Source organism: Balearica regulorum, chromosome Z, assembly GCF_011004875.1.
Source record: "Balearica regulorum gibbericeps isolate bBalReg1 chromosome Z, bBalReg1.pri, whole genome shotgun sequence".
Classification (NCBI taxonomy): domain Eukaryota; kingdom Metazoa; phylum Chordata; class Aves; order Gruiformes; family Gruidae; genus Balearica; species Balearica regulorum.
In genome coordinates, this window is record NC_046220.1 from 68,380,704 (window position 1) to 68,669,061 (window position 288,358).

The following is a 288,358-nucleotide window of genomic DNA, read 5'->3' on the forward strand; positions in this document are numbered from 1 at the left end:
CTGGTGCCAAAATCATACCCCAAAATACAGGTCCCTATACATAAATGCCTTAACATTTCCTGGTATGCATTTATATTTAGTGGACATGAAACACTTGCATGGCGAAGTTTTCTTTTTCATTGCATAGGTGATGCAGGGAGGGATCTTACAGATATTAACGTCTTCCTCTTTCCCAAAAATAAGTCACTTGAGGATTTTGGACCTAGAGTACTTCTGTAAATTTTGCAAGACTAAATTACTGTGCTAAAGAGAGGATATTGTCCTTCCAAATTACCATTTTTTCTTAGAAAATATAACCTAACGATTCTTTAAAGTCACTATTTTCCATCAGAATTTCCAGTAGATTCACATCTTCACAACTTTTAGTATCTGCTCCAATGTTCAAGTTTGATCTCATGCAATGAAACACGCTTCTGACTATGTATCTGTCCTGCAATAAGGACTGAGGATAGTCCTCAGCTCAACACCTTTTCTGACTTTTCCAACTCTGCGGCTTTCTGCTGAGAAAAAGTTTTCCTAGGCTTTCCACACACCAGAGGGCTATACTATACCACAGTATCTCTAGTCTTTAAATAACGGTATTTTGTTTCTCTGTCACCAGGACAGAGATGAGGCCCAAGAGGCCAATTTCTCCAGACCACCCCAACAGTCAATGGAGAAACTGGCTTTGGCCAGGGGCAAGCAAAAGTTAATTTGGTTCTTCTGAATCACTCTTTAGAAAAGCCTATGGGTTTCCACTGCTTAGGAGTCTAGGGAGATTAGCCTCACTAAGCTAAAACAGCTTTGGTGAATACCCTCCAAAGCATTTTGGAAGTTCCTGACAAGTTTCTCTTTCCTTCAAAATGCTGTCCAGTTGATTCAAAGAAAAATATCCTTTTACATCAATTCATGTTGTGTGCAGTCACCTTTGTCAAATAACCCTACAGTCTGCTTGGGTAACTTTCTCTATTGAGCTAACACATCCTCCTTACAGCATGCAGTCTGCCAGCCCTTGAAGAAAGCATCGAACCTTTGCACGTTTGATTGCCTGACGCTTTGGGAGCTGGGAGAGGAAATGTGATCGTTTCTGTACTGTATTTATGTTGGTCAACATTCTTGGAGTTCACCGGTGAAAGGAAGTGGACAATCTTGGTCCTGAATCCTCAGCCTAACCCAGAGATGAGCACCAATTATTCTTTGATTTTTTTAAAACGATTGTATAATGGAATGGGTGTTGACTGCATATTTTTGCGGATTTAACAAAAATGAGACTAAAACCTTGGGATTTTTGTTCTCCTATCAAAGCTAAGAAAGAATAAATGTTACTAATTTTAATGAGAGTTCACTTACATTCCATTATCCAGCCAGGTTAAAAGAGAAATTTTATTTTCTTTCTTTCAAAAACTTAACATCCCTGCATCTCTATGTGATTAAAGTTTATTTCAAGACTTCTGCTGAATGTAGAGTTTAGGGAAAGTAAAAATATTGCTGCCCTAAGAATTGAAAAAGAATAAAATGAAATTTGGGAACTGTAACATTTAACAGTTCAATCTTCACTCTAGCTTTGCAAGTAGAAGGATGGAGTGACCATTGATTGACTTGTTCATTTCAGAAACAGATTACACATTGAGAATCTGAGAATAAGATGTCAGCTGGTGCCCTCATGTGGATATGTGTGCCCTTATATTTAATAGAAAATGAAACTTTTAGTCAAGACGAAGCCATAGAAACTCCAGCATCTCAGTTTTGCACACATATTTTGAACAGTTTAAGACAGGCTTTCATTGTTCACTTGCAGTGCAGGCAATCCCATATTACTTGGTTGTAAGCAGAATTTCCAGAGTTGGATGCCAGGATATAGCATGGCTCTTAATGTAAATTTGAAGTACAAACCTGAACTCATTCTTAACTGCACAGCCACTATCTATCTCCCTCACAAAAAATATTGATTCATGTTGAAAAGTAAAAGTTATCAAGTGACTGGCTTTCACAACTAATCACACAACTTTTTTCCAGGGTTTGGAAAAATTTCAACAGAATATAGCCTTTCTTGAAAAAATATCGGTCTTATTTACAGAGAAAGCATTCCAGTTGTCAGCCAACACAGAGAAGAATTGAATTATTACAGGGCATATAGGGTGGCAGAAATAATTCCAGTTTGACCAACCTCAGTGGAAGACATTATCACTCAAGATCTACCATGTTTTGTCTGGAAATGTGCGAAACAGGTGAGTGAAAAGCATGTAACACTTCCAATAAGAATACTGATTCACTTTTAATATATTGACTGTACAATGATTAACATCTGCAGACTGTCAGCAAGGGTCCTACATAGATTACAAGAAGGTAGGTATGGGAACACGGCACGTTGCAAGCTGCAGCCAACCCCCCGGAGAGGGTCAGTGCAGATCTACTCCTAGTGTCTCTTTGTGCCACTGTCCCACTGGAGCGCTTGTAAAAGTGTATGCATTTTTTACTCTATTACTCAAAAATGCTAAACTCTAAGTGTAGAATTATCATGTACGTTTAAATACAAACCCAGCAATCTACAGAATCAGCTATATAATCTTTACATCTTAAGTGTAAGGAAAGGATTGAAGGCAAACCAGCTAGAATATTTTAACAGATATCGAAAGGATTAACCATGTCATATAACCAGAATCCAAACCTAAACTACACTGCCAATTGCAGAATATCCTATCCACAATTGTGCTGTGTGTGCCCCCAGAGGTAGGTAAAGATACTGATCTGAAAAACTAAAAGCTTAGGCAAAACTTCCATTTTCAAGCTAAGCAAAACAGCTACAATGATTATGAAGAATTGATAGGTAGGGTAGCCACAATCTATAATCTGATACAAGTGTCTACCTCAAAACTCAAATTCTGAACTGTTGGGTAAAGAGGTTGGTTTTATTTTCATCAGTCACCCACAGATCAGAGTAACTCCTGTGGAATTGCATTGGCTTCAGCAAATCCATATCATGAAATGTTTCCTACCTTGTGTAATGTTTCAAATTCTTACACATTATGACAATTAGAGGGCCAACAATTTAATTTGGGAATATAAACTAACACTCTATCTGCAGGTGTTTCATGTCTCCCTGTGCTAGGTGCTTTACAAAAGGACAGAAAAGCATACAAGCCAAGCAAAATACTACAAACAAGAGAGAAATTTTATTTTTTTAAACATAACATCAGAGACATGACTTGTGGATTTGACAGCATTCAAAATTCTTTGCCCTTATAACTACTTTGTTACATGAATTTGGAGCCTTTGCAGAAAGTAATGCATTTTTGACATTAGAATTTTTTTTCCATAATAACAGAGAACACCTTTGATATTTTAAATATTTAGATTATCCAGATCAAATAATAGCCAGGTAGTTCAGTACCAGGCACTTTAAAACATGAGTTTCTATGGGTTAAAACTTCTGCTCTCCCTTGGCATCAAAGATTGCAGAAACAGTTTTTAACTTATCATCATCACTGAATGCTCCAATGCCCTTTCCCATCTTCAGAGCATGCGTTATGCTGCTTAATGATCATCCAAAACTCCATACCTAGCTTTATTTGAATGCTGCTGGTATGCGCGCTAGTTTAATACAACATTTAGCTATCCTTTGGGGCAAAGGACAGTATGAAAATGAAAGAGGTCATCTCTTCAGGATTACTGTAGCGATCAACAGAAAAGGAAAATACTTTGTATAAAACCTGAAAATTTATGGATTTCTTTAAAGTCTCATTTAAGAAGTTACATATTTCACTTACTGCTGTTGCTCAATGAAAATAAATTCTTGTAGAAAAGACTTGCTCATAAATGAGACAGTTAAACAGAAAGACTTGTGAGCCTATGAATTATAGTTCCAGACTGCTTATACTCTGCCTTAAAGCTGTGTATTCTTTCTCTGTACTTGTGCAATGCATTTATATTGGCAGGCCCTCTTAAAACTGGGTGATCTATTGGTTTAGGGAGCTAAGGATTAATTCCAGATGTGGTCATGCTCTTCTAGCCCTTCAAAAAGTAACTACTGCACCATCTGTTTTGTAATAGACAATTTCAAAGAGTGCCAAGGGGAATGTTAAAGACATTGGTCAAACGGCCACATATACCTCACACACAGGAATCCTAGAGGTCATAGTGCCTCAGACAGATTCATATTTTTTACTTTTTTCTCTCCATTGTTCCACCATGGAAACTCAAGGAACAGCTCTCCTTCCTCTCAAAATAGGAAGGAGATGTTTTCCAGATTATTACCAGCGTTGACATGTACGAGGCCAAATTCATACCTGAATTCAGTAGAATGACTGGAATTCATTGTGACATATCTCTTACACCTGCCCTGCTTTTGGATCATTGTAGATTATTCCAAACAGTATTGGTTTTGTTCATTTTTTTTTTTAAATGAACTCAGTAGCAGGAGGTTAATGACTTCAGATCTGGCTGGTTGCTCAAGACAAATGAAGGGTGCAACAGGTAATGAAGGGTTATTTCAGATCATGATCATTTTTATTTTTCCTGGTTATTTCAGGAAGCTTGAAGTAAAGGAATTGTATCTGTTCTTCTAAGTACAGTGTTATGGAACAGTATCTACATCTCAAGTGTATAACAAAGACGCACTCAGGTCTAGCACCAACATAAGTTAAATTCTTCACAACAGTAAAACCAGAGTCCTCTGAAGACTTCCTAAGTATGAATCTAAACTTTAGAGCAGTAACTCATGATTTATACCAAACAGTCCTGAGAAAATGTCTAAAATGAAAACAAAAGGAAACAGAGAATCTACTAGGGTTAAACAATCACAATCTTGTACAGTCCCAGAGAGTCATTTTTGCTGCAGTGCCATTAAGTAAATCATTGGTAAAAAGAAATAAAGATTAACTATATGTCTCCAGTTCATTCCTCTCTGTTTTTTTTCCCAGTGCATCCAGTCATGTTTTATACCAATTCTTGTAACAAGTTATTACAAAAATAACTTAGGACTAGCAGGCTAGTGTCCCTACTTAAGTTTCTTTGACTTTGCTGTGCTTCTCTCCATGTAACAGCACACTGCAGAATCAGTGCCTTAGATTGTAAGCTTAGTGCCTGGATATACTCTGGCTGGATCTTCAAGTTCAAAGTTTGCTGTCAGTAAGACATAAATTAATAGGAATAACGGCTCGTCACCGTTTGCCTCTCCTTAGTATTATTAGAACTGAATTTCTCCTAAGCCATGGTCTATTTGGGTGGTGTAAGGGATTTTGATAGAGTAAGACTTGCACTTTTTTCAGTATTAAACATTACTAATACAAAGAAAGGTTGGAAAGTAGAATAGGAAACATCTGCTTTGGAGGGCTTCATCACAATTTTTAAAATCAAACACATCCAAAAGAAATAGACTCTGAAACACTAATATACATATTGTTGTGGGAAGATGCATACACACCTGTTAGCTAAAGCAAAGGCCCCACAGTTAAGGACAAGATTTAATTCAAAATGTTAGAGTCAATAAATAACAATTAGAACTAGGCATTACATGTTGTAGCAATCACAATTACAGTCCAAACCAAAAGCTGCAAGAAGAAAACCAAAAGCCTGAAAGAAGGATCCAAAACAGAAACTGTTTTAAGGGAAAATCACGTGGAACTAGCCCACAGAAATCGTAGAGAAGAGATGGCTTTGAAATCCCGCACTCTACAGAGCTAACATATCTGCTGTATAGCTATAAAAACATATCTTATTTCACCTTATGTAGGTATCTGTACTCCCCGAAACTCCCACAAAACAAGCCAACAAACAAGTAAAACCCCCTAATCTGAATAAAACTCACTCTTGCAAACCAAGCAGTGTAGTATTCACCGTCTTGCTGAGTCTGGTATTCCTGGAAGAAAAGACCTCTGGAATGAAGAGGTATTTAAGGAGAATTTTGTTTTAGACATTCAGCTTAATTCCTACTTTTGTGTAAGATCTTTTAACCTTTTTTTATCAGTTCTAGAACATAGCCAATAGATTATCCGACTGACAAATCCTACTCTATTCCTATGCTTTTTAGGCACAAACTCTGCCTTTAAGTCATGTAACACAGGGCTGAAGACTGACTCATCTTTTTAAAAATAAGAATTGGTTTAGGTGAGTCATTAGTTGGAGCTCAAATAAAGAAAATCCACAAATTCACTACCAGTAACTCCTGTCTCCTTATTCCATAGGGAACATAAGTCTAAATTCAACTTTAAGTGCATGGATAAATCTTTCAAGCTCATTGTTTTCTGTGCGGAGAGGCTAATTTGCTCCAGCTGAGCCCAGTGCTCACACACTTCACTCTAAGGACAGACACCTGTGGCACATCTTTTGCATGGAAAAACGTGCCAGCCACTTGCTAGCTACTGGCTGGGTTATATACACCTTGTCAAAGTGATGTATTTCATTTAAGATGTATAGACCCAAAATTACACAGCCCAGAGGAAAAAAGAAAGCAGTCATTTTATTCATTTGACACATGCTGTCTTGAGGAGAGTTCAATTTGTGACAGTAGTTAATCATCCACAAACAAAAATACAGTTTTAAAAAGTAACTCGTTTGTTCCTTGCAGCAGAGGATTAACACATGGTGAACTGGATCACTGGTACAAAATGCATGCTCTACGGAAGCAATCACATTTCTATTGCATATTTTTCAGAAAACTTTATCACTTTAACTTTCATTGTCTTTGTACCTCGGAGACAACTATTACATAGAAAGGTCTGTCTCCTTTCTCAGCCATCTTTTGAAATGACTGGATAGCAGTTCTTTATTTGAGGGCACCCTGTTTTTCCTGACAGTGTTGCATCCAGCTAGGACGGATGAATTCCACCTGGCCACGGGCCTGAACCACAATTGCCGAACGCAAACTCCGTGTCGCTGATACCACGTAACTGCAGAGATCCCCTCGGTTCGCCTGAGAGGAGGGGCTCCTCCTTTTCTATTTGGAGGTTACGATTGTTGCCTGGCGAACGGCACTGAAATAACCCGCTGCGCCCACGGGGACGCAGCGTCGGGGCACAGTTGTGCCCTGCAGCACGCTTGCCCTGGGTCTTTGCGCAGCACCTGCCACGTACCCTGCGACACCTTTCCCTTCTCCCCAGCTGCAGGAGGTTCGCCAGCCTTCTTCCACCCTGCTCCTTCCACGCAGGCCATGGCTGAAGGCGTACAGTTGCCCACGCGGAGGCAGATACCACAGCAATCTCCACAATGAAACAGGGCCTACCCAAAAATCCTGTGTCAGCATGTTGGATAGATCCCTGGCTTTTACATGCTGTGTATACCTACTATGTGTATGTGCTGTGGACGTATAATGTGTGCTGGACAGCGTGCGTGTAATGTTTGCAATCGTTTGCAATGCCCTTGCACTCTGGGGAGCCATATGAAAATCCGGCTTTTAAGGCGCTGTCCCCAAAATTGCAGGCTGCGTTTCGAGGGCAAAGCTACGGCCTCTCATCTCCTGCCCCAACCACCCCCCGAGGTCCCCCTCCTCCCCCCCCCCGCCGTCTCCCACCTCTGTGCGGCGGAAGGGGCCCGGCACACAGCTGGGCCACACCGCGACGCTCGGCCCGGCCCAGCCAGGCCTCACAGAGCCGGAGCGGGGCCGCGCCGCGCTCTTGGCCCAGGCCGCAAGGGGCGGTCCGGGGCCGGCGCCTCTCGTTCAGGCGCAGGCGCCACCGTGAGCCCGCGGCGGAGCGCTGCCTGCGCGGGAACAGCGGCTCCATGCGCTGCCAGGTAGGTGTAAACCTGCCCGCGCCCCTGAGTGAGCGGGCCCCGGCTAGAAGCGTAGGCGGGTGCCGAGGAGGGCGGCGGGGCTCCCTTAGCCACTCTCCCCGGCAGGCAGAGGCGCCGGGCGGGCGAGGCCTGGACGGCGGGAGCGGGACTCGGATCCGCGCTGATTTACCTTCCCTGCCCCCCCCCCCTTCCCTGCTCTCCTGGCAGCCGCGATAGGGCTTATCGGCATTAAACCAAACCCAAACAAAAACCAAAAAACAAACCCCAACAAAACAGAGAAAGCTTTTCCTCACGCTGTTTTGGTTTCGGTTGGTTGTTTTGGTATTTTCGCAGAAGTTAATGTGCAGTAGCCGTTGGGGTTTTTTTTCAGTAGGCCCAGCTCCCCTGACCGGCGTTTGTTCCCCGAGCAGGTCTCGGTGCTGTATTTCGCCAGGAGCGCGGAGCTGGTGGGGCTGCGCAGCGAGACCCTCTCGGTGCCACGGCGGATCACCTCGCTGCAGCTCTGGGAGGAGATCGTCAAGGTTCACCCAAGGTATTCGGGAAAGTTACTGCTGAGGTGCACAAAGTTTAACGTGCTTGGGGTTTTTTGGTGAAGACAGATTCAGCATTTAGAGTTGAGCTGGATCATGTATCGGTACTTTGGTACCATAAAACCACTGGCATTACGTTGTTCTTGTAACCTGCAACAAGTGTTTTGTGTTTTTGCCACTTGGAAATGCTGTAGTTTTATGTAGACACAAGGAAAGACTGAGTCCAATAAGCGCACCCAAAAGTTTAGCCTGAGGGGGTACTTTAAGGCATGCAGCCCATTGTCCAGGAGGGCAGTGGTGCTGTAACTCTACTTGCTGCACATGAAAACTGAGCTGTGTTACTCACCTGTGGAGAAGGTGAGATGACTCAAGGAGGGACCAAGCACAGCCAGGGCAATAAATAAATTCATGATAAGGTGCAGGTGTACTGTTAACCGTTGGTCTGAGCTAACAGCACACTCTGGAAGGAAGGTCAGGAAGAGAACTGAAGCCCTGTCACAGGTGTCCAGCCACTCAACCCTTGCATAGGAAATAGGCTTAGCCACTTTCAACCTCCTCTGCTTGGAAAAAAAACAACCCTGTTGGTTGCATTTCACAGGGAGTCTGGTCCTGAGCGAGTGCTAGCTGTGTGCTGTAAGGACAGCGCTGGTGCTCTTTGGAGGTGTCAGCAGAAGTGCCCCCTCAGGTTAAGGCTGAGGGAATGTGCTCAGTCCTGTCAGGAATGAGCCTCATAGACACCACCACCACCGTTTTCAAGGGGGGAGTAAAAAAAAAAAAAAAGTAAGGTATAACAGAGGTTGAGGTCCTCAGGATTTACTGTTGAATGCACTGGAATTTCCATAACTTTAGACTTAGGTGCCGAAGTCTTCCTTTAGGTACCACCCTTTTTTATTACATCTACTGTCAAAGGCCATGAAAAAAACTCTAACTACTTAGTAATGGCATCTGTTTCCAAATGAGAAGCTCTAACCAAATGTTAGGCCTTTTCCTAACAGAGAATTGAGACCAAGTGTGTTTTGGGGAGGAGGCAGTAGGAAAGTAGTGTGTTTTACTTTGCAGCCTATTACTCCTGTCAGAAGCGGCAGCATCACCTTTGGTTGGTTTGCCATAGTTTGTCAACTTTGTCCTTTTATGAATGATGACTTCGGGCAGTACTTCTTGCATGTGCAGTTACTTCACAGTGACCTTGGAAAATGCTTCTGCTCCTAGCTTTTCTGGAAAAAATCAGCTTAATTGCAGGGCATTGACCACAGACTTCTATTCACATTGCAAATGGATATTCAGACTGCAGTTTGAGCATACTTGAGAGTGCTCTTCTGTTCCACCCATTTTCCCCAATGAATTAACTTGCAAGTGACATTAATTAGAGCCCATCCTTCTAATGGGCACTTCACTTCCATAGTTGCACTCAGTTCCTCACTGGCTTGCTTTACTTTCATGCAGTTCCTCCCTTCAGTGTGCCCTCTGAGTCATTGCTACTGTGTTCTGCTCACTCTGTGACTTGCCTACTTTTGTGTATCTGGCTGGGAGGAAATGAGATGATTTTTACTTGCACCCTTTTGGGGTGCCTACTTGCTTCTAGACAATACAGCTGTCCGCTGTCTGTGCCACATTTTGTAGTCTCAAACAATAACAGTTACCACACCTGCACCTTCTAAAGTAAAATATTGGCATGCCTTTTCTGGTGTCTTACTAGCATCGCCCTCGTAAGCACTGTGTGATTGCACTTAGTCATGAAAGCAACTCCCTGCCTCATGGTATCGAGAGCTGTGGACTCTCACAGCAACATCTCATAGATGTGAAATCAAAAAAATATATAGATGATCTGCCAGAAAACGCACCATATCTACCTTAGTTCTGTTACCCCTCATTACCAGTAGCAAATTTCAGACCTGTAAGTATAAAAGACCCAAAGCCTCATAAACCGTGAGGTTACACAAGAGCAGCTCTTTGACCAGTAAATCATCATGAGATCTCAGACAGCGTCCCACAATGCTTCTGGCCATGTAAGAAAATTGATCCTGTCCAGCCAGACTGAATCAGGGGAACATTTCCTTCTAATCCCAAATTGTATGGGTGCTACCTCTTGAGTTACCTACTTTGTCAGAAGCTGCTGAAGTGGGTCTGGTATACATTGATTTGCACGATGACAAATCCAGATCCCAACTTCTGAAAACTAGATACTGAGTTGGTGTCTCCTTAGCCACCACAAGAAAATCCAAGAGTAGGAGGAGGGCATTTGTTGTAATTTTCAAAGTGTACGTGAAGCTAAGTTGCATAAGTCTCAGTGGTATTTACCTCAGCTCCCCTAGACAGTTTGTTGTCTAATGAAATCTCGTAGTTAAATGCAAACACTCTATGTAGAAACCTATCTGTGCTCCTGCCAATCCCCCTCAGGCTTGCTGTCATCCGGGATCAAGTGGTTTTTGCTGTTCGGCAGGAGTACGTGCTTCTTGGAGATCAGCTCCTGGTCCTGCAGCCCGGAGACGAGGTTGCTGTCATCCCACCAATTAGTGGAGGCTGAACCCACCCAGGTTCTGTTAGGTAGGTATCATTTCATGCTTAGTTTCCTGTGGACTGTCATCCCATGCTAAAATACCTCATGGAATCTGTATAATGTTCCAATAATTAAGGGGGTTTTTTGTTTAGATCCAGAGATGTGATTGCAGTTTTCTCCTTCCACCCCAGTGCTGTTTTGAGAGAGCATAACTTGTGTTTCCTGTTGGAGAGAACCATTGCGTTGTCCAGAAACTATAAGCTGGTGCACGAATAAATGATTAACACGTATGCAGTAAATGCCAGAGAGGTCAGGCATTGTTTTGAATTTGGGTTTTAGGTCTTGTTATTCTTTCATAGTTGTTTCTGGCTGCCAGTATGTACCCAGCTTGCCTAAATAAGGTAATAATGAAAAAGCTTCTGCCACTTTTTAACAGAAAAGATGATACAGAAAAAGAATTGACTACTGCTTAAAAAAAACCCTTTTTTTTTGTTTTGTTTTCCGCTGTCAAAGGAACAGGTGTCCTTAGCGTAGCTTCATTTCTTTGCATGCTCTCAAGTGCCAGTGCATATATTTGCTGCAGCTTGTTCCATTGCTACTGCTCAAAATAATTCTTTTCCTACTTATTCTTAGATGAACTGGTGAGTGGTTTCTACTCAGAGAAATTAGAAGTGTCTCCTGTGTCACCATAACAGACCGATAGTATGAGGTCCTGAATGTCCTGAGGAGCATATTAAACTTAAAGATTAGAACTCTAATCCATGTTTATCAGAAATACCTGGTTTAAACTGTGTTTGATTTCAGGATAAAATAGGGAGGAGGAGCTGACAATCTTCACACAGATTTACTAGCACAGTGGTCCATGCTGGTTGATTGTACTGTTACACTGGTGCCTCAGACTAGTTCTGGTTTCATCCTACTGGACCAGACTTTCCTACCAGGAAGGAACCAGTGTGCATTAAAAAACTGGTTGTTGCTTGATATAAGCAGTTAATACTCTCTCAGCAAGTCTGCTGAGAAGTGAATTTGCCATGAAGACTGGTCCCTTGGTGTGAGGAAGTAGATGGTTCATGTTTTCTGCATGAATTGGGGTATCAGCACTGGATAAAGCGCAGTTGGCCAGCACTGGTATCGCCAAAATCAACAACAGAGTCTGGTTTGGTTTCAGCTTTTCTAGTGAGCTATGGATGAATGTGAAGATGTGCCAAAAGATTTTATCAAGCTCAAGTCTGAAAAGCTCTCTGTAGATGAAGTGTCAGAGCTGGTCATTTCACCATACTGTGGGGCAGTGTCCGTGTTCATTGGTGAGTTTAATATTTCTGAGCTGGATCTCTGGACGTGTTAGTAGTCTAATAAATGAAACCTAGGTTGTCAACACCCCAAACTTGTGCTTCTCAAATAATAAGTTCCTGGACAGAACCTAGGATATTTAGAAAATATGTTCTAAATTATTTAGAACAAGACCATGGCAGTTTTTAAACAGTTGCACTGGGACAAAGTGGTGAGAACGTTCCCTGCTGGTGTGGCTATCCTAGGGCTGAACGAACAGCAGCTCTAGAGTACGGGATGGCTTGGCAGCTATTCCCCTATCCCCTTGGCCCCAGCTTGTTCAAGGTGGGAAGTGGGTTGTTGTGGTTATGCAAACCATAGGTCCACATCTGTATGAAAGCTCCTGCAACTCAGATCTTGGTTGAAAATAAAGCAGTTTTACCCATGGGCTGGTGGAGGTCAAGGCTGATACGCTGTCCCATTGTTTAATGAATATGGTGACCTTGAAACTCCTTTGTGCTTAAACCTTAGTGCTATTGGGTTTCTAAATACTGAGCATTGAAACATTGCATGGGCAGACCAATAATTAGCACCTTAGCAGTTACTACAGAAGATATCCCAGCCTTGGGCATTACAGACTGCAGGCTTGTATAATGTGTAAACTAAATTCCTGTATCTTAAAAGATTTGTCTTGTTCAAAGAATCTCTTTACACAGCCATGATTAGGGAAGGTTGTTTATATTTGCACAGTACTGACCTTGACCGTAAGAGGAGATCCTGTTTTTTTCTCAGTATTTATATATAATTTATTATTACATATATTTACTCAGTGCTTTTGGTTGATAAATCATTTGTGTTTAGGTACTACCAGAAATAATTTTGAAGGAAAAAAAGTGATTCACTTAGAATATGAAGCATATACTTCAATGGCAGAAACTGAAATAAAGAAAATCTGCAGAGATGTTAGACAGAAGTGGCCATCAGTCAAACATATTGCAGTGCACCATAGACTTGGGTATGTATGGCCAGACCCCGTCCTTCTGCAAGTGGAGTATTAATCCTTGTCTGGTGCACGGCTGTGCTTACATAGTTGCAGGATGTGCAGGAGTCTTTATAAACTGTAACGCAGCAAAGCTGGCTGCAGGATTGAGCTCTTGCCGCGGAGCTAACTTTCGGAAATTGTCTTTTCAAAAGTGTATGTACTGGTAGTGTTTGCTGGAGTCCACGTTTAGCTTGCAGGATCCTTGATGCTGGTGTGATGGTTTGAAAGTGGAGAGAAGGGATTGAGATTTCATTCCAGGGAAGGGGAAGCTGATGGTTTGTCTTTTTTTAATGATGTGAAGTTGGCAGCATTTTCTTTTTTTCTTCTCTCTTCCATTGAGGTGCTACAGAATGTTCTTATTGTCAGATTTAAGTCAAATTATGCCATAGGGAACCTGAAAGCTTAGATTATAGAGAGGGGAGAGGCATTGTAATTGCCAGCCATGCTTGCCAGACAGCCTCCTGTTGTGCCTTGAGTCTTCGATAAGCGTTTTCTGTTGGGTTCAAAACATGGAATACTAGTGTCTGACATACTCCTGAGTCTTCACTGTTCATCAGGTTTCTCACTGAAACTAGCAGGAGTTGCAGAGTCTTGTTTCCTTTTCTCTCAGCAGAAGGAACTTGGGAGATGATTGCAAAGGGTAGTACTAGCTCTGAGGGGTATTTTCCTTACATTTCCTCAGTAGTCAACAGAGAGAGTGATTCTCTTGAGGGCAGCTCAAAGCATTTAAGCTTAGATATTTTCCTATGAGCTATTTGCCAGAGGAGTCTTACTATAGAGGGAGGGCTGGGAGACGGCTTTTGACAATACTACCTTTGTGAGGAGCAGAACAAAACCTTGTGCTATATCTGTTAAGTTTGGAAAACAACACACCAAGCAGGAAAAATTCCATAATTTGAAATCAGAATTTGTCAAAAATTAAGTTTCATTGCAAATCTGCATAGTTTGAGGCCCTCAATTTCTTCTTTCACAAATTCTTATGCAAACTGAGATGATTTCTTAGGTTTTCAGATAAGAACTGGCTGCTCCTAGTTTGTTACTGTTCATTATTAAGCCAACTTCCAGTGAGTTTCCTATGCATTGTTGCAAGTTAGCAATTTTCCCCACTTAATTCCATAGACTTTATTTTTAAAAAAGAAAGAATGGAAGAAAAAAGCCTATGTCTGGTGGCTTTATTCTGAAGTGTGGAATTCTCACATCTGGTACTGATTTCGATTGTGGCTTGCTTTCTTTTAAAAAGTGTATAATCTTTTGGACATGGCTTGACACTTGCTCAGTATGAATGAGTCAGGAGAGCGTGTGGCCAGAATACTGATGTGACATGGTCACAACTTTTGGGTGCTCTTGATGTTAAGCATTAGCTAAAGCTGCTGTTGTTCCTCTTCTCTCCCTAGTGTGGTTCCAATAACTGAAGCAAGTGTAATTATCGCAGTTTCCTCTCCACACAGAGCAGAATCCCTTGAGGCTGTAACATACTGCATCAATACCTTAAAAGCATCTGTCCCAATATGGAAAAAGGTACGTTTGGGGAGACATTTGATTTTAGGCCTGTGCTAGAGTCTTAGAGCTGGGCTAAAGGCTGCTGCTGCTCTTAAGGGAAGGAGCTGAAGCATTATGGGCAGCACTTGCCCCTGTTGGGATGGCAGTGTCTAGTACCAGTGAGTTTCTTGAGCCAGGCTCATCTGTGGCAGATGGGGCACCTGGAAGGCCCTTCCTTGCCTGTACCATCCAGCTCCTCTTCCTTTTAACGCCATCCTGGTGTCAAAGCAAAGGAGCCCTGAGCTCTCCGCTTTTGAGTGGCAAAACTCAGTTCTGCACAGACTTGTGGAAGAACTTTGAGTCAGCTTTGCTTTGGACAGCACTGCAGTTTGTAAGTAAAAGTGGCATTTCGTGTCTTTCTGTTTTCCCCTCATCCCTGTGGCCTTGAGAAAGCACAAAGCATTAAGCAACAGCGCACAATGAAGGGATGAGCAGAGGTCCCAAAGCTAGTATAGGCACACAACAATGTGCGGAGAAACCAGCTCAGGTCTAGAAAGAGCCTCATTGCATAACCACAGTGTTGCATGCAAGTAATGAGCATTACCTCTGCCTTCTCTCCCAGGCAGAACGTGGCATGTGGTAACAGTGATGTTCTCTGCATTGCTCCGCTTTTCTGACACCTCTTTCAGGAGACTGGAGTTCTGTGGTCTCAGAGAGAGTAACTGAGCTCAGAGCCCTGCTGAATTTGCTGCTTGGGACTGGACTGCTGCTGGGTAGTCCAGTCTGTTCTGAAGATCTAACACTGTATTTTGAGTATTGTTGTCAATTTTATGTTTTTAAAACTGACACTTTGTATGCACTTAAATACTCTCCTAAAAATGATGGTACAGTAGTTAACGTGGCAACATGTAAAAAGGGCAGTTTCAGACATGAGGACTGTGTACTCTACAGCTTTTACATAATTTGTTCTAGATCTCTTTCTTGAATTGGGCTCATCTAAATTTAATGAGGCTCAGCCTGAGGTTCAGCATCTGCCCACATGTAAGTCAGTATGTTCTAAGAGTGCTGCCCTCTTTTGTGTTTGCCAGCCAAGTGCTGTGTAGTCCTGTTGTGATCAGTAAATAATAGCAGGATGGCTGTTGAGTTGTTTGGCTTGGCTTGTGGCTGTATGTAGCAGACTTCTACAATATTTCCCATTCTTTGTTTATATTTGCAGGAGATTTATGAGAATGAATATTCTTGGAAAGAAAACAAGGAATGCTTTTGGGCAAATTCGGAAAAATAACTGTACTCTTTTAAAAATAAAGTGTTACTGTTCCTAATGAGCATACTGGTTTAGCTTTGAGTTGTTTTTACAGAGAATCTATATGTTTTTAAGCAGTTGTAACAGACCTTTCAATCTGTGTAATTTAATTAGGACTGAATGAAATGAATGAGTAATAATTACGGTTTTTAAGTGTTCTTGACTCTCCTTTGAAATAATCTCTTTGTGAATTTAATACGGAGTCAGTTTTTAAAACAATCTTCCCTAAAATTCTTGGTTGCAAGGTGTTTAGTCCTCTGTGATATATACTGCTTTAATGCCTTTACACTGGTAGTCTCTGTTCACTGTCTGCATGGGAGGTCACAACAGGACAATTGGATTTTTTTTTAATCTTAAAGAAAAGTCCTGAGTAGTTTAATTTTATATGACTGTAGAATCAGTTTGCAAGCCCTATGCTATTTTGACATTCTTGTAACATGAAAGCTACTTGAAGTAGATTAAACATTTTGGTACAGACAGAGAAGGAAATATAAACTATACCCCAGAGTTATTAACTTTTCAGTAGTGGTTACATTCCAGTAGCTGTGTCTCAGAGAAACATTTTACTGTGCAGCTGATATTACAAGTCCATTGCATTAAAAAAAAATGGACAGACTTTGATTCAAAGTTAGATCTAATACTCAGCAGCAATAAACTTGCATTAGCGATAACACGCAAACCTTAACTACTTAATGATGTCTCGACATGATTAATTTTGAAGGAACTTTTTTGGCTATGTAATTCTATGGTGCTGCAGAAAAAAAAAGCCAGCTATTATTACAAATAGACAACTCTAGTGTTAGTAGTTTGACTTTAGACATGTTAGGATTCAGAGTCATTAAAATGGATTATTTCTTCAAAGGAAAGTGAGTCTGTTGAACTTTTTACAGTTTATATATTCATTTATATTCACATTTATGAATTTAATACAGTTTTTCTCTTGTTACTGTTTTGAAACCTAGTTAAACGAGAAAAAGACTGACATAGTATGCCTGTGCTTCCACTGGAAACAATAGGCTGCCCATCTGAGTAGATAATTTTATTTATATTATTGTACTGTGCCATGATAGTGTCATGTTCCATGATGGATGCTAAGTGTTCAAAATCCCATTGTGTATGGCATTTTTACTCATGCTGAGAGGCCATTTTATCTTGTCATCATTATCAAAATAGACGAGACACATATAACGGAAGGGAAATGAGGTAAAGAATAGTAAAATGATTTGCTCAAGTTTATTAAATCACACAATACTTAAGTCGCAGCTGTGTAATCCATTTCATTGTGTCTGCAATAAAAATCTACAAACAGGTGCTAGCTGCACAAAATGAAATGAGAAAATAGGTGATGATCTTTTTTTTCCCCCCAGTAATCGCAACTAGTTTTAATACTTAGTGATGGTTACTGTGTCTGGGTTAAGTAAACCACAATGAAACACACAACTTTGGGCAGAAACATGGTTAGACTGTGCTTGTTAACTTACTGATGGACCTTCCTCAATGGAAGTGAGGGAGTTCTTCCTCTGCAGGACAGCAGCTGCTCTTTGTGTGCTTAGACATACACAAACCGTGTGGGCCCTATTATCCAGGCAGAACTGCGCAAATTCGAGGTTGATTTTTCCTTTGCTTTGGAGATTGGAGAGAAGCCCTCTGCTATTTGAATGTCATTTTTACCAGAAATTGTACAGAATCCTGAGTACAGACCACTTCCTCTGTCAAATAATTCTTTTCGTTTTTAGAAAAGAAAGAAATACACAAACTTTCTCATTTCTGGTGTTCATTTTTCCATGTTCATGTTTGCTGTTACCATGCAACTCATTAGTGTATTTCACAAAAATAAATGGCAAGCTTGCCTTGTAGTGGGTGGTTTATGAATGAAGTAAAACCTATGCAGTGCTTGCATACTGGTGCTGATACAGAAAAATAGTGGTATTTGGAACAGTTAAATTGCCCCTATGATCAGGGGCAATTCCTGTGTTGCACTGGTGTCTCTTTAATGGGGCAATCTCCTGGAAGATTTCTCCAGGGTGACCTTAAATGCACCTTCCCCATCAGCAATGCAGCTGGGAAGGAGGGTGCAGAAAAGAAGAGAAAGAATAATTGTGTACTTCCCCACAGTGACCAGGAACAATGAATGGAAGAGATGTTGTACTGAGTCACAGCTGAGTATTACAATGTGTGTACGCTGCCATGGTCAAAACAATTAAATGTCATTTTGTGTCCCTAGCTGTGCATGAGGCAAGTACTGCTTTGTTCTGGAACAATGATGTATCAGTCTTGTGTAACTTTGGGTTCTTCAGCTGGCATCTAAAAGCAAAATGGAAATGCCCCTAGGAGGGATGATGTGCATAATAGAGGTAAAATGTATCTCACTGAAATTTTAAGTCCATACTCTGAGCTGCATGTTCTGGCTCCCCCTGTAGGGCTACCCTCCCTGCTAGGCAGGTTTTATCCTAAGAGGGCAAATTACTCTGTTCTAAGATAGCTGCCTAAGTGCTTCCAAATTTCCAGGCCGGGGGATGAATCCCAGCTGCGTCTGACTGCGTGTAAGGAAAGGATGTGGCTGCACATGTCCTGGTTTCCACACATGCAGGACTAGGCTGCTGGGAGAGGGCTACCTTGTGTTCTGGTGAGGTCCGTGAGTGGGATGGCAGGCAGCTGCAGATCAATACACAATGCAGCCCTAGCTTCTGGGGTGAGTCCAGCTGTTTTTCTGCCTTGGCTACAGGGGAGGGTAATCCCACCCCTCCATGGCTCTTCCAGCAGTGTCACGGTGTGCTGCAGAGGTGGTGGCTCCAGGTGCAGTCAGATGTTCCTGGCAACAGCTGTTGTAAACCAAAGGGGTCATCGTGTGATTCCCGTGAAGATATGCCAGATGGGAGGTGTTTGTGGAAGGGCAAGAATCTGTCCTGAAAAATGTCTTGGTCTTGGCTGGCAACATTTGAATGCACTGATCCCTTTGTCTGGCAGAACGTAGATGTACCAGCACTGCTTAATTTAAAGAGTTTCCATGCCTGGTTCAGCTGTGTTCTCAAGAGAAGCTGAGCCCGATGCATACTATGAAAACGGTACTTGATTGTCGTGAAGTTACCGGGAGCGGGGGGTCTGTGTTATGAGGAGCCTCCCCAGGAGATGGCAGCCGAGAGACGGCTGTGCGGGAGGAGCGGCTCCCAGCCTGCCCAGGTGCTGCCTGGGCTGCCGAGTACAGGGCTCGCTTCCGCTGTCGCGGTCGGGAACCAAGCCTTTAGCTTGATAAACTTTAAACTGCGTTTTTTGGCTTTTCTCTCAGCTCACTTTCCCCATAGCTGTTAAAGGAATTTGTAGTTTTATTGACTAATGCACTCATTTGTTCCATCAGAAACATTAAAAACATGTTAAAATAGTTATTAACAAAGTTAAATTATCTGTGAAAGCAGACAATGCTACCCTCTGCCACCCCCAAAAAAGCTCTGAAAACTCAGTCTTGAGCTCTTCCATTAAGTGTCTTGTGAAGGTACTTGAAGAGAGAGCTAGAAAAGATGTTTCTCAGCAGTTTCTCTGCATACCTTAGCCCTATTTTTTACAAACAAACCAACCATATAATTTGATCTTATAAAGTGTTAAAAAAATTAGTATCCTGATGTACCTTTATAGCAGTTCTGTTTTAAAAGTTCCATTTCAACTATTTTAAGAGAAAGAGGCAAATATATTTTAAAAACTGCTAAGCACACCAAAGCCTGTGATTGCCTATGAATAATTGCTCATAAATGAGGACAGAAAGGTTGACTAAAGACATAGCATTCAGCTTTTCTGAGGCTGTGAAAATTATGTACATTTTATTACCTTTAAAGGCAATGAACAGTTGAGGCAATTAGCTATGGATTTTGAGATGCATTTTAATACTCTAATTTGCTTTAGTCTTTAAAGTTTTTGTTGTGCCTCACTTTTGGGTATAAAGGGTGATAGATGCACAAGTCTGTATATAAGGAATATGGCTTTCAATTCTGCAGAACACTGCAACTTGGTGAGGATGGAGTTTTGTGCCTTAAGATGAGGGTCATCCAGTTCTGTATTATGGAAGTGTTAAATGTTGATAGCCTGAATGTTTATATACCACTGTTAAAAGCATGGAGGAGCTGAAAGTGGAAGAGGGAAAAAAAAAAAAGCAAGCTAGGTTTGAGGTGGTTACTGCCATGACTGTCTTCCTAATGTCTTCCTATTTGCAGCGAAGTTCTTCCCTCTTTTCCCATCCCACCGTATTCCTGCTGAAATGTTGCCTTTGGCTTTTCCAGTGTATGGTGGGGAGTAGCCAGAGCAGGTGTCAGGAGATGCTACCACTGACCAATTCTGTATGTCTGACTGCAGGACATGAGACTGGCAGAATACAGCATAATTTTAGATGCCAGTGATAAGCCCATGTTTATAGGAAGGCCTGACCATGGTCAGGTTTTAACACCAACTGTTCAACCACAGCTATTCAAATATAGATATTACGCGCTAATGAGAACTGACTTACCGGTAGTGTTACACATGTGACTATAACCTACAAGGCTTCTTTGTATACCTAGCAGTCATCTCCTCAGGGTTTTCACTGTGTGCTACTGGAACAAAGATATTTTTGGCCCCCTTTTATGTAGTCCTTTTTCAGTAGTGTTTCTTTGGTTTAGGGTGCTGTTTAAAAAAATAAATGAGTCTGTGTTCAGCAGTATTCTTGTTTTTATTGTAGTAACGCTGCTGGCCCTCAGGTAGGCACCACAGTGATACAGTCCCTGCTCCCACAGAGCTTACATGCTAGCTTTCAGAAGTCAATTTGATTATAAACTCTCTTGTACATCCCAAATCTATGCACAGGCTCATATGGAACTAACTCTGACTTTGGACTTAATTCTAGTACTTCATGAAGTTAGCAGCTAGATTTCAAGACCAGAATCAGATGTAACGTGAGTTTGCTGAAGGTAGTCCTGACTTCTCTTGCTGCAAGCACAAACAGAAGCACATGCTGAAGCTCAATATTTCAGAATATTATTTCACCTGTAACGTGCTGTTTTAAAAAACTAAAACTAAAACAAAATCCAGAACACAGCTCCTTGCACATAATACAAAATATACATAATATTTCCAGCATTATTTGCAGCTGTGCCAACTTAAAAGTGCAATAAACTCACTCATTATAAAAACTTAATTAGCCATTAAAGTATTAATTATAAAAGAAAAATAAACTAGCAACTTTAAGTGGTTAGGATACAAAAACCTTCCCCATTGTTATGCCTTCCCTTTATTTTGGGAAAAAGTTATGTCCAGGCCAGGGGGGGAAATCCTGTTGTCTGGGACAAAATAAAACCCAGTGAAGACTAGTGAATTGAATCATTGCTACCTCATCAATAAACTGTTAAATCCCCAAAGAAGTTGCATGTTAGATACTGACCTGTACCTCCCACCGAAGGTGAAAGAAGGAAATCTGGCTGAATGCCTAAATTTCCCTTGCAAGCAGCACCAAAAATGAAAGATGTTGCCGTCTACTGCATTGTGAAATTCCCCGTCTGGCCTGGAGTGCATGACCCTGGTTATGCAGGAGCTTCCCACACATATGGGTGTAGGGTTTTGTTTTCTTCCTCACAAGTTTATACAAGAATTGAGGCAGACAAATTTATATACTTACTTTCAGAGCATTTGCCCTCAGGGTTTATAATTACAAGTCAGGAGCTTATTCTTTAGCTTTATGCAATTACTACTTTTTTTTCTTTCACTTTTTAAATAATTGTTTTGGTCACAAACTCAGCTGATGGCAACAATTTTGTCTGACAATTGAGATCAGAATCTGGATTGTTTTTCAGAATGTTAAAAAAACCCACCCCAAAACAGAACATTTCATAGATACAAAATAAATCTAACACATAAAACTACACTGAGCACAATCCAGCTGTCACTGCAAATGAAGCTATTATTTGCCAAAGAGATGGTTGGCTCCTGACTGATTACTGATTAAAAAAGACTGAGTAAAACTTTCAAATGTGCTCAAGTCTAGTTTTTGAAGAGTCCCTCAGAAAATAATCTGAAAGGTGCTTAAGCATAATTACAATCTAGTTTTGGGGGAAAGAAAACATGACTTTGGGTTCTCAGTCAGGCACATTTAAATATTTCACTCTCCAAGTAAATCACCTCGAGTTGAAAACAATCTATCTCACTTGCATGGCAGTGTACATGAGGACAACACACACATCTTCTCTCACAACTGATTATAAGCATAACTCCCAGCCATGAGAGAGAAAGGCAGCCAAAAGGCCAGTTCCCCTGACTGTTACCAGTCTTACAGCATGGGCCTTTTTAAGACTGAGCTTTCGTTAAAACCAGGCAGCGTAACGGCATGTGATAAACTTGAGGTGTGTAACCAACACAAAGTCAACCCAAGTGTTGTTCTCAGAGCTCCTTCCAGAGCACTACAGTACTTTTCTGTATAAAATATAAGTTAACTTCATCAAGGCATGAACATGTGGGACAAAATAAAATGTGACAGGTAAGGAGGTCATACTGAACTTTGGTCTCCTGGAAGGCACTGAGATGCTAAAGAAACAAGTGTAGTAAACAACTTACAGAGCTTAGATCTTCACTATCCTCTGTCCTAACGTGCATACTTCTCAGTCATCATCCCCTTTAGTTCACTTCATGCTCTTTGTCAGGCAAAATGTTTCAATACTGAATTAAAGGCAAGATCTTGACTGTCTTCCCTATTGATGTGAAAAGCCAAACTGGTGTCAGAGGGACTGCGAGCATAAAGCACAGTGTAACAGTAGTGGTAGTGCTTCTCGAGACGAAATATGAAAACCAATCACAACATTGCAGAGAACATGTTGTAAGTGATTATGAAATTCATATTTTCTTCTCAGAGAGAAAGTATGCAGAAGGCAGTTATACATACTATTTGGCAATATTTCCCCAAAACAATGTACTTCAGTAATTTAGTTGTGACCTTAGTGCAAGGAATATGGTGAACTTTCAGACCAGTTTGTTCATCCAGTTGTCCTGTAGCACCCAGACAGACATCCTGATATACAGTTCCCACTTTATAGATTAGTTAAGACAAAGGTTTACTGGTGCAAATTATTTCTCTAAAACAATAAGGATGGAGCTTAGTCAATGAAAAAATTAGTTTCCTTCTCCCAGTCTGGAAGCAGTATTCACCACACATTCATCATCAACTTAATAGAAAATGTCCTTTACACATATGGTACTTGTCAACTGAATTACGGACTGATGCTGTTCCGCAATAATCTGAAATAAATTGCTCTGTTTCACTCTGCAGCGGATCAGGAGAAGGGTTGCTGGCACAATATGTTACTGTAAACTCCGGACCTGCCAGTTCTAAGGGCTAAGTTTGTTTGAAAGGCAAAAATTTACAAGAAAAGGCACTATTAATAATTTTTGAAGAAAACAAACTGTCCTGCAGTTACTCTTACAATAGAGTAGAATCTGTAAAATATTTTCATCTACACAAAGACACTTTCATTAAAAATGTTTAAATGTTACTAATCATTAAGGCACTCCAGCTGAAGAACCGACTGGATCACTACTGTTGGTGGCTCAGATCTCCTCTCTTCATCCGTGCAACTCATCTTCTTCAGTCTTTGTCCTTTGTGAGTTCTGTAATTTCATCGACATCTTCCATATCCTGTCTCATTTTCTCATACTGTCTCTTGAAGAAGCCAAGCTGAGACAAGTATTAAAATAACACCACATCGCAGTCAGTCATCAACAGTTAAATTTCTCAGATAAGCTAAATAGTGTGATGGTAGGAATGCACATGTGTGCGTGTACACACATACAGTGTTTGATTTGCAGACAATTTCTAATGCTAAAATGAAAGGATATGGGCCTTAAACTCCTGCCTGGTGCAACTAAATGTCAAAACAGCAGTGCTGACTAGCCACTTGTGTCCCTGCTGAGATACAAGCATCCCTGTGCTGCCGTAGTGTGCCAAGGAGCCCTTCAAGCACCTGGTAAGCAGAAAAATTTTTCTCTCCCCTTAATCTAGGTATCCTTTGTAAATGGCTTTTTGCCCTCACCCTTCTCTGTTCTCTTTTTGTCTGTTCAGTGTATATCCTCTCCCTCCTTGCTTTAATCCCCAGCCTTGCCCACTTGAATATCATGGGAGTTCAGAGCCCAGCTGCAGAGTTAGGGAAGGAGGCAGGCAGTGTCAAAGGAAAAATGTAAATGCCACAGCCCCTGTTTTGAACCACTGGAAACTCATTTATCATCTTCACGTAGCCAATATCTATGGGGACCCATTTTAGAATTTTGATGTTTAAAGCCCTTCTAAACACTCCCATCAAGGGCGCAATGCCAATGCGGTAGTACTCATATCACGAAACAGCACGTGCAAGAGAGATTCCAAAGAAAATAGCCCAAATGTATTTATCTCTTTATACTTTTCTTTCTAAGAATATAAACGCCTACTTACTTTCCACAAAACGGCAACCAATACTAACAGCAAGATGAGTCCAGCCAATACACTGCCAATCACAACACCAACTGGTATCTCACCTTTCTCATCCGGCTTTATTATTGTAACTGGGATCTGAAAGCAGAGAGGTTGTGAGTTAGGGGTTAATGTTAACTGCATATAAAGTAGGATTTGTAAACCAAATACTTCACTAATCAAGAATAGCTGGACTGCACACATTCCAGGATCAATGACTGGAACACAGCAGGCAATTACAGCCCTTTCACTGCTGTCCACAGGTACCTGGTTGCACCACCATGGCACATGGCAGCGCCAGTTAAGGATTAGGGGCCCTCGCCACTCTTGGCCATACACAACAGGCAGAGAAGCAATCTTTTCTGCCTCTCCAGTAACAGGAGGTCTTTCAGAGCTGTTCCCATAGTGCATAGACACACCATCACAAGGTAACCAGATAGGCTTACATGCAGGCAGGGAATAGCCTTGTGCAGAGCCCCGTCTGCTCAAAACAGACTTCTGCTGCATCAGCTGGAGAATAACTTCTTTCAACAGAGCATTGTCAGAGCCTGTTATCTGTGGTGGGCAGCTGTAGGAGGCAATACTAATCATGGAGGCCAGAAAACATCATACACATTGTGTGCTGAAATTCCTCCCCTCCTGCTGGGCAGGTACCTCTGTCTCCTTTTTCTGCTGTTCCTACCTTCTGGGAAACCACTAGCAACTTCTTAGATCTTCTCATGTTAATCTGTGTTCTCCTGAGTCAACTGCATGAATTTGCTGTAAGATGGATGGGTCAAACAGGAGTGTTTCTAGCACACTTAGGCATCCTGAACTACAAGCAATAACAGAGAGCTCCCAGAACAGCATACTGTGTCTGGAAGTTAGTTTTCAGGTGATACCCTATCTAGTTGGATTTGGTATGACCAAATATATAGTTACGTATAACATAGTTACGCAGGGAGACGTTGCTGTTATATTTATGAACTGTCAAATCTTTGGATTTAATCGTGGAACAACATGCATTTAGCATGAAGGTTTTTTCCTTCCTGAAACATGATAAAAGAAGTCAACGTTGGTTTACCTTCTTAGTGCATTTGTCTGGTGTAATTTAATCTTAAGCTTTCTGGGAAACTTGCATTGGACTGACATCTCAGTGATTTAAGTAATTTCTGCTGGAAGGCTCCAGTGTTGTCCTAGGTGTGGCTATGTGTATTCATTTCACTGAGGCAGGCTGGTTTTGTGTATTTTCTAACCAAATGGTCATAATGATGATTATAGCAGGTTAACTTTCTGTCCTCCAGCTGGCAGTCCTTTCCAACTTGGAAAAAATCTGAAAGCTTTTACGCAAAGATACCTAAGCAGCTTCCCCACATAGCATCACAAGGCAATATTAATTCATTTGGCTACACAGCAACCCAGCTCATCCAAACTAAAGAGCCAATCTGATATATGCGTGCAGTTTGCCTAGTAATGCTTTCTCCATTAGACTAACAACAATGTGCCACTGTTGGAGAGGTAAATCAATGCCTAAGAACAAGTATCTCCCCTGAAGTCAAACAGTGCTCAGTAAGACAACACGCCTGGGATTCACCTCATCTAGTGTTGTATCTACAATATAGTTCCTTGGCTTCCCATGGAGAAGGATAGGCTCTTTTAGGACCTAAATCACCCTACTTATTTTCAGGATTATCTTTAAGATGAGATTAATTGCATTTCAGAAATACCTATTCTTTCTACTGATGAGGGTTTATAGAAGGGCTACCTCTGATGTGGATGACTAATGTAGATATTAAGTTGGATGAATCCTACCACCCTCATCTAAAATAACAGAATAAGTAGGGAAATAAACTCAGATTGCTTCTGCACTGTCCTGTTCCCAAGGAAGTGAAAGGCAGACTGGGTATCTCTGCTGGCCTGCCAAGAAGTATATGCATGGCTGGGTACTAAGTCCATCACTGAAGTGTCAAAGGAAACTCTGCCCTAGGGACAGTATACCTCCACCAGCTGACACATTTTCCAAGACTTCTCACAGGGCAAGGGGCTATCAAGTAAGGATCAGGCTGTAAGCCTCACCAAAACCCACTGTGTTTCTTAAGAGCCCTGTGGTCTTCAGGTCTGTTCAGCCACTGCCTCCAAGCTGTAGAAGTCCCAGCTGCAGAGGTTTCAATGGCTGGCTGAGGAACTACCTTTTATTTGTCAACTGACTTAATCAACAGTCTTTTGAATAATTAAATTCTGGTTCTCCTGAAACCACCAGAGAACTGCTGGTACTGTAAATTTGGAAATAATCATGCTCCAACTGTAGAAAAATACCTAGTAATACAGGTGCCTGTGCAGTTAATTGGAATATTTGCATTGTGTATTAATGAGTTTTGTCTCCTAGCAGAAATAATACTGTGCCACACAGCTGAGGCATTCAGCACACTTCAAATACAGGCATATAATCTTTCTGCAAAAATTTGGCATTATTTCCAGAACTGTTTCTGCTTCTTCAGGCACTGGGGTTTCCCTGAATACAAATGGATCTGTTTAGAGGTTCTTCACCAGAAATGGAGTGATCCATGAGACAACAATAACAAAAAATAGTACTGAATTATGGTCTTATTTCCACATTGAGATAGATAATGAATAACTGCCTTCATACATATTTAACTGAATTTTCCATTGCCTGTGAATGAGCTATGCTACTCATTCTCACAGATACTTGACTCCCTTTCTAACTTGCATTTTGGTCTTCAGTGGCCTTGGTTATTTTTATGGATAAAACAGGCTGGTAAATCTTGTAGAAATAAATCTGAACTTAGTACTGCAAATGGAAGAGTATTCCTCCCTCGACAGGCCAAGAGGACAAGGTATCTTTTTATTAAAACAGCACCACAGTGCTAATGTATTCTTCAAGTCTTGTTTATGTTTGTATATAGCAGATGTAAACCTTGGGAGAAGGACTCTACATTAATAAAGCAGTGGTTTGGAGACTTTTTTGAGATTAGCTGTGTCCATATTGTCCATATGACAGCCATTCCAAATGGAAAAAAATACTTCATAAATGAGATTAAGTATACTTTCTAGAGACCTGTGTCAAACATCTGTCTACAAAGATAAGTCAAAATATAAAAGATAAAACAAAGATAAAACAAAACACTTATAGAAGACTAAAAGTCAGATTTGCAAAAATGTTTCCCAGAGCTCACTTATCTACAACAATTAATTCTGTTGCAGAAAGAAGTCCCAATTTTGATCTTTTCATGAACAGGAAGCTAAATGAATTTCAGAAGTTTGTAACTGAGTTTTGCTGATAGTTCTACAATCTATTTGCGATCTACAGGTTTTAACTAAGTCTGGTTTATATAGCAGTTGGCTGAAATGAAAACATTTTAGTAACTTCAGGGAGGTTGCATATAGCCAAAAGGACACATTAGTTCACCATGACCAAGTGTCATCAGAGTTTTTAATTTGCTATACTCCTACAGACACTGAAAATTAAATATTATCACTTTAATACAGTAAAAAATAGAGAAGTAGAAAAAATATACTTCTTTATCACTTACAGTTAGGGTATTCTCTCCAATTATAAATAACTCAGGGTTATGTGTATCAATTTTTGCCTCTGCAGAGAGCTGTAACGTCTGGAAAGTTAACTGAAACAGAAGATTAAAAAAACTGTGAAACTGTATTTCATGACAGATTGATTAGAATTTAGACATCCTAAAATAATTCTCTTGCTTTGAAATCAAGATTTCAGAAGCAGAAATAAATCACAGTATTAAGAAAATAAAAATTATCTTTTTATTAGACCCAAGCTAAAATGTCTATGAAAGTAATAATGTATCAGTAATCCAGATTTAACTTTGCTGTTCTTACTTATTAGTAATGAAACTGGAGAACTGGCTTTTTTTCTTGAGCATAGAGTTCAAGCAAAACAGAAGAATTTGATTATGTACCCATTTTTATAGTTGTTTCAAAGCTGTCACTGCTGCTAGCAGGGGAGAGATGGGGAAAAATAACAGTGAGAAAGGGAGAAATAGCTCAGCAACAAATGACAGATGGGGATACATCTCTGGCCTTTGAAAGAAATGGAAACTCAATGTTCTTTCCCTTTTCCCCCCCCCTCACCTCTATCCAATGCTTCTGGTTTTCCCCATTTATTTTTTCCTATCACTCTCTGTTCCTCTCCGCTGCTCAAATTCCGACATCACTCCCCCAGCTTAAAGAAAGACGACGACACAAATCTTAAGTCAATTCCTATTTGAAAAGGGACCTTGTGCCAGATCCCACTTTCCTCTGCGCATGTGTTGAGAGGCAGAGGAGCATGTCTGGGCAGACACTGCCAGCTCACCTCTGCTCTTCTCCCCACCTGGCGGGCATAGAGACCCTCATTTCCTACAGCACCTCTGGGACAGAAAATACCAAAATGGGAGATGAGAGGAAAACTGTGACATGCAAGCTTTCCTTCCTATCTCCCAGTGGTAGACAAATTATTTCCACTCACTTTCTTGTGAAGGTAGCAATGTTTTGTTCAGGTCTCCACCTTGTGCGTACCTGACAGCACTAACAAGTGGTCTTGACTCAGCTGATTTGAAAAATACAAACTTTTAAGGCAGACAGATGCTTTCGTTCGCACACTTGCATAAGTATATTACATTATCAACCTGACCTTTTCCTTTTTAGCTGAATGCTAAACCTGACAAGAGCCTTGCTGTTAAATGTCAATACCTGCCATAAGACTTGCCAGACAGACTAAGGAGACTGCGTCATGTTCCTGACACCCTAGGCAAACCCAGGACTCCAAGACAGTTTGGCTGGTTGCCTAGCTAAGCAGCAAACATGGTCTCATTTCAAAAGTCTGGTAACTCATGATGAGTTATATCCTGGAGGACACATGGTGATTTAAGTCAAGATATTATTGATGAATATTTTTAAGTATCCTGTAGGTCTTTAAGCAAGAACTGTTTCCTTGACACCAACTCTAATAAAAACAAAAAAAATCAATTAAAAAAAAATCCACACCTCTTCTAACAAATGTAACTGGCAGCACTAACAGGCTTTTGATATTTTGATGTGACTTTAAATGATCACTATGTAGCCTGTAATGTTCAAAAGCTAAAAGCAACATTATTTTCCAGGCTATGATGATACTATACTCTACTGTCCTATGTTGAGTTTTGTGGAATCTGTAGTTCCCCTTGAATGAATTTAACAGATGCAGAAAATGTTTTTTTCAGCTGTGAAGATTGCATTATCACAGCATTTTCTTAGGTTTTGTGCTGGACTGAAGGTTATCAACTCCATTATGCAGCCTCACTACCTTTATATTCAAGTTTTCAATCTTGAAAAACAGACACAAAAACATAAAGGAAGCTCGCTCTAGATTGGAAGACTTCTTTACTGAACTTTGAAAAATATCAGGAGTTAGGAAATATCTGAGTATTGGATCCTTCATGAAGATGAAGCTGATACTCACGGCAGCAAAGGTTCCATTCCAGATTCGGGTGGACACATTCACAAAGTACTCTCCCTTCAGCATAATGTCTTCCAGTTTGCATGCGATGGTGCTGCACTTCACATTCTTACAGTTCTTCCAGGGGAAACAGCAAGAACCAACGGTGTACATTAAAGATACACTTTAAAAAATGCTCTTTTTAACATCCAGATTTTTTGCCCTTGCCTTTGCCATTTTGTGCATACAAATTAAGTGCTTGCAGGCTATGAAGAACATGCACCTTTTCTTCTATCTAAGGCAGCATGTGTGACAACATCCATAGGCTGCACTCCTGCAATGAGAATGAAGAATGCCACCCCCACCACAGCTGTCCTTATAGGTACAGCAGTAGACTTGTAAGGGTCAGTTCTGCACCCCTGTCCTGCAGTACTGCAGCCCTGAGTCTTACTCACCAGTTCTTTGGAAGCTCTGACGTTCTCTTTTGTGAAAGATGCAGAGTAAGGTCTTTTCCCTATTTGCAGTGGATTTATCTGAGCTTGACAAGTAACACCTCTGGCCTGGGAAAGATGGCAGGAATGAAATTGGATGACATCATACTCCGGAGTTTATAGTCAACATAATAATATATATTTCTGGGATGAGATAGTGGCTGTGAAAGGCTAGATTGTGAATTATATAACACTGGATACTTTAGGAAACTAAAAGAACTGTATCTGGGTTTGGTCAGAACTAAACAGCTCTTACAGTAAATTTTTTTCCCCCTAGATTGACCTGAAGGGTTTGTCCCCATCTAAAAATTCCATTTTCACTATAACCTTCCCAGGAACTCGGACTAGAGTTCCAGAGTCATATGAAAACTCAGCCATGGACTGTAGAGATAATCCACATCTGCCAAATAATAGACTAGTGTACTGCTGATATCATGGTCCTCCCCCTTCCCTTTATGAGGAAGGGACAAGGAGAAATGGCATAGATTCTCCAAATCTCAGCCATACTGTGAGGGAAAAAACATGTTTATGATACTGATTAAAGCCCAAAACACAGCATGTTCATGTAATTCAGTTATTCACCTGATCTGTGGTGACTGCAGTTATGTACATCAGTGGGTTTTCTTTGCTGGTCAATTCTGGAAGATAGATTTTTACAGATACCATCTTTACTGGAATACTTCCTGTTGTTACCTGCAAAACAAGTAACTTGCAATTAATTCAGGTAGCTATACTTACATATACATAAATTACTTGATATAGCAAGAAAATCAGAAACTGTGGATAAGTATGGAAGGACTGGACTCCTTTTGTATCAATTTTTTTTTGTACTAACACACTTACTAGGGTAGTAATTACATTATACCAATAGTAAAGCAGGAAGTGTACTGTATAGCTTCAGGTCTCTGTCTGTTTCCTTAGCAAAGCTCTTATTAACTGCATGAAATACATTTTGAAAAGCAAATATTCTGCCACAGCCAATAGGCCTGTTATTTGGTCCTTTAGAGTAGCAGTTACAGGAATGTAAATGGGACATAATTTAAGTTTCTTCCACATTGCATATTTGGATCTAAGTTTTTCTCAGTTATATAATAAATGTTGTGATCTGGCTAGTTCTTGCATCTGGTTTGAGCACTTAACCCTTGCCAAACTTCGTTTCAAAGTCCAAGTATGCAAAGACTTGTTTTCCTTTATCAAGTCAGCAGAAGACAAATATGCTCTGTGAAAAAAAGTCTAAATTGGCCTAAAGTTAAGCATTAACCATCTTCTAAATATGTAAACAGTGCAGGGCCAATCCCTCCCCCACTCTACTTGTGCAGTAAGTGCAAATTTCATCCTTAACCTCATAAAGACTGTAAGTATTTATGCCCCAGTTATTTGTAATTTTTTTCTTACTTGACTGATTGAAAAGCATCAAAATCAGACAGTGAAATCAGGAATATTTTTTCAACTACACTTTGGGACCAGGCTACAGGAGGCAGCTTCTCGAACCAGAACCAGAACCATTTACTAACCTTAACTGAGAAGTTGAACGTGGGGCCAATATCTTCAAAATTATTCACAGTGGAAGGAATGTTACGACCAGAGTATACTTCATAGAAGTTGATGTTGGCAAGCCTAGTTAACAACCATAAAACAATACATTTCAATTTGGCAGCTGCTTTGAAAACATATGTTACTGGATGTGCCTTCGTGAAACAGGTCAGAAGTACAGTCAGAGGAAAAACCATTCACTTGTACTGCTGTTTGTTTGAATTTTACAAAGTTGGTTAAGAAAACACACGGTGTATTGAAGCCTGGAGCAGAAGTGAGCATGTGAAGGTGAGACAGGAGGGTTGCATGTGATGGAGGCTCCACTCAGTCTCCTGCACCCCATGGTGTTTCAGTGCCATACTGCGAGCTCTCTCCCAGGCAGAAACTGTGACTTTCAGCCTTGCAGTTGTGCCCCTCCTCAGAAAGGACCCCCCTAATGGTCCCCCTTGGTACATCTATAACAGCAAATACCAACAGTCTGAGGGAGATCCTGGGCCCTAATGCGATAGACCACAGGCAGACCTATTTCCACGTGGCCTGGGTGTGGAAACACACAGCACCCTGCTTATTTGCATGGTACATATCGCGTAGACCTCAGTCTCCTCTGGGCCACTTTCTTTAGTATTTATGGGTTTCAAAATTCAAAATTTCCAAAGTAATATGAGGGTGGTTGCAGCCCACCACAGCAGGAAATTACAGGTATGTGATGGAAGGACGTTGCGTGAGGGCCCATGGATGCTAGAGGGGCTCAGCCAGCTGGAAACATGCTCAAAGACGATGAAAGCATCCCTGTGTAGTGCATCGCATCCATGTGCTACCTGCAAGCAGCTCCTGTGCTGAACCATCCCAGAACAGTTTCTGCTTTTCATCATTAGCTTTCATTAGGAGGCTAATTTAAGCAATCAAAAAGCAAGCTGGGGATTGAGTTAACAAGATGCAGGGGCTATCATGATCAGTTGTTCTTGTAGCACAAGGTGAAAATCCATCCTCTTTACCAGTGCCACTCTCCCTGTTTAATCTGGATAACATCTGCACGTACAATGCCAAATTAACATGTATGCAGTCTCACAGAGGTACTTCCTCATCAGTTGTGCTCCTCCATACTGCATCATGGATCCTTTTCAATCCTCCACACTTCCTCCCATGGGCCCTTTTCTTGAAGGACCTCCTCACAAGAACTCCTAGGAAAACCCGTGTGATGCATTTTCTGCTTCCTTATTGCTCAAATCTCCAGTCCTTCCAGGATGCGCAGTATCAGCTCCCTCGTCCTTGCGGGAGTCACTGAAAGACTGATTCTCACCTCTTCTCCTGGAAACTCATATTAGGAGATTTGCCCTAGAAAGGCTTCATTTCAGCAAGACAATACACTTTTCTCAACACTTTTTAAGAGGTTGCTCCTCGGCTATATTACCTGCCTCAAGAAGGAACTATCTCCAGATAGATATTTCCTAAGTGGAAGAAATTAACAATCAGCTAACTCTATGGGAAGCATTTAAAATTGCACCTTGGCGTAATGTGTTCTTCCTTTAGTCCTTTTAAGTTGATTCATCTCCAAGAATAACTAACCCTTTTCTGGCAGTAGGAATTCCTTCATGCCTTGACTTGCATATGAAATCGCATTTTCTCATACTCAGGAGAAGCACCTGAATTCAAACCCCTGTTTTTCCTTGATTAACTCTTCTATAGAATCCATGCTTTCTGAAGCATGGAGTTTCTGTTCATATTTCTCAGCTAATTAAATTTGCTGATTCAAGTTTGCACCATCTGAATTTCCTAGGAGGCTGCTGAAGTTGCTGTGCTAGTCACCTAGTCAGATGCCTCTGTAGCCTCTGTGCTGCTGCTAACTTTAGTAACAGTCTGCTTCTGCTGAAGTCTTACGTGACTTTCTCAGGGAGCTGAAAGAACTTGCATCGCTGACTCAAATGCTTCTCTGCAATTAAAATAATCTGAGAAATTCTGCATGACTCCAGAATTAGTGCACTTAGCTGTGTGAATGCAGGGCCTCTGAATATTCTGAAGCTGCTGCTGCAAAGCAGGTTATTAAACTCGGCTTCTGTACTGCAGTCCCTAACTCCAGCTCAGGTCATCCTACGCAGCCAACAGTTCCTGTAGTTATGGCGGTCTTTGAGTATTCATTTCCTGAATTCATTCTTGCTGTGCATTTTTAAGCAGTTCCTCTTTTTCAAATTTCTGTCATTCTTTGAATAATTACTATTTATTTTCTATCAGTTTATGTTTACAAATTTTTCAATGTCTTGGGATGCAAAAGCATTTTTTCACCAAGAATTGGTGACCAAGGACATCAAATATAACTACATGTAGTTTATGCTAGAAACTCAGTAATTGGGAAAGATGAAAAAAAATAAATCTTTTCTTTGATGAAAAGTAAAATATCCTATCTTGATCCACTTTTTTAATGGTTGGACTTGATGATTTAAAGGTCTTTTCCAACCAAAACGATTCTATGATTCAAGAGTCAAACTAGTGCATTTTTGTTTCAGTTCTAATTTAAGTTAAACTATAACTGAAATTATCCTCGTCTGGAACAGTGACAAACTAATTACTGTTTCAGTGCATCCCAAATCACCAGGGGTTTCCAGGGCTGAAGATAAGAGGTTTCAAGGGCATGATATGAACATCAGTCTTAAAGGTATTTTTGTCTGTCTCTCCTTACAAACTGCCCTTCCCAGGGTAAAGGATCCCTCCTGCAACAGCCCCAAGCTGCCTTCTGTGGGGAGGGGAAAGGGCTGACACCAGGAGGGAAGGAAGGGGTAGGTGTGAGCCAGAGGGCAGGCATGTGGGAAAGCAGAGTGTGCTGCTTCGATGCCAGCGCAGCTGCAGCAAGGGGGAATCTGCCACGTGCCACCTCAGGTTTTAGTTCAAATTATTATCTCAAACTGCTAACAAGTGTTTTTATTTTTGGTCCAGGTTCAGCTGATATGTCCATAATTATTTTTTTCTTTTTTCCCCCCTACCCTTTGCTTAGAGTTTGAGCTGGGACATTTTTTTCTTTTGTTGTTGCTGTTTTGTTTAGTTTTGATCACTTTAGCTTCAAATGCCACTACATTTGAGCCCAGAGGCCCAACTTCATTATATAGTGTATACTAATTATATTATCAAAACCACCATTTGGTTTTTATACCACTGCTATTCATGGGAGCATCTGTAACAATTGTGCAGAGGTAAACATGGATCCACGATTTCTTACTACACATTCCATATTTTTTGAAATGTAAGATTATTGGAAGAACATAAAATTCTGCTACTGTTGATGAAGTGGGAATTTCTTATGACTTCCAAAATTAAAACAAAGTTTCAGTATCTTTTTCAGTGACCTTTCAGGACTGTTACTATATTCCAAAGCCTTGGCAAACTGACAGTGACTCTTACATTATTCAGCATACCTTGTGAAGTGAATTTCTGCATCATATCGCAAAGGAATTGATAAGCTGACCTGGTTGTCCAACTCTTGCTCTTCCTTACTTTCACTGTTCATCAAAACAGATTTAAGTCAGGTGTTAGAATACTATTTTATACAAATAAGGTATTAGTACCTAACTTGCTTTCATGTGATCACATACTTTACCTCAATGCCTGAAAACTTAGAACTGCCACATTCTGAAGATTTTTCAGGTTAAAATCAAAACTAATATCAAAGGATACCTATGGAAGAGACAAGGAACACACAATAGATGAGTTGATGGTACAACATCCAAAGGACTTTCCAATAGAAACACAATTACTCATATGTGCAACAGCCTAGAATTGCCCTCTGTATCTGAATTCTCCACCAATTTCTGCATAATATTTCAGTAATTTCTAATACTCCAGAATTGCTTTGTTCCCACTTTCCCCAACAAATGGGCAATGTGACATAAACATGAGCTATCTGCATTTTATACTGCATATAACTAGCTACAAGCTGCAATAAAAGGTGTTCAGGATTACTTAAATGACATGCTTTTAAACAGTAGCACTAACACAAGCTTTGTATTCACTCTTTTCTTCCATTTGTTCCAACAGGTCTGCTTTGACCAATATCATTAAAAATTCAGAACAAACTTAACTTTTTATATGTAAATAGTTCTTTTGATTTTGCTCCCCCTGCTGCAGAATGTCATGTTTCTATTCTTTCTAGCAAGTTTCTTATTGCTCCAGTTGATTGTGTTAGAGGCTGGAAGCCTATTTCTGTTCTGCCGTAGAGGAATAAGAGATTAAGTTCCATAAAACCATGGGTATTCTGAGATTTATCGTATATATGAGAACAAGGATATATGATCTATCCGAGGGCTGCGTGGGCCACCTCTCTCCTCCGAAAGCAATGCTGGTTTTGTGGAGATTCACAGAGCAGGAGAGGGAGCTACCCCAGGTTCATACATTAGGAGGGGTTTTATGGAATGGTGCTCAGTTCCCAGGATGCTATGCACGATGCTCTCAGCTTCTGCCCCCAGCCCTCATCGTCCAAGAGTTACAAAGCTACAATAGCATTTGAAAGTCGTGGGTAGGGATAAATGTGCTTCAATAGCCTTTTTTCCTTTAATGTGGCAGGGTTCACAAGATTTTACCCCTTAGTTTGCTTCCTTTAATGCCTCTGAAACCCAAAGGGAAGTTAACTTTTGCCAAATCGAAGAAATGCTCACCAGCAGTAAATGCAGATATAGGAAAAAACAACAACAAAAAAGCTTTTGGGTGTCATTCAAGGTTTTTTAAACATGCTAGCTGTACCTGTTGTCCTGTTCTGAAAACAGGATAGCTTATTTGGCAAATGACTGTACTTTGTGCCGTTCCCGTCTGACACGAGACTTCAGTCCCATCACTCTGCAGAGGAAACAGACAGAAAAGTCAAGTTTTGATAAAGCAGAGAGCAAGTTCCCAGTCTGTATCTTCAATAGGACACATACCACACTAAGGAGTAGTACAGAGAGGTGTTATGGCAGTAATTCCTAGAGATGCAACAGATGGGTGGGGCATAGGCAGGGCTAGGAGAGAGGCAGGAGAAAGGTGGGACAAAGACCAGTCCCATATGATTTCTTGTGAGCTGTAATGACCTTCTTAGAATTTTGTGCAGGGCTTTGAAGAAGGAATACAGGCTAAAGAGTACAGGTCACTCACAGCATTAACTCCTACAGTGCTTTTTACAGCATTTTTCCAGAACTTTTGCAGCCATGTTTACAGGACCTGAGAATTAGTTAAGTACTCCTACTGTAGGGGTTAGTGTGCAGAGGGGAACTCTATCATACTTTTTGTAGAAAAATCTACAGTATGTAAGAGTTTAGGTACTACTTTGCAGAATATTTACCATGCCATCATCCTACATCAAAAGATAAACTTGTAGATCATAGCCAGTCAGCATCACTTTGAAAAGAATTCGTTAAAATGTACTGTCTTTTGTTAAAAGCATCCCTACAGACATTTACCATTCATGAATTATGCTACCAAAAAAAACCCCCAAAAAACAACTAACACCAATACATTCTCAGCTTAAGCTTTTCTTCCTGCTCTGAAGCAGGCACATTTTTGGTCAAAAGCTTCACTTGCAGGTGGAAATACTTCTAAGCAAATGGGCTTTTAAAGGAAAAGAAAATCCTATCTCCAGTGTGATCTTTTGGCATGAGTGGAATGAGCAATTTTACTGCAGACCAGGATGGGGAAGTAGAGGGGCACCCTCAGCTCTGTGTGGAGTACTTCTGCCAGTTCATCGTTCAGGAAAATGCTGCTCTTGGGCAGTGATGAATGCTCCTATCCCTGCTCTCCCTTCAGTATAAGGATTGCTCTGGATTCCACCCCTAGGATTATCATGCACCTCTCCAGTAGCACTCTGACCATATAAATCAAGCACTGCAGTCCGGATTTCATCCTTTATGAATTGTTTGGGAGCAACAGTTGAGATTACAGATTTACTGCGTTCCCCAAAATAGTATATATAATTCCTTTCTTTTCCCTTTTCTAAGCCAAAATTCATTAGAAGTAGAGCTTCTGGTATAGCAATCATTTCAATCTGATTAGCTGTCTAGCTGGAACACATGGTCTTGGCAATAACACTATTTCTAAATCCAAAGTCTGTGCTTTAAGGCTGCATCATTGATGCTGCATGCTTGATTTATCAAATTCAAATTCCCTGTGGCACAGCAACTGCATTCAGGCATGCTGTTGGGAGTCAAGTAGAAGATGTGGGTGCCAAGGCCTAAAGAAAGGAAAAGATGACTGAAATACTGAGGTGAGGTCAAACTCAGCAGGTTCCCAACTTTTATGCTGAGTTGGCAGTGTCTCTCCTTGACCTAAATAAACTGATATGCCGAAGGGAATAATTCTGGTATGCAAGAAAATAAATTGGGAGAGAGGTTTGCACACACATTCTTTCCTGGGATAGGCACTACTAGAAAGAAAAAGAAAATAATTTATCTGAGAGGCTCAAAAATCAGTGGCAATAACAGCAACAGCGAGGTTGCGTATCACGTACCGGTAAAGATGACGAAGCAAAAAACAAGTTGTCTGAAAATGTAGCTTGGATTCTGGTGTTATATGCATTTTCCTTTTTATTTCTCAATTTCACATTGAATGTTAGTCTTCTGGTTTTGCTGCTGACAACAAACTGCTGTTTGCTGTTGGAAAATAAAGTCCGTTGTTGTAAACAGAGGTATTAGAACAGCTGTGGATCATGAAAAATGTGTTGCCTGTAGTCAACAACAAATAACAAGCACAACAAGACATTTCCTACATTCTACGCACTTAAACACTCTACTTTTAAACCCCGTGATATAAGAAACTCTGTGAATGGAATTAGTGTCATCTTAAAAGTGTACAACCTTGATTATGTATGGCCAAAGTCACTTTGCTGTATTTTCAAGGGCTCTATCCTGGGAAGATTGGTAGAGAGTGGGCAGTGGACTTGGATGGCAGTGCCAGGAAGAGGCAGCCATGATCCTCTGCATGTATATCTGCATATGGACTTGGAATTTGTGCTGCCCGAATGACTGACCTCAGCTCCCCAGTGGCACAGCCTGCTGCAGGATCCTCACTGCTCCCTGCGGGAGGGGTGGAAACAGCTGCTGCAGCCGCTGCTGCTCTCCCAGCATGCTACCTTTCCTGCCAGCAGCCAGCCAGCCACAATTCTTCTGAATGCTCAGTGTCCTCAATCTCTAAGGTACCAAAACTTGGGTTTGTCTAAGCTGACAAGAGTCCGACTTCTGTATCTGTGTTCCTATCATACCTCTTTTTCCTTGATGAATTATTTAGACAGAAATGCTATTGCTTTTTTTTATCCCTACTGTTTCTAAGTAGATGTTGAACTAGAAAGGCATTCTCATCTAGAAATTCATCCAAAGCCTACAGACAAACCAACTGGTGAAAACTTAACACTTGACCCCAACAATTCCACTTATTCAGCTCTTACCCATCATCTGCCTTCTGCTGAACGTTCAGAACAAGATCACAGACACAAAGTTCATCTTCACCACAGTCTTTAATAAAAGGAATCTACAAAAACCAAAAACATTTCCTGAATGACAGTGCTCAACTTTAAAATTATCTATAGATAACAGAGTGCAAACCTTTGAGTTCGCACATTCTTGGTTTGCAGGTAAGAAAATCCCTCTGAAGGGCATTAAAAACTCTGACACATGAAAAGTTACCACTGAGTAACATGTTACTACATGTCAGCTGATCCGTTAAGAACAGTGCAGGCCGATTATCATTAACCCCCAACAAATGTGATGTAATCGAAGGGGTTCCATCTCTCTTATGTACTCTTTTATAGAGGGCCAAACTAATCTAAAATAGTTCATCTTTGCCATCAACTAGAAGTTCACATCAACGGTGGCACGGCTGAACCAACAAGCTTGTTATGCCATAGAGGCTGATACATGTGTGTGTGAGCAAGCCCACGCAATACAGGCAAAGACATATGAGGAACCAAGGGACACCCTCACCCCCCCTGGGTGCCTGCTTTCAGCCCAGTTCTAGAAAACTAGAACACCAGTTTTCACTTGCATGTATGTCTTTGGTGTTTGCGTGGGACACACATTATGAACATGTATATAGCCATGCATTTTTCGATCATAAATCTGCATACTTACACTATAAGCAACAGATGCAGGAGAATATATATCAAGGACAGGGCCAGAGCCAGGATTTGCAAGGCCAATGTCAATGCGCAGACTAAGGGAATTCACTGCATCGGAAGGTTCCTGTAAAACACATGGTTCAGATGATAGCTGTCAGCACAGCAAACAGGGTAAAATTGGTAATTCTATTGTAAATTGAGTATGCCTAGTAAAATCATACTTGCTCTAAACAAGAAGTAACAGTGCAAAGCTTTGTTTCTTGACTGAAATAATTTTGTGAGATTGCCTAGTGTGGGCTCCTCTTGCTAAACAGCTTTTAGTGCCATTTCCATGACAAAACTAATTTTCCTAGAATCATAGAACGGTTTGGGTTGGAAGGGACCTCAAAGATCCCCTAGTTCCAACCCCCCTGCTGTGGGCAGGGACACCCTCCACTAGACCACATTCCCCAAAGCCTCATCCAGCCTGGTCTTAAACACTTCCAGGGAAGGGACATCCACAGCTTCTCTGGGCAACCTGTGCCAGTGCCTCACCACCCTCACAGTAAAGAATTTCTTTCTAACATCTAATCTAAATCGACCCTCCTTCAGCTTAAACTCATTACCCCTTGTCCTGTCACTACACTCCCTGATAAACAGTCCCTCACCAGCTTTCCTGTAGGCTCCCTTCAGAAACTAGTAAGCCGCAGTTAGATCTCCCCAGAGCCTTCTCTTCTCCAGGCTGAACAATCCCAACTCTCTCAGCCTGGCCTCAAAGGAGAGGTGCTCCAGCCCTCTGATCAGCTTCGTGGCCCTCCTCTGGACTCACTCCAACAGCTCAATGTCTCTCCTGTACTGGGGCCCCCAGAGCTGGACGCAGTACTCCAGGTGGGGTCTCACAAGAGCAGAGTAGAGGGGCAGGATCACCTCCCTCGACCTGCTGGTCACGCCTCTCTTGATGCAGCCCAGGACACGGTTGGCTTTCTAGGCTGCAAGCGCACACTGCTGGCTCATGTCGAGCTTCTCATCAACCAATATCCCCAAGTCCTTCTCCTCAGGGCTGCTTTCAATCCATTCCTAGTTGTGCTTGGGATTGCCCTGACCCACATGCAGGACCTTGCACTTGGCCTTGTTGAACTTCATGCGGTTTGCATGGGCCCACCTCTCCAGCCTGTCAGGGTCCCTCTGGATGGCATCCCTTCCCTCCAGCATGTCGACCTCACCACACAGCTTGGTGTCGTTGGCAAACTTGCTGAAGGTGCACTCGATCCCACTGTCCATGTCACCGACAGAGATGTTGAACAGTGCCGGTCCCAGTACCAACCCCTGAGGAACACTACTCATCACCGTTCTCCACTTGGACATTGAGTCGTTGACAACTCTTTGAGTGCAACCATCCAGCCAATTCCTTATCCACTGAATGGTCCATCCATCGAATCCATGTCTCTCCAATTTAGAGACAAGGATGTCATGTGGGACAGTGTCAAATGCTTTGCACAAGTCCAGGTAGATGACGTCAGTTGCCCTTCCCTTATCCACCAACACTGTAAACCCATCATAGAAGGCCACCAAGTTTGTCAGGCACGATTTGCCCCTAGTGAAGCCGTGTTGTAGGTCACCAATCACCTCCTTATTTTCCATGTGTCTGAGCATGGTCTCCAGGAGGGTCTGCTCCATGATCTTGCCAGGCATGGAGGTGAGACTGACCAGCCTGTAGTTCCCTGGGTCTTCCTTTTTACCCTTCTTAAAAATGGGGGTTATGTTTCCCCTCTTCCAGTCGGCAGGAACTTCACTGGATTGCCAGGACTTCTCAAATATGATGGAGTTTGGCCACTTCATCACAGTCACTGTGATTTTAGGGCTAAGGAACATGCAGATTCTCTGCAGCTGCAGAAGCCGGTCCTCAAAAGCCAGCAGCAGGTGACCTTCATTGTCACCTGGCTGCAGAAGTCAAATTCCTATTCCACTCCGCCTTACCATCACAGAGAGCAGCTGGGCCTGAACAACACTAAAATGCAATATATATACCTCGCGTTTCCTCTGTTTCTTAGTACTGGATGAATGCTCTGTGAATGAATGCCCTGTGGCTCCTGGCTCCACAATGTCACTAAATGTGATCAAGTCAAAGATACTTGCATTGCAAAGCAAAGCAAGAATCAAAGTCCTCTACCTAGCATCATGCAGGGGGCTTAAGGCAACTCTCAGGGCTGTGTTTGGTCTTTGGTTCTAGGGGAAGATGGAGACATTCTTAATTTTATTTTTCCTAGGTATATTACCTAGGGCTAGCAGGCATCAGAAGTCTGCCTGAAATGTTATTAGTTTGAGAGAAAACATTTGCATGTATGTCTCAGTTCTTACAGAAGAATCTGCTCAGAAGGAAATTAAAATCTATTGAAACTATGGACTACGGACTTGGTGTTATGTCAGACCTGAAGTACCTAATTAAAAACTGCCTCTAAAACGCTGTGCTGAATTTGACAGTTTTTAGGGTTTTTTGAAATCAGAATCGTACTAAGTATTTTTCAGTTGTTGGGGAATCTGACAAACATAAATCATGGAGTAAACCATGCATAAAATTCATCAACATCTTCATCTGATCATTTTTGTCACATAAGACTGCTTGCAATTGCACTTACCTGTACACTGAAGATGTCATGAACACAATTCGCCTCATGACGTACCTCAAGATCCCTCTGCATGTACCTTTCATTATTTTCTTTGAATAATCCTCTAGAAGTCACTCTTGAGGACTGGAGATCTGCATCCAATGTTGCATTGTACTTTATAGCTATAAGAAGAGTAACAGTACATTTTTTGCTGAGTATGACTGCCCATGATCTCATTATTATGCTCAACATTACAGCGTGACTGGGCTTTCCAAACCACACTAAATATTTTTTTTTTTTTTGTATCTTGCTAAACACAGAGCAGTCTCAAAACGATAAAATTTTCTTTCGTGTTTTCCAAAGCAGTCAAACAGGTTTCAATACTGACGTAAGTTCTCATCCACAGAGAGCACATTAAATGACAATCAATCCAATCTCCACTGCAGATGTCTGAGCCTGCAGCTCAGGCAAGAAGCCAGTCAGCAGGCCCAGGATTACACTAGATAAAGGGGCCTTGCAACCATATTCTGGAGCTCTGAGGAGACTATAAAGAATCTGCATCTTCTCTTCAATCACATAATAATTTGTGTCTTCTTCTCTTCATATTATGACTAATACTCTGTGGAAGTTCAACATTATTTTATAGCTCACAATCATGAGTTCCTAAAGGCACTATACCTAGTGCTGAAGCAGTCCAACTGGTGTTATCCATGATGTGTACATTTAACCAATAGGCCAGTGCTGGTCTCAGAAATATTTGGTGCTCTCCTGTCCTCTGAAAAGAGGAGCATCTCCCCACTGAAATCTGCACTGAGCCTATGGAAATTTTTATTTATTTTTTTTGCTGAAGAGAGAAGAACAGTCTGCAGTTTGCTGTTGAAACCAGTAGGTTGAAAAAAACCATCTTCTCACGAATGACATTTTCTGGGGTTTGTTGAATAAAGATACAGCTCTCCTTTATACTGTTAATTCCTCACTTTTCAAAGATTATGGAGCCAGTAATGAAAGTAGGTCTTAAAAACACTTTCTCAAGCACTTCAGTTTTCTACTGATTTTGCCTTTCTTGACATTCAATCTAATATATCTTTAGAATTTCCACTACTCATTTGAATAATGGACTTTTGAAAAAAATTAGTGTAAGACAAGTCATTGAAATACTCTTACCCACTTGATTATTTCTCTTAGCAGGTCTAAATGTAGCCTGAAAACATATTTTGACAGTTATTTCTGTGTTCTTGTTCAGCAGACTGATTTTCTCAGGTTTAAATGAGGCAATTATGGACACATTTGCAATGCTTTGTGACCTGAAAAATATTTTTAAAAGGTTTAAAAGATGATTTTCAAGAGCACTGGGTAACATAAAAGCTGTTGTGTATTACTGTCTGTAAATGTAACATTGATTTTCTTGGTTCCCAACATAAACATTTTTAATGACACTGGTAAAATTATTTTTCTTTGCATATAAGTGAATTTGTTGATACAGTAGCTTTCAGTAATGACAATAAATAATTTATTGTGTCAAATTACTGGATAATCAATGTCTTTATCCTAACGTTCTAATCCTTTCCTTAAGATAACAGAGAACAAAGCCCTTGTCCTGTTTTCCCAATAAGTAATCTTCTTCTGCTCCTTTATGGAGCAGTTAGTTACTCAGCTCCGCTTAGAAGGCCAAAAAGGGTAATTCTTCATTTTAATTAATACTCCTATTTTTCAGAAAAACAACTTAAATGTAATTAATCAAGATTTTGAAGAACAATTGCAGAGGAACCCTGCATGTAAAACCAAACACTTTAATCAAAAGTAAAACTCATTAATCAGACCAAATGCTAGAGTGAAAGAAAAATTAGCATCTTCATTAATCAAATCTAAATAAATGCTGGTACTCCAAGAAGCACAATTTTCTTTAATGCAATTCCCACCAGCATCAGCAGCAGTTCTATTGTGGGTCAAAGGTCCAAACTGACCACTTGTTTTTAATAATCTTGTTTCATTATGAAATAAGTAGCAATTCAGTGATGTTTTCCTTCTTACAATGGAGAGCCTCAGGCAAGAAGACAGGCGATAGAGGAAAGTAAGCTGCATTTTGATTTAGCTCCTCAAGGAAGTAGTGGAAAATACACAGTACTTAGGGAGGCAGAGGATTCGGGTTCTGTGAAGACTTTATTTTGTGGAAGTACTCAGGTTGCTCTGGCAAAGGCCACATGCCAGAAGAAAATTAGTTTCTTTCCAGAAATAGATGCCAACTCTCTTTCATTGCTCTCTGTCCTTACCCTACAGAACAACCCTCTCCCCTAGATCAGCCCCCCAGCCAGTAAAGGTCACGTAGGTCGTGTGGGAAGTGGTTTCATCTGTCTCAGGCTCAGCTAACAGAATTATAATGTGGCTACTGAAGTACAACCTGCTGTTACAAATACTCTCAAGCAAGCCCTACTCCCTGCTGCTGCCCCTTCCCTCTGGACAGCACCAGCGGGCAGGGGTGTCTCCTGGCCTTCTCCATCCCTGCCCAGGTCCCGCCCAGCAGCCTCCGCCACCTGGCTTCACCCCATGTGCCCTGGCTCTGGCCCCCACACTGCCTTGGCTTTTGATGGTTTGATGATACATGCTTAAAAGAGGTTTAGTCTAAAGCGGTTTTCCAGCTAGCTACGATAGCAGCGATGAGGCAATAATTGTGTTAGCTCTGAACACAGGGAATGAAAGAGCTTTTTGGTTTGTTTGTTTTGCTGTTTAATTAACTAAATGCTCCACTTGCATCTGAATCATTAAGTGCTTCCTTTCTAAAAGCGTTTACCAACCATAGCAGAACGACATTTCCATCAGCACCAATTGATACATCAGTAATGTCATCGTCATCTAAGTCTCTATGGCCATCTACTGATCTTCCAAAGAATTGGAGCCGTTGTCCAAAAGCAGAATCCGATCCTAAAATTTTCTGGGAAAGAGAGTTTGGTTACTGAGCTTGCTACAAGTGTGCTTAAGTCTGTAGATAGCAGCCTAAGCAACAGATTTTCACTGATATTCCCTGTATATAAAATGTATTGTTTAAACAAAATGCTTTTGTGTATGTTTTCTCAGATGCTTTTAAGCACTTTTTCCTCCCCTGTTGGAGCAGACAATGGACTAGATTTTTCTGTCTTGGGAGCAGATCAACTAACTGACTGCTGTATGCCAGCTAGTACTTACTGGAAACTTTTTCCATCTCACATTGAGCAACTCAAAGAATAGGAAGCTTAACAAGACTTCTAACAAATACTTTCTGCAACCAGAAAGACTGCATGGAAAATGTCACTAAAATTAGCATTACATTAGCATGTAAGATATGGAAAGACCCTTGAAGGTCTTTTCCTTAAAAACTATGTATTTATAATTTACACAGCTGGGATTTATCTAATCTGATCTTTACAGCAACCCTAAACCCCTGAATAATTAGGTTCAAAAAATGTATAGGGAATTAGCTGATTTCATATGCAGGAACCAAAAATTATAAGAGGCTCAGATAGAGCATCTTGCAAGTTGTTTTCCTCTATATCCTTCAGTTATAAGCACCACCACATCAACCAGGGCATGCTGACAGCTGAAGTAAGGAGAGGCACAAAACTTGAAATAAGCCATGAGAATAACAGTACTCCTTTAAGAGGATCAAACAGTAGCCAATTAAAAGATAGAAATTCCTTCTGTTTTCCTCTACCAGATCTAAAGGCACCAAGTACAGCATTATGCAACAAAGTTATGTACCTGAGAATATTTGGTACGTATAGTCTTTTGAAAGCCATTGTAAATATAAATTGCTCCAGAGTTTTGGTTTTCCAGTGGTGCACCTACTATAACATCATTAAAGCCATCCAAATCAATGTCTGCAAGTGCTGCAATTGCTGATCCAAAGCGAGCATTTTCTGACCCCTGTGGACCTTCCAAGAGTTCTTGCTGATCCAAAATTCCCTTCAAAAAACAAAAAAGAAGAAAAAGCAAAAACACAGCTATCATTGCACCAGATTAGACATCGGAGCAGTATCTATGTGCATTGTTTTTTGTTTCTGTTTTCCAGTACATTCCTCTTGGACTGCTCAACCCTGAATTCCTTCCCCATTGTATTGCCCATTCAGTTTGCATTATGTCTCAGAGTCTTGGCAAGCATTACACAGCAAAATCAAAGCATGCTATGCAAAGCACTAACATCAAATATAACCATATGTATGAAGCTTAAATGCTCTCACTGTCCTCATCTGACTGTTCTGAAAGTTTCACAATACATTGAAAAATACAGTTTCCAGTTTTGGATTACCAGTTTTTATGCAAAGGGAATGGAAATTATGTAACTGGACATAATTCTTTGAAACAGAAATGGAATTTCCTAACTAAACTAATGCAAAAAACATGTGTCCAAATGCTAAACTCCTGACCTCTCCACTGCCAATGAAGAAAGAAAGATTGGAGATTTTTACAGTTAAATAATCACATTTACACTAGCTTAAATTCACCTCTCTGGCAAATACTGGTCTCATCTTTTAAGCACAGTGTGATAACTGAGGTTAAATTTTAGAAATATCAGCCAAGTTATTTATTAGAAACTACTAGAAAAATATTATTTGTATAACATGGACAAGTTGCACAAATCCAGGTTCCTTAAAAAAGAATAATGAAAGAATGATATATTTTAACTTTTAAATAATTATAAACCTAACATTTGACAAAGACTAAAAGTTTTAAGGATAGTCTTCCAATTTATTCAGTTTTCAAAACATGAAAAAAACATATCCTTTCATTTTTCTTTTTTTCTGTATTTCATGCCTAAATTCACAGTCACGAAGACCAATGTCAGCTGCCAGCACCTTCATCTACCTTGAAATTGCCTCACGGTACTGTTTCCTGTTGCTCCAGAATGATCTGACTATGAGCTGCTTCTGAAGGGGGTGGTACTTCCTCTCTATTTATTTGATTGCAATTTACCTGGTAAAAATGCCATGTTCAATTTTCGCTGATGGATGGCAGGTATTAATTTATTATATGTATTCAGACATCCAATGACTGACTGAGAGACTGTTCAAAAGTGCCAGAGATTTCAGGACTCTGAATACAGATATTCTGAAAGCACCTACTACAGGTCTGAATAAAATCCACAGTCAGTCAAGCATAAGAAAAATAACATAGCTTCTCTGAACACAGGAAACATGAGTAGTAACAACCATCCAGTGTGAAAGTCCACGAAACAATGCAGAAAACTGTCAGAAGACCATATATTAGAACTGTTTGGGGAATACTGTTAGGTGTTGAATAGATTTGCCAAAATCAAATTGTCAACTTTGTGTTATATTTGTGTTCAGTGCCTAATACCAGGACCAGGGAGCCACCTGGTCACTAGTAGTGCTTAGCTTAGCTACCAACTTGCTTATTGACTCCATTTTGGTCTGTTCCAGCTGGCTTATTACAAGATTACATGCACAAGTAGTTCTGTGGAAAGTTTGCAGCTGCTCCTGAAAAGCAGAATGGGCAAGATTGCACTGGGAAGGACTCCATTCACAGTCCTCTAAGCAGGCAGGCTTGGCACCATTTACCCCTTGCCCTTATGCCACACCCCAGGAAAAGCACATGCTCTGTTTCTGCTTACAAAAACACCACTCGCAATATTTCAAACACTTTGAAAAAGATCACTAAATAGTGACTAAGAGGCCCTGAAGAGATCCAGGGCCAAAGGCTTTTTGGCACGCATGTGGCCAGCTGGCTTTGAAATAAGCTAGCCCTAAGCAATGCCGGCTTGAGTGAGTCTGCTACACCAGTTGGCTGTGGGGCAAGGGATTGCTCTTCTGATCACTCTGATTTAACAAAACAGATACTGCTACTAAGCAGTATTGCAGTTTGGACTGTTTTTTCCTTGGTAAAACTGTAGTCCAGGGAACAAGAGTAAATCCCTCCAGCTGCAAATGAAAATATCAGCACCTATCATGGATGGAGAGGCAGGAAGACGATTCCAGCTTTGCTACAGTACCCTTCTTACCTTGGTGATGGAAAACATGTATACTCTCCCTTCCTCTTTCTTCAAGTCATTCATAAACATTGGTGCACCCACAAGCAGCACATCTGTCACAGAATCCCTGTTAACGTCCACTGAACACACCACACTGCCAAAGTAGGAGCCAAACTGAAATCAGTAGTAAGAGAATCATGTTTGTATGTGGGTTTTGTAAACCATAATGTTTTAGCATCTGACTCAGAAAACTTACACCAAGAAATACTAATGAATGAAACTGCCCGTTGGAATGAAATTACTATATAACATACTCCAGTGTTTGAAGAATCATGTCCTTATCATGTGTGCACTGTTTATGCCCAGTAGCTGCTGCTATGGCTTTACCACTCAGCCATAAGAATGTAAACAGAGAGTAAGTTATGGGAGGTGTATTTTTTATATTAAACTGTGCACATGAAACTACTTAATCTCTGATTTGTCTCACAAACAAACAAAACCAAAACCATCTAAACTCTCTGCTCTTTTCCAAATGAAGAAAAGGAGAATGAGTGTACAAATCTCTCTTTTGACATAATCTACTTCACAACTTCTCAGGCAGAGTGGAGCTCACTGAGTCCATTAGAAGTGCTGACAGAATAATACATTAAGTACCTTTGTATATTATCTTTTACCACTAATTGGATGACCTCCTAAAATACTGTTTAAGAGTTACAGTTAACCTTATTGAAACAGTCCAGTGGCAGAGAAAAGTTCAAGTGGATTCTAAATGCATTGCAAAAAAAGAGGAATTTTCAGAACAAATGCGTTGCAATTTACTGCTGTGTCAATAAAAACAGATGCCTTCAAAATCTGCATTCATGACCAGAAATATACGTGCCTGCTCGCCTCTCTGGGACTGCACAATTGTGATATTGCCATCACTGTCAACATCATAAACTACTACTCTGCCAGTGTAGTTGGATCTTGGTGCACCAGCAACAAAATAGACGGAACTCTGAGTTGACAGAACAGCAACAGAATAACCTGGGGAGAGAAGCCAACATTTAACATGTGTGAGAGACCATTAACTACATGTCGTCAGTTGGTTATCCGTAAAGGCACAGAGAATGAGTCAATCTGGTATGTTAATCACAGAGAATGATGCTTCCAGACGGGAAGTTAAGCTGTCACATATGCATAAATCTGCAATAGTCTTCTGGAGAGAACAATGACACACAGATCAAGTTGAAGCAGGTTTGCAGGATAGCATGGGCAAAAGTTTAGCCTATTCAGTAAAACATATACCACAAAAATGTCATGCTTGTGAAGAAGATAGGAAAAAGAGCACAAAGAGTATCCTTGGAATGAAGAAATAAAGATAAATATGAGATTAACATTTGAACCAGCCTTCCAAGTGAGAAGGAACACCTAGCTTCTGCAAAGCTTGCAGTGCATTTTCCCACAGTTCACCAAACCACAGCCCAGTGTATTGGCTGAATACAAGAGGCTATATTAATAGCTTGTCAGCTGATGGGCTTAGGTTGATTGAACTTCTTTGAACATTTTAATCCTCATTCCCATTATTCTAACTTTATTTGCTTTCAGGAAACATCTTTTAATACCTGCGACTACTTTAAACATGTGTTAGCACTATAAAGCTAGCATTATTACATATTTTACATTTCTGTGGTTTAATTACAGCAAATTTATTTTAACAACAACAACAAAAAATCATCCTTTACAAAGACTACAGTTTAAACTGAATAACAAAATCCCAGTGATTGGGCAGAATACGCAGGTTTTTAGCAAGCCGCAGGACAATGTGAGGAGCACAGTGTAAATGAATTATGCCTTGGTCATTACATGCACCAGTCTAATTCAGATTTGTGTTCAGTCACTGTTTTTCTAGGGAGAGAACATCATCCGAAACTAGAAGTTCAACAAGCAGCAACAAGATTTTATTCTGCCAGTTAAGGCCGCATATTTCTAGTTAATACACCATACAGCCATTTGAAGTGAGAGGGTGCAGTGAACAACAGGGGCCAATCTAGCAAGGTGTGATGCGCTAGCAGCCCTTTAGCTTTGGCTTCCCCAAGCTGCTGAGAGAGACCTGGTATGGACACCTCTTAGTGAGGGACAGGAGTTGGAAAGGAAATGACGGGACAGAAAAGGCAACAACATTGTTTGCTCCAAAAAGATTAAGGCCAAAACTCTAGAAAGTGCCTTGCGGAGCAGTGCTGAAAGGAAATTACCTGACCTCTTAAGAATTATTCTAGATGAGCAAGTCAATCAATTTCTCATCCACATGTAATTGGGGAAGTACATATAAATATTAAACCAGAAGGTATTCATAAGGATCCGTATGATACACTAAACAGCCTTTTCAAATCCCATGACTTCTTATGTCTTTGTGACAAAGCCTGATTTATTTTTTTTCAGTTTGCACATTGATATGAGTAGAATTTTAAAAACATAATAAAGATTTCACTCAATGAACTGTTGACCAGTAAATAAAATCTTTTTGGATGCAAAATTCTTCTCATATTCTCAAATCAATTCTTAACTGGAGTCTGGCTAGAGCAGAATTCCCCAAGTTCTTTAATATCTTACTAAAGGTTTGATACATTTCCAGATTTGTATTTCAGCCCCTTACCTAGATAAGAGCTATGATTTCTGTCCTGTAGAATTTTCTCAAACACGTGGCTTGGAAAGGTGGTGACTCTGCCTGAAGACTCCTGAACTACTGTTCCGCTCCAGTCATAGGCCCCAACAGCACCCAGCAGCAGAACATCCTTTAAAAAATAAAAATCAACATTTTAGAACTACCTATTTCAGGGAAAGTGTGAGCAAAGCTGAAGTTACCATATGTAATGTCCTACATCACTGTGTTTAAGGCAGTGATGTACAGTCAAATGACTGCAAGCAGTTGACCAGAGCTGCTTATAATTACCACTTACGTGCAGGACTTTACTGCCCCATTAAAAGGGATTATCACCCCTCTACTGCAAGAGGATAAATGACTGCTTTAGCTTCCAGGGCACTGCAACTCAAGATCAGATAGGTTTATTTAAACACTGTGATAATTTCTTAAGCCTGTCCACCCTGGGGTTGGGCTTGCCAAGTCTATGCGATAATGCATTCATGATCCTTGGAAGAATAAGGATCAGACAAACTAAAGCCCCCTTTTTGCCAACAAAAGTGCCAATGACATCACACAAGAGCTGACAGAAAAAGATACAAAATTTCATTCTTTAAGTGTATTGGAAGGAGATGTCCTTGTGACAACAGTTAAATCTAAAATCCAATTAATATGGTTTATTACACAGAATACTTAATATAGAAATACTTAATCTTAAGACTTGCACACATCAAAAAACCCATAGTTTAGAATATTCACAATTAAAATTCTTTATTGAACTGAGATACTGTTATAGAAAACTGCAGTAAAAATCGTATGTGTAACTTCCCTGAAGAAAACTTAAAATCTTTCTTAATTTTTGCCATTTCCTAGCATTATGTGCTAAATAAAGTAAAACTTCAATTTGTGCAAACATAGAGGACTTTTTAAAAATTATTTCACTCATCTTTAAGGGCTATGAGAAATGAACAATCTGTGTTTTTCACTTGAAAGCTACTTGAATCACACTGGAATTTTACAAAGAGAACCTATTTTGTCAAGATAATCTTAAAATTGATTATAAAAAAAAATATATCTGATTTATTATTCTTTCTAATTTTTAAGTGTTAATATACTTTAAACAAATATTATTAACTTTATAAATATTAGACAAATTCTATTCAGACTTTATTTACATCTTGGTTACTGCTTAGAAATACAACAGATTTACAATAAGTTTAAAATCTTCTGAGTTATTCAACTACAAAATATTAACTTGGAGCAATTGAATTTTTAATGCTATGTGAACTCAGAAATCACTGAAATAATTGGATTAACACATCTCAAAATCATTACATGAAAGAAACTATTACTCAACTTCACATATTAATGTATTTTTTCATTTTAGGGATATACAGTATCTATTAGAAGTAATTTTTTGGTATTCAAAAAAGAAAAGATTATTATTTTACATTCTGCTTTTTAAAAAAATCTTAAAATTGGTCATTGTGTTTTATTAGTCTAATTTTGTTGCACTTCTAAGCATTTGTGTCTGTGTAATTACATCTATTTGTATCATTAAATAATTAAATTCACATACCTTTTTTTGTGAGTAATACGCACTGAAGCCCACCTGTGACATTTCCATTTGGAATGTATCACCTTGATCTGTACCTGGCAAAACAAATATTCACATAAGGTTAACCCTACAGAAACATACAAAAGATCCAATATTGCTGCCTCTGAGCATAGCTATATAGGGACTGTATGTTATTTTTTTCCAAATCTACCAATTCTTCTAAAACATTTCCAACATTTCCAAACAACAGAAAACTGAGAGCTAATAAACTGCAGAATATTTGGATGATTTAATGCAAAATTGGTAAGATGGAGCCATGATGCTATAAATCTCTTCCAAAAAAACGCAGGTGGTGATAAAGATGGCTTCAGTCAGTCTGCACAGTGTTGTCACTGTGGCTAATCTCTTTTTATGTTTTCTAGGAAGCAGTAACAATACACTGAAATGGGCAACTTTAATAACTGTATATTCATGACTTTCAAATAATTTTTTATTATTATAGAGGACTTATTCAACTGTTGTAATCGTCCTGAAAAGTGCTGTGATGTGCAGGAATATTTCCTGAGATGGATGGGACTCGGGTAATAGGAATTCAACAGGAGTACAAAAAACTGGAGAGGGGGAGCTCATCTAATCCCCTTGACTTGATTAGCAGTACAGGCCTGGTAAAGAATAGACGGAGGTGAAAGAAGAGTTCACACTGAGCACAGGAAGGCTGCAGCCACAAAAAGGTCCCTGGGCAGGGCTGAGGGCAGGTCACAAATGTCCCAAGCATGGTCTAAATTTAATTGTAAGAAGCTCGCTTTTGCGGGGGAACAAAGTGCCTCTACAACACCCTCCTCCAAACAGCACACAGAGGACTGTGGGTGATGCTAGGGAGAGAGCCTGCCAGACACCACACAGATTGCATAACTGTAGATTTTCAGTTCTGTAATCAGTAACTGAGGCTTCTGATTTGCTTTTTAAATTCACAGTTGCTTCGCATTAACAGAAAAACACAGGTGAATCTGACAAGCATAAAGGCACCTTTACTGCTCTGGTGGTAACAGCTCTGAATACATTTGGACACATACAGAGAAGCCTGCATTTGATGCCTGAAGCCCAGGACTTGACTGGAATTTTCAGCAACTGGGGAATATTTCCCACAAACTGCAGAAACTAACTTCAAGCTCAGGCTTATTAGGGGTGGGGTAGCTGGAGAAACACCTATGCAAACCAGAGCTCTCCAGGGGAGAAGGGAGCAGCCCTCAGCTCCAGCTGCCCCTCATTTTCACTGCACTACACTATAGTGAAGCTAAATAAAATCCTTAGCTCATCAGCTCGGAGAATCTGATCTAATTTTCCAGAGACATCGAGTATTTTACCTTCTATGCTAAAAATGCGCTCTCCAAGTGTTCCTGCTTCTTCCAGTAGTGCAGCCTCAGATGACACATTAAAGAAATACTTGTCTGTTGGATGACTAGCAATTCCTTTGATTTCTTTAATTAAGTTTTTAGTATCGAGTTCTTGCCTGATTAAGTATCCCAAAACCTTGGGCAAAAAAGAACAAAATAAGAAGAGTAAAGGAAATCATGGTGTTACTCCATTTCCTTCTGTATTATTTAAGTAAATATTCTACATATTAAAGAAAATTAAAATTACCTGCATTCATATAATTGAATTGCTTATCAGACTGTATTCCTATACAAGGGACCACTCATATTGAAAAAATACATAAAGCAAGGCAAAGGAAAAAAACACTGAAGTTGCTCAGGTAACATTGTTTTTACTTTTTCAGCCAAATAAAGACAACCAATATTTCACTAGTTCATAAAGATTAATTTCACCAAGTTTCAGTCTCACCAATGTAACAAGGCACATATTACATACAGCTTATATATAGCACATGCACTTTCATACATACACAACAAAATGATCTTTCAAAAATTGCAATAATGTATAAAATCATAGTACTACTTACAGCAATGCCAAATCTGGTTATATTGTCTTCATTGCATTTGCCTATCACTGTTTTCAAGTTGGAGCCATCATGAGATTCACCATCCGTCACAACAACCATTACTTTTGTGGCTGTCGGACGTCCTCCCGACTCAGGTGAGAAGGCAAACTGTCTGTTATAAAATATTGGATTTATCATGTCAATTTATAATGGATGGAATTCAGTAATACTGTAATGAATCTGTCCATCACTGACTTAGAACAAGATGCATCTGTAGTGTTTTTTATTTAAAATTAACAACCTGCAATAAGAAGTTTCAATTATGCTCTTGACAGCTTCTTCTCAAAGTACTGCTCAAAGAGGCATCAGAAATGTAATCAAAGTAGTAAGAAAAAAACCCAATTAGGACTGGATGGTATTTCCATAGATAGAAATATACATTCCAGGGAAAACAGTATTTTTTGTACAAATGCTTCTAAATAAAAAAGGGGTTTTTTGTCAGAACTGTTAATGTTTTGTAACAGCGGAATAGCCAGGAATTGGCTCCACCAAGCTCAAACAATAGGGGAAGAGTATTAATAATAGGTTCCACAATATTACTGCAGATATCACCTCCATTGAAGGCTGAGTCTGTCCCTAAACAAGATTTTCAAGGCCATTTGATTCAGCATGTATTTTGGCCTAGAGTCCTGTCCCTAGTTCAACTGTAAAATACCATCTTCCTATTGAAAAACTGACCTGGTTTGTACATGTATTCATAGTCACAGTAGACTGTTTTAAGTTTTTCCTACTTTTCATGCTGCTGGTGCTGCAATGAAAAACTGACAACAAACAGGAGATTTGTCTGCAATCAACCAAAGCCTGACCTGCAAACGTGAATGTTACCAGTTTCACTGAATCCCTGGATAAACTTTACTTCTTTCAATGGTTTTGTATCTTTCATAAAAGCTTGTCCATGTTGCTCAATGCACTGTCATGTTTAGACATCTGTGACAGCCTAAACAATTCTGTTGGGTACCAGAACTATTTTAGTGTAGAGTATAACCAACGGTTAAAGACATGCTTTTCAGCAAATCTAATTTACATATTCCTGTACTGTTCTGCATGGGGCACAGTAAATGTATCTGAAGGATTCTGCCTGGCGCTGGGAACCTCCTCAGAGGCTCCAAGCACGTGTACTCCCAGCAGAAAATTCAAGATGTGCCCATTGCCTTGTAAGGTAAGTTACAATAGTTGCACAGTAATCATCAATGTGTTTTACCTTGCATTGTCAATGGCTTTGAAAGTATTAGTTAGATCTCCTCCCTTCTGGGATGTTCCCTCCATTGCTTTAACAACCTCATCCTTTGTTCGATATGTATTCAAGTTGAACACTACACGGGGATTGTTAGCATACTGAATTAAACCCACCTATGCAATAAAGAAATTATGTTAGATTATCACACATTACAATCAGTTATGTAGAATCATGACACTTAAGTTGGAGTAAAAGATCTGCAGATGGACATGGTTTTACAATTTTCTTTCAACGTATACAAAACCAATTAATATTAACATGCTTGGAAAGCAAAGAAAGCTAAGATGCTCTTGCACATTATGTTATTTATTATGGACTACAATATGTTAATGCAAACAGTCCGAAATAGTAGGCATTAAATGTTTGCTTGGTTACTTCTGGAAGAGCTGATGGATAGCAATAATTCAGGGAGCTCTGGGCAAAATGAGAAAATGGCAAAAATTCTACAAGCTGACAGCACCTCAATCTGATCTTTTCTACGGAAATCCTAAAGTTACTTGACAACACTGCAAACCCTATTTATTTATTTTATTAGGTGAAGATAAAGACATATGTCAAGATGTACATTTAGTATTAAAAAAAAAAAAAAGAGAAGATGCTAAAGGTGATGTTCAGAAAGGACTGAGCAGGAAGCCTAGTTTTCAAGCACCTCACTTCCAAAGTTGCCCCAGGAAGAAGGCAGCCTTTGGGAGAAAGATTTCCAGTGCCCCAGTCTTTGTTCTCAGAACTGTTTATGGAAAATGGACAACTGTAAAGACAGAAAATGTTTTAAAAAAAGGTATAAAATTTTCCTTACCATCACCAAATTAAAAGGAAGAAAAGAATTCAGACAGTAACCAAGCAGGAAAAACCCCTATTTTAAAGATGCAGCAGCTGGAAAGTAAGAGCCATATGAAAAGCCCATAAAAAAAATCTGGTTTACTTTTACCACATCCCCACAGACTACATTTTAATTACTTTTATATCTTATGCAGGAAAGAGATCTGACTCCACTAGATATAATCTAGACTTCTATTTCAATTGTCTTATGTTTTGAATCAAATTACTAATCCCTTTTGAAATAGGTTAGCTGTGAGATAAAAAACTCAATTCTGAAAGATACAAGACAACTGCTTGTGGCTTTGGGGGAGGTACTGTAGTTATGCTAAAGCACATTTGGTTTCCTTTAAAATTACTCTTAAAACCAATTAACCCATTGTCTTTTTTTTTTTTTTTTTGGTCTTTCTCAAAGATGTCTTTGACTTACCTGGGTTTTGTTAGGGCCTATGTCTAAGCCTTGTACAAATTTTTTCAAAAATGCCCGCACTGCATCCCAGGGATAAATGCTATTTGACTCATCACAAACCACCACAACATCTATTACAGAGGAACACTCTAAAACAAAAATAAAAAGTGGAGATTACATGCACTTTCAGCCTCAATATACTTACAACTCTTGGCTAAATCCAGGGGTGTATATTTAGGTCTCACACAGGCAATGCTTCAGATAGGAAGGTTTTGCCAGAAGGAGGACTCAATAGAAGCATATGCAGATTTTGAGTCTGGACTGGTGCAATGCCTCTGAATTCAGAGGAGTGAGTCCATATTCATATCAGCATTGGATCATGATTTGTCAGTCCTTACATGTGAAATCACGGGACTTTGCTTTTTGCTCATACATTTTTTTAAAAATCCCAAATTAAAAGTCCCCGACACAACATATCTTGATTTCATTTTATTTTATTTTTTCTTAATTGAATCTGTTTTGCACATGTTGCCTTACTTTGAACAGCAGGAGAAAAACTTCTTAGGATCTGGAAACTTGGACTGACTTCAGAACAGACTCCTGTAGCATAGTATTGGCTTCCACACTGCTGTGCCCACAAAGGACCACAAGTCTTTAAAAATAACAACAAAAAAGAAACTATAAAAATAACAAATACTTGTCTCACTGTATCCATATACAAAAGCACAATAAGCAGGACTACAGGCATATAGGATCAGAGATACCCTCTTGGGTTATCAGGCCAAATCCCTTGCAATCACAGTGACAGTGTAACCCCTTTCATAGACTTTCTCATTAAAAGGATTTTCTATTGATGATCATCCTAATGGCTCTTTCTGCAAGCTGACCCCTCCAGAGTATGCGTAGCTGTAACATGTAGAGAGTGTGACTTGGTCTACAAAGAATCTGTGCTGCCTTAAGCCATCTGCTCTACAAACTATCAGTTTAAAACTAGGGTTGGTACTTGCACATCGCTTATAAGCATGCAGAGAAATACTTCCACTAACCAGGAGGTGGCATCAGAGCCATGAGCATGCACGTCGCTGCAAACACGCAGAAAGGAGCTTTTCTTGCCGTATGTCCAATTACCACCGATAGTGTGACCAGACTGAAGACTTTTGTGATAGGTGCGCACACACATTTATTAATTTGAGAAGTCTTGTTCCCAAGGGAAATCCACTGTACCGAAATATTTACAAGTTAAACTTCACCATCTCCAGTGAGGCTGCAGCCTCACAGTATGCGCTGTCCTATTTAGCTGCCGCTAAAAGTTTGGCCCTGGTCTCACCTATACCTCCGCTACGTGTTTCATTGCCTTCCAGGGATAATAATCTTGCTTCTCTACTGAAAATGATCTCTGTAAAAAGAAACGTTTTCAGCTGGATCAATGAACTGGTTGCATGACAGCCACACCTGTGATATTAGAAGGATAGGTACAAAAGTACCCAGGTAAGAGAGACAGATACGTGAGATGGCATTTTGTCATGAGGATATTGGTGGGGGGGTGGGGAGGGGAAAAGGATTTTCTTTTCAAAAGAAAATCAAGTTAGGAATTCAAGGAAAAAACATAACCTCTACATAACCTTCACCCAACAGTTGTGAAAGAAATTATATCTTCATTACATGTACTATCTGATTGCCTTATCCAGTTGGGACAGCCTGGAAAACCTAACATGTACCATCTCTATTTAGGAAGAGAAGAGAAAGTGAACAGCACTATTACCCTTTTCTCAAGAACACTGAAAAAAGGTAATTAAAGGCAGAAGTAAATGGAAAATGAGCTAAATCACACACTGGTTGACCAGCAGTAGACCACATCACACTAACATCTTCGACAAGATGGCAGATTTTCTAGACACAAGAAAGGAAGTGTATCTACATTATCAGATCTTAAGTAAGTGCTCTTTTTAGCTGCTACATGGGGCATGATTAGTTTTACTGGAAAAGATGGATATTCACAGAGGTGAGAGGTACAAAAGAAGTAATCTATATCAGTACTATAGGAGAATTACTAGTCTTTGAAGTTATTTTTAATTTAAAGTTCTTCTTAGATCAATCTCATTTGTGCATTTGCTAGTTTTCTTCTGTATTAGTGGTAACTCAAAATTGTGATGTTAATCCTGGAGCAAAAAATAAATGTTCTAATGAACTTTGTTGATATCCACTTTTTTTTAAAAAAGGGCAAAGCTCTAATGTTCTAGCAGAAATTTCAGATGCATTATTAATGCAGGGTAAAACTGGGGAGATCACATATCAAGACTGATGAATTTGAAAAGTGGAACGTTAGAATGGGGCATAGACTTGCCCCTCAGGACTAATGTTAAGAAATGTGGATGTAAACTGGGACCTCATTGTTTGAAAGACATGAGCAGACAGATCGGGCACTGGCTGACTGCAGGGCGACCGTAAGCATGCAGCCAGCATGCAAAGCAAATACGGCCTAAAGATATGTGACAAAAAGCACTTGCAGTTGAGACAGGGAAATACCAAATACACTATACAGTGCCCTGAAGAGACTTGTGTGGAATACAGCATAGATCTGCTCATTCATATTTGAGAGAGGTGTATTTTTAAAAGTGCATTTCAGTGAAAACACTGTGTTTGTTTAGCAAAGCAAAGGACAAAGGAGAACAATTGTGGGGTGTTAAATACTGAAGGGAGATTTTACATGAAGGTAGATGGGAGCTGGAATCAAAAGTTGGAACAAAGTTGTTAACCATCAGTGAAATTCTTAAGCACCTTTCCAACAGGACTGAGCATGCCTCAGAAAAATGTAACAAGCATATGGAAATGACTGCCCTGTATTTAGGATACCTGTGGGAAGCAATCACATGGCATCAAACAGCTGAACCAGCAGGACTCACGAGCACAGACACCGATGCAGCACAAACTGGTGCAAGTGGATGGAGGCTGAGAGACAAGCAGCCGCAAAAGGAAGAAGCACAGTGAGCTGGGAGGAGGAAGCCCTGAGCATAACGTGAAGAGCACACCACACAGGCTAGCTGCCAGAGACAGTATCTCAGAGCGAAGTCCTTGTTGGCAGCAGCTTGCAATTACGAGCAGGCAGTTTCCACTTGTCCAGTTCTTGCCACCACTGGTTCATGCGGCTTTTGACATTTGTTGAGGCCGAGTACCCTGTTGTCTTTATGTCAAAAAGAACTCCTGTTACCAAAGACATGGCTAACTGCTCATGTCTTAACATTCAACTTTTTTTTTTTTTTTTTTTTTTTACTTCATGTAGTTTAGGGAGAGTCAGTCAATAACATATGGATCAGGACATTCTTTTGAACTGAGACAGGTTCAAGTATTATTAGGAAATACACGTTTTTCTGCATGAGATGTTTTAAATCACTGCAATTATGGTACTGATTAAAAGTGGGTATGCATAGAACAGTATTAACAGTAATTAAAGGTATTATCCAAGAGACAGAATAAGATTTTTTTTTTTAATCACTATCTTCTCAAACCAACAATCAAGAAGAGCTGCACTCTCGCTGTTTTCTGAAGTTATGATTAACTTTACTAACTCTAAGAGAGCTGCTGGAAAGGTTGGAATTAGACCTACTTTTAAGTACTTCAGTGAACTGGGCTATGTGGAAATGAAGGTAATAAACATTTTTAAACTTTTGTGATTATTAGGAAGATGCAACAGAAAAATACAAAGCTTAAAGTGAACCTCAGAGCTATTTTGTAGTTTATTGTCTCAATTACTGCATATGCCTACAATGTATGCATCAAACTGGAATACACCTACACTGCAAGTTTTCATACTTATGGTTAAGATTGTAAAAAAGCATATTAAACAGGTGTTAGCTTCCTTTCGATTATGAAATCTGTTACACAGACTCCAAGGAGAGTGGTTTGCAGAATATACACATACAAAATGCATCCTCCTCCAGCTCACTAACCAAATAAAAAGTGTCGCCACTCCACAGGACTAGAAATCCTAACATCTCAGGAGAACAGTCACTGTGCAAGTGCATATGGTGGAGGAGAGATCCCATACTGTCTTTTGAAGCATAATCAGAACTATACAAGACTACCTTAAAGATGTACATGGTGGAAAGATTCTAGCTTATGTTGTCTGACTTAAATCACATAATCTTTAATTATGTGCCCTTCCATAGGATATTTAAATAAATGATGAAGGAGAGAATTCATAATTTTCCTGATTTTGAACCCTAGGTAATGACAGTGGGATTGAAAATTTTAAAATATGCAAAATGTGTATTAATCTATGCTGCATAATAAAATACATTCAGCTTGGACTTATCAAACAACATGGAAAATTCTAGTTTCTTCATTCTCCTCTGGAATTTCTGTGTGTACCGAATACATCCTTGATACGTACCAAAAACCCTCCTGTTTTTGAGTTCTGTATCAGAGTCAAGCCAAGGTTCATGTTTTCCTTTACCTCAGTCACATTTGGAATATTTATTAAAGCTGAAATAAAAAGAGATAAAGTAATGACAGAATAGTAAATAAGAAGTAGAAGGAATTTCCTTTTCAAAAGCGTGATCTCTCAGAATCTAAGACACCTTTTCCAAATGGCTGCATACAATTCTGAGACGAAATGAAAGCTAAACTTTGTCAAAAATTTGCTAACCATTAACTATAGGTATGAATTGAGTATGGCCATTTAGAGTACCTGCCCTCAAGAGAGATGAAGGCAAAAGAGGAAGAAAAGGTATAGCTAATTGAGTATTTTTGGTTGGCTGAGTAGCTGCAGTAGTAACTGTTACATTCCTCAGGACACCAGACTCCTCTGATCCAGTATCAAGCTTTAGACAAAAACCTGGAGGGAGCAGTGGAGGACAGAAACGCTCCACACCACAAATAAACATAAAGTAGGCATCTCAGCATACTGCTGCCCTGTATTTTCACTATATCCAAAAGTGAATCCCATTTTATACTCAGTTTGCAAACACACAGAGGCACAAAAGGCTTCAGATAATACATATTCACTAAGTGCTATTCAAAAGGAGACTGTAACAAGTGTTAAGTTATGTTAAGAGTGTGGCGGCCTCCTCCAGCCGCTCTGGCCCAGGTCCCTCCTTGCCAGCCATGGGAGCCCAGCCTAGCGCCCAGGGAGCCGGGGCCGCTGCCCAGGCCGAGCGATAAGGCACCAGTAGTGAAGCTGACTAGGTACTCAAGACACACATGCACAAACACGCAACGAGGGCCCTGAGGGGCTGGTCACACAGACCACCACAGGTAGCACCTGCATACAGAGTGTGCTCCTCCTGGCCTGGCAGTGTGTGCACACAGATACACAGACAGACACAGACACTCTGGGTTCACAAGCACATGCACATTTGTGGATCCCCCGAGCACCAGCATGGCCACTCTGTCTGCTCCACAGTTCCCCTACTTCCCAGCTGGTCGAGCTCCATGCTTGTGCAAACACGCGCACACTTACCTCTCATGCACTCCACATTCACAGCTCCTCCTGGGCACGCCTGCATGGACTCTCCCACCCACCTGATACCTGGGACCTGAGGCCCCCCTAAGGTGGCTGGTCCAGCTGAAAGTTTGCTAGTGAACACACACGCATGCATGCGTGCACCTGCTTTGGGGAAGACACAGACACACTCATCCTCCCCCAGCAGCCGGCACCAGACCCCCGGGCTGTGACTTGTGGTCCCGCTCCAGCTGCTAGGGCAGAGACCCTCACCAGTGTGGAGCCCCGGTCCCCGCAGCAGCTGGTTTTGGGGCACACACTGTTCCCGCCCCATGGCTGGAGGTTACAGGCCCCAGCAGCTCCAGCAGCTGATGCTGAGACCCCCGTGGCTCCAGCAGCTACACCACAGGCCAGGGCACCCACACCTCGGCCCCACTCCAGGGGCAGGCACCAATTTTCACTCACACGGGTCTCACCAGTAGCTGGCATCGAGTCCTTGCATGGACACACACACACAGACACAGACACGCTCTTTCTCTCTCTCACACACTTTCTCATACAGACACACTCTCTCACACGCATCCATACTCACACTCTCTCTCTCACACACACACGCGCACACTCACAATCTCTCTCTCAGACACACACACACGAGACTGAGATGATGCTGAAGGCTAAGAAAGTATTTAGTAAAATAGATTGGCCTGGTACAAAAACAAGGAAGAACTGAACAATTGTAGTGAGACATTATTCATGACAACTTACCTTCTAAATTCAGTTTTTTACATGCGGTTTTGATCGTACCAACAGGACATGCATAGATATCTCCAGTTCTGTTAGACAGATAGCCACTCCAGGGTGAGCCAACCAACAACCTAAAGTAACAGGAAATTCATTAGGTCTTTAATGATACTGGAAAAGCCCAGCAGCATTATTGGCTGGCACACAGTAGGGAACAGGTAAAGAGGCTGTTAGCAGATACAGCACCTAAGGCACCCAGGAGTTTTCTCCAGAGCTGTTCAACAGCTCTACTTGCACGTTCATACACTGGATTCACCAGGGGCTACTTTGGTGGAGAAGCCTCCGGGGATTAGGCTGTATACACCTGAATATGTGTACTGCTGTTTCTGTGACGTTACATCGTTGTGTCAGAAGAAATGCAGCAAAGATATTAATATATACAGATGCATATGAATTTAGAAATATATACATTGGCAATTGAGAGACAAAAAAATTATTGTCCTGTCAGGTAACAGTTAACTGATTCCTTTTAAGTTATTCTTTTAACCGAGAAAAAACATTTCCTACAGGATCTGCTCAGCAACAGAGCTCATGTCTGAGCTTGAACACTACCACACCTTGACGACACTGAGTCAGAAAGAAAATACTGCAGGTGAATACAGTCTGCTGCGTGAAGTATTTAATCCGGAACAAGAAAGTTAAGACTTAAGATAATTTGTGCCTGCGATACAAAGTGATTCACTTTCTCTGACTCATTCCTTCATCTGCCATGAGTTTTCCCTCCAATATATGCTCAAGACCCCTTTAATTTTTATCTATCTGAAAGCCTTCACAAATCCGCTTAATTCACCTCCTGGGAATACTGTTTAAGAATATCTATTTTTCAGAACAACTCTCTGCAAGAGTGAAGCCACCAGACAGTACAGGGCCATGTAGTGCTGGAAGACGGCAATTCTTTATACAGTTTAACACGCAGCAAAGTAAGGGCAAGGCAAAACAGGACTATAGGAAGATGATCACCAGGGATATGAAAAAATGAAACTGATTATTAGAAAGCAGGGATTGTGGGTATTCGCTCCAGCAGTAATACGACTTTCCTTTCATACAGAACAGTCTGTGGTAGTAATTAATGAAATTATGGGATGGTAAAATGACAAGCAATGGGACCCAAGACAGAATATGGAGTTTCATAAGAAACCATCTTTTTTAGTTGGTCAGTAGGTTGCTAAAAGCAAAATTGTCATCCTCTAAAATTTTATAGGTAGCTAATGCAAATATCTTGCACTATAAAAAGAATTCATTTTGTAAAATTACTGTGTTTCAAAGCAATTGCTATATATCATACTAACTTTAAAGGGATCATCTGATTTTACTGCTGCAATGTTACAACTAGTTTGAATAAAATGGCTTTGATGATAAAAAAATACATAGTTTTAGATGCATAAGCAAGAGTTTGAGTCCTTTTCAGCTTTCTCAAAGAAAATTATGCCAATTGCTTTTTTTTTTTAGTTTATTTCATCTCAATTAAACAAAAATTTAAAAGCACACATAATGTTATTCTATTTTGCCTGTTCAGTTGGGGGTAATTTCAGATTCTATTTTCTGTGTATAGGAATATTTTAAAAATACCTACCTCCTTCTCAATTACCTTGTTGAAAAACAATGATTACACAGGCAGCAGGAACAGGATTTTGTGTACATTTAGCATCTCTAAACCCACAATCCAGGTTCATATAAATACCTCTCTCTCTAAAAACAGTGTATGTTACGGCTGCTGTGAGGAGGCCTCTGATCTTTTTGGTATTTCCTGAGGAATACAGCCTTTTCTGCACAGTGGAAACCAGAACCACCATAGCTCAGGACCAAATAACCAGAGCTCATCAGAAACTACTCCATTGGTCATGCGCCAATAGATAATATAACCTGCCAACACTTGCAGTGATGCAAGGGGCTAAAGCCAGTCAACAGTGACTGACAGGAGGAAGACATGGTATTACAGTCTCCTCTTATTTACAGTTATAAAATGCTGACTGGGCTGATGGGAGAAAGAAAGGGCTAACAGTTTTCATGAAAACAGAAAACAATTTTAAAAAGGATGGCAGCACTGCATGTGTAATATCTGAAACTGGAACAGCTTTTCAGTATTAACTGTCAAGCTGAACATTGCACTGTGTACATTTATAAATATTTGCAAGTTTTTTCTAAGTTTCCCAGAAGGCAAATGTATTTCAGAGTCCCTGCAGGAGGATGGCTGCTGTTCAAAGAATGACCCTAACTGATCTTGGAAATACCCCCCGCACTACTCTGGTCGCAAAACTTGCTGTGAATCTCTGTATCGCACTGGCATTGCTCTGCAGCCATTGGTTATCCTGAAGGCCAAAGCACATAGTTTCACTCACAGAGTAAGGATGAGAGGAGGGAAGAGGAGGAGATGTGTGCTTGAGCACTAGCTGTCCCCAAATCCAAGCCTAATTCCAGCCATCAGCCTTGCTATGGCATAAACTAGAGACAAACACCATCCAGAGTCTAGAAACAGCAGTTCTCTCCTCTTTCAGCATGCGTATTTGTACTCACTCCATGGGCTTCATGCTGCTCAGCAGTAATGTGGGCTCTGAAACTCCTGTTTTCCCCAACCTCAACATTAATTCCAACCCCGGCATGTATTTATACCAAGCAACCATCACTGTACCCATCCACTTCTAGAACTTAATATTCACAACTGTATTTTACTTTTTCTAGCCCTAAAACTAACCTTGTAGCTGTTGTGTGGTACAAACAGAAAAACGTAAGTCAAACAAGACAAACTCTTCTAATTTTAAACCCAAATCTAAATCTATGCCAGCTGTGCCCAAAGCAAACTTAATTTTGTCTTTCATTCAGCTTGCACGTCTCATATTTTACTGGAAGTTATTATACTAACTTCCCCTTTGTTGTAGATTTATAGGGTCCATGAATCTCAATGCCATAACTATGTTGTAGGCCAAAAAATGCCACTCTGTACACAGAATTTAACACTTAGAACTATTACAGTGATTTTCAGAAATGAACACAGCTATTAAACCCCTTCCCTTAATTGACTTAACTAATCTGTCATCAATACTCTCCTGCGAAAAAAGTTATTAACCAACTTCTGCCAAGCCTAGGCCTCTACTTTTAATTTCCAACCTTAAAGGTCCTAGGAAATAACTCATTATTTCTCTTGTATCTTGAGTCTTACTTAAGCTTAATATGAGCCTTAATCTATATTAAAAATCAGCAAGTCCTACTTGCCTTTGAAAATTAATATAAACCATTACAGTACAGAGTTACACAACATTGCTCTGGGAAAATGCATGTGTATCTTTCTGAAACATAAGAAGTGAAGAAAGCAAGAGAGTATCTGGCTAGCATCCTGCTAACTACAAAAATATTTTTTTACTGTGATTAAACAGGATGCACATGAAGCAGAGTGAAACATAATGTATCAGGAAAGAATGCAAGAAATGAGTACTAAAATACTTGAAGATGCTTGTTTCCAAATAAACTGTATCATGTATAGGGTCTTTTCCAGCCATGAGTTAAATATTTATTTTTACCAAACTTCCTTATGTGTCTTTGTAGACTGTCTTTACACAACACTATAGTGATTAGCATGTAATATGGCCACTGATTTTATTCTTCAGCTCCTTAATCAGTCTCCATCACTGTATACAAAGCAATGGAACTACATGAAGTCAAATAAAGTTCAGTGGCAATGCCGTACCACACAGGCTGCAGGAGTGGCAGATCAAAGTGCAACAGGAATTATTTCTGGGAAATTACACCATGACAAAGCTAGTAACTGGCAAAGTGTGATGTAGCAGAAAACAAAATCAGGATTCATGGCAAAGGGCTGAATTCCCAGCTGTTGTCAGAGCACGTTTTAGATTTTCTGGTTTCTTCTTTTTTTCTTTTCATGCATTTGCTCTTCAGTGTGTTTTTTTAAACACAAAGATGGCTAATAGGAAATAGGAAAATAAAAGTAGAAAGGACCTCTTAAATCATCTGGCCCTTTCCCCTACAATTACAGGAAGCAATGAATAAGACATGAAGACCAGAAAACTTCACTCTCAGAGATGCTTTTCTGCACAGCCTAAAACACTTATCGCCATCTAAAACTTTTGATCCTTTGAACAAAAGACTCAAAACTTCAAAAACTACAGTGAGCTATAGCAAGAAACTTTGACAAACTTAATAGGCCTAGGAGACAGAAGCCAGAACTGCTTCTCCAAGCAGGAAAAAGGGAAACTGTAGGGCATGCAGTCGAGGGAAGCAGAAGCTGGGCACAGAACTCAACATTAGCAGTGGTGTTGGCACCCTAACCATAACAGTATTTTATTAAAAAAGAAAAAAAAAAAAGTTGGCAGAAATTACCCTACTCATTAAAATCAGACAATTTCACAAATGTATTGATTTCAACAAAAGTTGCTGCAGAAATGTGTCTTTTCAGCAAAACATCTTATTAGTCTGAAGCAGCAACACACAACCTCAGGAGAAAGGCTGCAGAGCCTTGATGACTAGTGAGCAGTATGCAATGATTTTTAAAACTAGTAGGGCAATGATTATGTGATATATCAGTAAGGATAGTGTCATTAAGGTGTCATTAATGACATGATACAGAATGAAACAAAATATTTTAAAAAAGAAAAATGCCATAACAAATTCCAAAACAAAATTCAAAAATTCCAAATCCTATGCATGAGACACAACTGAGCAGGGTGGCTGCAACTTGATACCAAGCAGTACCTCAACAGCACACTCAGATTTTAGCTTTGTTGTGGGATGCATCCACAAACTGAAGACACATATGGGTAGGAAAAAACACTTGAACAGCTATATACAGCTATTCAATATTCCTTACCCAAGACAGATATAAAAACAAATATCAGTATGGAGTAGGTACTATTATCTTTGCTGAATATACTATCAGCTGCTGTTCAGGGCATGCACTTTGGAGACAAACTTGAAAGGGGACAGTCTGCCTTTCTAAAAGATTACGTTTACAAAATAGCAGAGAATTTGATCTCAATTTAAGGTTCAAATACAGATGATCTCACAACAGGGAGAACCAGACCATAAACTGAATTATGTTTCTGTTGTGACTAATTACTTGTGTGATGGACTGCTTAAACTTTTCTAATTGCTGAGTTTCTTTGGTGTTCACAACTTTCCTCGATATCATTGAAGAGCTCCTGTTTTGAAATTCCCACCAGACACCATGAAAAGCTTCAGCTGTGCTTAACTTGCAAGTTTGTCCTTATTTATGAGCATCACATGCCATCAATGCACAGCAGACCAGTGTCCAATTATCCTGGATCATCTGACTCTACATAGAAAAAGGCTCCATTGCAGGTTTGTGTCACAGCTTCCCAGCATCTACCAGCCCCCTCTATAGCTCTACATGCCTGGTTGGACTGTCTTCCTTCTTCTCTCTGAACTCATTTCAAAGGAAAAGTGATAACATACTGCTGCATGCAGTCACAATTCTGCAAAAACTCTCTTTATCATTTTCTATAGCCCTTACCACCTCAGGAGATGTACCTCCCAGAAATACAGCTGAATAATATAACCAGCATCTGTTGTTTTTTCTGTATCTCTTCTTTCTGCTCTTTGAGAAAGTACAAGAGGATTTTTAAAGCTGTATTAACTATAGCATCATGTGGTTTTATTAACGGAAGCAAGCTCTAGGAAGTAATAAAATTACTGGTGGATCTCAGATCCTGGATAACCACTCCCTCGGAGAGAGGTGCCACCCCAGAAGCTTTTGATGTGGTGGGCAGCCCTACTGTGCCTGAACTGAGTTTTTGAGTGCATCACAGTCTTGCTGCACAGAGATGTCCTATGCATATAGCGATGAATGCTCCCCTCTACAGAAAGCAGCATCCTGATCTCACTCCTAGTTCAGCCATATCAACAAGCGCCCTGCAAAAGGACTGCAGCCTCTGCCAGGCTTACAGGAGAAACCAAGTCTACTGAACAGCTTGAGTGTTTTGCGGTTTGGTTTTTTGGGGTGTTTTTTTTTTATAATGCACACAAGAGAAAGCTCTATTATCCCATGACAAAGAAAATAGCCTAGAAATGAAGAAAACGAGAATAAATTATGACTGGCTTTTTTCTTTTTTTTTAAGCTTGTCTAATGATTTCTTGAGAGGAAGGCTGAAAAGAGCTTTTCTTCACTGATGAGTCTCTAACAAGTCATGGTTACTTGAACAAGAGCTGATGAAATTCCTAACTTTTGGAGATACGGTTGGACACCATGCAGTGAACAAACAAATGATGAAGTACCTATTTACAGATAATACTCCCAGATTCATAACATTCATATGCTTGGGAGAAGAACGCTCTTTATGAAGTACTGGCATGGGAGATGAGGAGGGGGTGTCGCCCTCTATGTCAATGACCAGCTGGAGTGGATGGAGCTCTGCCTGGAGATGGATGAGGAGCCAGCTGAGAGCTTATGGGTCAGGATTAAAGGGAGGGCAGGGACAGGGGACACTACACTGGTGGTCTGCTACAGGCCACCCAACCAGGAAGACCAAGTGGATGAGGCCCTTTATAGACAGACAGGAGCAGTCTCACATTCACAAGGCCTGGTCCTCATGGGGGACTTCAATCACCCCGATATCTGTTGGAGGGACAAAACAGCAGGGCATAAGCAATCCAGGAGATTCCTGGAATGTGTCACTGATAAACTCCTTCTCCAATGAGGAGAGGTGCCATGCTGGACCTTGTTTTCGTCAAGGAGGAGGGGCTGGAGGGGAAGGTGAAGCTCAAGGGCAGCCTTGGCTGCAGTGACCATGAAATGGTGGAGTTCAAGATCCTCAGGGCAGCGAGGAGGGCGCACAGCAAGCTCACTACCCTGGACTTCAGGAGAGCAGACTTTGGCCTCTTCAGGGATCTGCATGGGACAAAGCTTTGGACGGAAGAGGGGCCCAAGAAAGCTGGTTAGTAGTCAATGATCACTTCCTCCAAGCTCAGGAATGATGCATCCCAACAAAGAGGATGCCAGGAGGCCTGTATGGATGACCAAGGAGGTCCTGGACAAACTCAAACACAAAAAAAAAACCTTACAGAGGGTGGAAGCAAGGGCAGGTAGCCTGCGGGGGAAATACGGAGAAACTGTCCGAGCAGCCACGGATCAGGTTAGGAAACCTAAAGTGCTGATAGAACTAAATCTGGCCAGGGATGTCAAGGGCAACTAGAAGAGCTTCTCTAGGTATGTCAGTGATAAAAGGAAGACAAGGGGAAAATGTGGGCCCCCACCAGAATGAAATGGGTGACCTGGTTACCCAGGATATGGAGAAGGCTAAGGTACTCAATGACTTCTTTCCCTCAGTCTTCACTGGCAAGTGCTCGAGCCACAACACCCAAGTGGCAGAAGGCAAAGGCAGGGACTGGGAGAATGAAGAACCACCCACTGTAGAAGATCAGGTTTGAGACCATCTGAGGAACCTGAAGGTGCACAAGTCCATGGGACCTGATGAGATGCATCTGCATGTCCTGAGGGAACTGGCAGATGAAGTGGCTCAGCCACTCTCCATCATATTTGAGAAGTCCTGGCAGTCCAGTGTTCTCACTGACTGGAAAAGGGGAAACATAACCCCCATTTTTAAAAAGTGAAAAAAAGGAAGACATGGGGAAATATAGGCTGTGCAGTCTCACCTCTGTACCTGGCAAGATTATGGAGCAGACCCTCCTGGAAACTATGCTCAGGCACATGGAAAATAAGGAGGTGATTGGTGACAGCCAACATGCCTTCACTAAGGGCAAACTGTGCCTATTAAATTTGATGGCCTTCTATGATGGCACTACAGCATTGGTGGATTAGGAAAGAGCAACTGACATCATCTACCTGGATTTGTGCAAAGCATTTGACACTGTCCCACATGGCATCCTTGTCTCTAAATTGGAGAGACATGGATTTGATGGATGGACCACTCAGTGGATAAGGAATTGGCTGGATGGTCACACTCAAAGAGTTGTGGTCAACAGCTCGATGTCCAGGTGGAGATCAGTGACAGAGGTGTTCCTTGGGTCAGTATTGGGACTGGTGCTATTTAACATCTTTGTCAGAGATGCACATTGAGTGCACCCTCAGCAAATCTGCTGACAACACCAGGCTGTGTGATGCGGTCGACACGCTGGAGGGAAGGGATGCCATCCAGAGGAACCTTGACAGGCTGGAGAGATGGGCCTATGCGAACCTCATGAAGTTCAACAAGGCCAAGTGCAAGGTCCTGCATGTGGGCCAGGGCAATCCCAAGCACAACTACAGGCTGGGTGGAGAATGGGTTGAGAGCAGCCCTGAGGAGAAGGACTTGGGGGTGTTGCTTGATGAGAAGCTCAACATTACTGAGCAGTGTGCGCTTGCAGCCCAGAAAGCCAACCGTCTCCTGGGCTGCATCAAAAGAAGCGTGACCAGCAGGTCGAGGGAGGTGATTCTGCCCCTCTACTCCACTTTCATGAGACACCACCCGGAGTACTGCATAGAGCTTTGGGTGCCCCAGAGGAAGAAAGACATGGAGCTGTTGGAGCGAGTCCAGAGGAGGGCCACAAAGATGATGAGAGGGCTGGAGCACCTCTCCTGTGAGGACAGGCTGAGAGAATTGGGGCTGTTCAGCCTGCACAAGAGAAGGCTCCAGGGAGACCTGTGGATGCCCCATCCCTGGAAGTGTTCAAGGTCAGGTTGGATGAGGCTTTGGGCAACCTGGTCTAGTGGAGGGTGTCCCTGCCCATGGCAGGGGATTTGGAACTAGGTGATCTTTAAGGTCCCCTCCAACCCAAACCACTTTATGATTCTATGATAAAATAGGAAAAGTTAATCCAAATTTACTCACTTTCCCAAAATCCACCACACATTATTCAAGGAAATGGTTCTGGAGGAGATTTTATATCAGAAGTAATAATAAAACAGGGATATATAAAACTTAAATAGCTTGGGTGAGTCTGGAACCTAGTGCTCCTGTTGCAAGCTTATATAAAAACTTACAGGAAGCACAAAACACAAGACATAATTTATCCGTGTATCAGCCAAAGCATTCAATTCACTTCAGATGGACATTCTTGTTTGCCTTCAATGGCTTTACACAGAATTTTTTTTTAAAAAAAAGCTCTGATCTATGGCTGACTAAACACATAATTAAAGTAGGCAGAAATGCAGTGAGAAGCCACCACAACATCAGGTGAGGAGTGGGGGTAGGTTGGGAGCCTACCCAAGGGAGGGAGAGGAAATGCCAAGCTCCTAGTCTGGAGGGTACAGCTCTGCTTTCCACTTATTTTGCCTCCTGGTCACTGGTGGTAAACAGTAATGTCATAGATGCAGTGGGATATCGGTAGTCTTACATCTTTGCATACGCAACCGGTTGCAACTGCACAGTATCTCTGTACAGGGCTATGCATAAAAGTCTCAGCTAGCTCAATATTTTCATATGGGCTTTTCTAAACTTTAACTGTAGAATACATTTTCATACGCATTTCCATGGATTTCAGATTTTGACATCCTTCTTTCTTTTTACTGAAAAAATTTCTGTTACTAACTATCCATCAGTCATCACTGTATTGGGTTTGCGTGGCAAGGTTCTGGTAGCAGGCGGGCTACAGGGGTGGCTTCTGTGAGAAGCTTCCCCCATGTCCAACCAAGCCAATGCCAGCCGGCTCCAAAACAGACCAACTGCTGGCCAAGGCACAGCCCATCAGTGATGGTGCTAGCGCCTCTGGGATAACATATTTAAGAAGGGGGAAAACAAACCCCAAACAAAAATCCACCAGGAGCAATTGCAACTGGAGAGAGGAGTGATAATATGCACTGACCTTGGTGTCTGCAGGGTTGTTTAAGGAGGGGGAGGAGGTTCTCCAGGCACCAGAGCAGAGTTTTCCCTGCAGCCCATGGAGAAGACCACGGTGAGGCCGGCTGTCCCCCTGCAGCCCATGGACATCCATGGTGGGGCAGATATCCACCTGCAGCCCATGGAGGACTCCGTGCTGGAGCAGACATGTGCCCGCAGGAGGCTGTGACCCAGTGGGAAGTCCACACTGGAGCAAGCTCCTGGCAGGACCTGTGGCCCCATGGAGAGAGGAACCCACACCAGAGCAGGTTTGCTGGCAGGACTTGTGACCCCATGGGGGGACCCACACTGGAGCAGTCTGCTCCTGAAGGTCTGCACCCCGTGGCAGGGACCCATGCTGGAGCAGTTGGTGAAGGACTGCAGCTGGTGGGAAGGACTCATGATGGAGAAGTTCATAGAGGACTGTCTCCTGTGGGAGGGACCCCATGCTGGAGCAGGGGCAGAGTGTGAGGAGTCCTCCCCCTGAGGAGGAAGGAGCAGCGGAGACAACGTGTGATGAACTGACCACAACCGCCATTCCCCATCCCCCTGTGCCGCTGGTTAGAGAAAACTGGGAGTGAAGTTAAGCCTGGGAAGAAGGGAGGGGTGGAGGGGGGGAAATGTTTTAAGATTTAGGGTTTTTTTTTTCCTCATTATCCTACTCTGATTTGATTTGTAATTGGTAATTTGATTGGTAATAAATTAAAATCAGTTTTCCTGAGTTGAGTCTGTTTTGCCCATGACAGTAACTGCTGAGTGATCTCTTCCTGCCCTTACCTCGACCCACAAGCCTTTTGCTATACCTTCTCTCACCTGTCTGCTGAGGAGGGCAGTGACAGCAGCTTTGTGGGGTACCTGGCCTCCAGCCTGGGTCAGCCCACCAAAAACACTTAAGCAAACATGTCAGTTTGTGGCTATTTTGGTTCTGATATTGTTTCAATCTATGGAGAATGAGACATCTAAAATATTGTCTCGGCTTATGATAATATATGTAACTTGTGTGACTTTCCACTATAGACTTAAAACCACATATACACAAATAGCAATTTAAAGTAGTTGAGTACCACTGACTATTTATAGACATGTAGTCCTTGCCATGAAAGACACCTTAAGCTTTGAGGTTGCTGAGGCTGCAGAGGCAACTGTGTTTTCCACTAAATGGGCTTACTCTGGGTTAATATTTTAAAGTTCTTTTTGAAACCAACGTTACTAGAAAAAATATTTTACTAATTACTCATCAAGCTCAATGTTGCAGCAACAGTGGATTTAACATCAAATTTTATGGCTGAAGAGATGCAGCAGACACAAGGCATTTGCTAGGATTGTGTTATGATATACATCTGAATATGCCATCCCTTGAGAAGTGAACACAATACTATATCAGAGACAAAATTATATAAATTTAAGTTCACTTAATTTTAATATTCATAATTAGAACTTCCCAGCCCTAATCATTTGTTTTAACCTCAACAATGTTAAAATGGAAAAATATCCCACATTTATGTAATGTGTAATAGAGATGCTATTGGTAAAGGAATGAATTAAATGAGAGTTAAAATTTTACAGAAATTGTAAATCTGAAGAAACTGGTGTATTGGACATGAAAGCAAAAGATTAACAGAAAGAAAGACTTCAGACTGCATCGTGTAAAGGAAAAAAGCCTGAACCTTGACATGCATACATCTTTAGAATATTTTCACTTTCATTTTAATAATGTAAGTATTTACTAGTAAAAAGATGACTGTAATATAAAAAGGAATTAATTGGAATGCATTGAAATGAAATTTGGAATTAGAAAAATTAGTTGTAATATTTTTTCCTTAACTTTTTAACTGGACATTTAACAAGGTGTTCAAACTGCTTACCATTTGCCTTGTTCATTTATAAACTGTTGAACGGCATATCCAAACTGCTCAGTTGATGGACCGGAAAATATTTTTGCTTCTAGGAGTCCAACATTGTAGGCTTCACAGCAGTTGTGAAGAAAGCCTGTTAACAGAAAGATTATGATTATCACAGAAGCAATTAGAGAAGAATTTTGATCCCAGTGAAAAAGGCTCTTCATCTGTGCCAGCTCCCCCAATAGAAGAAAATTTAGCCTTTGACATGTGCAAGAAAAACCCCAGCCTTTTCCCTACAGTACTCATCTGCCAATGTGTAATGCCTGTCTAACACAATCTTTACAGGTGTTATAATATTGTGGGCAGAGATTAAAGACTCATTCACTGTTTGCCTTAACAAAAGTTGCAGCATTACTAATGGGAATGTTTTTAGCTTACAGGAGGGAAGAAATATGACTCAGAGGTCTGTTATCCTTTACCTGAAGGCATAAGTTATGCTTATGGCACAGCAAACGCATCAACACCCTGCTGAGATACATCAAAATGAAAGTGCACTGACTGTAACTGCTAATATTGTTTATATTCTAGTGTCTATCTTAATGTTTGAAGCACTGGAACAAAAAACAGATTATCTACTGCATCAGAAAATCTACGTTTTTGAGTCATTGCATTATCACACCAGAAGCCTTTGTTTTCAGTCCAAACAGTCTGAACAGTTGTCCAAACAGGAAAGCTTAGAAATACAAACATGCAAAGTAGAACTGCGTTAAGAAATCACGACAATTAACACTGAAACTCCACTTTGCTGTGGTTATGGTATTAATTGCTTTTCCTTGGGCACTTGCGTGCCTAGGAATAAGGGTATGCCTCTCTATGCCATTTTTGGGGGGGAACTGGCACTGTGGGCTGGGGACAAGGTCCTAAGTGTTTGCAAGGCGTGGGGGCCCACCCCTCATTCAATAAGGACCTGCTTGCTTTCTGATCAAGAGCTGTAAGTGGACATCTAGGAGAATGTCCACTACAAGAGCTGCAGGAAAAGGGACAGAGTCCCCTAATAACCAGGAGTAGATAACTCCTCCTGCAGCTTGGAGGTCGTAGGACTGAGACAATGGTGAGATCCCAGGAACAAGCTACAGCCTGGCTGAGGAACACCACAGGGCTCCTGACAACCCCCCAAAAATGGCAGTGGCAGAAGAAACCGTGACCTGTGGTTGCATGATGCAGCTACTGCCCAAGGTTCCCAGGTGAGGCAGGTTCATGGAGTTGCTCACGGGTTAAACAACATCTTTCACGTTTCCCCTCCCTTCCTGTGTGCCCAGAGTGAGTTTTACCTGCTCTACACACAAAATACGCCTCACCGTAATTATTTGGTATGAGTCATTGTGTAGTAAAGTGGCAGCCAGTATGATAATACCTTATAACAGGGTACCTTTAAGGAGATATATGCTGGCATCTCAAAAATAGAAGCTTAAATTCTAAGCGTTTCTCTAGTTTTGATGGGCAGAGCACTTGATGGTGTCACTCTTTTCCAGGTCCCAAAATCAGCTTTGGAAGAGAGGTTAACAGGGATTATATCAGCATAAAACAGCCATCACAGTAGCTTAGCTGTAATAATAATAACATCATAGTGAAAATACTAGAATCATAACCACAGGTTTGCAGGCAAAGTTCATGACACATAACAAATTTAAATTAATTTTGTACCTTTGCCCATAGAATAGAAAACACAAATGATACTAGCAGAAGACTAAATACAACTCACACAGTTACTACTTTTTTTACCGTGAACTCAAAACAGGAAATCATATATTACTTATTTCAAACAACCACTATCTACAGCTGTTCTCTGTAAAGCAAGCAATTACCCTTTGCTAAAAGTATAGTTCCTTGAGAAACATCCTTAGAGATAAATATATTTCCTGAGTCATGTTTTTTAAGATTGGAAAAAAAGAATGTGTACAGACATATCACTCTGTGTTTTGCAGTACTTTTGACACGAAACACAACCACATATATTCATAGTTCAAGTCTGGGTTTTGGGGAAGGTGAAAACCCCATCTCTGAAGACACGCTGTCATTGGCAATATTCTTATGGATTAGCTTGCCTCTCACTCATGACTGCTTCACAAAATTGAAGCAGAAAAGCTAGCAAATGCACTCTTGACTCACCATGAACATTATCAAGTGAACCATAGTTTCAGCATATTTCAATCACAGACATTTTAAATTCCACATTTTTCTAATCATCAGAAGGTTTTTTGATTTTTAGATCTACTCCACGCAAATCTTACTTGGTTTGGGCCTAGCAAGTATATACTTGCAATAATATACTAAGGCATTTTCCTGCCATTTTTCACCATCTTATATATAGTGCTTACACTATAAGGACATCTTTTATCCATTTTGTACATCTATCTAAATGGAGTGTTCAGAACAAGAAATTCAAACATTTGTAGCCAAAAAAGAGAAAATGCTAAGTTTGCTTCAAACCTATTTTAAGCCTGTGCCAGAATAAGAGGGTCTCTTATGCATTAAAAGGGTGCCAATCATTGAAGCATCTAGGTTCAGAGTACTGTATATTCTAGGCTGGAAAGATTCAGTATCTGTTGCTGCCTTCAGGCACTGAACTTTGATAATTTAAGAATCTTGAAATAAAGAAAACTAATTCACTATCTGGATTTTAATAGCTTTTGGTGACAGACTTCTACTTTGTGACCTAACGATCACTAGGAGAGATTAGTCGGGCGAGTAATCACTTCCTAATTTCTTTCTGTAAATGGCACTTTATTTACAGTCAAATAAACAGACTGTATGAAACAAAGGAAGCCAGATACAAGCCTAAAGCTTCTGAAGGCCCCTCTGAAGACTTCAAAAGCAACAGTTTCTCTCTGCTGACAGGGTAGGGGGTTTGGGCACTTTGGTTTAAAGTGGACAGCTTCATCAAGCAAAGCAGCTCCCAACATAAAGCTTCAGACAAGAAAAGTTAGAAAAAAGTGCTTAATGGGATAAAAGGAACTGTAAGCTTTCCAATATACGCCACTTATCTCTTTGCATGTTTGTTTTTTTTTTTTTTTTTTCCCCTGGGAATTCCCGTATTTCAGCAACTGCACTATTGCAGCATATACCACAGCAGCTGCAGCGTAGGAGTATACCAGCAGCTGCTGGTATACTTCTGCACCACCATTTTCTTGCTTCTAGTAGGATGAAAAATAATACATGTTCTGACTGTGCACCTTTAAGCCTGAACGTGTGGGAATTCTTCTGCAACTATAAATGACATGTCTAAAGATGACTATAATGCCTTCAGTTTGCTGCTGTTGAAGTGCAAGCTGAAGCAAGTTTACTGAAGTAATAGCTCATGTTAGGTACACCCAGTTCATAATTGTTTTGATTTTGTAAGCAAAGCTCACAGCTTAAAGCAAGCATGCAGAAAATATCTGTTGGATAATCGATCATTTGATGTCATGATTATAATAGTTGTCTGATTATAGGCTCTTATTCAGATTAATCAGTATTAAAAAATTGTTCAATTGGATGAGAAAAAAAGAAATCAGATTTTGTGTGTTTGATTACTTGGTTTGTGGCATAAGTTTATAAAAGTTTAATAAAATATACTAAAAATATTATTAGCCTGCATTTTGTGTCATAAGTGTCAATAAATGTGTCATTTTGTTTTCAGTCTATGAGTAAAATTGAATTTCTAATCACTTTATACTACATTGTAAAGATGACGCTCCAATTTAAGAAGGCAATATAAGACAGAATTCCATAATTATACAGACTCAGTTATAACAAGTCTCATGTCATTAAAACATCCATTCAAACAGAGGCATTCACTGCTGCCATTATTTATAGCTTGCATCAAACAGGTCTAGCAATCATGGTACAAAGAGAAAAGATGACACAATGGTGTTTGACCACTGAGTCTATAAGGATCCACCCCATGCTAAGCATTAGTTTTAAATTTATCTAGTATTAACCTTGCCAGTAGGAAACTTTACAATGAAGGAAACCTCATCACCTTTTTTTCCTTAATGGCACAGTGTTTGCTTCTTTAAGCAACTACAGGCTATAAAACAGAAGAAGTTTCTTATATATTCCAGCTAAGCAACCATTTGTCTTTGTGAGCAAGCATTCGTGCCAGTAACGATGCCAGGAGAGGGAACAGAGGGAGCCCCTGCGGCAGCTCCCCTCTGCTCCGCAGCCATACCCGCTGCCCCTGTGCCGCCTCCAGCAGGGCAGCAGACCCTGACAAACCCAAACCCATCAGCACGCTGTGGGATTTGGGGTGGAAGGGGTAAGTGTGTAGTCACTAAAGAAGAACAAAGCCGTGACCTGGCATTATGGTAAAACCAAGACTGTATTACATGCATTCTTGCATGGGTTTTTTAGTCCACAAATTGTTTTGGAAAAAAACATCAAGAAAATCCTACTGGATTATTGTCTGCTTCCTGAAGCAGTTTCATAGATTGGCAGCCAGTAAAATGTGTACAGCCTACAGTGCCTAAAGTACTCAGTGTAGCATTTTTTCAAGTATCTATTCTTTCCAGAAGAGGGCTTTTCTTTGCCCTTTGTTAATCTGCTCTAAGACAGTCACTACAAATTCCACTAAGAAAATTTTCCCCTTGGTCTCAAAGATTTCCTTCTCCAAAGAACGCACATTGGTAGGGCTCTGAAGCCTGTCAGACTGCTGGGGCAGAGAAAAGAAAAGGGTGGGAGGGATGAGAGAACTCGTAACTCTTCTTTTCCACTGGCTTTATCTCACAGTGGATTGACAACTCTGGTTCAAGCTTTCTCCATGACTGAAGGGCTCTCTTTGGGGTGGATTTTCTGGTGGTTTGTACTGTGCAAGGTCACACTGATTGCCTTAGATGTCAGGGAACTTGTAAAAGCACTTTCGTCTCACTCCAATATCCAATTGGTTGGTTTTTTTCATCCCTCAGCAAAAATTTTCTGAAATTGACTCACAGTTTCCAAAGTTAGTAAGGGAGTACAGGCACCTACAGATACTGCTCACACTATAGTCACCTACTGTCCTTGAAATATTAGGAAAAAGGTAGAATGAAGGCAGAAAGAGAAAGTAATGAAGTTAGGAAAGAGGGCAGTCAAGTAGTATTTGCTTCATAATGGATATATTTACTGTTACTTTACTGCTTTTTAATAAAAGGCAACAACATTTTGGTGTAAGAGTAAAATGACTCCCTTATTATTCAGAACCTATGTTATCAGAGCAATAATCCAACTGGAATTAGTCAACTATTTTTACAGAAAGAGCAACCCATAATTTGAACAGCTTTCCTAATAAGTTGTGTTTTGAAGGTTTTATTGACAAGACTCTGAATACATAAAGAAAAAAACAAGCAGCATGCAGTTACTTCATTCTATTGAACTGCAGCACAGATATTTTTCATTGTGGCTTCATTCTCATGGCAATGAGCTTGTTCAGGGAGCAAACCTGCCCAAAAAAGAAACCACTTTTTTTTTTTGCTAATGTATTAGTCTTCAGCCAGATCTGCTTTACTGTATTGGTACATGTGTTGTGTGCATGCACAGGTAATGACATCAAATCAAGTTCTTTTCCATGTAAAACAAATAATTCTATATTGGTTGCACTGTTTGGGGCTTTTCTGTAAATTAACATAAATATGAAACCCACCTTTTTGATATATCTTTAGTATACTCAGTCAGGGCTGTGTGGAATCCAATTCACTTAATGCAGGGAAAACAGAGGACTACTTATAATTCAATCTGGAAAGGTATATGAACCTTTAGCCAATAAGTCAATATAAATCAAAAGTGTTTTCTCCTGCATATTTACTTCTCTATTTTTTGTAACTTTTTCTTCAATATGCACAACATAATCAGTATATACTCACAATTGCAAGCAGATATCTGCAGCTTATGTACTGAAACAGCAGTTTTATAATCACAGTTAATCTATTCTCATTTTAAATCTAACATTTCTTATTGAGAACAACCTTCTAAATAAAACCAACATGAACCGTTGACAAGAATCAAAAGAAGCAAAGAATGCTATTGGCAAGACACTGGCTTTTTTTAGTAAAAGTTGTAGTATTTTATAATCCTCACTTCAATTACTTTGTTGATACTTCATTATGTTTACAGAAGCCTTAAAAGGCAAGTCTTCATCTTACTGCTTCATCTGTTTGTTTTATTTTTGTCTTGAGACCAACATTTTCATCACATCAGCTATAATATCTCAAGCTATTTAATAATTAACAGTGATTATAATGTTTAGTGTAGAAAAAAAATCATAGGCCACAAAACCCCCCCCCAACAAATCCAAAACAAACAAAAAAAAAAAAAATCCCAAAAAACACCCAGAAGAAAGGAAAAACAATACCTCATTTAGTAACAAATCCTCCCTCCCTCCCGCCCCTCTTCCTCCCCTCCTCTCCCTCCCTCCAACAAGTTTTCTTGGCTTAGTTGGCCGACCGCTTCTTCCTGGAAGTAGGTCAGCTTCCAGCCTGAAAGCCTCAGAGTGTGTGAAAGCCTGAGTCACTGCCTTTCAGTTACAACTGTTTATGATCCAAGGAGCTGCACTGAAGAGTTACCAATAACCTGCTAAAAAGCAACCTAGACATGATACAACACACAAACTGTGAACAAAAAGTTGGAGAGACTGGGATAACATGACTAGGTGCTCTCTATTTTACTGTTCTGGCACTGCTGCAGAGTAAGAGATCTAATTAAATTTACTCACGACTGCATTAGTTACTCCAAAACACTTGTCTTTCTAAGTCTCTATTTGTGGCCCACACATTGCCCTCCTTGGCTCCCAGAGCAGACTAATAAGCTGCTCTTTATCTGGAGCTAATAAATCTCAACAACCTACTGTATACACACAAGGACTGATTCCAAAGTAATGCTTAAGAGCAGTTCCTGCAGGACTGACAACTTCCTATCTGTTTTTAATAAAGACAGCAAGTATTCAAGCCCACTCAAATTTATTATCCTGGCATGTTTCCATCACTAAGTTCAGTGGGAAAAAAACTTTCTTTTACAGAAAATTCACATAAATTGCATCTTTTTAATATATCCTGGAGGTTTTCATTTTATCTTGGTACAACAAACAGGATTGTTTCAACTGTGTCCTTAGCTAACCACAATTTGTTCTCAACAATACAAAAAAAGAGATTAAAAAGTACATGTTATATATGCAGTTAGGTCACTGGCTTTACAAGTGACGATGATAAAAAAAACTTCATGTGCTTCCCTATGATAACTGACTTTTCAAGCAGCACTTCACTCCAGCAAATTCTCTTCCCTTTTGTCAACCTTATCAGTTGTTGACCCTTTTTTTTAAACCAACAATATTTCCAAATATAGTCAGAGAAGCATGAGCCACATTACAACTGTAATAGAGGAAATGCATGTCACCACACAGAAACTGATGCAACTGCGATCTCTATACCCTATTTGCTGCTTTTGCTTTTTTCAGCTGCTATGAAAACGTGTTTGTACACAAATGAAAAGGCATGTTTGCACACAGGTATCAAGAAGATGGGAAAGCAACCAAAGGCATCTGTATTTCCTTATCCATATCACACTCTAGGCTATATGAAAATTCCAGTGTACTATAATGCATTAGTGTGTTATATCATATTTATCATTGTTAAATGTGACCTGAAACGGCTAAATTAGAAAAAGGCCGAGGGACACACCAGCTTCATCAGTCCCTCTGCTGCTCCAGTGCCACAGCCTGCAGTGGCTCGAGAGCAACCCTGCCATCACGCTGTCTAGGACACCGCATTTAGGACCCTGTTCCTCCCTCACAGTTTGTCAAAGCGTAGCTGGGAGCTCAGCTTTCTGCACTGTACGCAGACAGCCCCAGAAACAAGAACAGTGTCAGCTGTAAAAAGTTTGCTACATCAGCTTCCTGCAACAAGAAAACCTCTAAAGCACCACAGGATATATAATACAATAGTTGGAAGAGCTATAATTATCAGAACTTTTGTTTTCCTATAGCAGACTTAATGTCTGTTTCTCTCCCCTGATTGTAATGGGAGCTTGTAGCTTGGCAGCCTGAATGGTAGGTAGGTAGTCCCAATCACTCACCTGAAATTCCTCCTTAATGCATATTGAAGTGATCAATTCTGGCATCAGATATGTCTTAGGCAGAATTTGGGCTCATTAAAATTAGGAAAATGGTCCAGGAACCCCAGACTTCGGTAGCTGCCTAACCCAGAATGCTGTCACCTACGTTTCATAGCACAAAGTTGCATAAAAATTTAGAATGTGATACAGGTGTAGAAGCACCCCTAAGAACAAGGTATCCTACCCGACTGTAGGCCCACTCTGATATCATGGCCAGAGGCAATGAATGCTTACTGATTAAATAATTTCTGCTCTAAATAGTTAAATGATTTAACTAAATAGCTAAATATTTTTTTTTTAAATGCACTGCCTGTTTACCAAATGTGAATTGCTTAAGCAGTCCAAAAGGGCCAAGTCAGAACTCCTCCTCCCAGCTAAATCCCCAGACGTTGTTAGGCCACAGGCAAGATGTGTCTTTGCTTGTCTGCCTGGAAACACGAACATGCATCTGGGGATGAGCTGAGACCTGGTTTCGGTAACAGAGGTAGAGAGTGCTCCCCTACTTTATTGCCTGGTACCAAAGATGCTTCTGGAAAAGTCTGAGAGGCAAGTCTACATCGCAGTGAGCCTCAAGGGAGAACTAAGCCCACGTTTCCCAGGTGACTATTGCCATCACTTCTCAGGCAGCTACTTGATAGAAAGCTGAACTGGACACCTACCTCCCAAAATTCTTCCCCCCACCCTTGACCTCAGGGAAGGAGGCACTTTCATGCAGGTGCCTGAGAAGAACAGAGTTCAAACACTCCCCTCGACTCCCTCCTTAACTGCAGGAGCCTTCCCGCTTTGCAAGCAAGTATTTTTCATGCACTTTAAAAGCACCTAAATGACTTTGCTGAGTCCAAGGTACCTAAACTTGCACTCTGGGGCAGGGGGACCAGGTTTCTGGTGAAGTGGGGCTGCAGGGTGCGCTCTCCCAGCCCTCAGCCTGACTCTGGCATATCCAGATGCCTGTGGTCAGGTGGGTAACAAGCTATCTCCAGTCAAAAGTTCAAAAAGAAGTTATCTTTTTTGTAAAATGCAGGCATTGTACATTTTGGGGTCAGAGAGAAGGGCCCATGTACATTTAAGAAGAGTTTTCTGCAGATAATACTTGCTTCCACAGAATCAGAACAGTTGCTTTTTGTCTTCAGAGAAGTGAAGTCTATTGTAGCTGTCAACGTCTCAGAAAGACAAATCCAGAGACTCTTACAGTATTCTTTTTTTTTTACTGTTCAATATGATGAACTAGGTTTGGGCAGTTTGGAAAAGAAAAAAAAAGAGAGTTAGAGACAGTGAAATGAACGGATATTTGGCTACAGTCAAACAGATAACTATTATTAGCAGAGCTACAAAAAAACTACTATCCAAGAAGTGCTGCTGGATTTTTTTTTTCTCTGTTTATTGTTTTGTCCATCTTAATAAGATATTTACTTCATTTAGAATAGCAGAAATGACTGAAAATTAATTTCAGGCATATTTAAATGGGAACTCTATTTGGTGGGCATAGTTAGATGAAGTATCAGGCCACTTACATTTTTTTTTAAGGAAAGGTTACCTAAATTCTCATTTGAGAAATTTCAGCTAAATCTGAATTTATTATCTATAAATCAAAACAGTTCTATGTGCCTCCGAAGTATTGCACCTAAATATAACTGAGTTTTATTCTACACAGTAGGAATATTTGATTAAATTGCTCTCATGTACACTATTAGACCACTGCTCTTAGGGTCTTATTAGAATTTACAATTAAGAAGGTAGAATGGGTGAAAAACTATTTAATAAAATGTTGTGCCTTTCTTCAGTTAGCAATTACCATTGTCCTCAAATAGAAAATGCAAATAAGGATTCAGGCACAGGAACATCTGAGTCACGCACCCTCCGCTGCAATGATATTTGGTAACCATCTAGGACACACTATTTGCCCAGGGACAAGATACCCACTTGCTTCTGCTTCAGACAGGTGTCTATCAAAGGGGTTATTCTGTGTTTTACTTTCCTTACTGTAGCATTGCTACAGTTGCTATTATGAAACCAGGCCACTGACTCTTGACACAGGTTGCCCTGATTTGGACACCTACTTAGACATTTACCTAACTAAGAGACTGGGACCAGCCAAAAGTAAATTTAAGCTTAAAGTCCAGTAATTTACTGATTTGTTGTTTTAGCAGATTATATAATCAAGTAGAATTTCTTACTGGGTGTGCTTTTGCAGTTGAAGGGAGACATGGACACAACAGTCACAAGGACTGAGAAGTTATGAGAAGTGACTGCTGCGTATGTCGAAGAGGTAGACACCTGGTTAGCTAATCCAGCTGGTTACCTGCGGGCAGCTGCCTTATTCCAGGCAGCATAGAGCATGACACAAACACATCCCAAAAAACGTGCTGGGCTCACAGCTTTTCGTAAGGGCATCCATTGCTCAACTAAGCTCATGTGAGCCAAGCACAGGTCGACTATTCCTCATTCGGGCAAGCTCGCGAGGTAGTTATTTACTGGGTAATGCAGTGGGTCAGGCCGCCTGGGCATCCGCAGTCTTACCACTACATACAGCTTTGTGTTGCAGCCTGAACACAGCATCAGCTGCCGCCAGCTTTCTTGCTTAAGGGTCACGTGTATTTGAGATAGCTAGCTAGACAGGCCGACAGATAAAAGGTAAAAACCTAATTCAATCTTTCCCCATCACCACCACCCTCAAACTCTGTTATTTTCTCAGGTACTTCCACTGTGTGATACTCTCCCCTCCAGAAGTGTGTTGTTAAGAGTAATTTTCCTCAAGATTTCTTTATTGTCTGTTCTTTAGAAATATCCAACCATATTAGCCAAGGAGATTTCTGTGGTTAAAAAAATATTGTGTATGTAGTAAAGGAAGAATGATGAACTTGGAAGCAGGATTCAAAGAGCAAAACAAATCGGTAATAAAGCAAGAGAGTTCCACTAGGTCTGTGCATAGCTTCCAAGCCCTTCACCCCGTCTACCAGTAATTTGAAAGGGACAAAAGAATCCGTGACATTCATCATGTGTGACATTCAACCATGCAGAAGCCATTCAGTTATACACAAAATGTCTTTGCTTGTCCTGCATTCAAAGAGTCTGTGTTGATCTCACTTCTTTGCCTATATAATTCCTCTTGTAAATTCTGAATAATATGCAAGTCTCACTAGATTTTTTAAAGAATATGCATCTCCAGGACAAAATAAAAGTTAGTCCTCCGAAGATCCTGAAATGCTATTCAGGGACTAATTCAAAGTAACAGTTATTAGTACTCAGAATATTGAGTTTATTTAGTAATTCAGAACTCCCAACCTGATTTGGAAGCTATGGACATGCTCACATAGCTTATGTTGACTCCACTAGATGCCTTAATATTCTGCACCTTGAGAAAGTGTGTGCATATCATATATTGCTTTACAGGGATACACGCTCACACTCAGCTAACATAGACAGAAGGTATCATTTATCCCATGTAATTCACCTTAATTTATTTTTATTATCCTTTTATCAGTGCCTTGAGAAGAAGGGATGTTCATATAACTATTCAGCACAGATACGTCAGTCTTTCACGTAAAGGTTTATAAATAAAAATCCTTCTCTGTTATCTTTAACAGAAATGAAAACCAAAGCTGAGACAATTCTCTGATGTCCTTGACTAATGTGAATGGGAACAGTAGAGCCAATTTATTTAAACAAAAAATAAACTTATCAGTTTTCTTTCTCTCGCTGTACAGTGTCTGAAATCTTAACACAGCGCAGTATCGCAGGGCCAGGGATCGCTATGTGAAAAAGAAGTCCTAAACATTAAAACTGCTAATGGAAACGTCCTAATCCAAGCAGATAACATGTGTTGGTATGCAAGTGCATGGCTACGCCGATGAGAATCCAGCCTGTGTCCCGTCTGCATTTCGGCACGGTCACCATGGAAATGGGAACTCGCCTGCACAGAGCCTAACAAAGGGAACCTTTAAATGAAAATAACAACACTGGATAGATAGTGCCCGAGATTCCTCCTGGGGAAAATGACTTGCTTCACTCGTCTGAAGATGTAGAAACTCCCTTCTACTTGCATTAACCCTAAAGGAAAGTATTTTATTAACATTTAGCTGTTCAACATTAAGCCATTACATTGGCAGTTACAGTTATTAGCCCTCATGAAAATATATTACATGAAGTACATGCAAAACCCACTTTCCTCAATTCAAAATTAACAACAGTGAAGAAAGAACACAATGAATATTATTTATATAGTGGCTAAGAAACACAGTAAAACCAAGGAGTATCGATCCTTTTACTTCTTTGACTTCTTAAATGAAAATTCTCTGTCACTGAACCAAAAAAGCAAAGAACAATTTCAAAAATTGTTCCAGAGCCAGACAGCACACAGTTAAAACTTGTTGGTAAGGTCTCATGTTGACTTTGCCCAAATTATGCACAAATATTAACTGTTAATGTGTTTAGGAGTGTGATGGTAATACCCTGTATGCTTTCTAAAATAAACATCATTTGTACAAAATACAAGTCCTGTAATACAGTATGAATGAAGCCTCGCTTCAATGCGCAATGCTGTGAAAGGCAAAACTCCAAAAATAACACTACTACCTGACAAACTCCCTTAAAGTAGGGAAAACTTAGAGATAGTTTTAGTTTAAGAAAAGTTCATGTTTGGATCCTGTTTTCAAGCAATCTCCAGATTTTAGAATGATTTTTAACATTACTCACAAATACAATAATAAAATAGCAAGATAACAAAAGAAGATCACAAAGAGGGGGAAAGGCAGAAATTAAGATGGGTTGTACAGCTTTAAGTTGGTGTGCACATGCATGTGTTTTACAATCATACACTACATTTTCACCTGGACTTCTGGCTTCATTTATTGCACCAAATGTGCAATTTTCACTTGCTATTCAGTTATCAGTTTAGCCCTTGCTGTTCAGCACATGGCCTTGTACTTTTTATGTATAATATTTTAACCTACTGAATTAGCAGCTTCCTTGTGGATTCATCTCTACATATCTTGACCATAAGCATGTAAGTATTTGCAAATGACAGAGAATTTAATTTTCAACACTCAAGTAAAATGAGACATCATCCTTAGCTCCATTTAAAATACAAATAAATAAAAATCAATGTTAAAAGTACTTACTACTTTTGGATATCTAGTGATACATCTAAAGCCTTATTTTTTCAGAATACTTAGCACATTCAAAATACAGTTTCCATTTACTTCATTCACAACTGTGAATACACAGCAGCTTTGCATGTCAAGATGCACTTCAACAACCAGCCCAAGCCAGTGGAAGTGCTGGCTACCAGTGAAAGGGACTTTTCCAAATTCCCTCCCTCCTCTGGCCACGAGTTCTGCCTGTCCCCTATGCCAGCACTAGCACTCAAATAAATAGCTCAAGTGAACAGGATCAGTTTAACTCATTTCCAGAACCAACCTGGCCAAAAGAAGGGGAAAAAATTATTCAGACAAATGGGTCCCTGACCTGTTCCCCAGCCCAAGCCCCAGTGGTAGCACAGGGAAACTGGTGGGAACATGCAATCAGGAGCAGACAAAACGTCCTTGCAGCATCAGCCCCACATTCAGGTCAGCTTAACCAGATTGTCAAAACGCAGCTTCAGTTTTGAGAACCCCTGGCTGAGCAAAGAGAAAGAGAAGAACACAAAAGCTCCAACCACGTGTCAAAGATTTGATTTAAATGACTCGCCTAAAACTGCACTCGGCTTTTGTGACAAAAAAGGAGAGAAAGAATCCAATTCTGCAAGAGGAAAAAAAAAATTCCTTTTTCACGCTACCTTTCTTCCTTATTCATAAAACACCTTCTGATTTCAAAACTAAGCAAGGCAGGAGACTCAGCCTCTTCTCTGACCTCACTGCCTTCCCCTGTCCACAGGCAGCGACAGCATAATGCATTGATGCGCAGAAGGGACAAATCCAGGTTGCTGACTTATTTCAGGCACTTTCTACCTTTTGCATGTTAAACTCTTATCACAACTTTCATCCCAGTTTAAACAAAACTGATCTGAAGAAAAAGACTATGTTACTGGGGTCCTCTCCTATCCCTCTATACAGCTCTACAGCCCATTGCCAACAAGGTCCCCAGGACAACAGGATGCTTTTCATCAGCAAGGGTCAGATATGTACCAAACAGAAAAGGGGTTACACTTGGAAATTCTCGATTCTATCCAAAGTTTCAGAGCATCCTCCCTTCCCAGTTTCAGATAGGGCTCCTTTTTCCTCCAGACTGCCTGGTTCCCGGAGGGAAGCTTGAGGACTTGTGGTCCTCAAGTGGTACACCTGTGGCCCAAAGGCCTAATAACCCTTATTTAGCTGTGATTTTTCACTTCAGATTTAAATAGAGTGAGGGATGCGTGCTTCACAGAGCAGAGATTTTAAGAATGTGCCAGAGTGATATCATTCACATCCTGGGTTTTTGGAGGAAGGTTCGTGGTGTTCTTGAATGTGAAAGCCTGCTGAGACAGTATAGGTGAGGCCACCCTAAATTTGATTTCCTCCACTAGGCATGGTTCTCCAACACTGTCACTTGAGAATTTGTTCTGAAGTGAATTATTCTCATGAAAGGTAAGAACAAGCTGATTTTACCCAGAGCCCAGGAATCAGCTAACAGCGTGCAGTACGGACAATCGGCAGACCAGGACCCAGAAGCAAACTGGAAAGCAGAGTGCCTCAAACAACAATGGAGACAGCTGTAAAAGTACAAAATAACAAGAGAACACAAAAGAGTTTCTATGTTTGCAGGTGTATATCTAGACCTCACACAGAAACACAGCTACACCCCACTACGGTTCCAATAGCAGGGGAAGTCTGAGAGAGCTCCGCACCAAGGATGGACAGAATGTACTGTCAAGAATCAATGTAGAATCAAGCTGACAAAACCAGATTTCTTTCCAGAGCAATGCAGTTTTCCAAGCATTTGTTACTTGGCCAAATTTAGGTAGATATTCAAGATGATGCAAATAGCACCTTCCTGCCAAATTTCAAGTATCTCCTCCGAAACATGAGGGCATTCGAGCTTTCCAAAGAAAATGTTACCAGAATTGAGCCCAGGAAAGCTACTGTATTTTCCACTGGCCGCACTCTCAGAAAATGCTGGGCTATGTTGGCTCTGATTTTTAAGAACTGGCTAAGGAAAAAAAATAGATCCTTAAAATGTAAATTTAAAGAACCAAATGTGGCAAACCTATAAGCAGCTAACAGCAGGGTGTTACAACAGAAAACATCAGGCTTCGTTGTATAGGTTGCCCTAACAAGTCCTTCACTTACTGTTACTCTTCTTAACATAATCTACTTCGGTATGCTATATACTTTTTGATCAATGAGTAATCAAGTTGATAGCAAACTCATTAAAATTGTAGTTCTATTGCATTTCTATTCCTTTCTTCTTGTATCATCTACAAAGTCTTAATGACTTTCCAAACACAAATGAATACACCAACAATGAATAACCCACACCTTTACTTTTGTGTTACTTTTAGTTGAATTTGTGGAGACACCACAAAGCAATACCTCTATGTGGTCCATTAGCTGACAATTCAGAAGTGACTATATTGACATAAAATCAAATTTAAAATAAACTTGGGAAGTTTTCCTGAAGTACTGACTAATGCAGCTTAGCTAGCCCGATTAAATTCAAGAACATCACCTTTGAAAGTAAAACAGTTAATCAGAATTCAGTCAATTTGAAAATGATTTTGGGAAAGCTGCAACAGCACCACCACAGTGGGACTCCAGATCACTTGGGGAAAATGCTCCAGTCCTGAAATCTTCTTTTCCCTGCTACTTCTACAAGATCGAAAAGGCCTAAGACAGTATTACCTCAGCAATTACATCTACTAACATCAAATGTCATGACACATCTGAAATCAAAATTATGACAGCTTTCAACTGTATAAAAGAAGACAAATCATGGATAGTGCCTGAACAAAGTAGGCCAATCCCACTTCTGTCAGTCTCATTGTGAGGGCAATCCTCGCAATCAGTCCTCAACCTCTGCTTTCAGCACCACTCTACAAACCTTTGCAAATCCTAAAACCCCATGAATTACTGGGGATTTTAATGTTTCTGGTGCACAGTGGCTGTAACCAGGAAAATAAAGGATGGCTAAGCAAAAGCACAGAGTGAATGTTTTGACCATTGATACTTTTAAGAATTTTTCTTTTTTAAAAAGTTACCAGGTTATATGTATACTGTATATCTCATCACAGGTTAATATTTTTGTATTTGATTTCATACCCCACAGCCGCACATTCCAAGGCAGAGTTTGCTGTAGTTACTGAAAGAACAAGTTGGAACAGCTCATCAGTGAAAACTGATTTTTATGCTGCTTCTTCAGTAACTTGCCAATTAAGGGTTTGTGAGAATATACAGTAATACTAAAACTCTGAAAGTGCTTGGGAATTCGCTCATGGCATGTGAATATGATGGCTTATAGTTCCCAGGAAAATGTATGTAATGGTAATTTAGTCAGCCAAGAGAAGGAGATGGTTCAAGTTTCCCTGTCCTTTTCCAAGGAGCGACATCTGCCCAACAGGGTAGGAACAGACCTCTTGCAAATTAGGAACAGCATTCACAATTGTATCATCTTCCCTTTTAAAAAGGCGTAATCGCCACATAACCATAAATTCACACATCGAATTGCACCGATTCCCTCTCCCTCAGCGCGCACACGCTCCATTTTATGGAAAGGCGAACTCCACGCCAATCCAGGAGTTTGAGGCTTTAACCTGCTTTAAAAACGCCACCGGTACCCGGCGCTCCACACGGGGCCGCAGCCACACGCACAGTCCGGCCCGGAGACCGGGGCCGCTCGCAGCGGGGCAGTCACCGCCCGCGGGGAGACCTTCCTTCCCGGTGCGGGGAGACAGACCTACCCAGAGCGGGGAGACAGACAGACAGACCTACGCAGAGCGGGGAGACAGACAGACAGACCTACCCAGAGCGAGGAGCAGCGGCAGCAGCGCGGAGCCCATGGTGCGGTGCGGAAGTCGGGCCGGTCCCGCTCCCAAGCTGGCCGCTTCCTAGCGCGGCACTGAGCGCCACCTGCTCCTCGCCGCCCCGAAATACCCCTCCTCCTTCTTCTCCTCCTCCTCCTCCTCTTCCTCTTCTTCGTCCTCCTCCACGCCCCCTGCGCCGCGGGCGCGGAGCGGTCAGAGGCAGCTCCCGCCCCCCGCCCCCGCGGTGCTCGCTGGCGGGGTCCCGGCGGTCCCCGGGAGACTCTGCGGCCGGGTTGTCCCCCTCGGTTCTCGCCCCCTGCGTGCCCGCTCCCCGGCGCTGCGCTGGAAGGAGGTCTGCGGAGCCTGAGCCCGGGGTAGCCTGAGACAGCGCTTTGGAGGGGTGGGGATGCCTCTTTCCCAGTTTTGGAAAAGAATGGAATCGTGGTAAAACGCGGATTTATGTAACGGCCTAGAGTGGCTGTCTTCCTCGAGTATTAAATTGAACATTTAATGACATTAAGTCTGTATCTTCTCCTTTAAATAAAATTCCTGCAGAATATGCCCTCAGCTGTGCAGGAGCCTTGCCACACAACTGATCCGAAGTTGGCAATGAGGTGAGGATTTATTGCCTACGCAAAATACTGCCTATGTTGGCTTAGGTGCCAGGCCAATATCCAGGGAGACAATGTGAATCAAAGCCAGTAAGGAGAGGTGAGGATTTCAACTCACAAAGAAATCAGGAAGAAGTGCAAAGAGCAGGGTACCTGTGTGCTGTGCAGCTTTCAGCCTATCTAGCCTTGCCAGCACTGTTTGAATACTGTATATTCAGAGTGCTTGAGAAACATTCATTTTCTCCAGTTCTGGTAAATATCAAAATCTGTGGTGCTCCCTTTTCATATTGGATGTATTCTATTTTGTAAAAATTATTTCTCCTGAATAATTTTGAACTTGGTATTAACATTGTGTAATGAAAAAGACAGTTTGCTTGGAAAATTGAAATAGAAATGCTTCCTTCCTTCCTTCCCCCTTCTCAGCATCTAGGTTATGGTCCTTAGGTGTGACACAGACAATAGCTTTTATTTCAGGGGGGCTATAAAAGTACATGCATTCTCTTAGTTTCTTATTTCTTTTTAACATTCTGAATCTGAATTGTAAGTCAAAATGAAGAAGTTTGTCAACAGGTGGGATTGTTCAACAGGTATTTATTTGGACATTAGTCCTTTATGGACATTGTGTAATTCAGGAAATTTTGCGAGGACATTAAAGTCATTGACAGAAGTACAGCAGGGATCTGTCTCTGTATTAATCACATTGATTTATTTCATATATTTACTCTTTTAGGACATCCAAGCATGTTACTCATCCTTGCACATGAACTCCCTGTTACACATGAACCTTGCACATGGATTCACTGTGAGCACTTCCCACCGTCTCTTCTGAACTCTGAAGCCCTTTTCTAACACTAACAGAAATGGCTCATGTGTCTGAGAGCAGTTCCTGGGTTTCCTCTTTGTGGTGTCACAGAAGCCTGGCAAACAGACGCTTCAAGGTGCAGATACCTGAGGCAGAAGCATCAGCTTCGGTACCAAGTGCGATCCAGTGATTGCAGGCAAGTTGTGATCGGGAGAGCAGCTCTAGCCACTTCTCTTCCCATCTGCACGGAGCGTATAAATATTTGTGCAGCTCTGGGACGAGGAGGAAAATCTGTAGTTCTACAAGGAAGAAGAAGAATGCTAATTAATAGATACTAATGAAAGGACAATAAGAAAAAAAATTCCACAGCATAGAGAAAAATGGTTTCTTAATAGATGAAATAAACCTAGAATCCCCCTCTGCCCCACCCTAAAATAACCTCCACAGACTAAGATGTCTCAGTTTCCTAAGAAACAATGTCTTTGATTCAGTTACATCATTCTAATTATAAATATACCCTAAGGATACGAAACTTTCTTCCTCAGCCAGACACAATGTTGAAAAATAGTTTCTCACACACAAAGGCTGTCTCCCAGGGTGTTGCTTCTCAGACCAACATTTGTCTGTATCTACAAAGAATAGGTCATAGGAGAATAAATACTGTGTGAATTATTGTATTCTTTGACAGTATTCCCTTAGATGAATACTTCTGTTTTAAACAGATTAAAAGGCATTTGATAGCAACCCTCTCATATAATGCTGAGCTATATGTGATTCATATTACAGAAAACCAGATTTTCTATATTGTGTAGTATTTCTCCTTTTTGACTCTCTTGAGCTACTTTATACATATTATACTTATTCCGAAAAATTATTCCTTATTATAGTTCACCCACACTGATAAAAATAATCATCCAGAGAACAGTTTGGTTAGTGCTCTTTATATTTGCAATTTAAAATGGGACAGATATACACCCTGTGCTGTACATATCTTTGTTGTTTAATGATGTGTTTTGTATGACCCTGTTGTGTCTGCTTGTCAGGGACACTTGCCAAAAACACCATGTCTGCTTGAGCTGGTTTGCAAAGTTTCAAGCTTGGTTCTATGCAAATATGGATTATGTGCACGCTAGAAGAAACTGTTTTGTTGGCAAGTGCCAAAAGAACTTTCTTCTTCATGGTAAGGGCTGTGGGAAGCAAGTAGTTAGATAAGTTCCATTACAAAAAGATTACTATAATTTTTGCATTTTCAAGAAAAATGAAAAGTTGCAGAGGGAAATATTTGATTTTTAAAAGATATTTTGGTGAACTCCTGCTTAAAAATCAGTTTCATGTTGGGATTTTACAACTAATGTGTATTATCCTAGCTTTTTAATGTGATGACAAAATGTACAATTAATGCCAACCTTCTCAGAAAAACATTCAGATATTTTAATTTTTGTCATCTACGAGGAGTGGCCACAGACTCACAGTTTCTGTGGTATGCAAAACTGAGGAGTTTTTTGTTAACATGTTTCTGGGAGGAGCTCTTGCAAAGGTGGTGTGATTTGCACACAGGGAGGCCAAGGTGTGTGACTCCAGGTCACTCCTTTGATATGATTTGTCTGAAGATAGATGTTAAAGGGAAGGGCTATCAAGTATCAGTTATTATTTTTGGCAGACATATGGTGTCTGTAAACAAATGTTATGTTAAGGGCTGCACTGAAGGAAAAAAATAAGATACTAAAAAAAATCAAATCTAAAAAGGAAACGTTAAAATTAGCTGTGAGGATGTAGGTTAGACATTAGTAATAATTCAGTTTTGGTGTTAAACTGGAAAAGGTAAAAAATACACAAATGAGATTTTAGCAATTATTTAGGCAGTGAGTAGAAAAGAAAACAGCTATGCTACTGTCCAAAACACACATTTTTAACAGTTTGTGCAAGTTTGGTTTGGTGATCTCAAAATGCTACAGCAGAACTAGAAAGAGTTGAGACAGAATAAGGAAAGTGGGGAATGACCTCAATGCAAAGGCTAACCAAGTATATTAGGACTCTTTGTTCTGGAAAAGAGATGCCTTTAAAAGGAAATGGTAAATATATACTAGAAGGGGCGTGGATCAGGCTGATGGGCTCAGTTGTACTTGGTCTTTTACAATACATGAGTGAGACATCTGATGAAGCTGCCACGTAGCAAGATCAGCACAAACAGAAGGATGCATGCAGGTGCAGACCGCAGTGCCGCAGGGGGCAGATGTTTAGAGCTAACTTGGGTTCCCAGTCAAGGTCAGGGAAAAGAAATCTGCCAAGGATTGCTAAACACATTGAAACCTTCCCAGCCTATGAAGACCTTGAGCTGCAAAAAGGCTGGAGGCTGGAAGAGTCCTTGTGGCAAGCTGGTCGCCTGCATGCTTTGGTCTTATGCTTTTCCCTTGGTATCTGCTTTGGCTGACATGAGACATAACTTGGTACTGCATAGACTTTGTTCTGACCCAATATTGATTCTTTTACGTATTTCTGCTGTTGGGCCAATTCATAGTTTTCTATTCAATTGATTTAATTATAATGAATAATCAGGAAGAGAGACTTCTGGTATGTATAAGGATTGGTTATTCTTAGTATTTAGCTCATTCTATGATTTAATTCCAAGCCATTATTGAGAATATCATGGCTGATTGAAAGCTGGAGAGGGACTGTTTACAAGGGCATGGAGTGATAGGACAAGGGGCTTTAAACTGAAGGAGGGTTGATTTAGATTAGGTATTAGGAAGGAATTCCTTACTGTGGGGATGATGAGACACTGGAACAGGTTGCCCAGAGAAGCTGTGGATGCCCCATCCGTGGAAGTGTCCAAGGCCAGGATGGATGGGGCTTTGGGCAACGTGGTCTAGTGGAGGGTGTCCCTGCCCGCAGCAGGGGGGTTGGAACTGGGTGATCTTTAAAGTCCCTTCCAACCCAAACCATTCTGTGATTCTATGATTTGATTTTAATAGATATATTTCTGTATTCTTAATATTGTATCATTAACAAGATAGTTGCTTTCCCCTAATGGAAGTCTGCATAAAGAGCAGAAGATTGGTGACAGCTGAAAATATCCTGTAGTCTCACTTCCCTTTGAGAGCCTCTGCATGCAAAGGGTGCACAGCTAATTCAGGCAGCAAGACTCCCTCTGTGTGGGTTTCAGAAATATTTACACTGCTGATTGAAGGGAAAAGCAGCCATGTAGTTCAGGAGGACTGGTGTGTCAGAGACCCAAAGTAGTATGTAATTTGTAAAGTGACACGTCAAGACCCCTCCATTGGCACACACACATGCATATCAGTATGAGGCAAACTGAGTGCCAGGGTGTAAGGAGTCCGGCAGGGGGTTGGTGTGGCTGAAAACTAACACAGACAGACCCAAAAGAAGTTGCAGATGGGTTACAAAAGCAGACAAAAGGCTTAAATCAGTTTAAAATCCATGGAGTTGCCTCCTTTAGCTCTCCATGCACCTCAAACCCTCTAAGAACCATCCAAATCCACTTTGGGAAGCCGATTTTCTTACACAGTGATCAAGAGTAACCTACCTTGTTACACAATCCATCACAGAGTAAAAATATTAAAGTAATCTGTTTTTGACAAAAACTGTTAAAAATGAAGAGAACAAGGCTAATGGAGATGACAAAGACTCAACATAGACCATGGCAAAATGTTTGAAAGTCTGGCTGGGTCAGCATGCACTTGATTTCTTACGCAGGTAATACGAACCTTGGAGACACTAAACCGGGATTGAATATTGGAGAAATCAGGATTTTATGGAGAAAACATGGAAACCATAGGTAGTTTAATACTCCTTTTCACTACAGGTAAAAACACATATACCAGTGTTTTGATTTGAAGAGCAGTCCTGCAGGAATAATATTAAAGTCCTTTGAAAAATAAATATGAATGACAGGATTCAAAGTAAAACCCTCAAAAATCATATAGTGTGGGTGTCACATCCTCAGCAATAGCTGTATCACTCTCCAGTCCGGCTCCTGATGCACAGCCCTGCTTCCTACTCTAGATGTACCAGCACACATTTAATATTATATACTGTTTTAACTGAACTGTGTCCTGCCTAGCACAGAGTATATACTTATTTTTACTGATTTTCTTTCCAGGTGAGCAAGGCTTGTGCTTGTCATAGGGAAATTATATTAATGGGAAATAAGGTAGCCAGTGGACAAATGTTCCCACTCACCAGTGATCCCCAAAAGTGAGGCCCCCTATACAGGACCCTGCTAATGCAGCCTACATAATTTCCTGCTCTCTAGAGCAGCCAGTGTGCTCCTCCAGCAACTTCAGCCCATTTATGAAAGCATTGACCTTGTTACAGCTCCAATAACCACTTGAAATCATAAAAATAGTGGGTATCTTGTAAATATTTCTCAGACAGGAGTTATAAGTACATGATGAGAAGATGAGAACCTCTGTCTTCTCAGATATGCCTTTATTTACATTTTTGACCATTTTTATTTTGAAAACAGTAGTTGTTTTCTGGTTTGTGGAATTAAGACCTATCTGTTCTTGCTTATTAATTGCCCGTCACAAAAAATTGCACAATTGTTTGGTAGGCATTTTTAGCAAACCTGACTACCTTAAAAACTCCCACTGGATCACATATTAATTTTAAATTAATTAGATGAGATGAATTTAAGTCTTTATGCATTGGTTTGTTGTTAGGGGTTGTTCGTTTGTTTTTCTTACGTTGTTTGCAGCTTAAATGTGTTAAGCTAATAAAAAATAATACTGAATATAAAAAAAGTACATAACTGCTGAATTGGACCTATCTCAACTGATCATTTTCTAAATTATCTACTATTAGCCTCTAAACCTTGAGTTAAAGATGAAATACCAGACAGGTAGGTGGGGGCATAAAATGTGGTAATGGGATCGAGTGTTGTCCAATTGACCAGATGCACAAAAATATTCCTTATCAGATTGCAGAAATCTTACCCATTCTATAAGAAAAATTCTCTTGGGGGAGCAAACAGGCTAGCCCTCAATAACTGGAATGAAACCTGAAGGTGCTTTGCATGAAGCAATGAACTATGTTGTAGCAGTATCTTATAAGATGCATATTGGTCTTTAAATGTATTTGCTAATTGCTGTTTGCTGAGAGCTATACACATCTTTCCAACTACTGGAAATTCGTGACATAAAGGAGGCCAGAGACTGTGAATTATTTTTGGCAGATCCCTCAAATAAGTGGCAAAAAAGCAACGCAGTAGTTTTTGAGGTTCCTGAGAGTCTCAAACCCTACAACACCAATACCACCAGAACTTTTTTTTCCAGGCTAGCAGAGCAGTGGGAAGCTTCAGCTGAACTCTAGAAGTTTTGAGATGTAATAGCATCTGTTGTGGCATAGTGTAAAATGACTGAGGCCAGAGTAATAGGCGTGTGTCAGTGAGATTTTATAAGTTGGCAAACAAGAAAGTGAGCTATTAATGGCTATTAATTTGGGTCATGAGTTGAGAATACTCAGCAAGGTTTGTGTATAAAAATCCCCAATAGGAAATAAAACTATTTACTTTTCTGGAACTATGTCTACTGTCACAAAATGGCAAAACTTCAAATGCTTTTTAGGGAAAACTGAGGAGATCCTCTGTTTTTCATCTTATCCTCCTTGATAAGATGAAAAGGGTCTGTAATGGAAGATGATGTGAAGGAACTTTCACTAGAGAGATCAATTCTAGTCCATTACCCCAGGAGGAAGAACAATGGCACCCTTAACATAAATAAACCTTATGGACCACATGTAATACCAAACCAAATATGTGAAACTTTGCAATAAATATTAGCTTCCAGTACCAAACAAGCTGAACCATAACTGAGAAGTGGGATTTCACCATGGCCACCACTGAAAGTGAACAGAGAGTGGGGAAAGAGGGTGGACAAAGTACGCCAAGACAACTGGCCTGCTAGATCTAAATGTGCAATCCACTTCGAATACTTCCGCTCCCTCTCCCATTTCCTTGAAAATCCATAGGAGGTGAAACATTCGGTGAGACCTTGAGGAATGTCTGTCCTTTCTGAGAAGACTTAAAACACTGAGAGAAGAAGGGCAGAAGGGTAAGTGCATGAGAGAGGAAAAGCAGTAAAGGAGCACCATGCCTCACTCTAGTACTAGAGTCAGAAGAAAAATCTGTCTGAGGGTCTTTTACTCACCTTTTTTTTTTTTTTTTTTTTTTTTTTACTGAATGAGCAAAGTCCAGCATCTCTGGGGTGCCAGCCCTCAGTCTTTGTCATTAAAACATGATTGCGTTGAGGATGATACCTCACTTTATCATCCGCTTCTTTAAACAGAACCCAGTTGTGCTGTCTAAACTGTCGTATCAGCCGGTCGTTACTAAAAGTTCATCAGTGCTTTAATCTTTATGACTCTTCATTCTTACAGGACTCAAACCACACCCCTGCATGAACTGCTATTGCCTTTGAACTGTGAAGTGTTAGGGCTATTTCTGCTAAATGCGATGAATTATAATCCAGTTTTGTGCAAATGATACATAATATTACCCTTGCTGTGAGAAAGTGATTCTAGTTCTTTTTTAGTTCTATTGAAAAACAATTAAAAACAAACAAACAAAAAAATAAGTGTCTTTTTTTTAATTTTCACTTAAATACTCCCATGGAAAATGTCCAGCAAACTCTAATGATCAGATATATACAGAGTAGGACATTTGGTAAGCACTCCTCTATGACTAGACAGGATGTTGCTGTTAGAGAATTGTGATTCACTATGAAAGTAGTCTCTGATGAGATAACAGTTAAGTAATTACATTGGTTTAAATGTTTTCTAAAAGTTAACTGTGATATAAAAGGTGTAAACTTTGTCTTCTAGGAAGTTGTGATAAAATGTTTATTAGGCTTTAAGAAAGATGATGTGAATCATTTACAACTATGCAAGACAGACCGTTTGGGTCACAGCAGTAAGTTGTACAGAAAAATCACTGGATAGGTAGAACAATTAGATGAACGAATGTGTCTTCAACTTTTATGTATATAATATAATGGAAGCAAATTTGTGTCAGGAAGTCATATGGTCCTCTGAAAAGCTTTCAAATGCAGCTGTAAGTTCAGAATCTGTACAATGGCAATGTATTTTTGACAGCTTTACTACTTTCAAGCTTTCCTTAATATGCTGAGCAAGAATGCTTATTTCTACAATAGCTTTCCATTGACCGGTAGGTGGATTTGGTTTTAGGTACCGACATGCTTTTATATTATGCAAGGTCCTGCACGTGGGTCGGCGCAATCCCAAGCACAACTACAGGCTGGGTGGAGAATGGATTGAGAGCAGCCCTGAGGAGAAGGACTTGGGGATATTGGTGGATGAGAAGCTCAACATGAGCCAGCAGTGTGCGCTTGCAGCCCAGAAAGCCAACCGTGTCCTGGGCTGCATCAAAAGCAGTGTGACCAGCAGGTCGAGGGAGGTGATCCTGCCCTTCTGCTCTGCTCTTGTGAGACCCCACCTGGAGTACTGTGTCCAGCTCTGGGGGCCCCAGTACAGGAGAGACATGGAGCTGTTGGAGCGAGTCCAGAGGAGGGCCACAAAGCTGATCAGAGGGATGGAGCACCTCTCCTTTGAGGCCAGGCTGAGAGAGTTGGGATTGTTCAGCCTGGAGAAGAGAAGGCTCTGGGGAGACCTTATAGCAGCCTTCCAGTATCTGAAGGGGCCTACAGGAAAGCTGGAGAGGGACTGTTTATCAGGGAGTGTAGTGACAGGACAAGGGGTAATGGGTTCAAGATGAAGGAGGGTCGATTTAGATTAGATATTAGGAATAAATTCTTCACTGTGAGGGTGGTGAGGCACTGGAACAGGTTGCCCAGAGAGGCTGTGGATGCCCCATCCGTGGAAGTGTCCAAGGCCAGGTTGGATGGGGCTTTGGGCAACGTGGTCTAGTGGAGGGTGTCCCTGCCCATGGCAGGGGGGGTTGGAACTAGATGATCTTTGAGGTCCCTTCCAACCCAAACCATTCTATGGTTCTATGATTCTATTATATATCAATGAAAAGCAAACTACAAAGGAGGCTTGTTAAACTCTTTTAATATTTTTTTAATCAATAAAACACATGGAATAATTTTACAGGAAAAAAGAAAATGCTGTTCAGAATGTTGTGATTTTCTTAAAAAGGATGCAAATCCCCTCTTATTCCTGTTAAGTGGTATAATTAACAATGGTACATTCTGGCTCTCTTTCTCTGCTTTTATTGTTGAATGAGATCGTTACCTATACAATAGTTAATTCAAGAAATTAAAACATTTACACTATGTGGAATTCATTAGATGAGCGTGACCCGAACTCCAGCCTCTCGGTGCCAAGTGAGATGAAATACCTTGGCTCCAGTTGCAGGTGTATTCCCCTGACTCAAGCTCCACAGAAGAGCAACATCATGATCAAAATGGCTCAGCACAGGAGATGTACTAACGGGCTCAGGTAAGGGTCAGGATAGGTGGGTTGTGTCTGTAGCAAGGGCTCTTAATACAGACCTGGAGTGATACCAGACAAGCACAGGAACATAAGCAGCGGCTCAGGGAGATTGCTCTAATGTAGATGTTGTTTTTCTAAGTCTTCTAAAATTACATATGGGATCAACAACCTCTAGAACAGCCTCAAATTGAAGCAGAAGTGATGGTTCAAAGGTCTTGTTCCTTACCAGAGAAGTTCTATGCTATGAAACATAGCTTTACCATTCCCTCTAAGATTAGCTACTTCAGTGCTGGTTAGGAACTGAGCTGGGCCAGACTGCCTGTGTTGCTTAAGCTCTGGTGATACACCCAATTTATTATTATTATTATTATTTTTTACAGGCTTTTATTAGAATGAAAAAAATGTTTAGCTTGTTAGTTATTAGAATCATATTACAACCCTAATATGTCTTTTTATTGGAACAAAACAGATTACATGCTGTTCTGATATTTTTTGTGCCTGCCAAATTTCAGTGAGATGTTCCTGATATTTGCAAAATTGCTTTCAGTAGGCTTTTCTGTTGTCTATAATGAAAAGCAGTAAAATACTGCTCTTACAGTGCAGTGTGGAAAGGGTCTTATAGATAAAAATAGCGATTTTACTGATTTAGCCTGTGTAAGAATAATGTGCTACAGTGCTATCCCCTTTACATACTTATATTATAAATAGATATTATAATTGAAAATCTGATAATAAGACAAACGTGAAAAGGGAGAAAGCATTGTGACAAAGAGGAAAGCAGTGTGGTTATATGAAGCTTATTACTGTTTTTACAGTGCAAAGCAAGTCTAAAAAAGAATGGAACACTGATCTCAAACATACTTTGCATTGATAAAATACGTATTTTTGCATAGTCTTTATCTAGGGAAATAGACATATTTTTCAGTTAGGCTGATTCTTTAAAATAAGACATCAAATATCAACAGAAAAGTAAAAAGCTCTGGTTAACAGCTTATAATAACTAAAAACTGAAACACTTAAACAAAATAAAAGTATGCTGCATAAAAATGATGTGTGGCTTGCACAACTTGTGAGTAATTTTACGAAGCCAGGAAAAATGACCTCATGGTTAACAAGCTGGCTGAATAATAATAAATATAAGTATTTCCTCTGCTACCACTGACTTTCTGTGTGTGCATAGGTGAGTCACAATTCCTTCATAATTCTGTTCCTTTACAAAACCGTAATAGGATACAGCACTGCTATGCCTTTACAGAGATACTATAAGGAAAAAATGTTTATAATGCTGAGGCATTCAGACTGTGACAAACGCCATTTAAATCTTTCAAGCAAATTGGCAAAATCATACATTTTCTTAAAATAAAACCTGCATCTCACATGGAACTGAAAACACCTCTGCGAATATTATCTTCGCTGTTCAACAAATGGATCTCTGCCTTCCTTTGAGGACTAATTAACTCGCACGATGAATGAAGCAGGGATTCTATTCACAACTCCTCTATGTCATTTTTTTTGCTTCCCTTCAAGTCTTCCTTCCGTGCTCGGAACCAGAGCTACTCACCTCTTGCCCCTTTGGACAGGGTGCACTTTTGGGTGCGCAGGCGAGCACCACAAGCCAGCCCACTGACTCGGTGGCTCCCCCAGGCTCCGCAGAGCACTGCCACCCACAGCGTTCCCACGGAGGGCTTTGCCCTCTCCGCTGAGTCACGCTGCTACCTTCAGCAGACTGTTGTTGGGAAATAACCACCTTTCCCACAGACAAAAGGAGAAATTGCAAACACTTTCAAACTTAATCCTACTTGCTGCCTTTCCCAGTAACTACTCTCTGATTTAGGAACTAAATAGAAGGGACTTATGAGTGACAGCACGTTTCCAACAATAAAGCACCTTCTGGCACGCTTCCAGAGTTGTTTACACTTCCTGCTGCTTTCTAAACTATTACTATAAAATCAGTGCTAAGTTAATACCTTTTGGAAAACAGCAGTGGTCTTTTGTTGGTTTTTTTTTTTTGGGGGGGGGGGGGGGGGGATTGTTTGTTTGTTTGGTTTGTTTTTTTTTAATTTCAGAGACGTGTACCAAGAGGAGGAACAATTATCCTGGCTTCCCTGGCAAGGCAAAGGCATTTGTGCAAACAAGTATGTCTCATAGAAGTGCTCCTCAACCTTTTATGATACATTGGCAATCAATATCAAGTCATCTCATGCTGAGGCAACATTGCAATTTGCCTGGATGCCGCCGTTTTCTTCTGTTAATTTTGTGTGGCTGCAAGTAACGTAGGAAGCTCTCAAGGACAAGGCAAAGCCCAAAAGCCTGGGGAGGGATCCTCGTGGAAAGAAGACAAGTGTGTGAAAGAAAGGAGAAAACTGAATGTTCTAAATAGGCTTAAAGAAATCTTTTGCTATCTACATTTCAGTGTATTCTTGTATAAACTTATAATCTTTGACACAAAATAAACATCATTAGTTAAGTGCTTATTTAGTATGCAAATTCTTCATCACTTCTTAAACTCATAAGTAACAAAGATGAGGTGTGACTTATGATACTAGAAGCAGCTTGCCAGTGCTGAGTTTCCTATCTGTGCTCTTTTGTTAATTATAATTTTGTACACTTTAAACTCATTGGATTAAATAGCTACATGATAAATTTACAGTGACAGTTTATGAAGCACCCTTCTGGCTACTCCAAGATATACAGCAAGAGTCAAACTTTCAGGGTACTTCTAAATACTTTCTGCATAAATATGAACATTTCAATTTGCAGATACAATAGTGCCCCTGCTTATTTAAGTACAGTGTGCAATCAGATGGGCTTGAATGTTTTGTGCATACATTTTTAGGCCTGCCAAAAATCTGTTTCAAGTTCAGTTATGTAATTTAATGGATCAATCCTTTATGGTCCACTTGACCATAAAAATCTCTTTCTTGGAGTATCCTGGGTTCAGCTGGACACACTAAAACGAGCAGAAAGAGAAATCCAAGGTATTTCAGTAATTTTCACTCAAAATTCTGCAGGTGCTTCTATCTTCTGAATTGTCATTACATTAGTTACCATACAGTGGTGCATTCTCAAAGTTTGCATGTTCTACTTGATGAACTGACAGTCTGCTCTCACAGAACTGATATAAGGAGGAAATTTTGAAAATGATGCTTTTTTCCTTTTGAAAATTGTAAGGTGATAAAAAAGACTGGGATTGGTACATAAAAAGCTGACTTGTTGAATAATTTGGAATGAAAAAATTATTTCACATACATAGGTATACAAAAATATGATTACGCATTTTCCATATTAAAACCATTAGAATCTTTGAACCCAGTTACTCTCCAAAAATGAGTAACACTTGAAAGTATTTCCTTGAGTATCACAAAATGTCATAAGGCTGTTTATTGTTCCTTTGCATCATTCCTTGCATGTGTGCTTGATTTGCTGCTTCTTATTCTGCTTCTTGTTTCATTAATGCACCAGAGTTCAGAAAACATTGTGACCACTGTATGTATATCTAAGTTTATAATTTTACAGTAACATTTTTGAGGCAGACCTGAGCAAAAATTTCTACTTTTTTTTTTTTCTTTATTTCTCCATTTTCTTCTTTAGCGGTCTCTTGAAAAATCCAGCCTGCAGAAAAGAAAAAAGTGACTAAGAACTGCTCAAAGCATAGAACCCATATTGGTAGCATTCATGTGCTGGTTCTTACTACTATTTTAATAGTGTCAGTACAGTAAAATGTCATTTAATATTTTATCACTGAAGTACAACATTGTTTTTCCTGGAACGGAAAAACTAAAGAGACATGTCATGAAAGCAGACAAAAGGAGTACAGTTAACATATAGTGAGTGATTGCTGAATCATTGTTATGCTCACATAATGTCAAAGGCTAAAACGTGTAATAATATTTGGCAATCAACTTAATAAATAATACTTTCTTTTACATATGTCAAATTTTTCAAGAGTTTATGCACGTTGAAGTTTATAAACTGTAACCTTCTAATGCAAGTACAAACTAAATATTTAGCTTGCAGAAGAGTGCCCACTTGTGGCAATACTTACACCACAAGCCTAGCATCTCTTGCACAAAGAAAAAAACTGGTTATCAAAGGCCACAGCCAAAGATAATTAAAAAAAAACCCTTAATAAACATTTAATAGTACTAAGATCTCTGTATTTTTCTTTTCAAAAAATACTGGCAATACAGGTTTCAGTTGGTTAGCACTGCATGTTACACATCAGAAAAATGTAGTGTTACTAGTTATTTTGTCATGTCTACCAGATAATTAGATACTATCAGTGTCTGTGAGGTTCCAGTTATCAGAAAGACATGGCAGAGAATTTAAGCATATTTGCTTATTTTCATGAAGACAAGAATGTACTGCTTACCTTCCACAAAGCAAATATAAGCAGTGCAAGAATCAGGAGTCCAGCAAAGATACTCAGGAGGATAACCCATAAGGGGACTGTACCCGGTGGGAGTTCTTTGGAAATCTTAATCATGGTCTGCAAAGTGTTCAGAAGGTAAGCAATAAATAAGTTGTCCTTCCAAAATATTAACCGAGCAGTATGACTTTTATCAGTAGGCAGTGATGTTCCAGGGTACTGCTTCATTCTAAATACAGGAATTTGTAGGAGGGAATTGAGAAAACGATCTCAAACATGAAACACTATATTGACATAATACCTTACACTTTTTAAGTACATTCATTTCATGAGGGTCAGCCCTGCTATAAATCAGTAGTCATTGTTATAAAGGGTACAGGACCAAACCCGTGAGTAGTTGAAGTGTATGTTAGGGAGTTTCTTTAGTATATTCTCCATCACTCACTGCCTGCCTCCCTGAAAGGTGTCAGTGATTAAAAAATCTTCTAAACCAATTAAATAAAGTAAGTGTAAAATGCTGTGTAGATACTAATTTGATTTTAAAACAGGCATATCTGGTGTAAACTAATCTGTAGTAAGGAATATTTACATTTAAATAAACGTGACCATGTAGGAGTTTGAATTATTTTAACTTAAGAATTTATTAGAGACATAACTTTATAGTTCAAAAAAGCATTGACAAGCTGAACACTAAACATTCAACTCAAAACTATGTCTTAAAAAAGGTAATTCTGAAATTTCTTGGTTTGTAAAGGCATCTCTCAATATCTGAAAGCTGCTCAGCTGTGTTTTGACTCATGGATTGAATTTTAACCTATCACTTAAATGCCTGGGTACAATACCAGCTAATAGTTGACCTGTGATGTTTGTATTTCCAAAAATATTTTGCACAAGACATAATTCACACTGAGTATTACTTTGCTATAAATTTTGTAAGTATTATAACAATAATACCATATAATAAGACTTTTGCTTAAAAAAGTACATTGTAGTATAGAAGCCCCTGCATGTACAAGTTATCACAGAAAAGCAATGTGTTAACCACTATAACGTCTTGGAAGCATGAGTATTAAAGGATAAATAACAAATCTAACAAAATGAAAGACATTTCTCTTCATACCTGACACCAGTACTATAACGCCATATACTTTCTTATCTAAGAAAATGACAGGGAACTTCTGAAAAATAAAAGATCCTGTTTCATATATATCCTGGGTAATGAAGTGGAAAGAAATAATAAATAAAGAAAAAATAAAGAAAAAATAAAGACAATATAATGTACAAAGTAAAATCACTTCTAAATGATCCAGGACAATTTTTAAAATACTATTGATTCCTTAAAAGAATTTTAATTGTGCTTTTAATTTACATAGATGTAGGAAGCATTTCTACTGCATCAGACAGAAATATTTTGGGCAGTACTTATTCTCACCCAGGTACAGTGGTGGGTAATGGGATTTTAGTATCATCATCTGACTAAATCTGACATTTCTACTGTTACATGAAATCACTTTTATTTAGAGTAGGGTAATACATTATAACAGGTAACAATCAGTTCACTAGTAATGAAATAAAATGAGTAATTCAGTAGCACAATAAATCCTATGAAGAGTAAATCCATGAATTACCATGTTCTTACCTCCAGTTTTTGATGGTCATTTCTCAAAATCAGTGATGAGTTCTCACTCCTAAGTAATGCTTTCACAACAAGGGTTAAGCTGTGAATACTTGCCTGGAAGAAGAGAGAAATGGCTCTAGTTTATATTAGGTATTTTGAAGTAGAAAGCTTTGTAGAAATGAGAAGGGTAAAAGCAAAACTTGATGCTAAAGTTTTGGGAGATGCTGAAAAATGTGAAAGTCATTGAAGCTGCTCGTGTGTGTCACCTTCACACACACATCACTGCAAGACAGCAATACAGCTTTCAAAGAGTAGAGAGCAGACATTTCGAAGAAATACTAATTAATCATGTAATACTACTTTGGTCACAGGGATAGATTTGGACTTTCTAAAATTCTTCTCTATCTCCCCTCCTGTCCTGTTATTCTCAAGAGAAAAAACAAAGACACAAAAAGGAATTCAGTGTCAGAAATTTATTAGCTGACCAAAACAGACCACAGCCTGGTCATTGTTGCAACTATCAGACAACACTGAGGTGTGCTCTCTCTCTGCTCTTTTTGATCAAAAATTCCATTCTAGACTTGAGAAATATTTCCAGATTACAAATTATTTTAAAATGATATACTTCTATGTATGCCTCCTTACATCTGCTGAATTTACTGAGTTTGTGGATGCATACATAAACATAAAAAAAAGAACCATCAATACAGAATAAGTAAGGGGTATCTTACTATGTTTTTAAATTCCTGCTAAGTTCGAGGTACTTACTTTAAGGATAATAAAATGCATGCAACTTAGTTTTGATGAAATTTTAAAATAGCAAGAGAAACAATTTCAAATACTAGGGTACTGTGTAGACTTAAGAAAATGAAAGGTATAATTTTAATAGACTTCAGAAATGTTGGCTTAAGTTTCTTAAACCTGAGAGTATTCTGTATACAAATGCAATTTACTCACTTTTATGATGGTAGGTTTCCATACTCTTAATGAAACATTCACTTGATATGTGTCAGATGGGACCAGGGCACAATTAATAGATGCACAGCTGTATGTATCACAGTCCTGTTTAAAAGGCACCAGCATGAATTAATAGGAAGAGACTTTTCACATTACTAAAATAAAACCATGTAAACTACTATATATACAGATCATTGACTTGCTATGACACCAATACTAAACTGGTATTAATTACTGGGGCTTTTAATGTAAAAAAAAATGACACTACAGTATATAAAATGAGTTGAGATATTTGTGCTGTGGTGGAACAGACTCAGTTTCTGCAGGCTCACTTAGCCTTAAGGAAGGTCTGTTGCTGTAGGTACGCAGCAAAAGGCATCAGCAGAGCTCCTAAAGGAGGCACAGCCTGTAACAGCAAGTGTTTTTCTGCCAACACAGCTATGGCTGCTCTGCAGCTTCTGATCCTTTCAAATCACAGGACACCTGAATCTTTCAAGCAGGGCAGGGAAGTGTGCGTGAAAATTTAAGTATCTTTACTTCCCAGTATCATTTGCTAGCTGGGAGGGCAGACGAATTACATTCAGTACTTTGGAAACATTTACTTAGCCTAGACCTAGGACTATGATAAGCATAGCAAAATACTCTTCTTGTGGCATGGTTTCATTTGCCCCAGAAACTCAACTTGTACCTCTATGCTGAGGAGGTAGTATGATGGTTTTCCACCCAACATGCCAACATAACTATGGCAGCAAAATTATGTTGCAACTCTTCCATCTAAATATGAGAGGCTAATTCTATCCAAATGGGATTGTCAATTACATTTCTACCAGTTGTGTGGAAAATCTCTCAGATCAGAGTGCTAGCATATGAAAGTATTTTCAATCAGATGTCTAAAAAAGTTTTAGGTAGATGAGAAGCTTTTAAAATATTACTATTTTACAACGGGAATATAGAAGGTGAAGATCTACTCAGCTGTCAAATGTGCTACTGTTATTTACACATTTGCTAAAGTTAAAAAAAACCCCACCAAAATACCCCAAATTCAGTTCCACTTGCAGTTTTGTAGCCAAATAAAAACTAGAGCTAGTCTACATAAAGGTGGCTTTTCAGGCTGTTAAGACAAATTGAGTTTCCATAGGATACAGTTTGAGAGAAACTTTTATATATTGATTGCAGAAGTACTCAGCTCAAAGATCTGGGTTAATATCTGGAATGAATACATATACTATATGTAGGCTTACCATAATTGTATCCTTTGTAGGTTCTTTTATTTTTGGCAACACAAATGATTTCCCAGCACTGATCTTTAAGGGATCTACAGGGTAACTAGTTTGGCAGATGGCATTCTGTCAGCATAAATAAAAATATTATTCTTATTGTCTGAATATCCAATCTATTACAAAAAATATTTAATAACATTAATAATATTTACTAACCACTAAATGCAATAAAACTGCATATTGCAAGAGTAAAGAATAGGAAATTCAGATGGTGTAAGTAGTGAAGTATCATTATTCAAACAACAAATGAGCTTTTTATGAGATAATTTAACTCAAACTCTATCCAGCTACTTAAACATCTGTAGAAGCAAACAAGAGCTTCCTGCAACATGACGACTATGTGAACCAGCAAGAGTTGGTTATTAAAGGAGCTAAATAGCTTTTGCACGGGAATCCACAGAGGTTCTGCCTTAGCAAGCAGAGAGGCAGGTTAAGTGAAGGATTCAGGAGCCCCTGTTGCAGCACCCAGGGAAGGGGAGTGGGTGCTGGAGCACCACTAGACCTCCATGGCTCCTTCAAAGGCAGCTGGGAAATCCTTTGGTGTCATCGGTCCAGGGGCATTTGTTTTTTTTTCGGTCAGGTCATTCCACTTTCAGATTGCTAGCATGAAGAAGATTGCAAATCCCCTTCAGTACATTTTGGCAGACTACTATCACTAGGGTGCAGCTAGCAGTAGATGAATTATACCCACAGAAGAAGCATAGATTTGTTGAGTTTATGTGCAAACTTGGGTCAAATATGATGATTGCCAAGGAATGAAAATAATGGGGGAAGGAATTTAAGAACAGACAAAATTTTGACATGTATTCTAAACATGAAATATTTTGGGGGTTTTGGATTTTTTGTTTTAAAGTGAACCTTGAACTTTCACTTAGACCATTTGGTTTGTTTTTTCAGTGGTTCAACACCTCAAAACTAAGTGAAATATTTGGAGAGAGGTGCTCATGTGTGTATCCAATGGCAAGATAAAAAATTCATTAAAAAAGTGTTTTATGTCACCACTTAGTGATATTTGGGTTCTTCAGTCATCCAGTTATTGATATTGCTCTAGTTCTAGTATCTACAAATCTGGAATCATGGGACTTGCTTGAATTGTATCTCCTCCAGCTGCTCTTGAGGAGTGAAATGGCAAAACTCAAATGATGGCTGCAGTGAAGAGCATTTGAAAGACATGACCTACCATCCCCTACAAGAGGTCTCAGTGCCCCAGAGAAGGAAGAAGCCAGAGGACTGCTAGTGCTGAAGAGCAGACATGCAGGAAGGCTAATTTCAGTAACAGAAAGAAGAGGACTAAACAGGAGATTAACCTCTAGATGTACACAGCAGGACTAGAGCATTTGCAATACGCACTGCTGACAGTGGAGGTAATCTGAGGCTCAGTAGGCAAAACTAAGAGAGAAACTCCTGTCACTCATATCTCAGTCTGGACCTCTCATCACTTGGGAATACATCAAATTAACCTTGTTATAGTCCGGTTATTGTTCAACACCATGTTAAATTTGCTTGTTTCCTTTCAAGAAAATTTATCTCTCTGTCTTCTTAGGCGCATCTGTACATACTCTTAACACCCCAGCATCTTGTCTTTTAGACTAAAAGTAATACCTACCTTGAAGCAAGGCATAATCCCAAATGTTTGCATTTTGCAGTTCCTTACAACAATTATTTCAAATTTAAATTAATCATAAAAATAACACAACTTCCTAGCTTACTTGGGAATGTGACAATGCAGTAAGGTAGAGAAGAGTGTTCTTGGCTGCTGTTACATTGGGAAATAAAATCTGCAGTGTGAGGTTTGGCATTGGAAAGTGTTCACCTTTTTCAATCTATTAAAAAAAAAAAAAAGTTTTGATTAGTGCTTTCCTTATTTTGTTGGTATGGGATTGTGAGGTTTTTTCCTTTCCTGTGTTTTTCTTTTCTTCTGTGTTTTTTTTAATGTTTCCACAGTCAGTTATGCAAAAAGTGGTGTGATGAATTCTTACTTTTTCCCTGAGAACAGTCAGTTATAAATTAGCAAACACATTCTTCTATGGTCTTTGGTATACAATGCTCTATCGAAAGAAATCAAAGGAACAGGATGAAAGGAGCCATTCTGACATAAATTCCTTCTTGTTATCTTTTTTACTGCATCCTCTTATCATCTAGGACTTCTATTTAAGTTCATTTCCTTTCAGTTTTTAATAAAGCTCCCCAAATGCTTTAACATGGGAGAGGAGCCTATGTATCAGCAGTGGCTCCTGCCAGTTCCTCCTCAGGTGTGCTGAGGCCAGAGCCCTCCTGCTCACCTGCCCCTCTCCCGTTTTCCCTGAGAAGATCACAGGACATACCTGTAACCTGCTGCTCCTTCTGAACAGGCCTCCTGTGGCCAAGGATTGAGAATTGGTGATCCTGCCTCTGAAGTGGATGAGCTTAATAAATACTCAAAAACCTGTTTAACGTTTTTCTACTGACTACTTGTTTGTGATAAGCTGCCTGCAGGGATGAGTTTTGCTTACGAGTTCATAAATGGTACACTCTGCAGACCACTAGCTTTTATGTTCAGAAAGCAAAGGCTTTGAAATGAGATGAATAATGTCTTAAACATCCACAAAAGCTTCAAGATTACTAGCCTTGAACTTTTGGACTAAGAAAAGGAGCTGAGTAAAAAAGCTGTAGGTGGGCTAAAAAAAAAGAAAAAAAATATATCCTTTTGCCATTGCTATTTAGTGAAAGCAAGAACTTCCCATGGTCCATTTTTTAGAGATAAAAATTGATTCAGAGACTTTTATCCTTTGTATATGGGACCCTTGTTCAGCTTTGGATTTGACACTGGGAAACAATGATGCTCTCAAGATAACTAAAATCAGTCCTACTTCAACTTGAGGCTGGGCTTCTAGTCCATTAAAAATCTTTGCCAAGTGATTTTAGTTTGCAGTATTCATTCCATTAGGAAGACAACATTCTTGGAGCATGGTATTTGCCCTTTTCAAAGCTGACTGGATTTTGGAAATATCTGTTCTAAACTGCAATGAACGTAGGTCAAGTTCTCTCTAGGGCATGCTCTCTTTCCCCTGCTGAGGGCCGTAGCTCTAAACCCCACGAGAGCTACTCCATGAGGACATAGCACTCTGAGAACCTCTGATTCAACTTACTCTGAGGCAAGAAGAAAAATAAAGGTGTTAAACACAAAATACCCATGTAGAAGGTTTAACAGATTTCATAGCTGCTATTTAAGTAATAGACTATCATATTAAGTGATTCAAACCAAATTAAAAAAAAAAATAAAAATGAAGCCAGTACCTGTATGATAGAGTTTTAATTGTTTCTTACCATATAATGTAGAGTAACCTCATCCCCAATCTGCTCTGTTGTGTTAATAGCAGTAGGGACAGTATCATTTGCTGCAATTATAACATGGTGCTCTTTGAACACACTGTGGATTAAAAAAACACACACACACACAAAACCCAATAAGCACAAAACTTCATAAAAACTCTAGCAGTTAATAATATTTTTTTCATTATTTCATTAATCCTCCAAGACTAGTCCTGCAAGTAGAAGACCACTGCTTCTTCCACTGAAGTTCAACTCATTCATTTTCTGAGTAGTCCTCACTTCTCATTACCTACTTTTAAAATCTTTTGTTCTTTTGTTCAGATAGAACTACAAAATAAGCAAATATTGTTCCCAAAAATAATACACCAGAGCTTGATTTTGCTATTCTTATTCTAGCTGTGCAGTCCCTTATCCTGAGTGAAACAGGTAGGGTCCTATAAAAAACAGAACCAAGTAAAAACAGAAAAAAATCAGCATGTTCTATGAGACAAAAAGAGGCTGGATTTGAACCATGAAATGCATCCAAAATGAATTTGACTTAATTATTTACACCTGCACACCATGCAATGTAGTCTACTGATAATATTTATAATATTTTTCAGGAATGAAATTTAACTGAATTCTAGCTATTTCTGAAAATAAAGTGTACTACAAGACCTGCATTAAAATCTATGTCTGAAGTGATAAAAGCAAATCCCTGAGAATCTAAAATTAAGGCTAATTTTTGAAGCTGGAGATCAAACACCACACCATGCAATGTTATAGTGATACAAACTCATGGCCATCAGGAAGCTGGAAGTATTTGCTTTCTTATGTACCTGAAACACCTTTGAATGAACAGAGCAAAGTACAAGAATTAACAAAAGCTCCTGTTGTACTTGCAAACTGCAGGTCAAATTTAAATAGATAAAATGGAGATACAGCACCATAGAGGCAGTAACTGCCCCATTATTTCATGTAATTGCTCTTTTCAATGAAGCCTGTGCTTCCTGTTCATGAGCCTAGAAGCTGTTATCGGTAGATAGTGAGCACAGCTCAACAACAAAACAATGCTATATTCTATTTGAACACCTGCTATTTACCTTGCTAGCAAATAAAAGTACAGAGAGGCATCAATACCTTACAAATATTAATCCTACTTCGTATTTTACTGGAATTGTAATGTGTCCTCTGTTGTCACGCAAGGTCTCAGGGGGTTCTTCACTGTCACTAAAATAAAACAACATATGCCACTCAGGTCAGACTGTACAGACGCAACACTACGACTAGGTGGGAAGGGATCTTAAGAAACTGAAATACCTACAGCTCTGGGTATGAAAACACACTACTCTGTTCCAGTTAATTACTATGTCCTAAAAATGAATTCAAAAGACTTTTTCCAGTAACTGAAACGTTAAGTCCCAGCTCAAAGACACATCTTTGTTAAAATTACAGACTGCAGTTCACTGAATGAAAATGGACCAAGTAAGGGCCACTACTCTCACACCATCCCTGGATTTTGCAGGGACAGCAAACGCTGAGGGGAAGTGCATTCCTTTATCACAGACAACTTCTGCAATGCTCTTGCTCTTTGAAGGCTAGACCTTTTTGTTTAGCATACTGTGATTCATGTTAAAGTACACAGTAATTTTGTAAGAGAATAAACCTTTTCTGAAGGTAAAACTACTGGAAATTATGACTCATTCATGATTCTCAGACTCTAGAGACAAACAGCTATTTATTTAATCCACTCATTCCACTGCTGGACCAAGTACATCTGTTCAGCTGCCAGCTCTACAGATTGTTTAACCACTTCTGAGTTCAGAAAAGTCATCCTTGTTTTACCACGAAACACAAGGCTGCAGAGCTCTCTAAGAAAAAAAAAAAAAATTGGAAGGTAAACAAGTGATGATTGCAACTAACCTTGTTGCATATACATGAACAGTAGCATTTTCCAGGAGATATGATGCGTTGAATTGGAATGATATTTTGAAGGAAATCTGTTTGGAGAAATACATTACACATTTTAAAGGGAAAAAACCCAAAAGAAATAAAAGCACATTAATAAGGTTTAATCTGATGAAAAATGACCAATTTTTTACTCCTTTTATCTATGGAATCCTTATTCACATTTTAACACTTTTCTATGAATGAATCCACTTTTTTGAATCTGTCCCACTAAGAAGGAAATCTAATAGTTATCACTTACTAAACAAAAGCCTTCAAATTTTCAGAACTGAGAAGCCTCAGTAAAACTTATTACATAGTATATTAGAAATACATAGCTAAATAATTCTTAAACCAACTAGTCTTGCAAGCAATTTATCAAAACTTTTTTTTTTCTCTAATGAGTAAGAAACAAAGCTTCAAAGGCTAGCAATTACAGTGGAGATGAGCTGTCTATAGAAGGCTGCTGGAATCTCACTTAATATACAGTAGAACACCTGGAATACCAAACAGAAATGTTTACAATGTAAACAAATTACTACTAGGTCTCACAAAAATTCCCTACTCATTATAACTAGGGCAAATCTGTCATAATTTGGCACTACACAAAATTTGGGAACACTGTCCCAAACATATTCCTCTTCATATCCTAACACTTAAGGGTAATTTTATATGAACCAAAAGGTTTACTATTTGTTACTGTACAGGATTTTCAGCTCAGACTTTTATTTTTCCTTTAATGTGTACAAATCTTTATTACAAAGTGACCCAGACAAAGTTTTCTTAGCTATTTCTTCATATTAAAAAACAAACAAACAAACAAACAAACAGGAAAAGACTTTAAAAAAGAATGTATTAGGGATGCTTATTAATGAATCAGAGATTAATTGATTTCTGAATGCAAAGGAGAGTATGAAATTTCTAAATAGCTACAGAAAAACTAACAATCAAAGCATGAAAGGAAAGTGAGAAAAATAGAGTAAAGCTGGGAATGGAGCATTGTAGGCACTGGCAGTGGGTAATATGCTTATCTGGCTGCAAGACAGTAACAGATTTAATTCTTACAAGTCCAAGACACAACCTGGAACATGTATGTGGGAGTCATTCCCATCTCTCCTGATCCTCCCTCTGTTATGCAACACAGACCTGACATGACAGAGGAACAGACAAGAAACTGCCAGGAAAGACAGTTGGTCTTATTTCCATGCAATTTGACATTTCCCAATTCAATATCAGAACTATTTAAGTGAGGCTTAGATGCATACTTTCAAAGGCTTAGTTTAGCTACAGCCCCCTCTGTATTCCAGCAGGAGATACAGGCTTATCACTGGAGCTGTGCAAGCTGGAGCTCGATTGTAAGTGGACTGCTTGCTGGAACGGCCTCTCACTCCCCACTCAGCAGAGGTGAAGTCTTGATGACTGGCTTTGGCACACCCAGGTTAGCATTTCACATACCACCCTATTCTGTTCTCAACCAACTGACTAAATTTTATGTACAAAATAACTGAAGTTATAGTTATACATATGGAAAGCCACAGTATCTAAAGTCTTATCTGCATCTCCTAACTGATATCCTATACACCTGGAGACAGACCCTTCTGGCCAGGTGTGCCACTTGCCTTCTGAAAGCATAAAGGATGGCAATATGCACCTATTACCTCCTCAGATACCACAGCTGACTCCCCAGGTACTGAGGATCTGACGTTTTCCTGTCTGGCTCAGTGCAGTTCATGTCAAGGATAGCTTGGGACAGGTTTTGCGGTGAACACAAGAGAAAAGAAATTCAGACATGATAGGGACTGTCCTGGCCTTAGAACAACATGCAGCAATGAGCACTTGCATGCAGGGTGACTTTTTACCTCTTCTGCAGGTTTTAGAAATGGATATCCCACTTTACAGGTGATGTTGTGATTAGATTCACAGCTATCTTTCTGTATATCCTAAAGGAAAAAGAAAGTGAAATCATGACCTTGTGCAAATTCTTCTTAAATTTTGACTAAGCATCAAGGGCCTGTTGAACTTATATACCATTGCCACTTTTCATCATCAAAACATTGTAAGAATCAAAGCCTTAACTGAACTGAAAGAAAAATATGAAGCCACAACTTCTGCAAAACAATTTCCACCCATGGACATCTACATCGATTAGCAGCCATTATTCCCTTCCAGTGAGTGTTTGGAACATTAGTGATTATACACAAACTGGACATCATGCAAATCAGTCATGCGGTCTAGCAGATCAACGTATGGATAAGTACACAGTCTTTACATGTAATTTTGTAAATGTGCTCCTAACTTGGGAAAAAAAAGTGACATTCATACTCCATAAATTATTGCCACAGGGTCAGAAATAGTGCTACGGATCCCTAACTTCTCATAATATGCAACGTGAGGACAGTAGATAGAAAACAAACTGAGGTGAATTCATAGCACATCTGCTGAGGCAGGCAGAAAACCAGCTACTTTGGAAATACTATCTGAGGTAAGGATGAGGCAGTCACTGATATATGCTGCCCTACCAAGACAGTACTTTTTCTATACACATGCAAAAGATGAATTCTAGAGGCTCAGGAGCTGTTACTGACAAATAATGAGGCATTTCTGGCTTTACTGATGTCCAGATGATTCATGGTGCTGACGTTTGTCTAAGATGCAGGCACTTCCAGTCTAAGTGTGTTTGTGAAACTTGTGTCTGTAGTTAACAAAGGCTAAGCAAGAGTCCACTCAGGTCAAAGTAAATACAGTCTTTCAGAGGGATAACCAAGGACAGCACTCCTAGGGAATCTCTTCCAATCAACTGAGATGATGTCAAAGTAGTGAAATTCAGGCTTAATAAAAAAGCTTCCTTAGATCTCTCTAGCAATATAGGTTATGATAAATGTGATAATGTGGAAAATTCCTACCTCAATGCCAGCAAAAATAATATTTGGAGAATATTGAACCAAAACTCTGGTATTATAGGCACTGTCTTTTTTGTTCTTCACCAAGAGCTGGATGGTAAACTTATCATTGCGTGACTTTACAATGAATGGAGAAGAGCTGTAAAATAAAGTAAGAATGTTGGACGTCTTAATTTTTGAATCTGTTTTTAACATAAAGAGGCACTTCTTTTCGTGTCCAGACTATATTGTTTCTGATTTGGAAATTATGCCACAGTGTTATCTTATTAGATTACAGAATTTATAATTTACATAGAAATTTTGTACAGATACCAAGTGATGCAACAAACCCAGTGTAGTTACCTGTCTCCAGCTATGCTTGCTTTTACATTCAGAACAAGATCTGAAATGCATTTGTTTTTGGCTCCACAATCTTTTGTGAAAGGAATCTGCAACAATAGTATTTTTATTCTCAATTTTATTGCATTTATTATTAAAATGAAATACTTACATTTTAATTCTTTATCTAATTTTATATAAGGTCTTCTGTTTGACAATCAAAGAAAGTCTTTCCTAATATTAGTAAGTTAAACATGACAATATCCTGTAAAATGCTCAGGTGAAACATACGCTTTCTACTCATTCCCCTCTACGTGATTCATCTAGATTAGAAAAGAGGCAATAGCAGAAGTATGAATGATGCCAAAGCACCATCAATGTATATGACTAACATTCCCCTGCTCTATCTATGTAAAAAATGAAAATAAAATTGCTTGTACTCTCTTCTATCTTCAGTTAACTCTGGACAGCTTCAAAGCCTGAGGCTGGTTCCCAAGCACACTGAATCAAGCTTTTCACTTGTGAAGACTCATTTAAAGGAAACAGCTGGTCAGGCTTAAAGACCCTCCCTCTTCAGCCAATTTGTGGACAACACTTTCAGTTCTTGTATGGGCTATGAATTTTATCTTAAATAATTTGGTTATTAATACAGAATCTTGCTGACTTACATATTCGGATATTGAATTTGGCAGGTTGCTATCAAGAACAGGTCCACTTTCTGGATCAGAAAAATTGAACTCCAGCAAAACCTTTACAGAGTCCTGAAAGTCAGGCTTATCCTAGAACATAAAGAAAACAAAATTACTGTTATGAACATTCACTTTAATATCTAAGAAGGTTAAAAAAAATAATCAAACAATGCTGACGTAAAATATTTTTCAGTCACACTGTCGCCATCCTTGTTAGAGAAGCATTTGAATGCTTGCAATTGATAATAAAGCATTTAATGTGCAAGTGAATCCTTATAAATATCTACAAATTTATGTGTCTCATCTCATCATAAAAATGTCACATAGCCTAGGCATATCCAACACACTTTCATTTCATGTCTCAGAACAGTCAACTAATAGACCTTCCTCTTTTAGTTGTTGCTAAAGGATCAGTAAGACAAACAGCAGCAGTATCACCTTGTGTGAAGTCAAACTGAGGCCTGCTGTTAGGAGATATATTGCATATTCAAGCAAATTATAGGCATAATTTATCATTATTTTTGAACTGTGATACAACTGTGAAATCACTAAACATTTTAAATGTGGGTACCTTATAATATACACCTCCATTCACTCTGCACATTAGTTACAATCTGGGCAATTTCATACTCACAGTTGCCAGTTACATTTCTGTTTTGCAGTGAATTAGTATTCTCTATCCAAAACCTAATTTGAGAGCTTTTTTACTGTATTTTAGGAGGAATTGTACCAGTATGCAAACTAGACTTCCAGCTGACATGCTTCTGCTGCATTTTGAATGCACCTAAACTATTAACCGCACTCGCTGCTTGGTTCCACTAAGTGTGTTATGCTCTTTCTTGAGACAGACACAAACAAAGAGACAAAGGTAAGTAGACTGTACATATAAGTAAATAGTTTATATCTATATACATATACAAATACATATATACATATACGAATACTAAATCCTAAGTAGGATGTGTACAAATTTTATGTACACTTCATAAAATTAATTTTGGATGCAGATTTAGTTGTCCAATTTACAATTAATGGAATACATTTTGGTTATTAAAATGTCAACATGAGAAAAACACTTTAAATGATTTACTTGCCAACATGTAGAAGTTATGTTTAATACATTCTGACCCTTTGATAGTTATATTTTTCTGCATTTTCCTCTCATGGCTTTCTGTGAACAAGCTTCGAGATATTTGTCTTTGAGAGTCAAGAGTAATCCAATACTGCAGACCTGTAAAGGAAGTTGAGATCAATATTACGAACCAATTTTCCTCTACACATTCTTTCTCCCCCACCCTGAGTATCTTAAATGCACTTTGAATAGTGAATTTAGAAGAGCTGCATTCCATTTTTGGAGAAATAAACGAATGCTAGCATAGTAGTTTTATAGCATAAAGATTCCATAGCTGAGTGCTTATCTACTTACTGGATTCAAATATATCTTCCTTCGACTTTAGTCTGGCCTTAAAACAAATTGTGGCATTTATGCATATTGTTTTTCTTTTATTTATCTGACAATTTTGTTGTTGGATATTGATGCTTTTGGGTGTAAATTGCATGGAAACATTTACTTCAGCCACATCACGAGACCTTAACAAAAACACAAAGAGAGAAAGTGGCTTGAAAATAACAGCAGCAACTTTTTTTTAACTTAAGAATGAACTTACAAAATGTGCAACATTCAACATTAAAATACACATGTGATGGTCTAGACAAATAACTATACACTCTCTATATAGTATCAGTAAACAAAAATTACAGAGAAAATGGTCACAGGGTTTCTCTACAGTGGCTTCTTTCAGAACAGATATCAGAAGAAAGGAAATATTTTCAAAAGCATTTAAGCAACTCTATGCAGCCAGCCCCAATTTAAAGAGACTGAAGGCCCAGACCCAATATGAAGGGTATGCACAGATGAACATAGACGTGAGCTGGAGGGTGGTGTGCCATCTCTTAGGCTGTGGATAGATAAACAGGATGAGATTCACCACCAATTTGCTTCACTTTAACTTCCCTTTGCCCTTGTCCCTGCAAGGCATTGCTGCCTCTCCCTTTCCTCTGGCTCAGTTCCATTTCGGCCTTGAAATGGAGTATGTCAGTGCACCAAACCAGCAGAAAATTTAGCTGGCAAAATAGCTTTCTTCAGATTTGTGATCTAAACACCATCTAATTTAATCATCTAGCAGGTGAGTTAGGTGGAACAGCAGGACAGGGAAAGCAAGGAGCTGGCTTAGCAATTGCCTTATCAGTGAAAGAAATGGTTTTAGCTGTTCTTTAGAAATGAGGGATTACATGTTTCCTTGCTTATTTCTCTTACTAGTATTTTTCTTTTCTCCCTTAAAAAATATACTGCTCCTTATGAATCACACTCTTTTGTAAAGAAAATGAATTCACAGTTCACCAGAAAGTTTATTTCATTTTTTCCAAGATTTTCTGTAGGGAGTCAAACTAGAGTTTTCTCATTAAATAAGCTTTCCTAGTGATCCCTTTATATTTGAACCTGTCCTTGATATTGCTAATAAGATAATATGCAATATAGTGTGAAAAAAAGAACACTTAGGGGTTTTTTTTGATTTTACTTAATGCCATAAATGGAATCTGTTTCTATTTTGAATATGGTCTAGGAGGACAAGGTCTTCATACTAGGCTAATAAGGTTTCTAAAACATTCCTATATTTATTAGTGTTATCCATTAGGTTTTATACTCGTTCCTCCAGAGAGACATGAAAATATGAAGATTCACAGCCAGTGTCAAAGAATGAGATGAAACCAGTGTCCTCACAACAGTCCAAACAGTTGTGCATTCAAGTTACATCGGTATCCCAAGACAAATGGTTATTTTCTGGCCTGACAGCTGCTGTGAGTATCCCTACCAGAAGAGGGCAGCCCCACCAAGGCCTCCAATGGTGACATCAATCAGCCCGTCATCGTTTAAATCCATTTCTCCATGCACGGACTGGCCAAAAAATTTCACTTTTTCCCCATCTCCACCTGATGCAATACGCTGTGAAAAGCATTAAGACGTTTATGCAGTGCATATTGAATGATTTTATAAGAACATTCAAGACACATTTGTTGGCAGTCAAATGGCTTTTAGACTCTCTAAATATATTAAATTTTCATTACAATACTCCTAAAACAGTTACCATGATGATGAACTACTATAAATTTTCAGAACTGCAAAATATCTACTTTTCTGGCTTTACAGAACATTTCAGAAGGTTTCTAATAAAAATGTGCAAATATACTTTCTAACATTTTTAGAGTTAAATTCAGTTAAATCAAACTGAGTTTAAAAGTACGAGGCGTTTTAAAAAAGAAGCTGTCATAACAGGTGAAGTCACAGTTTGTTTCTATGTTGGAAAGACATGGGAAAACAGGATTTGTTCTACATATACTTAGAGTGCCTGCCAATCTGTAAAGTTTTACTTCATACCTGAGAGTACTTTTTACTGATTGTGTTGCCATGGCCATGATAAATATAAACAGCTCCCCGATGATCATCCTCTAAGGGAGAACCTATTACAACATCATTATATCCATCAAGGTTGAGATCCTTGACTGCAGCAATTGCAGTCCCGAAGCGTGCACCGCAAGGCTCATTCTTAAAAACTTTGCAGGTGTCTTGTTTTAATGGTGAACAGCACGTTTGCTTTACAGGTTCAAGACTCATCTGATATTCAAACTTTGTCTGTGAAAGAACAGAGTTAGAGTTTATGGCTTTCCATCAACATTTTAGCAATGCAGGCTTTTAAGAGCTCCTGTCCAGAAGACTGATGAACTAAATGAAATGATTACATCCTGTTCCTAGTGATTGAGCGCACTGTAGAAACCGTGATTCTATAACTATAATTCAAACCTTCTTTCTGAGCAGTGGGTGCGAAAGACATTCTTGCTCCCTCTCTTTCTGCATCTAGATGCTTCTGCATGTTTCTTGAAGCTAGAGGTTCACAGGAAAGCATAGTGTCATAACAATATTTGGATGTTATTGTAAGTAAACCATTTCATTCTTAAGATAGTGTAAAGAGTTCTTCTAAAGGCATTCTCTTAATCCAAGAAGTAAGCCAAGTTTCTGATGAAACACAGATGGTAATATTCTTATTCCAGAACAAAAGACAGCATTTCTCTTACATAGACTGAATTCTGTCTTCAGTAGACACATACTCCACGGCCTAAAATATATATTCTTTGGGTCCAATGAGCATCCTAGACCAAAACCACGCATACACTATGGTATGTAATCAATCTTTCCAAGAGATTGGCCCCAGGAGTTCCATTCTGGAGACTAGCAGCAGCAAGCAGTTGCTGCATCTCCTTTATTTGGAGATGTATAAAAGAAAGCACAGGAAAAACAGATTTCAAACCCTCACATTACTAGAGGATATGGAATTTTTGTTTTCTCGCCAATCCCATTCACCAGTAATTTGTTGTTAGCAACATGCCTGTAGAAACTGGAAGAGTTCCTTGTCAAATAGATCCAGTCTCTTCAGGTCCTTTTCTTGCAATAGTATTTTAGGAGATCATCATTGCTAGGACATATTTAGAAGAAAAAAAAGAAGAGGAAGTATGCATAGCCATTGGAAGGAGAGACTTACCGAATTAATAAGCTGAGGTGTAGCTGGTATATTCCTCAATCTAGTTGTGACATGGTTAAAAGCTGTTGGATGTACAGGGTTTAGCTCTAGGTTGGTAAGCAAGTCACAAGGATACTGGAGCACAGTGGATGGATGGATAAGCCCTACTGTTCCCTCAATTGTCAAAATCCTGTTTCTCTTTTTTCAAGAAGTCACCTTCCCCCACTCTAATTATCATATTTCTTTAAAATAAGGATATGAAGACAGTAAAAAGCGTGCTCTGTACCTGGTCAATAATCATCATCCTTACCTTGTTCAGACCATAAACATATACTTTCCCTTGCTCCTCTTTCTCAGTTCCCATATACATAGGAGCTCCAACAAGAAGAAGGTCTGTAAATGAGTCCCTGTTGATGTCAATTGTGGTAATAACACCCCCAAAGTATGACCCAATCTGCAGGAAAATACAATGTATAAATCAGAGACAGCCAGCAACAGCATGCAACATTTCCTATTCAGAGACCTGTTTTACAGTTGCTTACAACAATGCCAAATGTTAACCATGAGGCAGAAATTTTCTGTGCCACCTAGGACATCTTTTTGGTCTGTTTGTCTTTGAAACTTGTTTTCTGTTTTATGGTTTGTTGTCAGAATTTTTTATTTAAGAATGGCCCATTCAACTTTCAACTCTCCTGAGTATGAAAGGTACAAATGGTGCCTTCTACCTGCTAAGGGGAGTAGAACCTCTTAAGACAACATGTGAATAGAAGTGTGTTGGGGAAGCTAGTTTTCTCTTCAGTCCCAACAATAAGAAGGACCAAAATCGATGGTCTTAGGCTTACCAGGGGAAATAGGTAGGATGGTGGGCAAAAGCTCTGAGACAACACAGTGCAGTCTCCAAAATCCCTAAGTTGCCACTAAATGCAGAGGAACAAGATCTACCCAAACAGCTAGATAACATTCATCAGCTGGGTACAAGGTGTACGATTTATCTGATTATACTTCACAGCTAAGCTAGACACCCTGTATTTCCTTTACAACATGAGAAGCAAGATGCATCTCATCTCACAGAAGATGCTTCAAGTAGGCCAGATCCCTCAAACCTCAAAAATGCCTACTTTTTTCATTGACTCTAAAAGGATTGATTGATTAGCTGAGTGAAAATTAGGTAACCTGAATTATCCTGAAAGAAGTTTGTACTGCAGCCTGGGGAAACCCGAATAGGCAGATCCTTCAACCCTCATCTGCATAATATTATACTACCATCTTTAATTCTGTGATTACATGTTGTTTTTTTTTCCTGCAGAAACAGCCCTCAGAGAGCTGTTACTCATATAACAAGTGGCTATTCAATATTTCACGCTATCCCAGCCGATGCTGTCTCATAGAACCCTGCTTGTTACACCCGTTTCCTGCCATTGATGTACCCCTTCCACTCAGCAGACAGTCCAGAGTTAGCTAGTTGCAAGTACAGAGAGCTACAACCAGTTTGACACTGGTGAAGGTTTAACCCTCAAAGAGAAAATTTCCAAGGGTCTCTGACTACCACAGAGTCCACTTCCCATTACTTACTATACCAGAGCATCTACCCAACCTTTCCTTCTGATCTTGCTTACAACTCCCAGGTTCATTTGCTCTTCTGATGTAGAGTTCTCATTTGAAATCTTTATTCCCGTTTGTCATGACATATTCCTCTCATATGTTAATCATGAATGCATACTTACTTGTTCTCCATTTAACCGCTGAAGTACTTGTACCTCTCTTCCTTCCATTGTATAAATGATAACTTGGCCAGTGTGATTGTATCGTGGCTGTCCTGCTATGTACAGTACACCTCCAGGTGTCAATGCTGAATTCACAGTATATCCTAGGAAGCACAAAAGAAATCAAGATGCAGTACACACAGAATGCACCAGAAATACTTGCTGTGATTCAGAGCTTTTTTAAGGCTTATTGTACAACTAGATGTTTAGCCCTACTTATGCTAGAGAGTAATAGCAGATTTAATTAAAAGGGCTGGATGTATATTTGCCTACAGTCTCAGGGTCAGGAGCACCACTGTGTTATTAAACCTGTTCACAGGCTGGTGAGTCATGTTCACTTTGCCATTCTCACACAGTGTAAGAATATGATGGTACTGATGAAACAACTCACAAATAGCTGGCTGAAAAGCTACTTTCAAAAAGCAGTTGTCACTGGCTCACTGTCAAACTGATGGATTCTTCCAAATGTGATCCTGGGGGAGCTGCTTAATATTAACAACAATTTAACAACTTGGGTGAAGGAAGACTTAAAAAAATTGTAGATGAATGAAAACTGTGGCAGAGTTGCAAGTATTATGGAATGTAGGATCTAAATTTAAAATGACCTTACCAAATTTGAGATATTAAAAAAATAGCTAATGGCATTCTGCAAAGAAGACAAACAGTGTACTTAATTAAAAAAAAAAAGAAATTATTCTAGTGTTCACTCTTCATCAGTGAAAACGTGGCTTAAATAAGATAACAGAATCATGAGGTGTAGAAAGTAAGACCTAGAGGAGAGAGCAAGGACACTGGTGCTTTTTGGTAGAAAAGGCTGAGAGGAAACCAATAGCCTGCCAATATGCAAAACATCGTTATAAAACAGATAGTGGTAAACAGTTGTTCTTGTCCATTGAGTGACATGAAACAGCTTAATTTTAAGCAAAGATTTAGACTGAATACTATATAAAACTTTTTAACTATCAAGGTTAGAAAAACTTGGTAAGAATACTAGAGGAATCTGTGAAATCTTCTCTGAAGAGATTAGACATCTGTATTGGGGAAAGTCTAGATACACTTAGGTCTGTAAGTGTTTGTACTAGTTTTTTGACTGTAGAAGTAGTATTTTTTTAAAAAAGAACAAGAAAATCATACAGTAGACATGTCCATACATTATAAATTTCCACAGGCTCCTAGAATATAAGATAATACTCTGTAAGATAGTCTTTGTGAATGAGATTTGAGAGAGGTCTTGTAGCATTTGTCAAAAATTTTTGTAAGATGGGCTATTTCTCTTACCTAGATAGGCTGCAAGGGGTTCATTTTTTTCTGAAAGCCTGTTATGAAAAGTGTCATTAGTTGGCATTGAAATACCACTGTCCTTCACCATGAGCACTGTGCCATTCCAGTCATATGCTCCAACTGCTCCAAGCATGATCCAATCCTTATGCAGACAAAAACAAGAAGCCAGTTCTCTACGTGAACCATCTTTAGACATTTATTGATCACAATGCTCACATTTGGGTAATGTTTCCTGTATGCTTACATATGTAGCTGTGTTTTTTCTATTATAGTATGGCCCCTACAATCACAGTATGTCTCCCACTTTTTGTTAAAAATGCACCCAACTTGAAAAAGAAAAAGAAAAAGAAAAAGAAAAAGGGCCATTCAGGAAAAGCAGCATAATGAAACACAGCTCCTACAACTTCAGGCCACCATTCCAGGCCAAATAGAAACACAAAAGGGAGATTTAGCAAAGCTAATCAGAGAATACAACACTTAAATGCATTCTCCAGACAAACTTTTGGAAACTTGAACCTTACTCTGTTGACTCTGTGCGTCCTGTACATTGTGCAAGTGCCTTTTGTCAATGAGAAATGGTTTGCTGATCTTTCTTGCTTAAAGGCATCAATATAGCCTTCTAGGTAAGACAGACAGCAGAGACCCTGAGTCTGTCAATGCACCAAGGACTGAAGACCCACTCCTGAAGTGAGGTTCTGATGATAGCAAGTCAGTTGTTTGTGACCTTCAAGAGTATGCTCTAGCAAATAGATAATCTTACAAATAATCCTCGTGCTCCCCATCAAGACAGTATTTGTTTCTAAGGTCTGATACACCCTCTGAAGAATCATATATAACATAGTGCAGAGAGTAAAAATGAACATAAAGTACTTCCGCAATAAAGTATTTATGTTAAATCATACTAAGGTTTTATATCGTCTTTTTTGCCAGTGATACACCGAGCTGTATACAAAGCCACGTTGCAGGTTTTCCTACGCATGTCAGTTTATCTTGGATTGCTAGTTTGTTCAGTTCAGTTACTCTCCTATTGTGTTCTTTTCCACTGTCACTACTTTTTTGTATCTTTAAAACTTAACTCTTCCCAGTTCTTTTGATCTCATGCTAAAATTTAATTTCATTGGTGCACACTGAGCAGATAATCACAATGATTTTTCAAGAATAAATAAAATACATAGGGAGGATTTTCTGCTAATACAAATTCCTAGGGATTTTTGTATCCCAGTTTAATAAATATTCAGTGAGTTAACAGAACTAAGAATATGTTCTGTTTCTAATAATGCAGATCACATCCACGACAGAAATATCCTTTATATGTATCTTCTGTCTAAATTTCACCAATACAATGGAATATCAATTTATACATTAACATTCATAAAGAACAGTCTTATAGTTCATAGAATCACAGAATGGTTTGGGTTGGAAGGGACCTCAAAGATCATCTAGTTCCAACCCCGCTGCCATGGGCAGGGACACCCTCCGCTAGATCACGTTGCCCAAAGCCCCATCCAGCCTGGCCTTGGACACTTCCAGGGATGGTGCATCCACAGCTTCTCTGGGCAACCTGTTCCAGTGCCTCACCACCCGCATCATGAAGAATTTCTTCCTTATATCTAATCTAAATCTACCCTATTTCAATTTAAAAATGTTTCCCCTTGTCTTTCTCTGTCTTTCTTAACATATTACAGACTATTCTCCTCATAGGAAGTGCTATGAGGGCATTAAATTTATAGTTCATGTGAAGAACGTACTTATTCTGTTAAGCTTTCATTGTTTATAATCATTCTTTACATAATTTTTTACCAAAAAATAACTGGATTATGGGAAATTTCCAACAGCAAACAGGAATTTACAAAGAATTCTGAAATACTTATTGCATATTCATGCCATCACCAACAAAAATGTACTTTGTAAAAGAACTATTTTCAAACAGCTTGTTTACCTGAGAATAATGAGCACTGAAACCAGCTTGAGACATTTCCATTTCAAATGAGGCTGCCTGCTGGTCTGTTGTTGCTATTAAACAGAAAAAAATAAGTTTCAAAAATAGATTAGTTTCAATCTCAAAAAGTATCTGAATAGTGTAATGAAAATGCTCATATGATAGTAAAGGATAGCGTAATTCACTAGAATATCCAGTGAATATAGTTTGCCATAGATGTTTATAATAAATATAGAACTTAAGATTGGTGTTAACTGCTACCATTAAGTATGAGAGTTTCCATTTTAAGATCATGTCTCAGAATTTGTCCAAGAAATATTTCTGGGCTAAAACTGACCAGATTTGACCTCAGGCTGATGGTAAATATGTTTGGAATGTTTGATTAATATGGTTAAGCCATTTTCCACTTGAGCTAAGCGAACAATAAAACACCAGCCATGTAACCCTGGCCTTGTATTCAAGCAACTAAAAACTCGTAGGCAGCTGGTAGAACTTTAAATGAAAAACACTTGATGTTTGTATGAACTTTTGCAAAAAACAACATAGGAAAATCTCAACTGTCCAAGATTCATAAGCCTCAGGGAAGGGCTTGGGAATTATAATACTGTCCAGAAAGTTACAAGAAAATCTTCCTGTTTCTCTTAAATGACTTTGAATAAAAAAGGTATCAGGTGATTTAGTACTACTTTCAGTATCTTGTCAGGTAGTCATATGCTAGTTATTAAACTCTGGTGGGCTGCTTTGCTCCCAGGCACACTTGAAATATCATCAGGGAAGAGAAAGGTCTACCTCTTCCTGCACTTAAAAGCAACACTCAAGGACTGTTTTGCCACCTTAAGCACCACAAGTAAGGTAATGATATTCTGCATATTGATTCCTCCTTGAGAGTAACATGCAGGAATGGGCAGTAGAGGAGAACTATGGCATCTGCTCTGATGTTTGTCCAGGAAGAGTTCACAATTTGCTACCAGCTGACTGCTGAGGCGAACCTCCAACTGTGTGAATGAAACTGAGGCATAGCAAGCCATGGCTGCATGAATTTCAGGCATCTGGACTATTAAATAATACTGAACTTTTGATACTCAGCAACTAAACCACAGAGGTTGCTCCCTGGGACATGATGTCTTTGCTTATTATTGGGATTTATAGCCAGTCATAGGAAGGAGACATGATCTCAAACACAAAATGTTTGACACACAAACAAAAGCAATCATGTTTCACAAGATGTAGCTGCTTTGCAAAGTCTGAAAAAGCCCTTTTTAAGCATGAAACTCTTAAGTTGCACATTTGCTGATAAACAATATTTTCAAGCAGTAAAGGATGCTCCTTAATGAGCTGAGAAAGACAGGACTCTCTCAGTCTGAGGCAGAGGACAATGCCAGTACTGTTGGTGTGTGCAGCTCTGAATGCTGCTTAGATAATGGCCCCCAGTCTAACTTTCCATTGAGTTTCAAACTGCCAAGCATCCTACAAAGGATATTTTGTGTAAAAACATTTGTGCCTGCCTACGGGTTGGATAAAACATAAAATTGCTGTTAAAACCAGAAGTCCATGCCATGAGACACAGAGGCATATGAAAAAGATTAAGTGGAAAAATCCACTGGCTGTCAAGTATGGGTTTTTGTTGGATTTGATTTTTCAAATCTCTTGCAATTTTCCTTTGCATTTTTTAAAGGCCAAACCCAAAAAGAAAACAAGAAATCCAAGAAAAAAAATTCAAGTGTACTACTATACTAGCAAGAGGCTATTCAGATTGGGAATTTAAACAGATCCAGATACAGAATTTCAAGAATCAAGGTTCCTGTAACAGAAGTTAATTCAGCTACAATGTATGGTGTTAATTAATCTTTTCCACATTGCACACATCCAATAAGCTGAACTGTCACCAGAAAGCTGGGTGGGACAGAATTAATCTGCTTTTCTCCCCCACCACAAAAATGCATCCATTTCAAGCAGCTGGACACAGTTGCAAATCTAGAACAACTCCTGAAATGCTTTCGGAGGGGACAGGAAACCATGCCTGAAGAATCGTCAGAAAGTGATTTAGTCAGCATCTTCTAGCTCCAGCCCTACCAACCCATTGGAGCAACTCAACCTTGCTATGTTTTGACAAAAAGCTAAGATCCCATTTTCAGTTTGTATTTTGGTTCCCTTCCCAGAAGATGGGATTTCTGGGACTTTCACAGGTGAAGGAGGCAACATTTCTTGTCTCATGTCACGGGTGTCTTATACAGAAACCTTAGCGCATCTCTGAGTTCCTATTGAAAATCTGGATATCAAGAAGCCTCCTGAGAGTGGTGAAAATAGTTTTCCACATATTTGGTTTCAAATATATATTTTCTGTAATTCAGCCAAGTCTATATAAAATAAAAATTGAAAATAAGAGAAATATATCAAAGCACACATATTCTAACAGTTTGTAATAGGTTTACATTAAATAAAAAGTAATAATATCCAAAAAGTACATATTTATTATTGCATCTTTTGCAGAAAATTAAAGCTGGCTTCAAGGAGTGCTGCAGAACTTGTTGATATTTAAGAAGTACAATATGCTTAAAGTACCAAAATACTGAAGGACGTGATGATGAGGATTAGTCATCTCAAGAGCTGACTATCATATAAACAGATAACATTTATACAATTTAATTAAGCAGTTAGTTTCACCACCATCAATATGACTACTTTTTTTGGGTATTTTATTAAGCTACAGACTTTGTTTAATGTTCAAATGTTTTGTAATTTTATTTTTTTTATAATTAGAGGAATGAATTAATAAAGTCAATGGAAGGATCAGAGCTCATGATATAAAGCATTCCCCACCAGCAGGAAGTTCAAGCCAGTACAATTTACTCCATGATTTGGAGGCTGGGATTTCATGCACTACCTATTGGCTACTGATTGCTAAAAGGGACAAGGTGGAGTCTGACAAAGCGCGACCATGTCTTCCAGTGGCATCTGGCTGTTCAAAGGGTAGAGCTATGGCATGAAACCTTGTACCGCTTTGTACCGCGATGTCCAGGAACTCAGTCATGTTAGGTCTTATATCCTTTGCCTGTTGTCATGACTAGCAGTTGATTAACTTTTCATTCTATTTCCATTAGATTTTATTCTACTAATGAAAGACAATGATTTTTCTCATTTTTATAGAAGTACAAAGCACGAACTGAAGACTAAGTTTTCCATTTCTGTTTGAACAACTATTTTTCCACTGAAAGTGTATTCTTCCTAGTTAACAGGGACTTAACAAAAGAGCCTCCCATTCAATGAACTTTGAAGTACTCAAAGAGCTTAAGTAGGCTAAGCTTTGGGCTTTAGCGAGAGTAAATTCTCCTCAAATTAATCTGTTTCAAAAGTGAGGAAACAAAATCTTCTAGAAAGTAAAAAGAAAAGAACATATAAACTGGAAAAAATATTTAGTAATAGTCAGCTGAAAAGAGTAATATTTGGTCAAGCCAAATGATACACACAAAAAAATACCTAAATATGTCTGAGAAATATAGCTCCAATTTAAAAAACTTTAAAATACTCTCTCATATTTGTACTATTTCTTGTCTTTCAAGTCAACATTATCTTTTGTTTCAGCTGTAAACTACACTTTTCCAGTTACTTGGAAAGTTGAGATGTTGAAAAAAATAAGTCCAAATAGATGGATGTTCTCTTTGTATGACACAAATCTCTTCAGAGTTGTCCAGTATAATTTATAACTAACAAACTCAGTCTTCTGTTACCAGTAGCGTGCTTGGAACAAATGGAGATTTGCATAGCGTGGCCTAATTTGGATGGAGAATGTAAGCAGACATTATAGGAGAATGACTTTTCTGTGCTAAAATCTGAGTATAACGCACATTTCCAAAGGAAAGATATATGTTGTCAACTCTATGCACCAAGTCCATGTTAACTTGTATAGCAACGTAATACACTGTAATTAATAACTAACCAAAAAAAGAACCTAAAGGTATAGGCAGATGAACACATGATCGTGGAGTAATCAGGATATGGTCTGGCAATGCTTTTTTACCTAAGGGAAGGCAACTTCATGTTTACCCCAGCTAGAACTGGTAATGGTTACTTACCCTTTTAGGCTATTGTCTCCACAGGCTCTTACCCATCTGAATATATTTCACATCATTATCTATGTTTTTGATGTCTATTGTAAAACATTTTTATGATCAGTATGAACAAAATACCCACATAATACATTTTATGCACCACAAAACATCGCAAAGGAAGATAAAATCACATGGCTTTCTATTTACTTCAGTTGTAATACGGCATGAAGTAAAATTTTAAATATATGTCATACCTTCCAGGGCAAATATTCTCTCTCCAAGTGCTTCAACAATAGTTACAAGAGCTAATTCATCTGAGACATTGAAGAAATGCTTTTCAGTAGGCTTACTGGCAATTGATTTTATTTCCTCTACAAATTTCTCAGTACTTAAATTTCCTCTGCTGTAGCTGCCAAGAATCTAAAGACAATTTAAAGAAAAAAAAAAGTCAAAGATACATTTTATAACCTGTATTAAAGGATACCTTTGAGGCAAGTTGTCAGAGAATCACAGAATCACAGAAAGGTTTGGGTTGGAAGGGACCTTAAAGATCATCTAGTTCCAACCCCCCTGCTGCGTGCAGGGACACCCTCCACTAGACCAAAGCCTCACAATAATGGGAAATAATATCTAACCTTAATTTGTTTTGTTAAAACCTCCCTCAAATTGATTTAAAACCATTCTTTTCCAATGAGAACAGAACTGTATGAGGTCTTAGTTGTTTTTCTGAAAATATCAACAATAGCAAACAAAACAACTGTATGGTGTAATGTCTGCTATCCTCAACTGTTCTTTTTTTTCCCTTCTTCATAAAATTCTAATGATTTATTCTATGATTCTATGTTTTGTTGAAGTAACCCTTAATTTAGCAAAAAAGCAACACAACACCACCCAAACCAGAATACACAATTGTGCTGGCTTCTGCATAGGTACCACCAGTTCTCCTCATAACATGGTACCTGAGCAATTAATGACAAGTTAATTAGGCATAGAATAATGCTTTTTTTTTTTTTTTTTTTTTTGTGCAGACACAACAACACTTGCATTCAGTGTTAACAACTCCATCACAGTACAAAATTTAGATTTGGTTTGCAGTTTTACCACCACTGCTGTAAAAATTCAGGATGCCTCAGAACAGAATGACTCAATTCCCAGACCAACAAGTATTTTTCATAGAAAAAAGTGCTCTGTACACTTAATTTGCTTTGAGAAGAAAATAAAAAGCAACCTCCCATGTTCTAGCATTCTGGGACACTGGAGCAATTCAAATTTGGTTCTAGACAGGGATTTTTTTGCTAAAAATTATTGCAGCTTAAAGGATGACTTTTTCTTTAATGATCTCTAGCTTTATGAAGGATAACACTGAAAAATTGTGTGCTGCTGGACTCAGCATTTATGTCTATCTTTAATTTAAAGATAACATCTTTCTTGAAGTTGTATGGTTCCATACCACCTCATTGTACCAAGCCAAAGAAAGATAGGAACGGAGAAGCAACAATCCAATGTACCTTCAAAATTAGCAAGAGAAACCACATAATTTGAGTATAGAATACACAAATACAGTGGAAAGTTCACACCAAATCTATCATTAATGCCTCCATATTTCTTGATTTGGGTTAACCTCCATCATGTTCATCCTCTCATTCAGCTACTAAGTTTGCTTAACATGCAAATGACAGCTTTAGAATGCCAGCACACAGAACACCCATAATAAACCTGGTTTTTGTTGATGGCTTACATTTGCTTTTTTTTTTTTTAAAGTAGGTAATGCATCTATAGAAATTGCTCAGAGGATTTGAACTAATCCACTCTGTTCAATGTTGCTCTTAACAAAATGGATTGATTTTATACTGCCCCCAAAACTCTTTCTCCTTCTTCTTCACAGGCACTCACACCTGTCATTGCCAGGAAGACAGATAGATTGCTTTGTCTTACATGCTATAAAATCAGAAAGCAAATTTTTTTTTTTCAGATTCTTTCTTTTTTTTTTTGCTCTCTGAAATGATTATATTTCCATAAAGATTCTGTGAAATGAACTTTTAAAACAGAAATTACATTTGGAAGATGAAACATGCTTTTAAGATTCTGAATTTCCCCATTAAATTTCACTTACCGCAATAGCAAATCTCTGAATGTTTTCATCTTCACAATTATCAATCACTTCTTTTAATCTGTAGTTGTCATGTGATTCCCCATCAGTCACAATAACCATTACTTTTTGTACTCCTCTTCGTGCACCATGAGCCTCAGTAAAAGCCTCTTTCCTAAAGGGAGCATAAAGCGTTTGAAGGCAATGTCAGCATTTAGAACATGCATTATATTTGCATAGTCAACTGTAAACTAAAATACTATTAACTAAGAAGCAGGAAAAGGAGATTAATATTAACCGTGAACTAATACAAGCAGCAACAATTGGAACTTACATGACAGTTCACAGACAAGAGGGTTTCACAAGCATTCATTCATTAATCACTCATTTGAGAGCAACAGCAGAAAATACAATGCTGGATAGTGAAAAATTCTTCCCCTCTCCAAATAAACACCTGGCACCTTAAAACAGTTTTTGGCAACTTAAAAACCACCCAACCAACACCCCCTCATCCCAAAACCCACATACAAAAAACCCCACCTATTTCCACCCTACAACAGCATTTCAAGTGGTCAGAGTATTTACTCAGGAAGAGCACGCCTCTGCACACTGACAGTAAAACTGGGTGTTGGGGCAGAAGTAGGTCTGCAAGTGAGTGGAGGCAGGTGGGGGTGACCGGTTGAATTCTACAGCTGCAGAAGGGCAAACAGGCACTGAGGTCTTGGGCAGCTGCTCACCCAGGCTGTGGAGGGGATCGGAAAAGGCGAGGCTGGATTAGGGCTCTGGAGGAGAAGGAAGGAAGTAGGGCTTCCTCTTTTTAGAAGAATACCTCAGAACTCTAAGACTGGCCACACAAGTGAAAGCTAAGATCCACCGCTGATGATGGCCTAAAGTGGATGTATAGGAAGACTGCAAGAACAGAGGAAGCTTTTGCTGATAGTTTCTGTATACATAAGCCTGCAGTAGTCTGACATGCACAGAGACTTTCTGAGCCACATGTGGTTTCTGAGTATTTGGCAATTATCAACTGGCTCTGCTTTCATTAACTTGTTCGGATTCCCTTAAGCTTCTACTTATATCTAAGGAAAACATTACTGGTGATAATGGAAGAATCTCATTGGATTTAAGACATCATATAAACAAGACTTTCATCAGATAATCAAATAGTTCCTAAGATGCTGCATATTTGACTAAATGGTTGTTTGGAAAGGAAAAATGCCATCCTTTATGGAATTAAGTCATGCTGTCATGTGGGGAAAAAAAAGATACCAGGACAACATTGTAGAGTTTGAAAGCTTCTAAGAGATTTTGCATTTACTGTCTGTTCTGCAGAAGTCAGATCTCATTTTTCTCATAAAGGAAGCATTTCTAAATAATGCTATTGCTACAACAGATTTTTAATCTCCCAATGATCCAGAAGCTTGAAAGACTTCAGATATAAAATTTCTAGGCTTTCTGACAAGTGTGGGCTCAAACCCCGTAATAATCTTAACTTCAGAATGAAGACAAATTAACATTAAAAAGTTCTATTTTTTACTGTTTCCCCTGAAAAACTTAATTTCCTTCATCTCTCTACACACACAGTTCCTACCTGCTCTGTGTGGACATCAAAGATTGTCAGCCGTTTGCTTAGGACTACAACCTTGCTCCATATGTCTTCTTTCCCTATTTCCTCCATTCAAGGCACAGCTGCCTTTCCAGGGTGCCATGCTGGACAGAGTCTGTTTATCCACCCTGCTCCTAAATTTTGTTTGCTTAGCTAAAATGAAGTCAGATGTCAGCCACATCATATTTTTGAATTATAAAGTCAGAATTGTCACCACATCTGTTTATGTTTGTTTCTACCACAAGCAGGACAACATTTTGTGAGTTTACCTTGCCGTATCTATTCCCAGGGCTGTCATAGTTTGCGTGCCACCCCGCTGGCTTATTCTTGTGGCTGCAGCCATCACATCTTCTGTTGTTGAGTATGTATTCAGGAAAAACTCATGGACTACAGTCTGTCCATACTGAACAATTCCAACCTGAAATGCACAGTTCATGTTAAAAATCAACTACCCTTAAAGAAAACACCCATGTCTCCTGCAGTGGGGTAAATGCCCATCTGTACCTACAGCCAGAAAAAGAATTGAACTCTCTGTGTTTTCCTCAGTATGAAACACCTATAATCATTTGAGGAAGACTGGCAAGAAGACACTTAATCTTATGAAACAGTTTGGAGTTTCTAAATTTTTTTTATTAAAAATAGGAACAAAGCTAAAAGCGGACTCAACTGCTTGTGCTTCCTCACTTGTGGTAATCTGTGCCACAGCTCTTGTCTCCTCTGGGCCAAGGCAGACCAATGCACTAACCACCAGTCACAACTTCCCGGAACAGTTTTCCTTATAGCATACAAGGCCATGGTTCACTCACAACTCTCTTCATTCCATCCGAATATAGTATTCCTACATCTGATACTTTATTTACCCTAAACCTAGCCTAGAAACAGCACTGCAATGACATATTTAGGCCCTCAAGATGACTGGAAGACCCAAGTACCCTTATCTTGATGAAGACACCACGGCAGTCCAGGAGACGGCCATTGTCCCAGCAGGAGGTAAGCCAAAATAAAACACCTAACAGGTGCTAGAGGAGACAACATGAGTAAAATGGTGGCTTCTAGAATGGAGAACAATGATGGAAAGACTCTAGATGACCTCAGGAGGACAAGTCTTTGTGCAAAAGATCAATGCTTGGAATTGGAACACAACCACAAATGCCTGAGGGAACCTGCTGCAAAAACAAGAGTGAAAAAAAAACAGACAAGCAATATTCTTAAGTATTAACTAATTTAACTCATTCATCTCTGTCAGTGTTAATGTTTTGGCAGGTTCCTGACAGCTTTTACTGGGAAGAATCCACACAATGTTCCATTAGCATATTTCAATTTTATGTTACACATGGCAATTTATAGGTGTTATTTAGGATAATGCAGTATTATGTGGCATTTATGCCTCACTCATCCATTATTAAAAGCACTCTAGCATTTAGGTACTGAAGATCAGTAAGACCTCTGGGATGTTTATGCCATCATATTATTTTAGAAGCGGGTTAGTATGTACTTTGCAATTGCTTTATAGGTGGTTTTTCATGTACTTTCATAGCCTCTCAGATGCTGCACAATGTTTGTTTGCTTGGGTTAGACTTGGATAAACATAAACATCACGATGATCATGAAAAGCTAGTTACATATCATTAGGAGACTATAATTATAACAGTATGTGGTAGCAAAAACTATCCCATTTAATTTTTGTATGCTTTTGAAAAAAACAATCAAATCTGGAAGAACTGATGTAAATTCAAGCTACGACAAGTTGCTCCCCTGTAAGGTATTTTGATTCTCTCTCAGAGGCATACCCTCGTCCACCTCCAGCCGAGAGCATACAGAGGCTGCATGTTCTTGTGAGCAGCAGCCTGTTAATCCTGCACAGTGTTTACACATCAGGCTGGGACACATGCTGTATTACTTCTCACAGCAGTCATGCGGCACTGACTAAACCCCAAGCTGAAGATGAAATTTTTAATCCGTTCCCTCCAAGGCAACTATTTTGTGGCATGCATCTGAAGTGACATATAGCATAATCTGAGCAGGATGGTGCTAGTCATTTAAAAAGACTGCCATTAATTGGTGATAAACAAGAGGTGTTCATTATGTTTGGACTTTTGGAGTAGGTAGAGTGTCTTAAGTATTCCAGGACAATGCACAAGCGTAGCCAGAGACTAATGTACACCAGGGAGCCCACGGCTGTGGATTCACGGGCTCCTTATATGCAACTTTGAGGATTTTATTAGTACCAAGGATTAAATCAACTATTGACTGTTGCCAGTGTGGAATGCACCTGCTAGTCTTTCATGATTCCAGAGACCCATGTTGGTGTGGTCATTTTAAAAAAGATTACAGGCTGATATTGAGTTGTATCATTTCCTATTTGAAAGGAAACGCTGTCCATGATCACAGCAAGTAAACATTTTGAGCATTTCCTTCTCAGGAAGTGAAAGGGAAGAACATCTGAGTCTGGAAAACTGCACTGTGTTGCATAGCTTGTAAATCAGGAAGGAAGGGGGGCATGTGGTTATCTTATGGGATACAATTGTTCTGTGGGACCCTTCCTTAGCACTAGCTTTGAAAACATTGATCATCATGTTCTACATATTTCATGGCATCAGAGATGAGGCATTCCTCAAAAAAGGGTAACAAAAAGCTTCCCAGATCTGACAAAATACTACTGGGCTGCATGTTCCAGTCTCCTACAGGATCACAGAATCAAATCCACCTTGTAAAATTAGAGTTATATTCTATTAGCTAGCAATGAAGTTTGAGCTTGTGCAGCCTTTTGATTTAATGGAAAACTATAAATGACACAGCTACGTGATGCAAATGTGCCTTTATGGGACAATAAACCTGTTCAAACTGCGTAACTACAGCAAGCCCCTGAAAATGATGCCTACAGACATTGTATGTTTTGATTTGTTTGTTTAATTTAAATCTGGAAAATGCAATAGTACAACACAGAAGGATGTAATTCTGCTCTACTCCAGAAAATCTAATATTTTTCCCAGCATTACTGACCATAATCTATTGAGCATCATTGTAATTCCTAAGTTTATGTTCTCTTCCCTAGCATTCCATGCATTCCATGGCTTTTATATTACACAAGGGAATAATTCTAAATTGTCATCAGTTCCTGTGAAAAAGTGTTGTATGAGAGAACAGGCAAGTAAAGGACTGTTCTACTTTGGGACAAAATGCTTCTGAAGGCAGTTACTCATTGCTGTTCTGTAAGTGAATACAGCCCCTTATTTGGAAAGTACATCCTCGCTTTCCCAATAAATTAAGCTCATCTATTTGGTAAAAAACAACAAAACAAAATGAAAGGAAAACGATTCAGTACATGGAAATAATAGGCTAGGATTTTCACCACTGGAATGTGAAGGAAAATCAGAAATATGTTTGGTTGTACTTAAATCATATTTAATGTAAAGGAAAAGCAGAAGTGCCTTGGGAGCACTAATGGATGATACATTTTATCATACAGAGAGCTTGCTAAAGATACCTGAATCAGAGCAAAATTGAATTAATTCTCCTACATTTTGTTTGCTCCCAGGGACTTAGATAGAAATTACTTATAAACTATTGCAAAGGTCTTTCTTCATCCTGCATCTTTTTAATACCTCTTTAATACACTTCTGTCCTTCTGGAGATAAAACTGATCATAAGATTTGACATGGCATGACTTATTAGTCCATTGATACAGTCCCTTTGGAGATATAGTAAGGTACAGGCCAAACACCTATAACTACCGATGTCATATATTAATGGAGAAATAAAACCTGTCTGAAAATTTTGGAAGGCCTTTCCAACATAGATTTAAGGCTGAATTGAGCATATCAAAGTATTCTGCTTTCTCTTTTGATATTCTTCTATCACAGAAGGTTGCTCCTATGTAAAGGATTAAAAAACACATCCTCATAATAAAGAGAGAATTACCTCTACAAAAGTTTAAAAAAGAGGAAAAAAAACCTATCTTGCTTTGCAGTTACATTAAAATGTGGAATAAGGCTGGGAGAAATGTTTTATTCCTATTTGTACCATTTTTTCTCATTTAATTCCTTCTTCCTTTTCCACTTTTCTATCACCACTGTCCCTTTACTTCTTTTATCCCTAAGCTCAGGATCTGCAGCTTAACCATCATTATGGTGTTACGGATTTTCTGGAGAATGGAAAGAGGAAGGGAAGGAAGTACTTCTGAAAAAATTATACCATAAACTTTGGCTTTTTGCATCTGAATCTTCTGCCTTTCACTTTCAAATTTGCCAAACATGGGATGGTGACGAATTTCTCTTGTTACTTGCCACAAATCTAGTGACCATTGTTCATGGAGAGGGTAAGTGGAAAAAAAATATCTTGCAAGCCTCTAATCAAAACACTGTTTTGAACAAGTCACACCCAAGCTGCTAAGGAGTTATTCCATAATCACCTCATTCCTTTCCCATGCAAGAGGAAAACAATCTGAAGTCAGTGAAAGTCCACTGATTTCTACAAGCTCAACAATCCCCAGAAGATGAACATAGAAAAATCAATTTAAACAGACAGAAAGTAAACAATTGTTCCTGTATTTTTATTCTATGCTCCCAGAGGAGAGGGGAGAAATAAGCTTGCTCTGTCATTTTTCTTCTTCACCGTTCAATAGTCATTTCAACACAGTTTCTGAGAAAGGAGACTGAGAGTGCAGGAGACAGTATAAACTCACTATTGCCTTTGGCTGTGCCAGGGTTCCCAAGCAGGGGGCTCAGAGGAGAGGAGAGAGATGGGGTATGTTCTGGGGAGGAGGGGAAGGTAAGAGGAACCAAGAAAAATCCACCTAGCTTTTGACTTGCATTTCCAGTTTTTCAGCCTCTCTCCTCCTTATCCCATTCTTATCTCCCTCTCAAATGTTTCTGCTCTGTAGCAACCAGATGCCAAAGCTGATATTCTTGAGTGAGCAAGTGTAGGTGTGAGAAGAGGGGTAGCTATGCCAAACTGTGGGCAGAATGGATTTTGTAGGTGGAGATGACGAGCTGCTGGATTGCGGGCCAGCAAGGGACCTTTTGTGTACAAGCTGAGCCGCACAGGCGAGGCAGGATTCCAAAACCAAACACAACAGAGGTGTGGCAACGTAAAAATTTAGGAATTGCAGGGTGAGGAAGAAGAGTGAGGGTGCAGTAGAGTTGATTGCCCTGTGTACCATTCCCATGAAGCCCTTTGGGCAGAAGGCAGCATGTTTTCCATGCAGCCATTGCCCCACATTGGGAAGTCCAGGTTTAAGTATTTTCCCAGGATGGCACATGTTTGAATAATCACCAGCTTAAGGGATCAGGAAGAATTTATTAAATTTATTTTTCCTTTCTGTTAGATTTGACAAAGTGTTTTTCCTTCTTCCTCACAGTATCTGGAAGAACAGTGTGTTTAAAATAACAGGGCACAATTGTAAAGTTGACAGTTTATAAGTAATAATTTTATCAGCCAGTGTTCGGTACGGCCAACAGGGGAGTTGGGTGGTAACTCATAAACCCCAGTTAACTTGGAAAATGATGGGGATACTCTCTGAAGACAGAAGTATCCTTTGCACCTTCTCACAGGCTCCTTTATGAAGGCAGGAGCTGAATGTTAGAAGCTAACCTGAAGTAGCAAAAATGCTAAATATTGGCCTCTAGCATATCAAATATTATACAGGATCTCAGAAAATCCTTGATTTTGGGAGGGGGAAAAGGGAGAAGTGAAAGTAAGACCTGATTTGTTCTGTTGCTGTTAAAGCTTTCTGTGTTAAAATGTCTCCCAGCATCCATGTTTCCCCCTTCCCCAAGTTCTGCTGGAACTGCTATTTACGTACTCTGTTCAGCAGGCTGTGAAACATACGTCATATATTCAGCTAGGGTAATTGGTTGTAGCTCCATTAATTCTGGTGGAAATGCACTGATTTATAGCAGCTGGGAATTTGGCCCTCTCCACTTATTATATAAATGCAGCTTCTGCCATTAATAACATGTGGCTTAACAGCCACTCGTTAATTATGATTTCAAGTGTTTAAAAGCTGTGTGCCCAATGCTGCACAGCACAAAATAGGGAAAGTTGCTCCAAAAATCTTATAACCAAAGGCTGTCTGAACTACGCATGTGTGCCTTAGAGGTGCAGAAATGACATTTGTGCTATGAAGTACAAAAGAAGAAGTGGTTGTGGAGAGGAAGGAAGTGGGAAAGGACAACGTTCAAATGGCCTCGACACACTTAACTTTTGTCTCTAGGTTAGAAAGTCAGTTTCTCCAGACTGCCTGAGTGGTGCAGGGAGGCAGACCCTCCCTGACATTGCTGCTTGGCAGCAGACACTGACTTAGTTGTGGTTTCAGCTATTTTGTTTTAATACCCCACTGCTGTTAAGTTCTTGGAATTGAAGAGCTCCATAGATGTGCTCTCATCCCATTTCCTTTAAACTATTTTTTTTCTTGCAAATTAAACAACCATAATATATTTACTATGTTACCTGTGTTTGCTGAGGACCTATATCCATGTTTTTCAGGAGGCTGTTTAGGAAGGCTGTGACACTCTCCCATGGATAAATGCTGTTGGACCCATCAAGGACTATGACGATGTCCAACTGAGTTTTACACTCTGCAACACAAATTGCCACATAAGAATTGATACTAACAAGGATCAAATATATCTCACAGCTTCAGTTACTTTTGTGGTTAGTAACAAATGCATATTCTCCTGCAGTGGGCCAGAACTGACATGTTTGATGCCAACTGTCATTGATGAACTTTTGCATCGTGTTTTACATGGTTTGTGTTCCCTTTATCAGCAAGGCACTTTCTTGTAAGCAGAAATTTAAGAATGGGAGTAGAAGATCACATAACTGGAGTATTTACCAGTGACCCCTACCTTCTTCAATACTAATCTGTTGGTCTTCGATTTTGCCCAAGGACCAGGTCTTTAAGATTTTTATCTATACTACTAAATTGGGTTTGTATTAAGTCTTAACATGTCGTCATTACTTAAAAAGAGTCTTTTGGCCATAAGTAAAAAACATAAGCAACTATTTTTAGCAATTGTGTTTGGATGTCACATAGCGCTCTACTGATTGTTTATACTGAGACAAATTCCAAAAGTAGCAAGAATTTAGGTCATAATACAGACAATGAAAACATTTACTTAACTTGGTAATGCTGGTAGCTAAATTAAGCAGTTCGTACTTTTTGGTATGCCTATGTGTATACATTTGTCTTGTTTGGCACTTGGTATTCTCAGACACACAAGAGAATTCCTGTGGCATGCATACCTTGCACAGATGGAGCAATCGCCTCAACGGATTCAAAAGTGGAGCTAACATTAGAGCAAACTCCAGTTGTGTAATGCAAACGTCCACATTTATAAGCGTAAAGTGGTCCACATGCCTTTAAAAGATGAAAAGGGATGAAATGTTTTTGTTATGGTAACTGAGGAAAAATCAGACTTCCTTCAAAATTGGCAAAAAGTCCTTTCTTACCAGAAAGCCTCCTTTTGGGTTAGTCACTAAGGTTGTTCCAAGAGTCATGTTTTCTTTTACTTCCACGACGTTAGGAACTGAAGTAGCAGCTATAAATAGATTAAAATGTTAAGTATTTGGGAACATGAAAACAAAATGTTAAAGTGTATATCCCCTAGCATGGATCTTCCAGCTTCTAAAATAAATCCCAGACTGACACTGGTTTCATCAAATATTTTAGTACCCTTCCTCCTTCAATTGCCACAATCAATAAAAATTTCTGAGACTGGCTTTTATCCCAGAAAGTTTGTCTGGGTTGCTGTCTCAAATACTTTTCTTGAACCACCAAAAAGAAAAAAAGTAAAAATAACATCACATCATGAAAGCAAGAGATTACTGTTCACACAGTTTTGTTAATTAGAAAACAAACATTCATTATTTTATCCTGGCCTGCTATACATAACAGCTTTTAGATTTGTTACTGTTATGTTACATTACTGACATTTAGGCTTTCAAGGGAGAAAAAAAAAAGAGATAAAAAATACCAAGAGAGGTGTATTTAGTGAAATTCATATTAACAGGAAGTCTCTTCCTGTCTACATTGCTTATCTCTTTACACGAACAAGAAAATTATTAATGTGTACCTGCATCATATTAAGATGCATCAGCCTGGTTCTGCCTAGTTACATTCTCATCAGAGGGTTACTGATGGCATTATGAAGGCTTTTGTTGGCTTCAGAGAACTTTGGAAAGGGTAATCCATGAATCTATGCTCCACAGCCTTTCTGGCTCCATGGCCAGGACTGCTAACCACAGTCAATTAATGCCAGTCATAATAAAGTTTTGATAACACAGCCAAATGCCCATTCTAAAATTATGATCATGTTTTCCATAGAACAACAAGAAGCTTTAAAATAAAATTATCTTTGACGTTACAGACACAACTTCCTTCACATTTAGCTCTGGAGACCTATGGAAATTTTCTGCATTGAAACAATTTTAATGCACATTTACCAGCTAAAAATCTCCTAAGATCTGACCTCTATTATTCCTCCACGTGACACAGCTTTATTTTCTTTCATACCTGGTAAGTTCAGTTTTTCGCAGGGTGATTGGAAGTGGTTGTCCCTTCCTACAGGGCACTTGTATACATCTCCTGTTCTTTTCTCAGGTTGGCCAACTAATGGTGAACCAATAAGTACCCTGCAAATGAAATAAGTTACCAGAAATTTCTTCTTTCTTAAAAGGCACGAAAGTCAGCAAATACAACTTACAGAGAGACCATAGCCACAGCAAGCTCTGTACAAAGGGTACAGGATGGAGAGTAAGAAAAATACCTATTATGCTAGTTTGAATACAAGCAGAAGCAGCCATTCTGTCTCCTCTTTAATGAGGACACAGAATAAAGATGTGCCTATATACCAAATTACACAATAGAATAACATTTAAAAAAAAAATTCCAGTGGAAAATAAAAGCAATATTGGTGGGTGGATGACAAGTATTAAAAGTAATACAGAAAGAAATACCTGTTTTATTTAATATCCCCATAGTCTTTAATATATTTTGGAAGAAAATGTATATTTAATGCTGAGAGACCAAATGCCAAAGGAGACGCTCACGAGCACCCAGAAGAATTTGGTCTTAAGTAATCTGGGCCAGCAGTGTAAAATACATAATTTTTCTCTCACTAATAAAACCCAATGTTATTAAAAGGGATTAAAAAAATAAAATTTTTAAAATGCTAAGAATTTTTATCTTGTGCATTTTTTTCAAAATTTGGTGTGATCAAAAATCACCATTCTCATATAGTACTTTCTTTGTAAGCATCACAAATTAGTATCCACTCCTAAATCCAGCTTTCAGCAGGAAATGCTGGTAGAGATGGACACTAGTTTTGTTCTCAAATCTTCATTAGCTACACTAAATAGCCCAGCACTACCCAACAGATAACAGCTGGCTCCACTAAATGTGTAAAGAACTTGGGTTAAATTAGAATTCACAGCACACGCTGGAAACAGAAATCCTGCCATAAAGACTAATAGTTCAGTAAGATTTGTTCCTGAACACTTAGAAGATTGTGAAGAGTTATCGAGAGAACCATTTCAGCCTTTAACCATAAATTAATGAGTCCAGGCAGAAGATACTTAAATAGAAAGACATAATAGATAAAATGTAGCCTATGGATTTAAAAAAGACAGAAAGGAGAATTTAAACCCAGTACACAATCCAGCTTTAAAAAAAAAACCAAAACAAACCACCATACTGGAATGGGTCATTGTGATCCATTAAGATTTTTTCATTACTAGTAAATTAATTAATTCTAAATAAAAATGAAATGTTCCAAGTCTATACTGGATCTGACTGCTATTTCAAGCTATATGCTGTAATGTATGCATTTTTTACACCAAAACTTACAAACAGGCACCACAGCCTGTCATGCATCCTTGACTTCCATTTAACAGCAGAGAAGCTGAGGGTGCTTGATATCCCATGGGAGGTGATCAGTGCTCAGCAGCATCACGTCCTCATGCTGTTCTGTTCTCATAAAGAGCAAACCCCGGGAACAGAAGTGGTCTGAAATGCTATTTTGTCTTTTTGCCCAGGGATTTTTTCAGGGGAGCCCAGTTTCATTGAGAAACAACCGCAGTCATGTTCACAGAACACCTGTTGCTGAAGAGCTCTATCTGTGGTATCTAGGTAGTGTTGTAACAGTTGACAAAGCATCACAAGGTTGCTTGGTATATTTATTTTATCTGTCAATCTACAGATTTCCTGCTTTGGATGTTGCTATGTGAAAGCAACATGAAGATTTGACAATTTAATAGCAGGTCTGGAGATTAATTTCAGAGATGTTCACATTGAGGACACTAGTTTAGATTCCTGTCTTCCTTCAACTAATAGAAGAGTCACCATTTCCAGCTCATGTTGTTTTTTGCTCTTGAAAGGTTTCAGAACAGTTTACAATAATACAGCTTACTTTGCAAAATCCCAGCTCCTAGAATGGATACCATTTCCTGATGGTCTAAATTAGCTCAGAGAAGGTCATTGTTATTCCCTCATGCAGATGTATATTTAAACATCCTACAACGTGAGCAATCGAGAGCTAGCATTTTCAAAAGCAAGCTCTGCAATTTCAGTTCAGTGAACATCCCCTATAGCTACCAGCGAACATTGTGCTGCCGTGGTGGACAGATTCTCGGAGTCAGACAGCCCCGGCGCTTGCAGGGGGGGTTGCTTGGGCACTGCAGAACAGTCTGACCCGGCCGTCACGCAGCCACATGCCTGTCGTCCCAGGCTGCCCGCGGGAGTCCCTGGGTTTACCAATAATGTCAAATTACTGGCAAAGCTCTGGGAAAACCAGAGCAATCTGCAAAGAATGATGAAGATGTAAGGATTCCCAAACCTTTTACCATTCAATCATTATTTCAGCCCTCCAGCCCAGTGGTTAGCCTGTGAAGTTTGTTTTTACAAGGGAAAAGCATAAGCAGGTGTTTATCAAAAGACCAAGAATCAATGATAGCTGTAAGCATGCCAAAATGCATCTTCTAAATCAGGAGAACAAGAAGGAGGAAAAGACAGGTTAAGAAGAAGGCTCCACATCCCAAATGCAAATATATTACCAACTGCAAGACAGAATTAGCCCTCCAAAAAGGAAGGCATGCTACTGTGTTAATAAATATTTTGAAGGAGAAATCCTCCCACCAGTTAAAAAACTGAGTTCAGACAACCGCTGACAGAAAACTTTAGAAAAAAATACATAATACAGATTACTTAGGTAAAACAGGAGCAATTTCACTGCCAATACATCAACACAAGGAAAAGATAATTATTTTATTTGGTAAATGGAAAAAAGAGGGCTCAGGCATAACACTAAACTTTCTCAGCTCCACCAATGAAGAATCTACCCACTTTGTGAACTCATTTATGTGTTTGAGGCAATAAAAATAGATATAAATTTGAGGCTTTCAGTCTCTCAATCTTTCCAGGTTTCCTTAGGACTGCGTGTTAGTTTAAGAAATATGACTGACAGAATCTGACCCTTACGTATCCGACATACTTACAGATAACAGTATAGCGCCTGAGTCACCCAATACCTGATAATTTGGAGTTTCCATTTAAGAAAAGAAAAACAGCTTACCATTTCCCTTCCTCATTTTCATACTGTTGGACCGTGTACCCAAACATGTCTTCCAGAGGCCCACTGAAGGTCATTGCATTTTTCACATCAACGTTGGAAGACCCAATCAGGTGAAAGAGAGCTTTAAAAAAAAAAGTAATATGCAGCAATACATATAAAAATCCAAGACTTTAAGAAATCAAAATTCAGTTATAACTTAACTGAGGGTACAAGACAGGGGTTGAAAGTGGCATTTTGGGCACAATTATCACAGCTGGTAATAGATTTAAAATGTACTTCCTTACACACACGTATGCAGCTGAATTCAGAGATGTTGGCAACCAGACTTCTGTATCCAAAACGTATTTTGCAAAGTCCATCACTTACTTGTAAATCTCATTTCAAATAACATTAAGTAAAATGTTATTTTTAATAGTAAATAAAATAATATTTTAATTATTTTTACTCCTTTTAGCTCCATGCATTTTTAATGCAAGAATTTTACACAAAATGTTCCTTCCCTCATTCAAGGTAGCAGTTCTCAAGTTTTCATAAATCTGAGAATTAACTAATTTTCAACTGTTTGCAGAAGACATACATAAGAAAAGAATGAAGAAAAGCTTTCAGATGTATTTAATTTTAATTGATACTAGAGGAAAAAAAAACATATTGTTTTATCTTAATTCTATTCTAGAGTATATGTAAACCTTTCCTATTTGGAAAAGAACAGAATAAATTTTTAATGCAACCAGGTGCTGTTATCTCAAAAGTACCTGTATATGACTATCTGCAGAAATCCAACATTTACCCATTTAGGAAAAGTGGCTCTACAGTGGTGGTGTTCGACTATGATGAGATCAGTCATGACAGCAGATGCTTCTTCAGGCTGATTTCCCATACCCTAAAGCTCAGTGATCATTATCAGTGAAAATACTGTAAAAATATGACTGCATAGCAAATTTCAGAAAAATTAAGTATATAAGGTGAAATCTCCAACTCGAAGTGATAGTCATAACACACGGTGAGGCTCATAAAGAAGCCAAAATTACTATTTATATATAAAAATAAGGCCATTTATCTTTTCTTTATTTTCTGTTTCTTATAGTGATCTCTTCCATCTTTGCCCAGTTGAAGTCAGTTTGAAAGGCAACCACTGACTCTGCTGCTGCAGAGCTGTGTATTTATTTTCAATAGCCAAAAATTAGTTGAATTTGTAGAACATCAATACTACTCACAAACAAAATTATACACAACTTTCATTTAATTTCAAAGAAGCATTTCATGATCATTTGCTGACATTTAACAGTTACATAAAAATACCCAAATCCATAGTACTTGCTGCATGTCAAAGCATCTACATAACGTCCAGTTACTAAAATACATCTGCGCTATTCACCATTGAGACAATTATATTCTCATAGAAAGTTTGTTACTATAATTAAGCTCCCAAGTGGTCAATGCTAATCTGTCTCTCTCAGCATCTTATTTCCTGCTTAATGCAGTAAAATTATCACAGAAGACTATTTATCATTTAGGAGGTATTTCCAGTTTCACTGGACAGCAGCAAAGGAAAAAGTTTCATTTGTGTTATTTTAGTTTTTCTTCCTCCAGTCAGAGTCAGGAAATATAAAGACGTGAACAAACTAAAACAGCATTTATTTTTGTTCTTCTGAAAAGGTTTATTGCAAATGATAAGGAAAAAATCCATGGCTGACATTCTGATGGGAAATAATTTGCCAGAAAAGTAATCCATGCATCTTTTGTCTTCCTTAAACATTTATGTTTAAAGAAATTCTGCTATGCCTGTTCATGTGCAATAGGTATTTTCCTCCCCTAGCCTTGGTCATCAAAGCACAATTAAAATTAACAAAATAATTTTTAAAAAATTCAGTCAAGTTATTACTGTTCAAATCTTCTTTTGTTAAATTTCAGAGTAAAAATAATTGCTATTGACACCATGTGCGGGATTCAGACCATGTCATTTAGCCTCTCAACCTACCTCCTAGACAATGAAATGGTTCTAATGAGATCGTCTGCTAAAGTAACTAAATTCATTATTTAGTTGAAGAGGAAAGGTAGATGCAAAATCTATCCATGTTGACTTGCATCTTAGAGGTGTCCAAAAGTCTGTCCACTTTAGCCTCTCAGTAAGATGGACAGAGCATCCTTCTAGAGGTCTTCAGAGGCATGTTTTCCCCCCCTTTCTCAACTTCTGATAACATTTAAAACGTATTATGATATGAAATATTAAAGGCCACAGATTCCAGCTTATGTCTTCCAATTTACTTTCTCCTAAAGATACCGAAGGCTACTCTTGCACTCTCTGCTCTGTACGCTACATTACAATATCTTCCATCATCATTCTATCATCTGCTGATAGACAAGGAATTTCTTCACAATGACACAGTATTGACAACTATTGTGATTTTTACTGTGTATTCACTAGACTAAACGGTCTTGAAGTCTCCTGAATCTCTTATGCAGTATACTCAAATCTCATGATTTTAATGAATACACTTCTAATTCTCATAGCTGTAACAGAAAGTTTGAAAATGCGAAATGCTAAAACAAGCAAACTAGAAGAGGAATAAAAAATGCCAGCTATTTGCTACTAACCCCCCAAATCCTCGTGCTTCTGAGTGAGGTCAAATTAGAACCAGCAATAATAAGTGTTCTTCTAAAAAATAAAGCTAGAGGAATCAAAAGAAGCTAGATGGGCCAGGCTGGTCAGAAGTAAAAAGGACGTGATTCCACGCAGCAGGGAGTAGACCTGTAGACCTTGTTGACAAAGGATGTTTTAGTTGCTAAATGTTATGTATTAAATGGGTAACTGAATAAGTTGATGGAAGACAAAACCACTGCAGGTTACATCTGGTTCTGGAAATCCCCTGAGCTGGAAATATTCAGAAACTGGAAGAAGAATATTATATATGCTTGCTCAGTTATTTTTTGTCTCTAGCTATTGGATTACATGTACTCCTGCAGACATGACACTGGACAAAACACGGTCTTGATTTGATCCAGTATGGCTATCCTTTTGCTTTCTCATCTTCCCGTTCTATCTTAGCCAGAAATAAGATGTTTTAAAGTTTGACTTCATACACAAACTGTGTAGTATATTTTAATATGCAAATGTATTACATGACCTTCTGTGGCTTCCATGTGCTATGAAACATCATGATCATAATGTTTTTGAACAAAAGTAAGGGTCATGATAAGCAGCGTAAGATTAATTTATAAATAATTAATAGATTTAAAGGTATCTTATTACATTTTCTATAGATTCTGCAGAAGGAAGTCTTACTAGTGAAAGATAATGCTTAAATCTGCAGATGGTAAATGGAAAAGTGGAGTTTACGGTGATCCACGATACACTGTCAACTAACAATAACCTACTGACATACAGCAACCTGGCTTTCACATTTTGTTTCATTTTTCTGTACAAAGAACATTTTACATGAGCTGATGATTCAGAACATTTATAAAAACCCAAACTGATTGTCACTGTGAAAATGATACCTTATATTAATAACAATATCTAGCCTGCAGTCTTCCAAACTTGCAGTTTCTGTCTATGCACACATTCTCATCTGTTTCTAGCAAACTTGCATATATGAATTAAAAAGACTATTGGCAGAAGTAGTGGAATAAGAACAGCTACAGGAAAGTTGGAGAGGATTCTTTTGAGAGTTGTGAGGATTAAGGAGAAAAAACCAATTTTTTAGGTAGGTATGTGGTATTTAACTATATCATTAAACACAACTAATGTAGGTAAATTAAACTAAGATTTTGAATGATTTCGTGTTGTCTTAACAGAATGACTAAAAATACAGATCAAAACACTGATCAGAAATGCAGAATATAAATGTTTATCAAAGGATAAACCCGAAGTTGCAGGTTTAACTTCATGTTTTACAAGAAACAAGGCATTGTAGGAAACGTGGCACAAAGTCCCTCTCACTACCAATTTAAACTGAGAACACTAGCTAATGCATGCAACATTCTCTGCTGAGCACAGTTTGTACCTATACGTGGAAGGTTAACACTCCATCACCAAGACAACAACCCAAATATTTCTATTACAAACCTAGAGTAGTAGCTCATACTTGTCCAGTAGCTACTAATAATTTTTTTCTTTTTTTTTTTTTTTTAATGAGATCTTTTAACCAAACATTCGTGCTGTCTGCTTGGTTAGTCTGCCTCTAAACTGTGCAAAACTACATTTCCCTGGCACTTGTCCACATGCATATTGCCTGGCCACTCTAACCTTTGCAAACAGAGAACTGCAAAATAGGCACCCTTATTTTCCTAGAATAGATGGATATAAACAACCTGAACTGTAGAACAAAGCCTAACACCTGGCTCTTTACTGATGAAAAATAAGGTCACAGCAAATGACCCGCAAGAAGTGACATCACAAAGACTGACTTAGCCAAGAGAAGAGAGTAAATTAACTTGGCATATTTTATCTGTGCATGGTCTGTAGCGAATAACAATTGCATCCTCTATAAATGGTGGTTATTCTGAGAAACACACATGGTTTTACAAAAATGGGAAAGGACAAAGTTGCACTTTGCATTGAACAGGGCTCACACATTGGCCGCACACTACTTCACCCCACCAGCATGTGGTCAAAGTGTTATATTTGTTCCATTTCATACTTGCTGCTATAGCATTTCAGGTGTCCTTATTAATTCTTCTGCATTTTGCAAGAGACTGAAACAAAGCAGGTCTAAGTGCAATCAAGAAGGACAGCAAGCCAAATAGAAATGTCTTGCAAAAGTATGCACAACTGGAAAATATTGTGAAACTCAAAAAAAGTTATTAGCAGAAAAAAAAAAATCAAACTGCTTCCATCCCAGAAAATAAGAGGATAGAGAAATCTAAGCTGAAGATTAAAATGAGATTTAAATGTTTTATGGAGTTCTCAAATACCTGGACTTCTTGGGGAAAAAAAAAAGGCAAAAAAAAAAAAGCCAAAAAAAAAAAAAGCCTTGTACAGCACATATTACAACCAATGATGCTGTGAGGATATTTTAAAGACCTGCAAACAAGACAGGAGTGCAATACAGAAACACGGAACGGTCCATCTGATCAAAATGTACTGAGAGCTAAGTGATATTAGGAAGGATGTCCTAGTTGATAAGGCAATAACTGATTGCTTTTAAAAGGATTTTATGCCGATATTGCAAAAGACTACCTGTCTCTGTTGTGATCTTAGAAAACATAACAAGCAAACGGCGTAAAAGGAAGCAATTGGGATGCTGGGGACAGTTACTCAGTGAGGGGAACAGGACTGGAACCATTGGCCTGGCCTCCCACAAAGGCTTATTTTAAAAATGGTGGAAAATAGTATCACCCTCTGCATTTAGAAAACTCTTTCACTTGAGGAAATTGATACCGCTGAGTGTTGGCATGTGCAAGCCTGTGCTGCTGCTCTCAGCTAGCTAGTAGCAAAGAAAAAACTCTGTCCTTCAGTAAGTACAGCACTGAGTCCCAGCAAGTAAAATCTCCTGACAGCTGGATCTCGTCAGCAGCACCAGCACAACACCATGGATTTGGGTTTGAGGCTGGACTGCATCTGGCTGGTAGTAAAGGAAGATTAAACATGCATCTCCTTCAAATACAAACCTATAAAAATGCTACTTGTGAAATCAAGGCTCAAACGCATGAAAGTGGATTCTTTGCTGGACCAGCAAATGGGAAAATCTTCATATTTTATTTTTTGCTTCATTTGTGATAGTGTCACTGCTGGATTATACGGTCTTGTCTTATGAAAAAGAGATTTAGTCCCAGACATCCCAAGTGGAAGAAAACACGATGGCGTTGTACAATTGCCGTCTGTGAGCTTGGGGGCCGCAGTGCTCTGCCCTCATTGCGGAAGGCCAAGGAGGCTGCAGCAGGAGTTCCTGCTCCATTCAGTTCTGGCTGGCTAAATATCAGTGTGTTTCAAATAAAGCTGTATATTAAAAAAAAAAAAAAAGTTTCAACTTCTGAAACTTTTTCAGTACTGTTTAAATCAAGCCTTTTATTTTTCAGGGCTACAAAAGAAACTTTGTATAATTTTGCCTCCAGCATTTTTTCTTTAATCTTTAACCTTTGAAGAGCAAAAGATTGACTTTCTGGAATGAGACCAAATAATTAAAAAAAAAGACTTCTTATTAAAAGTAGATAAATATCCCCAAAAGACAAAGAAATATATATTTGAAAGTGCTTCCAGATTCAGTAGCCTCATGCTTTTCAAAACCATGTTAAATGCTTTGCACAACCCATTAAAGAAAGCTTCCTTTGCTGGTTATGTACTGAATAATTTGTACTGGAAAATAGCTGTCTAATGTGGTGTCAAGCCTGAAAATATACTGAATCAATGCTTTGTAATGTGGTCCCAAATGAGTAACACAATGCAATAGGCAAAACTTTTGGAAATACAATAGCAGAGACCAAGAATATGTGCCCCACTCAGCTGACAGTCATCAGAATAAAACTATTTTGTTCAAAGTTTGGAAAGTAGTCCTCTCATTGGCACAACTCTTAGCATTTGGCAGTTTCTCACGGAAGGGAGAAAAAGCCTTAGAAATATGCAGTCATATACAGAAAACTTTGTGAGGCCAGCTATTAGACTTGTACAGAGGCTTAGCAAATTTAGCAGCTTGATGGAAATGAAACTCCTAGAAAATGTTTCAGCTTGTCTCCAGTGAACTCCAGTCCATCTTTCCGATGTAGTTCTTCCAACAACACTTAACTCCATTGAAGTCCATACAATCTTTGTGTTCCTCTCTAGGCCCACTCTCCTTTGCTATCAAAGAGCATTTCCTCCTGAACGTCCCACTGCAACTTTTGTTTCCTATCATCTAGCTTTAACTATAAGCCCCAAGGACCCTTCATCTCTTGACCTTTTTTTTTTTTTGATGTAAAAGATATTTATAGTCATCTATAATTAACTCATATTTCACACAGAAAGCATGGTTAAAATGAACATGTATGTTATTTTTCTGAAACAAAATCCAGTAGCTTGAAAAGGCGCAAGACATTAATTTCATGCAAAAAGTGAATAAACATGGACTCTGACCCAAAGAAAAATGTGTTCTTCACAATACTCTCCGAAACTGCTCATTGACCTGTAGGTTTTTGACTGCATAAAATTCCTCTAGATTGATAGGAAGAGTCAAGTATGATGTTTCAGTTGGTTTTCTACAAGCTTTTTACTTGCTCAATTTTTCTGAATCCCAGTTTTGTAGGCTGATGTCCTGCTGCTGTAAGCTCTCCACTGTGTAGCCTTGTTGAAACCAATATGAATCACAGCACACAGAAAAAAACCCTAAAAATCGGCCTATCTGATCAGTCTAGACTACTTTATTAGTCTACCCCATCAAACTTAAAATCACCCATCTATAAAACACCCCAAGAGGACAGAAATTCCTTTTGACCATTCTGGAAATTGTGGTAACCCGAGAACTGATGCAAAAATAATGCCTAGCTGAAAACTCATGTTACTGTCTCCCTACCAGGACGAAGGACAATTATTATCATTTTGCCTTCCTGTCTTGATATCATCATTCATTAATTTTCCCCTCCCCCAATTGTTTTCAGGGATTGTTAGGTAATTTTTCTCAAAGGTCAGCAGTCTTAAGGCTAATATCAGAGTGGAAATGCTTTGGTGGCAATAAAGGCTTTCTGAAAAGCAGCAACTTTTTCCATTTCTTTACTTCACAATGGCTACAAACTGCTGTCTTTCATCACCTTATGCTGAGCATAATCATTGGCTCACTGTCAACCAAATCACTCAAGGCTTCAGGAAGAGAAGAAATCCTCCAAAAGGAAGTGCAAATATCCTGATATGACCCTCTCACACCCAGCTAGCTAAAGCACAACAGAACTTAAATCCAAGCCAGTTTTTATACAGTACAGCAACAACTTATGCAATAAACATGCATGCTAAAAGCCAATAGCTCATATTTTATGTCCATAAAACACAACAGCATCAATTCAGCTGTGATCCAAGAAACTGTAATAAGCGCAGTGGAAGGGAAAAGATAGAAGCTTACAAATATCTCTTTTCCTTTGGTCCCATACAACTCTGCTGTGCAGTGATTTGGGGGGGAAAAAGAGCCCAAAAGCAGACAGCCTGACCAAGCAAAAGTTCCAGAGCCAAGTGAGGATGGACACACTTCTGAATTAAATCTCAGACATGTATATTAAAATAAAATCCACTTGCAAACTATAGTCAAATTGTACAGAGAACACCTTTCCTATTATTTCTGATAATACAGCATCTATGAAAATTTTCACTGGAACACAACAGAACATTCTTTTTTTTTTTTTTTTCAGCCATCTTCTAGTGGAGTAAGAGGGAACCACTATGTTGGCCCAGCTTCTTATGTCATGGCTACGTAAAAAAGTATTGCATGTTTCCCTGTTCACAATATGTACTCCCATACTTCATCAGGGACTTGAAAACTCTTAAACTTTAAACTGCTTCTTAGCACAAAGACTTACATTATTTTTCAGACAAACTCATTATATAAAGCTAACAGGTTCCAGCAAAGTGTAAATAGAGGATTTTTACAAAACTGAACTCCATTTAAACTGCACAGAGAGATGATACAACAGTCTAAGATAGAAAACACTTTTACAAATGTAAGTATCCTAGTAAAGTTTAAACCGATTTTTTTTGTATGTAATCATACTTGCAGTTTTCTGAGAGCTGAACTGGAAAGCAAGGGATGAAACCTACTGTTGCTAAAAGTGAATTTTAAAAGGTTTAGAAATGCCTGAAATTGAGCTTAGACTGAAAAAAAAAGAACCATCATCCAAAAATTTCCTCCTTTCCACTGCCTATGTCAGTTCTTTGCAATGAATCAACTGTATTGTCAGCAATATTGTTCAAGATTTTTTAAAACCTTTTTCTCCTATCAGTAACCAGAAAACTGACTACAGCAAGAATATAGTTGATAAGAGATTGCTACAGGCAGTAATGGAAAATAAGTCACCTATTTGCTGAAATGCTGGAATTCCACCACGAATGGTCCCCAGCTGCTTGTGCTTTCACACCATGAGGCCAGATGGAAGTCCCTCTTCATCCCCATCTGTACAGCAGCAAAATGCCTGCAGGGAATGTCAGCACTGTCCTGCAAGAGCACGGGGAAGCAGGCACTGCCTGTTCGCACAGATCAGCTCCGACCTGCTCGCCAGCAAAATCCTGAGCTTGTCTCAGGCATGCACTGGCATGGGTAATCGTGGTATCACCTCTCTACCAAGACATACAGAGCTTTTCTGGTTTCAAACTTACGACTGCTCACTGCTAAAAGAGAAGAGAATCCTCAGCTACTGTTTCCTTACTCGTCTCTACCTATGAATTGGTAACCATGATAAGAAAGCTTTTCTTGCACTGGACAGTTTAAAGAATATGGCTCAGTGATAACAAAGAATATGGCTCAGTGATAACATACATTTGACATTTTTAACTGAGAAAACCAAGCAGACAATAATGTGGGTCTGCAAATGACCACAGTGGTCATTAAATACAATCTTCCATGAACATAAACAACTATAAAATAGCTGCCTAATCTAGAAAAGGCTACAAAAACCACCACACATACACAACGCAAAAGACACTGCACCTTAAGAAAAACTGAAGATCTGCAATACAAACGTTTGTTCATTTGGACAAAAAAACCCCACAAGAACAACTGGTATGGCACAAGGCAATTCACGGACTGCTGCTACGCATATTTATTTACTGTATTTAAGCAGCTTTGCTCATCTTATGGTCTAAGACAATCACAAGGACTTTCACAGGCTTGTTGGTTTTTTATGTCAGTAGCTAATCTCCAGTCTACCTGTGAGGTGAAGATAATTACAGGCAACAGATAAATCAAACTTTCTGTAAATGGATTTATGTACCAGTAAGTCAGGAAGTAGCACACAGTATTCACCTGAGACCATCAGAAAAACCGACAAAGCCAAAATACCAGTTTCACACTGGTATTGCTCCACTGGAATAAGAATGAAAGATACCACTTTAGGTATGTTAGAAACTTATTCCCTGAAATAATCACGTGTGACATATGTGAAGTAGAATATGATCAAGTTCGGTGCCTCTAACATTGTAATTTCACAGTCCGGTTTGGGAAATGAAGTAATTTTTAAAATTGCAGTTAACAGTTTATGGGGATTTAATATTCTTCTTTTATGTGGTATATTTTTATAGTCAACACACAATTTTTTTTCCAAAGTTAATAAATTCCCCAAAAGCCAGTATATCACCATGAATTATCAATATTGAATAACAATGTACTGAAAAATTTAGCATAATAATATGCCTCATCAACCATATCTACTAATTTTTAAAGACTAAGACACTCAAGTACCAGTAAAAGCATGAACACCTCTTTTGCTGTACTGTTCGTGTAGGGATTTTACTAGTAAACCAACTGAAAGCACTACGGAATTAATCACAGATCTTTTTACTGCAAATGTTCTTTTTTACTGGTCAATAAACAATTCAGGGAAATTTGGAGCTAGCCGTGAAGAGATTATAAGAGAAAGGCCTGTTTCCCACCCCCAAATTAAAGCTGGACTCTAGAGGTAGAAAAACATCCTGTTTTTTAGATGCAGTTTAAGATAGAGCTTTCTACATGAATTACTGGCGCTAAAAACTTACACTTCCCACCCACAGCACATGAAGTACACCCATAATTTTAAGGTATTTGTCCTGCCCAGTCCTGTTCAGAAAGTATTCTGGTGTTACCAGGAGTTCCAAAAAGAACCTGTTACTATGTCTTTCAAACACCTGCATCAACTTCCTGAAACTCCCACGGAAGCTTAAGAGTGAGGAAATTTTATTTTTGTCTGTAGATGCCACTTGTCCTGGCTAAAGTGAAGGTTGTAAAGCTAAGGTAAATTTTGGTGTTATTTAAGAGTGGCTCAGTCCTCTAATGTCAATGCGAGCTGCGATGTTAAAAAAGGACCTCCTAAAAAGGCACAAAAGAACATCACGCCACCACCTTATGTCCCATAATACTCCTTGTTGCAAATATGTGCTACCTTAGTATACATTTAACATCAGTTTTATGCAAGTAGCACCTCAACTACAGTTTCAGCAGCAGAGAGTGGCAACGGATCACTTCCAGCTTGGCAGCACAACAGTGCTGATGCTGCGCTCTCTTTTTATTCTTCTTTGGTCTAGAGCTCTTTGGATACAGAAGTTGCCTTTGAAATAGAATTTTCTAAGCTGTGCTGATATACACAGAGGACCAACTCACAGCAGCTCGCTTCAGAATCGTTGGAGAAAACATGCTTTCTAGAGGAAACACAATGATCAATGACTTGAGTCTGATGTCTGTTTACAAATAAAATGCTCAAAAAAATTTTTTTAATAAATCTTTATACCTCCTGGAGGGCATCAAATACTCATTAAATTTCAACTAAAACACTTTAAAATAACCAGACTAGTAAGTCAAGTCAGTCAAATGGCAAGTTTTTAGACTTTTTCTCCTGAAAAAGTATCAAGTACCTAATATAAGCATCTTTGCATCATCAGCTCAGACAGCTAACCCCTGTCTGACACGAGGTTGGTATTGTGGTGCAGTCTGTGGTGTGAACATACGTGCTAAGGATTGGACTGATCTACATGAGGCAACACAATGCTCCATTACAATAACAACAGCAAGTGCTCTGCTTCTGTTCAGAGCATAGGGTTCAGCACTGCTGAATTGATTCCTATCTATTGCTGGCAACTAGATCATATTTTTCAGGGTAAACAAATTCCATATAAAAGCGACCTTTTGCTCTTATTTTTCTGACTGGAAGGCTGTTCCAACTTCTTATTTTTCCAGTAGTAGGAGTCTTTTGCTCTCCAACATACATGTATTTCTTGCCAGTTCTTATGTCAAAATAAAAGTGCTTCAGCTAGGGAACAAAGTAGTTTTAAAAGTGTTCTGAAAGTAAAAGTCAAAACTTCAGTTTCAACATACTACTGCCTAAAGCCCCAAACATTTTTCAGTGACAATTTCAACACTCCTCCCCCCCAAAAAAAAACTATTATAAATTCATATAACCTATTTAGGCTAGAAAGGCAAGTCTTCAAAATTAGAAAAGGTTAGATTCACAGTTGTCAGCATTAATTTGGTTCGTTCTGAACACTTAACGAAACTTTTGTCTCATAACAAAAACACACAGGACCATGCAAGTAGACCTGGATAAAACATAGGCAGACAGCTTGCAATTTTTCAAGCAATCATTAACCTGTTGTTTACCAAGATCAAAATACTTGACTGTGTATTAATACATTTTTAAGAACTGATTTCTGAGGATCTAAAAAGTCTAAAAACTTGCCATTTGATTGACTTAACTTACTAGTCTGGTTATCTTAAAAAACAGTGCTTTAGTTGAAACAGCCTGAAACACTGTTAAAAAACCCACCAACTCAAACCTTTTAGCATTATTTTTTTCTGGCGTTTTCTTACAGTTTCTTCCCATTAAGCACATCCTCAAAACCTCTGGAAGGTTTATTTCACTCAGCTTCTGCTGTTGGTTTTTTTAATGTCTGACTAGAAATTTTTCCTTTGCTTATCATGCTGATTGCCACCGCAAAACATCAAGGTGTTTGTTTCACAATGCACTACATACTAGTTTTGTAAAAGAAGGCAGCTTTCGGACTGGTATCAGAAGGAAGACAAAGATAAGTCTCTCACAAGCCCAATACAGCAATGACTCCACGTGTGACACAGGCTTGTCAGAAGTTAGTTACTCCACACTGACAGAACTAGCAAGGTCTCAAAATCTCAAGTCGCAGGCTCAGGCTCAAGGCTGCTCTCCCTCAGACGCAAGCTTAACCACATCAGCGTGCACCTCACCCTCAACCGAGGATGAGGGAATAGAACTGAGTACAGCTATTTCAAACACCCACTGCAGCTCTCTTTGGAGAGTCGCCTGCCCAGCACAGCATCTCATGTTTTCCATTGAACCACAGCTTTTCGTCTTTCCTCCCTGCTCTGGAACTTGGAAAAGCTTCCTCATGAGGCAGCTGCTCCTTCCCTGCCTCTCACCACCGCCATCCCGGCAGCTCCTAGGTACAGCCTTGCAGCGAGGGCAGCTGCTGCCCCAGGAGGCATGCAGCTGATGCTCTCCCAGCACCATATCTGAAGAAAGTCCATTTCAGCTTCTCTTAGCCACTCTACTGCAGAACAGCAATTTCCACTCAGAAGAGGAATAAATTATATGGGATAAACCAGTTTTCTTTACCAAATGGAGTGGAAGTGGTCTTGTGGCAACTATTCAGGTAAGATAAACAAATGCAATTAATTTCTCTCACACCTTAACCAAAATGCCTGTACCAGTACTAAAGACTTGAAGCCACAAGGCTGAACACTGCAGGCCAAATAAAAGGCAATTCTCTTCAGTAAAACCTGCTGCAGATTTCAGAGCTTCAGAAACCGTTGAACGGGATGCTCATGAGCATTCAATAACCATCACTAGTCCTAAACGTGGCACTTGCTACCAAGTTCCTCCTACCATAACCAAATCTTGAGGCCTGAAGATAACTATTGTGCCTGTGTCCTGACTCATTCTTTCAGCTACCAAAGCAACTACAAGCTAAGAGTCATTAGCTTTTTTTTAACATGAAGATACCACATTCTTTGAGGATACTGCATCTTTATACACATATACGTATATATCTTTCCATATATTTTGTGTTTCCTTTTTTTTGTTCTGAAGTCCTTTCAGTAAAAAGTCAACTAAAAACATTTGTTCTAAGTAATGTAAATGTCTAAGGGTTTGTATTAAGGCTGTATGGAAAATTATCTGCCTGTCTTCAAAAGCAGATTTGCTCGGCTGTCACCAGGTCCAAAATCTTTTTGAAACACATAGCTCTACTGAGGGCTTTTTTCTGACACATGAAGACTACAGCTGGAGTGTGTTATGTAGGAACAGTCCCAGCTTTCACTCACTTTCCTGTCATATTCAGATCAGAAATCTGAAAACTGTCTCACACATCCCAAGAGGTATCATACCTGACACAGTTATCGTTCAGCTATCTCAGCCAAAATATAAAAATATTTATTTGCTTATACACTGTGGAACAGTACTTACCAAAGACACTGACAGAAAAAGGAGCATTGTTAGGCTAGTGTTAACAATGAAACTGAAAAGGGTCTTAAGCTTCTTATCTTCTGTCCCATATGACTCCTTAAACCCCTAGACTCTTTCTTCGCTATGCTAGGCTTTGCTTTGATGAGAAATTCCATTTTGGACCAGAGAAAAAACTTCCCATCAAGTCTGGTATGTACATTCCTAAAAAGGAGGACTGTTTTCAACTAATTAACATTGCCTAATGGCACAACTATTTTGTCAGAGGATTCATGATCAGCTCTAATCTGACTTCTATCTAACTATTAGAGAAGCATGACAGTAATTATATTAGCTGTGAACTAGCATTTCCAAAAAAAAAAAAAAAAAAAGAGCAATAAATTAGAGATCTATATAGCAAAATCTGACAAGGGCTGGCAGGGTTTGAAAGCTGCTGCTTCATGTTGCATTTCCCAGAAGACACTGACTTGGAAGCAAACGCTGCTGCGATATCAGCCCTCTGTTTCTTGTACAGCCTTCAAGTGGGACAAGAGGAAGAATTATTTTCAGACAACAGAATAAACAAGTATGATTTCAGAGACCTCTTCCTCACACTCTACTTTAGGCTAAGACACCTTAGGAGACAATTTTTTTCACATAAATGCCATACTGCATTTCTGAAACAGTGAAGTTCAGAAGTTTACAGAGAACATGCACTACAGTTTGGTTGTTAGACTAGATATTTCTTTTCTTTATATTCTGTATCATGCATACGGTTATCCTCAAAGTCAATGCCCTACTTGAGTCAAGCATAAAAACTGTGGCAGGACTAAACACTAGGCTTATTAAGTAATTCTTTGGGCAACTGTCACTCAAGAAGCTCCACAACCTGTTTAATCTCTCCACTGCTGCAAAAGCCCAGGCTCAACCCACGTCAGAGCACGAATTAAGAATTATAACAATAATCACAAGACCCAAATGGTTAGGTATTTTCCTAACTCAAAGTTAGCAGAAAAATGACCTTGCAAAATACTCTCTTCCTATACAAAATCTGAATACAACAGTCTCTACAAGCAAGCTGTGACCATTACAGAACACAGATACTGCAAAATAATCTACTGCCGATGCCATGTCTCCCTTCTGTTCCCATCAGCTGCCAAATCAAACCAAAACTGAGAAATCCTAACAACATCAAAACTTTCATCACTCACTTTGTAACAAGTTCCAGGTGTATATTTAACAAGAACTGAGAAAGGAATGACACACAGACCTGTATCATTCCCCACATTAGCACGGCCTGAAGAAGATGAAACTTCTTTTGTTTAATAGTCATCAGCCTGAATCACCTCAGCTGCACCTAGCTCTACATTTTAAGAACTTCATTCCAAAATAAACATTTTATCTTTAAAAAAAGAACTGATAAAATCAATTGGCATATCAGAGAGCAAGAAAAAAAAAAATCAAGTCTGAAGTTTTGCCGTATCTAAAAAGTACAAAGATAAGTGGTTTTCTGAAGTCAGTCCTTCATTTTTTTGTTATTACGTGTCTTGCAGGAATTCTGATTTTGGGTTATAAACAAGGATTCCCAATTGCAGACTTTTTAATTGCAGTTTCACATTTTAAAAATTGCTTTCTTAGATCTTTTGCAAAAGAAATAGACCACACACTGCACAAATGTGGCTTCAGATAAAACAGTAGCATAAACATTCTGAGAACATGTTTTTTCCTGCAAAACTAGACATCTATTCCTTCAAGAAACAGGCTTGTTTTCTTTAAAAACAGAGATGAAAATCTCAGAGAAAAGTGAATGGACTGGCTGACTAAAAAAGATCACATACACGTGATTACACCTTTTATCCCCACTTTACGAAACTGAGCACGTTTTCTGGATGGATAATGCAGCTTCCAGAAAGACAATAAAAAGGCTCAAGGTATAAATCAGTCAACTGAGAAGGTAGCTATAATATACCATCACAGAAAAAGGCAAACCAAGGTCAGCAGCTCAGAAAGAAGTTTAAGTAAAAATTTTCAAAGGGTACCTAAGATAGTTTTAATATTCAGGGCTACTTAACCTTTGAGAGAACAGCAGCAAATAAAAATTATTCTAGACATTTACATGGCTTTAAAAAACATCATGCTAGTTAGATCACAAATTAAGCTGAAGATCTATGGGCTCTTGTTACAATGGTGGTCAGCGAGTGGTCAAAAGATCATTTATTACCAGCATTTTACTCATACAGTGTACAAGGGTGAAGACAGGAGGAGGGAGATGAGGCATTCCCTAGGTCAAATACTGTTAAATGCTTTACAGTTTTACTGAAAGATTTGTCTTTTATAACTAGTAGGAATATTTTCGTCTCCTGCTGGTGGTGACCTCACGTTCTGCACCAAACTTTATTTGGTAAGTAACCACAAAAAATTGATATAATAATATCTAGATTTAAATGCCAAAGGTGACAAAACTGAATTTGCAAGAGAGGTTTTATGAACTAAATTAATAAATGTATTTGAATCTCTGAAGCTAAGAGTGCAGCAGGGTTCAGGATCAAGCTGATTTCATGATACTTTTGAAAGCTTTATTCCTACCAAATGTAATAAACATTAAGAATCCCTAGAAGAAGAATGTGTATTTACTAATTTTGAAAACTGAAAAATTGTAAAATAAACCATGCTACTAAATCACAGAATTATGTCAGAACATAATCAGAAACTAAACCAAGACACTGTTCAAAATTACTAAATACTTTATGGCGCAATTGCAGACAGTACTTAGTTCATCTATGTTTAGTTCCAAAGGAAAGACACAAAAAATATTTTCCCATAGTTGTAGCACTTAATCATTTCATCTGCAGATAAAGTGCATTTCTGCAAAAGTGTGATCTACAGCCAGAGATTAAGGTCTGTGTTAAGCAAGCATCTTTGTCAATATGGACTTGTCAACTAGTTAAAAATCCTTTAAATGTAAAAGATACTAGCAAGCCTGGAAGTTCGCCAGGTCAAGCATCTGCAGCTACTGAACACAGCCCACTTTCAATATCAAGCCCTTAAGATGTTTCCTGAAACAGGATGCATTTGTCTCATACTGATTGTATATTTATTTTACTACCAAAATGCTTACAAAAAAAATTCCCACCCTTCCATACTTCGAGCAACTAGATATGTATTTCTTTCAGAGATTTAATGCCATGATAGCAATAGCTAAAAAAAAACCCAACCTCATAAATTGTAAAGTCAGTGCAGAATTTGAATTCTAAGTATAAATAACTCAAAGGATCACTGTGAACATATTTTCTTACCAGATGTTTGCTGTTATATCTTAAAAAAAAAATAATAATCAAATAAGCAGCTAAATGGCTGCTTCTTTTCCTTGGCAATACACTACCACAAGCACAAAACACAGAATAGCAGAACTGCCATTGTAATCTTCTTACAGTACACAGCAAAAATTCTTCATAATTTCTTGTTTAAAATTGAATAACTGTAATCAGTTTGGTCTAATAAAATAGCAAACCATTTCACAACTAAGGAACAGTTTGATTTGTCTCTCAGTTTGCTGCAAATTAAGAATTTCCTGGCGTATTACAATTTTGAATGTATCATTTGTGTATTATTGCAACAAATTGTCATTACTTAGAAGGTAAATACTAATATACCAGCTTATCTTAAAGAAATTAACAACTTTGTTTAGATATTAGAAGCCCATTTAAAGCCATAGCTTTCTTCATATAAGTAACATTTATTGAAGGTCAGATTCTTCTGTTTCATATGTTCTTTACCTTTAACTCCATATAGCAGGAATTGGGTGCTTTCTAGCTGGAAAAGCTTCTAATCAGTTTAGGCATTCAAGATGATTCAAGACAAAAAACGTAAAGCTCAAATAACAGTTTATCTGTGCAAGCTGACTCTATAAACAACTGTCTTAATGGGCTTCCTTGTCTTGAGTAAGAGAAGAATCAAAGTGTTAATAAAGTACAGTTCTAACCTAAGTTCTGTTCATGCATTCCTTAGACTGTGGATGACGGAGAACCCAGAAGTACTTCTTTATCAAGCAGTTTAGGCAGATGTTTCAGCTAACAACAGATACTATCAAATTCACACAGCACCACTAAAAATGCTTTTTCTAAAATTATTCTACCCAAACTAAAAGTTTTAGTGGTTTTATTGTTAGTCTTCCATTGTTACATCCCTTTCTGTATTTCAGAAGTCTTCCACAGTTTTCTTAAGTGAAATGTATTTTTGGCAAGTCAATACTGTCCGTCCCCACTGCCCCCCCCCAATTTAAAAAAAAATAAAAATGCTTATTTACACACACAACCTACACCATCAAACACCATTTTAAATTGAACAAACCCCTTGCAGGTATGTCAGAATCTGAAAGCAGTTTCTGCTTCCTCAGCCTAAGATTTATTGTCTAGTGAAGAAACAAAACTCATGGTGGCTCCCGATACTTCAAGCAGATCACATAATTGGAAAAGTAATTTTTACAGTTGTCAATCTTAAACTGAAATATTTGTAATCCTTACTTCTGTATCACCGCTTAAATATGTTTTTACAGAGGTACACAAATAGACAAATACCAAATTATCAACTTAAACTATCTGTTGTCAAAATATTCCTCATGCAAACTAGGTCCTGATTTTGTAAGCCTTTTCATATACCTTCTCAGGACTGGGTGCTAAATAATCCCAATGCTAATTCATCAGAACACAGTCAATACCAAGATATCATATATCTTGTAAACCTTCAGGACAATCTCCTAAGATAACAGCATTCAAAAAGGTAACTGAAATGGGTGCACTGAGCTTCACTATTTGTCTTCCACATGCTATTATATCAGGGAGGAAATGGTTAATTTAAAGGGTCTAGTTTCTGGAAGATTGCTTCAAACGTTTCACAGAAATATTTAAGTGGTTAGACTCATAACACCAAAAAAACCCCTAAGAGATGATGTTGATCCCACTCCATCTTAGGAAGAACGGTGAGTTCCTAATAAGATCAAGCACAGCTCTTGCGCGAAAAAGTTTACATTTGTTTTGCAATACTGTTTTCAAGCATTTAAACAGAAATAGACAGTCTGACATAATTTTCTTCCTATATTTATTATCTTTTCATACACATTCCAAAACACTAAGCTGCCAGTCTTCCTTAAGATGCAGAACGAGCAGCTTTGGGGAGTCAAATGAGTTTCTTGTATTGTTGGTGATTCAGAGTGTAACTCGCAAAAACAGTCAGCTCCAATGCACAGTATACCAATTACTACTACAATAGAACAGATATCCATTAGCATGCTGAGCAGAGCTACATACTGTAAGAAATACTATCAAAAACTTAAATTACATGTCATGGCACATCTGCATACAGTACTTAGGAAGGAAGGGCCTTTAATGTCATTTCAGCATGATCTGGAAAAGTAATTGCAGCATAAAGTCACTGTTATCAATCCTCTTCAGAGCTAGATTCATCTTCCTGGTCAGAGAGCTCAGCAACAGGAAAGCGCAGGATGGCTGCTACTCCTGTCAGCTGGCCAAGCTGCTCTCCAGACACATGAAGGCTGGAGAAAATGCGTACTGTGCCCATGTTCTCCCGTACGCTATCTACCAATTTAACATATCGGGCACGTGTAGCCACATCCTGGTGCCGGAAAAGCTCATCGCTGATCAGCAAGGTATCAATGGCCATGGCTTCATTGGCCTTCTCCACATGTTTTAGACCATAAAATGCCCGGTCAGGCTCATGCTGCAGCATTTTATAGAAGTCATCTAAGGCTTTGACCTCACCAGCTGCCTTAGTGTCAGAGAGACGGCTAGTTACAGCTGGGTCGCAGAGGGCTTCCTTCAACGCGTATTTATGTCCTGAGGAAGAGTGGACCTAGAGTAAAAAAAAATCAAAGGTTTGGTATTTTAAATAAAAAGGACCATTTTCTTGATTAGCCAATCACAAAAGCTTCCATTATACATCATATTTGTCTTTATCATTATTCAAGAAAGTTATCTTTCTTGAAACCTACATGGTTCTTTTCTTAAAGGATCTCTCCTGCAACCCAAATCCTATACCAAATCCCTTAAACTGTATTCCTACACTTTAAGAAGTGTAGGAAAGCTGTTTCTCTTGTTCAAAGACTAGGTTAAATATGCCAGCTGTTGCAGACAGTCCTCAAGGTAAGGCCACTTGAAACTACTAAGAAATTAAGACCTAAGACTCTTCCTTTGAAAGCGTTCCAGAAGAGGAAGACCTCCCAAGACTGCAGACACATAGTGTAAAATTATCTAGTCTTGCACAACCGCGTGGCTACTGCGCTCGCAAAGCTGCATGGTACATTAAAACTTCTCATGCTTACTATTATCACTTTGGTACAAATGCCAAAGGAGGCTTCTTGATGCAATTTGTCTCCTAAACATTGTGACCATTAAGTACTGGGACGTGCTTCCCCCCAGCCTTCCCACCTTGCACAAGCATAGATTATGGGCCTACTCCAATTAAAAAATGGTACAAGTATCCTTATGAAAAGGAAAACTTATTTTAGGTTCTGAGTTTATCTATTTCAGTGAATCGCAAAAAACCCCACACACTGCATCACTGAGACGATTAAGTAACAGGAAAAAATGCTATGGTCTGCATAACCTTTAACTATGTAGTACAAAACTAACTAACCTCTATCACATCCAGATTTCTTTGCTTCTTTAAAAAGCTTTAGAAAGCTGTTATTAAACATGCATGCTATATAGTATAATGGATTAACACTACAATTAAACTACTTTCCAACTTGTACTTCATTCTTAATTGGAGATGAAATATGCTGTTATAGGGAAATTAATAGTTTCTCTACTCCACATTAAGGTATCCTAGGAAAGAACCATCCCTGTATCCTGCATAACTACCTTATAGTAGAATAATTTCCTTATGATGCTCAGACATAAATTTATTTTCTCTAATAACTGAATTATTTGCCATCACCCTTGTAATTATCTTCTGTTATCACAGACAGCTCTTAAACCTCCTTTTACCTGCTCTGGAGACTGTTTAGCTCCTTACCTGTAGGAACTTGGACCTGTTCTCCAGCAGAAGCTTGTTGTCAGTCTTGACCGCCTGCTGGAACATGTAGTCACAAAACTGCTCCCGTACGAAGCCTGGGCTAGCCACCAGTACACACTTCACCACCTCAAAGTTGATATGCCGCTGGATAGCTTGCACCACCTGCTCGTAAAACCTCTCCAGGGCCCGGTCATGCTGACTGCAGTTCCCTTTCCGCTTGCGGGGGATGTTCACCTCCACTTTGGCACGGGTAAGCGTCATGCTTGGAGTGACGAGGCAGATGTGAGCCAACCCTTCCTGCATGACCACGGCTGCCACATCGGCGCTCCAAGCTGGGTCGCAGGCCTGCTCAATGCGCTCCAGCACCACGCTGTCCCACTGCTTCTTTGCCAGCGTGAACTGCCGGTTAGGCTCCAGCTCGATGGTGTGGTAGGCCCCCATCTTGACATACTCATTCTCTTGGATGTTAGTGCCCTTGACCCGCAGCTGGCAGGCCTGCGAGTCAAAGTCGATGGCCTCCACGCAGAGGGTGAGGGTGGTGCGGATGCGGTTGCTGCCCACGCTGCCCGTGGCCGACTCGGTCTGCACCTTCCGGATGGTGGAGGCCCGCAGGCTGTCACCCACCTGCAGCAGGTTGTAGGTGTGCCACATGTCCTCGGGCTCCTCGGGGATCAGCGTCACCTGCCCCGCATTATCCTTCTCCAGGTCCTTCCTCACCAGCTTCATCCTGGCGGTCCTTTACGCCGCGGCGCTCCCCCCCAGCTTCCCCTCAGACACAGCGATAGCGGCCAACAGGCCTGCCCCGGGAGGCCTGGCGGCAGGAGCCGGCAGGCTCCAGTGGACGAACGGCCTTTCCCAAGCAGCGGCCTATCCCGGGCCCGCGGCGAAGCCTGGGCTGAACCTGGGGCCCGGCCCGGCGCCTCCTCGCTGCGCTCACGGCGGCTCCTCGCGCCGCTGGATGCGCATGCGCCTCAGAGCAGCCAGACGGTACGCATGCGCACAGGCTCTCCCCCCCCGCCTTTTCTCCTCTGCTCCCGACACGCATGCGCACGGTGGCTCCCCCTGCCTCAAGAGCCGGCGCAGGCGCGGGGGTGCCACGGGCAGGAGCGGTGCCTAAGGCGGGGGCTGTGTGCTGAGGAGCGGTGCGGGTAACCTGCCGCCTCCGCAAGCCAGGCCCACGCAGGGTCGGAGGTCCTCAGGAGAAACCTTCCGTGGGGACGAGGAGGCAGCCGCGATGCTCCTGTGTGTTGTGGGGCAGGAGAGGACCGTCAACGGGTGCGTGTCCCCGCTGCAGCCCCTCCGTGAGCCAGGCGGGAGGGGGTCGGGGCCCGCGCTGGTCCTTCCCCTCTAGCTCCTTACAGCGGCGATTCAGACTTTCAAAGGCTTCTAACACGGCCCCTCACGTTTGAGAAGAGAAAAAAAAACCCCAAACAACACAAAACCTAAACAGTTGTGGAAGGTTATGGTTACAGATCGAGAGGAGAAAGGTATGGCTCGGTAGCCAGTGTCCTGGGCGTGGTAAGGGAATGGCGTGGTCCCTCGGAGTCGGGGAGGACAGGCAGCGCTGCCTGACAGCGGCTGGCGCGTCAGAGAGGCGGCTCGTCTGGCGACCGTCACCGAGTGAAATGAAAACCAGACTCAGGCAACATCAGAACCCGAACTGTTACTTTGACATTGCTCTTAAACTGAACTTCAGCTTAAAGGTTTTTGGTTAAGCTTGCAAGTTATACATCAGCCTGTACTGAAACTTGACCTGCTTCCTTGAAGCTACTAGTTAGTCAGAATGAGACAGTTCTGAGGAGGTTCAGAGGCAGATAAGCACGTTTCAAAAGAAGTTTGATGTTGACAAATGTAAGTAATATGCCTTACAAAAGCCTTTTAATTAGCACTAACACGGAGATTAGTTCAATGATACTTGCACAGAGAAGGGACCTGAACAGTAACTACACAGCTCAGTTTGCAGCCTAGGCAAGTTTAACAAGCCAGAAATAATATATATAAAAAAGTCATTATGCAAGTACTGCAGCTTATTTTGAAATGGTGTACAACACTGAAAACTCCATTTCAGAATGAGTGTTGCAAATTTAGAAAGAATGAGGAAAGGAATGGAGACTAGAAAAAATGTGGTATGAAGACAAATGAAAAGAACAAAAAATATTTGAGAAAGTAGACAAATTAATGTGCCATGATTAAATGTATCAGGGCAACTGGAACAGAATCAGGTAAGTTTGGAATGTGTACATACTCTGAGAACTGAAAAGCAAGAGGACATCCTCTTAAAGATGAGAAAGTGGCAAATTTAGAATCATTAAAAGGAAGTTACTGGTTTCTTTTAGTTTTTTGGGGGTGCTTTTTTTTTTTTTTAAATCCTGTGGATTATGGAATTTGCTGACTTGGAAAGGCTTTGGAGCCAAAGATTTAATGAGATACAAGGCTACTGTGAACAAAAATCATCCCATATCTCCTATTACGGTGTACATAGAAATTTTAAGTATCTAGCACTAGTCAGTTGTGACAGGACACTGAACTCAGATCTGGCTCAGTAATGTGCTTTCCTTGTTTCTAAGCTTGATACTGATGTAAAAACAACTTTATCAGATATTACATAATGGGATTTATTTATGAGACCTCAGATTCTCTTCCTGTGAGTACACATGCTTAACTCTCTTAGCATGAATAGTTTCACAGAAGGAAGCTGGACCACCCAAGGGAATATAGCATAAGCACACATATAAATAACTGTTTGTTTAATTTGGGCTGGTACATACTCATAATTTTGTATTAATGTTTTGTGGCTTAGGCAGTGTGCATTCAGCTTTTCACTTATCTATAAAAATGCTGCATGGTAGATTTATGGTGAATTTCTTCTTTACATTCTTTGCGATTCTAAAACTGCAAGGGTTGACCTCATGCTGTTCTCTCAAGAAGAATTAGCTATAGTGCATATTTACCTTCCATGTTAATATTTATTTTATTTTTTATTCTTCTGCTGCTATTTATAAACTTTTCTCTGCTTGTTGGTTCAAGTCTAATTTTTTACAAGCAGCCTCACATCCCTGGAGATGGGATACATTTTAGATAAAGGTTGCAAGTTGGCATCCAGTAGAAAATAAACATTCCATTCATGCAAACATGTTACTCCTGTGTTAAAAAAATACAAATAAAAACAAAAAACTCAACTGAAAATGAAGAACAACCACCTTGAAACAAAATTGCCACTCAACATATTAAATTGGCTGTTGTAGAAAAAGACATTTTGAGCTGCACTGAAGTCCCTTCTCAAACAAAAAAATCATGAGATTTTATACAGTTATGAACCCACAAGTGTTTAGTGGCAACTGTAAACTTCAGTGATGTATCCACGATTAGCAAGATCATTGTCAACTTACAAAGGAAAACATTTACTAATGATGATGCTTTGCCTACTCTGGTAAAAAGTAAGTACTGGGTATTGTTATTTGTTTGAGTATGTCAAAGAATGACTAGTAGAAGAAAAATAACATTTCCAAAAGTTTAAGAACCATATAACTATTTAAGTTTGTAAGTTCATACTAATTTTGCTAATGTTAGTGAGATAGATAAATTTGACCCCAGTAGAGCCAAAACAAATGAATAATTTTAACTCTACATACGGTTTCAACATAAAAGTTTAAAATTACGTGGTGTGTTCCAGTCTTGGCAAAAGAATAAGACTAAGTTTAGAACCTGAGAGTTCTTGGCATTTATCATTGAGAACAATTGTATAGGTACTAATAATTGCAGCAATTTGGCATCCATTTTAAGAACAGTACAAGACAAGATAAAAATGGTGATAACATATATTCATAGGATTTTGGAGCCATGCTGTTTTTGTAAGATTATTATTTTGAAAACATTTGAGACACTGCCCTACATCTTCAAGTCTTAATCAGCTGCTTTATGAAGATGGGTTGTGTACAGATTTTAGACAAGAGGTCATGTTCATAGGAGACTCCCTCTCCCCTATATTATAGCCATTTTATCTAGAATTCATGCAAACACACTCAAGTCCTGAATAAGTAAAACTAGTGAGAAGGAATCTCAAATATAGGGAGAAGTCTGCTGAGAAATGTTGGACATGATTGTTGCAAGAGCAAAGGAAGATAGAAAGATGGAGAGGGAAACTGTGGAAAATAAGTTTTTTCATGCTTTCCCTTTATCCTGTGTCTGTCCTGCCTTTGCAGGCTCTGTACAGAGACCACTTCATTTTCTGCATATAGTTCTGTTGTTATGATTACTGATCTTTTCTATTATGAAGATGAGTCCTCTTAATCAGTACCAACAGCATGATCATCACCAATGAGGAGAGAATTCTGTGAGGGAACAGGCTATGCATAAAACTGTAAGTGAAGAAACATTTTAAATGGAACCCTTTGGATTGATTTCTTCCTTCCTCTTCTGTTGAAACATTGGACTGGAGAAAATTTCCCTGGATCCCTAGTCAAACCACTGACACTGAGGCCAGGTGAAGCAAACTTCAACCATCCCTCACAGGTGTTTATCCAACTTCATCAAAATTTTTAGTGAAAGAGATTATGCAGGGGTGGGTGTTTTTAGTAGCCTGTCCTAGCAATTCATTACTTGAAGAGTAAGAAAGTTCTTCTGAATATTCCCCAAGTTTTTTGCACAGCAATTTATGTCGATTTTCTCTTGTCCTTTGTTGGACATGAAGAACCAACTATTCAATCTCTTTATAAACCAACATATGCAATATAGAAAGTTGTGATTGAGTGCTCTCACAAAACAAGGAGACATTTGGAAAAATATTCTCACTAATAATACTTTCGTAAAAAATATATATTTGAAATGTTCACCACTTTGCCTTTAGTTTCCTCTCTTCTAGATAAGCAAGCCTAACTCATTCAGACTTTGTTCATAGATCATTTTCCTCAGCCTTTACCAGTCTTGTCACTTCTTTATGCAATTCTGCCTGTTTGCATCTGTCAGAATTCCTGTACTCAAGATTCGCAAGGGCCTCATCAATACCAAGTTGAATTAAAAAAAAATAATCTGTGTAAATACACAATCACACACCTCTATGCAGCTCCTTTGTTGTAGATTGTCTGCTAGTGCATACCAGATGATTTGACTTCTTTTTAAGAAAGAGGAGCACGTAATTAATTTGCATTTATTTTTTATTTCACTGTAATTCTAAAACTCATTGTACTTATTTTTATAACATTTTGACTTGTTTATGTAGGACTACTCTTATTTATCTGAGAGAATTTGATTCCTGTTCCTGGTACATGTAATGCTTCCTCTTATTTCTAAGTGTATTCTATTTCACACCAACTTTAAAATGAACAAAACCACACCAAAAACTAGTAAGTATCTGACAGATCCGGATGGGACCCACCTTTGAGATGTTTTCCTACCTGACATTAAACCTTTTGTCATTATTATGACAAAAGGTCATCTGTCAGCAGTACCAGTGGCAACTTTGCACCTCTGAAAGGAAGATATGGCACACTAAGTTGTTGCCACTTTACAAAGCCTCCTTCTGTGAAGGAACACAAACAAAAAACGTGTTTTGGAGAATATCATTGTGTAAGAAAAGTAATAAAGATATCTATGAACAAAGGCTAAACATGGCATGTCGAAGTACTACGTTCAAATTTTCACATTTTCATCTATCTGTTCTTCCTTGCACAATAAGTAAGAGGGAAAAACCCTAATCTTGCCTTTTCCCCACTTACAGCTGCCTGGATTTTGACAATTCTTATGAAATTGGTTCCTTCCTCAGTACTGCCTCAGGTTCACTGTGTGCTAGTTCGCAGCACAAGAGCTACTGGGGAGTCAGTGTCCCAGTTTGCAAGCACATGAACCTCAGCATTCCTTAGCCTCTTTCCCACTTCTTGGATTCCCCTAATTTCAGATCCAAAATGTTACTACAGATTGACTAACTTGGGGGATTGTTACTTCCTGTATTTGTTTTACTAAAAAAGCAAGTAAGTCCTTAACAATAAATGAAACCCTATAAGGAAATATTACATATTCCATCTCCGGATGAACTCCTCTTTCTGAAGTTAATTGGGTGCAGTTAACCGCTTCCTCACTTCCCTTCTGAAGGCCAAACAGAGAAAAACAGAAAAGCTACCCTAATTTTAAAAAAGTTGCCAGGTGCACCTCTTTTCCCCAGCCCGATTCAACTGCAATATTTCTCCTCGCCCATTCGTCCTCATTTAGCAGCGTCCCCCCAGCCCCCCGGGTTCTAAGACTGGTTTAGGGATTAAAGTTCGCAGAGAGAAGCAAACTGAAGATGTCCCTCAGGGGCTCCGGCTGGAGGGCAGCTCCAGGCAGGGCATTCCCCGGGCATATGGAGGGATCGGGGCGGGGGGGGACACACGGTCCCTCGGGTGCCAGGATTGCTTCATCCCCCTCCCACAGGGAGCAGAGCCGGTTTCGGGACCTGGGTCTTCAAAGCAAGACAGAAAGGGGGCTTTCCTCACCTGTCAGCATCCAGTAGGAGGCAGCCATGCCTGGGCTCCTGCGAGCCCGGAGCCAGGAGCCCGGGCCGAGGGCAGGGGTAGCCGGAGCGGTCCTGCCGGCGGTGCTGCGCTGCGAGTGGCGCTCAGCGCTCTGCACCGCCCGCCTTGCAGCCGAGTTAGGCATTTCCTGTTTGTTATTCGGTCTTTACGTTGCTTCTTCGCATCAAGAAAAATCTAGCTTCCTCCCCCAGCACACAACTTTCTTCCCTCCCACCCCCCCAAAGACCTCTGAGTTTTGGACACCCCCTCGTAGAACTAGCCCAGCACCAAGATGTACAAATAAAGCCAAATCCCCTCCTCCCTTCCCCCCCCAAGTCTCCAGCTACAGCTTTCAGAAAGCGCAGCAGACCTTTAAAAGGACATCTGCCTGCTCATAATTGATTAATAAGTGTCTCCTGCCAGCCAGCTTCCCTCCCTGTAGGGTAGGAGAGAGCTGGGTGTGCTCCACGGTCACCTCTCTGGCCCTTCTCGGCAGGAGAAACACATCGTTGAGGTAGGGGGTGTGTTTGGCTGGTCAAGTTTAATTTCTCTTACATCACCTCTTAAAAATGCACTCTACGGCTGGTCATTTGCCTGCAGGAGGAAGCCAGCCACCGCCTCCCCATTCTGAGCAGCTCTGGGGATGCAGTGAGCCATTGGACAGTGGATGATTTTCTTGAGCCTTTGTGTCTTCCCGTGCTTTGCCATGTAGAGGAAATACCAGACAACTGCCTTTACCCTCACCTACTGAATATTTGCATGGCATTCCCTCTGCCTCTTTCCCTGCCACCCTGAATGACTTCACTAATAAATAACTGAATAAATTGCAAAGGTAATAATCAGCCAGATTCAGGTTGTGAGTAGGGTTCATTTCAGGGTTCATTAAACGCTCAGTGAAAGAGCAGCTTGCAGGACTTTGTGTTTACCAGAGTGATGCTTAGGTGGAGTGACATCCCTTCAGCAGTGTATGAGTTCTTGCACTGGACCTGGTGAAAAATCATTTTGTTGTTCATAAAACAAGAGAACCCTTGGTCCCTCAAGCAAGAAAAAGAGAAATCAAAATACTCTATAAGGATCTGGAGATGTTGGTTCTACTAGAAAAATCGCCAATTTTTTCTTTGAATTGGAGCACAGAATTTGGTGAGTTAGTGGAATTTTTTGTAAGTTCCTCTGAGGCTAATAAACTACAGCTGTTAATCATCACTATAATAGTTAGAGATGTCTTCCAACTTCTGTCTTAATTTTATGAGAACACTTTGGGTGCACCTTTACTTATAGATCTGTGGAGATTTTAGAAATTTTAGAAAACTGCACAATTTCAAAGCTGGGTTTAAGATCAAAGGTTTTCATTCAGTAATAATTTATGCGTATGCTTGCCTTTGCACATTATAAAACATATTTAATTACCACAGTAGGACTACTCAAAGTTGGTGAAGTTAAGCACATGTGTACCTTTTGCTGAATGAGGATCTGAGTTCTGTTGGTATCAGTTTAAAAGACTAGACACTTTCTTCCGGTTAAAGGTTAAAGGAAACCAAAATGTCATTCAAACTAAAAGAAGATTAAGATTTTGGAAAAAACTTTAATTTCATTTTTGCAAGTGATTTTTATTACTACTACTGGTTTTACCCCAGTTTTAAAGGTTTGGGTTTTTTAAAAAAGGATCTTTCTATTCCCTTTCTGTTAGTATACTTCAACTAAATGCACGTGGAGGAGTTGAACTTGCTTTCAAATCATAGTAAAGGATTTCTTTCTGTGATGCAGTTAACTACGCCAGAGGAAGAAACAGGAAAATTAAGGACTTTCACATGGATTAAAATAATCAGTTCAAACCTGTTTGAAGTATATGTGATATTTGGTACATATGTGGGGAATACATATCATGCTGGAGAATAAAAAACATTCCCGATGTAGAGTTATTCATAATTTTTTTTTCAAATTATTCTTAGTATTGTTATTTATTAATTTCTTTTTTGTGGTGATGTCCTATGCATCTTGCATCAGGCAATGTCAAAAGGGAGACATTAGAAGAGATGAACTGCTGGACTGAGCTATCGTTTCTTATTAATTTCACACATTCAAAAAAGTAAAATACATTACAGACTAACAGACCGTTATTTATTTTGGAATGCCAAACAAATTCAGAAAAAAGCAAAATCCTTTTGCTTGTAGAATAGCTGCTGCATCTTTTCACAGTCTTTGTTGCTCAGAGTGCATTCGTTCAGGCAACAGTTCATAACATATTGCTAATGCTTTTCTTGGAGTTTAAAGTTTTATACGTTAGTAGTAAGGAACACAGCTATATTAAGAAGGAATCCCTAGATGAGGTGCACTCTGGCCCAGAAGTAATTAAGATATTAGGTAATTTAAATATCTGCATAACAATTATTATTAGTTTCAATGGGTCGTAATGTGCCTTTCTAAAGTATCACAGAATGCCGAGGCAGTATTTTTTTTCTAATGCTATAAATTAAACATGATTGGTCATTTTGAACTCTGCCTCCCAATTTGGTTTCAGCAAAGTATTTTAGAATACACGTTATAGAATCAGTACACTAGTAGTTCTAGTGTACGTGGAATTTGATAGAAGTATTTTTGATTAAAGATTAATTAAAGACTTTGAATGATTAAACTTTGAAAAGACAACAAAAATTAAAAATATCATGAAGACTCAATTCTTCTCCCTTCAAGAGGGTGTTATTCTAGTAAAAAACAGTGGAAATCCGTCCTGTCCCAAAGATGAGGAGTGAAGAAACAGGAGCCAAAGCTTTTCAAATAGTTTCAAAAGCAGGCGTTATTCTAAATAATATGACTATAATGTACATAGAACTAATTTTCCATGGAAATTGTTCTTCCATTCTCATAGAGGATATGAGCAATTTTAATTTATTTTGATATTTAGGTAAAAAAGATGTCTAGCCTGTAGCACAAGAGAGCAATCAGTAATGCAAGACTCTGACTTCAAATAGCCAGAAGCATGCTTAACTTCCATTAAAGGAATAGTATGACAACATCAATAATTGTGAGAGCGATGTAACATGTTTCTTCAATGTTCACTGTTGTTATTACACTGTATTATGCACTGCATGGAAAATACTACAGAGCTTGTTCATATAGCTTCTAAGTGAAGATTTATCATTGAAAGCTCTTATTATCATCTTCGATGGTTTATATTGTACTGTATATTAGTGATGATTTATGTTTACATTTTTTTCTTATACTTGCTTATTCACAGTCTCCAAGATGTCTTTCACCTTGATTACTCTGTTGTTCATTTTCATAGTCTCCATTTTTTCCTATCTGATTCTAGGGCTATGCTAGAATACACTTGGCAGAACTTGTGGGGCTGTAGTCTTATTTTTATTATGTCTGATATACTCAAGGGCTCCTTCTTCAAGTACCAGAACTAAGACCTTGCAGAATTTGGTATGGTTCCAGCAATACTCTGTGCATAAATCTTCTCATGTTTTACAGCTCAGCTTTTAGCTGATACTTGATATTCTTGGAGAATGCCCATGTTTCTGCTCCATCTGTATTAACCAGTGGTACATATGTGCCAAAAATCCTTTTTACTGTACAACGGGATCTTCATAAAAATTTTGTTTTGCAGCTTGTGTTAGTTTAATTAAAGTTGGTAGGAAATGTTATGAAAAGTGCCCTTTTGTGTTCCGTGTTAATGTTCTCCATAACATATGTCTTCTTTGTTGATCTTTTTTTGGATTATATACCAACTATCACAGAGTAGTTGTGAACCAAATTAATATACAGTCTCTATTCTTACTGAAACAAAATAGTCTGATTTTCCTCCTTAACAGATTTAAAGTATCTCACATCCTCAGTCATTCTGCTTTTCTTTCCACCTTTGATGCATTTTTTCAATATTAATCCTAAATTTGTAGAGATCAAAACTACCTGTATCAAAAAATACATGAAGACCAGGAAGAGATGAGTTTTTATGACATCATTTACTGTTATAAATCTTCCACCAATCTCTTTATTTGATGATTGTCATTTTATACTCATGTAGCAGGATTTTTATATTAGAATAGAATTTAAGATTCTTGCAGATGTTACCTCTAGTCTTTTAATCATTTCTTGTGCTATTTCTATTTCCTTTGAGTCAGCTTCTAACAATTTAAATCCTGATTCACAGTTTTCTCCTGCAACATTGAGGAGCTTTTCTGCTTGCTTATTTACTTACCTATTTATCTATTACTATATCACCAATATATCTTTGAGCTCTGTAGTATATTTCCAGGCTTTAGCATTAATGTGTATTTCTTCAACATATGTGCTACGAGTAAGGGTAGAAAAACACTGTCAGGTTTATTCGACTTGAATGAGGTACTGATCTCTCTGACCTGAGTATTTCAGTCTTTTTTGTGCTGAAGCACTTTTTCTGCAGCACTGAAGTCATTGGAGCTATGGCGTTGAGTCTGGGGGGAATGGAACTGGTAACTTCGAGTGTGGGGGGACAAAAGAAATAAATTCACGTTTTATTGTACAAAATCAAGGGGCTGAACTAGAAATTGCAATATTTTTATAAGGTTTTTGACTGAAGGTACATATAACATCCCAGCTAATGTTGGTCTATCAGTGCATTAGCTCTACTGCATTATACAAATGAAATTATTTGAAATGAGGCCATAATTCAGGGGCAGAGGATTAACTGAATCTTATTATTACCTTGGGCTTTCTGTGCTCCACCCACACTTCTTTTTATTACAGCTTCTTAACAATTAAGTGTCTTTTTTCAACATGCCTCTCATGGTATATTGCATAACCAATAATATTTATTGTTCAGATAGATTTCAATTATGAAACTGTTTAAAAGAATAACTTACTGAGAGCATGCTGTGAAATGAGACTAATAGATGACAATAATTTCTCATAATAATTGCATAGTCTGCAGAGTTTTACGTTGTGTTTCATTGCACTGTATTCATTGCCTTCACAGCTGGTCTGCATAATATAATTACTTATTACTGTTTGGTTACTGAAAAAAGGTAGCTGTGACTGCAATAACCATGGTGAAAACTCTCAGCTTATTCTAATTTTTCTTTCTATTTGACATAGATAAAAACATTAACTTTCCCCTTTTTCCTTGATGCATGCACGCATTCTTCTTCCATTTCTATTGCTTTCCTCAGTTAAAAGCAACATTTAAATACAGATCACTGTCCAGGCTTTCCTTTAATCTTCATGGTCAGGAAAAAAAATCTTGTGTTTTGCAGAAACACAAGCCTGGTCATGATACTAGTATGTGTTTTATGGCATACAGTAAAAAAAAACAAACAACTAAAACCAAACAAAAAAAAACCCACCAAAAAACCCACCAAAAAATATCCCTGTAGTGCAGAAACTTCAGCTTTTGCAATTATTTCCTTTTTATTTTTTAACTATGATTTTAAGACAAATGACAAGTTTGCAACAATCCTTCTATAAGGAGCAATACATTGCTACTCTTTTAGTGGATGTTGCAGACCAGACTCCTGCTGGGATTCCAGCTTCTGTAACTCTTTGTTTCAGGGGTGCTACAATATTTTACCTACTGAGACCTGTAGTCTAAATCCCACTGCTCCACCTGCTTGTCCATGTTGTTAAAGGAGGAGCTGCTGCCCGTGCATTCACACACCATTCATGGTGTCATGCACACACACACACACACATTTATTCTTGGGCACACTTCTTCCTTTGTCAGGCTCAAAGGAGGTTTCCCTAGGTTTCCTGCAGCAGAGTATCAAGTGTTGATTTTATAAAATAATTAATTTAATTGAAAGGTGCAGCAGCAGGATCAGCCTGGGCTGGGTGCCCTGAACAAAGAAATGCTGGGTCAATTATACCCTTGGGTTCCATATGCCCGTCCCTCACGCGCCTTTCACATCTTGTCCACATGTCCTCTAGTCCAATGATTTTTGGTCTGGGGTCTTCTAACATCTAATTGGATTCTGCTTCTGTGTCCAGGCAGGCAGGCATGTTCTTATCTTGTTGACTTGCAGTTTCCAAAGGTTTCCCCGAAGGTTGGAGCCTTATCTTGTGATTTAAAGTCCTTGTACCCCTGCCCTTGCTGGTGGAACATGGAAAAGTGAAGAGTCCCAGATATGGAAAAAACACTACTGAGACAGTAGTGTGATATCAAAATACTTTCCTATACTAAAAGACTGTACTAGCTGTTAGGAAAACTACTAGGAAAATTACTGAGAAAAATACCTCTATCATGGTTTAAAGGCTTCAGCAAATCTAGCCACTCATGCTAGGTAAAGCTAAGCAAACAGCACAAATCACACTCTATTATAATCCTAAGTAATTTATTCTAATTAAAACATACTTATTTATGTTAAACAGCTAATATCCCTCACCACATGAATGATTTGTTTTTGTGGCCTGAAACCCTTCAATGTTTTTATCTTAGTGGTTAAGTTACTCTGGTAAGAAGACAGTCCTGGGCTTCATACAGAAGCCTATATTGGGTTTTATTATCCTTTATTGGGTTTTCCAGAAGTTGATTATCAAACATATGGGTAAGTCTGAAATCCAACCTTTTTTTCAAGCCTAGGTGTTTTAGTGCAAGATACAGACAGACATCTCTAGCCACCTTAGGGTGGAGTCTGGAACCTTCTGGACATGAGTTATATAGAAGCAGTGGACAGCTGACAGAGAAGGTAATATACATCATTTTGTTAGCAGACTAATAAAGCACTCAGCTTCAAAGTCAGAGTTATAAGTTGGTGTTCTTTTTCACATTGAAAGACTTAAAAAAAAAATCTCAAATCTCCCAGAGTCATGTTAAAACCAGCAGGCCTTTACCTAACTGGTTGTAGCATTCTGTTGAAACTGATACTGTATGGTGGAGAACTAAGGTTTCCTCAAGTCAGAAACAGGTAACAGAACAGTAACTCTGGAAGTTACTGTAATGAGCCTTTTTTCCCATGCAGGCTGAGTTACATAGCTCTTTATGTCATGAGATGTGCTATCCTCAAGTAAGCAATATGTTAAAATGTCTGTCACATGACTGAATACACATGTATGTGCAGATGAGTACAATGCAGATATTCCACGACATTGTGCTTTTGCATATCATGTCTTTTAGATCCATTTAGTATGCTGCCTACTCTGTCACCCCCTCCAAACAGCCTTCAGGTAGCCAGGAGGAGGGCCTTAAATGTGACTGAGTTGTTCTGATAGTCTGGATCCACTAATTTTAGGTTAGTTGGCTTACACAGGAGTGTCTTGAGCATTGTATAGAATGCTTATGGTCCCAGGAGAAGGAACCAGAGATTAGGACTCTTATTGGCACAATGGCAACTTAGCCATCTTGTCAAAGGACTCAAAAGTTGTGAAATTACCTTGGGATGTAAGACATTGTGAATCTGTCCAGATTAGGAAGGGAAGTGACTCCAATGAATGCTGTTAACATTAAGCTATTATAGAAAAGGCAGACACAGTCTTTTCTTCCACTCGTGCCTTAAAAGGAATGGTGGCAAATGCATTTTGTGAGGAGACCGATCCTATCAGTTTGTGCTAAGCATACACTGAGTGCATCTACAGCATCTAGCTCTTCAGGAAAATTGAGGGGAAGAATGTCTGGTCTGGAGGTCTGATTCAGACACCAAATTGCTTTGGAAGTACAGTTCTAGCCATGCAAAACCAAAATGCTACATGTCTGGAGAACCTTACAGACTCAAACAGGTTAGTGCCAAGCAGAGCAGTTATCTCCAAGTTCGGAGAAGAGGTGAAAGGAGAAATTTTACAATACAATTTTGGATTTAAGTACCCTGTTTAATTTAGGAATTGCTTTACAAGTATCAGTGGATTTAGATCATAGAATCAGAATCATAGAATCATAGAATGGTTTGGGTTGGAAGGGACCTTAAAGATCATCTAGTTCCAACCCCCCTGCCATGGGCAGGGACACCCTCCACTAGACCACATTGCCCAAAGCCCCATCCAACCTGGCCTTGAACACTTCCAGGGAGGGAGCATCCACAAGCTCTCTGGGCAACCTGTTCCACTGCCTCACCACCCTCACAGTAAAGAATTTCTTTCTAACATCTAATCTAAATCTACCTTCCTTCAACTTAAAGCCATTACCCCTTGTCCTGTCACTACATGCCCTTGTAAAATGTCCCTCTCTAGGTTTCCTGTAGGGCCTTTTAGGTACTGGAAGGCTGTTCTAAGGTCTCCCTGGAGCCGTTTCTTCTCCAGGCCAAACAATCCCAATTCTTTTAGCCTGGCTTCATAGGAGAGGTGCTCCAGCCCTCTGATCAGCTTCATGGCCCTCCTCTGGACGCGCTCCAACAGCTCCATGTCTTTCTTGTACTGGGGCCCCCAGGGCTGGATGCAGTACTCCAGGTGGTGTTTCACGAGAGCAGAGCCATGCTGGTTTTAATGCAGTCCAGGATATAGCTGGCTTTCTGGGCTGCAAGTGCACATTTCTGGGTCATGTTGAGCTTCTCATCAATGAACAGTGGTCAACGGCTCAGTGTTCAAGAGGAGAACAGTGACAAGTGGTGTTCCTCAGGGGTTGGTACTGGGACCGGCACTGTTCAACATCTTTGTCAGTGACATGGACAGTGGGATTCAGTGCGCCCTCAGCAAGTTTGCTGATGACATCAAGCTGTGTGGTGTGGTCAACACGCTGGATGGAAGGGATGCCATCCAGAGGGACCTTGACAGGCTGGACAGGTGTGCCCGTGCGAACCTCATGAAGTTCAACAAGGCCAAGTGCAAGGTCCTGCATGTGGGTCGGCGCAATCCCAAGCACGACTATTGGCTGGGCAAGGAATGGATTGAAAGCAGCCCTGAGGAGAAGGACTTGGGGGTATTGATTGATGAGAAGCTCAACATGAGCCGGCAGTGTGCGCTTGCAGCCCAGAAAGCCAACCATGTCCTGGGCTGCATCAAAAGCAGTGTGACCAGCAGGTCGGGGGAGGTGATCCTGCCCCTCTACTCTGCTCTTGTGAGACCCTACCTGGAGTACTGCGTCCAGCTCTGGGGTCCCCAGTACAGGAGAGACATGGAGCTGTTGGAGCGAGTCCAGAGGAGGCCCATGAAGCTGATCAGAGGGCTGGAGCACCTCTCCTATGAGGACAAGCTGAGAGAGCTCGGGTTGTTCAGCCTGGAGAAAAGAAGGCTCCGGGGAGATCTAATTGCATCTTACCAGTACCTGAAGGGGCCTACAGGAAAGCTGGTGAGGGACTGTTTATCAGGGAGTGTAGTGACAGGACAAGGGGTAATGGGTTTAAGCTGAAGGAGGGTCGATTTAGATTAGATGTTAGAAAGAAATTCTTTACTGTGAGGGTGGTGAGGCACTGGAACAGGTTGCCCAGAGAGGCTGTGGATGCCCCATCCCTGGAAGTGTTCAAGGCCACGGTGGATGGGGCTTTGGGCAACCTGGTCTAGTGGAGGGTGTCCCTGCCCATGGCAGGGGGGTTGGAACTAGATGATCTTTAAGGTCCCTTCCAACCCAAACCATTCTATGGTTCTTTGATTGTATGATTCTATGACAGTGTCAAATGCTTTGCACAAATCCAGGTAGATGACATCAGTTGCTCTTCCCTTATCCTCCAACACTGTAATGCCATCATAGAAGACCATCAAATTTAATAGGCACGATTCGCCCTTAGTGAAGCCATGTTGGCTGTCACCAATCACCTCCTTGTTTTCCATGTGCTGAGAATAGATTCCAGGAAGATCTGCGCCATGATCTTGCCAGGCACAGAGGTGAGAATGACCGCCCTGTAGTTCCCCAGATATTCCTTTTTTTTTTTTCCTTTTTAAAAATGGGGGTTATGTTTCCCCTTTTCCAGTCAGTGAGAACTGCACTTGACTGCCATGATTTCTCAAATATGATGGAGAGTGGCTTAGCCACTTCATCCACCAGTTCCCTCAGGACCCACAAATGCATCTCATCAGGTCCCATGGTCTTGTGAACCTTCGAATTCCTTAGATGCTCTTGAACCTGATCTTCCCTTACAGTGGGCGGTTCTTCATTCTCCCAGTCCCTGCCTTCTGTGACCTGGGCAGTGTGGCTAGAGCAGTTGCTGGTGAAGACTGAGGCAAAAAAGTCGAGTACCTCAGCCTTCTCAATATCCTGGGTAATCATCTCATTCCAGAGGGGGCCCACATTTTCCCTTGTCCTCCTTTTATCATTGACGTGGCAATATTTGCTGATATGAAAATTAAGAAGCTGTGTTCCATTTCTGTAGAATGATCATTGGGTATAACAAATATAACTTTAGCACTTCCTAGAAATTGTATATAGTCATAATGAAAGTGGAAGTTCTCCTCTGACGATAGGAGTTTGTGATTAGTAGTTTTTTCTTAGTCTGAAAACTCATCTGTAAAACACAGCAAAGTTGCTTATGCTGTATGATTCTCCTTTCAAATGTATCAGCAGCTAGAAATTAATAGAAGTTATACTATACATGTGTGTTTCTGTCCTGGTTTTTGCTGAGATAAAGCTAATTTTCTTTGTATAGCTGGTATAGTGCTGTGTTTTGGATTTAGGATGAGAATAATGTTGATAACACACTGATGTTTTTAGTTGTTGCCAGGTAGTAGTAGTAGTAGTAGTAGTAGTAGTGCCTACACTAAGTCAAGGGCTGTTCAGCTTCCGACGCCCTGCCATGTGCACAAGAAGCTGGGAGAGCACAGCCAGGACAGCTGGCCCAGGCTGGCCAAAGGGACATTCCCTGCCATAGCCCGTCGTGCTCCCTATATAACTGGGGAAGCTAGCCGGGAGGTGGGATTGCTGCTCGGAAGCAGACTGGGCATCAGGGCTTTTTTTTTTCCCTTCTGCATGTGGTGAGCAATTGCATTTGTGCATCACTTGTTTGGTTTATTGGTGTTATTATTATTGTTGTTGTTGTTGTTGTTATTGTCTTCCTTTGTTATCCCTATTAAACTGTCTTTATCTCAACCCATGATTTTTTTTTCCCATTTTTCTTCCCATCCCCCATTGTGGGGGGAAGGGTGAGGAAGCAGCTGCATGATGCTAGGTTACTGGCTGGGGTTAAACCACGACGTATTGTTATGCCATTTGTGTGATGACTAAATATTTTCTGTTTGTTGTAGAAGTATAATCTGGAAAAAGAAAGATGCAGATATTTCATTCAGCCCTCAGGAAATTATAACAGGTTTTAGAGACCAGAACTAACTCAAAATTTAAGGGGCAAGGAGAAAGTTATCTCTTAGGTGGAAATTTTCAGAACTGATGGTTATCACTGTCATAAACCAGGAATCCCATGGACAGATGTGCAGTGTTCTGCTGCAGGGTAGTGTTCACTCAGATTAGTGCATTAATAGATGCAGCTTCAGAATCACCTGGGTTTTGTACATAGGTGGAAGTAAAAAAAAATCTTATTTTGTACACACTTGTAAGGTCTAAGGAAACAATTTTTCTTTTTCCTCAAGATATTCTCCAGTATAACAACCACGAAGAGATCAACTTGTTTCTCCAGGCTATGTAGTATGCATTCTCTTTAAAGAAATTCTGTCGCCTTCATCAAATACGGTTTATTAGAGTACAGCAGAGTCCAAGCATCAAGTCGCCACAATGGGGCTGTTAAAATAACTGACATATCTACCAGAGGCAGAGTTAATTCTATTAATAATAGTGTGCTTATTGATAAGTCAGTGGATATGAGTATTATGCCTGGATTAATTTGTGTTTATTGTCTATGGAAATCTTATTTCTCCAGTAGGGCTGGGCTCCAAGCCAAGACCTTAGTTCAGGTCAGCAGCCTGTGCAGAGGCTTTAACGTTAGCTCAGCAACCCAAATAACTCCCTGTGGAGCAATTCAGGAGAACATTCCCCCCAAATTCTGCAGCCAAACTAACCTCTTTGACCTTGTCCAAAACTCACAGGTTGCAGCTTCTTGATTAACTCAGTCTGGCATTATCAAATACCTCTGCACCTAACATGCATTTATCTGCCTGGGATCTTCAATTCTTTTAGAAGCCTCTAATGTAAGGTCTTGTGTCACCAGGACATAGTTTACTTTTGACTGCTAAAAGAACAACATTTGTTTGCTTTCATGAGTGCTCTTTGAGTGCTCTTATTAAAGTAACATGAATGGTTATATCCTTAACCATGTTTGTTCTCATTTCCATTTCCTCTCCTGTTTAGAGTGTTCTGAAAGTATTTTACTTAGCCAGGGCAGAACAGATATCTCATAGTTGTCAAAACTTTATTTCTTCTGGAAATCTGTTGCCTCAGTTGTCAAAGTCATTATGGCTGCTGTAAAGCTGATATTGAAAAAGCTAGAAGAAAAATATTTTTGGTAGATCTTTGAGATTTTGAAGTATTCTGCAGATGAGAAATTTTTTCCAGGAATGGTCCAAAGTTAGTATCCCACCAGCTTGTCCATCTGACATTTGCAGCCCACTTTGTAAGCTGATTTGGAACCAGTCATCACAAAGCACCAGGACCTGTGTTTTGTAGATTCACAGCACCTTATCAGATGTGGTTCCTAAGCTCCTGGATTATTAGTCTGACAAAGAACTAAAAACATTAATTCCAGCTTTCAGGTTTATTGTTTCTTGAATGACATGGATACTGGTGTATATGGTTCCAAGTAGGCTGCTATATGGACTGTACCAACTAGGAAAGTGAGGCCTGTGGCATTGTGGAGATATGGGCTGGTCTCCCAAAAGTATTTCACTTGCTTCATGGAGAAGGATAAGAACTGGGTGGTGAATTGGAACAGACCCAAATTATACAGGATAAAAATCACCTTTTCCCATACAGATGAGTAGATTACACTGCCTATACTGTAGCCATTCCTATAACTCATGTAGACACATGTGGAATTATTTTATAGCTAGTTTTATAATTACGTTTAAACTAGCTATATTGGAGTGTTTGAGCCAGGTAGCCAGCTAGTACTTGGAGCAGCATGGAGACCCTCCCAAGTAGCAAGATAAAGAAGGGTGCAGAAAGACGGGAATTTAGACCACAGTGATCTCCACATTGCTGTGCCTTGTAGTCACAATATCTAATTTAAGACAAGACAGCCATCTTAGTTGCAGCTGTGGCAAAAAGATTCATAGTAGAGATTACGGTTCTGAATCAGCATTGTGTGTTTCATGTGGGAAATAGCAAAGCTGTGGAGAAGAGAGCCTTGAAAAGTCACAGGGTTTCTAGTTGTCAAAACGAAGTCGCTCAAACTAAAAGAGAAAGAAACTTTGAGACCAAATTTTTTTTACTGTTATTAGTCATATGTACAATTTCAAAGGCATTTATGCGGCTAGATACATAGTAGCAGTGTAGATACATAGTAAGATTTTCGGAAAAGACTGAACTTTCCAGTTAGTGGCACCCAGTTTGCTATTTGAAATTTTGCACATGGTATGTGTTTTTTGTGAACCAATAAAGCTATAAATCAATGTCAAGAACATTTTGAACTTTGTGGGGTTTTTTTAGTTATTGACTTTTCCAAAATTTGTCTGCATACAGAGCTTGATTGGCAAATTGGTAAGGCATTGTTTTGTGAATCAGATTGATAGTAAATTCATGCATTTAGTAGAATTAAAATTAGAGTAAGTAGTATAATAATGTAAGATAGATAATGATACAAGCACTGTAATGATAACACTATATAATAAAACTAGCCCCTTATAATGTTGTTTAACCTTTCTTGATACATTATATTAGATTAATTTTTTACAGTGGTTTACTACTGTTTAGCCTTCAAAGACTATTTTGGTGGGAGAAATATCTTTTAAATTCATAAAAATGCTCAATTTTGTACTTTCTTTAAGCATTCAAAATCCAATATATAACATAATTTTTAAATAATCGAAGCTATTCAATCAGTTTGATTTGATATTTTGCATATCATGGTGTCTGCAGTCCTGAGATGCTGTTATTTTACATTATAAAAGTAATTTACTGCACGTGTTTCAAGACATATTTTATTGACTTCCTCTAAATGTCTAGGCCTGTGAAATACATAAGAAAACCTGTCACAGTGGCGGAATTGTATTTCCAGTGGGATGGCTAAAAATTTATTTCAAAGTGAACAGACTTTAAGACCAGGGGAATTATTATGGTTGTTTAGTCTGACCTACCTAATGTAGAGCACAGAATTCTGGTTTAATATTCTCTTTAGGTCAGATAAAAGCATGAAATACATTTATATAATATTAGACAAAATACAATTCCACCAATTTAATAGAAAAAATTTAATTCTTTTATCTTAGATCTATCTAACCCATTATTTATTACCTTTTCCAGCAGAGCTGAGAATTTTCAGATGACACTTCAATTCAAGCCAGTAGGGTTGAAGGAGAAGTTAGAGAACCAAGAAAAGAACAGAATTAGAACCGATATCGCTTTATATCCATTTGTTAAAATCCTTGTTCTAAACTTTGCCAATAACTTTTGTCTAAGCAGGCAGCAGGTAAGCTTGACTTAGGTCTATTTTTCAGCTTTTTCATAGACTTCAGAAGGCAAGCATCAGCCAGTTTATAAGAGTGAATATGTGCTTAAAAATATAACAAGGCATGTTATGTTCTTATTGAAATGCAACTTTTTACATGAAAATATTACAACCAGTAACAACAACATGTTTCATTAACAATTGAGTTCAGTCATTACTGTATTTCGACTGGTTTTAGGAAGTATGATTCAAAATCAGAATTTACAGCTACAATGAATGGACACTATATTTTGGAGTATAAATGTAAATTGATTGGATTGGAGTAGGTTTTGGGGATTTCAAGGTGGAAAGTGAGAGGGGCTTAAAGTATGAATTTTGGAATATCTTCAAAATATAAGGAATATTGTGAAGAAAAGGACAAAGCAGTATAATCTTACATAGCAGAAGGTAAAGAGTTAAGCTATAAATAGCAACATCATTAGTCCTGTGTTTATTATGAACTCAACATAGTTTCCTGTTCACAAACTGTTTTCTATCCTCTCCCTGGTATAAATAAAAAACCTCCACAACTGTCAACATTAACTTAACCTGTGTTAATGTTTATCAGAGTTCCATATATAAAAGAATCCTATTAAAACAGGTAAGGAAATAGATTAGCAGGCATGTACATGACAGACAGTGAACAATTCTGACGTTTTCTCCTGCCATGGTCTTGCAAAATGAGTTCCTAAAAAATGATGTTGGAACATTTACCTAGTCACAGCATCCAAAAGAAAGGCTCCTTCTTAGTTCCTGTAAACTAGAATTCTATCTATTTTTTCTTTTATTGGTTTGTTTGAATGACAAAGTTTACTTAGGAATTACAGTTAAAATGATGTTGCAAGATGAAAACTCTGACTATTTTACATGAAGAAGGGAAATACAGCTACAAAGAATTTACACTTTACATTGATAGATGCTACTTGTAGTTCACAAGGAACTTAGTACTGGCTGTCTTTACCTGCAACTGAACTAAGTCCTGTGAGTAAAATTTATCTGACTAAATGGAGCCATTTTAGGCTTTTCTTATAATCAGTAAAGAGAAACACGCTTTCCCAGTGTGTGAAAGATGTCATATTGTAAGAAATCTAAAAAAAAGATAACTCATGACCTGAAACACCTTTCTTCTCTTTATTGTCTATAAGGCACTCTGATAGATAGCTGAGCTGTAGAAGTCTACACTATAGACTAAAGAGTTGAATCCATCCTGAGAGTGAAATCCATAATTTAGAAAAATCCATGACAAATCCTTTGATGGCTTCAGTATGGACTGAATGTCAAGATGGGTTCTGAAAGGTATGTACACACTATATGGAAGGTAGCTAGGATTACAAAAACTGGTTTTCAACCCCTAATTTTGCACCTACATAACTGATGTAATTGCCAAACGTTCATTATATGTTCATTGGTAGGGAGAAAATCTTTCTATTATATTGTGGCCCGCAGAATAAACACATGGAGATTTCCTTGTTCAAAGAATCATTAAAAGAGAGAGAAACCACTTCTGACATGATTTATTCAAAGAATACCAGTGGGCGTTTTTAGAGAAATAAGCCAGAGTCAGAATGTGTTTGCTGTGCATCTGTAGTAGTTACCAATCTTTTCTGCAAATGTTGATGATAAAGGAAGATTTTTCACCAAGATTAGGAAGGTAGAAAAAAATCCACTTGCTTTAAGATAGACTACAAAAAAAATATTTTCACATGTCTTTGTGATGGCTCATGGTATCAGTGTTCATTGTTTGGAATACATGGGTATTGGTCAAATGCTTTTGCAGTGAGCTCTCCTGTCACAAAAAGAAAAAGAAAAAAAAAAAAAAGAATTAATAATAAAAAGATGAAAAGGAATAAAGGGTGTCATATGGAAAAGGTATTGAAAATCCACCAGATAGATTTTCCTTTCAAATTTTCTTACATGTTCATTTGGTCTATATTGCTAGTCTGGAGTACATGGCATACAGAGAATTCCCAGTCATAGTGCCTAGTCATTTGTTGTATCCCTTAAACGAGATTTTTCCTGTTTCCATTTCTTTGTCCTTACAAAGGCCCTGCTAAAATGCAAGAGAATAATTTTGAGTAAATGTGGTGACCCCATTTGGTCACGAAAATGGTGTTTTCAAAAGATGACAAACATATTTCCTTTTCAGCTCTTAATTTTCTGATTTTAATCACGCTTCTAGAGTTGAAGATTGTGCAATTATGCTGTCAGTTTATCAGTTTGATTGCATATGTGCCATTTTCCCAAGTAATCTTTGAACCTAGCAGTCAGTTTCAGCTGGTTCCAGTTGAGGGAGAAGCAGAGGGCTGAGTATGGTCTCACAAGTCTGGGGAAGTGTGAGCATTAGTCATATGAGAACAGGTAAATTAGAGCCTTATCTTTTCTACCAGTTCCCCACAGAATGATGTTATAGCCTCATTCAAACAGTTCGTATTATACCAGATATTGAAAGAACTTTGTTCCCTTCGCAAGAAAACAAATTAAAAGACTGAAGCTTGTGGTAAATTTACTGGAATTCTGTGGCAACATCTGGGAACTGACTGGGAACAGCTATCTGTTCAAAGTTACCAAAGAGTTTGGTAGACTAATGAAGAAAAGGTGTTGCGACTTTGCAGCCACTGTTGTGGAAAACAAGAATATGAAAAGATATTGATCTCCTGTTCTCTGTATACCTATAATATCGAAGAAAAATCAGATACTTTGCATGCTCAATTTATTCTAATAAGATTTTAAAGATTTTGAAATATCAGTCATTAATTGATATATGATACATGACTTTTTTCTGGTTTTCTCTCTGTTGAAATAGGGACTGAAACACTACCAAGTCAAAAATTCAAAAGAATTAAAAGAATGGTATAACTAACTTCAACAGCATGATTGTAGTATGATTTTTGTTAATAGTTACACAATTTGAATTTGAAGTACTGTTATAACTGAAGCGTAACATCTATAATTAGAGGTATGTCAGGGTTTAACCCTGGCCAGCACCTAAGCCCTACACAGCCTCTTGCTCACTCCCCCCACGGTGGGATGGGGGAGAGAATTGGAAGAGTAAAAGCAAGAAAACTTGTGGGCTGAGATAAAGATAGTTTAATAGGTAAAGCAAAAGCCTCGCACGCAAGCAAAGCAAAAGGAGGAATTTATTCACCACCTCCCATGAGCAGGCAGGTGTTCAGCCATTTCCAGGAAAGCAGGGCTCCATCACGTGTAACGGTGACTTGGGAAGACAAATGTCATCACTCCGAATGTCTCCCCCTTCCTTCTTTTGACCCCAACCCCTTATATGTTAAGCATGATGTCATATGGTGTGGAATATCCCTTTGGTCCATTGGGGTCAGCTGTCCTGTCTGCGTTCCCTTCCAGCTTCTTGTGCACCCCCAGCCATCCCACTGGTGGGGTGGTGTGAGAAGCAGAAAAGGCCTTGGCTCTGTGTAAGCACTGCTCAGCAGTAACAAAACCATCCCTGTGTTATCAACACTGTTTTCAGCACAAATCCAAAACACAGCCCTGTACCAGCTACTATGAAAATAAAATTAACTCTATCCCAGCCAAAACCAGCACAGGTATAACTGTAATGCATATTTTTTTGTTATGAGTCAAATACATAGTTAAATATAGTGTGAAGAGTTGTACTTCTAAACAATAGTTGTGTACTATTTGCTTATGAAAATAAGCTGATGAAGTAGTTTTTTAAAGTTGAGGTCCAGCTTAACAGTTTCTTTCTCCAGCAACTTGCACATAAACACATAGATTTACTCCAGTGTTTTTCTGCAATGGGACTGTGCAAATTATATTGTGACACAGGCCATCCAGAACTGCAGAAAAGTCAACGCAATAGCAAGAAAGCGAGATGTTATTTATATTTTTTATCACCAGCTTTATTGGGTCACTTGTGCTCTATTTCCTGTTATAGGGGTCAATATAAAGGCAGATGCTATAACAATTCATAGATTATATTTTTCCACCTATGAAAGGCAATGCAGATTTTCATACCAGCTTAAGTTCTATCTAGAACAGAAATATTTGAGGGAAAACTATATACTATATTTTGCCATAGGAAACAAAAACACTGGGAGATGTATATTCCCAAAAGAACAGTGTTCAATAAGAAGTGGAATGGATTTAAAAGCTTTAAAACAAAGCAAATTCCTTGTAAACATAGTTTTCAGGAAATGTCGTATGCAAGCTATCCACACCTTTTCCTGACAATGCATTGTATGATATCTCTAAAACCACAGGTCTTTATCCTAGGTCTAACACTTACAAGGATTTTAGTTATCTTAGACAAATGGAGGGTCAAGGTTTAGTCTGCTTTGTTTAAATAAAAATTGCTGAGGAGTTTTACATGAAAGATAGGTGGATTTAAAAGAAGATGTAGAGGCCAGTGCAGAGAGTGCCTTGAAGTTTGTTTTCTCAGACCACTGAACAATCATATTTGCATGTCATGCTCCTCATATACTGGATAGTTCAAAAGTATCCCTGGATACTTTTCATACTGCTTGGAATATAAAAACAGGTTCCCTGAATTAAGTTTGAACAATATCTTCCGTAAGAGATAAAGTCAATTTAATGAAATTTCCCTTGCTTTGTTTTTTACTGAGTCAGATAACATTTTTTATCTTATTTCCCCAAAATGCAGTTTAGCTTTTAAAAACCCTCATTCTCTTGAACAGTCAAGTAATTATTTAAGTTTTAAGAATCAATTATATCTAATGTGCACTATTTGATTGTTATAAAGTCTCATCTAGGTTAATTTTTATCTAACATGATAAAATTATTTGACAAAACCCAGAATTCTCATATGCAACCAAGTGAAATAAAAATATGATCCTTTGAAGGCTGGAAAAGGGACATAAAATTTGAAAGCCAGGCATACATACATTAGATTCAGTCTTGGATGAAAGCTAGTGCCAGTACAGTGCGTATCAGATACAGGGTTTTTGAGCTTCATTTCTGTTACATTTCTAAACAGCCCTGACCCTGAAATTCAGTATTGGAGAGGATTCCTTAGTAAGTTATGCCACTGCATTTTGTGGTACGATACATCTTCTGCATTTTAAATGTGTCTGTCTAATCTAAGCCATTTGTCAAGGTTCGTTTTACAGTCAATGAAATGAAGTAACCCCCTAGCCATGTCTAGTCTACTTTTCTCAGAAGAGCTACAGTAGCTCTCCTGTACCTTCTTTTCTCCATCAACTCTAGAGGGAGCCTACCTGCTATACTAGGCAAAGAGTATAAATGGTTAAAGGTTAAAGGAGAAGTGAAGTCTACATTTTGTTGACTTTCTATGTCTATACATAATATGGAAGTATTACCATTGTGATTATTAGGAAGACATCGATTAATATCAACTAGATCATAATTTGATATGTATGGGCATTTTTGTTTATTGCTCATCTCCTCCTTCTCTAGTTCTCTAGCTTTGGAGTACTGTTTTTTCCCTCTTCAAATCCTTTTTTCCAGTATCAAAATTTGATTAATGTTTTCTTGGAAATTGTTCATAAGTTTGGGTGTGTTTCTTTTTGTTCAAGTTAATTAAATTGGAAGTGAAAGTAGCTAAACAATGCATGACCTTGAATAAACTAAGATGATTTTAGCACAATGTGTGTGAACCTCCCATCCAAAATAAACTATGTAGCAAGTTCTTGAAATGATACAATACATGTTGTTAACCGCTAAAAAAAGCACCATGTGAATAACTCCACATTTGAATATTCAGGATAAAAAAGTCACACCTTTTCCCAGGTGCTTCAACATTCAGGGATGCAAAAAGACATTTTCATTGCTTGTCTTCCAGGAGGAGAGCTGCAGTGAGTTATAAAATAAAAACAGAACTCTTATTTACTGTCAGGCTCCTAGCTGGGAAATTAGATAAAAAATGTATCTGCTGAGGTTTTGCTTGCAACTGTAATTTAATTCATGGGTGGTTAGAAATCGGATTGCCGTAGAATGATATACTGTAGGAGAGCTTGAGAGGTTTTCAAGTAGCTAAGCAGGAGATCTGAACTGGAATTAAAGGAATTTCCTCATTTAATATCAAGAATTTGCAATATTGTCTTTTCTGTTTCAGTTCTTGCATAGATCTGAAAAGAATTTTCTGACACTGATATGGTAAAATACTACATTCCTTAATCCTCAGGTTTGTTCAGACTCAAACTGACTCAAGGGTTCTATGTATATTTTGCCAAAAATGGGATTGGTTGTATCTAATTTTTGATGTTTGAGAATGTGGAGAAAGATTGTTTTTAAAGCTTGCTCTATAGTTAAAGAAGAGCGAAAGTTTCTCCAGGAACTGATTCTTCCCATCTAACAATAGCTGTATGAGAACCTATGCTCTGGAGAAGCTCTCTCTTGGAAGTGTATGCAGAAGGAGCCTAAATAGTGAATTGGACTAGCCATCTAAGATATAGATGGCTACATTCAGTAAGATTAGTTACACCCCAAAGCTCTAGCCCCTGGTATAACTTGACAGTATGATATCCTCCTTTTCTTCAGGAAACAAGTGTGTTTCACATATAAATATTGTCCCTAGACTAGTCCAGTCCCTTAGAGGAGTTCTACTCAAAGATAAAGGAATATTATCAGAGACAGTCATGTCCTTTGTCTTCCGTGAAAACTGCCAACAACTCTGCTACAGTATTGTTTTTAGATGGGTAAATCCTTTCTTACTCCCTCTGTGAACAGTTCCATGGAGAACTATGTAGTAGGAAACTCCTGTTAATGTGTCTGTCACATTACTTTCTGACTGGCATACAGGGATTCGTGGCCAACCCATGTATCATTACAGTCTCTGACAGATCTTCAGTAATCAGTGTGCATATTCAGAAAAAATTCAGAGATGAAATACCTATCTGTGAGGGTTCTCACCCAACAGAGCAGAAAATTATTGTCCCTGAACACCAATTTCAGAGAAATCTCTTTCTCCATCTTAATACAGGTAGGGATCAGGACTGGCATCATAGAGAATATTTCTTCCAGGAAATCATGATTTGCTTCCGCTTTAGCAACGAAGTGTGTGCTGTGCCCCATGTTCAGAAGGTCTATCACTTTCTGTTGTATTACTGCAAAGAAAGATGTGCTTTAGGTTTTATTTCAGTAGCTTGCATTGACTGTCGCAGTTTCAGGTGGACTTCCTTACAAAAGTGGAGGAAAAAGCATCTGGATCTGTTACAGCTTAGCTAATGATTACCTGATGAATTCTTCTGGGGCTTGATAGGAAATTACAGTGGTTTTAAGGACCACTGCAATACAAAATTACAGGGATTTTTTTTTTGTTGTTTTAGCTCCTGTTTTTTTTTTTTTTTGTTTGTTTTGTTTCCTTTTAACTGATAAAAAAACCCCAAACCCAAAAACAAACCCCCAAAAGCTTAAAAAGATGCTGTTGTTATTTCTGCCAATACCACTACAGGTCTGAAGATTAAGCAATGGGACCACCATCCTTCAGTCTTCCTGTTAAGTCACATCCTTAGGAGAATGGGTGTGCTAATAAGCATTTTGTTTCAGCCCTAACTGGACTTTTATGCTACAGAATTGTAAAAAATAATTCTAGCATCTCTTTCTGCATAGTTGAAAATCCTGACTCTTCAAAAATAATAATTTGAAATAGCATAAAAAGCAACAAGAACATTTTAGCTTACTGCTGACTGCTGACTGCAGTGTGGGAATCCTCTTTGCTGAGTCAAGTAATAACCTCTAGGTTCCTTTTAACAAGAAATTAAATAATAGATCAAGGTAATTTTTGCAATGCTAGTGTTGAAAAGACCATTTGGCCTTCAAGCTTGTGATAACAATATACTTCCTTGTCATTTCTGTCATGTAACTAACAAATATTTTTTCTCAGAGCATTTATACTTGGAAGAATTACTTCTTGCTTATGCAGGTAGTCATTTCAGACCAATTGGGTTTATTCACTTAAGTAAATACTGCTTTAGTTATCAAATACTGCAGGACTGAACTCCAAATATAAAATGTTTTTCTGAATTTTAAACCAGATTTTCACAGATTTCTGTATTGATTTGTATGTTTGCTACAAAGACTTTCATATATTATTGTTTTCATCCAAAAGAAACAAAACAATTTACAGTGTGGCATGATTCCTATTAACTTCATCCCACAATATTACATCCATAATTAAGGTAGAGGGCAACATTATAAGCAATGGGATAACTCTTTTCTTCAGGTGGCTGTAAAGGGTACTATGAAATTTCAGAGAGTGAAATTTAAATTTATGTAGTGCTTAGGTATTAGCACAAAGATTAATTTCATTGTCTGTAAATTTCATCATGGGACTTATGAATGATGAAGGAGCAAAGCTGTAGCCAAATATTCTAATAAATTTCTTTTTAAGGTGTCACACTTTTACAGATTGGCTTAGATTCATGCTCTGTTTCATGGTTTGATTACATATGAAACCTGAACTTTTCCTTGCCCCATGACAATTTCTTTGATATGTTACCTAAAAGCACCTCTTTTGTTTGGACTACTTTTATCCCACATCTTCACTAGGATATGCATGTGGAATAGCCTTCCATTTCTCTGATTACGGCTATTCTCCACCTCAGTCCTATTAACAAACAGCTGGAACAGCTGGATTCAACAATGCTGACAAAAACCCCTTGCTGCTCACTTGTAGCTGAAGTCTGAGCTCTATGACACTGCAGAACAGTAAGTTGCATTTCCCAAGTGTTTTTCATGATCCCAGCTGGGGACTATAGATATAATTCAATGTGGGCAGGAATATCTGGATGGAAAGTCATTTATAGAAACATATGTGATTTTCTGGTCTAACTGAAATAGTGTATTTTGGAGTTATTAGGTATCTGAATCGATTGAGAAGAAAGCCAAAGGCAAAAATGAACAACCTGGAGTCAAAAGAGAGCCCTTCTACCATAAGGGGCAGATACATCTTGGAGAGTGACATCACATTGGAGTACACCAGAGCTTCTGTGGGGAAGAATGTGAGATGATCTCTGAGACTAGTTTTCATGTGCTGGGGATACTGAGGAAAACTAGAATAAGAAGCATCTGTGGTAGAAGAGTCAAAAGGAGTGAAGTCTAGGGAAGAAGCGGGAGGAGAGCTTCTGGGAGTGAGGAACCTTAAAAAAGATGTCCAGAATCTATGCAGTAACCTGATTGCCACAAAAGACATTTCTGTGGACACATTCTTCCCTCTCCATTTCTTCTTTTACCTGCTTCTTTTTTGTGGCTTTATGGTAGATTTTTTTTGTATAAAACTTTTTTGACGGGAATGTGCTTCCAGTCCAGGTTCCTTGGAAGCTGAACTTTGTCAGTCATTGCTTGCGTTGTGCTTTCTGGAGCTCCCTAGTCACCTCTGCTATAATGTCCAGGTCACACAATAGCATGTAGAAACCACAGATGTTCTTGGCTGACCCAAAGTAGAATTTCTCTGTGAATGAAGCACCATCAGCCACAGTTAGCCTGAATTAAGAACTATCCAAATAGCAAAAGTTGCTTTTTAATTGTGATGCTGAGCTTGCTATGAAGCGGGATGAATATGGATTGCCAGATTTTGAGTGATCAAATCACTTTTTTAATGCCCATTGGCATGTTGGTTTCATGCCCCTCCAAGTAAGGAGAGTACTTAGGAGTGATCTTCAAACGTCACATCTCCTCTCCCTCAGTTTTTCCTGATCTGGTGGTCTTCCCACTTTTTGCTCTTCTGATTGCTTTGCTCAGCTTTGCTCTTAGGATTGGAGTTGATAGCTATGGGCAGCAATACAGTGTACTAAGGGTATGCAGGACCTCAAGCACTGTCAGATTAGTTACCTTTTTTCCAGAGTCCCTATGTACAGCCACTTCCACAATGTGATTTCTGATCCCAACAGCCTAGAACCTGAAGGAACCAAGGAATACCAGAGCACATCACGTGGAGAATCCCATGTCAGACACAGACAGGCCTGGAGTAGCTTGTGGACATGGAGTAAGAGTAGGCCTTTCACTATAAAAGAGTTCTCCAATTCCACCAAGACCATGCCTTCTCCAGGTACAAGACCTAGGCAAGGTCAGGTATACTACTCCTGATGCAGATATACTGAGAAGCTAGAGAGTAAGGGATGAGATAATGGAAGTGGATATTTCATTTAGGGTGCCTTCAATACTGAACCTCCAGCTCTACTTCTTGCTGTAGACCCTGTCAACAAGGAGCAGTCTGAATACCAGGAGAGATGGTCGCTCCTCCAAGAGACAGGACTGGTTGATTTTTACAGCTGTGCAATTCTGATCAAATTTGTATTGATGTGATCTAGTAATGGACAGAACTGACACAACAATTCTCTCAGTGTTGCATGAGCCAAGTTTGCCACGAGCCAACTGAGGGATGTGTACCACAAAACTGCATGAAACTCATTTGTATTTAAAAATTGGTTGCTGGAAGAAGAACAGAGAAAGTAAGCTTGCCAGAGTTCTCTGTATGTGACAACCTTGTAATGCAGGATGCTGGTTCCTCTTTGTTTATTCTGAGAGTAATATACTTGCTAGTTTTGTTTATTTGTTTGTTTGTTTTTGTGAGTGGCTTGCTTTATTGGTAATGTTATTTGCTGTTTTAACGCTCAACTTTGTTTCTAGCAGGACACTGGCAGAAATAACATGGCAGCAGCTGCAATGATGGAAGCTGTAATTAAAAGTGTTCTGAAATTAACTGCAACAGCAGGCAGCATCATCTTAGTGAAGAATACATATATTAAATCAGGAAATATATAATGTACCATTTATATTTGCTTCCCAAGGCTGTGCAGTAACTTGAAACAAAGTAGTAATCCCTGTCTTACCAACCCCCTTCTCATAGCACTGTAAAACTTTTCAGACCTGGATACACAGCTCTAGATACTGCTGATAAAAAACAGAGGGCCATTTTAATGAGAAGAAATCATAAATCTAGTATTTAGCTCCCAAGGAAACAGGTCAGGAGCTAAAGGAGAGGCAGGCTGTTTCTAGTTTAGCTAGCTCTAACAGAAAATAAAAATGTAAAGCTATTCTACCTCTGTCCTTTGCCAAATATCTCTCTGAATAGAGGAGAAAGTGTTTTGTTTCCTATGAGGAACCGTGCAGGTATCAAGCCTGAGGACAGCCAATATGCCTATAGTGGTGGATGCTCAGGTCTATTCCTTTGGGTGGAGTCTGTGTTGCAGAATTTTTGTGGTATTTCTGGGAAGAGATTTTAGAAAGGCTGTTTGTGCCCTCTCCTTGTGTCTCCTTAAGCTCAGAAATGAATAATGGTTCCATCCTTTGTCCTTTAGCCTAAAGTAACCTGTTGCAGTTCAAGAACTCTGTCAGGAGTTTCTGTTTGATGTTACGACACAGAGATATTAAGAAGCGCCTCAATGTCTAAATCACTATCAACTGACAAGGCTGTTATATGTGCTTACAAAAATCAATCATTAAGCCTTATAATTGCCTAATCTAGAGGAAATGCCTTGGGACAATAGATGGCTAAAGATTTGGTGAATTAGGCCAACCATGTTTATCTGCAAAGATAGTTTTGCAGAATGGAAAATCCCCAAGCCAGGCAAGAAGGGCTGATGTAAGGCTTTCTAAACCAGAGACTGGTTGGGTCAGCAATGACTCTGTGATCCATAGTACATATTTGGGTCAGGAAAGGGAAGAGGTGGGGATGTTACATGGTGTAAATGTGCAGAAGTTCCTGTTTGACAGATGGAGAGCTGAGGAATAAGAAGTGGGGGGTGGGGTGGGGTGGGGTAGGCAGAGAGCTAGAGAGAGAGAGGAGGGACCCAGAATTCTGGGGAGATGCCATATGCATGATGACATCCTGCCCACCTCATGTCACTCAGCTGTTTTACTTTGTTTTGGTTTTTTCCCCAATTTATTTTTAGTACAATGTGAAAAGAAGACAGACAAATGGGTTACCATGACATTTTTTAAAATGTAAATTAAGTGTAAATTAAGTATAAATATACTTTTGTTTTACAATCCTAAACAAAGTTTATTCTATACTTACCTCATGCCCCTGCTTATTGCATTGTAAAAGCAAAGTGCTGGCGTGTTGGACTGCATGAGGAAGGGCATGTTTTGGTTGAGTGGGGAGGCAAGCACTGACCGAGGGCTGTGGAGTCCCTGTGCTGTGAAGCAACATGTGCCAGGCTGCTAGGAGAAAGAGTAATGCTTCCTTTCTGGGCCCAGGGAAGCTTCAGAGGCCCTGTAAACCAGAGGGGGAAAAAAAAAAAAAAGAAGAAGACAAAAAAGACAGTATATGGACTGTGCAGCAGAAGGAATATAACAAGTGCTTTAATATATTGGAAGGCCAAGATCTTTTAACCTGAGCAGGACCATTGCTGGTAATAAGAGTAATGACAGCTCACGTAAGCTGGAATGACAAAATTTAGTACTGAATGTTGGGCTTTTTTTTTTTAATAGAAGTATCTATTTATTTTTATCTGTTTTAAAACATATAAATACTACTTGAGTATAATAATATAGAATGTAATTTAAAATGTAGATGCCAATAAAGCAGAGTTAAGGGACAAAAATCCATTACATAAATTGAGGAAAATGATTCTATTATCATTACTGTTAGAATGACAATAGTGTCTATAGCAAGTCAAATATTTTTGACACCTCTAGGTGGTCTCAGGTCAGATTCTTAGACAACTTTAATAATCAGTGACATTAATGGGGGCTAATTTGATTGATGGCCTCTGTGAGTTTGTCTCCCCAGTTTTGCTATGAAAATCTGAGTATGTCTCCAGGTAAACCAACACAGTAGCCAAACTTCTTTTTCTTTTGATATTTCTTCTTCATTCTCTGTTGTCAGTAGGATTCTCAGAAAAATGAAACAATATAGTTGGCCTGATACCAAGATCGCTGACATCTAGGGAATCTGTCGCTTGCCTCTCCCCCTCACCCCAACATGGCTTTTGGATCCAGCCTGTAACATAGGAGAGGAATACAATGTAACTGAGTACCTGCTGAGTTGTACTAACTCTTGTTTTGGTTGCTAGCAGGAGACTTGGCTTTTATAAACAAATATATTTTTCATTACTTAGTTCTCTTCATTTTCTCATACAGCTTCTTTTTCCTCTAGCCTGAATCATAAAATCTAGGAGTTTCTATGCTCATTTGCTAGATAATCTTCAATTCCAGTATGAACAACAAATTTTTTTGGAAAATAGTCAGGAAATGTCATAAACACCAACATTAGTTTTAGTGCATGGTAAAATATTACCTAATTCACACTTCTTGTCCCTCTGAGGGACAGAGGCATAGCTGAGTAATGCTGAACACTGATTGATACCTGCAGTTTCTCTGAAACCCCTAATAAAGCCCACTTTGTTCTCTGAAACTCCAATGCATTCATTTCTGCTCTTCCCCATCCTTCTAGGGAGATATTCTGAAATCCTACAGTCCCATATCTGTATCCTGAGCACCCAGAAGCTCCCTCAAGCTTTCTCAGCCCTTGTCTTTACCCTGACTTCCACTGAAACATTCCAACCTGCTAAAACTCTGACTGACATTTCCCAGGCTCCCTCCCACCTCCAGAACTTCCTGGACCCCTCCCAGCTACTTGTACAAAAATACTGCACTGCTGAATAGGAGATTGGCTCTGTTCAGGTAAACCATTACAAGTTTTAACAGCAATATACTGGAACGTAAAACTCGGATTCAGTAACAGTTCACAGGCGGCAGGAAATGCTACATTTTTTACAAGTGCTTCCTGGTTTCCACTAACTGGAAAGCATAAGACAAGGGAATTCTCTCAGGTTTTACAACAGCTATTGCCATACCCCAAATCTCAGGAACAGAATTTTTCTTAGTGTTCAGTGGAACATAGATATTTTTCTGCATCAGAATCACTTTAAGAAATAGATGTCAATACCCAGCTATTCTTCAAAATACCTTGCTCAAGTAACAGTGCCTTCTGGGTCAGATCTCCAGTCCCTGATGTGACTGTATAAAGGAACTGCAGAGCTCCTTTAATGCAGAAGTTGAGAAGTCTTCCTGGTGTGGAAGAATAATGGTTATCAGAAAGCCCTTGAGTCTTGTTCTTTCTGTTGTCTGCTCCACTACGTGCCGTGGCAAGCTGAACATAACATTGAGAGATAAGATCTTACATTCAATTGGCTTGTTGTAGTACTAATACAGATATGGGAATACTAATGGACTTTCCATAGAAGACAACCATTTGCACTCTGGAGAGAATGAGAAAAGAGGAAGAAGTATAAGGGTGATCAGAAGCTATTCATCAGCTGCATGGGAAAGTCTTTTAAGCACATGTCCACTAAATATTGTCCTTAATAGAGAAATATTTTTTGAGATACAAAATATTTGCCTTCAGGATATATACCAGTAATAAAATCAGACATTTTTGATTTATAGTGGATAAAGTAGTTCAAATATTCAACTATTAAAACAGATTGATAGATAAGGAGGGGAATAGTAAAGGCTTCATTTAAACTAGCATGTGAACAGGATGAAAGGATAGAAAGTGAGATAATAAAGCACAGGCAGAATAGGTGTTTTAAAATGACAAAACTGTATGAAACATAGCAAAAATTAAACAGATCTGGAGTATTGAGTAAAATCATAGAATCATGGTTTGAGTTGGAAGGAAGCTTAAAGACCATCAAGTTCCAACCCCCCTGCCATGGGCAGGGACACCCTCCACTAGACCACATTGCCCAAAGCCCCATCCAACCTGGCCATGAACATTTCCAGGGATGGGGCATCCACAGCTTCTCTGGGCGACCTGTTCCAGTGCCTCACCACCCTCTCAGTAAATAATTTCTTCCTTATATCTATTCTAATTCTACCCTCTTTCAGTTTAAAGCCATTACCCCTTGTCCTGTCACTCCATGCCCTTGTAAATAGTCCCTCTCCAGCTTTCTTGTAGTCCCCTTTCAGGTACTGGAAGGCTGCAATAAGGTCTCCCCGGAACCTTCTTTTCTCCAGGCAGAACAACCCCAACTCTCTCACCTGTCCTCACAGGACAGGTGCTCCAGCCCTGTGATCATCTTCATGGCCCTCCTCTGGACTCGGTCTGTTACCAGAAAGTGTCAAAATAATTCACTCTCTAAGACTTAATTTTGAAGTTTTAGAAAGCAGGCATTCTTTATTGCAGCACTGGGTGCATGGGGGATAGCTTCACGTAACGTGTGCACCCAAAAGACAAAAGTTCATTCCTCATATACCTTAAGACATGAATATTCATACATTTTCCAAGAAATCACCTCTCCACCTATCTATTACATTTACATAATGCTTGCGTTGCAAAACTACACTACACATGCACAGGGGCCTCGGATGGTCGCCGGTGGTCGTTTGGGGAGTTAGCCCTCCACTCCTTTTTCCCTTTCATGGTCACAAGTCTTTGAGGACATTTTCTTCTCCTTGGATGTTTCCCTACTCTGTTGTCCAGCCAAGCTGTTCTTCCTTATCAACCCTGTTTGGGCAATCCTACCAGGATGTTTCTATTCTCAAGGTTAGGATATCTTCTCCGTACACATTAATTACTCATAGGCGTTGTTAAATTCAAAGCTAATCATTGTTTGGTAAAAGAATTTCTCAACATTTCAATATTCACAGGTATCAGCTCCAACAGCTCCATGTCTCTCCTGTACTGGGGCCCCCAGAGGTGGACGCAGTACTCCAGGTGGGGTCTCACAAGAGCAGAGTAGAGGGGCAGGATCACCTCCCTCGACCTGCTGGTCACGCCGCTTTTGATGCAGCCCAGGACACGGTTGGCTTTCTGGGCTGCAAGCGCACACTGCTGGCTCATGTTGAGCTTCTCATCAATCAACACCCCTGTGTTGGTTTTGCGTGGCAAGGTTTTGGTAGCGGGGGGGCTACAAGGGTGGCTTCTGTGAGAAGCTGCTAGAAGCTTCCCCTGTGTCTGATAGAGCCAATGCCAGCTGGCTCCAAGACGGACCCGCCGCTGGCCAAGGCCAAGCCAATCAGCGCCTCTGTGATAACATATTTAAGAAAGACAAAAACAGTTAGAGAGCGCTTTTGCAGCCAGAGAGAGGAGTGAGAAGATGTAAGAACATCTGCAGACACCCAGGTCAGTGCAGAAGGAGGGGGAGGAGGTGCTCCAGGCGCCGGAGCAAGATTCCCCTGCAGCCCGTGGTGAAGACCATGGTGAAGCAGGCTGTCCCCTTGCAGCCCATGGAGGGAGGATGAGGGGGTGTAGCGATTCCACCTGCAGCCCGTGGAGGACCCCACGCCGGAGCAGGTGGAGACACCTGAAGGAGGCTGTGTCCCCGTGGGAAGCCCGCGCTGGAGCAAGCTCCTGGCAGGACCTGTGGATCCGTGGAGAGAGGAGCCCACGCCAGAACAGGTTTGCTGACAGGACTTGTGACCCCGTGGGGGACCCAGGCTGGAGCAGTTTGCTCCTGAAGGTCTGCACCCCGTGGAGGAGACTCACGTTGGAGAAGGCCGTGAAGGACTGTCTCCCGTGAGAGGGACCCCACGCTGGAGCGGGGGAACAATGAGTCCTCCCCCTGAGGATGAAGAAGCGGCAGAAACACCGCGTGAGGAACTGACCGTAACCCCCACTCCCCGTCCCCCTGTGCCGCTGGGGGGGGCGGAGGTTGAAGCCGGGAGTGAAGTTGAGCCCGGGAAGATGGGAGGGGTGGGGGGAGGTGTTTTTAAGATTTGGTTTTATTTCTCATTCCTCTACTCTGTTTTGCTTAGTAATAAATAAGATGAATTCCCTCTCCAAGTTCGGTCTGTTTTGCTCGTGATGATAATTAGAGAATGATCTCTCCCTGTCCTTATCTCGACCCGTAAGTTGTTTTTTTTTCATTGTACCTTTTCTCCCCTGTCTAATGAAAGAGGGGAGTGATAGAGCGGCTCTGGTGGGCACCTGGCCCTCAGCCAGGGTCAACCCACCACAGTCTTTTTGGCGCCCAACGTGGGGCACGAGAAAATCGAGATAAGGATAGTAATGGGAAGAGGTAACGGGCAAAACATTGACTGAACGTAATTTGAGAGTGATATAGTGGTGAAGGGACTAGAGGTAGATTTTGTGTGTAGATTGTCCACTCCTGTTTGGTGTTGTGATAGTGTTGTTTTGATGTTGGTGTGGGGAATTCTTTCTTCTTTTCTTTTGTTGATGTGATTAGTGTTTGTGGAGTTTTGTGTTGAATGTATATTTTAATGATAATTCTTAAATATGTGATTCACAGAGGCGAGGGGTGGAATGTGTTGGTTTTGCGTGGCAAGGTTTTGGTAGCGGGGGGGCTACAGGGGTGGCTTCTGTGAGAAGCTGCTAGAAGCTTCCTCCATGTCTGACAGAGCCAATGCCAGCCGGCTCCAAGACGGACCCGCTGCTGGCCAAGGTCAAGCCAATCAGCGCCTCTGTGATAACATATTTAAGAAAGACAAAAACAGTTAGAGAGCGCTTTTGCAGCCAGAGAGAGGAGTGAGAAGATGTAAGAACATCTGCAGACACCAAGGTCAGTGCAGAAGGAGGGGGAGGAGGTGCTCCAGGCGCCGGAGCAAGATTCCCCTGCAGCCCGTGGTGAAGACCATGGTGAAGCAGGCTGTCCCCCTGCAGCCCATGGAGGGAGGATGAGGGGGTGTAGCGATTCCACCTGCAGCCCGTGGAGGACCCCACGCCGGAGCAGGTGGAGACACCTGAAGGAGGCTGTGGCCCCGTGGGAAGCCCGCGCTGGAGCAAGCTCCTGGCAGGACCTGTGGATCCGTGGAGAGAGGAGCCCACGCCAGAACAGGTTTGCTGACAGGACTTGTGACCCCGTGGGGGACCCAGGCTGGAGCAGTTTGCTCCTGAAGGTCTGCACCCCGTGGAGGAGACTCACGTTGGAGAAGGCCGTGAAGGACTGTCTCCCGTGAGAGGGACCCCACGCTGGAGCGGGGGAACAATGAGTCCTCCCCCTGAGGATGAAGAAGCGGCAGAAACACCGCGTGAGGAACTGACCGTAACCCCCACTCCCCGTCCCCCTGTGCCGCTGGGGGGGGCGGAGGTTGAAGCCGGGAGTGAAGTTGAGCCCGGGAAGATGGGAGGGGTGGGGGGAGGTGTTTTTAAGATTTGGTTTTATTTCTCATTCCTCTACTCTGTTTTGCTTAGTAATAAATAAGATGAATTCCCTCTCCAAGTTCGGTCTGTTTTGCTCGTGATGATAATTAGAGAATGATCTCTCCCTGTCCTTATCTCGACCCGTAAGTTGTTTTTTTTTCATTGTACCTTTTCTCCCCTGTCTAATGAAAGAGGGGAGTGATAGAGCGGCTCTGGTGGGCACCTGGCCCTCAGCCAGGGTCAACCCACCACAACCCCCAAGTCCTTCTTCTCAGGGCTGTTCTCAATCCATTCTCTGCCCAGCCTGTACTTGTGCTGTATTTTGAGATATATGAAAACACCCCAGCAGCATCTCCTTATTTCTGCTGTCTGCCTAACCTAAAGAGTAGAGCAAATGAACTACAGGAAAAATAGATCTTACTTGGATATTAATCATAGATGAAATTATATACTGAGAGTGGATAAAGCAAACCTTTCCATTTATAAAAGATGAATGGATGAAAAAAACATGAAAGAGGCAATACAGTACAGAAGTCCTCTGTGATGTCAAAAAGCTGCTAAAAGTGGAGTTTGCTGCCTTTCTGTGATGAGTGAAATTAGGCCTTCATATATTGCTGGACCCAAAACAATTTGCTAATTGAGCAGTAGGGCAAAGTCATGTTACCTCAGCTTGAAAAGATACTTTGTGTCATTGAGATTTAAGTCTATCCATTTGACTTCCTATTTGCTTTGTTTATGAGCATTTACATGGTCAAGTGATGCATTGCGTGAACATTAAATCGAAAAATTTAGGTTACATGTTCAGATGTCAAGAGATGAAGCTGGTCAAATGCATTTTCTTAATAACAAAATACTTAGAAGCAAGGATACTGTTAAGATAACACTGACATCAAATCCTAATTCTGAAACTTCATATTATGCTATTCCTATATCATAATTTTCAACTATGATGAATCTACAGTAGTGACGCAGACATTAAAATTACTTTGACATGAACTTCAAAATGTAAAATCTCATGTCTGAGCAGCTGGTGTTATTTGAAATAATTTATTGAGATTTTTTATTTTAACATGGAAAGGTTAGAATTTCTGCTAACATTTATTCATGATCTGCTAACCACTCCAAAATAAGTATGATTGGAATTGCCACACATGATCAGCTTTGCACATCAGCCAAATATTCAAGCAAAGATATTTAGTGTCCTCTATTACCTTTTGAAATGCATTGTGTATAACATTATTCAAGTGTATATGGACACAGATGTTGAGTATTATCTGGGCTTTGAAGACATCAACAGAGGAATGCAAAGGGTGAATTTTTCACCATAATGGATCCAAAGACTATGTGCTTGCATTTTAAAAATGGCAGGAGAAGTAATGCCTCAAGGCAGGCAATGTATACTATGGAAGTTTAGGATTATGCTGGTTATGAGTGAAGTTCACCATGAAGAGGAGCAGAAGAGAAGTGTGAGCAAACAAATGAACATCATCCTGTTGGACATTTCCATTCAAAGAGGAGGAAAAGAATCAATGGGCTGTTCAAATTACTTGAATTAACATTTTGTCTGTAATTCATATTGGGTTTATGTTCTCAGTCCATGTAAATTTGTCCTGCTTCAGAGACAGACTCAGCTATGATCCTAATCCAGAGAAACTGAGTCATTTTGCCTGTCTTTAATATTATTGAAAAACACTATTTCCTAGAATCTTGACTGCTGTTATGGTAACAGTGAGATTTTCAAAAGTCTGCATTGGCAGGAAATAGTGTGCAATCTAAATACCAAATTTTGTGCATGTGACAAGGCCAACTGATTGCACAATGCTAACAGGCATCACAATGCTAATTCAAGGCAACATGTCTAGAGTTTGTCTGGGATGATGTGCATTTGTTTTAGGCAGTGGCCTGTCCTCACTCCCATGTTCTCAGTACCTATTGTAAATCTTATTAAAACAAGTGGATATTCTTGGGATTTTTTGGCATGCAACCATGTTAAAATATATCTCCTTGAGAAATGAGTTAAAATGTAGTATAAAGGTGGAGAGCTGTGTCATAAATAGCCAGGCCCAGTTATTTTCATGTTAGTTCCTCTACAGTATATAGCAGAAAAGAGTGTTCAGAAGTATGCTAATTCTGAAGTGCTTTTGTTACACACTTTACATCAGAGAAACTGACTGCAGTTACAATAGTTTGTGCCTCCTCTTCTTTACCTGATGCAAGAAACTTTCTGAGTTGTAGATTTAAAAACCAAATGAAACAAAACAAAACAAAACAGTGGACTGGTACTTCAATGGCATTGCATTACCCCGCAATGGCAGTGGGGGAACTGAGGTCTACCCTAAAACATCAGTTGTGTATATATTAGAATGTGTGTATGTCAGTCTTGCTAACTCAGTATTCTGCCTTTATTTTTAAAAAACCTCAGTGCTCCAACTGCAACCACATCATGTGCCCTGTATGCAGGAAAGTACTTAGATGTGAATATGTGTTTCATTTCCTGGGAATGCAAAGAAAATGCAGATACAAAACTACCAAGAAGAATATTATGATGGATTCTCCTTTTGCCTTTAAATGCCTTTATATCAATGTATCCTCATTATCATAAGGGGAACCTCAGTGGCCGTGAGGGGACAGTCTTGGTTTTTTGTAGAAAACGTGACTTAGGTATTTCCCTCTTCTGCCTTCCATACCTATTGTTACACACTGGGCTGCTGATGCCATGGGCAGCAGCAGGCTTTTCAGATGTGAAAGTGCAGGAAACAGGTTGGTGTAGGAATTTCAGGGACTGTTGTGTACTGATTGGTATGATATTATTTGCTTTTGATTTGTATTTTGTTCACAGAAACAATCTATTCAGCAATCAGGCTAATCATTCCATGAAAATGTTAACCCAGGAGGTGACAGATATGACAGAATTACATATTGGTTTTTCAGCTTTACATGATTGCCTAGTTACTTGCAACTTTCAACAGGGAACAGAATAAAGAACATCTTGAATAGAACAACTCCAGGCAACTATTGAATATATCTAGGTTTCATATTGATGCAAAGTGCATATTTGAAAGACTTAATATATTTGAACTATTACTAACAAACCTGCAGCAGTCCTTATTCATACTAACATCAATTTCAATGGGATTTTTTTTTTTGATTAAGGTTTTAGAATCTAACAAAAAATGTGTCTTTCTGATCTAATGCCAATGCTAGACCATTGCTATTACTGTTTAAAATTTCTGTAAGTATGCCCTAATATTTCTTAGATTCTCTCTGATCCCTTGTATTCTACACAGGAATCCTATTCTGCAAGAAAAATTACACTACTGCAATTATTTTTGAAATGTTAGAAAGAGCCCTGATTTGTCATGTCATACATCATTGTATTTGCTTTTATAGAGATCCCCAGGAACTATTACAATTTTTAATCTGTAACTTCCAATAGACCGGGAAAATGGATGTGGGAACCATCATGCTAAATCAGACCACTGCTGCACTGAATCCATGTCACTGTTCAATCTCTAACCAAAAGCAACCAGTTCAGAGTAGGACACATAAAACCTACAGAAGATTGGTGATTAAGTCTGCCCACGTCTTCTTGACTATTTAGGTCTGATCACACCTTAAAACTCATTGTTAACATTAGTAGTCTCTACTTTACATCTGACAGCTGTATTTCAAACACTCACCCTTTATAAAGTACTGGTTTCTTACTTCAGCTTTTCTAAAATGGGAGCCATTAAAAATAAAGTGAGAATTGAAATGGTGAAGAAACCAAGATGGTATTAAGTTTATTGTGTTTTGCCTAGACTTAGGAAATCATTAGTTACCAAGCATACGTGCTCTCAGGAGCAGTAAAATATTCTAGACTGTGCTGTCAGACCAGCGAACAGAAAACCACTGTCCTGAATTTCTGGTTAGACATGTTTTTCTCTGATTATGGTTAAGTGCCATCTAGCTATAGTCCTTTAGGTGGCTCATACAGAATCAGATATGTAATTGATTTTGTTAAGGTTTTAGTAAGTTGATGCAGGATACAAAAGTTTCAAGAATGTGCACAAGAATTTGAGTAGAACTTCTAGAGAGAGTTAGTGCCTATCGAAATGGTAACTGTTTGAACAGTGTATGTGGTATACATTGTTGTATAGGTCACTGCAGTACAAAATAGCTTGTCCAGCAGAACTGCAGTTGAAATTTCTGGTTACCCTCAAGTGGCATGTCAGCTCTTTCTAGACCAGAAGATAATTCATATATCTCCAAGGAACTGAGTTGAAAATCAAATGAGAATTGTTTATTTCTTCAGATACATGGGTCCATGTAATATCTCCACAAAGATACAGATAATACAGATGCTTATTTTGCCATCTACTGGTTCTCTTTTTTACTTATGAACAACAAAAAAATAGTTGGTTTTTTCCTGTACATTTACTATGTAATAATTTTCAGAAGTTGTAAGTACAAAACAGTTGTCACTTTTAATATATCTGTAATCTGCATCTATAATATGTATCTTATCTGGGCTATAAGATTCTGCAACATTTTATTTTTAGTCACCCCATTATTAGTAATTATAATGATGCTCTGCTAGTGAATTAAATATTAATTTTGCTCTTTCTTATGTTTACATTGCCAGTGCTTCCTAGATATCTTTAGAAGGTTATGAGTTTGGAAAGTTTGCCATGCCCTTTCTTAACAGAAATGGGATTAGCAATTCCATAATATCAAATAAGGTAGTAGGAAACCTGCTTTCTGGCATGGCTGAAATGATAATTTATGCAGTCTTCTGACTGTATCAATAGGCCTAAAAAGAGAGAGAGAAAGAAGGGGAAAAGGAGGGAAAGAGAAAAACCAAAGCATATTCCGAACCTCAAATGCTAATTGCAGCTGAAGACAAATACCTGAATTTCTGCCACAAAGAGAGATTAGTGTTGCCAGGAGCATTGCAGTGACCATGTGGCATTTCAGCTGTTGGCCCTGCATAGAATCACAGAGTGTATTTAAGTTCTCCAGCAACTGAAAATCTACTAAAAATGTTGTATTCTGACATCCATCAAGCTGAAGGAATGACAGGTAAAAAAGAATATGTATGAATATAAATTTTGTTCTTCCTGAGGGTGCTTTTTGTATAAATGTGATTGAGTTTGCATTTGAGTAAGTTTTTTTCATTCTTCTATACAATCTTTGAAGTCACTTGGTAACAATAGCACAGTGTAGTTATTTTATGAAGCTATTATGAATATTTAACTTCGTAACGACTACCTGTGCACTATGCAGAGAGAAATTTTCCACTGCTGCTATATGGCAGTCTCTGTGCCTTTGAAAAGTCAAACATGTCAAACCGTTTTAGGGATGGTAGTAAGGGTCTTGGAAACCACACCTGTCTGTCTTTCCTGCTCCTTTGGAAGCTGTCTGTGCTAACATCAATAACCTCTGCTCCCTTCATGTGATGACATTTCCAGAAGAAATATCTTTTATGCAATGGCTTCCAGGTCATAGAAAATAAGAGTGGCCTACGTGATGAAATCTAAAGAAATGGAATGAAATACCACCTTGGTGGTGACATAGGGTAGAAACTCCACATCATAGGCAAGTGGCAGTGGAGCCCTTGCTGACCTTTGTCATTATGGGCTTCTGGTTGAAAGCTTATCTTCAAGAGCTAAGATATTAGGATCCCTGCCTAACACAGCATTGATACACAAGCTTAATGTTAAGTATATTGGTAATGCTACTCAGTCAACGATAGTCTTCAAGTCATACAAGAATTTTCCAGTTAAGTCTTAAGTAGGCAGTGCTATACAGGAAGAATGTTGAAGAATTTAATGAAAAACATATTTTAAGCCACTAAATCAGGAATATCTTTTCCACTGTAGACTGAAACATGAATTTTCTTTCTCTTCTGGAAATACAGTCCTCGAAACATACTTTCTTCAGCTCCAACTCTGTAGTGGCAAAGGGACAAGTCTGAAGGTCAGACTTGAAGAAACTCCTTTATTTCAATACTTGCAAAGGTATTGAAGAAAACAAAGCTGTGCTGCAAGGCAGTCTCCAATTTGGGGCATCATGGACACAGCTAAACGGGATTATTGGCAGCAGCCTAAACTCATTAATGTATTCATTCTCTCAGACTAAATATACCTTGCTTACCTGGATGTAATAGCTTGATCTTTCTTCATGGCACTTTGTTGGATCTTGGAGGTGTAGTTTACACAGCAAAATCTTAATTCCTTATTCATTTTATTAGAAGTTGTGTCTAAATAATGACACAAAAATTAATCTTCTGCATCTGGACTATTCAAACCTGGTTCAACATTACACACATTTACCTGAGTTTACAAGCAAATGTACAGGTAAAATAATGTCTCCATAGTAAACTACTGCTGCAAGCATTATGACAATATCTGCATCAAGGCATGCAAAAATGATGACTCAGGACCATTTACTGTAACATTTTTCTTAAACAGCAAGAGAATAATGAAAGTGCCCAGCCTCCACTATACCCTTCAATATTTGCCTTATGACAGGAGCACTTGAAGTCTCAACAAATCTTAGGATTATGTACAGTGTGAATGTAAGAAGACAAATCTTGTGTTCTGATGTTCATAGAATCTTGAGAGCAGTCACAGCTACCACAGACCCAGACTGAGGCCAGATTCTGGGCTTGACTGGGGTAGGAGTTGTGTTACTTTAGTGTAACAGCTAGAAAGCCTCTACAAGCAAGGCAGCAATAGACACAGAAGATGAATTTAAAACTACTTGTCTGATAAAAAAATTAAGAAAGAAAGATATTAAATGCAGGCCAAGAGGCCACATACAATCCCATAGCTGAATATTCCTGAGGGAAAAAAGAGAAAGGAAAACAAGCCCATATGAAGAGGTACCCTTAAATTAGTCTTGAAGCAAAAATCTGTGGTGACCACTGATGTGAGATCATTTATTCCCCATCTCTAGCTGTTAAGTTTACGGATCTCAGCTGGGCCCACTTGGTATTTGTCCTTTCTCTAGGGAGAGAAGGGAAAAAACTGTGTACAGACTTCCCAGTCTTTGAAAGCCCAAAATAATAGCTGTTACAGTTCACATTGGCTGACCTTTATGAGTGAGGACATGCCTCCAACTGGCTCAGCTATTTTCTCAGTAGAGATGTCAGTGTGCTGCACATACTCCACGTTACCAAAGGAAACTTTAGGCACATCTTAGTAATCAAGACTCCAATGAAAGCAGCTGTCATTTTCATGAGAAGATTCCTTCCAAACTGCACCTGGCAAATTAAGAATTCTTATGAGTTCACTGTGTTTAGATTGTGTGATACCCCTAAATCTAAAAAATGGTATTACTTCATAAACATATATTTTATTGAAGTAATGCATCAGGAGATGATGCCCTAAGATAGTTCTTCAGATAACTCTGCAGGCACTATAAAATGATTACTTCAAAATATGAAAGCACAAGAAAGACTGTTCTTCATAGCCTGTGCTATAGACTTTATGACCAAGATTTTAGCTCCGTCTGGTCTAGTCATTTTCTTTGAACTTCAGAACTGTGACCATAAATGTGACTTAAAAACTAAGATTGTTTTTTGTCATGATACTATGGCTGCCTAAGAACACTTTTCTCCATGATTGTGCATCAGCTACTATAGTAAGGGCTGGGATCAAGTTTAATAAGGCTGTGTCATAAAAAAAGAGGGGGAAAAAAATGATAAAAATGAAATCAGCTTCAAAAGAAAAGTACTTCTTACTCCAAAATGCTCCACTGCCTGGGCCACAAAAAGATCTCAAGGGAAAAGGAGGACAAATGAAAGAAATGTTCTTTCTTGTTCTTCTGTGCATGATATCAAAGACCTTACTATTTAGGCGGTAACTTTACAAGAAAAGAAAGCTCTGAGACCCTGTGAAGCACCTAAACTTGTGGATGGATTTCAACGTGTGGAGAGTGACATTCCACTCAACATTCCCAGTAATAATAAAGACACTCCCAGTATTGGCTTAGTAGTAGGTTGTATGTTAGGTCCCAATCCACAGGAAGTTGAGAGAGGCTTGGATGCTCCATTTACATTTGTGTATGGTATGGCTGGATTCTGGATAAAAGTGTGGGGAGCAGAACGAATTAGGTGGAGCCTCTTGAGCTTGGAGGTGTGGAATATTGGTTTCTTTACAGTTACCGGTCAGATGAATAAGTTTGAGTTTGCAGTTGCCATATGGCCACCTCATATACATTTTGAAGTCCTAACAGCAGCTGGTGTGAGGTTTAAAATTACTTTTGTTCAAGACTTTCTCTATCGCAGTTGAGATTTTAGAGACCAGAATTAGAGAGTGCTGAATTCTTTCAGCTCCAACCAAAACCAGCAAAAGTTGAAAGCATGCAGATTGGACTTTGAAGATACCAGCTGAACATCTTGTGGGAAAACTGTGCTTACATGATCATGCTGCTCCGTTTATTATGCATCTTGGAAACATAAGATTAATGTTGTGCAGGAAATACACAGGCCAGAAAACTAAACAAACAGCAGTCATTCCCCACTCTCAGCTATTTCATCAACTTTCTTCTATTGTTACAGATGGTTTGACTGAAAACAGAGAGAAGTGAGTCTGAGCACCCCACCTACAGGAAAACCTCCAGTGCAGCATAATGGGTAAGGAAATCTCTGCAAACTCTATTAGAGGGTTCTTAGTCTTTCCAAATGGAGAGGGGAGGAGGCAAGGTTTGCTTTCCTGTAAAGGAACACAGCAAATTCCTGGGGATATCAGCTACAGCCTGATGTCAGAGTGATCCCAGGCAATCAACTGCAGAGCAAACCATTCAGCCATGGAGGTATGTAATAAACTTGCACAAAAGATAATTCCTGGGGAGAAGCCTCAGGAGTAATCACACACATAATCCTATTATGAAAGAAGTCTCTTGTAAGCTTTAAAGGTGGAATGACATCAAGGCCCTCCCAAAATAAAAACAAAACAGATCATCAGGGAAATTGTTTCTGATAGAATATCAGAACAGCGTTGCCAGTTCAAACACTCTAAAGGACATTTGTCTGAGAAACCATATGATATAATTCATCAGACAATGACCTGCACACACAGCATGCTGCTGTCTAGCTGCTAGTACTGGGGTCATGAGGAGAGGAAGAAAAAATTTGCTATGAAAAGAACCACCAATAAGATTGCAGGCAAAAAGTTCAGTAAATTAACTGAACTCTTGTGGAACCATGATTCACAAAAAGATAATTCCTTTTCTGGATTACAGACTAGGAGAGGTGTATGGATTCCTAAAACCTGTTAAAGTTTCAGGTACATATGATGCCTCTGAACTGAGAATATTTCACAGTTTACTGAGCGTGGAGAGTATTCATAGTATTCCTAACCAGTCATGATCTGGTGTGTGTATTGGGTTTGCATGGCAAGATTTTGGTAGTGGAGGGGGCTACAGGGGTGGCTTCGGTGAGAAGCTACCGGAAGCTTCCCCTGTGTCCAACAGAGCCAATGCCAGCTGGCTTCAAGATGCACCTGCCGCTGGCCAAGGCCAAGGCCATCAGTGATGGTGGTAGCACCTCTGGGATAACAGAGTTAAGGGGAAAAAACCTGCCCAATTGCAGCCAGACAGAGGAGCAAGACATGAGAGGAACAACTCTGTGGACACCCAGGTCAGTGCAGAAGGAGGGGGAGGAGGTGCTCCAGGCACCAGCGCAGAGAATTCCCTGTAGCATGTGGAGAAGTCCATGATGAGTCAGGCTGCTCCCCCTGCAGCCCATGGAGGAAGGATGAGGGGGTGTAGAGATTCCACCTGTAGCCCACGGAGGACCCCACGCCAGAGCAAGGGGAGGCACCTGAAGGAGGGTGTGACCCCGTGGGAAGCCCACGCTGGAGCAAGCTCCTGGCAGGACCCGTGGCCCCATGGAGAGAGGAGCCCACGCAGGAGCAGGTTTGCTGGTAGGACTTGTGACCCCGTGGGGGATCCCATGCTGGAGCAGTCTGCTCCTGAAGGTCTGCACCCCGTGGCAGGGACCCACGCTGAAGCAGTTGGTGAAGGACTGCAGCTGGTAGGAAGGACTCATGATGGAGTAGTTCATGGAGGACTGTCTCCTGTGGGACGGACCCCATGCTGAAGCAGGGGCAGAGTGTGAGGAGTCCTCCCCCTGAGGAGGAAGGAGCAACAGAGACGTGTGATGAACTGACCACAACCGCCATTCCCCATCCCCCTGTGCCGCTGGTTAAAGGTAGAGAAAATCGGGAGTGAAGTTAAGCCTGGGAAGAAGGGAGGGGTGGGGGGAAGATGTTTTAAGATTTAGGTGTTTTTTTTCCTCATTATCCTACTCTGACTTGATTAGTAATAAATGAAAATAATTTTCACCGAGTTGAGTCTGTTTTGCCCATGATGGTAATTGGTGAGTGATCTCTCCCTGCCCTTATCTTGACCCAGAAACCTTTCCTTATATTTTCTCTCCCCTGTCCAGCTGAGGAAGGGAGTGATAAAGTGGCTTTTGTGGGCACCTGGGGTTCAGCCAGGGTCAAACCACAGCAGTGTGTCTCAAGAAGGGCAAAATTGGATGTCTTTGTTTAGAATGAATAAAAAATGCTGCAGTGTGACAGGCAGTTCAATAAGAAAGCGGAAACATAACAAAGGGTGGACATGAGAAACATGCAAACAGTGTGTGAAACAAGTGAAAGCGTATGTATCCTGAAAGAAAAGGCTGGCTGCAACATGAAGACTGGTCCTTTCATAATGTGCAGCACTGGGCTGTGATAAACCCAGTGTTATTTGCCAGTGTTTTTTCTGCCTCTGATTTATACATTACATTTAGATACAATTGAGTTTTTCAAGTTGTGGCATCAGCCCTGAGACCATTAATTTTGAACATATGGATCTGGAGTATGTGAACTGTCAGTAGCATATTTAATTATTACCTTGCTTATTTAACTAGCACTTACATCCTCCAGAAGAAAACCAGAACCATATAGATTGGTCATCAGGCATTTGAGTTTCTGCTGTTAGAATGGCAGACGGATCCACCTGCAACACCATACAGCAGTTTATCTGTTATTTTATCTCTTTTGCAGTTGTGGTTCTTCTCCCTACCTTTGGTTGATCCAGGATTTCAGCTGCCATTGTTGACTTTTCAAACAAGAACTGATAGATCTTTTTCCAAACCTGACATTTGCGCTTGGAAGGAGACTTCCAAGATAAGAACGCCTCTATCTCCAGCCAAACCCATCTTTTTTTTTTTTTTCTTTTTTCTTTTCCCTGTGGTGCCTACAAAAGCTCTGCAATTGTTGTTACTGACATGTAGACCATTGTTTAGGATGGTAAGGCAGTATCTTTGTTGCCTGTATTGCTTCATTGGGCTCTTTCCATCCATTGATTCCTGTAGACTGCAAGACATTTTCAGCCAGGATTGTAATTTTCTTCTGTGTTTGTAAACAGCCTAGAGCTGGGACTCCAGAAGGGCTGTTAAGAGCCAGGGTAAACAGCACCAGCACCAGGCAACAACAAAATAATGCATGTGGTAGAAGTACTTCTGTTGGATGACTATGTGTTTAATGGAGAAGATAGTAAATTTTTTTCTTTTTTGCATGATTTTTTATTAAGAAGTGAATGGCGTTACCAAAATGAGTAAATTAAAAAAGCTGCACTGAAAGGATTTTAACTTGATACCATAGACATAAAGTTTAGAAGTTGCTTGTATCATTTTGAGGGAAATAGCTAAATGGAAATCATGAGTTTTGTAGTGAATTAAATAATAGCTGGAATCTGTGCAGATAGTTTTTAATGAATGCGAAAGGAAGTGAAGACACAGGAGGGTAATACATACAAGGAATGAACACAGGAAGGAGGAATTGTCTAAAGTGAGCAAATGGATGACAAAAAGAAAATTATATTAAGTAGCGAAACAAATCCAGGAAGAATGAAAAAAAAAAAAAAAGAGAAGTTTTGAAGGAAGAACAATTAAAAAGTAGAGACAGGTATTGGGCAGTTAAGAACATCAATATCTGAAAATGTTTAAGATGCCTGTCTTTCAAAAGAAAACATGGGAAATTAAATTAAATAAATTGAACATGGAGTATTTTAGCAATCAATTAAAAACCAGGATCAACAAAGTCATAATAATATTTTTTTAAAAACAAAACAGTCAAAGCAGTTTGCAAAGAAAAAAATAGAAAACTCAAAGACTTAAACCATTATTACTGTAGTCTGTTATTAAAAATAAAATAAGTGATCATGTTGTACAGCATTGTAATCTGGAAAACCATCTTCAGCAGCTGAATTTAAAAGATATAAAGATGGTAAATTATCTGTGAGAGCTGAAGCACACTAAACATGTATGAACTGTATTACACAGTTATGCTGTTTTCAAGTTACCAAACTATCCAATTTGATGGCACACATATGTTAAGATGCAGTTATTCAAACACCCTCCTTCGGAAACACTTATTTGAGATATGACAGAGCATTTCTGTGGTGATTCTTAACTTAGTATATAAAAGGATGGTAACAACAGAGTTGATATTCTGCATCAGGCCCATGATCTGCCTAACCCAGATCTCTCTGACTGGCCACCAAAGACATTTAGTTCAGGAATATTAGAACTAAAGTAAGCACCAAGTAATACTTTTTTTATATGGATACAGCATTCATTTATTCACTAACATAATGATGCTTCTCCTTTACTCTCCATGTCTTTCCTAACTCTGCTTTTATTTTGTTTGTATTTTATTTTCTAATTTTATTTTATACTTCAGCCGATCATAAAATAGACATTTTTCAGAGAATTTAAATTGGTGGTTCTCTTTTCTGGCCAGTAAGAGCTAATTCAAAGGCCAGCTTTTTTTTCCTGGATACCCTTAGAAAGAATTGGGCAATGAACAGTCCCACAGGAATGCCTATTTCCCCCAGTAGCTTTATGAAGATTCTTTTTGAATACTCCTAGCTGCTTTTTTTTTTTTTCTTTTTTTTTTTGGAAACCTTGTTAAAAGTGAGTTTGTCACAAAGGGCTGCCAAAAAGTAGCAATGAATCGAGCAGGCTTATTGCATGAAAGGTGCACCATATGTGGCACACTGCTGACAGTATGAGAAGAAGTATACAGAGTTTGTGAAGTGCCCCTGTGGTCTACCATGTAGTGCCTGTTCTTGCTTTCTTGATGCAACAGCTGGGGAGGACAAGTTTCAAAGAGTTTTGCTCCCTTACCCTGAATTTTGAAGCTAAAAAGGTCAACTGAATCTTTAGCAAGGGCAATCATAGACACAAAAATGGGTTTACAAATGCAAAGGAAATAGGGATATAAACACAGAGTAATTTGTACGTTTGCAGTGGGATAAATTCTACTCTCAGTTATAGCTGAGACAAAATCTTGTTGATCCAATTAACATTACTCAAGGGCAAATTAGCCTGAAGCTGAGCTGGCCCCTTCTTTTTTTGAATAACATGATTATTTGGAGAGGCAGCTGTAGGGTAGTCTTAAAGCAGAAGGGATTAATCTGATGTGTTACATTTAGGGCTAATAAAACGGTAGCATCTGAGTATATTGAATTATTGAAGAAGACAGAAGATCCTAGGTGAAGTAATAAAGGAGAGATAATATAGACAAACATTACAATTAGTAATGATCACTGAAGTAACATATGGTAGCTTATGATTAGTCTTCTGCAAAGGAAATTTGCAGCTACAGTAAGTAAAAAAAGAAAGTAATGAAGTGAAAAAGAAGCATGCTGGATATAAACTAATACAGAAGATGAACAAGAATAATAAGGTGATTTACTGAAAATTGCTTTGGTTGTTTTAAGGATGAGTGGTGTCACAGAGAACGTCTAGAATTCATATTGGAGTTGAGGGTTTCTGGAAAGACATTATCATTTCTGCTAAAAAATTGATTCACATTATTTTCACAGGAAAAGTTTTCAAAATTGCACAGCAATAAAAGAATGTAGTAAACAAACTGAAATGCTTCCAGAAGAAAACAGACAGTACTGTATATAACCCTGAATAATTCAGAATTCAGTAATATTTTGTAATGCAAAAGATATTAAAAAGTGAAATAGGAATTTTGGTGAGAACTCAGGTGTTTGTTTCACTAGCTTTAGTGGGTTTGGCATAGGCCAAGACAAAAATCTCATTGTGAAAGTAACTACATGCTAATGGAAAATAGCAGAAACAATTAATAGAAATACAAAAGCTTTTGAATGACAGTAATTCTGTCCCAGAAATTAGGCCTTTTAAAGACTATTGAGAATTGTCTGCTTCTATCTGTGGAGACTATTTGGTCAGATTTCAGCTTCAGAGACATTCTTCTCATCATGAAGTCCATATTTAGGCACAGATTCCCAAGCTGATTATTAACTTGAGAGAAAAAATTATCTACCTCCAGCTGAAGGATTTTGAAAAGTTCCCATTGGCTCCAAACAGGAGTTGGAACAGGCTATGTGTAAGAAGGTAGTCCCTAATCTCTCCAGCAGACTAACTCATCTTTGCTGCTTTTTAAGCTAAGTTTTCTAGCACTGCCAGATCAAACAGCTTCAGTTGCTACACATGCTGTCAAACTAACAGATTTCTAAGCTACATGTGCTAGAACAAGCAACCTGGTTTAAATAGCCAACTCTGAGCAAAAAATAGTAAAACAAAGATAAAACTGCTCATCAAAGTAAAATAGGATCAACTTAAAATAAAAGTAGCCTTAATCCTATTTTGCTGTTGTTCAAAGTAGCACTTTGGCAGATGTTAATTAAAGTTGATTTCTATTGGTATAGGTGGAGAATTTTAACACAGTCAAACAAGGAGGAGCATTTCTCTCTTGTGGTATGACAAACTATTTCCTTTTTGTGCCTCCCACCTCAGTTCTTGTGTATAATGGTATCTTCTCCCACTTACACTTTTAATGCTGTTTTCTGGAATACAAAACATTTCCTGGATTTGTTGGCCTTCAAAACAGTGGAGAATATTTCCAGACATTAGGAAAACTGTATGTTAAACACACTTTGCAGTTGAAATGTCTTCAGTACATTTATTTGTTATGCCACAATACTGTAAAAATCTTGATGCAAAAAGCAACACCAAGTTTTGGGGAAGCAAACCAAATAGTCATAGATCCTTGGCTGGTGCACTTTGGCTCAGTGTCCTACTGTTGGAGGATTCAACCTCTGCAGTGGCTATCAAGCTCTGTAATTTTGGGTTTGGAGGTTTTCCTGCTTCGCCAGAGTAATTAATACAGTGTTGTTCCTAGGAATGGTTGAGGTGGAGGAGTAAGATAATCATTCATAGAATTGCTATGCTTTTGCAGAATGAATTCTCAGATAGTATTTCCATGTATGTTTCTGTTGAAATAAGTGAGGAAGAGTCAGAAGCTTTCCTGACAAAGGGGATGTGTCATTTCTTCATTATAGACTTTACAAATTGGTATATATTCATAGATTAAGAAGCAGACAATTTTAGGGGTAATTACAATGCTTATATGTTTGCGTGGGCATAAAGTTTAGGTATTTTACTTTCTACCTCTGAAAGATGAGAGCAATTAGTCCTTAACAGGTGACATGTAATAAGATACTGTGCTGGAGCTATGTTATGTATTATTAATTCAGTTTTGATAATGCTGTAGATAATGCTGTAGAATACAGGGGGGATGATGGAGGGAGGGAGAAAAGATCAAGTGAAAACCCATTGCACTCAGTTACACAAGTAAAAGAGGTAGTTCTTCATGCAATAGGTAGCTGATTAGTGCGACTCCTTGCCAAAGAATGCTATGGATAGTAAAAATCTACATAGAATCAAGAGGAAAGTGAAAAATTTAATGGAATAGAAATTCATTGAGGATTAATAGATATACAGAAACCATTTCTAGCTCATGAAGAGCTGAAAATACTTGAAAGCTGGAAGGTTTTAGTGAGAGACAATGTATATATACCCTTGCCCTGTTCTTACTCATACTTAAGCATCTGCCTGTGATCCCTACTGCAGACCAGGCTCTGGGCTTAACAGACTTTTGCTGTCATTCAGGATGGCTTTCTAGTGTTCCTATGTTTTAGGAATCAAAGTTTAATATTTACTCAATACAGTAAATAATTTTCATTTACCATACTTGATAAATAAAATATAAATATATAAATTATTCCTTACATGAAAAAGAACTATACACCACAAATATGTGTAGTACCTCATTTTCTTCTGATGCAATATTCCATGAAAAAATAGTGATTTAATTAGCAGGAAAGCTTAAACTGAAGGTGCTTGGAAGTAAGCTTTTCGTACAGGAATTTGAATGCTTTGCCCCAGAGAGGGTAATCGGAGTTCTCTGAATACCAGGTGTCTTCACTAGGGCATTTAAAATAGAAGCATTAGAGAATTTTGGTGACATGACATATGCTTTTTCTAAAAGAAAACATTTCTTCAGCCTAAAATGAAATATATATGGACAAACCCCAACTCCCTTACAGTGAAAATCAGTGCAGGGAGAAGGGTCCACTGATACAGATTAAATTGTGTGATTGGATTCCAAATATGTACCCCCCTGTCATGTATAGCACACTGAAGAGTTTTCCAAACATGAAACATGTGGTCAGTGATATATCATTTTGGATACCTTTCTGATAGCATCCCATAACCCCTTTAGCAATTTTTCTGCCTTGATATGATAAACAGTGCCATGCATTATGGGGTGAGAACTCTTTGATTTATGAGCATTTCGAAGAAGCAACGTGTACTTCGTCATTTGGTATATGCAAGAACAAATTCTAAAAAAGCTTGGGTGTCTTTTGCTTTGGTTTGTTTTGCTGAAACATTACAAAATTGAGTTTTAATATTTAAAACTTAAAAAATGCAGAATTTGATTCTTTTTTGTAGCCTGGTCCAAACTCCTTGAAATCAATGGGAACCTTGATTTGATTTTCGTTAGTCTAGGATCAGCCTTTTAGTCATCACAAAATAAAGATCAATTCTTTTACGATCAGGCTATATTAGCACAAAACTTCATATTTAACTCTGTACTGTACTGTATTATGTTAATGTCTTTTAAAATATATTTTATTTTATTGCTTATTCTGTATGTTTAAATGGATTCCTTTTATTCTCTTTTCAATTATTCATCTCTAATGTCTATTAGGGTTCTTCTGCTTCATGACCCTAATTCCTCTCTTTGAGATTTATTCTCTTCTTACAAATAGTCATTCAATTTTGTCCTTGTAATACCCTGCTTATGTGTAGAAACATTTGTAGAAGACTGAAGTTATTTCACTGCAGTCTTTAGGCATGAAGAATTATGTGGCAGTAAAGTAAATGGTGAGCGGATGGAGGTCATGTCTTTGCTCTTTCCTTCTTTAAAGCAAGATCCAATGGGTGTGATTAGTGGCAACTTTTAGTTCGGCATCTGCATTTAATCAGAAGTTATTTCCCCATTTCCTAGACTGCTTAGTGTAACACTTCAACACTTCATCTCTCTTCCCTGCCAACCAGACAATAAAAGAAAGGTTTCTAACTTTCTCCTCTTTTTTTTTTTTTTGTGGCCAGCCTTGATAAAACTTAAAGAGCTGATTTTCTGTAAAGAAGTGACAACGTAAGTAAAGTAAATGACTAGACAAATCTTTTCAACTCTTTCTGAAGTTTTTGTACAGCACAATGCAGGAGTGACTCAGCAACATGGAATAGGATGAAAATTTTTAAATGATTACCTAATTATATGTTCAAGTATTAATTTCAGCTTACTGTAATTAGAGGTGCAAAAGAGTAGCGTTTTCCTGGTTTCTGGCACATCAATGACATTTACCATATATCAAGACTCATGAGCTGACATTAAGGAATCCTCAGCTCTGAATCTCCCCCTACCTGCCCTGGACGAATGTACTTAACCTGCTTTTCCATGTAAGTATGGATCAAAAGCAATTCGAATGGGAAATCACATGAAGAAACAACAATTTAACTGTATAAAGTTGAAAGAAATTTTTGCCTTTTTTTTTTTTTTTTTTTAAGAAAAGAAGCCTGCCTTTTCCTGTATAAGTTTTATAGCCACAGAAACATTGACATTCACATTCAAATGCAGGTAATTCTTTATAAGGTGAAAATGTAATTTTCTGTTGTTGTTGTTGTTGTTGTAATCAGACACCAGACATAAGTTTGATTATATGGAAAGAAAAGATGGATAAAATATCTTTTAAAATGATCTCTTGCATGAAAAACTGCTAGCAGGTTTAATTAGTATTAGGCAATTAATAAATTAAAAATTAATTCCCTATTACTTTTATTTCAGCTAATCTCACATGAGATTTGTAATTACATTCTGTTGCCCTTCAGCTTCCCATGTCTTTGCTTGCCATCATTCTCAAATACTATGCAAAGATTTTTGTGCTATATATAATGATATAAAATATAATCATCAAAAGGATCAGATTGGATGGGCCCATCTGGCTATGCCCAGAAGTTGCAGATACAAATAATCAGTAAAAAAAATCTCAGCAATTCTTACTTCCTGTAGGTGAGAGGTTTGTGTGACCCTGTGCAGATTGATACCAGACTGAAGCTAAATGCCAGTTCACTTCCAGATCATAGGAACTGGGGAAGATTCCAAGAAATCAGTAAAATATTGAATAAAATGTTTAATAAGTTAACAAGTTAAAACTTCAGAATCCTGTATCATATGTTACAATTTTAATAGATCTGCTGCAGAACGGTCCTCTGTCCATGAAAGTGAAGGATTTTAAAGTGTTCTGTATGGAGGCTAAAATCTGTCTCTAAATACTTATAGAAGGTGATTCCTGTCATCTAAGATCTGAATTTCCTCAGATCTTACACCCTTGAGGAAGCCTACCCTTGAAGTGCAATAGTAACATGAGGTAAAGTACAAACTAAAACAGGAAAAAAAAGTCAACTTAAATAGAAGTATTTTTTACTCTGCAGTATATTGCACAAGCACAGACAGTGATGTAGCTAGTATTCCTAAGAAGCCTAGAACAGAATTGATTGATAAAGATATTCAGCTCCAAAATCTTTGTTTCCCTCACAGGAGATAAAGAGGGGAAAAAACCTGTAGTTTATGGGTTGTGAAATGTAAATTTTAAGTCTTTGTTTTTAATGAGATTATGTTATACATTACCCAGATTTTCCCATCACTGAACTCCCAGGCATAGCTGAATGTTACCATTTATGCCATTAAGGAATGTCTGGGGGCTGTTTTTTTAAGGGTGGTTGGAGAGAGCTGTATGGTGGTCTCTTTTATTTAATCTATGCTTTTCTTATCTGTTTGAACATCTATTACATCATGTAAGTGGCTCAAATTAAAGTTATTCTGCTACCTTGTGGCCATAAGTTGAAGTACCATATCCTCAGTGGTTAAATTTATAAAATTCTCCATTATATTGATACTCATTCCACTTGGCATTTCTTAAACTGCATCCAGAATACTGTATCTGGTTTTAGATCCCTCTCCCGTAGAAGACGTAACTCTCTTGTAGCAGAGGTTGAGTGTCAGAGATAATAAATTCTTTTTTCCTCACCCTTCTGTCTCACCTTGAAGCATAGAAGCAGAACATGGAGGGGAAACATGCACTGCTGCTGTTGTTGTGCCTGAACTGGTTTCAAACTTTGATGAGAGCAGTCCAAGGACAATGGAGAATGTCATGCATAATCCTGGAGAACTAAAAAATGTGACAACTTTAATGTTGAGATGACACGGAAACTGTATGTTGTCAGGATCAGAATTTTATGTGCCTCAGGCTTGCATAGATCTCACCTTAGATACCCTTTTTTACCTCTTCTTACATAGCCTTCTGAGTATTTTTTTTTTACTTCCTGTGGAACTTTAGACAGAAAGATGTGATTTTGGAAAGCTGAACTCTTCCGTTAGCCTCTTCTCTCTTTTCTTGAGGCCTTTGTAGTGTGATGACCATCATTTGTCGAGACATACATTTGTCTAGTAGTAAAAGAGATGTTATAACCCATTTTAACTGAAACTTTTCCTATCCTGACTTAATTAAAATTAGTATAAATGACATCATAAGATAAATTTACTATGTTGAGACTTTGAATCTCTGGGCCTTTCTAATTACCTAATTTTGAACAGATTATGAAAATGTTATTTAAATTCCTAAGTGTTCAGAATTCCAGGTATCTGATTGTAGACACACTGACATTAAAGCATAGAAATAGTGAGAAAGTCTGTAACCTCAGTCTAACCATAATAATAACAACAGTAAGATAATTCAAATACCCAGGATCCCGTTCTGTTGCAGGTATTTTGAGAAATACTTTATATAGCTCTATTTGCTAGTCCATCTTCAGATGACCTCAAAAGACCTTTTCTCATTGAAACCAGCTCTAGATCCGTCCTGGTATTTGTCGCTCTTCTTAGCAGGAACAGTTTGAATAACTCAATTAGTGTTTAAAACAGTGTTAAATAGATACAGAATAGTGTCTTAATCACATTAACATTCAAGCCATATTCTAGAGCAATAATTTATTTGTGCTAATATTGACAATAATTACAAATTACTGCAATGAATCATTGTTATATGTAAAATATGCAGAGAAGCCATTCCTTCATAATCTCCAATTGTGTTGCACTGAATCAGATTTGCTGCATAAGCTGTCTTCATCATGTTTTATATAAAAACATATTAATTAAACTTCTCAACAGTGTTTTCCTGCAAGTGCTTTTTATTATGTTAAGAGAAATCAAGGGTTATGCTGGATAAAGAGAGAGCTTTAGAATATCTCCGTTTATCATGAGAAGAAAAGAGCCTTCATTTTTGAATTAGCAATTGAAAATTCCATTAGAGGCTCAAAATACTTGTTTCAGTACTATTTTATACTTGAACAAATTTTTGCTTTGAAACTGAAGGGCAAAGTCCCACTCTCTATTGACAGAAGCACATCTAACACAAAGGTAAGTACATATCAATGTCAGACAGTGAGAAATTAAGGAAACATGCAGCAGAAGTTGTTTCAGGAAGTGGCTGTGTCTGGGAAAGCTGCTGATAGAAAAGAAAAATATTCCTTTCATGTTGCAATTAAGGCATTTAGGTATGGAATGACAATATCATGTAAAACAGAAGTCAAATAATTGTAGATTTGTATAGGCAGACACTGAACACCATATTTGTACAAGAATATAAATTTCTAAACATTTTCTTTTATTTTTTTACTGAGATGTTCAGCTGGCATACAAACTATTATTTCATCTTACTGTAGGAGACAAACACACAGTGTAGGCTTTACCTTGCTATGGAATCTCATTCACGATTTACATCACTGCTTATTTTCGATGGTAAGACACTTCTGCAATACAGAAAACTAATCTTAGAGAGGAGAGGCATGTACATTATTTAGTACAAAATCAACATATTTTATTTACTGTCACTGATCAAATTACTTACCAAGTTTTTCTTAATAGCTACATCATGTTAACAAAGAAAGTTATTTATTATCAGTAATGTTGAAAGTAGCCAAAACTCTACAATTAAAAAAACTTATTTATTTTCCTTATAGGAAATCTATAACTGTAACTTTATGCATAATGGCAGGGTACCAGAAATACTCAGACTGGAATAAATAACACAGCAAATCTATGAATCTGAAACTCTGTTTGTTCAAAACTTTCAAAATAAATGTCTTCCTTAAAATATGGCTGCTGGGTGGCTTGGGTTAAAAACTGCTTATTATGTACATTATTCCCATTTAGGTTGATGGGATATGTTAATACAGAAGCTTATGTGATGAAGCCTTGTAACTTTTCTCTCTTCAATCTACAGCAAGAGTTCCTTAAAGAGAACAGAAAATTATTTTTTTATGAATAGCATTGGATGATATTAGGACAAAGCTTAAGTCTGTGAACTAAATACAAAAGTTATGTATTCCAAAAGAGAAGACCAAATGAGTTTTTTTGGATGCAAATCTCAAATCATAGATTAAAATTTTGCCACCACAAAAGAGAGACCTAGAAAATGCTCTCACGCAGACTTTCCCATACATCCTGTTTTAAGTAGCTGAACAGCAGTTGCATTCAGCTGTTCCTTCATACATAGAACCATCTTCACACGTTTGAGTGAAAGCTCTTTTCTTTTTCACCTTCCATTAGCTCTCGGGAAGAGACCCGCCACGAGCCGGCTGCTCTCGCGGGAACCACTGACGAGACGTGGGCGTTGCCAAAGCAACGGCGCCCACCCCCCGACGCCTATAAGAAGCAGCCTAGGGAGCGTGGCACGTCAGCCAGGGCGTGGCGCGTCAGTTTGTGTGACAGTTAGCGCAGGCAGGGCAAGCGGGCAGGGCCTCGTCAGTCTACCTGCTCAAGAGGAGAGTCAACTGGCGGTCATCACTCTCTCATAGGAGCTCAGCCATGGCACCCACCAGGCAGAAAGCCCTAAGCTCAGTGCTCGCTAGGAGGCACCTGACAACACAGACAGAGCTGCCGCAGAAGCATGCAGCACCCAGATCTCAGGTTGCTGAGTGTCTGAGCTTGGCACTGGCAGGGGAAGGCAGTAGTGAGATTGGCTGCCTGAGGTATGACAAGGTGGACGATCTGCTCAGCCTGGTGGCAGAACTCCGTGAGGAAGTGGAGAGGTTAAGGAGCATCAGAGAGGCAGAGAGAGAGAGACAGACTGACTGGTGGAGCCAAGCTAAAGACCAAAGCCAAAGTGAACAGGACCCTGTATCCTCCCCTTGCCAGGCAGAAGGCAGCAGCCTCAAAGGGGGGGGCGAGTGGAAACAAGTTCATGCGTGGCATGGCAGGTGGTGAATCTTCTCCTCCTCGACCACTTCGCCATCCCACGTCCTCCTGTGCAATAGGTACGAGGCTTTGGCTGTGAAAGGCCACTCGAGCATATGGATGACAGTCAAGCTACTCCAGAGGTAGCACCTAGGCCCAAAAGGCCCTTGCCTCGCGTCATGACCACCCCAACAAAGAAGAAAAGGAGAGTTATAGTTGTAGGGGACTCCCTTCTGAAGGGTACAGAGGGCCCAATATGCAGGGCAGACCCTCCTCTCAGAGAAGTCTGCTGCCTCCCCAGGGCCCGTGTCAAGGACATCGCTAGGAAACTCCCCAGCCTGGTACGCCCCTCTGACTATTACCCACTGCTGCTCCTCCATGTGGGTGAGGATGAAGCAGAGGCACGCACCACGAAAGCAATCAAAAGGGACTTCAGGTTCTTAGGGCAGTCACTGAAGGATTCGGGAGCGCAGGTAATATTCTCCTCCCTCCTTCCAGTTGAGGGCAGCAATGTTGGGAGGAACAGGCAGACGCAGTCCATAAATGCATGGCTCCGTGGCTGGTGTCAGTGCCACAACTTTGGGTTCTTTGACAATGGGGCGGCCTACACGGCACCAGGCCTGATGAACCCTGATGGGATTCATCTCTCTCCAAGGGGGAAGAGGATCTTTGCCCAGGAACTAGTGGGGCTCATTGACAGAGCTTTAAACTAGGCTCGAAGGGGGGGAGGGGGATAACATCAGGCTTGCCAGCGACATGTTGTGGGACGATGTACCCAGGTTGGAGGGATGGGGTGCTGGTGAGGGCCCTCAGCCTACTGCTCAGAGACATGCTGGATGCACTACAGCATGCTCAAAGCCTAGAGGAGATGAGCCGGGGGCTCCGGATGCAACAGGAACCAACAGGGTAATACTGGGAAGATACATCCAGCCACCCCAGCCAACAAGTCAGCCTCATTGGGGACACAACTGAAATGCCTCTACGTGAATACACAGAGCATGAGGAACAAACAAGAGGAGCTGGAGACATGTGTGTGCCTGCAAGGCTATGACCTTATTGGCATTACAGAGACATGGTGGGATGGCTCCTATGACTGCAGTGTTGGGATGGAAGGGTACAGGCAGGGTACAGGCTCTTTAGGAAGGACAGGCAGGGCAGGCGAGGAGGGGGTGTCACCCTCTGTGTCAATGACCAGCTGGAGTGCATGGAGCTCCACCTGGGGATGGATGAGGAGCCCACTGAGAGCCTATGGGTCAGGATTAAAGGGAGCACTGGGGCAGGGGACATCATAGCAGGGGTCTGCTACAGGCCACCTGACCAGGGGGACCAAGCAGATGAAGCCCTCTATAGGCGGATAGGAGCAGCCTCACGTTCACAAGCCCTGGTCCTTATGGGGGACTTCAACCACCCTGACATCTGCTGGAGGGACAACGCAGATGAGCGTAAGCCATCCAGGAAGTTCCTGGAATGTGTCGATGATAACTTTCTCCTCCAAGTGATAGAGGAGCCTACGAGGAGAGGTGCCATGCTGGACCTTATTCTCACCAATAAGGAGGGCCTGGTACGGGACATGAAGCTCAAGGATAGCCTTGGCTGCAGTGACCATGAAATGGTGGAGTTCAAGATCCTCAGGGCAGCGAGGAGGGCACACAGCAAGCTCACTACCCTGGACTTCAGGAGAGCAGACTTTGGCCTCTTCAGGGATCTGCTTGGTAGAATACCGTGGGACAAAGCCCTGGAAGGAAGAGGGTCCCAAGACAGCTGGCTAATATTCAAGGGTCACCTCCTCCAAGCTCAGGAGTGATGCATCCCAACAAAGAAGAAGTCAAGCAAATCCACCAAGAGGCCCCCGTGGATGAACAAGGAGCTCCTGGGCAAAGTCAAACACAAAAAGGAAGCCTACAGAGGGTGGAAGCAAGGACAGGTAGCCTGGGAGGAATACAGAGAAACTGTCCGAGCAGCCAGGGAGCAGGTTAGGAAAGCCAAAGCCCTGATAGAAATTAGTCTGGCCAGGGATGTCAAGGACAACAAGAAAAGCTTCTATAGGTGTGTTAGTGAGAAAAGGAGGATGAGGTAAAATGTGGGTCCCCTCCGGAATGAAATGGGTGACCTGGTTACCCAGGATATGGAGAAGGCTGAAGTACTCAACGACTTCTTTGCCTCAGTCTTCACTGGCAAATCCTTGAGCCGCACTGCCCAGGTCACAGAAGGCAGGGACTGGGAGAATGCCGAACCGCCCACTGTAGGAGAAGATCAGGTTCGAGAATATCTAAGGAACCTGAAGGTGCACAAGTCCATGGGACCTGATGAGATGCATCCGTGGTCTTGAGGGAACTGGTGGATGAAGTGGCCAGGCCACTCGCCATCATATTTGAGAAGTCCTGGCAGTCTGGCGAAGTTCCCACCAACTGGAAGAGGGGGAACATAACCCCCATTTTTAAGAAGGGTAAAAAGGAAGACCCAGGGAACTACAGGCCTGTCAGTCTCACCTCTGTGCCTGTCAAGATCATGGAGCAGACCCTCCTGGAGACTATGCTCAGGCACATGGAAAATAAGGAGGTGATTGGTGACAGCCAACACGGTTTCACTAAAGGCAAATAGTGCCTGACAAACTTGGTGGCCTTCTATGATGGGGTTACAGCATCCGTGGGTATGGGAAGGGCAACTGATGTCATCTACCTGGACTTGTGCAAGGCATTTGACACTGTCCTGCACGACATCCTTGTCTCTAAATTAGAGAGACATGGATTCGAGGGATGGACCACTCAGTGGATAAGGAATTGGCTGGATGGTTGCACTCAAAGAGTTGTGGTCAACACCTCAATGTCCAAGTGGAGAACGGTGATGAGTGGTGTTCCTCAGGGGTTGGTACTCGGACCGGCACTGTTCAACATCTTTGTCAGTGACATGGACAGTGGGATTCAGTGCGCCCTCAGCAAGTTTGCTGATGACACCAAGCTGTGTGGTGTGGGTGACACGCTGGAGGGAAGGGATGCCATCCAGAGGGACCTTGACAGGCTGGAGCGGTGGGCCTGTGTGAACTGCGTGAAGTTCAACAAGGCCAAGTGCAAGGTCCTGCACATGGGTCGGCACAATCCCAAGCACGACTGTAGGCTGGGTGAGGAATGGATTGCAAGCAGCCCCGAGGAGAAGGACTTGGGGGTGTTGGTGGATGAGAAGCCCAACATGAGCCAGCAGTGTGCGCTTGCAGCCCAGAAAGCCAACCGTGTCCTGGGCTGCATCAAAAGAAGTGTGACCAGCAGGTCGAGGGAGGTGATCCTGCCCCTCTACTCTGCTCTTGTGAGACCCCACCTGGAGTACTGCGTCCACCTCTGGGGTCCCCAGTACAGGAGAGACATGGAGCTGTTGGAGCGAGTCCAGAGGAGGGCCACAAAGCTGATCAGAGGGCTGGAGCCCCTCTCCTATGAGGCCAGGCTGAGAGAGTTGGGGTTGTTCAGCCTGGAGAAAAGGCAGCTCTGGGGAGATCTAATTGCAGCCTTCCAGTATCTGAAGGGGCCTACAGGAAAGATGGTGAGGGACTGTTTATCAGGGAGTGTAGTGACAGGACAAGGGGTAATGGGTTTAAGCTGAAGGAGGGTCGATTTAGATTAGATGTTAGAAAGAAATTCTTTACTGTGAGGGTGGTGAGGCAGTGGAACAGGTTGCCCAGAGAGGCTGTGGATGCCCCATCCCTGGAAATGTTTAAGACCAGTTTGGATGAGGCTTTGGGCAACGTGATCTGGTGGAGGGTGTCCCTGCCCATGGCAGGGGGGTTGGAACTATGTGATATTTGATGTCCCTTCCAACCCTAACCGTTCTATGATTCTATGATTCTATGAATTACATACGTAGTCTGTGATGAAAACTGGGTTTATTTATTACAACATCTTTGGGACTGTCTGTTGCTTGGAGCATTTTCTTTGATTTTGTATTTTCAATTAGTGGACCAACTAAAGCAGCTAAAATCAATTAAGATTCGAAATTTTCCAAATGGAGGGGATTTGACTGTAATTATATTGTCATGCAAAGTGTGCATTCATTTCAGACTAGTGACTCTCTTTCTATAGGTCGTGGGCTTTTCCTCAAGTTGGTTCTCATTCTTCAGCAAGAGAAAACCCACAACTGCTATGAAAATTGCCATCCTTCTCATCAGAAGGACCTCCCATGAAAGATGGAGGAAACTGTTGCTGACTTGAGTTCCTTCACTATATAGGATAAGAAATAGAACAATATAATATGTGGAAGTATTTCCCAGAAGTGTATGGTACTGCAGCATTATGTGACTATTATAGATAGAAACCTTCTCTGTTTTTATGTATTTTTTACCGCTGTGAGCATTTACTTTCTGAGAGGAGAGTGTATACAATTTCCATTCAGGATGGTTTTTATTTTGCGTATAAAAAAAGTCTCTAACTTTTTAAACCCGATGATAGGCAAGAAGGGCAACATTTCCCCTGTGCCCTGGTACTATGAATGGCCAAGAATTGGCCAGCTGGTTCTTGACCAGAGTGCAGCTTTTTTGTATTGTATATAGGACTGGCTGTGAATGCTTGAGTTTTGGTCATTTTGTAATACACCTGTAATAATTAAAGACCAAATCTGACTAAGTAGCTGCTGGAATTGCTGAGGCCGTACTACAGAGTTTGGGAGAAAAAAGGTGAAGTGGGGACCAGATAATTCCCTCCCAGTGCTCTGGAATATCCCAGACTCAGGTACAGTCTTGTCTGGGCAGTCTTGGACATCATTGTGAAACCAGGACCCAGAGAATGCTCTTGGTCTGGCAGATAAGATATTGGAAAGAAACAGTAGGGAGGAGCCCAGCAAAAAAAATTAAACTGGCAAAGCAACTGTTAACATAGGTTAACCAGAGCAGAAACAGAACCTAATAGTGTTTTCTAGAGTTCTGTCTGATTGCTTTTCACCCTGAGCAGATCAGCTAGGTGATTCAGTCCCTCATACCTTTCTTTCTTCTCATCTGTTTAGTCCACCTTCACTTGTTTAGTCCTCCATTCTGTACCTAACCACTGAACTGTGAAGTGTGTATGCAGTCTGCAGTGTTAGAGTACATATTGTTTGTATTTATTTATTTGTTTTTCTCAGTCTTTTCACTTGTCTTGCTTGTGTGGAGATGGTGTTTCTAGAATGTTGTTTTCACTATGGATGGTCCAGTTTTTTTCCTACATAGGCACTGCCATAAATACAATTAATAGTGATGCAGAAATTACACAATGTGATCGCCCACACATGGCGTCAGGGTAGAACAGTACAAAATGTCATTTTTTCAGTTGAAAGTCTCGGTTGGGCAGTAATAAAGCCAAACATTAGTGTCTGATAATAATAGCCCTATTACTACATTGAATAATGTAAAATTACTCATCCTAAGAATAACATTATGTTCACATGGATAATGGAAATTATTAGCCAAAGTTTCCTTAGCATGAAGGGTTCCTCTGGGTACAGGTAGATATATTTGCATCTAAGCTACCCTAAGCTCTGTGAAATGACCGCAGAGGAATGCAGTGGTTAATGTCATTCTAAAATAGGTGTCTACAACAGGTCCGATGAATCATGTCTTAAAAGTGTCTGTTTCTCTTCACTGACTATATAGAAAGCCAACAAGGCTAGGCTCAGATGTAAAATCTATGTTATAGAAATATGAAGTGAGGTGAAATGAGTCACACCTGAAAGATTTTTTTTCCATTTTCATTACTGTTAACAAACAAAAAGCCACGAAGATGAAAAGCTAAGTTTATATATCTGTCAAAAAAAAAAAAAGGTGGAGGAGAAGCTACAATCATGACTTGATAAGAAAACAAAGCTAAAATACCCAACAGTCAATTGTTAGGATTCTACCCACTCAGGGTACTCACTTCAGGTATGTCCATTGCCTGAAGGCTTCCCACTTTCCAACAAATATCTTCATTAGTAGACTATAAGGTTTGCATAGTGGAAAACTGCTTCCAGTTTTGTTGTTGACACTCTGCCATTGTGAGTGGCATACTTAAAAATGAGTCACTGTATACTTAACTTCTGATGGACGGAAACTTCTTGACCTAATTAACGAACACTGGCCTAGCGTGATTACGAAAGGGACAAGTATGGCATACAGCTCCACACTCTCAGCACCCAAAATATCCTGTCTCAGATACACAAATGGGCATACAGTTTTTCATTTCATTTCTTCTGAAATGTCAGGCCAAACAGTGAACAAGTCTGAAAATCCCAGAGGAGGATTTGGGGAGGAGCAAACATTGCTAGTTATGATTTCAAGTTCTATCAAATACACTTGTTTCCTCCTCTGGGGAAAAAAATCCCAAACAAAACCAAAATAAAAACACCCACACAAGGAGAACACAGACCAGAAGATTTCACCAAACCCAAAACTTTTACTTTGAATTATTAAGATCCTGATTGCATAACTGATAAGCAAAAGGCAGGTGATCTAGTAATTGGATCACGTTTGCTTCCATGTTTTTCATGGAAGCACAATCTGGGTCTATGTAATTATTGATCAATGTAACCTTTTGTAATACAGTTGTTTTAACACTGGGTATCAGTATCAACACTCCTGGTTAGTAAAGTAGAATTCATGTTGTACTTGAAGATCTGAAAACTTATGGTATTACTTAGCAATTAAATTCAATGTCTATCCTTAGCATAAGAAGTAACTAACATCAGCAAGCAGGAAGCCTTTTGGAGTTCTATACTTGTAGGAAGCAGTTGTGTGCTAATTTGGTGATTATGTATATCCCCACTTGATATCTATGTTTCAACAATAGCTGGAGTAGAAACTCATGCACGTGAATTTTGAAGGTGTGACCTCAGGAGCTGCCTCAGGCTGAATACCATTATATCCATTGCACTGTTACAGATGTAGCACACTTACTACGTCTAACAACAGTTACATCCTAAAAGATCTATTTATTTGCAGCACATTACAGTTGCACAATATTTTTCTGATGTAAAGTCTTCTATGGGAAGAACTTTTCATGCAGATCTGTTTTCTGTAGGAATATATTAATCTGACAAAAACTCTGTAAAAATTGCTTGACGGGAGTTAAAGCATTCTGACTTTTTCTAGTCTTTCAGTATTTCCTGGCTATATGAAAATAAAACACAGTTGTTTTCAGTTCAAATTACTTGTCACTTGATATAAATAACAGGCTATTGATACAGCTTTTATGGCCCAAAGTAACATTTTGAAAAATTTTGTTTCATGGCAGAAATGTTTTTTCTTCTCATTTCTAATGGGAAAATAAATTCATGGTCAGAATTTCTTCTCTGCTCTCTTTTACCTGCCTCCATTGCATGAATGCTATGATTAAAATGAATAAATATATATTCATATAAATATTTGTATTGATCCCAGAGAACAAGGCTTATGTAATCAACAATTTTCTCATACACCCTAGGATTTGTAATTGCTGGCTAATTTCAATCACATTTAGAGGAGGGAAGAAGTCTCAACAATAAGTGTGTTTCTATAAATTTTACAAATACAGCAGCTGGACAGGGGAGTGGAACCCAGGTCATTGTGATCCCAGAACAAAGTGGAGGCAGAATGCAACTGTTACACATTTCATTTGGTAGCAGATGGCTGCCAGCTAGTTCTTCAGACCAGCCACAGTACTGCTGATTCTTTCTCTAGTGAGGATATGGAAGATATGTGTTGAATAATATCAGGAGCAAAGAACTCAAGTTCTTCTGAAACAAAGCTTCACTAGTTCTACTGACCACAAAAACATTTTTTAATTGTTGAGGTAACATTCTTAGCCTACAGTCAGCAAGTAAATAATTAGCCTCAGTTTATCTTTGACATCTATCACGTTGGACTGGTTACCATGTTGGACTGGAATATAGCATCACAGAATCCCAGAACAGTAGGGGTTCGAAGGGACCTCTGGAGATCATCTAATCCAACACTCCTGCTAAAGGAGGATCACCTACACCATGTTGCACTGGATCGCATCCAAGTGAGTTTTGAATATCTCCAGAGAAGGAGACTCCACAACCTCTCTGGGCAGCCTGTTCCACTGCTCGGTCACCCTCAGGGTAAAGACATTTTTCCTCATGTTCAGCTGGAACTTCCTGTGTTCCAGTTTGTGCCCGTTGCCCCTTGTCCTGTCACTGGGCACCATTGAAAAGAGTCTGGCCCCTTCCTCTTGACACCCACCCTTTAGATATTTATAGGTATTGATGAGATCCCCTCTCAGTCTTCTCCAGACTAAACAGACCCAGCTCTTTCAGCCTCTCCTCATACGAGAGATGCTCCAGTTCCCTCATCATCTCTGTAGCCCTCCACTGGACTCTCTCCAGTAGTTCTTCCACTTTCTTGAACTGGGGAGCCCAGACCTGGACACAATATTTCAGATGTGGCCTCACCAGGGCAAAGTAGAGGGGAAGGATAACCTCACTCGACCTGCTGGCCACGCTGTTCTTAATGCCCCCCAGGATACCATTGGCCTTCTTGGCCATGAGGGCACACTGCTGTCTCATGGAGAGCTTGTTGTCCACCAGGACTGCGATGTCCTTCTCTGCAGTGCTGCTTCCCAGCAGGCCAACCCCTAATCTGTACTGGTGCCTGGGATTGTTCTTCCCTGGGTACAGGACCCTACACTTGCCCTTGATGAATTTCATTATTTGGATGTGATTTCTTACATCATTGATGTGGTGGTCTTATGTGACACTAGACCAGACTAGCAGAGAAGCTGTACAAATTGACTTTGATGATGCTGTATCTATATTGGAGACAAATCAATGACTTCTATTTACAGTGTTCCCTGATATGACTTAAGCTGAATTTTATTTACAGTATTTCTTATAGCATTATGCCTAAGATCTTAAAATATGCAGTCATAGAAAAATTTAGGTGAAAGTTACCTCCACAGGTCTTCTACTTCAGCCTTTTACTCAGTGCAGAACTCACATCAGGCCTCAATGCAGGACCCAATGCAAGAATCCTGTCACTTCAGGCTCTTGCTCAATGTAGGACTAATTTCAAGGTTAGGTACACCCCTCACTCGTGTTTAAACATGGTGAACATTCCTCATGCCCAATTTAGTTGTTATCAGACATAGTCTTCAATAAGCACTGAACAGCTTCTGTCTCAAAGGGACACTCTTTTTATATTTTACTCAAACTAAAACATACCAACAAACAAACACTAACCTAAGCTGCTAATCCCTTCGAGGTGTTTTGGCCTGTGTACTTACAGAGTAGTGTAGAGAGTTGAAGATGTTGTTATTGTTGCTGCTCTTCTTGTGTCTTTTCTCCCTTTTTACAGTCTGTATCCTATGAATATGGCATTTTATTCATCTGAGGCTGACATGCCCCGACTTCAATCTTGTGGTCCCTCATAATTTTACACTGCTTTGGAGGTCTGGTTTGTGAGCAAATTTGCAGACAGAGAACTCCATTCACCTGAGTAATTCCTGGGTTAGGAACCTTAAGTGAGCACTTCTGTCGATACATTTTGCCAGCAGGCTTGTTAGTGAGCAGTTAGAGCTCTCCTGACTGTTTTTTGCTGTCTTTGAAAATGCACTTCCTGAATCTTCTGCTTTGAAATGTTACATCTACCATGTCTTTTGAGGACTGAGCTTGCTTTCAAGGCCAGCTTCACCTGATGTCAATGCCGTTAATCTCCAGGAGAACTTACTGTGTTTCACCCTTTCCACTTTTGTAAGACAGAACCCCTTACTACATGCAGGGTTCATATATTTCCAGGTACTCCAATACCTAAGTCAATAGACTGGGCCTTGGTCTCATTTCAGTCACGTGGGGAGATAGGTGAGAACAAAACACAGTGTTTATGAGCTTGAGCCTTAATGTTCCCTACATCTTCCCATTCTATATATTTAGTTGTATTATGTGACCCAGCATATTTAAATGATGTTCAAGCTTCTTTAGAAAGTTTTTTCCTTCCATATTTGATTCTTCTCACTAAGATGATACTGCCTGAGTTGTCATGTCTGTAACTGTCATACATTCCAATTTTACAACCATGCTTCCAACTGTGTTTCCACTGAAAGCATTATCTCCTGAAACTGTGTTTGGCATTTCCCAGGAATTAGCTATGTCCAAACATTAAAGCAAATAGCTCAGTGTCAGTGTCTTCCAAACAGAGCAGAAGCACTCTCACACTGATATTGGCATTAGCACACATTGTAAATTATCACTAATTTTACTCTGAGATGCTAATCTAAGATCAGGATACATACTACTTATATGGACACAGTGAAATGACAGAGGAGACAGGTTTATTCAGCAATGATTTGTGTAAGTAGGATATATGGGTACCTAACATAGGACCCATGGGGTCTTTAATGAGGCACATCAGCCCTATGCTCTTCATTTCAGTCTTATGCAGATAGGTAACAGATCAAGAAGAAAAATCCTTTGGAAGATGTAGGAAAAGCAAGACTTGCCCCTGCTTCTGAGGCTTATACAGTTGCAGAAATCAGAGTTCTATCAATTGCATCCAGGTGCCATGAATGAACTGCTCCTTTATGCTCCATCATGTACCCTTAACTGGTACTACCTACTGCCCCACTGATCTGTGCACTTCCATCACATCCCTACCTTAATTCAGGAGCCATTGAATGGCAACATTGAATTTGAAACGTGGCAAAAGTGTGTTTCATCCTTTCAGCTTCCTGCAATTAGGAATTTGCTACAGAAATTCCATCTCTTGTGGCTCAGTGTGGCTGAAAAAAATTCCACATCCTTCCTTCTCTGAATAGAACATAGAAAGTTCTAAGATCCAAGTTTAATTATGACATGAAAGAAAAATTCTGTTCAAGTAAATTCTTATTTATAAACTATCTGCATGAATCTAATTTTTTTCATTTAGATATGTGTGTTTTCTTCATCAGCCACAAGATGGGAGTATTTACCTTTAAGGCTGTGTTTTAGTTTTTTGTTTTTTTCTTTTTTCCCTTGTGCTGTGCCAGGCAAAGACTTTGAGAAAAGGTTTTGTTCCCTCCTGAGTAAGTTCTCTGCAGTGAATTAAACTGTAGAGAGTTTCTGGAATGTTTAGAAAATGTTAGTCAGCTTCATTCCCAAAATGAATCCAGGGGGCAAAAATCAGGTGTACATGAAAAGAATTTCTTATGACTATGCATCACATTTCTCTGATACAAGTTTGAGAGCAGTTCTTTTTCAGTTCTGCACCGACCTGACACCTTTTCAGATGATGGTTTCCCTTTAGCACTCTCACTAGACTGGAAGGATAAGTGGAGTAACAGTCAAAACACTTTCTGCTGCATTTACAGGTCACCATCTGCAAGTCTGACAGAGCACAGCTTGCTTGATAAAACAACCAGCTCAGTAATTTTGGGAATGAGAACACATGTTAAGAAAACATTAAGAAATAGAAAATCCCACAGTTAAATTTTACCACATGGGCAATTGGAGTACTACTTGTTCTTCCTTTAGGCTTATTTCTGAAAGGTGTGAGCATGTGGTGTCCGGTTTATCATGTGACGCATAGTGCCTGTGAAGGCACTAAAAGAAAATGGACCAATGCCAAACTATTGATTCAAAATCTCTGAGCATTGAGGAAGTTCGAATATGAACCTCCTTGGCCTATGCTCAAAGCATTCATAACTTTTGGGAAATTTTTATCTGCACATAAGCTATGTGACCCTCTTACATCTGAAACACAGCATCACCCAAGCTGCCTTTTTTTGTTTGTTCAGGTGGGTTTTTTTCTTGTCACAGCAATCCTCCCCTACTCCTTCAGTTAAAGAAGGAAGCATTTTACTAAAGAATGTGTAGGAGGTACTTGCATACATTGTTACCTGTTAATGGAGTTTGTATATGTATACAGATGTCTGTGAGCTGCTTTGAAAAATTGTGAAGTGTAACCAAGCATGTGTTTATTTCAAATGAGCTGGTGCAAAGAAGAGAGGGAATGATTTAAACATTAGATACTGTGTGCAGGTATTAAAGTGAGAGTATTCAGACAAAATATCATTTCCAGCTTGGTGCAATAGATGAATTTTATAAACAAGAAATGATTAATGCTTTTGAAAGGTAATATCTGAATAGATTTTCCAAATAATTTGGCTCCGATTCAATTACTGAAAAGTTTTTTTCAGAAGCCCAGTACTTGACATTGAGAAATTTTAATTCAGACTATATTGTACACTGTTGGGTTTTTTTAAGTAACATGCTAAAATTTCATTCTGTTTTGTTCTTTTCCATTAAAAACTCATAAAACTGATGCTGAATTTAATCTAGTTTATTGATAGTAGGAAAGAACAACTCCTTATTTAGTATAGATGATACTAGTAAAAAATGGATTAGCCATTACATTTTACACTGATTGGTAAGACCCCATCTTTTCAGGGTTTGTCAGCTGTACCTAGCTGTAAATTATTAGCCAACTTTTGCCTGCATTTTAACAAGCCGAAAACTTGAATCTTCTTGTGCCTGTATTGCAGACTTTTGGGCTTCTCTTCCTTCCGTGCTTACAGTAAGGAACCGAAAGGCTCAGCTGATGTGTGGCAAGCAGTAACAAAACTGGCAGATATATTCATGCTCTTCCCCATGTGCCTGGGCCTCCTGTTAAACCTGAAACCTTGTCTTCCATCACTGTGATCCTGCTAGGAACTTGATACTATGGCCTCTCCAAGGATAAAAGAGACTAGTCATAGGCATACACAAATAGCTGAGGAAATATGCCTTAGACATGGGGCTACATTTAAAGAAATGAAAAGAACTCTCACTAAGAGAGGAAGAAAGGAAGTGCAGCATTTCCATGGCAAATAACATGCTGTTCCATTGGCAGAAGTGAGCTTGGAAGAAGATGATTTCTGCCTCTGTTCTCTAGTTCTTTGTTTTCTCCCTGAGTGCAGCTGTATTATGAAAAATGGCTGATGCCTTTTTGTACCATGTCTTTACTCCTTCTATATATTCAGAATCAGACCTATTTGCCTTCAGGTCAACAAAACATTTATTTTTGTTTTCAATTTCTGTTAACAGTGTAGCTGTATAGCCATGTGAGAATCTTTCCCTTGATGTGCATTCACAACATAGTTTACTGACTTGCAGTCAATTTAATCCTTTCCAGTCTCCCACCCAGCATTAAGGTAGTTTCTGGAAGAAAAGCCGGGAGACAGTAGGTTTCACAAAGGAATACTCAGTTTCTGCATACAGTGAAATTTAAGGTAATAATGAAAATCATGCTCCTATGTGCCCACAGGCCTGAAAGGCTGGATTCAAGTCTATTTTCACTCTCTGTGATAAGATGGGAACAAAAGGAAAATCACAAGCTGGGTGAGACAGGAGTCGCAAGTCTCTAGGCAATGCCATGTCTGGATCAATAAACAGCCATGAGAGGCTTCAATGCACATCTCATTCATTTGGGAATTTATTAAGGTGTTTCTCATGGACTTACACAGGAGACTTTTCACTGGATAAGTTGACTTTTGTGGATTGTATTATAAGGAAAGCAATTCCACGCAAACATTTTATAGAGGTTTCTCAGCACCTGCCTCAGAGCTCATGAGACAATTCAGTCAGGTATTAGATGACTTCCATCCTTTTGCCCTGTCTCATTTACAAGTCCATTAATTTCAAATGCACTCACAGTCCCAAGGAAGCCAATGGTCCTTGTCACATGTGATTATAGACTTAATTTCTAAAAGGTCTTTTTTTCTGTATTCCTAATATGTCACCCAAATATAGATAACATGTTATTGCAAAGACAACATTAATAAGAGGTAAGACTCCTTACTGCAGTTGAATTCACCCAGGTTTGTTTAGTTATCTTACCACAGCAAACTTTTTTTGAGTTGTATTTGTTCATGGATTTTTTTCAGTATGTTGACAGAGAATGTTAACAAAGCAGCATCACAGAGGTGTGGGAGAGGCATAGTAGCATGTAGGACTCTAGAAGCATTTCAGTTTTTCCATCTGTAATAGTGATTTAAAAGTGGCAAAAAATGGCTTTTCTTTAAAGGTCTAACAGGAACTGGGGTAAAATGCTGGTAGCATTTTTAATTCACTGAGGGATGTGGGCAAACAAAAATATTTTCCATAACTTGTGCAAGTTCAGAAAGTATTTTGCATCTATAATGCAAACCATGTAGAGGTAGAACAGCAACATAAGGCATTTCTGGTCTTAGTATCTCCTTTACAATGCTGTTTGGGTTCTGTTCTGTCCTCAGGTTGCAATCTGGGTGTAGCTGCACTACCCAAGAGGCCTGTCTGTATGCATAGAGATCACACGTGTCACGTGCAGCATAGCCTGTTGTCTCTGTGTGCTCCCTGGAACAGTCAAGGCAGAGCAGGGAAGGGACAGGGAGAATTAGGGCTGGAGCAGGACCAGAATTCAATTACACATCTGCTGTAGACCCATCCTCATCATAAAATCTGGCCTGACAATTTTAGCTTTCATCATCCCTAACTGAACTCTCTTTGATGTTAAAGATGGGTTACTCTTACCCCTCTTTCTTTTCATATTGTGGGCAAGCATCACTAAATCAGGCAGCAAGATGCAGACCTTTCAGGACACCCAGACATGAAGTGAACAGTTTTCTCCAGCCCTTGAAAGTACATGGCATTGATCTGTTTGCTGTACAACCTCCAAGCCCCAGGCTAGGGATAAAATTTCTTAGAAGAGAGGCAAACTAAATCAATTCTCTTCTGTTGCTGGGGTAAAGTTGGTCAATAGCTGATATTTTAAAGCACCTCCATCAACAATTTATGAGATTTATTCAGTTTATGCGAAAGAGCACTCCATAATCATCACTACACAGTGATGGCCCAACAGGGTGTTGCTAACTGGATATCATTTAATAAAAGTTTTTCAAGTGCTCAGCATGCTTTCATCAGAGGGTGATTTTTGTTTTTATCCTTGTTTTGTATGAACATTAGGAGGTAATCAAGAAGTTATAAAAGTTGATGATTTATGAAGCTTTTGAAGTGGTGGGTGAAATTGTAGGCTAGATATAGTGCTCATATTGATCACACTGTTGGTAAAAGCATGATAAGACTGTTGACTAAAAGTACTATTAAAATAAATTTTATGACGGGCTGTTAAATAGAGATTTAGTATTATTTTCATAACTTGATTTTGGTAAATAGTGGTCTTGGTCAACACTGTGCTGTATAGTGTCGATAGTGATATAAACCTCACAACTATTACCAAAACTGGTGGATAGTCCTGGTGTACTTTCAGAATTGGGACTGCAGTTGCATAGTTACTAAATCTGTCCTATGCTATCTCTTCAATTTTTTAGGTTGCCAGCAGTATTCTTGTCTCTTACACTAACCTTTTGAAAGTTTTGCTCCTTGCTCATGGGTTCATCACAGTCTGCTCCTTTGACACCCCAGTCTCCTCTTGCTTTGTTGATAATTTTTTATACAATTCTTCTACTTTTTCTTCTTTTTCCTTTTCTTATATGCTGCGACTACTTTGATTATTACCGTTCTTGTTCCAGTTTTGAAAGCACAAGAGAAAACCAAGTCATGATTTATCTTTTTGCATATGTAGTCCCATACCTGTTAGTTCCTATGACACATTATCCACCATTTACAAACAATTCCGAGAACTTTTTTTTAAAGTTTCATGAATATCTCTAATTCAGTCCTTTTTAGCTCTTTTCTCTCCCACCACTATGGGTTTTTTTCATTTTTAGCTACTTTCATTCTGAAGAGAGTCTCAGAATTTATATTTCTCTCTCTGATAAATCACCATGAAAAAATAAAAGCAAATTTTGGCCAAATTTTGGGTTCTTATTTTGATACATTTTATCTTTACATCTCCTTCCTCTACTCTACTTACATTCTGTTTAACTGCATCCAGCTAAAGAGCTGTTGTCTTCATATCAATGCCTTTTCAATCTGCTAGTTGTTAGGTGAATAGATGCATACAACCCCTAAGTTTGGAAAACACTCCAGTGCTAGCCTCTAAGACTGTGCAGCTTCCTTCACTGTCTTTGTTTGTGTGCAGGTTTTTGTTTCTTTGTTTTTTTTCATATTGGCCCCAACCATCTTTTTTTCAGATAAAATTACTGATTCATATATTTTTGGAATGAGATCTGGTTTCTTTCGCTCACTTAGTATATCACCCATCTGATGTGCCTTCACTGTCTTTGTTTGTGTGCAGGTTTTTGTTTCTTTGTTTTTTTTCATATTGGCCCCAACCATCTTTTTTCAGATAAAATTACTGATTCATATACTTTTGGAATGAGATCTGGTTTCTTTCGCTCACTTAGTATATCACCCATCTGATGTGTAATCTAGCCATGGTATGACGATGTCCGATGCTACTATGAGAAAACTGCAACATACATTTTATATTAATGCAGAACCATGTTTTCAAAGTAGACATCCACACAAGCTACTTATTATGTTCACAGATGAATAAAGCTTAATTTTAGGGTTTTTTCTCTTCAGAAGCATTTCAGAAGCAGAGATTCACTGATGTTAGTTATTATGTTCCTGTTCATTACAGGTGATGAACAGATGTTTTAATAGTAAAATCACTGAAGAGACAATGCAGTTGCTGGAAGTTTTTTTCAAATTAATTTAGAAAACATTTCCAACAGTAAAGGTTTTTTTATTGTTCATACGTCCAAAGATACCTATGACAAAATCTTAGCAAAGCAAGAAATGCTGTCAAATCTAGATGTAGTTTTCAATTCTTTTGAAAATATGGTGAGTTAACTCTGGAGTATCTCTGAAGCTGGGAAATTCCAGGACACTTTGGAAAGACTTTCCAAATGAACAGGTGTTGGTATATCTCTAGACAAATGTTTGGTTCAAAAAATACAGAAAACCAGATTAGAAGGACTCTCTGTGAGCCTGCTATATATTCATAAATTAGACTGGATATTAAAACTAGACTAAAGTTGTGACTAAAGAGTAAGAGTAACATTTATGTCTGTTGCTGTTACACTTTAAATATATAGTCTTTCCTAAAGCATGTAAAGTAGTACAGAAGATAAAAAAGTAAATTATATCAATATATGTGGGGCTATGTTTTCCACAAAATAAAAATTAATAAACATTATTCCTATGATAAAAAAGTTACTTGATCAATAATTGATGCTCTTTTAAAATACTTAATTTATTTATCTTTGTGGAAATTTGAGATAGTAATAAAGTTGGATTAGTTTATATTTAATGTGAACTCATTCCTCTTTAGATGAGAAGAAATAAGAGTGAAGAGAAATTTAACTGCTAAAGACAGTAGATATTCTGGGGTTTGTTAGGCACATGCATGTAATGTCAGTTGAGAGCAAGAGTTATGAATTAAAAAAAAAAGAATGTTTCAATTCTTGGGTTTTCTGTGAGACATACAGTGAAAGACTAACAACACAGAGAAAAAACTGTTGCAGAAAATAGACATTTGAAAAAAATGTAAAAAAGAATACAAAGGACTGGGGAAAGATTGGCTTAAGAATGACTTTATATAATATTCTTATATGTGAACTTTAAATGGATGGCTGTATTTATGGACATTAGACAAGCATGCAAGTCTTTGGAAACTTATCTAACTAATGTAGGAGTTTTCATGTTTTCATTCATGCTGATAAAAAAGATAATGACACTGATAAGCCTAAATATTGAACAGAAAACAGAAGATTATATCATTGCTAGATTTTTTTGGTTTGGTTTGGTTTTTTTTGTTATAACAATTAACTGAACCATTCTGTATAAATCAACTAAGCCTTACCTGCTGGATCATTGGTTTGGCTTGCTTGTATCTTTACAGGTAGAATACCCTGTCAGAGAGTTGCATCATGTTCTCCTCCTAACAACTCTTATTTTCATCTGAACACATGTGAGAAAAATCTTTTGTGGTGTGTTAGAAAATTGGCAGAAACTCTTCTATGTTTATGCACTGGACACTGATCTTTTTTAGCTTGGGTTCCCACATGATACAAATCAGAACAGCTCTGTTGAAGTCAGTGGAGCAAATCAATCAATACTGGTTAAGGGTTTTGTCCCCAGTCAGTGTTTTGATGGTAAGACAGAAAAGGGACACTTTTCACTGTTGCGTACTAAACAACATCATGCGTCTTATTGGGTCAGGCTAAAGACTGCCCTTTGGAAAGAAAAAAAAAAAAATCACTGCCTCTTGGCTAAGCAAAAGAATTGTGCAGTTTTGAGTACAAACAATAGAGCCTTTGAACTAAAGATGTGGAGGCATAAAACTGTTTATTTACAGGGAAAAATGACCCACTTCTCTAGGAACATGACCCAATTTAATCTGCTAGAAAAAAATTGAAAAGCTATTTGACCTAAATTTTCTGAAGCAAAAGGTGTGTGGCAAACAGAGAAGGGTCCATAGAGTTCACAAGGCAGCATCATTTACAGGTCACTTGCTCCATGCGTTGTACAGGATTTTGTTTCTTTTAATAGGCTGTGATTAGAAACATTACCTGAAGAACTTCCACAGAGCTTTGATCTGCCATGTCACTCTTGCAGCTGTCTTAGGGATACAACGACACTGTAAACACCAGTATCACTTAAGTACACTCGGACTCTCAGGACAGGCTAAGATAACATTTGGTGAGAATAAAGTATCTTCCTCAGATGGATGTGCAGAGCCAAGAAGACCTGGTCATTGAATTGTCAGATCTGAGATAATCTGGTTAAAGTATTAATTACAGTTTGGTTGTCCCAAGAGCTCAGCCTACAATACCACTGCTTTTAGAAATGGGCACAAAAATTATAATTTGATTAGTTCAGATGGTCAGTATGGTGGAAATTTCATATGCTTATTTGGTCTGAAGAAATTCATGCTTCCTTGCCTGTGCAGGAATCTTTCCTGGGAACAGACCTGCTTTCATGCTGACCTATTTCTTGTTCAGTACATATCCATCAATGTACTGAATCATCAGAGACAGTCAAAACTGAGTCACTGCAGAAGTACTTATTCACAGTATTTCAATGGCAAGTCTTTCCATGCACTCTCAATGTGAATACCAATCCTACAATTTTAGACAATTATATGAGTGACATATGGTATTCAAATCATGGCGTTTTTATTAAAAGCCCAGATATGTCCATTCCTCTTCTCAAGGAAATCAAAAGCTGGATAGACAGTGCTCAATCAACATTTCTTCTTCCTGTCTACAAAACTGCAACTGCAAAATGACTCATATCTGCTTCCTACTCTTTTGCTTGCAGAATTATGAAGAGACCACTAATTCATAGAAACATAGAATCATAGCATCATAGCATCATAGAATCACAGAATGGTTTGGGTTGGAAGGGACCTTAAAGACCATCAAGTTCCAACCCCCCTGCTGTGGGCAGGGACACCCTCCACTAGACCACGTTGCCCAAAGCCCCATCCAACCTGGCACTGAGCACATTTGGAACAAAGAACAATATGAGCACACTATCATCCAAGTTTTTGGTAAAACTGACTATGTGAGATAGCAGCAGCAAAAAAAAGGTAGTTTGAGACTGTGATCTTCAGTCACACTGAGGTCAGTAAAATCAGTTGAGGTGTGTGATACTCTCCATCATGGGGATTTCAGCATTTAGTCCATAGTAATTTCTTCTTGTATGCCTATGGACAGCGTGTGAAAAATAGGAGAACAGACTTTTTAATTAATATTTTTGTTAATTTGTTATTTTGTAGGTACTTTGTATTACCTGTGTTTGATACTTTATACTGCCTCTGGATTGGGAGCAAAATGTTCCATGTGAACTTGGGAAGCAACTAAAAGGTTCTGGCAAGTAAAACAAGATGACAGAATACCCTCAAAGGAGATGGTGGCCAGAGGTAGGTTGACATTAAAGCATTTTATTAGGTCCCAGGAATTCTGCCTTTCTCAGTGTTTTACCTTACTATGGGTAATTCTTGTGGTGTCATAAAAGTTCAGCTGTAACAGCTTGATTCAGTGGGCATTACTGCTAGGATTTTCACAGCTGTCATGATATACAAAACAATAACATCTTTTGTGGAAGACGTAATAAAATAGAGCAGCATGCTGGAGAACAACAGACTTTCACTCTGCACCAATATCAGTTTTCTCTACTTTCTTTAACAGAGGATGCGCTGTGTGGTTCATTTAGCCACTGATCATGACTTCATAGAAGTGTGCAAATGCAGTTATGTGGCATGTACAGGCCCTGAACTGGCCTTTCCAGTTACTCCTACTCAGGTCTATCTATATTGCAGAAACTGTAATAAAACTTACAGCAATCTGTTGAGCAATCTAGGAATAAGTATTCATATCTTTAAAATGTAGTAGGATTGGCAGAAGACGACAGCGGTTATCTCAAGCACAAAAGTGGAGCAAACAGCAAAATCTCCCAGCCCAGGTGTGCATATAAATAAAAAGGATTCATGAATATCATCATATCAAATTCACTCCTTCCATTTGCAAAGATTTTCAGATACAAAATACCTTTCAGTATCTGTCCAATCTGTCCAACTGAAATGCTTGCTCATTCTGATGAGATAATTATCTAGCAATATAAATTTTGACAGTGATTCTCACCAGACAAATGGTTTATCACAGAATTTTTTGGTATCTGTAGTGAATCCAAGTTGGTGATTTTCAGATGCAGGGTTTCACTCTCCTAAGCTAGCCAGAGCTCTCCAATCAGTGTTTGAAATTATTTGCTTGGTTTCTTCACAATACTCATCTTCCAAGTTTTCCACTTTCATATTTGCCCTTGTACTAAGTGTGGTGCTAAGCACTACTTGTATGTCACAATGACAGATTTACAGCCTTGATTACCCGTAGCTTTCCTAGTCATCAACAGTGTGCATTTGAATATGAACCTTTCACAACAGACTCATCTTATTTACAGACAGCATGTGGCTTACCATGGCCTTTTTAATCTAATGCAGGAATTTAACATTAGAAATCGAAGCTAATTAGGTAAAGATAAGAGCACTGCCGGTTGCTATACAATTGGAAATAAATAACTGAGACTGGTGACTGAAATTAGTGGAGTATTGGATTGCTGGAACTAAGAAAGTTTTTAATTTTTAAAGGGATACTTTAAAATTATTTAGCCAATGTAACTGCTAAAAACATGTGTTCAGAATTTCCTCTGACAAACACTACAGAAAAAGAGAGTCTTGTGCTTTTAGAGAAGTTTCATATCAAAGAAGGATTGTCAGAAGTACTTGGCTGACAAAAGCCCCCATCTTCAAGGACATCTGCAGGTCCATCCTACTTTCCTTTTCTGTGTCCCTGCCAGCAGTTCTGCTCTGAGCGGACCTGCCACTGTGGCACAACTACTAGAAATTATGAATGAGGAAAACGTCCTATGAGCATTTTTAATATCAGATATAATGGTACAGCTATTCATTTCCTTTAATATTATTTTAAATCAGAGTTATTTCTTTACAGTTAATAGGGTTTTTTTTTTTCCTACTCACACACTTCCAGTGTCTACATTTCAGAAAACAGAATTGTGGCAGCTATTTTAGGTATGGTAATATTTAAAAATTATTATTCAAAAATTACCTGCTTTTTTCTTTGAAGATTACCTATGGTCTATAGAGTATTAGTAAATAAAATGTACTTTTCATTACTTTTATTTAAAAATATTTGTCATGTTTATTAGCAGCTGAATTGTCCACCAAATCCTGCTCTGCAGAATTTTTTAAAATGTAACTTCGGCAAGTGAAGCATAGAAAGTTGTTTTTGTTTAAGAGAAAAATTTGATTTATGCACATACTAAGTGTTTCTGGAATAGAGTTTGCAGATTCAATCTTGCAGTGCCGCACAATTTGTTACAGAGCTGTGATTCAGCCCTTGGCTTGGGAGTAAGGAATGGAATAAAAAATATGAAAAAAGGAGACCCTTCTCCTCCCATATATGCTAAAGAGATAAAATAAATTAACATTTATCATGTTTTCTAAATGACCTTCTAGAATCTAATAACCTCTTTAATAGACATAACAGGATGACTGCTTAATAGCATTTATTTTCCATTGTTGCTTTAGTGTGTTATTTTTGGTCAGACCCTGGTTCCAGGAGAGCCCAAATAACACCGCTTAGCATGGAAATACATTACCTTCCCAGTTTGCCATTTGGGAAGAGAAGTGCCATAGAAGTTGCAATGGTCTTATGGCCTTCATCTTGCTAAATTTGTTTCAGGCACTTTGCCCTTCCTCCTGCTGAATGAAGCCATTGCCTGCATTCCTTTACTTGAAATAATCACCTGTCTTATGGTGGTTAATTCAGTTATGCAGATTTTGTTCTGCCTGTATTTGGAGCTACATCCTCCCTGGGCATTTAATCATCAACATCATTCCTCACAACTCCTTTTCTGTGCAGAGGTTTATCTGTTAACATGGGGGTGTATTCCGAGCAGTGCACACCCCACTCAGCAGTCAAGAGGTCTGTCTATCACACATCCCATTCGCATCCTCATGATCAGTTCTGGTGCAGCTGTTCACCCCAAATTCAGCTTGTTCCAGTTCATTTTCCTGAAGTACTCCTCCCAGCACCTGGCTATCTTTATTCCAGACCCTTATCCCAAGCTTTTCCTCTCCAAAATTATTTTTTGCCAAATCCTGGTTCCAGGACAGAGCCCAGAAAATCAACAATTCTGGCCATTGTTTACTGGGGAGGAAATGAGATCCTTTCCCCAGTTTCCATCTGGGAGGAGAGGCGCTATTGGCTCAAGAAATGTCCTTCGTCATTTGATGACCCTACCAGCAGGTTATGCGCTCTGCAGATTTGCCTCTCAGGGAGAAAACCCATTTTATTTTAACTGTCTTCCTCCTTTCCAGTCAGCCTTGCTATCATGCTACAGTTCTTTTTGCTTTTGGCAGCTCTCCCAGAACGCTGGGCTGAAAGCAGAAAGAAACCACACTGATTCTGTGGTTTCCAGAAGAGACCAAGGCTCCTTATTACATATTTCATGCAGCTGTGCTTTCTTGGCCATCTCTCTCACTTCCCCAGTTAAATCCCAGCCTTTTTTCTCCATTAGCACATATGGATTTCTAAGATGATCAGGTCAATGACTCACTGTACACACTTGTTAGAGGGGATCATTTTGAAGGTGCTTTGCAGTGAAGTGGTCTAGTTCAGTTTGGGTGTACTGGAATGCAGAATTACTTCTCTTGACATTGGAAAGAATATGTGCTTTTATTTTATGTCTTCTTGAACTTTGGTAGGCAGCTTTTCATGCTAAAGCACACTGATTTATCAATATCCAAACTGTATATGTCACTATTAAATCATCTTTGAATGTGTTCACTTTTAGTAAACCTTACTTTCTTCTGGGCTGTGTCAAGGAGATTATAGAAATATGGATTTCATCTCTGTGACTGTGTATATGTGTGTCAGTGTGTATGCATATTTTCATACATATGTGCATACAGAGAAAATAGTGATGCTTTCATATGTAATTTTTTTCAAAATATAAAAGTAATTATGATGATTCATAACTAATCTTTGCAATATGAATTCCAAAAAGACCTTAAATCACTATTAGAATACGTATCGGTTAGAGAAATGGTATACACACACATAGGCAATACTTTTTTTTTAGGTGGGTAATCCAAGTTTTATTTGTATTATACTGTCCAAGGAGAAGAAAAGAGAGGTTTTCAAATCTGTCCATTTAAAATGTAGTAATTTTACACTTCTTAATAAATTTTGGGAGAAAATGATACATTTTATTATCATTAACATCCGAAGATAGATGTTTAGCTTCAGAACTCTTTTGGTAAAAAAAAAAAAAAAAAGTAATTGGACAATATAAACCCACATTTCAAATAGCAGAAGTGTATATATCATTGAAGGTTAATGAGATGTAGTTTTAGGTTCATAAATAGGCTTTTCTGTGATATTTTCTTTCTTTTATCATAATCCCTCTGCACAAAGGCAAGGCATGGTTAGAACTCCTTATCCTGCATTTGGAGGTGCACAGAGAGCAACAGAAATATGTTAAAGGAGCCTGTAGCCATGTGAATTCTCAGACCTGCTTCCTAGTGCAGGTCTGCAGATGCTACAGAAGTGAAGTGCTTTCTTTGTGGTAATTATAAATATGTGCTTTAGAAATTAGAAGTCAGATGTCACTAAACTTTATGCATTGAGGAATTGTTAGTGTGTCTTGGTGTCACATGCTTTTATACAAAGAATGAAATGGCTCTCCCTGTCCAGATCCCTGCCTTCATCTCAGCCGTACCTTCCAGTCCCTTTTGTGTGCAGGTGTCAGTCCAATTATATTTCCTAACACCTTATAGCTATGTTTAGCTGTGGTTTCTAGATCACGGATTTTTCAGTGAATCCAGTGAAAATGGTAGGGAAGTGAATGCAGCAATTTCAATTATACCCAAAGTTTTCATTCAAGAGGTAAGGAGAACACTTTTGCTCTGAATAGTACTGCTTTATGAGAAACAAGAAAACAAAGAATAACAAAAACAGTTTCTAACAGAGAACATGCGGCACAAGTTCCTTCTGTACCATAGAGAATGCACTCTCCTTCACACAGCTACAGAGGTTGGAGCAGATAAGGGTACTTTAAGAAGGCTCCATGCAGGAAAAATAGGAACTGCTGCTTCATCTCTGATTTTCGGGGTTGTGCAATCTGAACAAGCTTCCTGGGTTCATATCTTTTTTTAATCCCTGGGGTTAAGACATGCAGAGAGAATTAACTGAGGGCTTTGCACAGCTAATCGCCCATCCTGAATTTGTCTTGAAAGAATGGTAGAAGGATGCAGCTGGGTTGAAGATATATTTAAATTTGGCTGACCACTTCTCTCCCTGCTTCATTGACTAGTCTGGTAGTTCATCTCTTACCTTTTCTGAGCCTCTTTTATGGGCGTGGAGCTCACTGTATCGCTGCCATCTGTGCATTTTTGTAAATGCTAAAATTCACTTCAGTGTGTGGCTCTTTTATACCTCATCCTGAGGGTGTGATATGGCAGCATTCCAACACTGGATTAAAAAGTAGAGTAAACATTAAAAATCCTTGAGCACACAAATATTTACAGCAAAGCTGCGCATCCTTACTTGGTATAGGCTTTCCTGACACTGTGATACCCTTCTTCAGATTCAGGCTGCCATTTCTGTGCAGCTGTGCTCTAATATGAATTTGTGGAAGGGTTATATGAACTGTGGATGAACTTTTCTTGGCTACCTTACCGCTAAAAATTTTCCTCCATCACAAAACTCCCAATTAAGGTTTGGTTCATAAATGCCCCACTAATATCAACTAAATAGTTACTGGATGCAGCTGTGTATTTTAATAACTTATGAAGTACAATACTTAAATGATACATTTTTAATGGGTTAAAACATTACTACAGCAGAAAAGAAACAAGTATCTTGCTTTCACTTATAGTATGAAAGCCTAAAGAGTTGGGAAGAAATGTTTCTTCCCTCCTGTAATTATTTAGTTACATTAGAAGGGTGAAAGGGGATTTAATTTCCACTGAAATCTCAGGTGCTAGCCTCTCCTGGAAAAACGATGATGACTAGATGAAGTAGTGGTCTATGCTAGGATGGAGACACTGATTATTCTTGAATTTTAAGACCCAGAAGAGACCATTATGATAATTTAACCTGACCTCTGGTATAACATAAGCCTTATAATTTCACACAGTAATTCTTGCTCTGAGCTCCTAACACATTCCTTTGCATTAGTAGAACAGTTTTAATAAACCAAATCCTGGAATCTTACTTTGACACAGAATAGAAATTGGAAGTCAATAGGAAGTAAGAATATCTCTTACTTCTCTATTCCACTGAAATCAATTATAACTTCACCTGAGTACATTATAAAGGGCAGTCAGTAAAGGATTTGAGAGCATAGGCCCATATTAATATGTGAATAGTGTAGAAAGTATATGCCAAGTTTAAATATTGTAATTCATTTTAAATTGCTGAAGAGCATTAGAGAATATTATAGCTTAGACTAACTGTAAATGGTTCATTATAATTTCTGAATTTTATTTCTGTACCACCTTCGGTACCATTGGGACAGTTAGAGCACACCTGGTTCACTGTAAGTGCGCTCCTTCTGCTCTTAATGCATGGTCCTATTTTGATGTTGTTTTTCTGTGCCAGGTCTTTTAGCTAACACACAGAGTGTCACCAACTTGTAATGCTAAAGTTCACTTCAGCATGTGACTTTTGTACTTCATCTTGAGCTGAAGCGCTGCTTCGGCTTATCTGCAGGGTAATGTTACTCTTTCTGAGCCTGACATTCTCTGTGTTTTTCTTTACTTCTGTCACTCGCTTATTTCTCAGCTCAGTTAACTGATTAATGTTCATGCAGCTGAGCCCAAACTTTCATATGGGTGGATTTTTCCTGTGTTTTCCCTCTGTTTTCATCTTGTTAGTTCTTTCATCTTTATTCTACGGCAGGGAGATGGAGAAAGAGAAGACTTGCAATACAATGCAGACAGGCAAACAGCTTTAAAATCTACTACTTTTTTTTGCTGGCGAGTCACATGAGTTACATGTGTCTGAGCTACTGCTGGGACTGTTTAAACAATGGGAAAGATAATTTAGACGGTTTGAGAGGAAGTGTTGTTTGTATTCCTCCTCTTTTTCTTTCCGTGCTTATATCACAGTCATATCTTCCCTTCAGTAGAGATAAGTTCCTCAAGTATGTTCAACATACTATGTTTCTTTTAAATCTTTTCAGAAGGTGTTGAGACTGCACACATGGAAGATTATTCTGGCAAAAGGAAATTGGTTTGTAAATGTTCATAGGAGTCTGCACTGGGCAGAATCAACTGGTGTGATTCTGACGTAGGCTTGTGATGAAGAAGCAATATAAACTTCGGTCCTTAGATGGCCAGGGAATGTGTGGTCTGGATCTTAAATTCACAGACTGCATTAAAAATAGCATTAGAAAACCATTACATAAAGTGAAGGTTGATTACTCACTTCAGTAGTGTTCAAGCTTTCTTGATTTTTTCCTACAATATTTACAAACTGAATCCCATGGCTTGTAGGGAAATACTGGCATATGTTCTGAGTATTACAGATCAAATAACAGGGTATTCCTGATAATACCCATATTTGTATACTAAATTAAAGTCTAACCTGCTACTTTAAAATAAAATACTAAATAAAGAAGTAAATTAGCAAGGAACAGTATTCTTTCATTTTTAACAATGAACTCTAAAAGCTTGGTTTCCAAAATTTATGCAAAAAGATATTTTGCATATACTGGTTAGTTTAGACAATTGCTGTATGATACAGTATTGTTAGCTAGATCAGTAGACCAAACCTGAAAACAGACTTTATATATATAAAAATAAAAATAAAAATAAATATATATTCAATATGGTGATGGAGGAGGCAATAACTCTTTCCTTTTGGTGACTATGTTTCAAAATCTCTTTCAGTCCCATCTTTAGTTATACTTCAGTTTAATCTTCATTGCAATGGTAAAAAGACCACATTTTTGGTTTAAGGTGGACCAGACCAGCAATACTCAGCAACTTTGCACATGATCACTTCTGTCTTTATTTCTGTACTCAAGGTCTTTAGAAAGAACTGGGGGAAAGAATCTGGTTTTCTTCTCATCTATCTTAGTACTTATTTTCTTCTGTGTGTTGTTTTGCCCGAAAAGTAAACTCCAACTAATTATTTTCTCTTTCATTTGGCATTCAGTTTCATTCCTGTGTCTCACGTGCTCGTGGGGGGGTGTGTGTGTGTGTGTGTGTGTTCAGATGTTTGAAGCACCAAGGAAATGCACATATCCCTCCTTTTGCATTTACTGCTTTTTATTTTAGCTGTATGGAAAACACAACTGTTTATTAACAGTGTGCCATTTCCTTCAAAATATGTACATAGTTGCATTAAAGTATCTTTTGACCAATCTACTCAGATAAAGAGATCTCAGAAATATCCTGACTATATGACCTGAGTTACTAATACAAGTGGAAAAAGGGAGTATATACGGCTTTTATTTCGATTTATTTTTCATGCTTCTTGGGTGGCCACTGTAGAAACTACACAAGCTAATCTGAGGAAAGGGATAGGACTTAAATCTACTGCACCATTAGTTCCTAACATTTTCCTTTTGTTCTGCTGGTACACAGCTATCTGTCAAATGTGCCAGGGCAGTCTGTATCTGAACTTTATCCAAACATGAGCAGAATTAAAGAGAGATTTGGCAGATTGACACATAGTCCTGACACCTATACTTCTCCAGCATAAAAATCTGTAGGTGTGGATAAGCTCCCCTGCATGTGACTAGGCTGTAAGCAGGTCTCCAGATAGGATAGCAGAGAAGTGGTTATATTTGTAGATGATGGAAAGTTTCAGAAACTCTGAATGTACGTTGTTTTAGAAACGGGACTGCTCTTTGAAGCAGGGATTCTCAGTTTACAGGCTGAGTTCCTAAGGCAACTTGCCAGGAGAGCTCATGTGATCTATCATCTACCTCCAAAAGTCTGTTTCCTGGGAAATTTTGAGCTCTGATGTAGGCTGTGCACCAGATAGCAGTAATACTAGCCTTCTCTTGATCGCTATCTTTCCTGGATCATCGCTCCACCCCTTTGCATTGTTATACAAGCACAGAGCAAATAAAATGCATATGAACTGTGCCATCCATCATTGAATAGATTAAATTCTTTTACTAACTATACTAAATTTGAGCAGACAGGCACAGAACTGGAGGCCTGTGTGACATCACAAGAAATGGACTTGGGAATAAATCCCAGAAGGATGATATGTTCCACTGATGTCCATTACCATGTAACTACACCATTTCAGAATAGTTTTATCATTATTTTTATATAGTTTCATTATCATTAATTCACATAACTATAAGGATAAAAGAAACAACTAACCGTAATTACTCTTTCCACCCAACAATTAATATACAGATATTCTGACATTATGGTACCTTAGCTTCATGATAATATAGCTATTATTTCTGAGTTGCCATTCCTGATAAAACTACAAAGGAGGGCAATCAGAGGCTTAATTTTGTGACTGGATTTCTTTATTTCCTCATCAATCCAGGTTCTTATCTCTGCAAATGAACACTAATATGCCATATTTGCATCCAAGAAACACCACATTTTACTGAATTTGCATCATAATTATTTGTCCTTGCATTTGCTTTTTAGAAATATAAGTTAATTTGTTTTGTAGTTAGCTGGGTCTGCAAACATATATAAACAACGTGCAACCTAAGAAGTAAAGAAGTCAGAATTCTGTCTGTCTTTGTCGTTTCTTAAGAAGAGGATGAAATGCGAAGGTGAGATATTTGTGAAACTGTAGCATCCTTCTGTATTTAACTCAGAAGTATATAAAAACAGGATGTAGCAACTATCTGGAACTATAAATAATAAGTCTAATTCCCAGTAGTTCTTACACCCTAATTCCTCAATAATTGTAATTGTAATATGTAATATGAAATGTATTTGGTTAAAAGGGAAAAACCCGCCCTATCCTACCCAGCCAAACCCTCCCCAAGCAGAAGAGAAGGAGCACCTAAAACTTAACCTTTAAAAAAAGAAGCAGGTTGAAGATTTAGAGATCTCTAGGCTGATGCTTTCAGAAAAACACAATTATGAGGTAAATAATTTCCCATGTTGTCCTCACTGTTATAATCTGTGCAGGGTTAGCTACCAAAAGGAAATACCAGTCTGCTGAGACAATGAAACTGAGAACAGACTGTGTGAATATTGTAGATGCATCAAGATATTTCCTACAAATCGCTACAATTATGCCCCTGCTAACACATTGTGTGTCTTCAGTGATTCTTCTCACTCTGAAATGAAACAGTCAAAACTGCGTTGATCCAAAGGAGTACTGGTCTTCTTGAATGATGAGAAAGGTATCTTTATTTTTATTTTTTCAGATGTCCCTATCTAGCATGGGAAAAAGCCATCTTCTGTGTGCCTGAATTGGGGGTTTACTCTGAAAACTCAGGGTAGCAGATGGCTGGGGACCTTAGACTACATCATATGAGTTTTATGAAAGGCCTATCTAGGCCAGAACACCAAAGGATAAAGGTAATCACATTATAAAGCATGACAGTGCTGGAAAATATATGTAAAATATAGGTACGTTCTGATGGAAAATATATGTAAAATATAGCTACATTCTAATGGAAATGTAACCAAAAATATAGGGATTCACTGAAACTGGTTATTGCAAGAATAAGGGAAAATCAGCCTTCAAAGATCAAAAAAATCATGTTACCTAAAAGTGTAGCTTAATTTAGTGGGGTTTTTTTGTTTTGTTTTGTGTTTGGGTTTTTTTTTTTTTTTTTATCCCTTATGTTGATTTAACAATATTTTTTTTAAAGCAGGAAAAAAAAAAGCAAAAGGTGCACAAGGTTTTGAATTTTTTTTTTTTTTCAGCATTTACTCAAAAGCAGTTTCCTTTTAGTTTAATTACACTTTGAAATCTAAAACTTTCCTAGTAATATAACACCCATATTCAGGCTACATGGTTCACCTTCTTGTGGAAAAAGGTGAATTTTAAATCATGTAGCATATTGTAAAATATCCTCATTTACTTAATGTGTTTTTATCTCTTATGATTGTATCATCCCTGATTCAATTAGTTCAGTGGTCACTCCTGGGTTTTCTTCAGATTTACTGCAATAAGATTTCTCTTTCTGGCATATCTGATATGCAGAGGAGTTACCTCCTGTCATTTCATTCAGAGACGGATGGAAATGCTAATTTTCTAGGGAGGAAATCTTTGTCTGCAGTTTTATTGGTAATATGACTCCAAATTATCTTACAGGTGTTTTTCAGTGGTGAGGTTAGACTCCATCTCAATCTGATAAGGCATTCCTAATAAGGGGAAATTAGGCCAGAACTCGCAGAAAGAATAAAGTGCCATATGTCCTGACTTTCCATAGTGATCATTAAATCCCAGGAGGATATGTACACAGTGTATTCAATTCTGAAAACAAAGAAAGTCTTCATGAGGCAGTTACAGTTTTCTAACAAACAGCTAATTAGGATCAAGATATTAGGTACTCTGGTTAATATAAGAAGAGAAAGAACGTGTCTGTTTGCAGAGAACTCCACAAACTGATCCCTTTTTTCAATCTTGATAGTTTATTTTTATGCATGAGCATAACCAAATATAATCTGAATTGATATATTCTGAAATATAATTTGGAATAAAAGGGAATTATACTTACATGCAATTTAATCACATCCATATATTTATAAACATTTTATAAAGATTTTCTTCTCTCTTTTTTTTTAAATTTATTTGTGCATTAAAGCCTTCCATGTGTCACAGACCATATTTATAACCAATATGACTCAGGCAGAGACTGTAAGCTGTCCATTATTACTTATAGTCTAAATCTGAAGAATGAAATATTCCAAATATATCTCATACTTTCATATTTATGAAATTTTAAACCTCAAAGGCATTGACACTGTAGTCAATGTGAAATTTCCTACCAGGTTTTGATGATAGATCAACTTGTGATCAGATATTGCTGCCCCTTAGTGGCCTGTCTATGAAACAGAGAATCACCATTCTCTGATGGGTGTCCCTTACCAGAGCCAGCATTCAGCCCGTGTGCTTTATATAACATTGGTATACATCTTACAGTTTAATTTTGTGTACATCTTACAGTTTAATTTTAAAAGAACGATTAGAACTCTGAGCTTTGAAATGCAATTTGGTTTTGGTCTTTACATTGACTACTACAAAATGGCACTATAACATTATATAAAGGAGTAACAATATATAAAGGAGTAGACAGAACACAGAAAGATATTTTTAGGGAAATTCTACTCCACTGAATTCTCCAAAGCAGCACAAAATGATGCATTGTGGAAAAATTTTTAACACAAGTAAGCGTAAAACCACTACAAACAGTGGGAATATTTGTTCTTGTCAGATTGCAGTGAAGCACAGACTGCAAAATGAGCTATAAATATAACTTAAGAAAAAGGTAAGTGCAAGCTGCAAAAGTCAATTACTTTAGTTTTCAGCAGGGGTAATATTTACTAGCACGAGCATTAAAGAAACAAATGTGCTATAGAAAATACGCAGTAAACTGAGTATAACATTTTGGAGAGCTAAAGGCTATTGCAGATGCTTAAATTCAGAGCAAATTACTCAGAAGCATAGAAAAACATGGTAGTTTGCTGAAAGAATAGGCTTCCTTTCTTTTTTTGGAAGACCCATTTTCCTTCTTGGAAACTAAAACATACCTTTAAAAGAAGTATGATGGTACTATTTATCTTTGATCTATATTATTATGAAAACATAATTCAGAGAGAGATTTATTAACAAAATGAATTGCAATTTCTCCCCTGTAATTAGCTCTAGGGACAAATTAAAGCCTAAGTTTACGGATTCCAGGAAAGTGCAGCATACATGAAAGTCAGTATGATCCAGTGGTGCCATTATTATTTCTATTTAGATAATTTTTTTCTTCTAGATAAGGTCTAAATTTCGAAAACTTTTTGGTTAGAATCAGGTGTGACACAGGTAAATTTTCAGAGGTTCTATATTCTCACCACTATTGAAATATCAAACAGTATACAGATGTCTTTAGCATTAAAGTGCCTAATTTTAAATTTGAAAAAATGGGGATTGTTTTTACACTGGTCCTGAGTCCCTGGAAGAGAATTTCGATATAGATGTCAGTCAGTCAAAAAAAAAAAAAAATAAAAATCAACTGAGAACTTTGGTTTTGACTATGGAGCTCTGTCTCTGGTTCATTTCCAGCACTTTTGCGGACTTCAGCAATTGCATTAGAGAGAGGCTTAAAGACAAATTGACATTTCATGTGCTCAATTAGATATGCTTATGGAGCAAAAATAAAATATTTCCAGTATCGCAGTTTTCTTGAGGAAAACTATAGGTAAACCCTGCAGTTCTCTTAAACTTCACAAGCTTGCAGCCTGTGGAGAACTATGCAATTATTATCTCTTTCACAGTATCTAAAACCATCAGTGCTATAAACCACAGTATATTCATGTACTGGACAACGGAGGCCTGACAATTACAGTACATAATCTAGCCAAAGAACTAAAAAGATGTAGTGGAGATTTACTGCTTTAAAGAGTTATCATATTGTATGGGTGAAAATTTTATCAACACTGACAGGTTTACTAAATTCCAAAAGTTGCTCAAGATAACAGCAGTAGTGCCAAGGCCATCACATTGAACTCAGCGTGTTGCTCTCTGTTCACCCCCTGTGGCACATTATTGGATGAACTTTCTCTGACTGCAAGCAATTTTTGCACTTCGGAACATACTGATGTGAGTCCTGGCTTCTGTCATTGATTTGAACTTAATCTGCATGTTGCATCTTTATTGTATTGCCATGATTCATTTAAAAGCAAATGCTTTTGAGCATGGCTGGCTGGCTTTCACGATAGGGTGGGCAGCCAGAAAATGAAAAGGCTTCAGTGCTGGGTTTTTTTTGCTTATATCTGGAAGGGAAAATGGCTAAAAATGTTAGTCTCTCTGCTATTCAGAGTTTTGACTGCTTTAGTTAGGGGGGCTGGATTCATGATCCATTCACTGTTTCCTGTCCAGCATCTAGTTGTTGCATTATGTTCCATGTCTCTTTCCATTAGCTGAGCTCTATATGATGTCAATTGAGAAAAGCAGTAGCTGTACATTATAAAATCCTTGTAATGGTATGACAATGACAGTGTTATAGTGGCCTTTTTCTTGGTTCCAATGTACATTTTACCATTATATCTCATGCCTTCAGCTGAACTACAGTGATAGAAAAAGGTTCAGCTATAGCCCAGCTGGAGGTTTAAAATTTTCCCTGAAACATTACATAAGGGAGCACTTAATGGATGGAAAACACTGATATTCCTTTCAGTTTACCAAAGGTAGGACAGTAATCTCAGTAACAGGCCTGAAAGCATCATGGATACCTACTTCCCTTTGCAAAAAAGAGAAAGATTGAAGATTTACCAAAAGCAGAATCACAGCAGCTGTTAAATTTATGACAACTTATTTCATGCCCAAATTTATGTTAAAGATACATATGATGTGGATTTATTATGCTATTTGTTATACTGGTTGACCTAACAGCTACTTTCAATAATCACAGCAAAAGATATACACAAATCTGAAAGAGCAGAGAGAATAATTGTGACCAAACCTTCAAGTCTGTCAGTGGCCTATGCCCAAAGTGTGCGCCATTCTGTACAGAGTTCCCCATTTGCCTATATTGTATGTGTAAGGCACAACTATGCATAGCACTGTCAGGCAGCTACAGCTCTACCTGTGGAGACAAAAGTATCATGAGACACTGTAACTACAAGGGCTTTTTCTACTAACCAAATCCAAAGTACTCTATGAGATTTGTTAGGGACAGAGTATAGTGATGTCTGGTTAGGGTTAAAAAAAGTTTCTATTCTGAAAGGCCAATTTCAATTCACTGTAGTTTTTGTCTGTCCTTTATCTTGCAAGCTGATATTTTATAGGTTCATGTGCAGAAGGTAGAAATTCTGCTCCAAAAAAGGCAGCTCTGTGTGTGTGTCTCCTGATTTCAGCTGGGATAGAGTTAATTTTCTTCATAGTAGCTGGTATGGGGCTGTGCTTTGGATTTGTGTTGAAAACAGTGTTGATAACACAGGGATGTTTTTGTCACTGCTGAGCAGTGCTTACACAGAGCCAAGGCCTTTTCTGCTTCTCACACCACCCCACCAGCGAGCGGGCTGGGGGTGCACAAGGAGTTGGGAGGGGACACAGCTGGGACAGCTGACCCCAACAGACCAAAGGGATATTCCATAGCATATGGCATCATGCTCAGCTTATAAGGGGCTGGGGGAAGCGGAAGGATGGAGGTGGGCAGCAGTGTTTGGAGTGACGGTGTTTGTCTTCCCAAGTCACCGTTAGGTGTGATGGAACCCTGCTTTCCTGGAGATGGCTGAACACCTGCCTGCTCATGGGAAGTGGTGAATGAATCCCTTGTCTCATTTGCTTGCACATGTGGCTTTTTGCTTTACCTGTTAAACTGTCTTTATCTCAACCCACGAGTTTTCTCACTTTCACTCTTCCAATTCTCACCCCCATCCCACCAGGGGGGGAGTGAGTGAGTGGCTGCGTGGGGCTTAGTTGCCAGCTGGAGCTAAACCATGACAGTGTGTGTCTAGATATTTCTCACTGTATGAAAAGAAACCAAGCATTTGTTAGAGAAATGCACAGTGGTAGGAAATGCATGACTAGGAGAAAGAGATGCTGTGGAAGCAGATATCCAAAGAGAGGAAGGTAAAGTGTGGATGACTTACTTAATGGACTGCATTGTCTTTGATATACGTAAACACATGCTACCCTGAGCACACACATATTTTGTATAAAATGTTGTGATAAGGAAATGTTTTGCACACATCACAACAAAGCTTGTTCAATTTATTATATCAACAGTCATAGAAAAATAATGTGTTCCTAAGGAGTTCACCCCCCAAATTGGTCAAATAATCCTTTTGATACCTAACCTTTTTCAATGCTTTTTATTTGGAAAGGCATGGGATTTCTATTGTGTCCAGACAGAATAGATGAACACAATTGTTTGGGTGGGGTTTTTTTTTTCCTTCCCTGAAGGTTGCTTTATTGATAACTGATTACCAATTTACCTGATTATAGGAAAACAAAACCTTTTCCCCAGTCTTCTCAGTTCACGGGATGGAATTTTTTAGTTTCTCTGCATGTTGATCTACTCTGTCCATCCCAAATTCCCAGTTGTTTACACAAGTGAGACTGTCTTCTTTATGTCTGGACAGGAGCTCATGAGAATCACAGAAGCAGCTGAAATTATTCTGTACCATCATATAGATCACTAACCTCTGAAGCTGTCAAAAGAAATCAAAGGAGAATTATGCTTGTGCCAAGCTCTCTAGCTATTATCTTATGGTACTAGTAGTAATCCAGAAGCAGACTATTACAAAAGTCAAACTCCTAATATCAGAAAAGATCCCAGAGGTCCTCTGGGAAGATTTAAAGTACAGACAAGAAATGAACAGTACTAGAGTATAGTGAAGCCTTAAAGAGCCTGAAAACTGTGAAATTGCTTTAACTATAGGATCCTAAACAATGTTTAAATCCCAAAGAGAATGTTTATTTTACAGAACATATTTCCATCATTTTATTAGTTAAAAGAGGTTATGCATGTCGCCCTTCCAGCTTTTCCCAATGTCTTTAGTAAGAAAGCACTCTTAACTGTACAGTATTTTGTAAAAGTAGTGGACAAATGAAGATTTAAGAACAGTTAGCTGCCTGGTTGCTATGGTTACCAAGGGTAATCGACACTGATTGCTGAATACAGTAAAATAGAAATAGAATGTACCATTTTAAAGAGGTACATCTAGAATATTTAAAAGTAAACTAACATTCAAGAAAAGAAAAACAACAAAATTTATTTTAGACTGAATTCCCTACTCATTATAGTTCTGTGCGCAAAGCATATTTTATAGATGACAGAGTGATAAAAAAATACTCCCATCATTTGGAAGTGGTTTTAAATAATGTATCTTTTCAGTTCTGTAGCTGTAAGTGTGTGTGTGGTTGTGTGAATGTGCAGACATGAATACCTGCTGTAGGGCAGTAGACAAATAGTGTCCTTTATTCCAGGTACAGATAATAGCATATAATTTCAACTATACTGTGTATGGTAAAATGTTTAGTTCTTATTCTAGATTTTAGACAACTTATGAAGTCAGGTTGTCTGTTTTCCAGAGTTCTGCTCCATGCCATCATTGCCGATTAAAATATTAAATAAGGTGTCTTAAATATAATAGAAACAAACAAATGGAGAGTTGTATATCTCCATACACAATGAATTTGAATATCAAAAGCAATACACTTTTGGTTTTGAGCAACTAGAACACAAAATATCTCTGAATTTTTGTAAAAGCAGCTTTGGTTTTGCTCTTTTGTTATTGTGTTTCTTTAACAGTTAGAAGGCTTGGACAAAGACTAAATCTTTTTTACATGTTTTATCCTTGAATGTGTGTTTAGCTCTTAGGATTTATGCATAATGAACAAAGTTAGATTTGATCCTGCTTTAAGGCTGGGAGATGGACAGGTGTGGTGAACTTATACCTCATTCCTCTATGATTTTCTTCCATTAGAACAGGTTTTGTAAGAGGCAATTATTCCCTAAGCCAGAATGTAGGAAACAATGAGATTGTTCTTGTACTTGAAGTGCAGAAGGTGGATATCTATAGTACTCTGATTTTTATTAACTGTTAACTTCCCTACAACACTTACAAGCTACATAGAAATAATATCAGGTCCAATGACTTTCACTGAGGAAATTGAGGTAGATTTTCTAAGTATGCATGACTGCATTTAGACACTGAATGCCATCATTTTCAAAAAAAGTTACTTAGGTAAGTAAATGCCAGTTCCCAACGTGCTTTCCAGAGCCCCTTGGTCTAGGCAAGTGGTACTTGAATAATGAAGACAAGCAGATTAGAGTAGGTCCTTTGGGAAAACTGGCAGAAGGGGATTTTCTAGACTTGTTTCTTGCAAGAGGAGGAACTAGTTGAGTTGCTGGGGTTAAAAAAATGAAGGTGAAAGTCCTCTATCTTCTCCTTCTATCCCAGTTTAATAATCCCTGACTATAATAATATTGGGGGAGCTATTGATATTCTCCACCCTAACGGTTGGCAATGAGTTACCTTGAAGAAATGAAGTGAGCTGGCTTGAGGTGCTAGGCACTAATGTAGAGTGAAGGCTCTAGAGACTTTGCTGCTCTGGAGTGGGAAGCTGTGCGGGAAACCTTCCCTGTTCAGCTGCTACTGCATCCCACCAATCCCCTCAGGGTATGTCCGTGCTTGCAGTCATAAGTGATTGCAATGTTTGTTGCGTGTGAATATGCACATTAGCTAGGTTTAGAGGTAGAAAACACACCCCAGAAGCAGGGTTAATAAGCTTAGCAAGGGTCTTCTGTGTACCTGATCAGGGCTGTTAGTAATAGCTCTTGTGCACAGACAAAGCTGAATTGAATTCCTGCTGTGACAGCTGCATAGACAGATCCCTAACTGTTACGAGGGCTACAGGCGTCACAGTCCTATTCTGAAGCTGTGTGTATGTGGTTGTTATTTTTTTTAAATACATATATCAGTGTTTTCTCCTTATTGTTTTCTTAATACTCCAATGTGGTAAAATTATATTTGCCTATCATGCTGCCCAATCATATATGTAGAGAACGATATTTTTATTTTGAAAAAGAAATACTACGCCTGCTGGTAGGTAAATCTGCAGGGAGCATCCTGTAGCAGTGACTGTTTCACTCCAGATAACAAAACATTATCCACAGGTTTAATTTTATTATTGCTTTTAGTTCTCTGCCAAGGATGCCTAATAAGAAAGGTCAAGGTATCATCAAAGCATAGACAGATTTTTGCTGAATGACATAAAACTGTCAGAGATGCTGAGCTTTGATGTTCCATTAAGTGATCAATGTAGATTACTGACTTTTGGCTAAATGCTGCTCAACTCTATAAGGTCAATATTTGTTAGTTCATTGGTAGAATAATTAATCAATCGATACAGGATGCTTGAAGTCAGGAAAAAAATATTGCCAAGACTGTATGTCTGGCATTAGTAACTAAAATTATTTCACAATGTCTGTGGAGTGTTATTAACTCCCTGTGTACAGAATTTACTTGTAACCATCGCATTTCTAGTGGAAGGAAGGAAAAAAAAAATAATCCAAGTGAAAAGCACTTCTTGTGACCTTGAGCTCCTGGAAGGAAAAATCTCTAACAAGCAGAGTGCATCATCATTAGTTCTTCCCTTTCACATCATCACACTCAGCTTGGGAAATAATTACATGCAATTTTTCTATTTTACAGTTGGGCCACATGACACAATGTTCTTTCTTTAGAGATCCTACTCCAGTTCTCCCATTTTGTCTTTTATTGTCGTCTGTAGCATTGCCAGTAGCCTCTCACATGTCTCCTCTGGAAGCTTTTACAGCACTACATGTACAGTGCCTTGCACAACGAGGCTCTGAACCATCAGCTGGGACTTTTAGACCACAGACTACTGCAGTAATATTAATGAATAGGGATAAAGGGCTTCCATAGGTACCCTGGATATTTTTCAGATGTAATAGCCTTAAATTTCACAATCCCATTAGAATTTATAATACTAACGCAACTCATGTTGCTTTCAACTTAAATGCAAAAAGTGTGTATAGACTTCTTGACTAGAATACTAAGATGAACATTTCTTCGCTCACTTCATGTATCCGGGATGCTTTCAGGCTATGAGAATTGAAAGGAAGACATCTCTTTCTCAGAGGATTACAAAAGGAGATGTTTGTAATGGACGATTTTGAATAAGTTTAGAAACAAATTCGTTCTTTATATATCTTGTAGTTGTGCATGCATAAATGTAATCTTTTTTGTGGTAAATTTCTGCAGTCCTGAGCACAGTGAGATCTTGATCTGTGTATGACACTATAAAAAGAATAAATCATAATAAAAGAGTGCTTTTAGTATAATTGCATATAATTGATGGTTATATTTGATAATGAGATCCAAATGTGTTCTTGAAAATTAAGGAAATGCCATGCTGAATGTTTGAAGAATAAATCGCTGACCCCTATGGCAAAACTCCATAAGGAAAGAAGTAATAATATTTTTCCCCATGTTTTTGTTCTTACCAAATGTAAACATCAAACTCAAATTAATCAATATCAAAATTATTTAATAGAAGTAGGAAAGGAGGGAATTGTAATACAGATACTAGCTTTGCTAGGATCAATCAATTAGGACTTGGAAAAAGTAGAGGAACAACAGCTTCATAATGTTTTCAATGATGAGAGACACAGCTGTATTTTGTTAATGCTTAAGAGCTCCATGCCAGCTGGCTTGCAAATGCTAGACCTAAATAAGGGCATCTCCCTGGCTTTCATTTTTAAGTATGCCATGCTATGGTTTTATGTAAAGCTACCTCTACCATGCAATCTGGTAGAAAGATTCTGCAAGAGAGAGGCTGAGCACTGCTAAGCTGTAGTGCTTTCGGTGCCACGTGACACTGAGGGCACCTTGTTCAGAGCAATAGGGGCTGTACCAAGTAGGATGGGGGAGAAATTACGGTCCTTTAGATCCTACTTATTCTGACAATAGCAGAAGAGGCTTTTACTTCCATTTTAACAGCAGAGAACTGAAGCACTGAGAGCTTACATACCTTGAATTTACAGCAGGGCACGAAACTGTGCCCAGGTTTACCAAGCCATACTTGATTTACTTCAAATCAAGTGAAAATAAATAAGCCTCTTGGTACTTTATTAAAATTGCTAGAAGTTTGATATACTCTCACAAGAAGTTTGATTCAAAGGATATGACAGTTATGTCACTCATTTTCTCCCAGTTACCTCAAAGCTATGGATTTGTGAGGCCATCTTAATTGAGGCCATCTTTATTTTTTAAAGACATATTTTATTAAAGAAATATTTGTTTGTGATTTACCATGATGGAGCCCAGAAAAGACAGTCTCAGAGTTTTTCTCTCGTGTTATTGGTTCGTTTCAAGGTTATATAAAGTCAGTCTAAGACCAGAAATGACAAGAAATTTCTCTGACATAACTTCTCCAACAAGGTGAAAGTTTTACAGTTCGGCTGTTCAATGTATTACCTCATGGTTTAATTTTTCTGGATGTGTATGTTGAATTAGAGGAATGTAATTATTTTTTTCAAATCCTGTAATAACATTAAAGATCCATTTGCCTTGCACTGTTATCTACTCATTCAGGTTGAGATGACTCAAGGTGTCAGATGGTCTGAGCTCTGAAGAAGGGAAATGGAGCATTGCAGTCAAGTTTCCTGTGTACCATGTTTCACTGGATTGTACTGGGTTACTGTGCCACAACTACTTGTGTCACCTCAAAACTAACATGTCATGACAGAAATAAGTCAATAAGGACACAAGGTACCACAATACTTAGCTCTAGCAAATGCATACAAACCAGAAAATTAAATGGCATTGAAATAGACATTGTACCTCAATTACTGTAATTTCCTTTTCACCAACAATTTTCACGCAGTGATTCTAGTATTTTTTATTTGACAAAAGGCCATCATGATCCAAACCATGGTTCCAAGCAGGGGTTAAGCATCGCTCTGAAATGGGAAAGCCATTTGAGAAACAATTACTCTGAAAATCAAAAGTCTGAAAACCAGTTTTCTTCCCTAATATGGGACTGCAAAAATCATCTCTATACTTACATGTTACTATTATTATGGTCCCTGTTGTACTCCATCAGGTCGCAAATATCTCAGTACCGGGTGCTGTACAGACATACAGAAAGACACTTTATCTAATTCAGCATAAGTAACCTGAAATTTGAAAGAGTGTTGGAAAGAATGCTGGAAGTTGAAACAGCTACTTTCACTGGGAATCAATAAAAAATGAATACATGTTCTGATGAGAGTGTAAGTTACAATATAACAATCTCTTGACCATCAGGAGATGCTGGAAAGCTTCCCAAAGGAGGTAATATTGTTGTCTCTGTTTTGTAGAAAGGAGGAGAACAATGAATTGATTTGTTCAGAATGAGCCAGGAGATGAGTGGCCAAGGCTAGACCACGGGTAATGCCAGCAGAGAGGTGAATAAATGCTACTTTGTCTGCTCCGTGGGGTGCATGTTCTATGGCTTCTGATGAAGAAGCTTTCCAAGGAATAAAAACATACTATGTTTTAAGTCAACATGTACTTAAAAGTCACCTTGAGTACAAGCATGTTAAAACTGGCTGCCTATGATTTCCTCCTTTTAAAAATTTTTTCAAGAAAGGTTCTTCAAAACAATTAGGATATTGGTAAAAAGTTATATCCTTTTCAGGATTTTAACTACTGGAAGTCATCTTTTTTTGAAGAATTTTGGGCTGGTGAAATTCTTAACATTAGTATTTTTCTCAGCTTGTTTTTCCCCTCTGGCTGAAAGCATTTACCTCAGAGGCAAACAAAAACTATAGCTTTCTGGGGATATTTTCCTAATTATTTTTTTTTTCCTGACAGTGGGATAAAAATACAAGCCGGAAAAATGGAGACACGATCAATCTTTTCCTACTTGCTCATCTTTCTTGTTTTATATTTGATTGCAATAAAAGAACACAGATAGATGATTTACCACTATTTAAATGTGAGTTCTGTCTTGAACCCTATTGAAATGAGTAGCACTTAGTATAAAACTACAAAATCAACAACTGTTAGGAAGGGTTCTTACAAACAACATTAGCAAATGTCTCAGAGATTTTATCCTTTAACGTGCCTGGATAGCATCTTTAGCATGAGCTACGATTTATATCCAAATGCAGCTTGATATAGTTGTGTTTCAAAGCAGGGTGGTCAACAGGTAAGTTTTCTAAGCCAGACAGGCTGCCAATACAGAGGGACTGGAATAGCAACTAATGTTGTGGATACAATTGCCTGCTGGAACAAACAGTCCTGTGAAGTTTCCTTTGCAGAGTGCAGCTGGACAGAACTAGACATTTAGAGATTAGGTACAAGTAAATGGTATATTCTTCAGTAAAATGGCATATATTTTCACATATATTTTAATGGGTAGATATAGAAGGAAGTTTTGTAGGAAACCCGATGGCGTACAAATTTGCTAATATCGTTATAGCCAGTTAGGAATGACTGCAATAGTGGAAGTGATAGGCAACCTCTGTATTATGAATTCTGATAGGAGGCACTAAACATGAAAGTGTTGTTTTCCTTTGGCTGCCTGGAGGCTGTCTTAAGTGCTAGGCTTTTGATCATAGTGACAGTTTTAAACCCCTTAAGAAAACTAGAATTGAGAATAAAAAAGCTGACAGCTGTGGTTCACCTCTCTCTGTCTCTCTTTGCCTTCCTATTATCCTAAACCCTTGAAGATCTCTGGAGAGAGATACAGCTTATACTGCACGTATGATGAAACAGCACTCATCATGTGTCCCCTGCAAGTGCACTATATATGTCCTTTTTACTTCTGTCAGGTTATTGAGACTACTAAAAGGCACGAACCTTAAGATATGAACACGTTACTGAAAGAGCTAAGGTGGTGCAAGTTTGTAGTATATATGGTATCCTTATGTCTGCATGAATTCTGAAATCTGGTTGCTATTGAATAGTAATCAGGCAGCAAACAGTTTATGGTCTGAGTAAAATAAACTATGAAGCCAATTAACCCCTTTGGAGGGGAAAAAAAAAGCAAACAAGGTCTTGGTAGGAACAGGGAATGCTTAAAAACAGACTACACAAATAAAAATATAATGTTATAGTGTAATAGTTATTACATGTTTTAAAAGTTTCATGTTATATTTGGCCAATGGAGGAAAGGAGAAAATCGGAACGTGTCAGGTTAACAGTAAGTCTATTCCAGTTGTAGATGCTGTTGCTGTAATTATGAGATTCATCATCACTCTAGGAAAAAAGCACAAATCCGTAAGTGTAGAAATACATACACTCAGATTTTATGTGCAAACACAAAAGCCGGCTTTTTACAAATGCAGCTGTTTAACTGAATTTTCCAGGTATAGATGGAAAGGCCTGTTCAAAATAGGGTTAGTAACTGCCACTGCAACATAAGGATCTTTTATGGAAACTCTAAAGCCACCTATACAAATTCTTTATCATAATCAGTTCAGCTGAATAGCTACATGAAGAATTGTAGAGACAGTAGATGAGCTAGTCCATTGATAGTCTTGAAGGACATTGTAATGATCTATTGTCCGGAATCATCAGTGCTGTGGCTCCTAAACTCTCTTCACCATATAACACTTTCTAAAATCAGCATAGTTTATGGATGACAATGACTGATTGCATATTTGGAAGCACCACTGGCAGAAATTATGCTCTAATTATGGCTGAGAAAGTTTTCAAATTCCTGCACTACAGGTGAAGTGGAAGTAAAAGATAAAGAAAAATCGTCTTCTATTATAGCATCTGATAAATCTGCTTCAGTAGAAATGTAATATTGGCTGCTGACAGACTGATAAATCATTGCAGGCTCCACTTAAAACAAGCTAGATTTCTTTTACTGTAAGGAAATTTTCTGTTGACTTCAAGGATTAGACCAGAATCAGACAAAGCCATGTCTGTGGTGGGTGAAATACACTTTTTTACTTGGTAGGCTTAGACTAACATTATTCCCTGAGTTTCTAAAGATAGTAACAGAGATTCATCCAGTGTCCTCGGAATCCTTCTGTGAATAATGAGCATGACATTGGGTTACCAGACTAAAACAAACTTAAATTGCCTCCCTTTAAAAAAAAATAAACAGAATTCTTTTTTTTTTTCTTTTGGTCAAAACATACCTCTTTGTCAAAATAGGAAAAAATATCTCAGTGCATGGAAAAGTATACAGGATGCCACATGTGGTGTCACGTGAGTAGATACATTGGATTTTTCTACATGAATCTATGGAGGGGTTTCTTTGGGAGTTTCCAGTGCAGATGTGGAAGCACTGTGCAAGAAGTACAAAAATTCACTGATTTGTTAAAGCCCGGTACTGTAGATAGATGCCCTTATATATTTTGGTCAGGATTGCTTCTGCTCCTGTGTTTATGCACACAATACCAAGGATAGTAAATAAGGACGGTTAACAGTGATGTAGTGGGCAACAAATATATGCTTCAGGTTTCCCAGAACAGTATTTTAGACATATTCTCAATTTGGAAGATGGGTGTTCCAGTTTAATTAAGCCTGTTAGATAAGAACTACAAAAAGACTGTGGAAAAAAACCAAAATGTGAGAGACACGAATTGGTTCAAAATTTTGAAGTTGGACAGAAAAATACACTGTTAATCCCTCTAAGTCCAGAATCAACAAGGGAAATGACAGAATAATTGTAAGGGTTGATCTAGGTCCTGGGTCCTTCTGAGCAATGACAGCTACGTTTATACTGAAAAAACATGTAATGTATCACTGTAATTTTGTAGTTTACACCCAAAAGCTTTCTCAGGTTGAAAGCTTAATAAACAGGTAAGTAATAGGGAAGAGATACTTCAACACTGTATATAATTCAAGCAAGCTTTAGAGTTCTATGTATCTTTCTAACTTCCTCTCTAGGAAGTAAGCCCTGTTTTGGAAGGTACTATATATGTGCTTTGCTTGATAATACTTCACTGAATTGGGACTGTGGAGCCATTGCATTGAACATGTCCATATAGTTACCTTCTAAAAGTTACAGTCACTTAAAATCCTCTTCTTCATATTTGATGATGTTGATTAAACATTACCAACATTGAAATTACTGTAGTAGTCTCAATGATAGAAATCACACCAAGCAATAAAATTTGTTCCACACTCTCACAGCCGAGTAACTGTATTCTCTATCTTAGAACCAGCCAGATCACAAATAAGATAAAAATTTTAAACTACCAGAATTTGAATTTGGAGTTTGATGGAGCCTGTTCTAGACATAAAATAGGCATTGCATGAAAGTCCAATAGTTACTACCTGTATGTGGGGAATACCCCACTCTGGATCTGGTTTCAGGATTGAGACCTGTCATCTGGCATAGAAAACTGATTTTGGTGAAGTCTGGTCAGAATTGCCTTTATAAAAGAGTTTGATAAAAGTAGGAATTGCCATATTCTGGTTTTACCACATAGCATGTTCATTGAAGCATAGCATTGAAACAACTATTATGTATGAAAATGGTATAGGACAATATTTATTTAAAATAAGAATGAGTCATTTAATTTGTTTGATGTTTTCTTGTCTAAAAATTTAAACAGTAGTGAAAATGATGTCTTTTACAATCATGATTAAAAAAAAATCCAGGAAAAAAACATTGGTACATATTAACCTATGTGTACAGTGATTGTTTGTAGTGTAAATGGACTTTTCTTTGTGCATACAATAATGTTATCTTTAGCAACCTGTCCTGTTTAGCAGAAGCTCCTTAATTTAGCAACATAACTGCTTCAAAACACTTCTCCTTGCTTTCTTTTCAAACAGCCATTTTTTCTAGTACAGTTCTGGTGACCTTGATGCGTATTATATCCTGTTTCTATTGTCCTAATGCCCCAGTTAGGGTCTCTGATAGCTTGCTGATAATTTCCTTGCTGTGTCTGTAGGTGATGACAATTTTGATAAGCTACTTAGACTCCTGTAGTATTTCAGATTAAAATTTCATGCTGCATCTCATTTGATTCTTAGTTTATTAGTTCTGATATTTAGTGACATGTCTGTCAGGTCAAAGTGAAGGCAGAATAAATAAAGAATAAATAATGAATAAAGAGTTATTACTAATAAAGAGATATTACCTCTCTTTATGAATGCTTTTTTCTATTAGAACTGAAAGACCAACCCTATTATTTTTTCAAGGACACTTCACTCACTTCACACATTTGCATAAAACCCTTTTATTGAAATTAACAGAGAAAATATGAGAGTTACCAACTAAAATAAATGCTCAATTACTCAGTTATTAAAGAATGTGTTTGGTGTATCCACATGGCCCATGTATTAGAAAAATCCATCTCACTAAAAATCTTTTGCTTTGGTGGAAGTTTAAGTGCCTAACCGAACAATGAATTTTTAATTCAGTAAGCCAAGTAGTTGACTAAAAAGCCATTGATTGAGAGCAATGTGGCAAAAGGAAACATCTGATAAAAACAAAACCACATTGAATCATCTGCTGAATCTTCACTTACATGTTCCAAAAGAGGGCAGCAAATGTTCGCCTATCTGGTACTCTTCAGTTCTGGTCAGCAGTGGTCACTGATGGCAGACTGATGCAGACCTTTCCTGTATTCACATCCTAAAGTACTGGTTATGATCAGAAAGGGTTTTTCAGGGAAGGGACGTAAGCCTCATTGGCTCATCTGTACAATATGGATCTTTTAAGATATTAACAGGTGGAATAGACTGCACGCTGGACTTTATCTTATTTCAGGTCTGGTAAAAAAAAATTCAGAATAGACACAACAAAATAATCTGTGCGGTTGAGAATAAAATCTCTTATAGGTACTTTTACACCCATATTCAATTTAGTCCTTTTTTTCTCTCTTCTGTAATAGTGAACACATTGTATAAAAATAAATAGCCAACCCTCCCAGCCCAAAGATAGAAGCAGGAAACAAACAAACAAACAAAAAAAAATCCTTTGCAGTATGGAACTAGCTTTCTTACAGTACAGTAGGGGGTTGTAGAACCTATGTAGATCTTCAGAAAGGCTGAGTAAAAAAAAGGGATGAAATTAAGACTTTCCTCTGAAAAGTTAATACCCTAGGTCCAAAATGCTGCTGCTTCTCAGAGAAAAATCTGAAAAATAGGGTATACATATATATATAAAAAAAATTGAATATTTTACTGTTCACATTACTACTCCTCCTAAAGATGGCTTACTAACCCTCATCACTGTGAATGTGTATCCTTACATTCACACTTGCACAAACTTATGCATGCTTTTGTGAATTTCCTTTCAAGTACTACGTTTTCCTCTTCTTTGCATGGATGCCCATTACCAAAATACCTAACCTTTAAACACAGAAAAATAAGGAGGGGAAAAAATTCAACTGCTACATAAAAGCAAAGAAGTAATGAAAAATCCCTCTCTCCCTCTTTTTAATAGAATGAAATTGGGATTATTAACAACTCTAGGATTTTTCTGATTTTTTTTTCAAATCCAGAGTGACTTTTTTTAAAAAAAATACAATCTTGAAAATAATGGCACAATATGTTAAAGGTGTTCTGGCACGCTTTTGCAGAATTGGAAGACATTTCATAGAAAAGTGTGTAGAAATGGCTTGCAATGGTAGAAGGCACAGTTATAAGCTAATGTCAAAAGGCACATCGTGCATTATGAATAAAAGACTTTGAAATATGTATATGTTGGTAAATAGTTGTAGTGCTGAAGTATTCGAATTCTGTGCATTTGTTCAGCACGTTAGAAGGCCCTCAGCCTATCTGCTTTTAGTCTGCTTTTCAGTGTGTTAATATTGTGTCCCCTTTAAAATCATTTGAATTTTCTAGATGATAATTCACTTGTTACTAGTTGACTAAAGGTTATTATTAGAACTTCATATTCATATCTGAAATGCTCAGCACAGGGCTAAATTCGCACTTAAAGCAGGTCACTTATGCAGCCTTGCCCAGCCGAGATTTCAAAACGTGCAGGAATGGAGATTTTACAGCCTCTCTTGGTAATCCTTTCCAATGTTTAAACACTCTCATGGGGAAGAATTGTCTGTATGTCCAGCTGGAATTTCTCTTGTTTGACTTCATATCGTTGACTCTTCTTCTTCCACTGTGCACCTCCCAGAAGAGTCATCTATGTCTTCTCAGTAACTCCTTTTCATACAGACACACATCTACAGAAAGAGTTGAATAGAAAAACAAAGCAAAGAACTAATTTTCAAGGCATTACCCACCAGGATTGCCAAGTCCCGTTCTGTATAGCTGCTACCTAGCCATCTGGGCCTGAAACCGCACTGATGTATAAAGGTACTCTCCCTCAGGGGCAGGACATTGCATTTGTCTTCATTGAGTCTCATGATGTTATTGTCTGCCCATTCCATCTTTTGAACATGATGACCTTCAAATATGCACAGGAGAAGGAGAAATGTACTGTCCATAACCATGATGGAGAGAAAAAGAAGTCATGGTGTAAACTGTAGCAAGAGAGATCTAGGTTAGACATTAGGGAGACAAGTCAAGTAGTAATGAGAGTGAAGCACCAAAAACGGTTGCTTCAGAAGACTGTGTAATCCCTATCATTAGATATTGTTTAAAATGGATGAGGCACACGTCTGGCAGGAAAAGGGTAGGGCTGGATGCACCTATCTGGGGCTAAAGACATTCAGTAAAGGGAAGCAGAAAAGAGATCCCCTCCAGTACAGTTGGTTTTGTCAATGGGACTTAGGTGTGTGCTGTCAGGTTGATTCCCCAAATGATGGAATACTTCAGATTTCCTTATACCATACAATTCTTTAAGGGATTGTTTCTGATAAACATAACTCTAAAATAAATGCATGTATTTCATTTATGCAGACAAGCAAAAAGTCCCATTTTCTAATAACTAGACTAAAGTTAGCAACACCAACTAAGTTAGAAGCACATGGAACTTAGTCCTGTTCATTAGAAATTAAAATTATTTTGCTGTCCTTCTCCATTTTTTCATTTATAGAACAATTTCTCTTGGTATTTCCTTCAACATTTTTTAATTCTCACTCAGTAGCTAAATAAATGTAAACAATTACAATGCTTATGTTGCTACTGCAACTAATTGTAATATTAAATTCCCCCTGTGAATGGAATTTTAATGTTCTTGGTGGTGTTTTGTCAGCAATTTTCCTGCTGTTTAAAAGATCAGTGTCTAATAGGATTAAGGTAGATAATCAAATCTCAAACTGGAATCAGAGTATGAGGTTTGGATGCCTGGGGAGTACTTCCTTACTGAATATGAATGAAAGACCTTTAGTGCTTGCAGTAGAGAAAAATAAATGGAAGGCCACATTTTCACACTATGGTGTTACCTCAGACTTGGCAAGGAACTTGGATTCCTTTTCTGATAGTCAGACTGTTAGACAACATGAAGAATAAATTCAGCTCATCATCCAATGTCTGGGATTGAAATAATATTTCAAGGGATTTTATTGTATATTACATTATTTAGAGGACAGTGCAATGTGGTTTTGCCTACCATTTTCAGTGCAGCATTGAATCTATTGCTGGTTTTTATTTTAAATCTTAAACTTTATTTATGGACATACCATGTGGTTGATAATGATTTTAACTCTTCTGTCTCAGACAGAATTCTGGGCTCTGTGTGTGGGCATGCATGCAAGTGAGACAGTTGGGGTGAAAGAGTATGCCTGGTATTAGGTAGTGATTACTTCCTGTGATCTGCATGTGGGAGCTATGAAACTTACTTTATCAACTCTAAAAAATAAGTGGTAGTAACTGATTTCCATATGGGAGTGTTATCTATGCAAGTTGAAGTAACAAAAAAGAGAAAAAAAAATTACATAGCTACGAAACTCCTGTCAATTGCTATCAGATCTGCTTTGAGCACTGTATAAAAGCTGGAACACAGACATAAGGCAACCTGTAGGAGAGTGCAGGCATCAGGAAATTGCCTTGTGTGTTTGGTTTGGTATGATCAATCGGTATAACTTCTGTAAGGTGTCTTCCACTCCCACTTCCTTTGCTTTGCTGTTTTATCCAAGGAAAATTATTTTTTTCTATCAGAAATAAAAGAGTATTAGTGTTTATTTAGATGATGGTTATCGTGATGGTTGACACAGGTATTGAATGTAAAAACATATGACATGTCTGTGGAAAAGCTTGAGCTGAATGTTTATGCTCTATTGCTACCATCAGTGGCACATAGATGTCCTCTGTAGTTTCATGGAGAGAAGCATATATAACATATGTTCACCATTGCTTAAATACATGTGTTGCAGAATATTTTCTAATTTATTCAATGCCATTTTCCTATTTTCTAAACTAGGAATTGTCCTGCAGCAGTACAGACGCCACCTTCCCAAAGGCATTCATTTTAATGTAATGATATCTGAAGCTATACTAACTTATAACAGCATACACATACATTCTGGCAGTAGTACATATGTAAATGACTGTGAAAATGAATCTAATGTACATTAAAACTGTGAATAAATGCTGACTTTTTAATATATTTTATCAGGCTGTTTCACAACTGGCTAATTTCCAGTCTTAGAGCAATTTCATGTGTTTCAATTTCAATATATTTATTCTTAACTTCTAGCTGATTTTTCTTTCACAACTGTTTAATACTTATATAACTCCTCTAAAGCAATAACTTTATGCCTATTATGCATTCCTATAAGACTGCAGTGTAAGACCTTATATATTTGTTACTCTGTTAAAATTGTTTCTAAATATTCTCTAGAGACACTTTAAAAATATCTTTAGCAAACTGTAAATGACCTGTAAATAGGGTACATTCTGATTATATGTACTGCACTTACTTAATATGTTTCCTATATATTTAAAGTATTATATATATTTAAAGTTAATTATTTTTCAGTTGAAATGATGTCATAATTAAGTTCCCCTTTTCCTCAAGAATACAATTGTGTTCCCCATCCAGTGGCACATTTTTATACTGATGATTTTCCTTAATCAAACTTCTTGGCAATGGTTTGTAAACATACAGCCAAGTTCAACTCCTGTTGAAATTAGTGGGAGGTTTCCAGGTACGTCTGTGGCAGCTGAGTAATATTGTTAGCATAAACTACTTTGCTCAGTTCCTGTTTTAGAATGTCTCCTTGTGGAACTGCCCCATGCTAAAGCAGACTGTCTCACATTCCATTTAGCAATGAGGAAATACTTTTTTTCTTCAGAAAAGAAGAATTGATCTTAAATTCTTTCACGTGAAAATATGTATTCCAATGTAAACAATAGAGTTTCCTCCCACATTTCTCATTTTAACTCTTGAAATTTTGATTTTAAGAAAACTCTGACTAATCATGTGAATTTAAGGCTTTCATACTGAGCAAATCTGCAGACATATTACTAAATAAGAAGTAATATTTACGGATGTAATTCAGACAAAATTTCTGACACCCAAACCTAAGACACTAAATAATTACAGAAAAAAAAATGTGGCTTTGCACACTTAGATGTGGGCACGATTTTTGTAAATTAGGAGAAACTATACTAATATCCTCACACCGTTCTGTGTGCTCTTAAGACATGTCATAAAACATAATTTCCACAAGAATAGTTTACTGAGGCAGAATAAAAGGAGGATCAAATCAATAACAGAAATGGCAGCTGCCAGTATTAAAATAGTAAGGATAAACATTTGTGTGATTTAAGATGGGCTAGGTCTTAAAGGAAGAAAAACTGAGTAGAAAAGTTATCGCTGTGTCAATTTAGAAATCACAGTCCACATGCTACAGGTTTTTGATAATGAGTACTGCTCTCTGTCTGGTAAAAAAGGTTTTGCTTAACAACTTCTCTAGAGGTATACTGATGTATATTGTCTAGGGCTACGACCTACTGCTTTCAGGCTTCAACACCTCAACACTGCAAACCATGCACAATAGTACTGTGCATGCATAAAATGCATTGACCAGCCCGTTTTTCACATGGCCACATTAATACAGAATAAAAACTGATCTATGAAAAAGGGGTGGAAGCGCTTGGCAGCACTGAAGTGTCAGCAGCAACAAAGGCTTAGCGTTCAAACACTGCCCTTTACATAGATGGTTATGCTCTGTGTAATATATTTTCTCTGGTTACATGTTTACCAAGCACGGGGAGGACAATGAGTACAGAAGGACTCATTCTATATCTCGCAATACTTAGCATGTTCTTATACACACAAAGCCAGGGCATTAAAAATACAGATTAAAATGGTCTTGGAGGAGCTGGACATCCAGGGCCTGAAAGGCTGTGTAGTGCTGTGGCCTGAAAGCTCAGACAGACGGTTATTAAGTCGGTCACTAGAAGCTGAAATCTCAGTCCCAGAAATATCATCAATTACGCTACACGGTGATGTTCTTCAGCTTTCTGTCGGTCATCCCAGTATCACATGTGTATGGTAGTAATTTAAAACACGGTGTGCCTTGTCCTGCCTGTTCTGCATTTTCCAACACATCACATTATATGCAATATCCTTTGGGTACCTGTTGGGATAGAATATAACCACGCTGTAGTCATGGTTTCTGTGGGTATTCCCCTGCTGATGTACACAAGACAATTGATGACAACTGTATTATTGCACTTTTGCTGGTGATATTACTGATTGAACAATTTCTTTCAGTTGTTCATCTCCACCATTTTCCTAGTCATTTTTCTGCCCTTCTCTCCCGTTCCTGTTTTGCATACCAGCTGAGCAATCTCTGATTGCCGATTAACTCTGGTGAGTCTTCCGAAACATAAGCAATTTGCTCAACTTTGAATGCCATGTGTTCAGATTCCAAGTTGTGATGATGATTGCACATTTAGTTTAAAAGTGTTTTGCACCCACTTTCATTGCTTATTCAAGTCCTATAAATAAGAAAATTTGAAATGCAGCTCTTCTTTACTGCTGTTGATTGACTGAGCCCCCTGAGGCATAACTGTCTCCAAAGGGCTTAATGAGATGACAAATCGTTCAGCCTTAAGCTTGTAGGAGACATGTTATGAACATCAGCACTGGCTGCATAGTTAAGAGCTGTAGATGTGATAACATTTACCATCTGTGCAAAGAAACAGTGTAATTTATTGAAACAATGCAGGTAACAAGGCATTGTAAGTAGCTCTTCTCTCTTTTTCATTTCTCCCCTCTTAATGCTGATTGCAAGATTTCACCTATCCATTGGGCCAACAGTCAGTCTGATGCAGGCTCTGTGTGCTTTTTAGGAAGATAGTTAATGACAGTTCTTAGCTATCCCCATTTCATGAAGTCAATTCCTTTTTTGCTTCGTGACTAGCAAGTCTGCTGCTTTCATCCAGAGAGATAGCAATGTGGAAAGTCTCAACATCTGAGTATGATCCTTTCTTTGCTTCCTTGAAGGCTGCATCCCCAAAGATAAGAATGCAAGGACAAGTGAGGGGCCATCTATGTTTATTCCTTTACAGAACCTGTCAAGAAGAGTAAGACAAGTGCCACATTCTCCAGCATTACCCTCCAAAGGGTAACTCTTGACCAGGCATAGAAGCATAGTCTTCATAATTTAATTAAGAGATACCATTATTAGGGCCGCTGATTAAGAGAGTATATGACTCTAGAAACTAGATTAAACCAGGAGTTAATTGTGATGGCTGAGAAAGCAGCCATCAGCTGAAAGTGAATCCTAATTGTCAGCATGACCCAAATTCAGGCCAGCACTGGCCAAGAGCAAATATATGATGAAACGAGGAATCAGAATCACTGTATACAGATCTGTAGCATTGCATTCCTTTGGTAACACCACTTAAATATAGCAACATATTTTGCTGATGGTTATGTTTCTTTCTTACTTGATTATAAAAATCAATTCTAAAGTGCAGTTTCATAAAGTGCTTAGAGATAAGTTATGCTATGTAGTGAATGCCCTATCACTGCAGTGCAATGGAGTCATTAACAACATTAACTATATTTGCCACTCGAAAGCTGTATTATTTTATATCAGTTACAAAGAGCGAAACAGGGCATCAGGATAAACACTATAGATTCTCATACTAGAAAAGTAAGCTTCATGAAGATCTTTAGATTGAAGGACTTACTAGGTGTCATTTTAAGGTGCCTGTCCTTTAGATTTCCCCTAGAGAGATTGGTAATGTCTTTTAGATTATAACATACTCCCATGAAATGAACTCCTGCTCCCCTTTCCTATCACACTCCCCCCATCCAAGGATGAGAAAAAGGAATGGAATTTGAAATATAACATCTTGGAAAATTATACTTTTTATACTGGTTGAGCTCCAATATAATAAAAATGCCACTTTTATAAGAAAGATCTTCAATTTCATTTACAGAAGATACACATTCTTAGGACATCCAAGGCAGCACAAATTTGACTTAACTTCCTATCTGCCTCTTTTTTTATTTTTCATACATTCCACTAGGTTACAAATCCTGCAGGATAGTATTTTTTCCTTTGGAGAAAAGTAATATAAATGAATAAATTACATCATCTCTTTTTAACTCAATATAGATTATCTGAATGTTGGGGGCCTTTGTTGACCTTTAATAATATTTTTTAATCTTCAATAAGCATTCATTTTACACAAGTGGAAATAGAGCACTCTGCTGTACTAAAACTACCAATTTGGGGAAAAAAATCATAATTGTTCAAAATCCTTAGGAATCCCCAGCAAAGTATATTCAGTGGTCCAAATCCTGTTCTCACTTTCACATTTATGTACACAAAACTGATTCACTGAAAACCATTTGCTTCCTTACACCACAGTGTAAGGAAGAGCCTTACTTTGGCCAAAGGTTCTACATCCAGTTTAAAGCATTGAATAGTAACATTTGCAGCTCAATATTTATATTAACAAAACAAGGGCATGGTTTATCTGAGAACAGAACAAATTCCTTTTACTTTTATGAACTAATATCAATAAGTGCAGCACTGAAGGAATTGATTCCTTCCACAATTGACTGCAATTTTAGTCTGTGCCATGGCCTGTTTCACCTTTGTTACACAATATAAACTGACCCCAGCTGCACTTCTTCATCACTATTGGATTTGCTGTCTCCATTCTTTTTGTCAGGGTTTCTCATGAGTCCATTTTCTCTTGAAGAAAGTTGTTTTTTTTTTTCTCTCCCTGGATTTGGTGATGGAAGTTCTGTCTAAAAATTATTCTGTCTTGCCTCCTTGTGTTTTTGTTACAATTATCCTTGCCCCTTGTACACTTTCCTCTCCAAGGCTCTGCCTGACAGTTACTGATCTTCTATGTGTTATGCTGAGCATCTTGGTAAGCAGTGTGTACTTCTCCTTAGAGGGTCGCTAGACTCAGTTTTCAGAGACTGAAGAATCTCCTCTCAGTACATGTGCTGCTGCCACTTCCCCATTCAAAAGGGTTGTAGAATGCTTCTGTGCTGTTCAAATGTATTAGCCATGACCCAGGTTTTTATCCATGTTGTACCTGACAGTTTAATATCAAACACTCTTATGAAAGTTATGCAGATAACAATTACTATGAAAAGCAAAAGGAAGCTTCTCAAAGGAATATATCACAACTCAAACTCTTAAAAACCATATCATACTTGGGCAAATATCAGGGAATTTTTGTGTAACACAAAGGTAATTACAAACTCCATATCTTGAAACTAGTCCTAAGATTATGAATATAACTTGAGAGCTGAACAATTTCATATTTTAAAGATTGAGTACTTCTATAAGAACTGCTAAGACTGCATATGAAACAACATTGTAAACTAAGCTTTATTTGGAGAGGATCGGGACAGCAAATATACAATGAAGACAACAAAAAAGAGATTACATTTCCAGTAATGCTTGCACAGCAAAGGCATGCATGTGACTTCTTCCAGGTCCTCTGGAGGGTAGTGATCCCTCTTTCATCTGCTGGTTCCCGCTTCTCTTTTGTGCAGTTTACCCTGTCATATGACAAAATTTTTGAGTTTGCTTCCTGCAAACCCTCTGAAGATGTGAACACAGAATAGGTCATCCCACTATCTAACAACTGTTATTTCAGTTTACAAACTAACTATAGCACGTTATCATGGGGAATAAACTAGGGGAGATGGAGACATGCGCACGCCTGCAGGGCTATGACCTTATTGGCACTACAGAAACGTGGTGGGATGGCTGCTATGACTGGAGTGTCAGGATAGAAGGGTACAGGACAGGCTTGAGAGGTGGGCCCATATAAGCCACATGAAGTTCAAGGCCAAGTGCAAGGTCCTGCACGTGGGTCGGGGCAATCCCAAGCACAACTACAGGCTCAGTGGAGAATGGATTGAGAGCAGCCCTGAGGAGAAGGACTTGGGAGTGTTGATTGATGAGAAACTCAACATGAGCCGGCAGTGTGCGCTTGCAGCCCAGAAAGCCAAATGTGTCCTGGGCTGCATCAAAACCAGCGTGACCAGCAGGTTGAAGGAGGTGATTCTGCCCCTCTACTCTGCCCTTGTGAGACCCCACCTGGAGTACTGTGTCCAGCTCTGGGGGCCCCAGTACAGGAGAGACATGGAGCTGTTGGAGCGAGTCCAGAGGAAGCCACGAAGCTGATCAGAGGGATGGAGCACCCCTCCTATGAGGACAGGCTGAGAGAGTTGGGGTTGTTCAGCCTGGAGAAGAGAAGGCTCCGGGGAGACCTTTATTGCAGCCTTCCAGTACCTGGAAGGAGCCTACAGGAAAGCTGGAGAGGAACTATTTATCAGGGAGTGTAGTGATAGGACAAAAGGCAATGTTCTTAAACTAAAAGAGGGTAGATTTAGATTAGATATAAGGCAGAAATTATTTACTGTGAGGGTGGTGAGGCACTGGAACAGGTTGCCCAGAGAAGCTGTGGATGCCCCCTCCCTGGAAGTGTTTAAGACCAGGCTGGATGGGGCTCTGGGCAACCTGGTCTAGTGGAGGGTGTCCCTGCCCATGGTAGTGGGGTTGGAACTAGATGATCTTTGAGATCCCTTCCAACCCAAACCATTCTATGATTCTATGATTGTATATGCTCATGATCTTACTTGGTATTTCAGAACTAGCTGTTTCATCTTCAGCTCTAGTGAGACTTGGCTCACAGCAAGAATATTGCCTTTGCAACAACCTTGAACTCTGCTTGGGTTTGCTCTTTTTTCAAACACCATCTGCCATAGCAATAGTCTGTGGAAATTTAAATTTACTATTTTAATGCCAACCTGATAATAACTGCTTTTATTATTCGATTTTCCTTAGTTCTATACTAACATAAATAATGAAATGCAACTCCATTTATCAGTTATACAGACATAGTACTAAGAAATCTTGTGATCCCTGGGATTGCCTCAAGCAAGGGGAACACAGTCACTTCTTATGGATGTATAATCTAAGAAAATATAATCCATATTCTTTTCTGGTGAAAGCTGTGAAAGGAATGTTCGAGATAAATAATGGTGCAATAGATCACATTGGGAGAGACTAGGATCTTGTGTCCTTTATTTACTCTTTTTCCTCTATCGACTTAAGGACCAAAATATTTTGATTCTTTTGAATGTCAAAACCATCTCTATTAACTGTGCTGAAATGTATTTTTTTAAATACTAGTATGTTTTCTCAACAAACAATTTTTTACTCCCTTAGTTTTCCATGCAGCGTACTTAACCTTGCAAATTGTTCTGCAGTGCGAGCCCTCATCCAAGCAAATAAAACCACATTGTAAAAACAACTGCTTTAGTGGAAAAAACCAACCAACCAACCAAACTGGTGGAAAATTTATCTCTGTCTTCCTGGAATGGATTTTCGATGAATCACTATTC

The 288,358-nt window shown here is 39.1% G+C and overlaps 5 protein-coding genes across 6 annotated transcripts; 2 read left to right on the forward strand and 3 right to left on the reverse strand.

The window, feature by feature from the left end:
* Positions 1 to 7,540: 7,540 nt before the first annotated feature.
* On the forward strand, positions 7,541 to 10,774 carry MOCS2 (molybdenum cofactor synthesis 2). Its single transcript, XM_075740176.1, has 3 exons — positions 7,541 to 7,707; positions 8,118 to 8,239; positions 10,635 to 10,774. The coding sequence occupies exons 1-3, from the start codon at positions 7,696 to 7,698 to the stop codon at positions 10,759 to 10,761; spliced, it is 261 nt and encodes an 86-aa protein (XP_075596291.1). The 5' UTR covers positions 7,541 to 7,695; the 3' UTR covers positions 10,762 to 10,774.
* Positions 10,775 to 11,027: 253 nt separating this feature from the next.
* Positions 11,028 to 15,850, forward strand: LOC104641292 (molybdopterin synthase catalytic subunit). Its single transcript, XM_075740175.1, has 5 exons — positions 11,028 to 11,135; positions 11,903 to 12,038; positions 12,865 to 13,018; positions 14,440 to 14,563; positions 15,741 to 15,850. The coding sequence occupies exons 2-5, from the start codon at positions 11,918 to 11,920 to the stop codon at positions 15,807 to 15,809; spliced, it is 468 nt and encodes a 155-aa protein (XP_075596290.1). The 5' UTR covers positions 11,028 to 11,135; positions 11,903 to 11,917; the 3' UTR covers positions 15,810 to 15,850.
* Positions 15,851 to 20,503: 4,653 nt separating this feature from the next.
* On the reverse strand, positions 20,504 to 92,004 carry ITGA2 (integrin subunit alpha 2). Of its 2 annotated transcripts, XM_075741064.1 has the most exons (30): positions 91,878 to 92,004; positions 74,853 to 74,976; positions 63,170 to 63,279; positions 61,355 to 61,446; positions 57,502 to 57,616; positions 56,986 to 57,113; positions 55,704 to 55,852; positions 54,464 to 54,614; positions 53,868 to 54,033; positions 52,525 to 52,598; positions 50,961 to 51,099; positions 49,206 to 49,351; positions 48,356 to 48,499; positions 46,099 to 46,302; positions 45,159 to 45,295; positions 43,531 to 43,670; positions 42,397 to 42,548; positions 39,795 to 39,905; positions 39,113 to 39,195; positions 38,180 to 38,321; positions 36,445 to 36,537; positions 35,306 to 35,382; positions 35,124 to 35,207; positions 31,701 to 31,803; positions 30,769 to 30,879; positions 30,151 to 30,255; positions 29,720 to 29,833; positions 27,807 to 27,896; positions 24,259 to 24,375; positions 20,504 to 23,508 (listed from the first exon to the last, which is right to left on the reverse strand). In XM_075741064.1, the coding sequence occupies exons 1-30, from the start codon at positions 91,912 to 91,914 to the stop codon at positions 23,419 to 23,421; spliced, it is 3,528 nt and encodes a 1,175-aa protein (XP_075597179.1). In that variant the 5' UTR covers positions 91,915 to 92,004; the 3' UTR covers positions 20,504 to 23,418. The 2 variants fall into 2 exon arrangements, with proteins under 2 accessions (XP_075597179.1, XP_075597178.1); XM_075741063.1 differs by lacking the exon at positions 91,878 to 92,004 and having other exon boundaries at positions 74,853 to 75,052.
* An 11,749-nt stretch (positions 92,005 to 103,753) lies between these two features.
* On the reverse strand, positions 103,754 to 175,753 carry ITGA1 (integrin subunit alpha 1). Its single transcript, XM_075740944.1, has 30 exons — positions 175,510 to 175,753; positions 147,962 to 148,082; positions 144,907 to 145,025; positions 143,844 to 143,932; positions 143,637 to 143,751; positions 142,842 to 142,969; positions 136,661 to 136,809; positions 134,810 to 134,960; positions 132,951 to 133,116; positions 128,648 to 128,721; positions 126,706 to 126,850; positions 125,389 to 125,531; positions 123,975 to 124,118; positions 122,527 to 122,781; positions 121,964 to 122,094; positions 120,517 to 120,680; positions 120,185 to 120,321; positions 119,070 to 119,180; positions 118,426 to 118,511; positions 118,087 to 118,222; positions 117,043 to 117,123; positions 115,160 to 115,236; positions 114,377 to 114,466; positions 113,252 to 113,354; positions 111,655 to 111,768; positions 109,907 to 110,011; positions 108,666 to 108,770; positions 107,730 to 107,822; positions 106,094 to 106,210; positions 103,754 to 105,333 (listed from the first exon to the last, which is right to left on the reverse strand). Exons 1-30 carry the CDS (start codon positions 175,670 to 175,672, stop codon positions 105,289 to 105,291), a joined length of 3,657 nt encoding a protein of 1,218 aa, XP_075597059.1. The 5' UTR covers positions 175,673 to 175,753; the 3' UTR covers positions 103,754 to 105,288.
* Positions 167,094 to 175,648, reverse strand: PELO (pelota mRNA surveillance and ribosome rescue factor). The gene is made up of 3 exons (XM_075740945.1): positions 175,510 to 175,648; positions 169,043 to 170,282; positions 167,094 to 167,878 (listed from the first exon to the last, which is right to left on the reverse strand). Exons 2-3 carry the CDS (start codon positions 169,766 to 169,768, stop codon positions 167,447 to 167,449), a joined length of 1,158 nt encoding a protein of 385 aa, XP_075597060.1. The 5' UTR covers positions 169,769 to 170,282; positions 175,510 to 175,648; the 3' UTR covers positions 167,094 to 167,446.
* Positions 175,754 to 288,358: the final 112,605 nt, after the last annotated feature.

What these genes read in the sequence shown, in the direction of transcription:
- LOC104641292 (XM_075740175.1), top strand. Translation starts at nt 11,918, where the DNA reads ATGGATGAATGTGAAGATGTGCCAAAAGATTTTATCAAGCTCAAGTCT. An exon ending in GGCAGTGTCCGTGTTCATTG is followed by an intron (nt 12,039 to 12,864) that starts GTGAGTTTAATA and finishes ATTTGTGTTTAG; the next exon opens with GTACTACCAGAAATAATTTT. An exon ending in GCAGTGCACCATAGACTTGG is followed by an intron (nt 13,019 to 14,439) that starts GTATGTATGGCC and finishes TTCTCTCCCTAG; the next exon opens with TGTGGTTCCAATAACTGAAG.
- ITGA2 (XM_075741063.1), bottom strand. Translation starts at nt 75,052, where the DNA reads ATGAAGAGCCTTTTTCACTGGGATCAAAATTCTTCTCTAATTGCTTCT. An exon ending in TACGTACCAAATATTCTCAG is followed by an intron (nt 45,296 to 46,098) that starts GTACATAACTTT and finishes TCTCTTTCCCAG; the next exon opens with AAAATTTTAGGATCGGATTC. An exon ending in CGTTCAACTTCTCAGTTAAG is followed by an intron (nt 30,880 to 31,700) that starts GTTAGTAAATGG and finishes CTTGTTTTGCAG; the next exon opens with GTAACAACAGGAAGTATTCC.
- PELO (XM_075740945.1), bottom strand. Translation starts at nt 169,768, where the DNA reads ATGAAGCTGGTGAGGAAGGACCTGGAGAAGGATAATGCGGGGCAGGTG. An exon ending in ACAGGTCCAAGTTCCTACAG is followed by an intron (nt 167,879 to 169,042) that starts GTAAGGAGCTAA and finishes TTTTTACTCTAG; the next exon opens with GTCCACTCTTCCTCAGGACA.
- MOCS2 (XM_075740176.1), top strand. An exon ending in ATCGTCAAGGTTCACCCAAG is followed by an intron (nt 8,240 to 10,634) that starts GTATTCGGGAAA and finishes AATCCCCCTCAG; the next exon opens with GCTTGCTGTCATCCGGGATC.
- ITGA1 (XM_075740944.1), bottom strand. Translation starts at nt 175,672, where the DNA reads ATGCCTAACTCGGCTGCAAGGCGGGCGGTGCAGAGCGCTGAGCGCCAC. An exon ending in CGAAAAACTGAACTTACCAG is followed by an intron (nt 143,933 to 144,906) that starts GTATGAAAGAAA and finishes ATCTATTTATAG; the next exon opens with CTGCTACTTCAGTTCCTAAC. An exon ending in GGTGGGGCTGCCCTCTTCTG is followed by an intron (nt 120,681 to 121,963) that starts GTAGGGATACTC and finishes GTTTTTGTTAAG; the next exon opens with GTCTCGTGATGTGGCTGAAG.